This window comes from Dama dama, chromosome X (assembly GCF_033118175.1).
Source record: "Dama dama isolate Ldn47 chromosome X, ASM3311817v1, whole genome shotgun sequence".
Taxonomy (NCBI): domain Eukaryota; kingdom Metazoa; phylum Chordata; class Mammalia; order Artiodactyla; family Cervidae; genus Dama; species Dama dama.
In genome coordinates, this window is record NC_083714.1 from 18,292,900 (window position 1) to 18,581,257 (window position 288,358).

The 288,358-nt window shown below is 36.2% G+C and overlaps 1 protein-coding gene and 1 non-coding gene across 2 annotated transcripts; both read left to right on the forward strand.

The window, feature by feature from the left end:
- Positions 1-2,386: 2,386 nt before the first annotated feature.
- Positions 2,387-2,493, forward strand: LOC133053274 (U6 spliceosomal RNA). Its single transcript, XR_009692204.1, has one exon. It is a non-coding gene; the product is annotated as a U6 spliceosomal RNA (small nuclear RNA).
- A 55,843-nt stretch (positions 2,494-58,336) lies between these two features.
- Positions 58,337-225,601, forward strand: HTR2C (5-hydroxytryptamine receptor 2C). The gene is made up of 5 exons (XM_061136637.1): positions 58,337-58,407; positions 61,254-61,367; positions 66,258-66,571; positions 139,731-139,931; positions 224,448-225,601. Exons 2-5 carry the CDS (start codon positions 61,333-61,335, stop codon positions 225,269-225,271), a joined length of 1,374 nt encoding a protein of 457 aa, XP_060992620.1. The 5' UTR covers positions 58,337-58,407; positions 61,254-61,332; the 3' UTR covers positions 225,272-225,601.
- Positions 225,602-288,358: the final 62,757 nt, after the last annotated feature.

Here is a 288,358-nt window from a genome sequence, read left to right on the forward strand (position 1 = left end):
CAGCAGGGCTAGCAGTGTATAATGTGTTACCCTCTCTTGATGCTGAGCAAGAGTCAGCTCCCATTCAGCCATTACCCATGATCACAAGCATAAACAACTGATATGCTTACAACCAGTCTGTTTTTCACTTTCAGTACAGTAGTAAGTTTCATGAGATATTAAGCACTTTATTATAAAATAGGCTTTGTGTTAAATGATTTTGCCCATTGCAGGCTAATGTATTTGTTCTGAGCAAGTTTATAGTAGGCTAGGCTAAGCTATGGTTAAGTGTATTAGTAGGTTAGGTGTATTAAATGCATTTTTGACTTACAATATTTTCAACTTACAATGTGTTTGGGGACATGACCCCATTGTAAGTCGAGGAAGATCTACATAGACAGTTGCATTCACCTGCAACATACTTGGCAATGAGACTGATATGCACTTGTCATAGAGTCTGTTCATAGAAAGTGAGTGATGACGGTACCCAAACATGTATCTTTTCCATTATAAAGTTCAGAAATGAAAAAGGTCACTACTAATGTACATAAATATGTACCCTAAATGTCAGGATTCTGTTAGACATAGGCAAAGAAGAAACAAGTAAGAAAAAAACTCATCAAGAGCATTTACCTTTCTAAGAGAGAAGTCTGAAAAGTAAAGTAACTTGGACTACAGAATTAAAGTTTATTCGAAATATTCTGTAAAATAATATTTCACATCACTTGGATAAAATCACTTAAAATTTTCAATTCCATTTTATATTTTGGATTAAATAATGTCACACATAAGCATTTATTTATACAAAATAATTTTTAAAGTAATATGCTAGCTATGTGAACTTAGGCAATTTAGCTTTCCTATAAAATGAAATATTTCTTACCTTTAAAATGGGGATAACAGCTTTGATACAAAGATTAAATGAATATAATTACATACATAGTTTTAAATAGTTACAGGTAATATATACATTAAGAATATTCAGACTTAGAGAAGAAACATATGGATACCAAGAGTTTGATTGGGATTGACACATACTATGTATAGAATAAATAACTAATGAGAACCTAACAAAATGAAATAAAAATAACTCAACATGAACTTAGATGTTATGCAAAGAATTTTACTAAAATGACTTTATTTTGTCTGTACAACTACAACAAAAAAGAGTATTCAGAACATGTACAGACAGCCTCAAATTGAGACATTGACATGTGGCCCAGATGGTAAAGAATCTTCCTGCAATATAGGAGACCCAGATTTGATCACTGGGTCGGGAAGATCCCCTGGAGAAGGAAATGGCAACCCATTCCAGTATTTTTGTCTGGGAAATCCCATGGACAGAGGAGACTGGAGGGCTATATAGTCCACGGAGTCGCAAAGAATCAGACACAACTGACCAACTAACACTTTTATACATATTCTGTGGATTTTCAAATATGACTTTGGAAAACTCAGCAGCCATATGTACACATATATATTAAATTTAATATGCTGAAATTGAGATTATTGAACTGTGTTACAATTTGCTGTTCTTAACTGGATTGTTTGGCATTTCCTGCCTTAAATTTTCATTATTAAATGAAACATGAACAGGATAGCGATGAAGGAAGGTTATCTCCACTTAACTATTACAAGATTAATATGGATCAGGAGATTTATCTGACTGCATCCTTAAGATAATCAGGAGTTAGTTAAAGTGCTAATTCCCCGTGTGTAATTGGGCTTTAAAAATTCTATGATTCTCTATTGAAGTGAAGTGCAAGTCGCTCAGTCGTGTCCAACTCTTGGAATGTATTCCATGGAATTCTTCAGGCAGAATACTGAAGTGGGTAGCCTTTTCTTTCTCCAGAGGCTTTTCCCAACCCAGGGATTGAACCCAGGTCTCCCACATTACAGGCAGATTCTTTACCAGCTGAGCCACAAGAGAAGCCCAAGAATACTGGAATGGGTTGTCTATCCCTTCTCCAGTGGATCTTCCTGACCCAGGAATGGAACTAGGGTCTCCTGCATTGCAGGCAGATTCATTACCAACTGAGATATCAGGGATGATTCTCTATTAGTGAGCCAGATATTTTCAGGGCAAAAGCTCTTCCCTAGCTGTCAAGTAGACAAACTTGAAAAGCTATATTAACTCTTAAGATTGCCAAAGAACTATAATTGGCCTAAAGTAATAATTCACTGAATTTCACTTTAGTGATCTGAATGAATTAGGAATTAACTTCAGTTTGCAGTAAACGTTATATTAAATGATAAATTCCAAGGAAACAAAAATACTAAGAAGTAAATTATTTCACTAAATTATTACAATTTTTATTTTAAACTTCATTTGTATCTTTATGTTCCTATGACTATATTTAATAGATTTGATGGAAAATATATGGATTGATAAAATTGACAAATATGAGTTCTCACTTCAGCAGCACATATACTAAAATTGGCATGATATACAGACAATTAGCATGGCCCCTGTATAAGAATGACACACAAATTCATGAAGCAGTCCATGTTTTCAAGACCTTTGGACTGTAAAAAAAAAAAAAAAAAAAAAAAAAAGACGTATATGATATTAAAGTAAACAAACCAAGACTTTGAAAGTAAGGTTAAGAAATCTAGGATGTTACAACTCAACTTTTCCTTCATATAAACTCAAGAAAGGCCCTCAACCACTGCCTCTTCTCAGGATTTCCATCCTTAATGGAAGGCATGCAAATAAGTTCAGAAAAGGAGAAAGGTATTCATCGTTTGGCATTTGGTATTCTTGAATTTTACTATTCTTGTTACAGACTGTCCAGCATCATATGAAAATATGAGGTTTTATTTTCTACATAAAATCTCAATATTAAGTAGCAAAAATATGGCTATAAAATGATACCTTTTCTATTTCATCTATGTGAAAATATGTAGAAGTTTAAAAGTCATTCTGTATGAATGTTAAAATAACTTGGAATCTTTACATTCTTTCTCTTTTGTTTCTTAAATTTCACATGCTATATACGTATGTTTTTCCTGAAAATAGTTTTGCAGGGCAGTGTGGGGACATCTTTTAAACACACGAACAAATGTATTTGTGGTTTAACAAGGTCCAGGCTCTGCAATGACAACACAGCAAAGAGCTTCATGCCATATCTTTCCACCTATTTCATAGTCTAGTTTTACCAAGATATTCTCCTAAGAAAATCCTTATGGCGGGGGATGGTTCATTCTATCCAGTGTCTTAAGCTGTTTTTCTATGGCAACATTTAGAATTTGAAACTCTTCAAAGACTACCATTTCTCATGTTAAACAACAAACTTTTTAGGGAAACTGCTGAACTCACAGTAATGACTTTTAAAAAACGTGAGACATTTTTAAGAATTTGTTTTTCTCTATATCTGAAGGAGGTGAGAAAAAAAGCAAAAATGTATCTTCTGGCACCCCTTTTCCTTATCTACTTTCTCACTTCAAACAGGTTTCTCATTATGTTTCTACTCATATTTTCTTAAATCGAAAAACTTGAAATAATATATTCGTGGTAGGTTTTTGAGGCTGATCAATGTTCTTTAGTCAAAATGTATAGCACAATAAGAGATACTTTATACTACATAGTCTTAAACCTTAAAAATTACATCTGTTATTTCATTTGAGTCCCCAATAATCTTTTGAAGTATATAGATCTGCTTAACAGATGTGTGATTAAGTTATAATGGAGTGTTTGCCTAAAGTCAAATGTGTATTAAAAGCAGTGGTGGTTCTAGAACCTATGGTTTCTAACTTTAAATTCTGCTCTCTATCAGGTAGTCTTCTTGATACTCTATTCATTACTGTGGTCTAAGAATGTGGTAGATCTTAGATCCCATATCACAATTTCATACTCGGTTCACCATGGACCCTGAGTGTCAAATCATGTTTATCTAAACTTTAGAGAAATATGGAACTATGGTTAGTCTGATTACAAGTAAATATAGGAGGCACTGTGCTCATTGCTGCCTGTTGCTCCTACTTTGTGTCTATGAAACAAGCAAACTAGTGGCTTTCTAAATATTACATTAACATTTTCCTCAACATAGATGTATTATAAATAATCTAGTGGCATAATTATGAGAAAAACTTATCATGTGAGTTTGCATATTCAGTAGCAGATTTTCTGGATTACTTAATATGTCTGTTGTTAGCCAGTTTAAAAGGTTGTATACATGTGATATAGGTACAAACATATTCCTTCTTATAAATATTAGACAAATTAACCTAAAAAATTTTTGACTTTCTTTAGTTGGAAGTGTCTGGCAGTACAAGTTGTCATTAAATCCTTTTTGTTTTTTTTAGCTTCAATGTTTGTGTTTGTACATCCTTCTAAAATGCATGAGTCTTCTGGTTTTTATTCAAATATCTGATCTGTCATTTATGTCAGTGGAAGAATTCCAAGGAATACCAAAAAGGTAACCAACCTTTATTTATAGGCTCAAGGGTAGAAAGGGACCCTTGGAATGGTCTAATTTTCTCTTAATGTGTTGTACTTAGTTTAACATGTGCTTGTTGAAAGGTTATTTTGTTTTCTCCTTGACAGTTTCAGTTTAAGGACTTTTGGTACTTAAGATTATTCCTTTTATTCCCTTGAGTTTGTTGCAGTACAGTGAAATAATGAGTCATCAAGTAATATATAATGACCTGAAATAGTTGCTGTAGCATCCCAAGATGCCAGACTTAAAAATAGTTTAAACCCTGACATCTTGATCATTTCACTGAACAAAAATTCAAAGGAATAAAATTGTCAAAATACGAAGAATTATTGTAATGTTGAGAGATTTTTAAAGTGTTTAAAGGGTGTTTGATAACCAGATCTAACAGTGAATAGGTAAATATTAACTCTGAAAATCATTTGCCTGCAGTCATAAGTTTTTTCTGTGGATGCCTAAGATATATTAGGCAAGAAATCCATATAAATGAAATGGATTAATCTAGCAAAATGATTAAGCAAAACAGCTCCCTCTCTAACATTCGGAATTCTCCTTAACCTTGTGATATAATCACCTTCAATTGTCCACAGCCATTATTTCATGCTAAAATTAGAAATGTGTTCCACTTCAGCTTTCTGAGGAAAGAAAAGACCCATTTTTGAAAAGGAAGATAAAAAGATAATCTAAGCTTTAAAATGCAAAAATATTTCCATTTTTATGCACATTGAAAAAAATCACCACTAAGAAATCATTTGAAAACAAAATTCATTGTGATCTACAGGTGTGACAACTTTTGAATTGCAATATAGATTTATTTTTCTTTCATGAGGATTTATTAATTGCTGAAAGAGTTACTCATGAGAGTTTTTAAAGAGAAACGTGGAAGATCACATCTCCCCAAAAAAGGGCTTAAATAATTTGTTATTACTGCCCTATGATACTCTGGTTTTTGGTTGTTTGCTCCCTTGCTATTTTTTTTTTTTTTTTACTTTTAGATCAGAATGAATATGCTCTATATGAAGTTTTTCTGATCCTTAGAAAACCATCAAAAGGCTGCTCTGGAATTATCTGCTTTTGACCTAAAAACTAGTCAGATAACAGGTGGTCTGAGTGGGTGAGTATGAAATTCAAGGGCTAGAAAATGGAGATTTGCTTACTTAAAATCTTCCTCTAGTTCAGTGTTTGAACTCCTTAATTTAATTAAAATACCAAGCAGTTTTATTTGAATTCCTCTCTGTAATAATAAAGGCTTTGGCCAGTAAAACTCCCTGAAACATTCAAGAGATATATTATGATTTGTATTAAAGGTGTATATGTGTGCATTTGTTGTGTGTTTGTAGGGCCACTATTGATGGTGGAAATGAGAAATAGGCTGTGGGAATTTTGTGAAGGACTAAAGAGTTTGCACTTTATTCTGTGGTCAATATAGATTACTTGAACTGATGGATAACATGATCATATCTCGTATGGAGTTGAGTTATAGTGGCAATACTGAGAAGAATTGGAGCAAGTAAAAGAGTCCAGAGGCAGGGAGAACTATGTGTAGACCATTAGAATAGTCTAGAAAAAATTGATGAAGGCCAACAGGAAAGGCAGGAACAGATTCAAAAATATTTTTGATAAGCTGATACTTAAGGCTAAGTCATCTGGAAAAACTACCAGTGTATAATATCTCAATGAAAATTGATTACTTTTGTCTTTTCCTCGGAAGGCAATCCTCATTTAAGTACAGAAGATATTCAGCCCTAGAGAATAATGAAGCACTTACTGGTACTTTAACCATGACACAATGAGACAGTATATTGGACAGAGTTAAACATTCTATTTTTCAGTCACTAGCTTCCTAATGACAGAATAAGGCCTTATATTTTAAAACACCAAAAGACTTGGAGATTTTAAAAACTGAAGAGCTAAGACAATAATCATTCACTAATAATAAATCACAATGGACTTTATGGTGATTAAACAATCTTGAGCACTTGTCAATAAAGGAGAAAAGAATGATAATTACAAACAGGCTAAACTTTTTACAATTATTACCTGCCTTCTTAAACAGAACAGTCAAGTTCAATTCCATGTATCTGAGATTAGGAAAAAGTGAAAATATTACTATGCCTATTTCTAATATTACCATTTTTCACTTTAACAGCTTGCCAAATTATCAAAATGACACTCTAGGCCATGGCTAAAAAAATAGGTATTCTAAAGTACTCTAGTTTTTTGTTTTCCAGAATTCTTATGACATATAAGGACATTAAGTACTGCTTTGAAGCAATGCCATTTCGCAATTAAAAATTTATTAAATTACTTCTGAACCAGAAGGTCTGGCCATCCTCCTCTCCTTTTTCCTGATCTTTGAATTATTTTTTGGACCCCAGGATAAATCAAGGAAAACAGACCCTGTGAATAGAGTATGGGCAGAATGTTTCTTCTTCTGAACATGTATTGGGTTGGCCAAAAAGTTTGTTCAGCTTTTTCCATAAGATGTTATAGGAAAATCTGAACAAACTTTATGGCCAAGCCAATGGTAACTATTAAAGGTTGATCAGATAATGTGTGCTTGAGAAGATATTTTAAAACTGCATATTTGGGTTCAATGCACAAAGCACACATGAGTGCAGACACACACTCACATTTATAAAGACTGGTGTAAAACAGAACTAAATTTAAAGGATCACACTAACTCGCACTCAAATTATGTCAACCTTCCCAGTTGTATTCTTACTTCCATATTCCTAACTCGAACTGGAAAAAAAGAAAGGTGATAGGCATTACCAGAAAGTGCTGTTGTTGATTTGGTAGTTAGGATGGAAACAAGAGAGAGAAAATGCACATCTAGTGTTGCAATGGTGTTGAAGACTAGCAGCCAGACCATACTGGGGAATGAATAGAGCCTTAATACTAATTATTTAAAAGGAAGAATAGAATTTATTTATTTATTTATTTTCTCCTGTTTCAAATTCTGCTGGTCTCGATCTTGTGAAGTTCAAATGAAATGATGAATGTGAAAGTGCTTTGCATAAAGTGTCATAGATTTTACAATAGCATACATTTGGGTTTAGGTAGCATTTCAAATGATGTAGGAATTTTCATCTCTCCCACTCAGACTTAGTTTCTCAGCTACCCACTCATCACTTTGAAAATGTTAGCCTTAAGCCATTTATTTTTATGATGTAACTACTTAGAAAAGCTATGAATTTAGCTAATAAAATGTTCTTGCTGCCTATGTAATCTGTCAATTTAAAAGGGTTTATTTTCATTTATAAAAAGATATCCTCTTAGATTTCCACAAGAGTTTGCTAAAGAAAAATAAATTAAAAAATTTAAATAAAACAATCAGAAATATTAAATATTGGAAAAACATCTGCTAAACTATAAATTCGAAACACATTGTTAGATTTCTTAGTGAAATGATTATGTAAACAATTTTGAATTGAGCCCTTCTGTGTGCATGAGTTTGTTTATTCTCTCCTTTTCTAATTTCATACTTAATGTACAATTGCTACATGTCCTGTGTCCTTTCTTCGCAATCTGAAACAACATTACTATCATAAAATTTTTTAAATAAAAGAGAATTTAGAGACTATCCAGTAAGAAAATCACAACCATCTGGAATGTAATTTCCATGAAAATAGAGGCCATTTCATATTTAAAGTATAGCTACATTCCTAAACCTAATCACTTATACATAATGCATAATTCATATTTATGAAAGAGGAAATTCAGTTCTAAAAAGACTGTGATTTGCTCAAGTTCACAAAACTAGAATCTAGATCTTCACTCCTAGCTTAGGGCTTTGCCTGCCATGCCACACTGAGTTTCTTTAAGGATGTGATGTCATCTTCAAATGAGAAAAATTTAAGTAGGAGGATAACATTTTCTTCATACTTTTTTTTAATTTATTTTTATTTGTTGGAGGCTAATTACTTTACAATATTGTAGTGGTTTTTGCCATACAGTGACATGAATCAGCCATGGGTGTACATGTGTTCCTCATCCTGAACCCACCCCCTCCCACCTCCCTCCCCATGCCATCCCTCTGGGTCATCCCAATGCACCAGCCCCGAGCACTTGTCTCATGCATCCAACCTGGACTGGCGATCTGTTTAACACTTGATAATATACATGTTTTGATGCTGTTCTCTCAGATCATCCCACCCTCGCCTTCTCCCATAGAATCCAAAAGTCTGTTCTATACATCTGTGTCTCTTTTTCAGTCTTGCATATAGGGTTATTATTACCATCTTTCTAAATTCAACATATATGCATTAGTATACTGTATTGGTGTTTATCTTTCTGGCTTACTTCACTCTGTATAATGGGCTCCAGTTTCATCCATCTCATTAGAACTGATTCAAATGTATTCTTTTTAATGGCTGAGTAATATTCCATTGCATATATGTACCACAGCTTTCTCATCCATTATTCTGCTGATGGGCATCTAGGTTGCTTTCATGTCCTGGCTATTCTAAACAGTGCTGCAATGAACATTGGGATACACGTGTCTCTTTCAGTTCTGGTTTCCTCGGTGTGTATGCACAGGAGTGGGATTACTGGGTCATATGGCAGTTCTATTTCCAGTTTTCTAAGGAATCTCCACACTGTCCTCCATAGTGGCTGTACTAGTTTGCATTCCCACCAACAGTGTGAGAGGGTTCCTTTTCTCCACACCCTCTCCAGGATTTATTGCTTGTAGACTTTTGGATAACAGCCATCCTGACTGGCATGTAATGGTACCTCATTGTGGTTTTGATTTGCATTTCTTTGATAATGAGTGATGTTGAGCATCTTTTCATGTGTTTGTTAGCCATCTGTATGTCTTCTTTGGAGAAATGTCTGTTTAGATCTTTGGCCCATTTTTTGATTGGGTCATTTATTTTTCTGGAATTGAGCTGCAGGAGTTGCTTGTATATTTCTGAGATTAATCCTTTGTCTGTTTCTTCATTTGCTATTATTTTCTCCCATTCTGAAGGCTGTCTTTTCACCTTACTTATAGTTTCCTTTTTGTGCAAAAGCTTTTAAGTTTCATTAGGTCCCATTTGTTTATTTTTGCTTTTATTTCCAATATTCTGGGAGGTGGGACATAGAGGATCCTGCTGTGATTTATGTCGGGGAGTGTTTTGCCTATGTTTTCCTCTAGGAATTTTACAGTTTCTGGTCTTACATTTAGATCTTTAATCCACTTTGAATTTATTTTTGTGTATGGTGTTAGAAAGTGTTCTAGGTTCATTCTTTTACAAGTGGTTGACCAGTTTTCCCAGCACCACTTGTTAAAGAGGTTGTCTTTTTTCCATTGTGTATCCTTGCCTCCTTTGTTGAAGATAAGGTGTCCATAGGTATGTGGATTTAGCTCTGGGCTTTCTATTTTGTTCCATTGATCTATATTTCTGTCTTTGTGCCAGTACCATACTGTCTTGATGACTGTGGCTTTGTAGTAGAGCCTGAAGTCAGGCAGGTTGATTCCTCCGGTTCCACTCTTCTTTCTCAAGCTTGCTTTGGCTATTCGAGGTTTTTTGTGTTTCCATACAAATTTTGAAATTATTTGTTCTAGTTCTGTGAAGAATACCGTTGGTAGCTTGATAAGGATTGCATTGAATCTATAGATTGCTTTGGTTAGTATACTCATTTTCACAATATTGATTCTTCCAATCCATGAGCATGGTATATTTCTCCATTTATTTGTGCCTCTTTGATTTATTTCATCAGTGTTTTATAGTTTTCTATGTATAGATCTTTTGTTTCTTTAGGTAGATTTATTCCTAAGTATTTTATTCTTTTTGTTGCAATGGTGAGTGGTATTGTTTCCTTAATTTCTCTTTCTGTTTTCTCATTGTTAGTGTATAGGAATGCAAGGGATTTCTGTGTGTTAATTTTATATCCTGCAACTTTCCTATATTCATTGATTAGCTCTAGTAATTTTCTGGTAATGTCTTTAGGGTTTTCTATGTAGAGGATCATGTCATCTGCAGACAGTGAGAGTTTCACTTCTTCTTTTCCTATCTGAATTCCTTTTATTTCTTTTTCTGCTCTGATTGCTGTGGCCAACACTTCCAAAACTATGTTGAATAGTAGTGGTGAGAGTGGGCACCCTTGTCTTGTTCCTGATTTTAGGGGAAATGCTTTCAATTTTTCACCATTGAGGGTAATGTTTGCTGTGGGTTTGTCATATATAGCTTTTATTATGTTGAGTTATGTTCCTTCTATTCCTGATTTCTGGAGAGTTTTTATCATAAATGGATGTTGAATTTTGTCAAAGGCTTTTTCTGTGTCTATTGAGACAATCATATGGTTTTTATCTTTCAATTTGTTAATATGGTATATTACATTGATTGATTTGCAGATGTCAAAGAATCCTTGCATTCCTGGGATAAAACCCACTTGGTCATGATGTATGATGTTTTTAATATGTTGTTGGATTCTGTTTGCTTGAATTTTGTTAAGGATTTTTGCATCTATGTTCATCAGTGATATTGGCCTGTAGTTTTCTTTTTTGTGTGGCATCTTTCTCTGGTTTTGGAATTGGGGTGATGGTGGCCTCATAGAATGAGTTTGGAAGTTTACCTTCTTCTGCAATTTTCTGGAAGAGTTTGAGTAAGATAGGTGTTAGCTCTTCTCTAAATTTTTGGTAGAATTCAGCTGTGAAGCCATCTGGTCCTGGGCTTTTGTTTGCTAGAAGATATCTGATTACAGTTTCGATTTCCATGCTTGTGATGGGTCTGTTAAGATCTTCTGTTTCTTCCTGGTTCAGTTTTGGAAAGTTATACTTTTCTAAGAATTTGTCCATTTCTTCCAAGTGGTCCATTTTATTGGCATAGAGCTGCCTGTAATAGTCTCTTATGATTCTTTGTATTTTAGTGTTGTCTGTTGTGATCTCTCCATTTTCATTTCTAATTTTGTTGACTTGGTTCTTCTCCCTTTGTTTCTTGATGAGTCTGGCTAAGGGTTTGTCAATTTTATTTACCTTCTCAAAGAACCAGCTTTTGGTTTTATTGATTTTTGCTATGGTCTCTTTTGTTTCTTTTGCATTTATTTCTGCCCTAATTTTTAAGATTTCTTTCCTTCTACTAACCCTGGGGTTCTTCATTTCTTCCTTCTCTAGCTGCTTTAGGTGTAGAGTTAGGTTGTTTATTTGACTTTTTTCTTCTTTCTTGAGGTGAGCCTGTATTGCTATGAACCTTCCCCTTAGCACTGCTTTTACAGTGTCCCATACGTTTTGGGTTGTTGTGTTTTCATTTTCATTTGCTTCTATGCATATTTTGATTTCTTCTATGATTTGTTGGTTATTTAGAAGCGTGTTATTTAGCCTCCATATGTTGGAATTTTTACTAGTTTTTTTCCCTGTAATTGAGATCTAATCTTACTGCATTGTGGTCAGAAAAGATGACTGGAATGATTTCAAATTTTTTTTTAATTTATAAGGTTAGATTTATGGCCCAGGATGTGATCTATTCTGGAGAAGGTTCCGTGTGCACTTGAGAAAAAGGTGAAATTGATTGTTTTGTGGTGAAACGTCCTATAGATATCAATTATGTCTAGCTGGACCATTGTGTCATTTAAAGTTTGTGTTTCCTTGTTAATTTTCTGTTTAGTTGATCTATCTATAGGTGTGAGTGAGATATTAAGTCTCCCAATATTATTGTGTTATTTTTAATATCCCCTTTCATTCTTGTTAGCAGTTTCCTTACATTTTGTGGTGCTCCTATGTTGGGTGCATATATATTTATAATTGTTATATATTCTTCTTGGATTGATCGTTTGATCATTATGTAGTGTCCTTCTTTGTCTTTTTTCACAGCCTTTATTTTAAAGTCTATTTTATCTGATATGAGTATTGCAATTCCTGCTTTTCTTTTGGTCTCCCTTTGCATGAAATATTTTTTTCCAGCCCTTCACTTTCAGTCTGTATGTGTCTCTTGTTTTGAGGTGGGTCTCTTATAGACAGCATATATAGGGGTCTTGTTTTTGTATCCATTCAGCCAGTCTTTGTCTTTTGGTTGGGGCATTCAACCCATTTACATTTAAGGTAATTATTGATAGGTATGGTCCCATTGCCATTTACTTTGTTGTTTTGGGTTTGCGTTTATACAACCTTTCTGTGTTTCCTGTCTAGAGAGGATCCTTTAGCATTTGTTGAAGAGCTGGTTTGGTGGTGCTGAATTCACTCAGCTTTTTCTTGTCTGTAAAGCTTTTGAATTTTCCTTCATATCTGAATGAGATCCTTGCTGGGTACAGTTATCTGTAGATTGTAGGTTATTCTCTTTCATTACTTGAAGTATGTCCTGCCATTCCCTTCTGGTTTGAAGAGTTTCTATTGATAGATCAGCTGTTATCCTTATGGGAATCCCTTTGTGTGTTATTTGTTGTTTCTCCCTTGCTGCTTTTAATATTTGTTCTTTGTGTTTGATCTTTGTTAATTTGATTAATATGTGTCTTGGGTGTTTTGCCTTGGGTTTATCCTGTGTGGGACTCTCTGGGTTTCTTGAACCTGTGTGACTATTTCCTTCCCAATTTTTAGGGAAGTTTTCAGCTATTATCTCCTTGAGTATTTTCTCATGGCCTTTATTTTTGTCTTCTTCTTCTGGGACTCCTATGATTTGAATGCTGGGGCATTTCACATTGTCCCAGAGGTCCCTGAGGTTGTCCTCATTTCTTTTGATCCTTTTTTTCTTTTTTCCTCTCTGCTTCATTTATTTCCACCATTCTATCTTCTACCTCACTTATCCTATCTTCTGCCTCTGTTATTCTACTGTTGGTTCCCTCCAGAGTGTTTTTGATCTCATTTATTGCATTATTCATTATATATTGACTCTTTTTTATTTCTTCTAGGCCTTTGGTAAACCTTTCTTGGATCTTCTCGATCCTATCTCCAGGCTATTTATCTGTAACTCCATTTAGTTTTCAAGATTTTGGATCATTTTATTATCATTATTCTAAATTCTTTTTCAGGTAGATTCCCTATCTCCTCCTTTTTTGTTTGGCTTGGTGGGCATTTTTCATGTTCCTTACATGCTGGGTATTTCTCTGCCTTTTCATCTTGTTTAGATTGCTTTTTGGAGTGGCCTTTCTATATTCTGGTGGTCTGTGGTTCGTTTTTATTGTGGAGGTTTCTCCCAGTGGGTGGGGTTGGATGATTGTTTGTCAAGGTTTCCTGGTCAAGGAAGCTTGTGTTGGTGTTCTGGTGGGTGGATCTAGATTTCTTCTCTCTGGAGTGCAATCGAGTGTCCAGTAGTAAGTTTTGAGATGGGTCTATGTGTTTGGTGTGACTTTGGGCAGCCTGTATGTTGACACTCAGGGCTATGTTCCTGCGTTGCTGGAGAATTTGTGTGGTATGTCTTGCTCTGGTACTTATTGGCTTTTGGGTGGTGGTTGGCTTCAGTATAGGTATGGAGGCTTTTGGATGATCTCTTATTACTTAATGTTCCCTGTAGTCAAGAGTTCTCTGGTGTTCTCAGATTTTGAGCTTAAATCTCCTGCCTCTGGATTTCAGTCTTATTCTTCCAGTAGCCTCAAGACTTCTCCAACTATACAGCACTGATAATAAAACTTCTAGGTTAATGGTGAAAAGATTCTCCACAGTGATGGACATCCAGAGAGGTTCACAGAGTTACATGAAGAAGAGGAGAGGGAGGAAGGAGATAGAGATGAGCAGGAGGAGAAAAGGGGGTACTCGAGAGGTGAGAGACAGATCTATGTAGTGCTCTGCTCCCTAAGTGTTCTCCGTAGCCCAGAACACCCACAGAGATTCACAGAATTGGATTGAGAAGAAAAGGGGGAGGGAGGAAATAGAGGTGATCTGGGGGAGAAAAAGGAGTGTCAAAAGGGGGAGAGAGTAATCATCACACTCCTGAGTAAAGGGTACTGAATATTGGATTCCTAAATGTCCAAAATTGACATGAAATACTAAAAAACAAAGATTAAGAATCTAGAATAGAGGTTAGACTCTTAAAAATACAATATTAAAAATAAAAACACAAAAAAATTTAAGAAATATATATGAAGTTTGCTTTAAAAATAGAGTTGTTTTTTTTTTTTTGCAAGGTTATAGTGGATTATGAAAATGAAAATTAAGGAGTAATAGAGGACTTTTAAAAAGTAAAAGAAAAAAATTTAAAAAGAAAAAAAATTAATTTAGAAAATAATAGTAAAAATATATCTAGGAATTTCTCTGGAGCTGTTGTGGGCAGTGTGGGTTTGGTTCAGTTTCAGTTAGCTCCTTGTTTCAGCTTACACTTCTCAATATCTATAGGCCCCTTCCAGTGTATTGGTGTTAACTACAGGGATTTTAATCTGTTACACCTGTCACTTCCAAAGTGGTTCCCTTTGTTTATTTGGCTTCTGTTTGCAGGTCTCTTCAGTATCTAATTTCTGCCCTGATACAAGTGGGTGGAGGTGGTCTCTTGTTTAGGTTCGCTTGTTCAGTTGTGCTGTGGGGAGGGAGGGGCACTGCAGACAAATGTCACTGGCGTGTGTGGGGAGAACTCGTAGTGTTCCCGCCACACAGGGTTTGCCCTCGCTCACGGCGTGTGTGCTTTCCCCCTCTACACTGCTTAGGCTCCAGGTTGCTCTACAGGGAGCAGGCCCTGAGTTGTGTGCACTTTCCAATCCTAAGCTGCTCAGGTTCAGGTTTTTGGGTACTCCACAAAGACGCAGCCTCAGTTGGGCCTGCATTTTGTGCCTTCCCCCACCTAGCAGCTCAGGCAGCCAGGAGCTTGACAAGTGCACTCTCCCTGGGTGCAGTGTGCCTTATCCCCTCTGCGGTACCAGCCTTAGTTTCTGCGCGTGCAGGTCAGGTCGCCTTGTGTCTCTTCTGGGGAGCTGGTCTCTAGCTGCGACCCTCCCGGTGGATGTCAACCATCCAGAATCTCAGGAAGTCTTTGGTTAGAAACTGGAGGCCTGTTTGCAGTTTGGTAGGGGATGCTGTCTCTGGGCCCGCCTTTGCCCCTTTCCCCTCCCCCTGCCTCCTGCCTCCGGCGGGGGATGGGCCAGTCCGCAGCCAGCTAGCTCTTCTCTGGAATTGCTCAATCCCTCCTTTGTTCTGTGAACTGGCAGACAGTGTCTTTGGTTACCACTTTTTGCAGGTTAATTTTCTCTCTCTCTCTTGCTATCCTACAGTTTGAGTTGCTATCTCACGTTAGCTCCCTCCGATTGCCCTCAGGGCATTCAGGCCCGGTCCTTACCCTAAGCAATGCCGCCCACTCCTCTCCGTTCAGCCTCCACTTGCTGGTGGCGGATGTGAGCGTCTGGGGTACTTTTCTGCTGGGAGTTGCTTTTAGGCATGTAATCTGTGGATTTTGCTTATTTTTCCTCCCAAGAGTTCCAAGATTCGAAAACTTCCCCCAGACCCGCAAGTGAGAGGGTTTCCTGGTGTTTGGAAACTTCCTCTATTAGGACTCCTTTCCCGGGATGGTTCTCCATCCCTAACTCTTTTGTCTCTCTTTTTATCTTTTATATTTTGTCTTACCTCCTTTTGAAGACAATGGGCTGCTTTTCTGGGCGCCTGATATCCTCTGTTAGCAATCAGAAGTTTTTTGTGGATTTTGCTCAGCGTTCAAATGCTCTTTCAATGAATTTGTAGGGGAGAAAGTGGTCTCCCCGTCCTATTCCTCTGTCATCTTAGCTCCTCCCCACCCCCATTTTCTTCATTATTAATGCATAGGACCTATCGCTCAGTCATGTCTGACTCTTTGCGAACCCATGGACTGTAGCCTACCAGGCTCCTCTGTCCATGGGATTTTCCAGGCAAGCATACTGGAGTGGGTTGCCATTTTCTTCTCCACCTCAGTAAATTCATTACTCTTGAATCTGATTATGCTGATATACACTTGGTAAATTATAAATTATACCTACTTCACTTGGTTTATAATTGGACAATATTTGATTACAATTTCTTGACTTCAATTTGGAACCATGGGAAAAACAGTAGAATTAAGTGACCAAAATAACAAAATGGGTATTGTCCTCTTTAAACAAGCAGTAATTAATTACTAGATCTGAAATCATATATAATCCAAGAAGTTTCTTCATTATCTTGCCAAGAATGAAAAATCTCTGGAAAAAAATTATGCATAAGATTAGTTGATAAATTATATTTTGTGTGGATTAAAAGTGTCTAAGTTATATATATATATATATATATATATATATATATACATATATATGTTTGTGTGTGTGTGTGTGTGTGTGTGTATGATCCAAAAAGACACATGTACCCCAGTGTTCAGAGCAGCATTATTTACAATAGCCAAGATATGGAAGCAACCTAAATATCCATCAACAGATGAATAAAGCAGATGTGGTACATATGTACAGTGAAATATTACTCAGTCATAAAAAGGAATTAAATAATGTCATTTGCAGCACCATAGATGGACCCAGAGACTGTCATATTCAGTGAAGTAAGTCAGACAGAGAAAGACAAATATCATATGATATCACTTGTATCTGGAACCTTAAAAAATATACAAACGAACTTATTTACAAAATAGAAACAGACCCACAGACATAGAAAACAAACATGATTATGAAAGTAGGGGAGGGATAAATGAAAAGTTTGGGATTAACAGATACAAACTATGATATATAAAATAAACAAGGTCCTACTGTTCAGCACAGGGACTATATTTAATATCTTGTAATAACCTATAGTGGAAAAAAATCTGAAAAAGAATATATATATATATAGATAGATAGATGGCTTCCCTGGTGGCTTGGCAGTAAAGAATCCACCATTAAATGCAGGAGACATGGGTTCGATCCCTGAATCAGGAAGATCCCCTGGAGAAGATAATGGCAACCCACTCCAGTATTCTTGCCTGGGAAATCCCATGGACAGAGGAGCCTGGTGGGCTACAGTACATGAGGTCACAAAGTGTCAGACATGACTTAGAGACTAATTATTTTGTTGGACACCAGAAACTAATAAAACATCGTACATCAACTATACTTCAACAACAAAAATCAGTTGTTTAGAATGTATACATGCCATTGGTATATCATTACCTTGCATTCAGAGAAATAACTTAAAGATTAGGAAATTCACTTCATAAACTCACACTTATTTTTTTTCAATAAAATCAGAAATGAATACCTAGAACCATAAAAAAATATATGTTAAAAGTATTAATGGAAGAAAGATAAATTAATACCTTTAAAATGCTGACTGAGATTTAATTAGTGTAGATTAAACTTTGCCATTTTTCTCTCAACAGTAAATTTTTAGATGTATTTTTTAAGTAAGCAGTACAATTTTAAGTAGAAATTGAATCTTTTATAAAACTGGACTACTTAGTATCTATAATTAGTGGGTAGTAACACATTTACATTGAAATTTCTAGATGACATTTTCATATGCAAGTGTGCTTTTTATATCATTTAAAATGGTGCTCTTTTTAAACTTCAAAGTTCAAAGAAATGAGTTTGTCTTAGAAATGAGATTTTTCATTCTTTTAAAAGACTATTTTATTAACTTTCAGCTGCTTATTAAGTTTTAGAGCAAGGGCTCCTAACATCTTTATTGAAATAAACCTTTTCTTTTTTTGCCTACCCAGAAAAAGAAAAAAAAGAAATTTGCAATTTATTTAGAGATAAGATCTGTCTCCCTGTCTCCCTCTCCCCTCTCTAGTACACACCCCATATCTTTCCCTATGACTTGGAAACCATATAAACTACTACCTGTGTATAGTAGGCTTCAGCCAGACTTCTCCTTAAGCACCACCCCCCTCCCCTTCTTTTTTTAAAGAAGTAAAACAGTCCATTGCATATAACTATTTGAAAAAGAACAAATATTCGGACACGACTGAGCGACTGAACTGAGCTGAACTGAGTATGCCTTTATTCACTTCATTCAAAGGTTTCCATTAATTTAACATTATTTGTATGTAAATCGAAGTTCCTCTTTCTGCCAAACTGGAAAACATGTACTCATACTGATGATACCAGGTAAGCAGAGAATAATATGAGGCTATAATTATGGCCATAATATAAATAGACCAAACAGTCCAGAGATGTCACAACTTTGTGTCACTTTTGGAAGTCTGATAAAACACTTCAGTATTTGAAACACAGGTTGACTTTTACACTATTTATAATCCATCAGTGATTATTACATATACAAAAGATAAACATTCTCTTGGTGATTTTCTCTGTAACACATGTGGAAATACAAATAATGAATATAATAGAAAGAGATAACCTATCTTTATACTGCTGTTCATCTATGCAAGTATATCATTTAGTCATAAAAAACACAAAATGTCCCTGAATGTCATATTTGTACCTCCAAATTCTGCATTCCAAGTAAATGTAAGCTGAAGTTTCATTGAAATAAGTGTTGTGGTGGGGGCGGGGGAACTCATTATTCTTAAAATTTGTTCACAGGCAAAAAGAGAATAAGCCTTTAGAAATCTCAGACACTCTATATTCGAAGTGTTGACTTCCGAGAATATTTTTACACTCAAAAATTTAGTTATAATTATCTTTTAAAATGATAATATTCTCTTTACAAGTTCATCCAGTTGCTAAGGTACATCCCTTTCCCTGAAAAAATAATGACCCTTGGCAACAGTGAATATATCTAATATAAATTATAACACAAGAAAGCAGCTTTATATTGAGAACCCTTTGAGACATCTATACTAGCAGATTAACTAAGCCACCTGGTTATCATTAACTACTTACCAATTTAGTGTTTTTATATTTTTGTATTAGCTTTACTTTAGAATTCCACTGAAGTATTTTGACATACTTTGTATTATTACTGCTTCTCATATATTGTAAAATGATTTGCTTACCAAGACTGAAGAATGCAATAAGAGGACATTATTCACTGACCTTAAGTAAAGACATTGCTCTAAGAGCTTGTTCAGTTCAGTTCAGTCGCTCAGTCATGTCCAACTCTTTGTGACACCATGGACTACAGCACACCAGGCCTCCCTGTCCAGCACCAACTCCCAGAGCTTACTCAAACTCATGTCCATTGAGTCGGTGAGAGCTTGTGGCCAAGCATAAATGTAGCTGGACAAGAGTCCAAAGATTACACTTATTTAAAAAGAGGCATTGATTATACTAAAATTAAATATTCTTTGGGCTTCCCTAGGGCTCAGCTGGTAAAGAATCTGCCTGCAATGCGGGAGGCTCTGGGTTGGGATCCCTGGGTTTGATCCCTGGTTTGGGAAGATCCCCTGAAGAATAGAAGGCTACCCACTCCAGTATTCTGGCCTGGAGAATTCCATGGACTGTACAGTCCCTGGGGTCGCAAAGAGTCGGATGCGACTGAGTGACTTTCACTTTCACTTTCAAATATTCTTTACCAAGAAAAAGTATGCCTTGGAATGTGTTTTCACACATTTCTTCTTCCAAGCCAGGTGTTTAATAACAGAAAAATACCTCTCTTACTTCAGTCTAGAAATTTGTAAAATCTACTTTAGTAGTTACACTGGTTCTCTTGCTTATTTCATCAAAGGGAGAGATTTTTCTAAAGACAGACAGATGATTTCCATCTTCTTGAGACTATTCAAAAACACACTAAGTGCAAAAGCTTTTTTGGCATAAAAATGTTGCAGTTTTTTTTTTTTCAAAATATCAAATTTATGAAAATGGGGATGATAGTGGGAGTATTTTATTTCTCCTCACAGCCTTTAAAAAGGTTTTATATGAAAGAATATAAGATACCTATTAAAATAACTGTGATATACATGAATTTGCTACTTTAAAAGTTTAAAATAGCTCTTTTACAAATAAAAAACCTGTACTGTAAGACTTTTATCTCTAAGGCCAGACAGGTGATAAGTTTATATAAATATTTTAGATACAATAGGTTGAAACCATAAAATCTTTCAACAATAATGAGTTGTGATTTGATGCACTGAAAACTAGAAGAGCAATAATAGAATCTATGTACTGCAGTCAGAACACTTTAGTAAAATAAATTTGGTGGGTATTATTTTTTTTCCTAAAGGCAATATTCTAGTTTTAAAAATTGTTGTATTAATTCTACCATTTATATTATAAATGCCATTAATTTGTGTCATAAATACCATGATAGTGAATTAGTGCACCACTGAACAACAGCTCTAAGATTGATGAATGCTTAAACTTTTTAATGGTGTCTAAATGCCCTGGACTAATTAAATCTTCTCATCCCTCCAGAACAATGTTTAATTATCTTGACTCTACAGCTTATAAGCAAGATGTTAATACAGTATCCCTGTTTCACATATTCAGTGGTACTTTGGCACCTCAGTACCTTCAAAAGCTGTTAAGACGAATGCAGTTTAGCTCTTTATATCCTTTAATCATGGAGACCCTGTCTCCATGTAAATAAAACTATCACTTTGCATTGGTGGCACATCGTTGAACTGATCTCACAAATTCTGATTTCATCAATGAAGTAGTAATCTATTACTGAAACTGACATAATTTTTATTATTACTATGTGTGATTATATGTGCTGATACAGCTTTCAAGAGTTGATTTTTCTGCCTACAGCAAATGAAACTGAAATCACCAGGGAGATTGTCAGTCCCTGGATTGTCAGAACCACACATTTACCTGAGAGAGGTTATAACAGTAGATTAGTATAGACTCCTAAGCTTCCCAGGTAGCTCAGTGATAAAGAATCTGCCTGAACCCCTGGGTCAGGAGGACCCCTGGAGTAGGGAATGGCTACCTACTCCAGTATTCTTTCCTGGGAAATCCCATGGACAGAGGAGCCTGGTGGGCTACAGTCCACGGGATCGATACGACTTAGTGACTAAACAACAAGCATAGATTCCTAGGACTTTCTAAAAAGAAAAAAATGTAGTCTAATTGTTTTATTTTACAAATGAGAATTCAGTTAAGTGTTTTTACCTATCCCCTACGTTTTCCCCATTGTCACTATTCAAGTCAGTGAAGTATAACAGTATTAAGCCTTCAATAAAGGACAGTTGATATAAAGCAAATTATTTGAGAATCAACAATATAAACTAAGGTCATTTTGGTAATTCTCTGACAGCCTTTCCCTGTTAGCATTCATCATTTATTCTAAAGATTTTATAGTTCTCAGACATGATTAAAATGCATCTTTCATTAAAAAAATAACTTTGTTATCTAAAATTTTTGACCCATTTAGGAAATGAGAATCCTGTAGCAGAAAGAAGAATTTTTGGTTACTCTACAGCATGTTTCAGAAATAATTCTCCATTGGTTCCACATTCTCCAGAGTCCTTCTTCCAGAGACATAAAAGCAAGGAATGTCAGCACTTTAATGCTACTGAGCATATACAAATTTTGTAACCATTTTGCTCCAGTCAGAAAGTACTATCTACTCTTTCTTTGAGAAGGTATTTCCATTGATGATCTATTGCCAGAATATTCATCTTCAGTTGAGGCTGAAGCTTCAATGTGAGAATGTATTAGGGACATTTCTGAGAGGGCAATATGTCTTTTGGGTGAGGAGTGAGGTTGTTATTTCTAATTTAACCTCTTGTGAATTATTTTAAAATATGATTTTGTTAAAATGTCCACAATTTAAAATGTTTTGTTTAATTTGGAAAGTAGGCAAAGGTAGAAAGGAAGGAAAAGTTTATATTTTTTATTAAAACAACCTTTTAAATAACATTTTTAAAGATTTTAAAAGCAGATTTATGATAAATATCAAGGAACATAACAATAAGATAAGTACATTAATTAGCCATCATGCAATTACATTATAGACACAACCTTACATTAAGTGAAAATAACTACTTTCATGATATAATATTTCAGATAACAAAATAAATTAAAATAAAAATCTTATGAATTGCATTTTATTTTCTTTTTGAAAGAAGAATGAGAAATGTTTACAATTACTTTAATATTTGATGTATCTTATATATTCTTTTCTTAGGATAAATAAAATTTGTCTGTAAATTCAGTACCTGAAATATCATTTTGAAAATACAGCTATAGTGGAATTCATGGCATTGACTTTATTATGCTGAGGTTCAGAAGAGATTTTGTGAATTAAAAAGACTATTCCTGTCATTTATACCAGTTATATTTTCTTCCAGTAAGCATTTAAACTTGTTTTGAAAAATGATATGAAGAACAGTTACTTGGTATATATTACAAGAGATAAAGTAGAAAATCCATATGAAAAACAATATTCTAAAAACTTAAATTGTTCAGAAAGGAACTAAGTCCCTGCTGGTTCATAGACACAATTATATTTGTACTTTCACAATACACTATTTTGTGCACTTTTCATCATTTAATAATGTTCCCACGGTTTATGTTTTGTGTGCTTGCACTGATTTGGGACTTCCCTGTGGCCCAAATGGTAAAGAATCTGTCTGTGATGCAGGAAACCAGGGTTCGATCCCTGGGTTGGGAAGTTCCTCTGGAGAAGGGAATGGCAATCCACTCCAGTATTCTTGCCTGGAGGATTCCATGGACAGAGAAACCTGGCAGGCTATAGTCCATGGGGTTGCAAAGAGTCAGACCTGACTGAGCAACCAACACACATAACAGAACATCACCTCAAGGTATCTTCAGTTCAGTTAAGTTCAGTCGCTCCGTCGTGTCTGACTCTTTGCGACCCCATGAATCGCAGCACGCCAGGCCTCCCTGTCCATCACAAACTCCTGGAGTTTACTCAAACTCATGCCCATCGAGTCGGTGATGCCATCCAGCCATCTCATCCTCTGTCGTCCCCTTCTCCTCCTACCCCCAATCCCTCCCAGCATCAGGGTCTTTTCCAACGAGTCCACTCTTAAACCCTAGCAATTAGTAGTGCATTGCTTACAAAATGTTGCTTTTATTGTATCTTTTCTGTAAAAGCCTTTATAATTCCTTTAGTAGAGAGTAGAAAAATACTTAAGATCTATTTTTACTTTATTATGAATTTTGTATAGCTAACAATTACAATTAGGTTTTTTTAACCTCAAGACCTACCTGGTATGACCTATAAAGTTTAGCAGTACAATTTCAGAGTTATTTAAGTTTTGAAAAGTATTATATTTTAGTCAGCTAAATACTGAGATAAATGATTCATATACAAATGTAAAGTGCATTAGAGAATCTTAATCTTATGGTCTTTGAATGCAAAATTTATTTTATTAGCTTTCCTTTAAAAATAATTCCATTCTTAGTCAGTTTTTAATGTCTCAGGTCTTTACTTTTGTACTATGCTTCTGATCTTCATTAAAGTTAGGTTAGTGAGAGAAAGTGAAGTCACTCAGTCATGTCCAACTCTTTGCGACCCCATTGACTGTAGCCCACCAGGCTCCTCCATCCATGGAATTTTCTAGGCAAGAGTACTGGAGTGGGTTGCCATTTCCTTCTCCAGGGGATCTTCCCAACCCAGGGATCAAACCCAGGTCTCCCGCATTGTGGGCAGACGCTTTACCATCTGAGCCATGCTAAACTAATCATAAATATTAAACTCAATTCCAATTGTTTTCTAAAGCACAGATCTGTTTTAAAAATCTTGAAATGAAATTCACATTAGCATCTGGGGAAAGTGCTATATCAACACTAATACTTGGCCTACAGTGCACACAGCTGGTTAGAAAATGTATTATGGTTACCAATTAATGATAAATATACATAATGTACTATGACATAATAAAAATACTATCTTATAATTTAACAGTCAAGTTTAATTAGTAGTACACTTAAATTTAGCTGTTGTTGCATGGGAATAGAGGGCTTCCCTTGTGGCTCAGACGGTAAAGAGTCTGCCTGCAATGCGGGAGACCCGGGTTCAATCCCTGGGTCAGGAAGATCCCCTGGAGAAGGAAATGGCAACCCACTCCTGTACTCTTGCCTGAAAAATTCCATGGACTGAGGATCCTGGTAGGCTACAGTCCATGGGGTCACAAAGAGTCGGACATGACTGAGTGACTTCACTTCACTTCACTTCACCTGGGAATAGAAGAGGAGAATTCTAATTTCAGCATATTGGTATTCCTGGCCAGAGAAGTGAGGATGAGAATTTCACCCTCAGATCTACTTATTATGTGGAAAGATACAATGCTGAAAGGACAGAAGAGAGAAAAAGGACCACATTTTCAGATCACACTCCTCACTCATACCCTAAGTCCTTTTTTCTAGCCAACTTTTGTTCATCTTTCAAAACTCACTTACTGTAAGGAAGTTTGAAAACTTCCCATGTCTCAGTGAGATGTGTTTTTTCTTAGCTCTTACAACACCTTTTAGGTAACTCCATCATAGTATGTAAGTCACTGACCTGCAATTGCCTACTTCATTTTCTGTTTCTCCTTCTAGACATTTCTTTCAAACAGAATAATTTAATCTTATATTTCCAGAAGTTAAAGTAAGGACTTATAAAAATTGGTAAATAATTATTAATATCTAATAACCAAGTTTTATTGTACAAATCTTTAAAATAGCCATAAAAGGCTTAAATAATAACCTTTATTAATGTGTTGTGGGGCACCATACTATCATCACAAACCACAATAGCTGCATTTGCCTAATTTTGATTAACTTAAGGGAATGTTGCTTCTTCATAAGGTAATGCAGAGTTTTTGACGAATCTACAACTAGAGCTTTAATATGAGTATGATCCAAACAAGGTCTACTTAATCTGGATAGAAAGTTCATTTTGAGGCTAATACAGTGTCATCAATGTCATTCTGGTTCTATTTTAGTTAATGTCACATCAATTTGGCTTCCAGAATGATTCAGTTCTTTGAAGTAGGGAGACATGAGTACATTGTCTTACTTTAATTTAGTAAAATAAGCTTTTTTTTGGACAATCTGGACTGAGTTGAATTTGTTAGTACAATTTGGCTGGCCAGAGTCTTATTAATAAATGGAAAACTGGGAACACTTGAGTAACTGTGGTGTTCCCAACTGTCATATCTGTGTGACCGCAAAGACAGACTCATTTTCTCCAAATGGAAGCAAGCTTAGGATTTGTAATATATCAAATAATTCATTATAACCAAAACAATGCATTATACTAGAAGCTAATTTTTATTGGAATATCAACATAATACTAGTCCCGATATTAGTGAGTAACTTAATAGTTCCAGTGAACCACAATATGGCAGATTAAGTTTGGTTTGTGATGCAGTATTTTTAAAATGAAATTAAGTTTACAGTTATTACTGGGAACATTTCCTGTCACTTGTAAGATGACTCCTCTCTCATTAAAACAAAAAAATCAGTATTTATAAAAGGTATCAATTTGACAGCACTGGAGATGCACTTTGTATTTTTTTATTCAAATAATAGGAATAGCAATGCAGTAACTGCGTAATTTCCAACTAAAGCATCTGTCATGTCTGTCACTGTTTTGAAAAGTCTGTTTCCTGGGTGAGGAACTATTTTGGTCAACATATCTTAGCAGCACACTGGGAAGGCAGTCTTTTTTCCCTCAGAGCACTAAGGATGATCAAGACACTTTTTGACTCTATGAGATGCAGATGTATGTCTGCTTAAGAATTTCCAGTTTGCAGCCCAACCATTTCTTCATCTAGAAATTGATGGCAAGAATTAAATATCTTGACATGTGGATGTTCCTAATATAGTCCCTGGTATTTAGTACATGATAGTTTTCCTTTGGGCTTTCCTTGTGGCTCAGCTGGTAAAGAACCCACCTGCAATGCAGGAGGAGACCTGGGTTTGATCCCTGGGTTGGGAAGATTCCCTGGAGAAGGGAAAGGCTATCCACTCCAGTATTCTGGCCTGGAGAATTCCATGGACTATATAGTCCATGGCGTTTTTCTTTTCCCCTCCAGAATATACCAAAAAGAAATGAAAACCAGCACTATATGATTTTGATTCCTTAACTGTTTTCCATGTGCTTCAATACCGTTAAGAGGTTTTTCTTTTTTCTGTATCATTTCCTTCTAATCTGACAAAAAATTTTTATAAATAGGTGGAATACAATGAAAGGACTTTAACTAAAAGAATGCATTATAGGAAATACCTCACGAAAATAGATTAACCATTAAGGATTCCTTTACACCATACTGAGTAAATTAGCAACTAAAAAGACAATCTATTGATTCTAGGATAATAGAGCAAGTGCTCTTTTTGAGGTGAGTATTGTAAAAACAAAACTCAGTTAATAGAGATTAAAAACCATAAGCAAGCAATGTTTTACTTATTCATTCTCTGTGATGAAAACATTAATACTTTAACACTGAACAAATGTTTTAACTTATTTATCAAGTTCATTGTGTTATAAAAACATATAGCCTGCACCCTAGACTGAGACCCCTTTTGACACTGCATTGCATCCTATTTATAGACACAAGTTGTCTCATTAAACAGGTATCCCTTGAATGGGTATCACTATTTTTGCTTTTATCATCACAATCATATTAACAACAATAATCTTAATTTTATCATTCTCAATCCTCATAAAACCCAATGAGATTGACACTATTATTAACTCTATATTATAGAAGAAGAAATTGAGATTAAAATTGATTCAGTATCTTGTGGAACAAGGCCACACAGTGAGAAATGAATGAGTTTTCTCTAAAAGAAATATTAGAACACTTTCCTCTTTGGATTCCTTGGAAATTATTATATAGAGACCAATCATAATTACATGGAAATCAATGGCAAACCATTGTGTGTGAACTAGAAATAAGCATATGCTCTTCAGTCTTATACACAAGACTGTGGTAACATAGAAATCACACCAACAAATGCCCGAAGCTGAACCTTAGAAGTCACAAAACAACAGTGGTGACATACCCTTCTTAACATTGAAACTAAGTTTATTTTGCTTTATCACAGACTGATGAGAAATGTGAGTTAGAAAGCATTTCTGTATAAAACCAGAGCTTACATGTTTATTATATAACACTTTGCTTTGTTGTTAGCTCTATATTTTTGACAAGGAATGCTTTTGAGCAATTATTTGAAATTTCTTTCTTTTAAAGTATTTTCTATATCGTGCATGCCTCCTTAATTCTGCATAAATTCTTGAGAAAATCTCAACTTGTTAGAAAATTTTCATTGAAGAAATATTTACTGAATTCCTTCTCTAGGCCAGGTTCTATCTTAAGGAATTTATTGTCAAATACCACATCGATGATCTGAGACATGGTTGGATTCACTTTGGTATTTTTGCATGTTTAAAACAAATTGCTTCCAAATGTATGGGTACAAATAAATAGGTTGTTTCATAAAATGTGCTTGTCCCAGATGGCTACTACTTGTTAGCAAAAAATAACATCTGTATATCTTGGTGATATCATCACTGTTAACTTGGAATTCTTGAAACCTTAGGAGAAAAGAATGCAATAAGAGGAAAATGTTGAGGTTTTATCTGCTAAGGAAAGACACCTCACTAAAAAAGAAATATTACATTTCTCCAAAATTACTATGTTTCACAGAAAGAACTCCTTCAGGAGAAGTGACTATCAATGTTTTAGTATTTTTTTCCTTTCATGTAAGAAGAAATGAAATAGGAATTAAGCAATTGTAATTCCTATTAATGGTTCTATAGGTAGTAATATGTTCCAGAGTAGGAAGCTGGAAGTGAGAGAGTTGGACACATGTGGCAAATAAGAACTTTCTTTCCCATATAGTGCCAAAGGTCAACAGCTTATTATGAAAGCCAAGAAATCTAAATTGTGCCTTGTTAATGCATCTACAGTCCCAATCTGTACAAAGTCTTAAAACAGGTGAATTCAGGTGGAGTTAAAGAATCAGAAGCATTCATTTTCAGAAGGAAATCAGGTTTGGGGCCAGTTGATAATATAAGTATTAATGAAATTGGATGGGAGCAACCTAACCCCAGTATTCAGCAGAAGTAAGGGTCCAGAATTCCAGAATCTCAGTTTAAGAAAGAAAACAGTATTCTGAGCCTGATAGTTTGCTCTCTGATCCCTTTTCCTGCTGAGTAAGGATCCCTAGTGCTACAGGTACAGAGACAAAGTATTAATAGTAAGGAATTAGCTGGAGAGAAGAAACTGAAAGACTGTAGGCATACACTAATGGGACTCTAGGGGTGGTAGGAGATTGGGGATTGAATCTAGGAATGATCCACTATGGTATGGAGGATCTTCATACTGTCATTTTTCAAATGTCTTCAATGAATTCCCAAGCTTGTCTGTTTAATTATCTCATGGGAATGATTAGAACAATGAGTTAGAAATGTTTAGGTCTCTTTTGGTGAAGAGGCTCTTTGAGTTTAGGATATTTAGGTTAACCAGAAAGTGTTAAAGAATTGAATGATTCTAATTTTAAAACAGAAGAATGAGTTCAGGTACCTAGACTGCGATTTATTTATTTATTTATTTTGATAGTAACAGGTGGATTTATTTAGAGAGAAACCCACTCCATAGACAGATTGTGGGCCATCTGAAAAGACAAGAGAGAGAGAGCTGTGATTTTTTTAAATGCACAGTTATACTATGTGTTTTGCCTCACTTTAGCATCTCCTTCATTATAACACAAAGCAAAAGAAAATATTGACATATATTTTCATATTACTATACTGAAACATTTGTTCTTGGAGGAAGAATTGATTGGAAATAATTGTTTTCAACAATGTAGTTTTTACTTCCAGTATTAGGTAATCCCAGAAAAAACACTTCACTCTTACTTAAAATTTTGGTAAATTACAGGTTATATATTTTATTTCAAGGATATAATTTTAATATTCATCAGACACCATTCCTGAACACTATCACTTTTCAGCCAAAAAGAAAATAAAGCATTTTAGAAATACACATTTCTACATTCTTATTTCATATTAAGACTTCAAGTAAGTCACTGTCCATTATAAATGAATTAGTGAGTTCTATAGTCAGCTAGGAGCTTCCAGGTGGCATAGTGGTAAAGAATCTGCCTGCCAATACAAGAGATGCTAGTTCAATCCCTGGGCGGGGAAGATCCCCTAAAGAAGAAAGTGTCAACCCCCTCCACTATTCTTGCCTTGGAAACCCCATGGACAGAGAAGCCTGGTGGGCTATAGTCCATGGGGTCACAAAAGAGTTGGACATGACTGAGCACACAGCACACATAGTCAGCTAGATAGAAAATGCCTGTTCTTCCTTTTCCAGAGGGGATAACTATGCTTAACTTTTTCTTTTCAAAAATTAGGCAGCTTTACCTTGTTACATAAAGTTAAAAGATTTAAGAATTTAGTGTAAGGTCTTTTCTCTGTGTATATTTATTAACTAGAGAGGTGTGTGGTTTGGGCATCATCAACTGAGTGGGTATATTCTTTAAACTTCCTGCCTCTGCTTTTGTCACCTAATTACTATATGGCGTGTTATAAACCTTCAGTTAAACTTTTCTTTCAAATTTAAAATAACTTTCTAAGTGCCAAATAACTTAGGCATCATAAGAATAAGGATTGCAACAGAACATCATCAGCAGAGATGTTGCCTAGAAATTTGAAAACTTAATTAGCACACCAAACATTGTTAATCCATTTCAATCTTAAAATTCATAACTTGCTTTTTTTTAAAGTCAGTGGTTTATGGAAAACTTATTCAACAACTATTTTTTGAGTGCCTCTGTATGCAAGGAACACTCAAGTTTCAAAATTCTCATTTGCTTAATTCTACACAGACTATTGAAATTGATGATTTCCAGTGCTAATGGTTGTGAAAAACCTAGTTTGATTTAACCTACTTAGTGGTCACGTAAGATCAGTGAATTCATCTGACGACAAGAAAAAAAAAATGACGAAAACAGTCAAGAGATTAGTACATTGGCCACCATATTTTGAAATGCAGTAGGACTAACTGAGTGTTGTATTTAATCTTATGCTCATGAAGAATGTTGGGAATAGAGAGAAGCACATCCATATTGAGAATTATAAATAAGCTTCAGATGACTAGTATAACACCTCTATGTAGAATGTTCCAGGACTTCCTGCCTCATAAAAGGTAATGGAAAATAGATTATAAAGAGCTGACATATATGAAATATATATCATTGAATACAGAAACATAAAACCTCTTGCTAAAGAATTACTATAAATAAAAAAGGACTAAGTCCCTGGCAAGGTACAGCTGGACCAGAGTTTCTCAGTCTTGGCATTATTGACATTTTGGGTCAAATAATTCTTTACTGTGGGAACTGTTCTATGCATTGCAGGTGGTTTTCCAGCATTCCCAGTCTTAATCCGGGCTTCCCAGGTGGCATAGTGGTAGGGAATCCTCCTGCCAATGCAAGAGGCACAGAGGATGTGGGCTTGATCCCTGGGTGGGGAAGATGCCTGGAGAAAGAAATGGCAACTAACTCCAGTATTCTTGCCTGGGAAATCCCAAGGACAGAGGAGCCTGGTGGGCTACATTCCATGGGGTCACAAAGAGTTGGACATGACTGAGCATGCATATATCGAAATAGTTAAAATTTGACAAAATTTTTTTTCATGCTTTAGTTATTCACTGTTATCAATTAGCCATCTTTCCCCCACCATGAGATACCAAGATGAATGTTTGAGGTTGGCAGCAAGAATGGAACATATTATCCTGTATTAAAAATTAAAACAGAGAAAAGAATCATAATGAGAGCATATTATTCTTTGGTACAGCTTGAAACACCTTATGTCTGAAACTTAGTCATTTTTCCTATCTATGAAAAAAGTAAGCAAATGATACAACCAAGCAAAATGATAGAAAAAAAGAAAATGTTACTTTGTTTCAAAACATGGTTGTAATCAGCAATTAAAAATGTACTACTTTTTTTTCTGAAAGTTTTATCAAGGAATATCTTTGGCTCTGTCTCTGATTTTGGAATTACTCCATCTACCTTTTCCTTGACAACTTCATGTTGCTCATCTAAAGTAAAAATGGTGAGATAATTAATGAAATTGTTTTATTTTCCTTCACTCTTGAAAGTTTGAGGGAGAATTTATTTTATTCTATAATTTTTTTCTTGGCTTCCATTTATTAGTGATTTCTACATGGTGAAATCCAGATGTTTTACATAGAACTGCTTTATTACTGTGGATACCCAAATAAAATTCCATCTGCTTGGGCTTAACAAAACCATGGATTAAATGTGTTCCAAGCTCTGTTCATTTTGTCCCATGACTAAGTATTCATCAGACACTTATAGGGTAGAAATGCCCAACAAAAAATATAGACAGATCAGAGGGATATATTGTTGCCTACTGAACACAATTTTGCATGCTTAACTACCTGATCTATTTTGTTTTTTCATAAATCTAGTCTAGCTCAGTCATTTTTAATTTACTTTCATCACTTTTTCATTCTTTTTAGGCTATCTCCCAAATTAGTCACTTTAGAAATCATAGCCAACTCAAGGTGATTTATAAGAAACACAGATTGGGAATCATGTAGTCAGCAAGGTGATTAATTTTTAGATGTAGTAATTTGCTACTTCTTGAAAGAATTCATTTTCTCAACAAATGCAGTTTTCTTTCTCAGTCACTTTTGATCCAATTCAACATATCTCTCTTGCTATGTTTACTGAGGGTCTAAATTTTTCCATCATGAAATAAATTCACAACTATTTGGATTATATAGGCTACTTTGGGAGATTTTTTTTTCTTATTATGAGTTGTTTTCTGTAGGTAGAGTATTTATTTGGCTCACTGAACAAAATTTATTTTCATTATCCAAATATATCTTTATATATAAGTATCTAATGTATAGGTTCAGATTTTTGCATTATCTCAATATTTATGAAATCTTAAATGTAATTTTAATATGTGTGTGCTTTGCAGAATAATTCAAACACATGTATCATACTAACTTTGATGTAAGCACTAACTAATGGGAGATTTTTTACTTGTAAGCATACAAATAAATGAACATTATCAGAACAGAACATTTCTTTCTTCAAACAAAAAATTATTTTTTGTAATTGTATGTGTTTTATGAGACTAATATTCAGTAATAATGACATTTATTACTTTTCCCTGAGCAGCTTTCTGAGAAGTAACACATTCAAAATGATAGCATCTGAGATTTATGTATATCATCATGTATTTTCTGAAAACTGGTATATTCTGTTGACTGCAGGCTTAATTTTAAGCTCTTAATTTTTTTTTTTTTTCTTTACGGCAGACTAACTTTATGTAGGAACAAATGAAAAAAAAATAACACAGTTATCATTTGGTTTGTAAGAAATAGTTTTATATCTCTGAATGTTGAGTCCTTAGATTATTTGCCAAGCCTTAATGAGTCACCTGGGCTTCCCAGGTGGCGCTAGTGGTAAAGAACCCACTTGCTGATGCAGGAGACATAAGAGATGCAAAACAAAAAGAGACACAGAAATACAGAACAGACTTTTGAACTCTGTGGGAGAAGGTGAGGGTGGGATGTTTTGAAAGAACAGCATGTATATTATCTATGGTGAAACAGATCACCAGCCCAGGTGGGATGCATGAGACAAGTGCTCCGGCCTGGTGCACTGGGAAGACCCAGAGGAATCGGGTGGAGAGGGAGGTGGGAGGGGGGATCGGGATGGGGAATACGTGTAAATCTATGGCTGATTCATATCAATGTATGACAAAACCCACTGCAATGTTGTGAAGTAATTAGCCTCCAACTAATTAAAAAAAAGAGAGAGAGAGAGATGCAGGTTCAATCCCTGGGTTGGGAAGATCCCCTGGAGAAGGAAATGGCAACCCATTCCAGTATTCTTGCCTGGAGAATCCCATGGACAGAGGAACCTAGTATGCTGCAGTCCATAGGGTCGCAAAGAGTCAGATACGACTGAAGCAAAACAAGCAAGCAATGAGTCACTAAGTTAGAGTTGAGGAATAATCTTAGGTTATTCTTTTTTTTTTTCCCCATTTATTTTTATTAGTCGGAGGTTAATTACTTTACAATATTGTAGTGGATTTTGCCATACACTGACATCAATCAGCCTTGGATTTACATGTGTTCCCCATCCCGATCCCCCCTCCCACCTCCCTCTCCATCCCATCCCTCTGAGTCTTCCCAGTGCACCAGGCCAGAGCACTTGTCTCATGCATCCAGCCTGGGCTGGTGATCTGTTTCGCCCTTGATAGTATACTTGTTTCAATGCTATTCTCTCAGAACATCCCACCCACAGAGTCCAAAAGTCTGTTCTATACGTCTGTGTCTCTTTTTCTGTTTTGTATGTAGGGTTATCGTTACCATTGTTTTATTTATTTTTTTATTATTATTATTATTATTTTTTCCAGTGGGTTTTGTGATACATTGATATGAATCAGCCATGGATTTACATGTATTCCCAATCCCGATCCCCCCTCCCACCTCCCTCTCCACCCGATTCCTCTGGGTCTTCCCAGTGCACCAGGCCGGAGCACTTGTCTCATGCATCCCACCTGGGCTGGTGTTCTGTTTCACCATAGATAGTATACATGCTGTTCTTTTGAAATATCCCACCCTCACATTCTTACCATTGTTTTAAATTCCATATATATGCGTTAGTATACTGTATTGGTGTTTATCTTTCTGGCTTACTTCACTCTGTATAATGGGCTCCAGCTTCATCCATCTCATTAGAACTGATTCAAATGTATTCTTTTTAATGGCTGAGTAATATTCCATGGTGTATATGTACCACAGCTTCCTTATCCATTCGTCTGCTGATGGGCATCTAGGTTGCTTCCATGTCCTGGCTATTATAAACAGTGCTGCCCTGTTTTGTTTACTACTACAATGTAGTCTTCTCTGTCTCCGTATACTGAATATTTTGAGAATCATATCTCTGCTATGGACTCTGCCAGGTATTTTGTCTGTTATTTCATTTCTTTACTTCCTCAACCCCATTATAACTTGCTTGGCCATGATGAATGACATATTCTGAACTCAGCACATCTTCTAGGCAACAATCCAGGGACTTTTTTTCCTCTCAGGTCATTTACCCCAATTCAACATTCACTTTCCTAAGCTCTGTGTTTTCTGAGGACACTCAAAAAGCTCTTAATCTGTGGAGAAAATAATTCAGCTCAACAAATATCAGCAAGAATAGTGATCTTCGCTATAAGTTTTTCACACAAGATGATGAACACTTTGTTGATAAGGACTGTGGTTTACTTATGTGTTGGTCCCCAGAAGTCTGACATTATGTGCCTGGCACATAATGAGAAATGGATGGAGTGAGCTCGTTGGTGTGAACATTTTTGTGGATACTTTGTTTATAAAGTTATCAATAATTTTTCTGCAATTTTAAGAATTGGTATTTGCAAATTTGGAAATGACTTCTTGAAATTGTTTTTCCAGCTTTTAATCTTTGGGCAAAATAGGTATTATCCATGTTTCATATATTGGGCAAGTCAAGGTATTTGACAGAGCATACAACGTAGAATGACAAGATCACTTGTTGTCAGTCAGTGCTTCATTGTATCTAATGCTATCATGGTATTCTCTAAGTAACCTTTTAAATTTCCTCTAATAACATTATGATCTTTGAAAACAAGTCTTTGAAAAGTGCTCCCAGAAAAGATGAGCAGAAAAGATCAGACATTGTTATCCATGCATTTTGAGAGTATTATTTTATATATCTAATAAAGTAATGTTAGAACAAGCTTAAATATTTTCTCTAGTATGCCTAAAGTTGGCATTACAGTGAAATGTCAACATTCTTCACCAAAAATATTTGTTAAATTATATATTTGAGTAAGGATGCAGTCAATACTTGTACATGTGCATCAATTAATACCACCATTTAGTTAACCCAGTAAGATCATCAGTAATTCCAGATAAGAAAAATGCAGCTTCCCAAACTCATTTTTAGGCATATTTGGACTCCTGATTTTTTTTTTACATTTGTAGATTTATTTATTTATTCATTTATTTATATTAGTTGGAGGCTAATTACTGGACTCCTTATTCTTAAATTGATATGATAGATTAAAAATAAGTAATCAATACAGTGACTTCATAGAAGACTGCTCATTTATTTCATGAGAACTTTGGAGATCAGACAGATTTTCTTTACCAAGTCATAATTATAATTTTTCATTAAAAATTCATATTCAATGTGGGGGAAAAAGATGAGGTGGTTAGAAATCTGTCTGAAAATATATTCCTAGTATTCAAGAACATTTTAATAGTAGTAGTAGTAATAGTCATATTATTCTGTATTAATTTGAATGACCTGTTTAAAATCAGCATCACCTATCTTCTTGTATTATTCTCTGCCATCTTTGTAGTAAAAGTTGGCTGAAATGGAAGGTCAAAATATAAAACAAAACAAAGAGAAAATTCATCAAAAATGGAGGCAGAATTTCCCAAGGAAATGTAAAGGAATTCCATGAGAGTTGATTTTTTAAAATGCTGTCCCAAGTCATCAGCAATTTTCAGGCCACAACCTGCTTCTTTTTTACCCTCCCTGTATTTTTTGATGCAGTAACCATAAAACCTAACATGGAAAGTGACCCTATGGGTGCAACCACAAAATTTCAGTGAGAAAAATCATTGTTAAAAGACTTGCAAGCATCTCCAAATTTCTGGTGCCAACAGTAGACCCCAGTGTCCTCCACAACTCCAGTTACATTCAGATCAAGCCAAAGTTAAAATTTTTAAAGACTCAGTCACTGAAAATATTATGCTGCCTTCCCAGATAACACTTAGAAGGCAAAATAAAACCAGAAAGGCAAAATAAAAATTTTAAACTAACTAGGCAACATAATTAAAGAATATTTTTAATGATTGATTAAATGTTGCATAAACTCAGTGCAGAGACAAGATATCCCTTCACCTGATAACTTAAGGCTGCTGGGATGGTTTCTTTTAATTATCTCTAAAAAGGCTTCCCTTGTAGCTCAGTTGGTGACGAATCTGCCTGCAGTGCAAGAGACCCGGGTTCGATCCCTGGGTCGGGAAGATCCCTGGAGAAGGAAATGGCAACCCACTCCAGTATCCTTGCCTGGAAAATCTCATGGACAGAGGAGCCTGGAGGGCTGCAGTCCATGGGGTCGCAAAGAGTTGGGCACGACTGAGCGACTAACACCTACTTCTTAGCATACTAAAACAAGGAATGCTTATTCTAGTTAGAACTATTAATTTGGCTTTTCTCAAACATTTTCTGTAATATCTGTTATGTTTATGCTTTCTAGGAATGCTAGGATTACATTGTATTCACAGAAATGTTTCTATTCTCCTTTGCTTTACAGGATCTCTTTCAAACCTCACTAGTAGTGCAATGTACCCTGTATTTCTAACCAATAATCTAGAAATTGCTTCTGGATCCTGGGAATGAGGGGTTGCCAAGGGAGAGAAAAGCTTGAAGTATTGTTTATTTTTATATTTTCAGTTAATTTCACAGTTTCCCGTTAAAGCTTTAAAATTAAAAGCCAAGGATTATTGTTACCTTGCCTCTCTTTAGGCTTGTTATTTAGAAAATTGTACCTTTTGGCCTTTTAAAAATAAGTTTCCTGTCTGCAATATCAGTCCCTAAGGGAAGTTTGTCATACAAAGCAATTATCTAATTTATTAATGCCTTTAGAAATTTCATGTGTATCTAACAATGAAAACAATTATTTTATGGGGAAATTTTAAATAGAAACTATCTTTTAGTTGCATTAGAAACTTGTAAAATGAACCACAAGAAGGAAAATATGCCAATTATTGTATGATGAGAACATCAGTCTAGTTCTGGGTTTTGGTTTAGTTTTCATATTATAGATTCAGACTCCTTAGGTGAGATTAGGATTGGGAGTTTTAAAATATGTTTATTTGTGTATGAGTGGGGACAAGATACAATAGAAAGAAAGAAAGTTCTTTAATTTTCCTAATATTGAATATCCATACTTCTTAAATAATCAGCTGTCCGTCCTGCTCTGTCTCAAAATCAATTATCTTCAACCTCATCATGTTTGTCTTGCTTTACTTTCACAAGTTTGTTTTAACAAAAACAAAGAGGTCATTTAACAATATTGTATTATATAATTCCTAGTGTCATGATCTTTATTCACTGAGACATTTTGACAAGCTATGAATTTTTAATGGAAGAATTACAAACATTAAGTCTTGTCCCAGTCAACAGTAAGCACTAGCTTGGAACTACCAGGGCTATGTAAATAGTCACTACAGTTAATCAATAATTCCTCCAAGGTTTTATAAGCTTTTCAACTTGGTTAATTGAACAATAGAGTTATGTGTTCACCTTGATGCCCCAAACTCAGCAAGAGAGTTAATATGAGGTATTTGTCTTGCACCTTGCAAATATGATGTGTCAGGTAAATGTAGCACAATAATAATGATGAGTTGCAGTGAAGTTTAATGTCATACTTCCCATTTAATTATATCAAGAGGTGGATCCATGTCAATGTATGGCAAAACCACTGCAATATTGTAAAGTAATTAGCCTCCAATTAAAACAAATAAATTTAAAAAAAGACACCCAATAAAAATGAATATTTTATTGCTCAAAAAAAAAGAGTTGATTTAGCAAACTTTCCTCTTTTCATTAACAGCAGGAATGGTGCATTCACACTAGGAAACAAACAAAGATCATTAATGAAACAGGTTTGTTCAAGTAGCATGCTTTCAGTATATGAGTCAATTCTTCAAAGGCATATATATAATTGAGTATACTTTGTACCATGTTGAACAGGATTATATAGACGTTAGTCCTTCTCCTTGACTTCAAGTAAGACCACACCACAAGCTCACTAGAAAAAATGGAAATACATCCATTTTCTAAAGGCTGAGATAAAATGTGATTCACAAGTACTTCTTGTTAATTACAAGAGTCAGATGATCCATTATCCCTTGCCATATAGTGAGTGACTTCTCTAGTATACCTGTATCTGCTTATCCTTCCTCTTTTCATCCCTCAGTTCAGTTCAGTCGCTCAGTCGTGTCAGACTCTTTGTGACCCCATAGACTACAGCACACCAGGCTTTTCATCCCTACTTGGAAATAAAATCTGTATTTAATCAATAGCACCAACTATGATGATCCTTCAAATTTAATGAGAAACCAGTATTTGCAGAAGAAAAAAAGAGAAGTCTTACATATGCTGCTGAAAATCATGAAATTAAGTGTAGCATTTACCTATACCATTTGGGTGTGGAAAATAAGTTTAGAAATTCTGGAAACAATGCCAAAATCCATAAAGACAGACTGGAACAATAGAAGCAAAACTGAATGAAAGTACATTCATAATAGATTTTTTTATTTATCTTAAGTTCAAGTTGAGAGTGGTTTTATTTTCATTGTTTTGGATTCTGTTAAAGATTTGTGAAACAGGAGGAAAATGATTTGATGATTAGTGATAAAACTATACAGTACTGATAATACTTCTTGTTCATCTTTCTTCTGTTTCCTTGGAGCATGAATCCTCTGTGAGCTTAGCATTTGCCCTCTTATTATATAAACCCCAAGGAGAGGAAAATAATGTCTTGTTCATAGTAGTTGCTTATTAATGGTTTTCTATGAGGTTTCACTGCAGGGAAAGGAATTAAAAACTTAATAATCCTCCTAGCTCTCTGAGCAGTTTAGAGCACAGGAGATATTTAAAGTTTTATGGCAGTCTCCTAGGAAGTCATCGTCTCTTTGCCTTTTCTCACATTTAAGATTTTAATTGCCCCAGTGTTTCAGTGACAATTACAGCCTATTCAGAATTTTTCTTTTAATGATCTGACAGCTCTGAGTTTTAGTTTCTGGGAACTTTTCCTGAAGTAAGTTATATTTGTTATTTAAAGTCTCAGAAGAATATCAGTCTGTGCAATATGGGACCAATTTCCCATTTACTGGCTTTGAAGCCATCAGTGTTTTACCTGATTCTGTCTGTATGTTAAGCAAGCAAAGCTTTTCAATATTTCCATTTTCTTTTGTGCCACTAATCTAACAATGTACTGACTTGATCACTTGACTTATTAGTCCACATCAATCCAAATAAAGTGTCTTCTGCTTTTTTGGCATAAATTTAATTCAATTCGTATTCATGCTTGTTCAAATCCAATGGAGCTTCTCTATTAAGATGCCTTATAGCAATGTACAGTTTCTAATTATCTCATTTTGAGCCTGATTTTCACATTTCTATCAGAGAGAATGCCAGGAAAAATGAGTTAAATATAAACATTTCAAATGGGCATGAACTAATTTTCTCTGATAGAGAAGAAATAGTTCTACTTAAAGAGAACAAGACTTCACCTGCAATATCTTGCAATTCTTCTGTTCCTCATCCCGTTCTCTTCTAGTCATTTTTCTGAGACTCTACTTTTTGCTCATGCTGTCACCCTTACTCTTCTACTTTTCCTGATTTATCACAATCATTCTTACTCTGCACACTTTGATTCTATTTGTTCATGTCTTGACCACTGTAATAATTGAACATTTTCCCCCATGCATCTTAAATTAACTGTATTGACTAATAGTATGTTTTCTATTGCTGCATAACAAATTACCAAAAATCTAATGGCTTAAAATCATACCGATGTATTAGTTCACAGTTTTGTAGGTCAGAAATCCAGGGGCTTCACCTGGATTCTCTGCTTAAGGTCTTTTTTTCTTTTAATGTTTTTTTCCCATTTATTTTCATTGATTGGAGGCTAATTACTTTACAATATTGTAGTGGTTTTTGTCATACATTGACATGAATCAGCCATGGATTTACATGTGTTCCCCATTCTGATCCCTCCTCTCACCTCCCTCTTCATCCCATCCTTCTGGGTCTTCCCAGTGCACCAGCCCTGAGCACTTGTCTCATGCATCCAACCTGGGCTGGCGATCTGGTTCACAGTTGATAATATACATGTTTCAATGCTATTCTCTCAGATCATTCCACCCTTACTTTCTCCCACAGAGTCCAAAAGTCTGTTCTATACGTCTGTGTCTCTTTTTCTGTCCTGCATATAGGGTTATCATTACCATCTTTTTAAATTCAATATATATGCATTAGTATACTGTATTGGTGTTTATCTTTCTGGCTTACTTCACTCTGTATAATGGGCTCCAGTTTCATCCATCTCATTAGAACTGATTCAAATCTATTCTTTTTAATGGCTGAGTAATATTCCATGGTGTATATGTACCACAGCTTCCTTATCCATTCATCTGCTGATGGGCATCTAGGTTGCTTCCATGTCCTGGCTATTATAAACAGTGCTGCGATGAACATTGGGGTACACGTGTTTCTTTCAGATCTGGTTTCTTCGGTGTGTATGCCCAGGCGTGGGATTGCTGGGTCATACGGCATTTCTATTTCCAGTTTTTTAAGGAATCTCCACACTGTTCTCCATAGTGGTTGTACTAGTTTGCATTCCCACCAGAAGAACCAAATCAACAAAATTAGAAATGAAAATGGAGAGATCACAACAGACAACACAGAAATACAAAGGATCATAAGAGACTACTACCAGCAGCTCTATGCCAATAAAACGGACAACTTGGAAGAAATGGACAAATTCTTAGAAAAGTATAAGTTTCCAAAACTGAACCAGGAAGAAATAGAAGATCTTAACAGACCCATCACAAGCACAGAAATTGAAACTGTAATCAGAAATCTTCCAGCAAACAAAAGCCCAGGACCAGATGGTTTTACATCTGAATTCTACCAAAAATTTAGAGAAGAGCTAACACCTATCTTACTCAAACTCTTCCAGAAAATTGCAGAAGAAGGTAAACTTCCAAACTCATTTTATGAGGCCACTATCACCCTAATACCAAAATCAGACAAACATGCCCCAAAAATGAAAACTACAGTCCAATATCACTGAAGAACATAGACACAAAAATCCTTAACAAAATTCTAGCAAACAGAATCCAACAACATATTAAAAAGATCATACATCATGACCAAGTGGGCTTTATCCCAATAATGCAAGGATTCTTCAATATCCGCAAATCAATCAACGTAATACACCTCTTTAACAAATTGAAAAATAAAACCATGATTATCTCAATAGATGCAGAGAAAGCCTTTGACAAAATTCAACATCCATTTATGATAAAACCCCTCCAGAAAGCAGGAATAGAAGGACCATACCTCAACATAATAAAAGCTATATATGACAAACCCACAGCAAACATTATCCTCAATGGTGAAAAATTGAAAGCATTTCCCCTAGAGTCAGGAACAAGACAAGGGTGCCCACTCTCACCACTACTATTCAACATAGTTTTGGAAGTGTTGGCCACAGCAATCAGAGCAGAAAAATAAATAAAAGGAAACCAGATAGGAAAAGAAGAAGTAAAACTCTCACTGTTTGCAGATGACGTGATCCTCTGCTTAAGGTCTTGAAAGGCTGAAATCAATGTGTCTGCTGGGCAGAGCTCTTATCTGGAAGCTCTGGAGAAGAATCTGCTTCCAGGTCATTCAGATTGTTGGCAGAATCCAGTTCCTTATGGCTATAGGACTGTAGTCCCTACTTTCTTGCTGGCTGCCAGCTAGAGGCCACTCTCTGCTCCTTGAGGCAACCCACAGTCCTTTTCACATGGCCCTCTCTATCTTCAAAGCTAGCAACTCCATATAGAATCATTTTTCATGCTTTAATTCTCTTGACTTACAAACTGGAGAAAACGATCAATTTATAAAGCACTAGTGGGATGAGATTAGGTCTACCTGGATAATCTCTCTTGCCATATAAAGCAGCAAACTCATGGAAGTGATAGCATGTATTTACATATTTCAGTCACACTGAAAATAGCAGGGATTATGCAAGGATGAGTGTCACTGAAGTCATTCTAGAAGATTTGTCTAACAGGCTAACCCATTATCATCGAAAATCTTCCAGTGCCTTTCAAAAATTTTTGACTGGTACCACAGTATTGAAATGCATTGTGTGTGCAACTCAGAACACATACACACTGTAGTTTCACAAAAGAGTATTCTCATTGTGTGCAATAAATGATGCTATTTTCCCTTCTATTTCATAAAAAGAAAAGATTGGTTTAACCTACTAAATTTAGGGCAAAATTTTTTTTAGCCAAATTTGGGAAAAGCAGTCACTTTTTGCCCCTTTTTGAAAATCCATTTGTAATTTTGGTAATCTGCAAAATTCATCTGTGAAAATTGGAATGAAATAACATTTAAAATGAGTTGTCTTTTATTTTAATACTGATTTTTCTTATTCTCCTTTTATGTTAATAGCATTCCAATGTGCACGTGTAATTACTTTTAAAATAAAGAAAGAGAATTGGGAATTCAATACATAGATTGTTACACTTAGGTAGGAGCATTTTATTCTGTGTAAAAACCACGATATGACCTACCAATATAAATAAACTTTTTTTTAAAGTAGTTATTGTGGTAGTCACTAGATGGCAGATGTGTGTTGCCAAAATGAAAGGTGCCCACAGAAGGAAGTCTATTTATTAAGTATTAGAATTCTACCTCAGACTTTCTATGGAAACTTGAGATTGTTAAACAGTAAAGCAGGCCCTAACATCATATAATTTAATGTATTCTAGTTTTCCTTGAGAAATATTTATAATACATTTTTCTTTTATTTTAAGCTATGACTTTTTAATATACTCATCATACAACTCCAGCACTGCTAAGTGGCTTTGGATCCACTAAACTTGAGACCATACAATTTTCTTCCAATACTGTAACCTTATAGCCTAATGAAAAACCGAATGAAAATCATGTATCCTTCCAATCCCAGTTGATTGTTACTTCTTAAAAAAGCCATATTTGACCAATGAATCTAAACTCTCTCCTAGCACACTACCGTTTCCTTTCTTAGCACCAATCACTACCTCCAATGATATGGAATTGGTGTGATTATTTGTACAAAGTCTATTACCTGCAATAGACTTTCTTCTCCATACAAAAAGGGATCATGTCTGTTTTGCTTGTCACCATGTCACCAGCACCTAGCACTGTGTGATGCACAGAAGGTCCTCAAGTAAGGCTTATGCAATAAATTAGTAATGGATATGATTCCAGATTATTTTCTTTTTTCCTCATCAAGTGCTTTTTTGTTAAGGACCTTGCTAACACTTAGGTACATGTGAGTTTTTCCTTAGGGAGGACCAAGGCTAAAGTGAATCACCTTTGCTACTATTGCAAAAAGAACGCAACTACTCTAAGGTATAGTTTCCAAGTCTGCCTGTACAACATTTTAATGAAAATGTTGATTTTAAAAAAATCATCTTGTGCATATAATTTCATGGAGGGAGAGAAGAAATATCAAGCTGCTAGCCAATGTGTACTTTCTTGAAACTGTATTTTCTGTGATACACCTGATTCTATTTGACTGCCAGTTCCCTCATTAACATCAAAGGTTACTGCCACAGTTATTAGTCTTTCACATTTCTTACGATTCAATTATGAATTTCGTGAAAAGGAAAGCATGAATCTAGATCTGAAAGCATATATAATATGAGCATAAGAAATATATCTCTTCATTTCACTTTAGCAGTTTATACTGGCAGGTGATTTTGTACTCATTCATACTCTTTTTCTTTTATAATAACATAAGTAATATAATGAAGCATTGAATTATTCCTTGAAGTGGAATATGAGTTATGGCTAAGTGTAAATAGGATTGACATGCTACTCTAAATCATTATCAATAGATGTGAAGGCATGTGATTGTACCTGTCTTTGTCAATAAAAAACTGCATTCTGTCATGTTCCAAAGTTTGATGAACATTATATACCTCCCCTAATTCACTGACTCTTCATTATTATTGTTGTTTTATTCAAATAACAAAATCTCTGCTGAAACAGAAGCTTCAAAAATGTTTTGCTGATGTGCTTTGGATCCATATAAAGATTTAAATAGATGGGATGTGCTCGTTTTTTCTATACTTGCTTGTCCTGATTTTTTGAACTGGAATGTAAAAATAACCCAGGTATTTGACACTTCTATGCTCATTTCAAGATTTAAGAGCAAAGAAGAATTGTGATCTGTTAAAACTGGTTCACATAAATACACTCTCCAGTTGGTTTCATCCTCTAAAATAGGCTGGACTATAGTACCATCTTATGGTGAAGTCTATATTTTTGCATAATCCAGTCAAGAGAAAAGTAGTGACCAAATGAACATGTATAATTTTTAAAAGTACTAGATGGTAATAAATTGACATGTGAAAAATCAGTCATTTTACAAAGAATAAGATTTTAATATTTGTCCAGGCTGTTTTGTTCTAGAGTTTATTAAAAACAACTAAATAAAACAAACCAAGAATTCCAGTTACTTTTGTACATATAGAGAAAATACATAATGTCAAGGACACCAGCCAGCCACCCTAACCAAACTCAGGAAGAAAATTTCTAAGAACTTGTTATCCTTAAAACTTCAATTCAAAAAGCTCAAGAACTATTTTTGAGTGCTCACTATGTGTCTGATAAAAAAATAAAAAAATGAAGTGCTAAAAACTTCTTAAGGGAATTCTTACTCAAAATAACATTACAGACATTTAGATTTAAATATATCTATCATATTTTATAAAGATGTATTAACAGTGTATTATTTCAATGGAACTATAAACCTAAAGACCTAAACATCACAATGTTCACTGCAGCACTGTTTACAATAGCCAGGACATGGAAGCAACCTAGATGTCCACCAGCAGATGAATGGATAAGAAAGCTGTGGTACATATACACAATGAATTATTACTCAGCTATTAAAAAGAGTGCATTTGAATCAGTTCTAATGAGGTGGACGAAACTGGAGCCTATTATACAGAGTGAAGTAAGTCAGAAAGAAAAACACCAATACAGTATATTAATGCATATATATGGAATTTAGAAAGATGGTAATTATGACCCTATATGTGAGACAGCAAAAGAGACATAGATGTAAAGAACAGGACATTTGGACTCTGTGGGAGAAGGTGAGGGTGGGATGATTTGAGAGAATAGCATTGAAACATGCATATTATCATATGTGAAATGGATCACCAGTCCAGGTTCGATGCATGAGACAGGGTGCTCGGGGCTGGTGCACTGGGATGACCCTGAGGGATGGGATGGGGAGGGAGGTGGGAGGGGGGTTTGGGATGGGGAACACATGTTCACCCATGGCTGATTCATGTCAATGTATGGCAAAAGCCACCTCAATATTATAAAGTAATTAGCCTCCAATTAAAATAAATAAATTAATTAAAAAAACCTACAGAAAAGGCCTATCAATTTGAAAGCATGTACTTTTATAGTAAACCATTGTGATTGTTCATTACCACTTTTCTCTTGAATGCATTGCCAAAGGCTATCAATTTCAGCTCAGGATGGTACTATAATCCAGAGGATTACAAAGAGGATGAAGCTGACTAGAGAATGTATTTAGGCTGAACCTGCTACTAAAGGGACTTCCCTCATAGCTCAGTTGGTAAAGAATCCGCCTGCAATTCAGGAGACCCTGGCTTGATTCCTGGGTCAGGAAGATGCCCTGGAGAAGGGAAAGGCTACCCACTCCAGTATTCTGGCCTGGAGAATTCCACTAAGAGTTGGACACAACTGAGCAACTTTCACTTTTCACTTGCTATTAAAGAGCTATTTAAAAAAATAAATAAAAATAAAGAGCTATTTTTTCACCATAAGGATATCTCCTTTTGATAGTTCATTTAGTCCTATATTTTAGCTAACAGTTTATGTGAGGGATTTTCTTTCCCTACAAATGTAAATTCTTATAGTGTTTCTGTATCTCCTCATTTGAGTATCATAAAAATCCTAGAGATTTCAATTCTAGTTGAGCACAAATACATCAATTCATTCTTTCTGATTTCAACTTTGCCCTTTTTTTTTTCAAGGTAAGACTACTTATATAAAGGTATCATAACAATTTCTAACTAACTGGTTTCCCTCCCAATCTTTGAAGACAAAGAAAAAAAATCCAGATGCAATAATTTTTTATTGTGAGACATTCATTACAAATATATTTTGTTAAAGCTGCATATTAGGAAAGCAATCAACATTAACTAAAATAGTTTGGTACCTAATCATATTACACTGACCATGATTTTAAAATAATTAGATGATTCTGTTGACTAATTTCAGAAAATGCACTTGTTCATTAAATCAACATACCTTTTTAATATCTGCTAATCATTTAGCTTTCTGTAGAGCAATTTCACATAAAATCAACATACCTCTTTGATAACTGCCAATCATTTAACTTTCTATAGAGCAATATCAGCTTTTTGGCCACACGCTAGAATTTAAAAGACACAGAAGGATTAAATGAGTTGCCCAAAGCTATAATGTTCAGAAGTAAAAATTGTACTCAACTTTCTATCCTTGAATCACAAAACTCAATGTTCATTCAAATACAATATACTTCTGTCTTTTTTTAATAACAAAGTCAGCTTTCCCCACTATTTTACACATCTTATCTTATAGGTTTAGAGACAAAATGTCCTCCAAGATTACCTGACTCAAAAATTTTAGCATTATTCAACTTCACATGAAATGGACAAAAGACTTTTTATATGTACTTAACTACATGACCCAGAAGAAGAAGACATTATTTGGCAACTATAATAGAACACTTCATTGCTTGAAAAGAGTCTCTGCTTTCAAAACTACTGATGCAATTAAACAATGTAATCATGTGACTCACTTGGGTTAATCCTAGTTCGCCAAAGCTGAAAGCTATCTTTCCTTCATTTTAAACGTTTGCCTATAACTGTGTCAGTTATGCTAAATTCACAAATTATGTTAAAGTAATAATCTAGAGCTATTTGTTGTGGGGATTATCTCCATACTACTTGTTTGGATACAATAACTAGTATGTTTTCCAACAGAGCAAAATTGCCTTCTTTACATTTTTACTCAAGTCATGGAAGTGTTAATTGTACCCAGAAATCACTTTGTCCCTTTGCTATTGTTGTGAGTAAATTAAATGATTGAGAAAGCAACTGTGAGATTTAACAAAGTTTTGCATAAACAACTTATGTTTGAGAATAGTTCTGCCAGTTATTCCTGCCAGAGTTAGTCCCTGGAACAGTATGTGTAACGCAGCCATGTGGGGCTTCCAGACATCTAGGAATTAATACAGATTTGAGAACAGTTTTCTTTCCACTTCTTCCTTCTGGTCCCTTCCTCTCTCTCCCCCTCCCTCCTTGCCTTTCTTCTCACCTTCTCTTCTTTTTCCTGCCTTTCTGCCTGACTTCCTTTTATTGAATATTTCAAGAGTGAGATGTTCAGGAATGCACTCCAAAGTAGCTTTCTACTGCATTTAATTGTGCAGTCTACGACAATTTCTTCACTTCTTTTATTTAAAGGGAAGATATAAGACACTGATACTAGTAAGACTTTAAACATTTGTGACTTTTAGAGGCCCTTTGCTCTTGGTAAGGCTGAGCATAAAAGGACTGAAAAGAGAATAGGAGACTTGCTTCAAATCTTGGCACCAATAAGAATTAACAGCAGGACATTGGACAGGTCATTTATCCCTTCTGGATCAGTTGCTTCAACGGTTAAAACAGGGAGTCAGATGGTCTTTGAATGTCCCTTTCAATACCTTCCCTGAGAGTGTAGTTATTAAGACATAGAAATTGACAGGTACAGTGTTCGACTTGGAGGATTTTATATTGGGTTGGCCAAAAGTTAGTTCGGGGTATTCCCTAAGATCATATGGAAAAACCCGAACAAACTTTTTGGCCAACCCAATAGTTTCTAGCAGGACTCAACGAACAATTGTAAGCATTAACGGTACAGAGTGAAAGAATATAGACATTGGAATGAACAATTTTTAAATTGAATCCATATCTACCATTTACAATCTATATGTGTTATTTTAATATCTCAATTTATTTTTTAATTTGGTATTGCACTGTTGTCATGGCAACGATTGAGGAAAAAGTATATGAAGTATTTCTTACAGCGTTTGACATATAATAATAAATTAGTAAATGGAAACAATTATTATTCATCATCTTTTCATGTTGAGAAGTTTCTATAGGAATTACTTCATCAGAAAGATCCTTTATTCTTCTCTCTACATATCTTAGAGTGACAGTTGGTGACTTACATAGTAACACTTACCAGGGTATACCACAATGACAGATTCAGCGGCATGAAATTTAAAAAGTTTCATACTAAGAGCTTTTCTACTGCCAGATTCAAAGTATTGAGCCAAAAGGTATGTGGAAAGCTGATGAATAAGTTTCCACAAATATTGGCAAGAGCTGGGTACTTCTTTTACGAATGTACATTCTCAGTTTTTGGCAAGTTAATTGCAATGACCATTTAGATAATTTCTGGCTTTCTCTGAGTAGCAGGTGTTCTGTGGACTCTGTAGAATTTTTCAAGCCTATATATATGCAATGTGATACAATTAGTTACAGAGGCACTATATTGCCAACTCCTCTATCTTTGGCTTTTATTTTTTTAAGTTGTTTTTCTATATAGATGGTTTTAATTTAGACCAAAATATTTTAGTAATTTAAAATAAGATCTTAAAACTCAAGGAACCTTTCTTATAATAACAAGTAATTTGATGACAACTGATTTTATTTCAGAACTCCAATACCCAGCAGATGGTGGGAAAAAATTAAATTTCAATAGAGAACAGCAGTGGGTATAAAATCACAAATATGTTATTCAGTAACCTTAAGAACTGAGGTAATTTCCAAAAGTAGCTTGCAGAACTTTTATTCCTTTATTTCTAGAAGAGATGAGTAAAATCTTGAAAATGTTTAGAAATTATACCAATTTATCTTATTATATATGCTTCATTAATGAAGAACAAGGAAGAACAAGAACAGAGAACAAAAATGTAATCCCTACATAGGCAGGGGTCTTTGATTTACTGTTGCATTCCAAGTGTCTAGAATATTGTCAAGTACATACTAGGCATCAAATAATTGTGTTAAATGAACAATACCCTGATAAGTACATAAACTCTCTGCTTATACTGTCTTTCTAAATGTGCTGGGTTTTTATTTTTTTAATGCCCAAAATGTTCTTTTAGAATCTTGACTTGCTATTTACTAGGAAAAACTGCTTAACCTCTTTGAATCTAGTGATTTCTTTTTCTGTAAAATGACTTGTGGACCTTAAAATTAGATGAAACTAATGAACATCATGCCTGGGACACAGTAGGTGGTCATTAAATGTTTGTGAATTTTATTAGCACTGCACTTTGAAAAAAATAGGCCCCTTTAACTTTAACCTAGAAATTGTTATTTGTAATATAAGAAAATAGAACTCCCTGTGCGAGTTTTTGAAATGTAACAATAGAAGTAACACCGCCTATGACTTACTACTTAAAGAGGAACAAATGTTCATGTCAATGCACGTATTTTTGTTAAACAAATGCATAATTTAGTCAGTATCATATGCAGTTTGGAAAAGTAAAGCATTATTTAAATGCCATTTCCTGTGATATCATGAAATACTGAGTCCATGAAAAGAGAAAAAAGAATAAACTACTCTCATTAACCTATTTCCCAGCATAATTTCAAAGGTCTGTAAAAACCACATATGAGCCAAACGGGTCACACAGTACCTCAGTGAGGATTTGCACCAAATGTATTTTCCTTTATAAATTTGCTGAGTGAACAGAGTATTTCCAATGAGAAATGAATACCTTTAATCAGTGCAAAATTTCAATATATCTAGTTACTGATATTAAAAATTATGCCCAGTCATGCATGATGGAACTAATTTTGAATCTACATCTGCTAGAGAAATCCATAGCAAATTTAAATATAATATGCATACTACATGGGAAGCTGTCAGAAACCCTTATTTACCATCAGTCACCTTCCTCTAAATGATTGTTGTCCTGTAAGATTTTTAAGCCTTTTACCAAATTAGAGCCACGCCCTGTATTTAGTGACTCCTTGAGAGCTTAGGGCTTCCCTGGTGGCTCAGAGGTTAAAGTGTCTGCCTGCAATGTGGGAGACCAGGGTTCCATCCCTGGGTTGGGAAGATCCCCTGGAGAAGGAAATGGCAACCCACTCCAGTATTCTTGCCTAGAGAATCCCATGGATGGAGGAGCCTGGTAGGCTACAGTCCACGGGGTCGCAAAGAGTCAGACATGACTGAGCGACTTCACTTTACTTCACTTCTTCTTGAAAGTTTAGATGAGAGCTTTCAAGTTGTTGTAAGCCATTGTTAAAGTGCAGAGGGTATATTGATGAAAAGACATTAATGAATTAGTATTGGAAATATGGTTCACTCAAGGACTACTTTTCTCAAAATATGCTGTTGTAATACCCACTGGGAAGAAAGCTATCAATGAAGAAATATGCCTATATAATTTTACACTATCCAGAAAGATCAACTTTTTTTTTAGAGAAAATGCACTATCTTCATCATCTTAGAGATGGTTAATGTTTGTGTGTTTTGTTTTTAACAACTGGACTGGTAGCACATTACAGTGCTAAAAACAAAAACTGGGTAGGGCATAAAACAATGAGGTCTTCCATCTTTGAGAAAACTAAGTATTTTTCATGCTATATAACCTGAAAGCATATATCATTTGTAGTTATAATTTCTTTTGAAAAAAATTTTCAAATCTACACAGTAGTAGAGACAATAGTATAATGATCTTCCATGTACCATCACCCAGATTTAATAATGAATAAGATTTTTCAAAGTTTGATTCATCTATCATTTTCTCTCCTACTCTCTTTATTAAATTATTTTAAATCATTGTGCTTTACTTCAGTATGTGTTTCTAAAATTGTGGGCATATTCTTACATACCCATGATGTAATTACTATATGTAAGAATTTTAAGAATAATTCATTGGTACCACCTACTATTCCAGTTTATATTCACGTTTTCAACATTGTCTCAGAAATACTTTTTAATATTTTTCCTCTTAGATTTACTTTAACTTTGGGTGAAACTGTAGAATAACATGGTGATATTTTAGCAAAGTTGCCTAGAGTTGGTCTATATTATACTATGAATCTATGTGATAGAAAACTATGTGGCACATGAGTGGGTGAAACAGTTGTAACTGCCTATATATAAAATAATTTTTCAGTGAGATGTAAAAACTGGTGTTGCTGTTACTAAGCAGCTGTTATCTCATAAATTGCTTATTTCGGTCAAATTTACAGTGATCAATATTTCATAGATTTTAAATATTAGGTAAATTAATTCTTTTCCTTGAAAACATGAATGAAAATATTCAACCACTCAAAGGGACTTTGAATCATTATGAAATGATTTCCACTTGTGAAATTATGGTGTTATGGAGGATGATAAAATGTGTGTATCCATGTCACCTTTCTTTTCATTCCCCAGCCCCAGAATACCACACACCAGCACACTTTGAAATCATGAGCAAAAGAACTTGAGGGCTTATGTTGGTTTTGAGCTACTTGACAGATTGTATTTTTGTAAATTGAGTTGTACAGGAGGTACTCTGGGAGAGTAATTAGCAGAATTCTTCATGCATCTAGTTAGGAAAAAAGTGAAGCCATATTACATGTCATTTGTGGTCTGATATTTAACTTTGATCTCACTGAGAGGACTTATATAAAATAGGCATCCCTGTTACATCTATAAATATTGACATCATCTGATATGAAGTTCACAGAGTTGGTGCAAGGAACAGTATTTTCAGGTGTTGAACTGATGTACCATTTTTCTCCATGAATAAATAAAATGGAAGAAGAGTACACAAAGAAGCAATCAGGTTTAGTTGAGCATTAGACCAGTAAAACAGAAGTAAAACTTTAGATAGATGTGAAACTGGCTAGTACTTCTTATAATTCACTTTTCTGTAAAATATCCCAGGCATAAGACTTTATAAAATCAGAAACTCACAAATAATTTTGTTTTAAAATTTGTGTGTCTGTGTAGTCTCCTAATCCTCTGAAAATGAGGTACACATTTAAAAATCATTTAAGGAAGCAGAAAGAAGAGGTGGGGCAGAAAATGAACATTAATTTGTGCACTGTGCAGGCTGTATCATGAGAATATTCAAGGTAAAAATCACTTTCACATTCCTTTCAAATCAAGAGACTTTCTCAGATGAATGTCATGTCCTACATTTAATTGACAATAACAAGAAGTAGAATGTAGTTGCAACCAAACTTAGCTATTTAGAAGTATCTTATATGTAAGACAGCATGGAATAATGTCCAGTATTTATGAAGAAAACCAGAATCACAGCACTTCAGAGTCAGAAAGGATAGAGATACTTTATCATAACCCTTTCATGTCATGATTAAAAACACTGAGACCCAAACCACACATCAACTAAGTGATAAAAGTCAAGACTAGAACCTGGGTTTTCCACCTCTCAACCTCATTTCCTTCTTCCTATACCTCACATATTTAACATCTAGGGAACTGAACGGTGCTATAATGATGTACACATTATTTGTTATTGGTTATACAATTAACTTTCAATTTGTCTCAATTTTTTGTACTTGTGATAAACTTTATTTTCACATTATTAATTTGTTTTTTAAAGGTATTGCTCAATTTTTGGAATTTATATGCATTGTACAATAATAAGTTATAAAGCAATTGTAACAGTTGCTTTTTTCAGCTGGAACAGCAAAACCAGCCCTAGACTGAGCCTTCCACTCCAAAGTGGCTTTTTGTTTGTTTCTCTTCCCATTATATAGGTGATTCTGAAGCTGTGAAATGAAGAGCTGTTGGAAAGACGAGAAGTTAAGAGTTCATTCGGCTGTCCAGATGTATCCAAATACCCCGATATTTGGCAATAAATACATCTGGGCAACTGATTGAACTTTTCGCTTTTCTGACTCGACTGGATCCCTCTACAGCCAAAAGGGCCTGCTATAATAGCCAAAAGTTTGTGATCTCAACCTAATGAGATGGGAAATGGGGGAGAAGACACCAATGTATTATGTAAGTGGGAACACATTTTAATTTGCAGCTGAACTGAATGTTAAGTATCTTTAAAAAGACAGTTTCCCCTTCTAGTGTGTGAAATTAAAATCAAACTGAGAAAATTTTGAACTGTTCCCACCACTGACACGTGTGTGCTTAATTCACCAATATAAAAGGACTGGATTTTTTTTTTATTGTGATTGACAAGACCCAACAGATGCTGACTCATATTACTAGTATACTATAATATTTTTAAAATATCTAACCTCAAGCTATGGCTACATACATAGGTCCATCTGAAGTACTTCTCTCAGTCACTCTTAATCTGACTATGCCATTCCATTTTATTCATAGCAGTTCTTACTATCTGAAATTATCAACTACTTCTTTAATGCTTATTGTCTGTATCTCTTACTAGAATATAAGCTCCCCGAGAGTAGGGTCCTGGTCTACTTTCTTTGCTACAGTGTCTGGCAGAATACCAAGTACATAATAAGCAATCAATAAATAATTGAATTCATGAAAGTACTATCATACAGACTATTATACAGTCCTGCAAATCAGTCAAAATTGGTCTCCAACTCAGAGATTTAGCATATGGTTTGCTCCATGAGTTTCCCTGTTTAAAAGCATTCACTTTACTCTGCTATGTGGATTCTTGCATATGTGCTAAGTTGTTTCAGTCTTTGCGACCCTATGGACCATAGCCCACCAGGCTCCTATGTCCATGGGATTCTCCAGGCAAGAATATTGGAGTAGGTTGCCATTTCCTGCTCCAGGGGATCTTTCTAACCCAGAGATCGAACCCAGGTCTCTTGAGTCTCGTGCATTTGCAACCAGGTTCTTTACCACTAGCACCACCTGGGAAACCCATGCGGATTCTTAGATTGAGATAATTCTGGGATAGCTTTCAGGAAGAAAGCAGCTTCAAATTGTTGGGCACTCTGCCCACTAAGGCAGATTCTCTGAATATCTGTTACTACTGTCAGGCAGAGGGAAATTTACCCCCCTGTGCTTCTTGAGTTCTTGTTGTTGGACTAATAAAATTGAGGCAAGACAAACTAACAGGAGAAAAAGAAACAAATTTTAATTCATGCATATGGAGGACTCATAGAAATAGGACCTAAGAAGTAGCTAAAGCAAGAAGTTTTTCTAATTTTTAGACAAAAAATAAATAAATTTGTAAGGAATTGAGAATACAAAGAAACTTAGGCTTTGGGTAGTTATTTAGTGAGGTAAATTTTGGGCTCCAAAATCACTGTAGATGGTAACTGCAGCCATGAAATTAAAAGACGCTTACTCCTTGGAAGAAAAGCTATGATCAACCTAGACAGCATATTAAAAAGCAGAGACATTACTCTACCAACAAAGGTCCATCTAGTCAAAGCTATGGTTTTTCCAGTAGTCATGTGTGGATGTGAGAGTTGGACTATAAAGAAAGCTGAGCTCCGAAGAATTGATGCTTTTGAACTGTGGTGTTGGAGAAGACTCTTGAGAGTCCCTTGGACAGCAAGGAGATCCAACCAGTCTATCCTAAAGGAAACCAGTCCTGAATATTCATTGGGAGGACTGATGCTGAAGTTGAAACTTCAATATTTTGGCCACCTGATGTGAAGAACTGACTCACTAGAGAAGACCCTGATGCTGGGAAAGATTGAAGGCAGGAGGAGAAGGGGACGACAGAGGATGAGACGGTTGGATGGCATCACCGATGCGATGGACATGAGTTTGAGTAAGATCCAGGAGTTGGTGATGGACAGGGAAGCCTGGTGTGCTGCAGTCCATGGGGTCACAAGGAGTCAGACACGACTGAGCGACTGAACTAAACTGAACTGAAAACTTTTTAAAAAGTCAGACAAGAAGGATATCAGTTGACTGTCTATTCAATGTATTTTTGAGGTTTCTTTTTTTTTCCATTTAGTTTTATTAGTTGGAGGCTAATTACTTTACAATATTGTAGTGGTTTTGGTCATACATTGACATGAATCAGCCATTTTTTACAACATTCAGGGTCAGACATAGGCTCTTGTGTATCAGAGAAAACCATCTGCTGCATCACCAGGATGAACTCATAGAATTTCCAGAAATCTCATGTAAACTATGTCTTTTTATGAGTTACTTTATACTCCCCAAATTTTGTTAAAACATCAAGAAGAAATGCTGGCATTTTCTTTTTAGTCTCATCAATATCATGTTTGAACAGGTCTGGAAAAGAGAGAGTAAGAAACAGTTTGAGGACAGAAAATATTATTGAAACATGACCAATGCTTCTTCTATGTCAAAGGTGGAAAAAGTAATGGTAAAAATGAATTATAAATGGTTATCTTTAGATGATGCAAGGAAATGCCCAAGGACTCTTATCCTCTCCAAAGACAATTTGGACAAAGCAACAGCTCTTCCTTTATTCTTAGGTTCTTTTGATGTTACTCCTAAAATCACTTCAATTTTCTCCCTTTCCCTTTCCTTCAGTTAACGAGTTTGTACCCACCACTTGGCCAAGTAATGTGGGAGTGACCTGGAAAGTACATGTAGGTGATTCTTCTGCTCAAAAAGTTGTCTCTAGTACACCTTTGGTACACATCTGCCTCTATTGCACTGGACAAAACTTCTTGAGCATTTTCCATTTCCTCACCAACCACCTCCTCTAATTTGGCTAGTTCTCGTCTCTCCTCCTCATCCAACTATATTCCAAACCCTTTCCACACTACTTTATTGAAATGGTGCTAAGGTCACCAGCAGTCAATCTCCTTTTAGACAAATCATACAGTATGCACTCTTGTTCCTTCTCAAAATACATCTGCTTGACATTTTCCATTTTGCCTATTATTTCCATTTTATTTATTGCCCTCTTCTTTTATTTTTTCTCTAATATCTACTCTCTACTGTTTCAACAGTTGGCTGTTCAACCTGATCCTCAATTATGACTTTGCATGTGTGTGTGCCAAGTCACTTTAGTCGTGTCCGACTCTTTGCAACCCTAGAGACTGTAGTCTGCCAGGTTCCTCTGCCCATGGGATTCTGCAGCCATGAATACTGGAGTGGGTTGCTGTGCCCTTCTCCAGAAAATCTTCCCAACCCAGGAATCGAACCCAGGTCTACCACATTTCAGGCAGATTCTTTATCGCTGAACCAACAGGGAAGCCACAATTATGACTTCACTGGAGTCCTAAATCATGTTTTTTCTTCCCCCTTGTTGATGGTCTTGTTATTGCTTTTATCTTTGCATAGACAGCAATGTACATACTCTCTTAAAAGCTAAATTTAATATGTGCAAAACTGAGATAATGTGGAAAACTGATTTCCCTGCCTCATCTTTGTAGTTTTCACAAATTACGGGAGACCTGGGTTCGATCCCTGGGCAGAGGGATCCATGGACAGAGAAGCCTGGTGGGCTACAGCCCATGGGGTTGCAAAGAGTCAGACACGACTGAGCGGCTTCACTTCACAATGGACCACAAGGATGGTCATAATCTCCCACCACTTGGATGGCAAATTGGCATAGAAAATTAGATATTTCTTAGAGAGAGCACAGTACTGGTCTCCCAAGTGAATCATCAGCTTATTGTCCAATAAAGGCAAGAGGTGTAGCATGACTAAACTCATGACCATGCAAAACCCTTATAAGGTCACTAAAAAGAAGTCAGAATCAGAGCTGTATGCTAAAGAAATCTTAACCAGGTCCCTTAATAGTCATTCTTAATATTAGAGCTAAATAAGAATCACATCAATTAGCTATGAAATTAACAAATTCCCAAATCTACCTTCTCATACTGTTCATGGGGTTCTCAAGGAAAGACACTGAGGTGGTTTGCCATTCCCTTTTCCAGTGGACCACACTCTGTCAGAACTCTCTGCCATGACCCATCCATCTTGGGTGGCCCTCCATGGCATGGCTTATAGTTTCATTGAGCTAGACAAGGCTGTGTTCCATGTGATCACTTTGGTCAGTTTTCTGTGATTGTGGTTTTCATTCTGTCTGCCCTCTGATGGATAAGGATAAGAGGCTTATGGAAGCTTTCTGATTGGAGATAATGACTGAGGGGGAAACTGGGCATTGTTCTGATGGGCAGGGCCATTCTCAGTAAATCTTTAATCCAATTTTCTGTTAATGGGCAGGACTGTTTTCCCTTTCTCTTGCTTGACCTGAGGCCAAACTATGCTGGAGGTAATGAAGATAATGGTGACCTCCTTCAAAAGGTCCCATGCATGCACTGCTGCACTCAGTGCCTCCAACGCTGCAGCAGGCCACTGCCAACCCAGGCCTCCGCCGGAGACTCCTGGACACTGATGGGCATGTCTGGATCAGTTTCTTGTCAGGTCACTGTTCCTTTCTCTTAGGTCCTGGTGCTTCCATGAACTTTCAGATAGTCAAGCTGGATTTAGAAAAAGGCAGAGGAACCAGAGATCAAATTGCCAACATCCACTGGATCATTGAAATGCAAGAGAGTTCCAGAAAAAGATCTACTTTTGCTTTATTGAATACGCCAAAGCCTTTGACTGTGTGGATCACAACAAACTGTGGAAAATACTGAAAGAGATGGGAATACCAGACCACCTGACCTGCCTCCTGAGAAATCTGTATGCAGGTCAAGAATCAACAGTTAGAACTTGACATGGAACAACAGACTGGTTCCAAATCGGGAAAGGAATAGGTCAAGGTTGTATATTGTCACCCTGCTTATTTAAATTATATGCAGAGTACATCATGCAAAATACCAGGCTGGATGAAGCACAAGCTGGAATCAAGATTCCCTGGAGAAATATTAATAACCTCAGATACACAGTTGACACCACCCTTACGGCAGAAAGCAAAGGAGAACTAAAGAGCCTCTTGATTAAAGTGAAACAGGTGAGTGAAAAAACTGGCTTAAAACTCAACATTCAGAAAACTAAGATCATGGCATCCAGTCCCATCACTTCGTGGCAAATAGATGGAGAAACAATAGAAACAGTGAGAGACTATTTTTTTGGGGGGGCTCCAAAATCACTACAGATGGTGACTGCAGCCATGAAATTAAAAGACGCTTACTCCTTGGAAGAAAAGCTATGATCAACATAGACAACATATTAAAAAGCAGAGACATTACTTTGCCAACAAAGGTCCGTCTTGTCAAAGCTATGGTTTTTCCAGTAGTCATGCATGGATGTGAGAGTTGGACTATAAAGAAAGCTGAGCTCCGAAGAATTGATGCTTTGGATCTGTGGTGTTGGAGAAGACTCTTGAGAGTCCCTTGGCCAGCAAGGGGATCCAACCAGTCCATCCTAAAGGAAATCAGTCCTGAATATTCATTGGACGGACTGATGCTGAAGCTGAAACTCCAATACTCTGGCCACTTGATGGAAAGAAGTGACTCATTGGAAAAGACCCTGATGCTGAGAAAGATTGAAGGTAGGAGGAGAAGGGGACGACAGAGGATGAGATGATTAGCTGGCATTGCTGATGCGATGGATATGAGTTTGAGTAGGCTCCGAGAGTTGGTGATGGACAGGGAAGCCTCGCGTGCTGCAGTCCATGGAGTTGCAATGAGTCGGACATGACTGAGTGGCTGAACTGAAGTCTAACTTCCAGTCTTGTTGGAAGAGTCAAAGAAAGTTTTTCTCTTTTTAATTCATGCCAGCCTTTCTTCCCCATAGAATTTTTACTTTTTTAAAAAAGATTTTCACTTCCAAGATGACTATTAATAACGACTTTTAAATATTTCTTTGAGTGATACTGATTCTGATAGTTTGAGGTTTAGCAGTTCTGAATATATAGTGACGTACAGAGCCTATTTGGGGCCACTTGTTTTCAACTGTTCACACTATTTTTGATGATGCCATATTTTATATGACATATGTTAGCATATGGGCATAGATTTCATAGGCATCAATTAAATATAATGCTCAGGGTATGAGTTTTGATTAATTAAAATTCAACATTAATTGAGGTTATTCTGCAGTATCTCGTGTACTATCAAGAACTATATGAAAGCTAATATTTGTCCCCAATCTTGCCTTAGCAAAAGTAATTACTGTTATTGTTAACTGAAGATCTTACAGATATTTAGAGAGAGCATGAAAACGTTTGAAATTTATGTTTCAGAAAGAAATAAGAGATCATTCTAAATGGGTATTTACTGATCCTAAATTTATTTCTGTGGCTTAATCTGTAATTTTCTCATCATGCTTGAGACAATTTCAAGTTAATCAAAGTTTTTCCTCTACACAAAATTATATGTATACACATACACAAACAAATACACATACATACCTACACATATGTATGTTTATTCTTATAACACTGTTATGTTGTTACATGACCAAACAGTTTTTATGAGAATAATATAAATTCTCAATAAAAATAAATCACTGTCAGTTATTCCATAAAAGATTTCTTTTCTTTATTTTATAAAACATAAGTTCTGTCAAATTTGAATAATTGAACTCACAGGTATTTCTTGTTTCTCTTAATAATTTACCTTATCCAAGGCTCTAAGAGATTTTGTATCCCTTCCCCTTGTAGAATTATGCACAGAACATTTCACATACTGTAATTAAGGGGATGATTTGGGGGCAGATTTTTGTGTAGATATCCCTGAAAGATCTCACAGTGAGAGTTGAGGGATAAGAAGAGAGAATAAGTTAAATTTGTAGCTTGACCGACTAGAATAACAGTGTTATTGAGTAAGATGGGCAATATAGGGAGGCAGTTTATTCTGGTAAAATTTTATTTCCATATTTCTAAAAGGAACTAGAAAATACTAAAAAAGATTACTGACGAATTTTTATCATATTCCTTGAAAATATTTACAAATTAGACAAAAGAGATGACCTTTCAATATTATTTCATGTTCTTGAGCTGTTCAACTCTCTCTCTTTCTCCCTCCACCCCTCCTACACACACAAACTAAATTTTTTCTCATTGACAGCCCAATACATGCAAACTTAATGTCACAATCTTGACTCTTAAAATAGCTCACAATCCCCCAAAAGAATACAGTTACATGTTTGGCATGTATGGGAAGAGAGTTTAATCAAAATCCAAAAAGAGAAGATATAGAGAAGGCAAGATGAAAAATAGAGAGCTTTGCCCACTCTATTCCCAATTAAGAATTGCCAGGCAGAAAAACCAGCGGGTCTCTATGTTAATTATTAGAATTCAAACTGAGTATTTCTTCATTATCAATGTAAAAATTCATAGTTACATGTTTCACTCTGTGTAAAGATGTTATTTCCACAAGGAGCACAGCAGAGATCCTCAGCAAATTTGCGTCCAGTCTACTCTTGGCCAACATTTTAACACAATGAATATAATGAGTGCTAAGTGGTGAATAATCTGTTACATAAATATTTGGTAGAGTTTTGCAATGCAACAAATAGCTCCTTCAAAAATAGCCTACAGAAATCAAAGGTACTCACTCTGAAATTCTTTGGTGTTTACAGAGTTGTCATGTTTTCTTCCTAATTCCTCTGAAGATGAATTGTCAGTTCTTAATAAATGAAACTAAAACTTTTTGTTTCAATCACCTAGTGCAACTGCCTTTTTGTTTGCAATTTTCAACATTATTCCATGTGCCCCGACTGCAGCATACTATCTGTTGTATACCAACTAGTTGGTACATAGGGTGGTTGCTATATTTACTATAGTTAATTTAATCAATTCTTTTTTGGGGGGGGTACAAATCAATTCATTTTTTTTTTCTGTTGCCACTCTTGGATAATATTGTTGGTTAACACAAATGTATAAATAAAACTTTCTATGAAAACACAGATTGCCTCACTGAAGAAAAAAAAGTTAGAAATGTTGTATAAAATAGGTTCACTTTATAAAGAGGCTTAAATTTTGTTTTAGTTTTTCATGTTTCTATAAGATAAAACCTTTTTATTTTATACATGCTACTTAATTATTAGATCATGAACTTTCTTCCAATGGCTTGCTAATTAAAAAGAAAATATCCTAATTTATTTTTCAAAACACTAATTTGTACTCCAACAGGGTGAGATTTAGTAGAAGTTCCATATAAAGAAAGTGTATATAAGAAATTTTAGAAAAATCATGATGGTCATATATTGGTAAATAAATGAAAAATCTATTCTCTTTGCTATTTTTATCACTTATATGACATAATATTTGTTTGCTAAATTTAGTATTGATTGTTTCTTATCCCTTAATAAGTATATTTACTTTTATTTAATTAAATGTTATGCAAGTTATTTCAACTTTTAGTAATTCTTTTTCTTTTTTTCTCTCCCCAGAAAGGATGGCATAATGAATCCAGTCTGTTAAATTTCCTCTTCTCAATTTTAAACTTGGTTGCTTAAGACTGAAGCAATCATGGTGAGCCTGAAGAAAGCAGTGCACTCATTCCTGTAAGGAATTTTTGAAAACTAACTTTTCAGAGTGTTTTGCTCAAAAATGTTAAATAGGTTTTATATGATTGTTCAGCTATATTTCCCTCAGCATGCATAAATGACTTGAATACCAATAGACTAACATTGGTGTTTTCTATTCAAAAATAGTAAATGGGGAAAAACAATAATTTGAACTCCAATTAAACACAACCACTCATATGTTCAAACAAGTAAAAATAATCCTGATGGTATGGTTGCTGTGGTTGCTTTCTCTATGGCTAAAATGTAGAAATGAGAAAAGGTTCTTTCCTTCCTAGATGAACTAAACAGCCAAGAGAATAAAGCATTTTTATGTCTCTGGTTTTATGAAGAAAGTTGAGGTTTCAAAAGAATGGGTCAGAAGTCAGGGAGTAGCGTTTGGAGAATGTAGCTGGACAGAGAAAAATAATACTATTCTCAGAAACCTTGAGACAATGAACCAATAGTTAAAATCAATAGAATAACATAAAAGAGATAAGGAAGAAATTGAATTCAAGTACCGAGCAATTCTAAATGTGATCTAATCCAGGTATATCTTCTTTTTAACTTAGTAAAAAGTTGTATTGTTTTCTTCTAAACCTACACTTTGAGGAATGGGGGCATAGTAAAAAGATCCAGGGTGCTGTAAACTCTGATCAGTACAACTGAGAGGCCTTCAATCACCTTACTCCTACACCATCCCCTCTATGATTTCTACAAAAGTGCTCACTGAGGAAAAAGTTTATAGAGCAAGGTAAACACAAAGTACATCAACGTTGGATTATCTGCATTATGTGCATTATAGTCCATCTTGAATGTCACTGTACATTGCAGTGATGATAGTCCCAAGGATTTGTGATTCCAAGTAAACTAGAGCAGACAGGAGAAGGAAAGAGTGAAGGACAGTGATAAAGAAGGAGAAAGAAGAGCCAGGTGTGGGGAAATGAAAGGACCAATGTTTCCACTCCAGGTGGCTGTATCAACTTAGTATATAGCCAATGTTCCATACATCAAAATATAGGGATATACTGTGTGCTTAGTCGCTCAGTCGTGTCCGACTCGGTGATTCCATGGACTGTAGCCTGCCAGGCTCCTCTGTCTATGAGGCTTTTCCAGGCAAGAATACTGGAGTGGGTTGCCATGTCCTCTTCCAGGGGATCTTCCCAACCCAGAGATTCTGCATTTCAGGCGGATTCTTTACCATCTGAGCCACCAAGGAAGCCCAAGGATACCGGAGCGGGTAGCCTATCCCTTCTCCGGGGGATCTTCCCAACCCAGGTATCCAACCGGGGTCTGCTGCATTGCAGGCAGATTCTTTACCAGCTGAGCTACCAGGGAAGCCCTAGGGATACCTTAAAGGGCACCAAATTATCCTGGTATGAAATTAAAGAATTTGTGACTCAATGGTAAAGAATCTGCCTGCCAAGTCAGGACATGCCAGAGATGCAGGTTCAATCCCTGGGTGGGGAAGTTCCCTGGAGAAGGAAATAGCAACCCACTCCAGTATTCTTGCCTGGGAAGTCTCGAGGACAGAGAAGCATGGCAGGCTATGATCCAGGAGGTCAAAAAGAGTCAGACAGTACTGAGCACCATGCAAGAGAAATAAGGGCCCATTCATCTCTGCTATTAATGCTCATTGTCATATGCCATGCAAAAACTCAGTATATTTAAAATGTACTCAGACCTTTAAATCAAATTATCATTGTTTATCTACTAAGAATGTCAGATTATATTTTTGTTAAATATCTAGTAGCAATGAATAAATTATTTGAATTGTTCAGACAGAAACTGTGATTTTTGTGTACATGCTTTATAAGAATTATGTGGGCTTAATAGCAATTAATGTGAGCTTTAGAAACAAGACCCAAGTCACTCCTCTTTTGTAAAGGGACTGTATGGTTTTCATTAAGCATGTAAATATTAGAAATTAGGTTTAATTAGAATACAGCAAATTCTTGATTACAATACTATAGAAAATAGGAGTTACTGCAGTAAAAATCATAAAAATTTGCTCATAAGTAGTGCTCAAAGTGAATTTATTAATTGAATTGAAACTAGGTAAAAACTTGTCAGGATTATTCCCAATAATATCACTTTATTTAATAACTCACAGAAGATATATTTAGGTTCTATAAATTTCCTCAATAATTTAATATTTGTCTAATGGACTCTTTAATAAAAAATAAAAATATATTTGACCAGTAGAGGTAGGCAAAATGTTTTGAATATTTTTCTATCCCAAAGTTCTAAGATACTCAAATTTTAAAATTCATAATTGAACATAGTTTTCATGTACTTTTGTTATATACAATTTTATTTTACATTATTTTACCATTGTTACAGAAATATGAAAGTACTTAGATGTTTTCGCAATTTACTTAGAAAATTTGAAGTTGCACTGCATATCCTGTTAGGATCATATTCTATAGGCATAAGAATAAATATACTTGTGGTTCTGCAACTGACAATTGAAGATGTAGCATATTATTTTGAGCAGAAAGACTTATGGGGCTACCTGAAATGACCATCAACTAGTAGAAACTAGATTTTTTTTTTTAATATTTCAGAAGAACATGCTTTTCATCAGTTAGGCCAGAAAAGACTTTGGATTTAAAATGACTATCTGAACCCAGTTCTGCATAAATATCTTCTTAAAATAAAACTAGGACTTAAATTTTTGACAGATTTTGAAGTACACTGAGTTAGGATATAGCTACCACAAGATACTTTTGTTTAACTTTGAAGGCAGAAAGAATGTTTGCTCCAACATTTACTGAGGGCCTATTAAGTCAAAGGTATTATTTTGAGACTTTACATTATCATTTAATTTTCACAAAAACAATGTCATAAAGATCATCCTTATTTTAGAGATGAGGAAATAGATGTTCTGAAAGGTTAAGTGACTGGTCAAAAAAATCATTAAGATAATATAGCCAGGACATTGGTCACATGCCAAATGCAACAAATACTGTGACAGAATAATCAAAGCTGAAAGCAAATACCTTGTTTCTATTTATTTGGGTCTTTATTTCAATAATTTCTACACACCTTAATCACAGATTAATTATGCTGTAGATTTTTTGAATCACATATTATTTTAGCTTGTTTTTATGTCCCAGGAAAAAATACATCCAGCATTTGAAAACATTGAATGAGTATCTCTCGTTATTTGAAAAAATTACTATGTATATCTCTTCCCCAAACATGATGCTTAGGATATCAGGCAGCTTTGAATAATGAGGAAGTAGTTTTAAGCTAAATGTCTGAAGTACTAGTTTTCATTCCCTGTAGAATGAGTAAGTCAAAATATGTTCATTATTTCTTCATTATCTTAAACTATGGAAAGTATATTCACAAGATATTAAGAGAAATAATTTTTAAATATGGTAGAAAATTATTATAATATTTTATTTAAGTTTAAACAATGTCAATAAGTTTTCAGTTTCAGTGTTCAGTTTTGGTGGTTCAGAAAGTGTAGTGTGTGTGTATAATATTATAGGTACAATTATGATCATCATAATCATCTAGTGTTAGCTACTTCAAATTTCTCTGGTGATTGATAATAAGCGATAGTCAAACGACACATATATTTTCCCTGTATAGAAATAATATTTTTAGTTCAAAGAACAAGTGAATGAGATAATGAAATAAAAACATTTACATGAAGAACTCATAGACTCTGGATTTTGTACTGTTATATGTTCCATCATCCCATGCAATTTTCTTGCACAGAAAATTTTTTAGCACATGTTGTACCAATAGAGGAAATTTTCTTCTCTATAAATATCAGGGTTTAACAGCTAGTACATATAGTGTACTTGTTGCTTAATATTCATTAAATAACTTACTGAACACAGAATACACATAAGACAGTCATTCAGTTCAGTTCAGTTGTTCAGTTCAGTTCAGTCGCTCAGTCGTGTCTGACTCTTTGTGACCCCATGAATAGCAGCATGCCAGGCCTCCCTGTCCATCATCAACTCCCGGAGTTTACTCAAACTCATGCCCATCGAGTCAGTGATCCCATCCAGCCATCTCATCCTCTGTTGTTCCCTTCTCCTCCTGCCCCTAATCCCTCCCAGCATCAGGGTCTTTTCCAAAGAGTCAACTCTTCGCATGAGGTGGCCAAAGTACTGGAGTTTCAGCTTCAGCATCAGTCCTTCCAATGAACACCCAGGACTTAGCAGATAATAATTTTTGCTTTAAAGCAGGAAATATTGAATATGCTTGTCTTTGTCTATTTTGTTAAGGAAAATTAATGTTAGTTTTATTGGACACTTTGGGAACTTACACTGATATATGTAAACTGAATAAATCTTATGTCACCATCAGGGGAAATTAATTTGGAATTTACAAAACAAAACCACATCTGTGTCTCTTGCATTAGTCTGCCACTTGGCCTGAAATTCTTGTTAGTAAAAGCCTACATAAGTACCATCACGAGAAATATACATTTTAAATGACTTTAAGAAATTTCGTTTCCAGCATAGGAAAGCGTCAAACCCATAGGAATTAATTATCACCACAAATCATCTTCTAGCCTAGAACAGGAGCCAGAAAACACAGGACAGAAATGAGGAGAGAGTCAGGAAGAAGGAAAATGTATAGGACAGCTATTAAATGTATAGGACAGCTATTAAAGATACCACGAGCCAGCATTTTATGTATATATATATATATGTATATATATTTCAGTAAGCTAAGAGCCTAACTCATATTAAACACTCAATAAAAGGATAGAAATAAGAAATACTGAGGTTTAATTAAGAGAGTAAAAACGGTGATGTGATAATAATGATTGTTAAAGGAAAAGCAGTTGTTTTATATAAGTAATTTATTAGGTACAAGCAATATAATATGTACCTGATTTTTTTTTTTCTTAATTTTCAGTGTGCACCTGATTGGCCTATTGGTTTGGCAATGTGATATATCTGTGAGCCCAGTAGCAGCCATAGTAACTGACATTTTCAATACCTCCGATGGTGGACGCTTCAAATTCCCAGACGGGGTACAAAACTGGCCAGCACTTTCAATTGTCATAATAATAATCTTGACAATAGGTGGCAACATCCTTGTTATCATGGCAGTAAGCCTGGAAAAGAAACTGCACAATGCCACCAATTACTTCTTAATGTCCCTAGCCATTGCTGATATGCTAGTGGGACTACTTGTCATGCCACTGTCTCTGCTTGCAATCCTTTATGGTAAGTACCATTTTATCAGTTTTTCCATCTCAAGTCATGTCATAAATTTCTGTCAGGTATTGTAGTAAACAGAAAGTTAACTATCCTATTCATAACATTTGGAAAATTAAGGAAATTGTGTGACAGAAAAATTGGACATATTTAAATAAATCAGTAGCAAATCAGTCTTCAAAAAGCAAAACAAGTGTTTTATATTAAAATATATAGATACTCTATTGCTTAGTGTCATTTCTAAACAATGACAGTGCCTTCCAATGTACAGAATGTGACAGTGAAAGAAACACACTGACTCCTATCTTCTGGGCAGAACACACACCTAGTATCATCTTATATAAAAGGAAGATGAAAGAAGCATATCATCTTAAAAAAAAATTTAAGTAATCTTAAAAGTTGGCAAACTAAGTGCTTGCCACATAATAAGCACTCAATAACAGCTATTCTTCTTCTTTCTAGATACTATAATTCATATTTTTTACAAGGAGACAGGAATAAAAAATTAACAACTAATTATATAAGTGCAAGTTCACATTATCACAATAAAAATTCAAGCATTTGAAAGTTTTGATAGAGGATTTTAGAGAGGTTTTAATTTTTCTTTTGATTTTCTGCCGTATCTTTGCCCTATTCATTTTAACACTAATTTTTGTTTGTATGTAATATTTATAAAGAACAATCAAAACCACTTTTACTAAACTGCTAAGTATCTTTGCTAGGAAGTTGGAGAACCCAGTTTGAATTTCATTGAAGATACACTCATCTCACAAGGGAATGAAATAGACTCCCTGTTCCCTGGAGAGTATAATGGAATTAGACTGGAAGGACTAATACTGGAAATGGATCTAGTTCTCAAATCCTAAAAGAAGATTACTGCATCTAGAAAGTAATCTTTCATGGAACTTAAAAATTAATTATCCTGTTCTAAATACCCAGTGGTAATAGATTATCTCAATAGGCATTTTATAAATAATATTCTCAGGAAATACACTTTCTTATAGTTACTGAGTTTTCATGATGCATTAATTTCAAAGTAAATGCGTTGTACCTTCTCTGTGAGCATTTTACCACACTGTAGCTCCAAATTATGTAAGAAAAGGTCACTGGAATGAATGTGCTTTAGAAGACATGTTTTGTTTTCTGGTGTTTGTGTTATTTTGTCAGTTTCTCCCTTAAAAATATATAGGTGATCAAAATATAGCATCAACTGAAATTCAAATCTAACACATCTATCGCCACCCCTCCCCCAAGCAATAAAGAACAACAAAAACAAACTACACAATATCAGCCCCAAATTTGGAGAACATCCAAATTCCAGATTATCTGTAAGCAGAAAATAAATAGGAGCTCACAATAGCTCTCTTTTAGGTTCCCACTATGTGCTGTTGTGAAGAGGAAGGCCAGTCCAATAAATACTAAATTAGAGAGAGAGAGAGAAGAAAAGCTAGTAGGAGGCCTAAGATTGATCTCAACTCATCACAAGAAAGAAAGTTTACCACAAGTATGAACATTCTGGAAAACTTCTCTGGAAGCTCATCCTTCAGGGAAGTGACTTGGAAGTGTGCACAGAACTCAATAAAGCAGTGTTGAGGAAGGAACTCTTTGGAGGTTGGAAAGGGCTAAAGGGGAGAGGTGACTTTTGAAAAAAGTGCACAGTGAAGGGAAAAAGAAACTAGAGGGGAAAATTTATCATCTTAAAAGGAAAAAAAATAAAAATAAAAAAGTCAACCTGTAAGGCTCCTTCAACCTTCCCCCCACTGCCCTCCACTGTACCCCAAAAGTCCTCCAATAAAGAAATCAGAGTTTGTTAACATAAAGAGAAGTGGGTGCTCTTGAGCTTGGAACTTGGAAACTGCCCACAGACTGCTACCCATGTTCAAACAAATTCAAATATGCAAGTAATCTTCATCTATACCAAGTCACAATAAAGATAAAGCAGAACACAGAATTTTTTAAAAAGCCATTTGATGAAAATTACTCCAAATAAAGAACTATCAAAAAAAGAAAGCTATAACAAAATACTTCAAGAGAAACTAAATTTTCTCAAACATTGAAAGATACATACATACATATATATATGTATTATATGTATATATATATATAAAAAACCTTGAAGTAGAAATCTAAAAACTGAGAAAAGAAATGGATTTAAAATATCAGTCAACAGAAAGCAAAAGTTGCTTGAACCCAGGACAATAAATTAGGGGAAAAGGATAAAATAATATTGGAAATGAACATTATATTAATAGCACCTAAAGAGTAGGTTAACATGAAAATGTAATAAGGAACACTAAAGAAAAATAGGGAAACAACAAAAAGAATGAAAATGAGATGAAGAAAGAAGTCAGAAAGAAAATGTTTAAGATGGAAGACCAGAAAAAAAAGAAAAAAACAAATGCAAGTATAATCAGAATCCCTGAAGATGAAAAAAAAAAAAAGAACAGAATTAATCTTTAAGACTATAATCTAGGAAAGTTTTCTAGAAATAAGAGAATCTAAACATACATATTGATAGGACCAAGCCAGTACCAATAATTTGACCTGGAACAGTCAACTCTGAGATGTATCTGAGACATTGGGTTTTAAATATAAAGAAAAATCTTCAGGCAAAAATAAGAAATAATTTACCAAAGCAAGAGAATTAGACTGGACTCATAATAAAAAAAAAATAGCAAAGCAAAGCAACAGTGAAACAATAGTTTATTTAAAGTCAACCACTTATATGATAGTCTTTCAAAAGCAAATTTATAAAGACAGAAAACAGGCCTGAGCACTTGTCTCATGCATCCCACCTGGGCTGGTGATCTGTTTCCCTATAAATAATATACATGCTGTTCTTTCGAAACATCCCACCCTCACCTTCTCCCACAGAGTTCAAAAGTCTGTTCTGTACTTCTCTGTCTCTTTTTCTGTTTTGCATATAGGGTTATTGTTACCATCTTTCTAAATTCCACATATATGTGTTAGTATGCTGTAATGATCTTTATCTTTCTGGCTTACTTCACTCTGTATAATGAGCTCCAGGTTCATCCATCTCATTAGAACTGATTCAAATGAATTCTTTTTAACGGCTGAGTAATATTCCATGGTGTATATGTACCACAGCTTCCTTATCCATTCATCTGCTGATGGGCATCTAGGTTGCTTCCATGTCCTGGTGGAGAGGGAGGTGGGAGGGGGGATCGGGATGGGGAATACGTGTAACTCTATGGCTGATTCATATCAATGTATGACAAAACCCACTGAAATGTTGTGAAGTAATTAGCCTCCAACTAATAAAAAAAAAAAAAAAAGACAGAAAACAGATCATCAGTTCACAGGGTCTGAAGGTGGGATGCTGGTTCCAAAGCAGCATTTACTTTGGTTCTATGGAACTGTTCTACATCTCAATTGTGGTGGTTTTATTATATATACATATTTCTAAAAATTTGAAAAACTATATATTCTAGTATGCAGTTTTAAAAGGGTAAATTTTACTGGATATAATTATACCTTAAATTTAAAAATAGAAAAATACCTAAACAAAGTTTGAAACAAAGATTTTGTATCCAGGCAAATTGGCCATCAAGGCTATAAAAAGCTTATTATTTTTTAAACTCAGGGAATTCTGAAACTTTAAGTCCCTCTTAAGAAACTGAATATTGAATGAGATTCATCTAGCAAAGAGATGATTGAGAAATTTTCCTCAAAATGATGGATCACAATCATTTAATATATTTAATTTTAGAGCAAGCACAAAAACAAAGGTTTTATAAGGGCATAAGAATACTGTCATATGTTATATGATATACATTATCTAACAAATTAGAAGCAATGCAACTAAAAATTGAGAAGAAAAGAGAAAGAGAAAGGGGAAGGAGAAAGAATAATTTCATTCATTTTTCTCTAAAGAAAAGATGGATGTTAAATTATACCCCCTCAAAAAATGGCAAACCAGAAAGTACCAGATTTTATCATAAAACAGAGGGCTAAGAGTATTAAGCAGGATATAAATAAAACATGACATAAAGTTAACAACTAGAATAAAGAGACAAACCTATCTAAAACTAAAATAAATGCAATTAACAGAAAAGCAAAGAAAAAAAAATGAAGTAGAGGAAGAAACAAAGGAAAATAAAGCAATGTCTTTAACATTATACCATTGTATAAAAAGATAGATTTGAAAACAAACTTATCAGTAAGAGCAATACATGTGTAAGAACCTAACTTACCATTAAAAAGAAAAGATTTCATGTTGGCATACAAAGAAAAACCTAATTATACTCACTTTATAAGAGAACTCAAAACCCAGTGAATCATAATGGTTAAACTAAAGGGTTGAGTGAGCATAGGTATGCTAAGCGAATAGAAATACTAAGAAAATAGAAACTGTGATGTTGGTATCTGACAAAGTGAATTTCAAGTGAAAAAAAAAATAGTAATAGTTTAAATTCATGATCTTTTTCTTCCCCCAAAAAAGATGCTTATTTATGATCAAAAGCTGCAATTAACAACTAATATTTAGTGGTTAGGAATATCTATGACCCTAATAATACAGTAATGCTATTTTTTAAAGCAAAAACTAAAGAAAATGGAAGAATACCTTTGTGGAGTGTTGTTTAGTAGCTAGGTCATGTCCGACTCTTTTGCAACCCCATGGACTATAGCCCACCAGGCTCCTCTGTCCATGGAATTTCTCAGGCAAGAATACTGGAATGGGTTGGCATTTGCTTCTCCAAGGGATCTTTCCCATCCAGGGATCCACCCCCCATCTCTTGCACTGCAGGCAATTCTTTACCACTAAGCCACCAGGGAAGTCCACATTTATGGATACATTCTACTAATGGGGGACTTTAACATATCATACTCAGAACAAGAAAAAATGGACATGTAGATCTTACAGATGTATGTTAAACTTTGTATCTTTACCATAGAAAGTACACCTTCTTCACAAGTGCGCATGGAATGCTCACAAAAATTAATTATCTATTAGGCCACAAAGAAAATATTAGAAAAGTAGAACTATTACAAAAAAATTCTTTCTGATAAAAACACAGTTAACACTAGAAGCTATTAACGACAAAGGTTTAAAGATCATAGATAGTATACATCTGATCTTGAGTTATAACAAATTCTAAACAACTGTTGGTAAAAAGACAAATGCAAATTGAAATTACAAATTTCTTTAGAAATTTGACAGCATAAACACTGCATATTATCTATAGAATATACTTGAAGCAGTGATCAAAGGAAAATTCATATCTAATCACATTTATAAGTAAAAATGAAAGTATACAAATGAATTAAATTACTAGAAAACAACCTTGAAAGAAAAACTGCAAACCTAAAAGAAAGCACAAAGAAAATAACTAAATATAAAAGTAGAAATTAATTAGAGAATAGAAAAACAATATACTTAATTCATAAGTCAAAATCCTGTCTTTTAAAAAAGCAACTTTTAAAATAAAAACACTAGGTAACTTAAGGAAAAAGGAGGAAATATAAATATTCAAAATAAGAAATGACAAGGAAAATAACCATTGAAGCAAAATACATTTTTAAATCATTAGATTACTTTGTAGGTTTATTTGCAAATCATGTGAGATCATTAAAAAAAAAAAGCAGGTAATTTCCCGGAGAAAATCAGGTTAGCAAAATTGACCTCATTAGATATAAAAAGCAACAGAACAATTTCAGTAGAAGAATTAAAGTTATTAAGGACCTAAAGTGGACTTCCCAGATGGCACTAGAGATAAAGAACCCGCTTGCCAATGCAGGAGACACCAGAGATGTGGGTTCAATCCCTGGGTTGGGAAGATCCCCTGGAGGAGGGAATGGCAACCCACTCCAGTATTCTTGCCTGGAGAATCCCATGGACAGAGGAGCCTGGCAGGCTACAGTCCATGGGATCACAAAGAGTTGGACATGACTGAAACAACTTAAGCATGCATGCATCACACACAAAAATCATCAGATCCAGATAGTTTCACAAGGGATTTCTATAAAACCTTCACAGACCAGGTAGTTGTTGTAATGTTCCATAAATTGTTTAAGACCATCGAGAAAAAAAAAAAAGCAACTTCTAATTCTTATATGAAGCATGCATAGGTTTAACATATAAACCAAATAAAAACAGTACAAAGAATATTACAGACTAACAGTTAAGACGGAAATTCTTTATAAACAACTGGCACACAGAATCCAATGCCACATTAAAAACATTATACTATGAACAACTGTAATTAATTCCAGTAACACTATGTTGGCCCAATATTAGGGAATCCCTCAATAAAATATATTAATATATATTATTAGTGTCAACATTATCACTAATTAATATTTGTTAATAGTTAAAGTTAAAATATTATCAGTATTGATACAACTATAATATTTACAGCATTGTATTTATAACATTAAAATATAATTTTTAAAGTATGTTCTTTAGCTCTAAAGATGTTGAGTGAAAAAGTCTTTATCCTAAACATTCTAGAAAAGCTATAGTTAATGGAAGTAAACATGTGATAAATACAATCTTCCTGATTTCTTTGAACTGGTTAACAAGCAGTAGAAGATAATCTTCTCAAATATATAACACATCTCCAAAATTTGTATACCTGGTTTTTTATCTAACCAATGATTTTTAAACTTTGTAAATTAAATATTTTTTATTGAATTGTGTATGAGTTCCAACTTTGCTGTGTTTCTCCCACTTCCGATTTTCTTACACCTAGCTGCTGACTCACTGATTATAAACTTGCCTGGTCCCTGAAAGCATTTAAGTTTGTGACAGGCCTCAGAGCTTGTGGGCACAAAAGAAACAACCTTGGTATCAATACCCTAAATTCACTGGCTTGTTTTCCCCATGTGCTAATGAAGTTACTTGCATCTCCTAGAAAGATACATACCTTCCCTCCAAATACCTCTATAAGTCCCTAGGAGTTATCTCACATGTGATCATGAATAAAGTCAATGTGCATCATTTACTGCTGCAACTGTTCTGGGCTTTCATCGAGCGTGTTTGTATTTACCCTCACTTGCCACTGCTCACTGTATCTGCTCATCATCCATCCCTCACTGGGCATCATCACCTGCCACTGAGTATCCATCATCATATGCTGGGCATCTGATGAGTACCGCCATGTCTGTTGGGAATCCACAGTCTCCCACCAGGCATTGTGGTCTCTGCTGATGCTCTGCCATTTCATCATCAGTGCCTTCCATGAGAATGCTGCTTTACCTGTCTTGAGTGCTATCACCTGGTACAGCCAAACCTACAAACCCTCAAGATAACTCAAGACAATGCTGCCTTTGCTTCTGTCTCCATTTTATTTAGTGTTCCTTAGGAAAATTAGGAATATGGAGCATGCTTTGTTATCTAAACATTGAAAAAGCAATGCTTGTCCTTGCCCTCTTCACAAAATCCTAAAACAACTCTACTCTTTTTTTTTTCTTTTCTACTTAATGTAGTTTCCTCAGGACTTACACATTCTATAGGGCTGGTCTAAAGTATATTTGCTGAGGCCTTAATTTCTGTCCTCAGGCATCTACATAAAATACCTCCTGAAAGGCTAAGCAGTGACATTATCAGTCTTGTAGCCTAGCACTTATCCCTATATCTGGTATTTTTAAATGAATAAATGAAGGCTTGTTTCCCTTCTGCAAATCAATTCATGAGGTTAGATACTTTGGACGTCCCAGCCCCACAGATTTACACCTGTGAGTCTTTACTTACAAAAGTCTACTCTCAATATTCCCTTTCCCAATCTACTTAGTCATTTCACTCAGCTATTTATCCTGGGGATGGGGAGAATTTTCTTTACCAAGTACATTTCAATTACAAGTGTAAGGGAAGAGTGGCACTCAGTGTATTTATAGAAAATTACAGTGACACACATTAAAGAACACGATCCAGAGGCCCTGGTTGTTATTCTTTATACTTTGATATAATTCTTTGTACTTTCTCTTTTTTCCTCCTTAGAACAACTTTTGCAGATTAATTACATCTTTAATTCTCCAACAAATCCATAATGTAATCTTACTTAACATTCCAGTTCTGCTTCCAAAGGTCATTTCACTACAGGCAGATAGGCAGCACTGAGTGCTCACCCAGTGTTGAGCCCTATTCTAAGTGCTATACATTTACTATCCACAATTAACAGGTAGGAAAATCAAAGCACCAAGAGTTTAAGTACTCCCAGTGTTCTATTGTCAACTCGAGAAAAAGCCCCCTACATTTTCAACATTAAGAGGAAACTCTTGTCTATCTTCTCAAGTTGGGTTTGGGTTTCCTGGTGGAGAGTCCATTTCTGATGGTCAAAAGATTCACTTCACTTTATCTTTTACTTCTATTTAGCTAATCTCAAATATAGTTCCTGGTATAGGTATTTTTTGACTTTGGAAAATCTCATTTTTTCATGGAAACTTTCAGAGGTTTTTTTCTTTTTTTTATCATCTTATAATGTGTCAATTCCTAGAAAGTTAAATTTTCGGCCCTTATTTCCAAGACTCTTTACCCTAAGCCAGTGTATGTAATCCAAGAGCCTTTTAACTTGGTTCAATAATGATGCTAGAGGTAATGACAACAATAACTATATTGCTAACTTTAATTGAGCACTGTATAGGAAGGAAATCTTGTCTGGGGTCCTGCAAATTAAATTGACAAAGGATAGTTTAACAGGAGACAGTTAACAGGAGACAGTTAACAGAAAAAAGACAGTTTAACAGGAGAAAAGGGTTTATTACTTATGCATACTGAGTTCTTAATAGAAAATAAGTGAAAACCCAAAGAAGCAGTTAAACCTAGGGCTGTAAATATCATTTTAACAAAAAGCAATAAATTATGGAGAAGTGACAAGTCAAAGGAAAAGCAGTTTAGGCTTCTAAGTGTGGTAAATGTGGGATGGTAACCATATGTGGGAAACTAATGGAAGATAAGGGTTATGTTAAAAAGGTTTGTTATGAAGCCTCAATCTTGTGTAATCTGAGGGGATACTTGTCTGTCTTCAGAGACTGAGTCATCCTCCTCTTCCTGGTATAGATTGGGAGGCAAACACCTTCACAAAGGGAAATTTATACCCTGCCTTTAAGCAGAAAGGGCAGGGTGAAGAGCTTTACCTGTATTGGCTATTTCTCATTTGCCTCGGCTCAAAATAATCCTTATGCCAAAAATGTATATTTGGGAGTGGTGTGCTCTGATGCCCTTCAGCACTAATTCTGTGTCTATTACCTTGTTTAATTCCCACACCAACATGTAGGTAGAATTTTACATTTTCCCCACTTTACAGATAAGGAAAATGAAAACACACAATTTATCTGATTTTAGGACCATGAAAGGCTCATCATATTCATTCTTACTTAGATCAATGACATTAGTGGCCCCATTCTGGGACTCCCCATGTGGCTCAGTGGTAAAGAATCTGCCTGCCAATGCAGGATACCCACAAGACATGGATTCCATCCCTGGAGTTGGAAATAGCAACCTACTCCAGTGTTCTTGCCTGGAAAATCCCATGGACAGAGGAGCCTGGTGGGCTACAGTCTATGGGGTCACAAAGAGTCGAACACAACTAAGCACATATGCACACACGCACCTCACCCTGCTACTCAGACTGATATTTTTGCCACTCATCCCTGGAAATGTGAAACTTGGTATATCTTCCTGAAAAAACAAATGCTGATTCTTGCTTCCTATCTTGATAAAGCTTTAGAGATACAGAGTTCTACAACTAAGAAAACAATCTTTTTTATAGCCAGCAGTAATTTCTCCAATCTCTGCAATGATGATAATAGTTCACAGTTCTTTTTACACATACCAGTACTATACAATATCTTGGGTGATAGATACTCTTTTAGATCCATAGTTTTGCTCAAAATAATTTATTTTCAGTACATTTTATTTAGACTCTATTAACATCTCCTTCTGACACAGAGTTTATTTATTTATTTTCTGTGGGTTTTTCCCATCTTTTTTTTTTTTCATTTATTTTTATTAGTTGGAGGCTAATTACTTCACAACATTTCAGTGGGTTTTGTCATACATTGATATGAATCAGCCATAGATTTACACGTATTCCCCATCCCGATCCCCCCTCCCACCTCCCTCTCCACCCGATTCCTCTGGGTCTTCCCAGTGTACCAGGCCCGAGCACTTGTCTCATGCATCCCACCTGGGCTGGTGATCTGTTTCCCTATAAATAATATACATGCTGTTCTTTCGAAACATCCCACCCTCACCTTCTCCCACAGAGTTCAAAAGTCTGTTCTGTACATCTGTGTCTCTTTTTCTGTTTTGCATATAGGGTTATCATTACCATCTTTCTAAATTCCATATATATGTGTTAGTATGCTGTAATGTTCTTTATCTTTCTGGCTTACTTCACTCTGTATAATGGGCTCCAGTTTCATCCATCTCATTAGAACTGATTCAAATAAATTCTTTTTAACGGCTGAGTAATATTCCATGGTGTATATGTACCACAGCTTCCTTATCCATTCGTCTGCTGATGGGCATCTAGGTTGCTTCCATGTCCTGGCTATTATAAACAGTGCTGCGATGAACATTGGGGGTGCACGTGTCTCTTTCAGATCTGGTTTCCTCAGTGTGTATGCCCAGAAGTGGTATTGCTGGGTCATATGGCAGTTCTATTTCCAGTTTTTTAAGAAATCTCTACACTGTTTTCCATAGTGGCTGTACTAGTTTGCATTCCCACCAACAGTGTAAGAGGATTCCCTTTTCTCCACACCCTCTCTGGCATTTATTGCTTGTAGACTTTTGGATAGCAGCCATCCTGACTGGCGTGACACAGAGTTTAAAGACCCAGGTTTCAATGCCTTTGTTGCCATGAGACTAGAACATAGAATTAAGGGGGTGTGGGGGAGGGGCATAATATATCTCCAAATATTTGAAGGATTTTCATGGCTCCAAAAGGTGAAACCAAAATAAATGATAAAAGATACAGAAAGAAGCAGATTAGGGTTCATTAAAATGTTATTTATTGACAAATAGCTCTATCTTTCAAAGAGAGGAACCACCATATTACTGGAGGTTATATAAGGAATTTCTGTTTTAAGTAGGAAGTTGCACTAGGTGTTTTCTATGTTGTCTTCTATGTTTTCAGATTGTATACTTAAATTTCTACAGATGTCACTTTGAATAAGTTATTTGGAGTCTAAAATTGTCATTACAGAAGTAGAAAGACAGTGCCTTTGTGAATGATTATTGTTGCTGTTTGTTGTTTGGTTGTTTCAGTCATGTCCAACTCTGTTTGACCCTATGGACTGTAGCCTGCCAGGCTCCTTTGTCCATGGGATTCTCCAGGTAAGAGTACTGGAGTGGTTTTCATGCCCTCCCCCAAGGGATCTTCCTAACCCAGGGATTGAACCCAGGTCTCCCACATTGCAGGCAGATTCTTTACTGCTGAGCCACCAGGGAAGCTCTGTTGTGAATGATAGGGAGATGAAAAGAATCACTATTTCATACAACAGGGTTACATTTCACATGTGTTTTTAAGAGACCTTGGATGAAAAACCTACTCATTAATTATATATTAAACAACTCAGAAGACATTTTATCTCTTGTTACCATCTAAGTGAACAGGAAAGAAAATTTGCTTAGAATGAATGGACTGAATATCCAAAACCCTCACTCTTAAACATTATGAGAAGGATAAGAATAGCCTACTTAGACTTTATCTCAAAGGACAGTAATTCAATCTTGAATGCTGTCTTTCATATGCTAAACAGAATATCTTACAACAATGAATCTGAATCATTCTCATTTATATCTCTGTATTCCTAACACAGTGCTTGAACTGTGTAGTATCTAGGTTCTTGGACTAATTAAAATTAACTTATTTCTTTTCCTCCTTAGTCAAATTTCTATATTCTGCAAGTGCTGAAATTTGTTTCATATTCCAAGATAACAGAAATCTAAAATCTTTGCACTCTAATTATTCTGCACTCAAAATATAGCAAAGGCAAGCTAATCACATAACACTAAATTAAAAAAATACACTTCATAAATTGTTTTTCCATGACTTGATGCCATCATTTTTTTTTAAGTAAGAATATCACCAAGACAGTCAAGGTTAAATAAGTTTCTTTTCTCAGTGTGAATCTTCTTACTGAGAAATATTTAATAAAATAGGAAGTGGAAGGAGAATTTTAATTACCAGCCTATATATCTCTATTTTTATTCTTCAATTACATGGCAAGAGATATTTCAGGGTCTTTATGGAAGTGTATGCAATTTCAAATGAACCCAAACCATTGAAGATCTATGTAACTATGAGATCAAAGCTATTGTGGATTTTAACTCCATTCAGAATGAAGCAGGAAAGGAAGCATTCTGAATTAGGTACACATGAGATAACTAGGTCAGGACATCTTCTGTAGAGAAAAAATATTCCTTATTCTAGATCAAGTTCATTTTGGAGCCCTTTATCTGCTAATACACACACATGGAGTTTCTTCTCAAAATTATGTGGCAAAAAACTTGAAAGAGAACTAAAGGAAAGGTATTTAATATTCATTAGGCACTTATTCATTTCTCAATTTTACTTTAACCCCATCTCATACATTCTCAGCTTAAAATCTTTGTATTTGTAGGCAGAAAGGACTTTTCTGGATTTCCTATTTTAGGAACAGGTATAGCAGAGGAAACTAAATATGTACTATTAGGCTAATAGATGAAGCTAACTTTCATGTATTCAATTTCAAATGGAAAATATATGCAAAATAGAGAACCGATATATAATGAAAAGTAAATTCCTTATGTTCTTTGAAGTTTTTTTGTGATGGGAGAGAGTGAAGTTTCTAATTTTCAATTTTTCAAAAACCTAGGATTATAATCTCTGTACATACATGAATTTCACCAGTGGGTGGCATATAAACCACTGTAATCAAACTGTGTGTTCTCTAAGAGGGAAACTGGAGTAAAAACTAAATGATTTCAAAAATTTGAATTATAGTTTGCTTAAGTTATGGAAATTATTTAATACAAAATTCATATAAAAGCTGAGCATGAATATAAATTAATCATATATATATATTAATTTTGATAGTTTTATGTCCTTAACTCCAATTCTAGCTAAGAAATACTGTGCTTTAGCTATATCATTTTGATCAAATGACTCAAATAATGCCATATGAATCTTGTGCAAGTGTTAGTTGCTCAGACATATTGGACTCTTTGCGGCCCCATAGACTGTAGCCTGGAGGCTCCTCTGTCCATGAATTCTCCAGGCCAGAATACTGGAGTAGGTTGCCATTTCCTTTTCAAGGGGATCTTCCCAACTCAGGGATTGAACCTGGGTTTCCTGCATTGCAGAAAGATTCTTTACCATCTCAGCCACCAGGGAAATGACTCTGGGAAAATCAATAGATATCTCTAAGAATTAGATTTTCCTGTATGAATAATTAGTTTTTATTGTATATCTACCACGCTAAATATTTTAACATTCATTACCTCACTTAGCATATACTTTAAAGGTATTTGTGAAAATCAATGGACTATTAAAGACTGAAAGTAAAATTATTTAATAAACTGCAAGCCTCTATATGATTTTAATATCAAATTTTTAGTATTATCTTAAATCAAGCTTCTATATAAATTTAAATATATGGTGAATATGAAAATATAAACTATGTATTTTCACATCTACCAAAACGAAAGTTCTGGAAACATTTTCTTGGCTTATATAAAATATAATGTAAATCTTCTGTTTAATTATAATGAAGTAAAGGTAAGCTTCTTATCATTTAATTATAATAGGAAAATTAAAGGACCACTTCAGTTAAGTTCAGTCACTCAGGTGTGTCTGACTCTTTGCGACCCTGTGAACCTCAGCACACCAAGCCTCCCTGTCCATCATCAACTCCCAGAATCCACCCAAACCCATGTCCATTGAGTTGGTGATGCCATCCAACCATCTCATCCTCTGTCGTCCCCTTCTTTTCCTGCACTCAATCTTTTCCAGCATCAGGCTCTTTTCAAATGAATCAGCTCTTCGAATCAGGTGGCCAAAGTATTGGAGTTTCAGCTTTAGCATCAGTCCTTCCAATGAATATTCAGGACAGATCTCCTTTAGGATGGACTGGTTGGATCTCCTTGTGGTCCAAGGGACTCTCAACATTCTTCTCCAATACCACACTTCAAGAGCATCAATTCTTCGGTGCTCAGCTTTCTTCACAGTCCAATTCTCACATCCATAAATGACCACTGGAAAAACCATCTCCTTGACTAGACGGACCTTCTTAGCCAAAATTTATTTCATTAAAAAATCCAAGGGACTTTTTGAAGACTAGTATTTCATAAATAATTTTTAGCATGCAAAACAATAATAAATTACTCAATTAACTTTTATGGTGGTTTATTCACCTAAAAGTTTGATTTTAGGTTAGTCACAATATTATTTTACACATAATTAGTGAACTCTAACTAAATTAGTTATATAATAAGCATAAGTTATGTAATGAATAAAAGAGGGGCAATATAGTGACAGAATCTGACTGTATTTAATTATCACATGAAATATTGTGACAATATTACTAAGGACTAACCTACTTTTTTTTTTGTTTGTTTACTGTGAAACAAACAAAAAATGAGTAAAAATATGATACCTGTAGCCCTACATGATCAGTTCAGATCAGTCGCTCAGTCGTGTCTGACTCTATGCAACCCCATGAACTGCAACATGCCAGGCCTCCCTGTTCATCACGAACTCCCCAGAGTCCACCCAAACCCATGTCCATCGAGTTGGTGATGCCATCCAACCATCTCATCCTCTGTTGTCCCCTTTTCTTCCTGTCCTCAATCTTTCCCAGCATCAGGCTCTTTTCAAATGAGTCAGCTCTTTGCATCAGGTGGCCAAAGTATTGGAGTTTCAGCTTCAACATCAGTCCTTCCAATGAACACCCAGGACTGATCTCCTTTAGGATGGACTGGTTGGATCTCCTTGCAGTCCAAGGGACTCTCAAGAGTCTTCTCCAACACCACACTTCAAAAACATCAATTCTTCAGCACTCAGTTTTCTTTATAGTTCAACTCTTACATCCATACATGACCACTGGAAAAACCATACCCTTGACTGGACGGACCTTTTTTGGCAAAGTAATGTCCCTGCTTTTTAATATGCTGTCTAGGTTGGTCATAACTTTTCCTTAAAGAGGAAACCAACACCTTCACATACACCACATAAGGAATGATGTCCTTGGGGAAAAAAATGCAAGTTATTATTTTTCTGCTCCATTTCTTAACACTATAACAATATTCTTCTTGATTTTGAAAGACCAACTACTGCTACTCACAAAAGATTCTTAATTATTTTTTACCTTTGTCAACTAAATGGAAATGATAGATATTTTCTATTGTACCATTTAAATTACTTTGTTGAATTTTTCTACTATGTTTTTTGAATTTTCTTAGTGGTTGTTATAGGTCTTGTAACTTGTATATTTTTATTTTCATTCCTCTAAAAAAATTTGAGATGTCATTCATATGACATAAAATCCATCCTTTGAAGGTATACAATTCAGTACTTTTTAGCATATTCACAAAATTGGACATTCATCATTATCTATTCCAGAATATTTTCATCACCTCAAAAAGATGTCCTATACAAACTAGCAGTCACTGCTTATAATATGCATTTTAGCTTAAAGCAATTGAGGAAAACAATGGAATGGGAAAGACTAGAGATCTCTTTAAGATAAATAAAGACACCAAGGGAAAATTTCATGCAAATATAGACACAATAAAGGACAGAAACAGTGTGGACCCAACAGAAGTGGAGAGATTAAGAACAGGTGGCAAGAATGCGTAGTAGAATTATACAAAAAAGATCTGAATGACCCAGCTAATCACAGTGGTGTGATCACTCACCTAAACACAGACATCCTGGAGTGTGAAGTCAAGTGGGCCTCAGGAAGCATCATTACAAACAAAGCTAGTGGAGGTGATGGAAATCCATTTGAGCTGTTTGAAGTTCTAAAAGATGATGTTGTTAAAGTGCTTCACTCAGTATGCCAACAAATTTGGAAAATTCAGCAGTGGCCACAGGACTAGAGAAGGTCAGTTTTCATTCCAACCCCAAAGAAGGGCAATGCCAAAGAATGTTCAAACTACCTCACAATGGCACTCATTTCAAATGCTAGCAAAGTAACGCTGAAAAACCTTCAAGCTAGGCTTCAACAGTATGTGAACTGAGAACTTCCAGATGTACAAGCTGATTGGCAGAGGAACCAGAGATCAAATTGTCAACATCTGCTGGATCACTGAAAAAGCAAGAGAATTAAAAAAAAATCTACTTCTGCATCATTGATTACACTAAAGCCTTTGACTCTGTAGATCAAAACAAATTGTGGAAAATTCTGAAAGAGATGGGAATACCAGACCACCTGACCTGCCTCCAGAGAAATCTGTATGTATGTCAAGAAGCAACAGTGATAACTGGACATGGAACAATGGACTGGTCCCAAATTGGGAAAGGAGTATGTCAAGGCTGTATATTGTCACCCTACTTATTTAACTTACATGCAGAATACATCATGCAAAACGCTGGGCTGAACCAAGCACAAGCTGGAATCAAGATTGTGAGGAGAAATATCAATAACCTCAGATATGGAGATAACACCACCTTTATGGCAGAATTCAAAGAGGAATTAAAGAACCTCTTGATGAAGGTGAAAGAGGAGAGTGAAAAAGTTGGCTTAAAACTCAACATTCAAAAAACAAAGATCATGGCATCTGGTCCCATCACTTCATGGCAAATGGATGGGGAAACAGTGACAGACTTTATTTTTGTGGACTCCCAAATCACTGTGGATGGTGACTGTAGCCATGAAATTAGAAGACATTTGTTACTTGGAAGAAAAGCTATGACAAACCTATACAGTGCATTAAAAAGCAGAGATATTACGTTGCCGAAAATGTCCATATAGTCAAAGCTATGGTTTTCCGTTAGCTATATACAGATGTGAGTTCTGGACAACAAAAAAGGCTGAGTGCTGAAGAATTGATGTCTTCAAACTGTGGTGCTTGAGAAGACTCTTGAGAGTCCCTTGGAGAGCAAGAAGATCAATCCAGTCCACCCTAAAATAAATCAATCCTGAATATTCATTGGAAGGACAGATGCTGAAGCTGAAGCTCCAATACTTTGGCCACCTGATGAAAATGAGCTGACTCATTAGAAAAGACCGTGATGCTGGGAAAGATTGAGGGCAGGAGGAGAATGGGACGACAGAGGCTGAGATGGTCGGATGGCATCACCACCTCAATGGACATGAGCAAACTCTGGGAGATGGTGAAGGACAGTAAAGCCTTGAGTGCTGCAGTCTATGGGGGTGCAAATTTTGGAAACGACTGGGCAACTGAACTGCTCAGTGGTTTTTCCACTGGTCATGTAAGGATGTGAGAGTTGGACTATAAAGAAAGCTGAGCACTGAAGAATTGATGCTTTTGAAGTGTGGTGTTGGAGAAGACTCCTGAGAGTCCCTTGGACTGCAAGGAGATCCAACCTTGGGAGATCCATCCTAAGGGAAATCGGTCCTGGGTGTTCATTGGAAGGACTGATGTTGAAGCTGAAACTCCAATACTTTGGCCACCTGATGCCAAGAGCTGACTCATTGGAAAAGACCCTGATGCTGGGAGGGATTGGGGGCAGGAGGAGAAGGGGACGACAGAGGATGAGATGGTTGGATGGTATCACCAACTCAATGGACATGGGTTTGGGTGGACTCCAGGAGTTGATGATGGACAAGGAGGCCTGGTGTGCTGCAGTTCATGAGGTCACAAAGAATCAGACATGACTGAGCAACTGAACTGAACTGAACTGAGCAACTGACCTGAATTGAACCTTGTTAAGATTAATATTAAATTTCAATAGTACAGAGAAACTTTGCTCCAATATATCTCCATTCCTCCCCACTTCTTTGTGCTATTATCATGCATATTGCATCATATACGTTAAAACACATCAAAATTGCTTTGTTATTATTGCTTTATGTAGTTGTCTTTTGTATATATTTCATGTCTTTCATTTAGGATTAAACTGTTTCAATTCATATGAATTCAAATTACCATCTAGCCTTTAAATTCAGCTGAAGGATTCACTTAAGTAGCATTTGTAGGTCAAGTTTGTTGATGATAAATTTAAATTTTGTTTATCTAGAAATGTATTTTTCCTTTGTATTTGAAGGATAGTTTTACTGGGTATAGAATTCTTGGTTGACAGTCTTTCTTCTGTCAGCACTTTGAATATGTCATCTCAATGCGTTCTGGACTTGTTGATTTCCAATGAGAAGCCAGTTGTTAGTCTTTCCTGGGTCATCTTGAAAACCTTTAATCATTTATTTATAGCTATATTTAGAATTTGCACTTTTTCTTTTGAATTTGACTATGAAATATCTCTGGCTAGAACTTACCTAATTGTTGAAGAGCAGTGGTGAAAGCAGCCATTTTGTCTTATTCCTTGACTTGTGGGGGATCTTTCAGTCTTTTACCATTGATTATGTAATTAACCATGAAGTTTTCATGAATTAGTTCAGTTCAGTTTCTCAGTCATGTTCAACTCTTTGCAAACCCAGGAACCGCAGCTCGCCAGGCCTCCCTGTCTGTCACCAACTTCCGGAGTCCAACCAAACCCATGTCCTTTGAGTTGGTGATGCCATCCAACCATCTCATCCTCTGTCGACCCCTTCTCCTCCTGCCCCCAACCCCTCCCAGCATCAGGGTCTTTTCCAATGAGTCAGCTCTTCGCATCAGGTGGCCAAAATGTTGGAGTTTCAGCTTCAACATCAGTCCTTCCAATGAACACCCAGGACCGATTTCCCTTAGGATGGATCTCCCAAGGTTGGATCTCCTTGCAGTCCAAGGGACTCTCAGGAGTCTTCTCCAACACCACACTTCAAAAGCATCAGTTCTTCGGGTGCTCAGCCCTCTTCATTGTCCAACTCTCACATCCATACATGACCACTGGCAAAACCATAGACTTGACTAGACAGAATTTTGTTGACAAAGTAAAGTCTCTGCTTTTTAATATGCTGTCTAGGTTGGTCATAACTTTCCTTCCAAGGAGCAAGCATCTTTTAATTTCATGGCTGCAATCACCATCTGCAGTGATTTTGGAGCCCCCCAAAATAAAGTCAGCCACTGTTTCCCCATCTATTTGCTATGAAGTGATGGGACCGGATGCCATGATCTTGGTTTTCTGAATGTTGAGCTTTAACCCAACTTTTTCACTCTCCTCTTTCACTTTCATCAAGAGGCTCTTTAGTTCTTCTTCAATTTCTGCCATAAGCATGGTGTCATCTGTGTATCTGAGGTTATTGATATTTCTCCCAGCAATCTTGATTCCAGCTTGTGCTTCATCCAGCCCAGCATTTCTCATGATGTACTCTGCATATAAGTTAAATAAGCATGGTGACAATATACAGCCTTGACGTACTCCCTTTCCTATTTAGAATCAGTCTGTTGTTCCATGTCCAGTTCTAACTGTTGCTTTCTGACCTGCATACAGGTTTCTCAAGAGGCAGGTCAGGTGGTCTGGTATTCCCATCTCTTTCAGAATTTTCCACAGTTTGTTGTGATCTGCACAGTCAAAGGCTTTGGCATAGTCAATAAAGCAGAAATAGATGTTTTTCTGGAACTCTCTTCCATTTTCGATGATCCAGTGGATGTTGGCAATTTGATCTCTGGTTCTTCTACCTTTTCTAAAACCAGCTTGAACACCTGGAAGTTCACAGTTCACATATTGCTGAAGCCTGGCTTGGAGAATTTTGAGCATTACTTTGCTAGTCTGTGAGATGAGTGCAGTTGTGCGGTAGTTTGAGCATTCTTTGGGATTGCCTTTCTTTGGGACTGGAATGAAAACTGACCTTTTCCAGTCCTGTGGCCACTGCTGAGTTTTCCAAATTTGCTGACACATTGAGTGTAGCACTTTCACAGCATCATATTTCAAGATTTGAAGTAGTTCAACTGGAATTCCATCACGTCTACTAGTTTTGTTCATAGTGATCATATTGAGGAATTTTTCTTTTATTCCTAGTTTCTTAGGAGTTTTTATAATGTAAGGGTATTCATTTTTGTCAAGTTACTTTTCTGAATCAAGTGACATAGTCATGTGGTTTTTCAAAAAAAATCTATTAAATGATGTATTATTGATACATTGATTTTATTGAGATATAATTGTTACAAACATTATTTTAGTTTCCAGTAGACATCATATTGATTCAATACTTATATATATTGTGAAATAATCACCACAGTAAGTCCACTTGGCATTCATCACCACACAGTTTTTTTTTCTTTTGATGAGAATTTTTAAGATCTATTTTCTTAGCAACTTTCAAATATATAATATAATGTTATTAACTAAAATTCCTATCGTGTATGTTACACCCCTGAGATTTATTTATTTCATATCTGAAATTTTGTATCTTTTTATCTTCTTCACTCATTCTGGCATTCTCCCCCTTCCCACTGCTAGTAACTACCAATCTGTTCTCCATATCTAAAATTTTTGAATTTTTATTTTTGGTTTGGGTTCCACATTATAAGTGAGATCATATAATATTTGTCTTTCTCTGACTTATTTCATTTAAGATAATGCCCTCAAGGTCTATTGATGTGGTTATGAATGCTAAGATTTCCTCTTTTATGGCTGAATAGTATTCCATTCTATGTATAAGTTTGTGTGTATATATGTATGTGTGTGTGTGTGTGTGTACCACATTCTCTTTACCCATTCATCCATAATTGACATTTAAATTGCTTCCACGTCTTAGCTTGGAGAAGGAAATGGCAACCCACTTCAATATTCTTGCCTGGAGAATACCGTAGACAGAGAAGCCTGGTGGACTACAGTCCACGGGGTCACAAAGAGTTGAGCATGACTGATCAACTAACACACACATGTCTTAGCTATTGTAAATAATGCCACAGTGAACATGGGGTGCATGTATCTTTTCAAGATAGTGTTTTCATTTCCTTTGGAAAAATTCTCAGAAGTAGAATTACTAGATTATATGGTAGTTATCATGCTTTCCTGGTGGCTCAGCTATAAAGAACCCACCTACATTGCAGGAGCCACAAGAGATGTGGGTTCGATCCCTGGATCTGGAAGATCACCTGGAGAAGGACATGGCAACCCACTCCAGTATTCTTGCCTGGAGAATCACATGGACTGAGGAGCCTGGTGGGCTATGTTCCATAGTGTCCCAAAGAGTCACACACAACTGAAGTGACTGTGCATGCATGGATGCACCCACATGAAGTATCTATATGTCTTTAACTTTATTCTAATTCCTTGAACTTCTTAGATGTGTAAATTAATCACTTCAGTTCAGTTCAGTCGCTTAGTCATGTCCGACTTCGCGACCTCATGAAATGCAGCACACCAGGATTCCCTGTCCATCACCAACTCCCAGAGCTTGCTCAAACTCATGTCCATCCAGCCGGTGATGCCATCCAACCATCTCATGCTCTGTTGTTCCCTTCTCCTGCCTTCAATCTTTCCCAGCATCAGGGTCTTTTCCAGTGAGTCAGTTCTTTGCACCAGGTGGCCGAAGTATCAATGTTTCAGTTTCAGCATCAGTCCTTCCAATGAATATTCAAGATTCATTTCCTTTAGGATGGACTGGTTGGATCTCCTTGCAGTTCAAGGGACTCTCAACAGTCTTCTGCAACACCACAGTTCAAAAGCATCAATTCTTCAGTGCTCAGCTTTCTTTATGGTCCAAGTCTCACATCCATACATGACTACTAGAAAAATCATATCTTTGACTAGATGGATACTTGTAGGCAAAGCAATGTCTCTCTTTTTTAATATGCTATCTAGGTTGACCACAGCTTTTCTTCCAAGGAGCAAGCATCTTTTAATTTCGTGGCTGCAGTCACCATCTGCAGTGATTTTGGAGCCCAATGTTTTACATCAAATCTGAGAGTTTTTCAGCTGTTATTTCTTCAAAATTTTTTTCTCTTTTTCTCCTCTCCTTCTAAGACTCCCATTGTACATACATTTGATGGTATTCCACAGGCTCTGTTAATTTTTCTTATTTTTTGTTTCTGTTCTTCAGACAGGATAATCTCTTTTGACCAATATTCAAGTCTATTGATTCTTTCTTCTTATAGCTAAAATCTATTGTTAAATCCACCCAATGAATTTATAATTTTAGTTATTACACTTTTCAACTCAAGAATTTCTATCTGTTTTTGGTTTTGTTTTAAACATTAATTTATACCCCTCTATTGATTTTGTATATTTGGTGAGATATTTTCATCATAGTTTCCTTCAGTTATTTTAAATATAGTCTACTTCTTTAAATATATTTTTATAGCTGATTTAAACACTTTGTCCAATAACTCTAACAACTGAACTCCCTCCTGGATACAAGAATGTGACTGCTTTTATTCCTGCTTATAGACCAGAGCTTCCATTTTCCTTGTTATTGTGTATTTTCTTGTTGAAAACTGGACATTTTAAATAGTATATTGTAGCAACTTTGGAATTAGTAACTTTGCTTTCCAGTGTCTTTTATTGTTACTATTTTCTTCTCATTGCTGCTTGCTTTAGTGACATCCCTAGATTAATCTTACAGATTCTATACTCTTTGAATTGTGTGGGTGCTAGGTAGATAAATAGATACATAGATAGATAGATATTATATCTTCTTCATCCATTATTACATGGATAGATACTTAGGCTATTTCCATATCTTGGTTATTGTAAATAATGCTTCAGTGAACATGGGGTTGCATATTCATATTAGTGTGTACATTTTTGGGGTAAATACCCAGAAGTGAAAGTGAAATTGCTATATTACTATATATATTACATGGTAGTTTTATTTTTAATTTAATTTAATTTTTAATTTTTTGAGGAGCCTCTATGCTGTTTTTCATAGTGGTTGAATCAACTTACTTTCCCACCAAAAGTGTGCAAGAATTTCCTTTTTTCCACATCCTCACCAACACTTGTTATTTGTTTATATTTTCAATAATAGCCATTATAACAGGTGTGAGATGGTATGGTTATTGTTTTGATTTGCATTTCCCTGATGATCAATAACATTGAACATCTTTTCATATACTTGTTGGCCATGTCTTCTTTGGAAAATTATCTATTCAGTTCTTCAGCTCATTTATTAATCAGATTATCTTTTTCTTGCTATTGAGTTGTATGAGTTCTTTACATATCATAGATATAGCTCCTTAAGATATGTGATTTGCAAATATTTTCCCCCATTCAGATGTCTGCCCTTTCATCTTGTTGAAGACTACTTTTGCTCTTCAGAAGTTTATTTAGTTTGATGTAGTCCCACTTGCTTATGGGGGTGGGGGGGAAGGGAGTTGCCTTTGTTTTTGGAGTCAGATTTAAAAAAATGGTTAAGACCAATTTTAAGGAGTTGCCACTCATGTTTCTTTCCAGGAATTTCATGGTTTCAAGTCTTACATTCAAATATTTAATTTATTTTGAGTTAATGTTTGTATATTATGTAAAGTAGTAGTCTAGTTTCATTCTTCTGTATGTGGCTGTCCAGTTTTCCTAAAGCCCTTTATTGAAGAGACATTTCTCATATCCTTACCTTATTCACTATAAATTAATTGAATATATATATATACACATATAGATAGATAGATAGATACTTTCTGGGCTTTCTGTTCTATTCCATTGATCTACATCCTGTTTTTATGCCAGTACCATACTGTTTTGATTACTGTAGCTTTGTAATATAGTTTGAAATCAATACCTCCAGTTTTATTTTTCTTTCTCAAGATAGATTTTGCTATTTGGAGTCTTTTAGTGTTTCATATGAATTTTAGGATTCTGTGAAAAATGCCACTAGAATTTTGATAGGGCTTGCATTGAATATGTTGATTGCTTTGAGTGGTATGGACATTTTCACAATAGGAGTTCTCCAAACACATAAGCATAAAATATCTGTCCATTTATTTTTGTCTTCCTCAATTTGTTTCATCGACATCTTATAGTTTTTGGTATACAAGTTTTTCACTGCCTCTGTTTATTCCTCAGTATTTTATTCTTTTGGTGCAATTGTAAATGGAATTGTTTTAATCTCTCTTTCTGGTAGTTTATTGTTAGTGTATAGAAATGCAATAGATTTTTTGTATATTGATTTTTTTATATTGCAACTTTACCAAATTCACTCATTATTTCTAACAAATTTTTGATGGAGTCTTTAAGGTACTATCATGTCATCTGCAAATGGTGACAGTTTTACTTCTTCCTTTCCAATTTAGATGCCTTTCATTTATTTTCTTGCTTAATTGCTCTCACTAGGGCTTTCAATAATATGTTGAATAAAAGTGGTGAGAGTGGGCATCCTTGTCCTGTTCCTGATCTTAAAGGGAAAGTTTTCAGCTTTTCACAGCCATGTATGATGTTAGTGTGGACTTGTCATATATGGCCTTTATTATGTTGAAGTACATTCCTCTATTCCCACTTTTTTGAGAATTTTTACCATAAATGGATGTTGGATTTTGTCAAATGTTTGTCCTCTATCTATTGAAATGATCATATAATTTTATCCTTTTGTTGATATGTTTTATTACACAGATGGGTTTGCGGCTGTTGAATCATCCTTGCATCCATGGAACACATTCCACCTTATCACAGTGTTGATTCTTTTAATGTATTGTTGAATTTGGCTTGCTAACATTTTGTGGGGGATTTTCACATGCACATTCATCAGGGATTTCAGCCTGCAATCTTCTTTTCTTGTAGTATCTTTCTCTGGTTTTGGTATTAGAGTAATTCCGGCCTTGTAAAATGAGTTTGGATGCATTCTCTCCTCTCTTGTTTTTTGGAAGAGTTTGAGAAGGATTGGTCTTAATTCTTCCTTGAGTTTGATAGAATTCACCAGTGAAGCCATCTGGTCCTGGACTTTCAAGTATTTTTATTGCCTTCATGAGAAAACATTTTCCAAGTTCCTCATTTTGCCACTCTGGAATTCCTGCCCTTGTGGATACTTCTTTATAAGTCTTTAATTATAAAAAACATCTTAAACATAACATTGTCCTATTTAATAAAGTTAAATGGTTACTTAATATTATCAGCCACATAGCCTATATTCAGTTTTCCCAACTGACTAAAATTAAGATCTAAACAAGTTGCTTCATTTAAATTAAGACCCAACGAAAGCCACACATTTCATTCATTTCTTATGAAACCATTCTTGGAAAAGCTTGGTTCTAACCCTCAGGAGAGGGAACATTTATTAGAAGAAAATACAAAGTCAAGGAAGTACTTTAATTGCAGATGAGAGACTTGCACATGTTTTTAGGTTCAAGGGAAATCAGTATGCTTTATGGCTTATAAAACAACCCTCCGCATATTTGAAGGTCCAATCCAACAGTGGCTATTAATTCCAGTTTAGCGTGGGGTTCAGGAGAAAAAGCAAAAGTTCAGACTGGGAAGAATGAATTTAGAATTATACCAGGTCAGTGAAAAAGCTGGAGGAGAAAGGATGAAAGTTCTTGGGCAAACCATCAATAATGTAACTTGGGCTTACTTTGGGATGCCAGACTTTTGGTGAATAACTCTTATTTGTGAACTGCTTTTCTATTCTGAATTTTTACATATCTTTCCACTAGTTAACACCAGGGAATAGTAGAAAAAGCACTGAAGGCCTAGTCTCTATTTTCAGCTTTGCCAATAACTGTGTGATTTTCTTAAGTCACTTGACTTATTTGAGGCTCCTTTTCATAATTTGTAAAATGAGAGGACTGGATTAGGTGTCTCTAAAATTGCTTTTATCTCTAAAATATGATTATTCTAAGACCTTTCTTAGGTGTGTGTATACACACATACACAATAAACTGAGATTATCATCAATATCTGAGTGTATCCTTTTTGCATTCCTTACCTGAAAATCAAGTCCACAAGAACTTTCTTTCCCCATTTCTCATCATAATCTGTTTTATGGAAAGACTCTAAATTTAAGGACTGATGTAAGCTAATTAGTAGGAAAGAAATATTACCCTTTCTTCTCATTCAGATTCAAGATAAAACATTATTACTATGACAGGTTGTATTTGGTTTTAGTAATAAGAGCCAGCATCATAAGTGGAACTACCTAAAAAAAAAAAAAAAAAAGCTCTGAGGGAGTTGAAGCAAAATAGTATATTTTGATTGAAAATAACCAATACAGTTTCCAAAAGTTAAATTGTGGAGTAAGCTTTGTCAAATTGCAACATAAGCTCTTAAATCATCTCAAAATTGAGTTAATTTTGTAGATGTCATGGAGTCATACCCTTTTGCAAGAGTAAAAGTTATGTTTATCAATGTACTTTTGGGATATGGATCAGATATTTCAGAGATCACTTTTCTTGAACACTATGCTGGCTCCATTCCAAAAATTTTAATTTCATGTTCATTTATATCATATTTTTTAGTCAACCAAATAAGATAGCAAAACCACAGAATCCACCCTCTGACTGAAATTAAACATTTTCTTTAATAAACTGATTACATAAATCAGATAAATGCTAAAATGCCTTTCACTTTGTGCATCTAATCCTATAGCTATCAGATTTGGTTTCTGTGTCCTGTCTAAAATATGCATCTAAACTAAATTAAAACCTTTATTTTATTCGGAGGCCTCCCCATACTATCTTACTCTGTGACCAGCTTAACTGTATTTAACACCTTAGACATGTTCTTATGGATCCAGAAACAACTAGTAACTCACCAAGATGGAAATGTTATAACAATGATTTAAAAAAAAAAAAAAAAGGTCATAGTTAAAATATTCTAACTCATGGACCAAACCACAACCAATTAAAAAAAAAAAAAAACTACTGAATATCTGTTCTTGTCCAGCATTGAATAGAACAAAGTGGGATATAGAAAAGTGTTAGTTCCAATCTGTGTCTACAAGGGAATTTTTCATAAAATTATGTGTATGCATGTGTGTGCTTGTATGTGTTGGTGGGAGGCAGAAATTTACATAAAGAGATAATGAACAATGTGAGGTTATGTGCTAATGATGCAAGTGAAGGGAAAGTCACTCAGGCGTGTCTGACTCTTTGCAACTCGGACATTTTCCATGTTCCCATGGAACATATGGTCCATGATATTCTCAAGGCCAGAATACTGGAGTGGGTAGGCTTTTCCTAATCCAGGGTATTTTCCCAACCCAGGGATCAAACCCAGGTCTCCTGAGTTGCAGGTGGATTCTTTACCAGCTGAGCCACAAGGGAAGCCCACTGATGCAATGTACTGAACATGTAACAAGTAGTACAGAAATTCAGAGGAAGGACATGTCTCTGTGGTCAACTCTGAGGTCTGATGATAATAAGGCTCACAAAGGCAGCATTTCAAAGACAATAAAATAGACTGCATATTCCCCCAGCTCCTGAATTACTATATAAGTGGTCCTTTTCATACATTAAATATGTTATTCATAAAGTCCACTCGATTTTGAGGAGAAAGAGAGAAACTCAACTTAATCAAACATGCTTTCAGGAGAGCACCTTTTTTATTAATAGTTCATTTAAATTACAAATGGTTATATCTCTGCAACTTTTAGATATATATTCTTAACACACTACTATCTAATTATTGTAAAGGAAAAAAATAGATGTAGTTTAAAATGTTATGACAAATGCTATGGAACAGAAACATGATGGTAAAAACATTATGATAAAGACTTACTAATATTTTGAAAAATTCTTCCTCAGTTGTCATCTGCTACATTAAAAAATGGCACCAAAACATAAATAAAATGATCATGAATAAAGTGACCAATAAATATACAACTGCCCTTATAAGGGCCTCCTCTAGTCCTTACTAATTATAATTTAAAAGTGTTGAGATTAAGTACTATAAAGTTAACTTATCTCTATACTTTTTCTGAAAATTTTGTTGCCCTTCTCTGCACTCATACTTTATCTGCTTTTAGTCCAATCAGTTTTATGTTTATAGTTTTATGTTCATTCTGAACAGTTCTTAGGGCCTAAGGGGAGAATGGCCTTTGAAGATGCTTTCTGGGATCATGTGTCAACATTTCAGATCACCAAATATTTATTGAATTCTCTTTCTGTATTAGGCCCTGTTGTTAGCATTAAGAATATAGAAGTAAATAAATAGGGCTCTAGTCCTCAGAGAACATACTCACATTCAGAAATATCTTCAAATAATTTAAACAAGTCACACAATCTAGTATTTTATTTTTTAATTAGTGTCACTAGATAAAACATTAATTTTCAACATAAGCCTTGAATAATTTCTGGAGAATTCTCAAAATCACACTGCTTAAATTCAGTGACTCTGACTAAGGGCAGCTAAAGGAGACCTGAAATGTCTGGTTCTAATTAAAATCCTTGAGGCAAATAATGGCTTCATAACATTCCTTAGGAAATAGGATTAATTTTTACAGAGATATATAAGGCCTATGACTATGTGACAAAAAGTTTTCAGAAGGAAATAAAGTGCCGCACTGCTTTTGAGTGCTACTGTTAATGTAGGAATGGGTAATCATTTCTTTTCCAAAGAGATTTTTTTTAACAATGCAAGTATTAGAGATGACTTGTCAGTCTATTTACATTGACAACTGTCAATAAACAGTGGCATTTTTTGAGGTGTTGTGGTTCAACAGAAAGTAGGCTTTGGGGACTTTCCAGGTGGTCCAGTGGCTCTAAGCTTAGGCTCCCAATGCAGGGTACCTGGGTTCGATTCCTGGGCAGGGAACTAGATCCCACATGTCATAACTAAGAGTTTGCCTGCCACAACTAAAGATATTGCATGCCACAACTTAGACCCAGCAAAGCCAAATAAACTAATTTTTAATAAATACATAAATCTATTAAAAAAAAGAAAGTGAGCTTTGTACCAGATGAACATGGGTTTAAATCCGTATATTACCATCTTCTCACCTTAGGTAAGTCATCTTTTATTTCTAAAAACAATTTCTTCACCTATAAAACTGGGAAATAAATATCTAAGTGGTATGGCACTGAGAGAGGTTGTACACAAAGACTATCTGGTACTGAGTATGTGTGTGATATTTTACTTAATGTTAATAAAATTATTCTTAGGAATTGATTTTAGTAGAATCTTATTTTGAAAGCCTTGAATAAAACTGATCAGGCAAATTATATTGAAGTCCACATGTCACAAACTTCTGAGAATCTGTCCCAGAAGAATGATAGGTTAGTAGAATGAGATTTTTAAAAATAGAAAAAAAGACTACACTATCTCATAAGTCAGATTACAAGTGGAAGTGCCTTACAACTTTGTGAATTGTACTGGATTAGCATTTTTGTGTACAGCATATATGGCTTGGTGGAGTGGGAGGTGATCATACATAGTTCATGTTTTAATTCATATATATATGTATATATCTATATCTTTGCTGTCTTTTCCATATTAAAAAAAAGTTTGTATCTGTCATTATGAAAATAGAGCTATGTAGATGAAACTTCCTTCATAAGAGACTGTGGCAGACCCTCTGGGACACAGATGGAGGGCTGGCTCTATAGCATGGAATCTTTGCTCTCCCGGGTCAGGCATGGAGGACTAATTTTCAGCCTAGTCAACCAGTTCTCATCTTGAATCTCTTTACTATCTCTTCAGACTTTACATAAACAAACCAAAATATGGAGAATAAAAAAAATATATAGGGCTAAATAATCAAAGAGAATATTAGAAGTTTTGTGTATAAATCTTGTATCCTTAATTATTGACTGACCAACCTCCTCAGGATTCCATTTCCAAAGACATTTAACAAAACATAAAATCACCACTTGTTACAGCATTCATTTCCAGTTTTCTACATAGGCCTTTGAGGTAAGGAAAGGTGCACAGGCTGGTTCAGTGCTCTGGATAACTTATGAGGACAGTTGAAGTACGAGCAGCAGAAGTATGTTATCTCGGGTGGAAAACTGTAGACGCTATCCTAAATATTTAACACATTCATATACATTAGTTTGTTTTTAAACAAGTTTGTTAAGTAGATGAAACGGGTGATTTTCTTGAGCTTTCAGAAGGAGGGGGAATAAAAGCTAAATGCCAAAGTGGATACACACATATAGATAGTATATGACAAAGCAGGTACTAGAATAAATCTTCCTCCCTTCTTTACATTCATTAGAACTGTAGAATGTTGTCTCCTGTGCCCTGCAAGTTGGAAGAAGTGTTAAGCACCTGTTAACAGTAATGCATAAACTCTCCTATGCGACTGCTTATTTTAGGTAAAAATCCTTTCAACTCAAGCGGGATCACTGCTTCACATGGACATTGGGGCCTGGGCTCTTTTAGACTCACACGGCACTATTCTGGAAAGCCTCTTGTGGCCAGGGGGCGGCGTGGAGGTGGGGGGAGGGGCAGGCGGGATGCGTGGGGTTGTGGTGGTTGTACTGGAAGATTAGCAGCTATTTCAAATGACAACTATATATTTCAATGAAAATCTCTCTAGTTCAGAGTTTAGTTTCCCTTTGTTGGACCTCAACTTATTTTTAAGGGATTTAGAGGCATTTGATACAAGATGAGACTTCATAGGGTTATTTAGCAATGAATTCTGTTTTCTGAAATTATAGCAGTGTAAGCTTTTTTGAACAATCATACCAAGCAAGTATAAGTAAGGAATTATCAAGGCAAAATTTTAGTCAGGAGTGGAACCCACACATAGACTCAGGACTTTTGCAGAAATTTGCTTAAAAAGGGAGTTTGGAGTATGCAAACAAGAATTCAAACAGAAGATCATGCCCATTTTAAGCTGGCACCCTAAAGGACTATACTGTGGTGTAAGAGTAAATAAGAGATAGACCAGAATCATACCCTAATTCCTGCTGCTGCTGCTGCTAAGTCGCTTCAGTCGTGTCCGACTCTGTATGACCCCATAGACGGGAGCCCACCAGGCTCCCCCATCCCTGGGATTCTCCAGGCAAGAACACTGGAGTGGGTTGTCATTACCTTCTCTAATGCATGAAAGTGAAAAATGAAAGTGAAGTCGTTCAGTCGTGTCTGACTCTTAGCGACCCCATAGACTTCAGCCTACCAGGCTCCTCCGTCTATGGGATTTTCCAGGCAAGAGTACTGGAGTGGGCTGCCATTGCCTTCTCCAACCCTAATTCCTAGCATCTGCCAAGAAAGGTGACTTGGAATTGAGGCAAGGAAGGAACCTGTCCCTAATCAATAATAACCACAAGCCAGAACTCACAGCGATTTTCAGTGGTCCAATAATTCAAGCTATAAATTGAGCTGATAATCATGGAATATTATCCAACTCTCCATCTATGTCCCAGAGGCTCTGCACTGTCTCTTATGGAGAAAGTTTCATCTAGTAGCTCTATTTTCATAATGACAAATACAAACTTTTTTTTTTAAAACATGGAAAAGGCAACAAAGACATATGATAATATTGATATGAACCAGTGCCCCTGTGCAACAATAGTTTGGTTCAGTTGGTCAGTCATGTCCAACTCTTTGTGGCCCCATGGACTGCAGCACTCCAGGCTTCCCTGTCCATCACCAATTCCTGGAACTGACTCAAACTCATATCCATCGCATCAGTGATGCCATCCAACCCTCTCATCCTTTGTCATCCCTTTGTCCTCCTGCCTTCAATCTTTCTCAGCATCAGGGTCTTTTCCAATGAGTCGGTTCTTCACATCAGGTGGCCAAAGTATTGGAGTTTCAGCTTCAGCGTTAGTTCGTCCAATGAATATTCAGGACTGATTTCCTTTCGGATGGACTGGTTGGATCTCCTTGCAGTCCAAGGGACACTCAAGAGTCTTCTCAAACACCACAGTTCAAAAGCATCAATTCTTTGTTGCTCACATTTCTTTATGATCCAACTCTCACATCCATACATGACTACTAGAAAAACCATAGATTTGACTAGATGGACCTTTGTTGGCAAAGTAATGTCTTTGCTTTTTAATAAGCTGTCTAGGTTGATCATAGCTTTTCTTCCAAGGAGTAAGAGTCTTTTAATTTCATGGCTGCAGTCACCATCTGCAGTGATTTGGGAGACCCCCCCCCCAAAAAAAAACAAAGTCTCTCACTGTTTCCATTGTTTCCCCATCTATTTGCCATGAAGTGATGGGACCGGATGCCATGCTCTTAGTTTTCTAAATATTGAGCTTTAAGTAAACTTTTTCACTCTCCTCTTTCACTTTCATCAAGAGGCTCTTTAGTTCTTCTTCACTTTCTGCCATAAGGGTGGTGTCATCTGCATATCTGAGATTACTGATATTTCTCCTGGCAATCTTGATTCCAGCTTGTGCTTCATCCAGCCCAGCGTTCCTCATGATGTACTCTGCATATGAGTTAAATAAGCAGGGTGACAATATACAGCTTTGACATACTCCTTTCCCAATTTGGAACCAGTCCATTGTTCCATGTCCGGTTCTAACTGTTGCTTCCTGACCTGCATACAGATTTCTCAGGAGGCAGGTCAGGTGGTCTGGTAGTCCCATCTCGTTAATGTTCCACAACTTATTGTGATCCACACAGTCAAAGGCTTTGGCATAGTCAATAAAGCAGAAGTAGATTTTTTCTGGAACTCTCTTGCTTTTTTGATGATCCAACGGATGTTGGCAATTTGATCTCTGGTTCCTCTGCCTTTTCTAAATCCAGCTTGAACATCTGCAAGTTCACGGTTCACATACTGTTGAAGCCTGGCTTGGAAAATTTTGAGCATTACTTTGCTAGTCTGTGAGATGAGTGCAATTGTGCAGTAGTTTGAGTATTCTTTGGCATTGCCTTTCTTTGGGATTGGAATGAAAAGTGACCTTTTCCAGTTCTGTGGCTATTGATGAGTTTTCCAAATTTGCTGGCATATTAAGTGCAGCACTTTCACAGCATCATCTTTTAGGTTTTGAAATAGTTCAACTAGAATTCTATCACCTCCACTAGCTTTGTTTGTAGCGATGCTTCCTAAGGCCCACTTGACTTTGCATTCCAGGATGTCTGGCTCTGGTAACTGATCACAGCATAGTGGTTATCTGGGTCCTGAAGATCTTTTTTGTATAGTTCTTCTGTTTATGCTTGCCATGTTTTCTTAATACCTACTGCTTCTGCATCAATAAAGAAATAGCAAACAATGCATTTGACAAAAAGACAAAATTGAGGAGGTATTTCACAAAACAAACCAAAATGGCCAATAAACATATGTGAAGATGCTCAAACTGATTAGTAACCCAGGAAATTAAAACTACAACTGTGAAAGTCACTCAGTCATCTCTCACTCTTTACGACCCCATGGACTATTGCTTGCCAGGCTCCTCTGTCCATGAAATTCTCCAGGCAAGAATAATGGAGTGGGTAGCTGTTCCCTTTTCCAGGGGATCTTCCCAACTTAGGGATTGAACTGGGGTCTCCTGCATTGCAGGCAGATTCTTTACCAGCTGAGCTACCAGGGAAGCCCCCCAAAAGCTACAATTAAATACCAATAAATGCTCAGCAGATTGGTAAAAATTAAAATGTGCCTATATCTGTGTTGGCAAGCATCTGGAATAGCAGGAAGTCATACATTTGTGACGGGAATGTAAATTGACACAACTATGATGAAAAACAATATATATACCCTATGATCCAGAAGTCCCACTGCTGGGTATGAAACCTAGAAAAAGGCTCACTCCTGAGCACCAAGATATGTGTAAAAGAATCATTTATAGCACTATTACTTGAAATTACCCCAAACTAAAAGCAACTAAATTGTACAAGCAGAGTAAAATGGATACTTAAATTGCTGCCTTTGGTGATATAACCAAATACTATACTGATGAGGAAGTTTAGGCACAGAGAGGTACAGATATTTACCCAAAATCAGGCAAATTTTAAGTGATAGAGTTGGGGTTTGCCCCCACACAATCCAACCCGAAAGTCTTTAGCTATTATACTATGCTGCCTCTGTTAAATCTGTTTTGCAGGAAATGAATAATATTAGGTTGAAACTGAAATTTTTGTAAATTAGGTGTTATTACCAAATTTATATGGTTCAGCCTAATAGTTCTCTTAAGTTCTAATCCAGTTGGCCTGAAATCAGTTTGCTCAGTGTATCAGCCTACTTCTCCCTAGCTTTCTCACTCAAAATGACTCTCTAAGCTGTTGTTTATCAGTGAAAAAAGTTTTCTTGGCTCTTCTCTTAAAAGCCAACTTTGTTAAAGGGCTATGCTCAATTCTTTATTCTGGTTTTCATTTTGCTAAATGACTGTGGAACAGAACGATCTGACTAACCATGGGGAATGGAAATGATGAAAGCAATTACAACTGTCAACATCTGACAAGAGTCTTTGGCATACATTTATACTAGCCACCCACTTCTGAGCAACAGAATTTAAATTTAAAAACCTGTAAGAATCTTTTTTTGGTCCACCCTATACTCTGAATAGGGCTTCCCAGGTGGCGCTGGTGGTTAAGAATCCTCCTGCCAATGCGGGATACACGGGATCAATCACTGGGTTAGGAAGATCTCCTGGAGAAGGGAATGGCTACCCACTCCAGTATTCTTGCCTGGAGAATTCCATGGACAGAGCAGCCTGGCAGGCTACAGTCCCTGGGGGTCACAAAGAGTTGGATGTGATTGAGCACATACTCACACCCCAAATGAGGGTAAATCATCTGTCCTTGGATCTGGTTCTCCCAAAGGAGTCTATACAACAAAATCCCACCAAGTTTGAAAGAGCCTTCCAAAATTTCATGGATGCAAATAAGAAAACCCAGGGATCAAACCCAGCTCTGCCACATTGCAGGCAGATTCTTTACCAGCTAAGCCACAAGGGAAGCCCAAGAATACTGGAGTGGGTAGCCTATTCCTTCTCCAGCAGATCTTCGTGACCCAGCAATCAAACTGGGGTCTCCTGCATTACTGGCAGATTCTTTACCAACTGATCTATCAGGGAAGCCATAAGAAAACATAGAACATCTATTTTTTATACACAGAGAGAAATTTCTCTCAGAATTATAGTTCAAGGTTTTAAGAAGATAGCGGAATATATAGAAAGATGACAAGCAAGTCATGAAAAATTTGGTCACAAGAAAGTCTTTATGATTTCACAGACCAGAAATATCTATCTGTTGGGTATGGAAAGAATGAATTAGAAGATCACAAATGCTTGAGACAACTTGTCCTTAGTACAAAGGATTGTGTCAAATAATCTGCAAAAAGAAAGCTACAAAGTAGTCATGTAATTTTGTTCTAAAACGTGTATCTTTTTCTAATGATTCAAAGTTGGATTTTCTGGGATCTTCCCTGGTGGTCCAGTGGTTAAAACTCCGTGCTTCTAATGCAGGGGGCTTGGGTTAAATCCCTGATAAGAAGCTAAGACTCCACATGCTAAGCAGTGTGGCCAAAATAATAATAAAAGCTAAGGTTTTTCTTTTCATGCAGAAATGAATACATCAAAGCTAAATTATAAAATCCTCAAATATTCCTTACAATAATGAAGAAATTCATTTATATATATATTGTGTTTAGGTTAGTGTTTGGAGGATGAGAACATTCTGTTCAGGGATTAGTACTGCATCATTCATTTAAGAGTATTCATAAAACTAAGAAAAACTAAGGAACTCCTTGTCTCTGCCCCACATGCCCTTGTAAATCTTTATGAACTAGATTATAAATTTCAGATTCTAAAGAGGTTTTATACTTCATCAATATAACTTTCCCAATTTAAATGAAATCAGGTATAGATTAGGACAGTGTCAGGAACATTTTGGGAAATTTTTTGTTATATCTCAAATTCAAGTTTTCATCTTCCTGCTTATGTCTGGAGAGGAAGTGACCTTATTAATATCAGTTTCCTCAAAGTACATTTGCTCTGGTCTCAAAATGAAGTTCTCAAGAAAGCTCCCCCTGAGTGATACAATCTCAAGAAGAAAATTATTTATTTTACTTTTGACCCAAGGGGAGTTTTGAGGAAAGATTTCTGAAACAGTTTAATCACCCTTTTGTGGTTATTAAAATGGAAAACTGCTCGAGATTCTTACTGTGCTGCAGAAAACCAATATTTTAATGTGGTCATTATTTTGTTATTGTACAAGAGATTTATGATTCATGCTTTATCATACTCTACACTTAAAAGGAACCAAAAATCCCAATGTTTCTCATTAACTGAAGGCACACACACCATATAATTTTGAGTAAAATCCTCTCTATCTGCAGCTTCTTCCTGGAAATGAAAGCCTTTAAATATGTCATTTAATTCTTTCTCAGTTGATTCCTGAAAGGAAGCTAACCTGTTACAGGCCTTTCTCAGAAACAAAATAATTACCAGTAATTATTAGTGATCTTCATCAGAAGCTATCTTAAATATTACGGTAAAAATAAAGTTACCAAGTACCTCTAAGAACTTGAAAAGTTAACCCTGAGCTTAGCAAAAGCAGTGAAGTAAAGTCGCTCAGTCATGTCCAGCTCTTTGCGACCCCATGGACTGTAGCCTACAAGGCTCCTCCATCCATGGAATTTTACAGGCAAGAGTGCTGGAGTGGGTTGCCATTTCATGGGGGCCACAAATGTGAAATACTGCTAACACACCCACAACCAAGGAAAATGTTGATAAGAAGGGGAGAAAGGAAGAAAGTCTTCTCATATTTAGATAAGAGTTCAGAGGATGAGAAAATAGCTCAGATATACTCTAGATTCCTCATCTGTAAAATGAGGATGATAACAGTAAATAAGTCACATGATTTGAGGACTAACCAATGTAATAAACAAAGCTCCTAGAACAGTTCCTGACACATAGCAAACAATATATATTACCCACTGAAAAATGAAAACAAGAAAATAAAAGTGTTAGTTGCTCAGTCAGGTCCGACTCTTTGTGACCCCATGGACTATAGCCCTCCAGGCTCCTCTGTTCATGGAATTTCCCAGGCAAGAATACTAGCAAGAATTCCCTTCTCCAGGGGATCTTCCCGACTCAGGGATCAAACCCAGGTCTCCTATATTGCAGGCGGATTCTTTACCACCTAAGCCACCAGGGAAGCCCATATTACATACTACTGATGTAAATAGTATTTCAAGGATTTTGTTTCCTACCAAGTTTTTATATTTATCTCTAGGGCCTTAGAGTGTATTTTGAACAATGCTGAGTTATGTTTGCACATCTAAGTTCTTATATTTTGGCTACATTTTGCAAAAAATAAATTGCTTTTTTTGTTTATTCTAAATAGACAATAATAGATTGGTTGGTCTGTGAAGGACATTACTGCATTATTTTTTTTTTTGCTCTTTAGTCATGTTTTTAAAAATATCTACATAGTATATATAGTTAGAAGTTTGTCCTATTTTTTTAAGATATTTAGGGACAAAGATCCTACTGTTCTTTTTCAGGATAATCAAAGACCTTGTAATATTTAAAAAAAAAATCCACAATAGGTATAAGTGTGGATATTTACTTCTATGTCTTTCCAAGGTCTCATTCCTTCTACCCATTCTATCGTCCTAATAATCCATTAGAGATACAATTGCTTTCCTATCAAATGGATATGTTTTGTGGCATGAATCTCCATAAGTATTGAATTGTTTGAGGGAAATAAAGTCCAAAAATGCCATTATGTTGAAATGTTTTACGAAAACAAAGATTTTTGAATCTCAGCCAATGAACCACTTAGGTTAGACAATATCAGTTCTTTATTGAAAAAAGACAACTTTCTATTTTATGGGAATTAATTGTGATAAGATATATGATAGATATTACACTGTACTTATAAAATTTCATTTTAGAAGCTAAGTTGAAAAATAAGCACTCAAACCAATAGACATTTTTATTAGAGATACAGAGTAGAAAATTACCCTTTCCTTTCTCTGATTTAGAATATAGCACTGCTTACCTTCCCACAAAGATATTGTTCTCTATCAAGATCTCACTGTTCTCTATCAGATCTTTCTTTCAGAAAGACAGTTTCTAGTACTAAGCCCCATGGTCCATCCATTATTTTCCAGACATATGAGAGCAACAGCACAATAATTTTCTAAGAGTCATTCTTGCCTTTTTATCTTTTTGACCAAAGTCCCATACAGTAATATACTAATCTCAACCAGTGCAGAGAGAAAGAGTTTGTACAATATTTTTAAAAACTTACATTTAACAGTCAGGTTCTTAGGAAGAGAGTGATGTTTAACTGATCTAATCTTTATGCTTCCCAAATATTGAAGCTATGTCTCACCAGCTTCTTACTGTTCCTTGGGCTTAGGACAATTAACTTTTGATAAGAAAATTACTTTATGAGTTAATAATCTTCAAAGAATAATCTTTTCATTATATGTATCGCCTGTACCATCCATGTTTACCTTTCTATAAGGGGACATTATGGATTTTCATAGTTATCTTTCTCTTTCACTGATCAGCCTCAAGCATGGTGTAATAAAAAGAGTACAAGATTGAAAGAAGATCTGCATTCTAGGTCTGGCTGTACTAGAGCCCAGCTGTATCTGACTCCAAAGCTTGAGCTTGTTACATTATTTAATAAACACAGTGACACAGAGGTAGATGGTAGAAGCAGCATCATTATTTTAATGTGTTAGGATATGATGGAGTGCAACATCTACAACCAAATTTTTTTTTCTTCCCTCTGCTGACAACCAGAGGGTAATATGCTTATGACAGTTAATTGTTAACACTGGACCCACAAATCATGTGTCACCCTTGACCCTGTTCTCTTTCCATTATACCAGCGGTTCCCAACCTTTTTGACACCAGGGACCAGTTTCATGGAAGACAATTTTTCCACGGACTGGGGAGGGGGTACTTTGGGGATGATTCAAGCACATTACATTTGTTGTGCACTTTATTCTTCTTATTATTACATCAGCTCCACCTCAGATCATCAGACATTAAATCCTGGAGGTTGGAGACCCCTGCACTATACCATTCTTTCTAGCAAATTGTGGCCCTCTTGACTCCAATCCAGGCTTCCCTGGTGGCTCAGATGGTAAAGCGTCTGCCTGCAGTGCGGGAGACCCGGGTTTGATCCCTGGGTTTGGAAGATCCCCTGGAGAAGGAAATGGCAACCCACTACAGTACTCCTGCCTGGAAAATTCCATGGACTGGGGGGCCTGGTAGGCTACAGTCCATGGGATCGCAGAGTCGGACACGACTGAGTGACTTCACTTTAACTCCAATCCACCTGTAGGTGGCCTAAGGTAAATTCTGGTGAAGACCATTTAATGTAGGGTTATCTTTTTATTAAGAGTTCAGTTTCACTGAACACAGGCAACAGTGTGTTTAGAGTTTTTAACCTAAGCTACAGTATATATGATTTAAACATTCTGGAGCATAAAAGTGCCGACAGATTTTCCTTCTTACCCTTAAATTAATTAATCAGTTAATTGCTGTGCTATCAGGATTAAGTAGTGTGAATGGCTGTAAAAGATCACATTGTCCCATAAGTGTTCTCCTTTGAGAAGTTGGCAATGAGGCCTAATCAAACTAAAGAAAGTTTTGCCAAGGCAGACAGTGTGCAACTGAAATACCCATAGTAAGACTGGATGAGGTCTATTCTCATAAATAGAGCATCTGGCTACAGCCCAGAATGGTATGTATTAAAAGGGATTTATTTCTGAGATACAGGGAGTGAATCATCATCAGGGAAAGGGGAAAAGCGATGTTCCATTGGGACCCAGTAGTAAGATTAACGTTGTACTTGTCACCTATATGAGATGTTATGGTACACATGTGCTAAGATAGGCAGGGGTCTTTGGAAATCACATATATGAAATAGTCAAATTGCAAAAAGAATATTTGCTTCCTTCATGTGATTCCACACAGCTCTGAGTGTTAATCTTGCTGTAAATTATGTTAGTATTAACATTGCCCTGTTAATATCATTTCAATAAGCCTGAAAAAAATGGTTTGGACATCTCTATAGTCCCCAGATAATTGGGAAGACAGCTACTAGTTTATACCCAGGGTCTGAGGACTAAAAGAGATCTTAAAATGCAAATATCTCAGCTTCCCTCATTTTACTAGCTTGGAAACTAAGGTTCATTGCAGTCAATTGATTACTCTAGACACAAAGGTAAGTAATTTGAGATCAAGGAGTGGAGTCTATTGAACCAGACTGCAGTCCTTTAAAACCAAGAGAACCCTAGGCACTTAGAGTTTCCCAAGCATACCTGGCCTTGATTCCACCAGGAACTGATTAATCTGACTGAGTCACAGTGGCTGGGGTTTTAGTATCAGGAAATGACTTGTGTATTTCAATGTGGGCCTTCAATGACTAAAGACTTCAGTTGCACGTTATGATTTTATTAAATGGGAATGTGAACAAAGGATGTATAACTTTTTGACTGATGTGTTAAGACAGTAATATGTTCCCTGTACACAAAGAGCTTTCAAGTAGTGTTTATATTCTTCAGACTACAATTAAGTGAAAGCTCATATTTCCTATACATAGTTAAATACATAGTTGAATATGTTATGGTGTTAGTTATCACATTAAAACACTACTTAACTGTAATATGCTGCTGTTGGGCATAGTAAAGACAATGCATTATTATAGTATTGAAAAACTCTTTCTCACTGTACATATCTACCTTTCATTTCCAAATCCTTGACTCTGAAAATATTAAGAAACATCTGTGAGTTCTATATTTAATTACTGAATAAAGTATTTTGAGAGATATTTACCTAAAATTAAACAGCCCATAGTAGTGTGTAAATATTTGTATTATATACTATCTATATATACTATACATGTAGTATATGGGTTTCCCTGGTAGCTCAGGTGGTAAATAATCTGCCTGCAATGTAGGAGACCCTGGTTCGATTCCTGGGTTGGGAAGATCACCCGGAGAAAGGATAGGCTACCCACTCCAGTATTCTTGGGCTTCCCTGGTGGCTCAGACAGTAAAGAATCTGTCTGCACTGCGGGAGACCTGGGTTTGATCCCCGGGTTGGGAAGATCCCCCAGAGGAGGGCATGGCAACCCACTCCAGTATTCTTGCCTGGAGAATCCCCATGCATAGAGGAGCCTGGCAGGCTACAATCCATGGGGTCACAAAGAGTCGGACAGGACTGAGCAAGTAAGCACATCATGGCATATATAGTGTATAGTTATTTTCCCCCACAAAAGGAAAGCATTGCTCAAGTCTTCAGTACTCTATAGTGCTGAATTAGTTATATTAAAAATTGTCTCTCCATTCTAAATTTCAATATCATCTATATAGTCTAAAATTTATACCAGTTTATGACTCTTTCTTGCTATTAAAAACACGAGAGAGAGAGAGAGAGAGAGAGAGAGAGAGAGAGAGAGAGAGAGGTCCCCCTCAATTATTTTCATTCTTCTCCCCTTCAAATGGTTAGGTACCTAGGCTTAAGTGACACAGAGATACAAGACATGATCTCTACCCCTGATGTTTATAAAAAGAGATTTAAAAAATGCAAAGCAGTTTAGACCAAGTGACACATATACAGTAAGTATCATGTAAGGTGAGAAAAGGGACAGATGACTAAGGATTAATAGAGAGGGACTCACTGAGACAATATCAAACTCAAATGACATTTTCTAGAACCTCAAAGTTGCTATTAGTGAATTTCAAAGGCTAGAAAATTTAGTTTCAGTGTGTTCATCTCTCCATCAAGATGGTATTCTTGGATAAACAGGATGTGGTATATATACACAATGAAATGTTACTCAGTTATAAAAAAAGAATGAAATAATGTCATTCACAGCAATACGGATGGACCTAGAGATGATCATACTAAGTGAAGTCAGAAAAAGACAAATGTTATGTGATATCAATTATATGTGGAATCTAAAAAAAAAAAAAGACACAAACTTTTTTACAAAATAGAAATAGACCCACAGACTTCAAAAACAAACTCATGATTACCAAAAAGGAATTGGGGAGGAGTTGGGGAGAGGGATAAAGTAAGTGCTTGAGATTAGCAGATACAAAATACTATATATAAAACAAACAACAAAGTCCTATTGTATAGCACAGAGAACTATACTTAATATCTTGTAATAACCTATAATGCAAAAGAATCTTTTGCAAAATATATGTATATTCTGAATCACTTTGCTGTACACCAGAAACTAACACAACATTGTTAAACAACTATACTCTGGGCTTCCCACATGGTGCTAGTGGTTAAGAATCCACCTGCCAAAGTAGGAGACACAGGTTCAATCCCTGGGTCGGGAAGATTGCCTGGAGTAGGAAATGGCAACCCACTCCAGCATTCTTGCCTGGAGAGTCCCATGGACAGAGGAGCCTGGTGGGCTACAGTCCATAGGGTTGCAAAGAGTTGGACATAACTGAAGTGACTTTAGCACGCAAGCATACTTTAATAAAAAAGCTGATATTTTCAGATAAATAGTGTCTGTACAGCTCTCTAGTAAGGAATGACATTCAGAACAATAAAATGACAATAAGGCAAATCACAAAATTATGCATTCTTTGGCAGTCATAGCATGATTTATATCACTACTTGTGAGTTATAAATGGATGGCATGAGCTATAAGTTCAATAGTCACTAAAATCCCTCCTCCCTGAAAAATTAAAACATTTATTTTAATTACAAAGTTTCTCTCTTTTTTTGAGGGATATTTGGAAATTTTAGTACATATTTTTCCTAACACAAGGGGCAGAAAATTAAGTCTTCAATATCTAAAAATAAACTACAAAATTTAATGAAAAGACAAACCAAGTATTATAGACTTGAATTTAGCAGTAGATGCATTCATTAATTCAACAAGTTAATACTAGGTAGAACCATGTATTTTATATATACATATATACTGGACTTATATTTAGAAATATATCCATGTTTATATACATTCCATTATGATAATATTTGATATATGTTAAATTAGACATATACACAAACTTCTGACAGGAATATATTAGCTCAGTAGTTTCATTCACTAATTCATCCATTTATTCAATGACTAGTATTCACTTGGGATCTACTGTGTATGAAGCATTACTCCAGATGCTTACTAAAAAAGTCTTTAAAATATAATTGGCTTTTGACAGGCAGGGAAGGAGTAGGGCTCAACACTGCAGGTAGTAGGAATGACATAAAAATAAGTGGTAAATATGAATACATGATGAGATCCAGGAAATTAACCTTGTGTGGTAGAACAGTGGGTGTATCAACATTAGAGTAAGCTAGAAAGCATAGGTAGACATCAAATTATAACATGCTTTGAATTTCAAGTGAATTTGGAGTTACTGTCTGGGCAATATATTTTACCCATTAAAACTATTGAAAGCATTTGATTTTTATTATAAAAAAATAAGTTTTATAGGATTATTGGATTCAAGTAGATGAAGATTGGAGGCAGCCATCTTTTATACACACCCATCCCTAATTCATTTTCTCAAGTTTACCCAAATCACTATCATATCTGGAGGACATTTTATGCCCTGGAAGCAACTCATAGCATCAGGCTGGTCATGGCCACACTTCAGATTGGTGCAGATTTTAAGCATTATCATTTACTTCTTCAGCATTTTTTGGCGATTGACTATTCCTTATTTTTCTTTTATATTATGCCAAAGAGCAAACATGCATCCTAGATACCAACAGTGAGTACTAAATTGAAGGTGCTCTATGTGTTACTGCAATATTTACATAATATGTTACTGGCAGAAGTTTTTAAAGTATAGCCATGGCCTTTGTGGTAAAGACAGAAACCAATTTGGTTTAGAAGTTAATCCAGAGTATTATTGATCATAAAATACATACTGGAGCACCCATTCCATAGGAGCAAGTTTTTCTGGCAGCTTACTTAGCCCTCTTATGACTGAAGCAACTCTCACCTCAATATAAGATATGGCTCAATAGGCCTTTCTGTGTGTGTGTCAGCTCATGTTGACACACAGGGACTCAAGGCAGGCTATCAAGCAGTGGAGAATGTAAGATAAGAGTGAAAGAACATAGGGGGACCCTACTCGGTAACTGAGAATATTTAGTTGTCTCTATTAGGCAGAAAAGAAGAGCAAACAGACCTACACATTAACACAGATGCCAAGGTCCCAGTGTTAATTTTTTTCCTCTGGCCTTCCTCTGTTGCCCAGACATAAAACATTAAACAATAAGCTTTTGAAAACATCAACCTCGATCATAGTAGAGATTCTACTCAGAATCATACGTGTTCTCCCTGAAGTTCATCATCATTGCATCCAAGAAAAAGCAATTTACATAGAATCTAGGCTAGAAAGAAATGCAAAATCATTTGTCACCATGGATAATGTTGTGTCTAGATGTGGTAAAATGAGCTCCAATCAAGATTGGCTTTTCTGCTTTGTTCTTTACCATGATGGTGACATATTTGCCTCCATGCTAGCAAGGCATACTTTTAGATTTGTCTAATTTTTAAAAAAGATTTTTTCACATAGACAATTTTTTCAAGTCTTTATTGAATTTAATATAATATTGCTTCTGTTTTATGTTTTTTTTTTTCTTTTTTTGTCCTGAGACATGTGGGATCTTATTTCCCCCTTCATTGGAAGGTGAAGTCTTAACCACTGGATCACCAGGGAAGTCCCAGATTTGTCTAATATTTCTAGTTAGTTCCTACCAAGTTAAACATCCACTGTCTGATAGAATTTGAGCATTTGTGGACAACTATAACTACTTTGACAAGCTCTAACTGTGCAAAGAACTCTATCATCAGGAAAACCTGGTTGTGTGCAATGTTACATATATATATATATATATATATATATATATATATATATATATATACACATATATATATATATAGTCAAATGAATGATCTTAATTTTAAAAGACCACTGCAGTTTCCCTAAGTCACAAAGTGTCTTTGATGAAAGTAGTAGTGAAAAAAAAAGAAAGAAAGTAGTAGTGAAGTGAGGTTTAGGGACAATAAAGAATTTCCCTATTCCAAAAGGTCCATTTATGAAACTTTTGTACCATATTCCTGAGAGATGTCTAATAAATTATTTTAAATTGAGGCATTGTAATTATGGAATCAGCAACCAGGGATTTTGCAATACAATTATGGGAGCTATCTAGTGAATATTTAGCACTAGCTGTGATGTATTCTTATATGATTTTAGCTGCATAAAGTTCCAGATACAAGATAATGAGTTTTCTCATCTGTTTCTTTTACTTGAGCAAATAATCTCTATGGAAGCCAGATTAAAAGTCTGGTCTGATGATGTTATTAGACACAGAGATGTGAAATCATAGAGTTAGGTCAGGTGCTTCTGCGTGGAGTTTCTGTGCTGTTTCATGACACGTCCATTAGGAATATGAGCTAATTAAATACAAAATGGGGCAGTCATCTTAGAATGTGTCCTAGAGTTTCACAATTCACCTTCTTCTCAGAAATATGCTTCATTATTTCCAAAGAGCCAAATTAGTTGTCAGAACTCCTCTGTCTCCCTAATCAGACTCAAGCTATTATGTAGCCCATGATGATAAGAAGAGATTTCAACATGAGGGTCTCTACTTACTTCACTGAGTTTTGCTCAGGATAATGCCTTTTAGCTTTCATTTTCTGATCTTATTTTACTGACACACTATGCTTAGGTTCTTTTTATCCACAAAGCTGAAAAAACATGTTACCATCCCTCTCTTTTCATTCTTCCTGTAAGAAAAAGATAAATCAAGAAACTTGTATACTGTCTATTCATCTGTCTTTTCAAACATTAAAAGGAACACCTAAAATGTGCTGGACTCTGTGTTGAATAAATATATTCCTTTGCCTGTTAGGAGTTGTAATGCAGGAAATGGACACAGTAGCTGATAATTTTAATACATGGTGGCATAATTTTCAAGTTAGATCTATGTCAGTTTCTTGTGAGAGGCTTCCTTCATAGCTCAGTCGGTAAAGAATCTGCCTGCAGTACAGGAGACCCGGGTTCTATCCCTGGGTCTGGAAGATCTCCTGGAGAAGGAAATGGCAACCCACTCCAGTATCCTTGCCTGGAAAATCCCATAGACAGAGGAGCCTGGTGGGCTGCAGTCTATGGAGTCACAAAGAGTCAGGCACGACTGAACAACTAACACAGTTTCTTGTGAAGACAAAAAGTAAGCTAATGGCTTCATGGAGGTGGTGACACCTAAGCTAGTGATATTGTGTCTCAAACTCAGGTTTGTCTAGTTTCAAAGTCCATGTTCACTCCATGATAGTGTAAGAGTAGAGGATGTACAATGCTGAACTAGCAATTAAATGTTGCTGGATCTAAGAATAGTATGCTTCTATTTTATATAAGGTTGTTGAGATAAGAAGAATGAAAATCATTAAGAAATAATTCCTGCCAAAATGATGTAATGTTAAAATTGTATATAATTACTTTCTGCTTTTGCAAAATTTTGCAATAGCTAAGAGACATTAAAGTGGTCAAAAGGAATAAAAGAAAAATTCAGAACCCTTCAGCTTTAGTATATAGATTATGGAGTAAGCTTCAGTAATCTACATTTTAGAAGGAGAAAATCAGCCTTTAACTGGTATTTCTAAGGACTTGTTTCAGTAACATAATTTCAGATAAAAAATTATTCAAAAAGATACCAAAGTCTTGGTGTCTGCTTCCCCTACAGTCTTTCCCTGGGCAACACATCTACTTTCATATTCTCAGCTACCATCTGCGATGATACCCAAATCAAAAATCCAGGCCACATGCTTTTTCTACACTTTGAGCCCTTTGTCTTCAGATCTTATGAATGTTTTTATGCCAAGAGGAAAGCTTATCTGTTTGTGAAAGAGCCATGCCAAAGAAAAAGGAAGCTGATCAGCACCCAGGGAACAAAATACAAAGGTTGAAAGTTAGGTATGTAGCCAAATAGTACATTTAACCTAAGGGAAATAGTCAGGACAAGAACTTGGATTTACCAGTGGGTTAAAGGAGACATTTCCCTGTTTATCCTGTATCCTGATGAGTCCCCTGGGGTAGCACAATTGCTCCATTTTACTTTCCAGACATTTCTTCTTGCCTTTTTTTTCCCTCTGATTTTCAAACTTTAGTATATGATTCATCTGTTCCTCAAGCTGTAGATATAACAGCTTATTTCCTGATTAACCTTTGCTTATTCCTTAAACAGGACTCGGAGCCTCCTCTTATGATACAGTTTTCACAAGCCATCCACTATTTTCAACCCTTAAACCTGTGTCAACGCCTTATCCCTTGCCATTTCATGTCTTCAGTTTCAATTTTGAAGACTTTCATCACTTAAAGATAAAAAAGCTAGAAAAATTCTTATACTTCATCCCAAAGTGATTATCTGATAGTGATAGTTCAGCTAAAATTTATAGGTTCTATTTTTAACAACCAATTTATTAAAGTATTTTTATAGTATATCATATTGAATATTAATAACAGACAAAATGTGGAACCGTTAGACTAACTGCTTACGTCATAGAATGGCTAAGTGTGTTCTTAGAATTCTTAGACTTTCAGAGGAAGCCTTTTATGAGGTGTGATTTGAGGGTCATCTGTTGTTAGTCACTCAGTCATGTCTGACACTGCGACACCATGGACTGTAGCCCACCAGGCTCCACTGTCCATGGGATTCTCCAGGCAAGAATACTGGATTATGTAGCCATTCCCTTCTCCAGGGGATCTTCTCAACCCAGGGATCAAACCTGGGTCTCCTGCATTGCAGGCAGATTCTTTACTATCTGAGACACCAGGGAGGCCCCCCTGTGATTTGAGGGACACTGCTAAAGTTGCTCTGTCCTCCCATACCACCCAAAATTGTTCCATTATCAATTTTTCCCTATTGCTTTTCCTTTCCTATAATTCTAATCATTGAAATCTAATTTTAATTCAAATTGTTTAATTAAACTATAGGTACTGTTAATGGGGGAAAGAGGTTTGACAGTAATGAAAATGCCCAGGGGCCAATTTCATCTATTCATAATTTTACCCAGACCCCACTCGATGTATTTTTTTAGAAGATTAATATGCTAATGTTTAGAGAATACTTTAAAGTCTTTGAACAAAAAGATATTTAAGTAGTACAATGATGATAGAAATATAGGAAAATATCCAAAGAACATATACATGTCACACATATGGAATACTCATACTGGGGAAACCCTTACAAATTTCTTCTTTACCTATTCCTGACATTTCTTGTCACTTTAATCATGGCAATATCTACCTGGCTGAAAAAAAAAGCAGGAGTCAGGATAATATTCCCATTGTAAGCACTCATTACAAAGATTTAATTCACTGAGAAATATATTAGCATATTAAATCTGCAGTTTGCCTATAAAAGATAAATGTTTTGGGTCACTGTATTTCTAAATGCATAGTCTGAATAGAAGATTGGAGAGGAGTTATTGCAGGAAGACTCTTCATGGGAATGTTTTTGCTTTCTGGCAAGCTACCATTTGCTCCAAGCATGTGCCTTCACCAGTCATTTATTAACAGCCACCAGTTCACACTCCAAACATTCAAGGTTTCTCATGGTAGAACAACCATTTCTCCCTAGTGTCACTTTTTTTTTTCCCTACTGTTTCTATGCGGCCACAATTTTTGAGATATTTTTAGTCCCACTACTTTCTCTTATATCCCTTACTATTTTGTGAATGGTTATTTACTCACCTAAATTGATTTTATATAGAAAGCATTATCTAGAGTGGGAGCCATCCCAAAACTCTGTGACTCCTTCCTTGGTTACCCCAATTTTGTTCCCCGTCACTTATATGGGTTATACACTTAACAAATCTGCATTATGGAAACCACACCATATTCTTTGAAGACATTTTCCAGTATCTAAGACAGATCCAGAATGTTTAAAGAATGATGAAAAGGCCATCTTGTTAAACTCAAATAACCTGTTAATGAATTGAAGTAGCTGATACTAATTTCCAATTTCCCTAAGTAATATCAACTTATAAATTTAACTATTATAGTAAAGAGTAGATATTTTATTAAATAAAACTAAAAAAACATGAAATAGTAAAACAAGTATTTGAATATCTTTACCAGACAAAATATCCTTTGATAGTTAAGTTTATGATTAATTTTTAAACATATTCAGACTTATGAAGGTCTTTATAGTTTCCTATAATTAAATTCTTCACATTCATAAAATAAACATGCCCCCCATAGATGAAAACCTACCCCAAATCCATCGATATCAAAAATATCTTTCACAATCTCCTTTATTAATGCATGCAGGCATTTAAAACTACACCCTTGATGATTAAGTAATGTCAGAAACAGAGTCAAGAAATAAGGATCTGGAAACTCTTGATGATGAGTTGGTAGAGGAGGCCCATTAATACCTTCATAAATTTCTTCCAGGGTAGGATAAAATAGTCGAGCAAAAAATGCTATCCCCATCCTGGTGACTGGTTCATCAGATTGAATCTAAATTCACAAGTCTCAATTACCAAACCACAGTTCAAACATGGAGTATCTAGACAGTCCAAGGAAGCTTTCTGTGCTGGTAGTGATGTAACTTCTGATGTTTCCACTAGTCTTGATAGTCAGTCTGGAGATACAACACAGGAGAAGATCTCAATGCAGTGAAATCTAGACCTGAGATGAAATACAGAAGTCTAGAAGTAGATATGCTCTTTCCACACAAGTTATATCATTTCAGAGTGACAAGTTATGTCTCAACCAAAGATCTTTTCCTGTAGCAAGAATGTTGAAAAACTTAGGTACCAGGAACCCACACAGTGAGACCAGCTGTTACACACTCTGGCCACGGAAGGCAAGAACTTGTTGTCAGGAGCACCTGGTATACTAATAGGTCTGTCTCTCATTGAACCTAAATCTGGGTGGGGCTGATTATGTCAATAATCAGGAATTGTGACATCATAGAACATATAGAGACTGACATCTGTTATTAAATGAGCTATGTAAAATATTACACAGTACTAAGGCAGACTGTAATTTCAAGAAGTTTACAATATACCAGAATAGATAAAAAGAAAAATTAGAGCAAACTATAGATACTGAGATACAGATTTACTCAGGGTACCATGGGAAGATACAGGAAGGAATAATTAACTCTGTATGTTAATAACAATAAACTACCAAACTCTGCAGTTTTAGAAATGGCTTCCCAAATTAAACACTGTCTCACCTGGGTCTTTATGTGTAGGAGTTTGTCTAGTGGACCAGGAAAAGGATCTGAAGAAGAGGTATTTTACAGATGTCACGCTAGGCAAGAGAGTCAAAATGTACAAAGGTATCAGAAAATGAAAGCAGAAAGATGGCTAGAGATGGGATTGGAGTACAAAGCGAGATATTAGATTTCAGAGAAACAATTTTTCATGACATAGTTATGACCTCTTTACTCAGGTTTTATACTTGACAGGATGAGGAATATTAATATCTGGGCATGAACACTTCTAAATCATAACTAATGCATTATTTCTTAGAAAGCTAAGCAAAACTAGCTACTTAATGAAATCCTGTAGATTTTTATAATGCATGTAATGATCTTGGTGACTCTCCTAGAAAGATGTATAACCTAAAACTATACCTAATGTGCACCAAGCTAGAGCTACAAATTTGTAGGACAGACCATTTTATATGGTTACTTAGCAGGAAGTTAAAATGTGACTTGAGTACTAAGAATATACAGTAATATTAAATAATCAACATCTAAAATGTTACAACAATGTAATAACAAAACATAAATTCTCCTAATCCAAAATGGAGCCATTTATTGTTCAGATCATTGACTGAAATCAATCTTGTGTCCATCAAGTTCCACAAAGAAAATTATATAATAAACACTATTTTGTTTTGTAAACAGTTCTTTCCCTAACTAAAATAAAGTTTTACTTACCCTTGCCAGGTTTCCTAGAGAATACAGTCAGTCCTTTGAGCTCTTTATCCACAGATTCAACCAACCATGGATCAAAAATATTTTTGAAAAATTCCAGAAAATTCCAAAAAGCAAAACTTGAATTTGCCACATAACAGCAACTAGTTACATAGCAAGGATTGTATTTATAACTATTTATATAGCATTTATACTATAGCAGATATTATAAGTAAACTAGAGATGATTTACCCTTACAGGATGATTATATGCAAATACTACACCATTTTGTGTAAAGGACTTGAAATTCTGCCCAGAGTCCTGGAACCAATCTGAACCCCTACTCCCAATACCAAGGATGACTATATTAACTAATAGAGTACTTTATCTGTAAGTCTTTTTTATTTGCTTCTACTTGATAGCACTGCCTTGGTGCTGGTGGTTTAGTCGCTAAGTCATGTCCGATTCTGCGAGCCCAAGGACTGTAGGCCACCAGGCTCCTCTGTGCGTGGGATTTCCCAGGCCAAAAATACTGGACTAGGTTGCCATTTCCTTCTTCAGGGGATCTTCCTGACCCAGGGATTGAACTTGGAACTCCTGCATTGGAGGCGGATTCATTACTAACTAAGCCACCAGGGAAGCCCCTAACAGTGCCTTATTTGGGGTTACTTGACCATAAATTTTTATTCTATCCCCTTTCAAAATCAATTTGTAATGTTTAGAAGGGCTAAAGAGATACTTGGATGATGACGTGAAAAATATTCTACATCAGACAATCAGGCCCACTTTCTCTTTGATGTTTTTCCTCAACTCTAAGCTAAAGCTAAAGAATACATTTTAATGAATAACAAACAAGGTCCAACTGTGCATTACAGGGAACTCTGCTCAATGTCATGTGGCAGCCTGGATGGAAGGGGAGTTTGGTGGGGTGGGGAGGGGCAGGGAATTGGATACATGTATATGTATGACTGAGTTCCTTTGCTGTATACCTTAAATTACCACACTGTCAATCAGCTATACTCCAATATAAAACAATACTAAATAAATTAAAGAATATATTTTACCTTAAAGTAACAGAATATGTAAAAATGCTAGAAACTGATCTTAGCATTTCACACAAGTCCTATAATATCAAGCAAAAAGAAATCTAAAACCCTACTAGAAATTAATAAGGAGTGCTGGATGTATGGTAGAACTTTTAAATGTTTGTAAAAACTACGATGATGTGACTAGAATGAAAAACAATACTAAAGTTTGTCAACCCAAAGGACTACAAACTATAAAGAGGCCAAAAGACAGTTTATTTGGAGTCTTAGAATTGGAATTCTGGGATCACAGTTTCCAGAGGGACACAGAATAGTGTCCCACTAGAGGAAATGGATAGGGTTTTTTTTTTTTTTTTTTTTCCAGAACTGATTTCCTTTATTTTTTTTTTTTTCCAGAGGACATGGATAGGGTTTTTTTATGAAAAGCGAGAAGTTCATGCCGGTTTATATAAGTTGTTTCCCAAGAATTTGGATTGGAAGATAAATTTGTTATATAAATACAATTGGGTTATTGAGCATATCTCATCTATTACTACAGAAAGATATGTTTTCTCTAGTTCAGAAAAAAGTACAGATCTAAAAATGTTTCCTTTCTTTTGGCAACTCAGCAACTGTTCAGCAGTTTTGTTTAGACTGTTCAACAGAAGTTCAGCACAAGCAGTGAACCTGGAGGTCCTCAGGGCACGTCTCAGTCATCCCTGACACTGCTATTTTTACAACTTCACCCTAAGTGCTATCTCCTTGGTTAAGATGGAAAAGTGGTAAAAGGAGATCCTAACTCACTCTCAGTCTTGCTTTCCAACTTCCTGTTATAACAAGGGAAGCTGGAAGATAGAAAATCTGCATTAATCTAAAAAATTGATAGTAGAAAAAGTATAGGATACTATATAGTTGGTATATATACCAAAAAATGTGGGATAAAAATTTTTTAAAGCACCACCTACCTGGAAATTCACAAAGCCACATAATTTTTATTGTTATTCCTATAATTTGACAAAAATTAAGAATGGATCTACTTCTGTAATCAATTGCAGGCAGATTCTTTACCATCTGAGCCAGCAGGGAAGCCCAATCAACTTCCTAATGTTAGTCACTCAGTTATGTCTGACTCTTTGTGACCCCGTGGACTGTAGCCCACCAGGCTCCTCTGTCCATGGGAATCTCCAAGCAAGAATACTGGAGTGGGTTAGTCATTCTTTTCACCAGGGGATCTTCCTGACCCAAGGATCGAACCCAAGTCTCCCACATTACAGGCAGATTCTTTACCACTGAGCCATCAGGGAAGCCCCAGTCAACTTCCTACATCTAAATACAAAGCACCTCCTTCCAGCTTTTTTAACTCTTTCATTCACAAATACTGTATTCTATAACATCATTGCTGATCTCCTTGACTTTTTGTCCAGCTCTCTTGCTTCCTCCAAGCTCCACTTTCTCTCCTTTCCGGCCTTCTCTGAGGAGCCTTATCTTATAAACCTGGGGAGAGTTAAGTTTATTATACTCAGTATTTCCAGAATATCATGTGCACTACCTCAGTCATGGTACTCATGATGCTCATTGTACTGAAATTTGTTTGCATGTTTGTCTCTCCATTATACAGTGAATAAGAGTTATTAACATAGAAAAATTCTCAATAAATCACAATACAGATTGTATTAACAGGGTGAAATCATGGTTTTTGATATGTATATTCAAATACAAATTATCAACTACATCACTTCGAGTATTAACATCACCAAACCTTAGGGGTTTTGGCTTTGATCTGTAACTAATTTATAAGGTTATTGTGATACATAAGTAATGTAATCTATAAAGTTTCCTGGAAAAAATTATACTTTAATGCTAGTTTCTTTTTATCTAATGAATTTAAGGATTTTTAAACATATTATGAAATATATAAATATGGCATTGCAGTAAGTTAAATACAATAAACTCATCCTGGTAAAGGCTGAAAATCATTTAATAAATTCAATGCATATTTCTAATAAACATTTTTCAAAGATAGAAATAGAAAAGCTATTTCTTAATATATTCTAAAAGTCAGTATAATAATAATGTTGGATGTAGGATTAAACATATAAAAACATAAAAAAAGTTAAGTCTAGTAGTAGGTCATACTATTTATGATAAATGAAACGTCAAAAATCAATGATAAAAGAAAACATGTTAAATTTAAATTCTCACTTCATTTCACACATGAAAATAAATTCTATGAGAGATTAAAAAGTTGACTAAAATCTATCCAAGTAAAAACAAGAAGAAATGAAAATGAGAAATTGAAAATATCCCAAGTATGGGATATTTACCTAACATCTAAAATGAAGAAACCATAGATGATTACACAAATGAGAAGACTGAGATATTTGGTTACATAAAAATATAACATTTCTGACTATGGCAACATTTTTTAAAATATAAAGTAGAACATCACTAATTATCAGAGAAATGGAAAACTACAATGACCTCATACCAGTCAGAATGGCCACCATAAATTCTGAGAGGGTGTGGAGAAAAGAGAACCCTCCTACACTGTTGGTGGCCATGTAAATTGGTACAAACACTATGGGCAATAGTATGGAGGTTCTTTAAAATAAAAAAAATAGAACTACCACATGATCCAGCAATCCCACTACCTAGGCAGATATTCAGAGAAAACCATAAATCAAAAAGATGCATGCACCCCAATGTTCATAGCAGCACAATTTACAATAGCCAAGACATGGAAACAACATAAATGTCCTTTGCCAGAAGAATGAATAAGGAATATGTGGTGTACACACACACACACACACACACACCCCAAGGAATATTACTCAGCCATTAAAAAGAATGAAACAATGTCATTTGCAGTAACATGGGTGGACCTAGAGATTATCATATGCTAAGTGAAGTTTTTTAGTCATAGTAAGACAAATTTTTATAAAACATCACTCATATGTAGAATCTAATTTTAAAATGATACAGGGATTTCCCTGGTGGTCAAGTGGTTAAGAATCTGCCTGCCAATGCAGAGACAGGGGTTCAATCCCTGGTCTGGGACGATTCCACATGCTGCAGGACAGCTAAGCCCATGTGCCACAACTACTGAGCCCCTACTCTAGAGCCCAGGAGCTGCAACTAATGAAGTTGGTGCACCCTGGAGCCCGTGCTCTGCCGCAAGAGAAGCCACCACAATGAGAAGCATATGCACCACAACAAAGAGTGACCCCAGCTCACTGCAACTAGGGAAAGCCTGAACACAGCAACGAACACCCAGCACAGCCAAATATAAATAATTTTTTAAAATTCAAAGAAATAATAAAAATGAACTTATTTATAAAACAGAAACAGACTTACAGATATTGAAAACAAACTTATGGCTACCAAAGGGGAAACATGGTGGGGGGATAAATCAGGAACTTGGGATTAACATACACACACCACTATATGTAAGATAGATAACCAACAAAGACCTACTGTGTAGCACAGAGAACCCTACTCAATATTTTGTGGTAAAATATATGAGAAATAATTCAAAAAAGAATGAATATATACATATGTATAACTTAATCACTTTGCAGTACACCTGAAACTAAAACACTGTAAATCAACTATATTCCAATAATTTTTTTTAAATGTAAAACAGACTGGGATAAAAGAATTGCAATAAGGAACAAACATAAGCAAAATTATAAGATAAAGCAATGATTGATATAAACTATTTGAGACAACTATGTTAAAATACTCTTTTATAAAATATACCTATAGTTTTATCTATAAGAATAGTATATAATGCATCCCCTAGATACTGGATAATTAATATGGATATGATGTTCCCATATTCTCATTCATACTTCCATTCAAAATCACCATTTCCATTCTCTGTATTAATAATACAATCTGTGTGAAAAATTTTCTACAATTTCTAAACTATATCAGATTATAAAATTTTAAGATGTGCTAATAACACAAATTACAGGTGAATATCAGTCTTTATTCCTTCCAAAATTCTCTCTTCATTAAAAGCAACAAGAAATTGTACAAAAACTGTCAGAATCAACTAATCTGGGACTCTGGAAGTTACCTAAAAGCTTAAAGCAAGCCAGGGAGTGCTTAGTCAAGAAAAATGACTGAATTTTTATTAGAAAAGCAGTCTCTGTAGCATTTTATCTTGCCTAATTTCATGACCCCTCTCAGGCTCCAGGGTAGCCTTGAAAACCAAGAGCCTGCAATCTCAGTGTAAACTAGCAGCCTGATACCTACCAGAGCGGACCAGAGTTAGCAAACTCCTTCAGAGCCTCATTTCCAGGCAGTTGTCATTGTTTGACATATCTGGTGAGTCCCTGGAAGAATTACCACCAATGCTTCGAATACTTTTTCAAAAATTAAAAAAAAAAAAAAGGAATTCTTTCCTACTCTTTTTATGAAACTGATATTATCCTGATACCAAAACCAGACAAATGTAGCACAAGAAAAAAAAAAAAGAAACTATAGATCAATAACCTGTATGAATATAGATGCAAATACCCTCAACAAAATATTAGCAAATGGAATCCAGCAAGATATGAAAAAGGTTGGACACCAACAAAATGGGTATTATCCCAGAAATGCAAAATTGGGGCAGTGTTCTCAGGTGGTACCGTGGATCTGTCTCTTGCTTCAACAGTGTTTGGACAGAATGGACCCAGGGACAGCCCCCTTTTCCAGCTGCCGACCACCCTCCAACCTTTTTTCCAGTTGTAACCTCTGGAACCAGCCACTCAGCCATCCTCGGCCTCTGGACTAGCCAATACCATATTTTGAGCTTAACTCCTTATGACCAAACAACCATGATTCCTCAGAATTATTTCACTGAGGTGGAGGCTACCATCAACCATGGGGTCAATGGCATCTGGGTCCCCCTACACCTACCTCTCTATGGGCTTCTATTTCCACTGCCAGGATATGGCTCTGTACAGTGTGGGCCACTTTTTCTGAGTTGGCCAAGAAGGAGCAGGGCCCCTAACATCTCTTGAAGATGGAAAACCAGCACGGTATCCCGTGCCCTCTTCTAGGATGTGCAGAAGCCATCCCAAGATGAATGGGATAAAACTCTGGACAATAAGGAAGCTGCCACAGCCCTGGAGAAGAACCTGAGCCAGGCCCTTGTGGACCTTCATGTTTTGGGTTCGGCCCCCCGCAGACCTCCATCCCTGTGACTTCCTAGAGAGCCGCTTCCTGGAGGAGCAGTTGACATTCATCAAGTAGGTTACAACTACCTGATCAGCCCCATCCCCCCCCCCCACCCCAACAGGCTGCCAGAGTAGTGGAGGCGGGGGAGAAGGTGGGAGCTGAGCCAATAGCTGAAACTCATCAAGTAGATGGCAACCACCTGACTAACCTCCGCAGGTTGGCTGGTCCCCTGGTTGGGCTGGGCAAATATCTCTTTGAAAGGTTCACCCTCCAGCACCACTAGGAGCCCAACGGTCTTTAAGGAGCCCCTCAGGAGTCAGGGCTGCACCTGAAGCCCCTCTCTGCATCCACTGGGCAGCTTTTTAACCATCCTGGAGCCTCGCCCAATCCTTGCACCAAATGGAAACAATAAAACTTTTGCAGCAAAAAAGAAAAAACAAAAAGCAAAATTGGTTCAACCTGAGAAAATCAATGGCAACCCACTCCAGTACTCTTGCCTGGAAAATCCCATGGATGGAGGAGCCTGGTGGGCTGCCGTCTCTGGGGTCGCACAGAGTCGGACACGACTGAAGCGACTTAGCAGCAGCCCCAGCAGAGAAAATCAATCAATATAATGCAGCTTATTAACAGAATAAAAGAAAAAAAAAAATAACCTCACTACCTTAACAGACTCAAAAAAGCATTCAACAAAATCCAACCCCCTTTTGTGATAAAAAGAACAAAGTAGAAATAGAAGGGAACTTCCTCAGCCTGATCAAGAACTTTGTGTAAAGTGAAGGATACATGTGTATGAGCTTGTGTTCATTTGAATTACAGGCCTTTGATTTCTATTGAAAATGGAGGATCTCAGTACCTAATGAAATGAAACTTCAAATGTTCAGATTCACCATGAAATTTTCTTAGTGACTTGAGTGAAATGTTGTTTAAATTTCCCTCTCTTTAATACTAACATCTTTCAAAAATCTAATTAGGATCCCCACTAACATGCTCATTTTATGCAGCTAAAACAGAAATCTTTTTTGTGTACCTGGATTATTTTTTTCAATTCCCAACCTGACCCTAATATAGAGAGAATTAGCTCTATCCCTGATAATGCCAAGCAGCAGCATTGAAGATAACACTAAATCATCTCCATCAATCCTCAACCACATCAGTTCCCTCTTCCTAGCTCTCAAGGTCAGGCACTGGCTAACTATATCCATGTGCCAAATTGTGCTGGCTACAGCTAATGATACATAAAGTTTTCTTGAACATAGTCATACCTATTCTTTCAAGGATCACTGCTTTCACCCTACCAAAGGAGAGTTGAGTAGTTACGAAGACTAAAATACATATTTAGCCCCTTACAGAAAATATTTGCCATTCTCTGGCTTTAAATGCCATTCAAAAATCCTAAGTTTTTGCTTGCTTTCTTGGTTTTGTTTTTCCTTTGACTTTCTTCTCTCAATTGCTGCATGTGAATTTTGCCCAGTTTAGTTTTCTATCTTATAATATTTCTCACTATACTATAAAATCATGAGAACAAATATAATGTTTGCCTTCTGTATCATTATCTCCATCTACCTATTATGTATTAAGAACTTAATATTTATTAAATACATATTTCAATGCCACATCGGTAAAACACCTTAGACTTATTTTGGAGCAAAGGAGAGAATAAACCCTAAATTAATAAAATATACCAGTTCTCCTAAAATTCATTTCAACATATATCTACAATACTAACAATTCAAATGAATAATTTGAGTAATGTATTACTATGAAAAGAACATATCTGTTTTACAATGTAGTAGTTACTTCATTACTTGGCTCCTGAAACACATTGTCGCTGGTTTTGTGTTTTTTAAAAGCAAACTTGTGAAATTTTAGGGAAATATTTTTAAATGACAATATTTTCATTGTAAACCACAATATTTTAGTCATTATATATACATGTATATATATATATACATAGAGAGAGAGAGAAAGAGAGTTTGTCTTTATGAAATTGTATTTTAGTATTGCCAATATTGTTCTCTGGTCCCCATTAAGAAGCTTTAGAAGGAGTTTCTGTTTTCTGTTAATTAAAATTTCACAGTAACTTTTAATATATTTTCATTTTTCTGCAGAGTGAACCATTTGAATAAAGAATAAGTAAAAAACAAAAAGCTTTAGTAAACCTTAGGATGTGGGATGTTTGAAAATTGGTCATATGAAAAGTACTGATTAAGTGTGGATTTCAACCTGTGATGTAAAAGAAGGGAGTTCATGGGGGCATTCAAGGTTAATACCTGGAGTTCACTTGAAGATGTATTTCCAAGCCTTGGGTATTCACTGCAAATAATCAGAGGATTACTAACTAGAGAGAGCAGATAATGAGTATGGGTTATAAGTTCACAAACAGCAGTTACTAAGGTGCTCTAAATAAGGCTGTAGATGGTGTCTTTTTGACCTTGCTACTTTGAGTGTTCTAAAACCATGATTCCTAGTCAGGGCTTTAAGAAATCTGCCAAGTATCTGGCAGTATGTTGTCGATACTAGTATCAGTAGCAATTAATTCAGATTTGACTAGATTTTTAGTAAATATTAACATATAAATATAAGATAAAAGTAAATTGATTTTGTAGACTTTGTCCTATATCTTTAGCTTAAATGTATTGTAGAAAATGTATCCCACCAAATAGTAAATTAAAGAGTAGCAACCAAAGAAGTTAGAAACACTGACCTAAACATTTCTAATGATAAATTATTTGGTTAGGGATGCTGCTGCTGCTGCTGCTAGGTCACTTCAGTCATGTCCGACTCTGTGGGACCCCATAGACAGCAGCCCACCAGGCTCCCCCATCCCTGAGATTCTCCAGGCAAGAACACTGGAGTGGGTTGCCATTTCCTCCTCCAATGCATGAAAGAGAAAAGTGAGAGTGAAGTCGCTCAGTCGTGTCCGACTCTTAGGAACCCCATGGACTGCAGCCTACCAGGCTCCTCTATCCAAGGGATTTTCCAGGCAAGAGTACTGTAGTGGGTTGCCAGTGCCTTCTCCTGGTTAGGGATGAGTTATTCATTATTTGGAATACTAATTGTTAATAAAAAAGTGCATTTTAGTATTAATGAATATGTTATAGAAATCTAAAGCATTGTTACTAAAAATTTACTCAAAAGAAAATTTTATGTTTACTTTGGTCTTTAGTGAACATTAGAATGATGGGGTGGTCATGATACTTATCACTCAAGTATCTAAGAACTATCAAAATTTAATCCTGCTAGTATCATCAAGATGATAAATTATGAATACTTAATACATTTTAAAGTATATTTTCTCCTATTGATTTAGCAATCACCTTACATAAATGACAGAAATAGGCTTTTCCTCTCTTTGGAATGTAAAGTACCACATTATGGGTGAACTTAATGTATTAAAATGAAGCCAAGACCAAAAAAATCTAGAGGCATAAATTTAAAACCACAACAATATCTTACTCCCTTATGTGCATTGTTTCTTTTTCTTCCACTACTGTGCTAGAGTGGACCTTCCAGGTGTCTCAGTGGTAAAGAATCCGCCTGCCAATGCAGGCAGGAGGTGCAGGAGATGGGGGTTCGAGACCTGGGTCAGGAAGATCCCCTGGAGGAGAATACTCCAGTATTCTTAGCCTGGAAAATCCCATGGACAGAGGAGCCTGATGGGTTACAGTCCTTGGGGTCACAAAGAGTCAGACACGACTGAAAATGAAAAATACCTAATACTTACTATACTAGAGTAGAGCCCCTAATACAAATAAAAATTCTCATTAATGTATACTTGGTTAGGCAGAGAGCTCCAGGAAAATACTCACTATTTCTTCTTTGTCCTTCTCCCTTTCCCACCCAAGATACATGAAATTGTTGAGTCTTCCATTCCCTGGAAAAAAAAAAATATCAACAAAGAAATGGAAATCTTTGCCATATTCCCCTAGGAAAAGACTTGAAGTCAACTCAAAAGTAACTAGCTCTATTGCAAATCATGTGGGAAACTCCAGGGTAGATGGGTTAAAGGACTATTTCAGGGGAGCAAGTCCAGGGATGTTTTTTAAAAGATATTAAACATCATATTGAACCTTTCAGGTGTTAGGTGCTGGTGGAACTGAAGATTCATGAATTTTTACAGGTATAGAAGTTCTCAGAGCTGAGAGGCTTGAGATAGGATAGTACATAAAGCAAAAATTGTTCAGCTAAAAGAACGAGGCTGACAGAGTCTGTCTTTAGCTAAGTTTATTTATTTCAGAGTATGGTGATCAGATTGCATAGCCATGGAGCAGTGAGTCTCAGGATGTTGCTTCTAGACCTATGCTTTTTGCAAATAACTTGTGATACATATAAGATAGTTAATTTCAACTAGGATAACCTTGGATAACTGGAATAAGTGTATATAGCCCAAGTAGGGTCTTCGAGGAATAGAATTGCCTCTACTGTAGTATAAGAAGTCTATGTTTATATTATTTAGAATGGATTATGTAATTCAGAGGTTTATGTTATTTATTTCATGAGGGTTGACAGAATTGGGAGTGGAACTGGAGAGTGTTTGTAACCCGTGATATATCTTGGCATGCATGTCAAGAGAATTTTATCTTTTAATTTAAGTTGATGGAAAATTATACTGTTAGCGACACTAGGCTTAAGTTTGAGTATGAGGTAGGTTATCAATTACCAACCTTCTAGATCATTTAGGCTATTAGTAATCACAGCCATTTCACCGGGAACAGATGACCAGTTTGGAAGAGGTCTTCCTGAAATGATTCACACAAAGATGCATCAAGCAAGAAGCCCTTCGACAGAAACTAAAACTTCATGATGCAGCAGCTAACCTTCACATGGGCAGGGAGGTTGAACATCCTGCATAGTGCTGCCAGGAAATCCCTATTTTATACTAAGGGGGGCTGGCTGGTTGCATATGTAGGATGTCCCATCTCCCAGCCCACATCGTCAGGACATATACCAGAAAACACCACTCTTCCTCACTGCAGAAGCATAAAATCTACATGCCAAGGAAGTACAGATGCTGAACTACATCGCTAGAGAGGCATTCTGACAGGTCTTCGTTAGAGGGTAGAGTACTGTGTTCTATGACCTTGGCTTGTAAGAGACAGTGGTGTTTGAGTGGATCTGTAAGCCCAGGGCCAATAGGAAATCATTGAACTATATTAGTGTGCAGATGAAGGCGTCCCTGATGGCTCAGTGAGTACAGAATCTGCCTGCAGTACAGGAGATACAGGAGACAAGGATTTGATCCCTGGGCCAGGAAAAATCCCCTGGAGAAGGAAATGGCAACTCACTCCAGTATTCTTGCCTGGAAAGTCCCATGGACAGAGGAGCCTGGCAGGATACAGTCCATGGGGTCACAAAGAGTCAGACATGACAGTGATAGAGAAGGGCCTGCAGAGTTGCAGCAACTCTACAGCATACAGGTAATGCCTCCAGAATTGCAGCTCCTCCTCTCAGCACTACCAAGGTAGTGGAGTTTAGTAGTTGGACAAATTTACTTAGGGTCAATTTACTCAGAGTAGATAGAAGGAGAGAGAATTTACTTTCTACTGCAGAAAGAAGCAAAGGTTATAGCCTAAAAAGCAGTCCAGAATTTCAGGTCTGAGTGACAAGGTAAAAATTTTTTAAATGTCTGAATTTCAGAAGCAAAAGAAGATCCAGTAATTCTAAATCAAGTTCAAGTGGGTGGAAACACAGTCTAGTATCAGAAAAGAATCAAATTGCAAGGGGATGGGTGTGATTACAAGGGAGAAAGTTCATGGCGTTCCCTGAAAACATTTAGAAGAAATAATTGATGTAAGATGCAGAATGCAATGATATCCAGGGAACTCTGTCAAGGGCAAAGTGATAGGAAACATCAAGAATGTTCTGAGTCCTCAAAAACATGGGATCAGGAATAAAATAGTAAAGCAAAATTCAGCCAATCATATGGGCTAGACCCTTCTATTTCTGGATTCCATAAGGAGGATAATTTTAGAATTAAAAAAAATAAGTCCGTATATTTATTGAATTTATTTATTTAATAAAACATATTTAAATGGAATAAATGTAGCCTTATTAAAATTACATTGTTATACTTAATTTCTCAATTTTCTCCATGGACCTGTGTATGGAAATTACTGATCTATGAGAGATGTTGCTGACAGTCAATTCTGTCAATAGCATCAACTTGAGTGACAGCCTAGGATTCCATTAAGTTTTCCAGACTTTAAGTTAGGGTGGAACTGGTCCTTAACTTAAAAGACTGGCCATCTAAAAAGACTTTGGAGTTCTAAAAAGTCTTTATTCAGATGAATTCAAATCTGGGTTAAGTTTTTAGTAAACTGTCCTGGCTTTGGCAGTCTTCACAGAGTGCAAGTGAGCCAATGTTAGGCTGAGGAAAAGGCTGACTCAGGTTTGGGGATTTAGAGCACTTGTATCCTTCTTTTGTTGTTTTCATTTTTTCTTAGGAGCACATTCTCCACTGAAATCCTTGCCTCAGTGCATTGCTCAGAAAATTTGTGATTTCATGTCTAAGGACTCCAAAACCCTACAAAATTTATGGGCAAATCATTCTTGATTTTTGTTTAATTGGAGGAAAATTTCTTTACAATGTTTTGATGATTTCTGCTGTACAACAACACAAATCGGCCATAATTATACCTATATCCCCTCCCTCTTGAGCTTCCTTCCCCTTTCTGCATCCCATCCCTCTAGGTCATCACAGAGTGCCAGGCTGGGCTCCTTTTTTTATATAGCAACTTCTCATCAGCTATCTATTTTGCACATGGTAGTGCTATGCTGCTTTCTCCATTAGTCCCATCCTCTATTCCCCCACTGTGTCCACAAGTCCATTCTTTCTATCTGCGTCTCCATGCCTTCCCTGCAAATAAATACCATTTTCCAATATTTCATATATATGCATTAATATATTTGTCTATAATTATAATCCCCTTATAACTGTCTGTAGAGTCTACAGAGATAGTTCTTTCATCACTGATATTGGTACTTTGTGTCTTCTACTTTTATTTATTCTTCAATCTGACTAAAAGTTTATCAATTTTATAAAATCTTTTCAAATAACCAAAATTTCATTTCATTTCATTTGATGTCATTGAATTTCCTCAATTTCATTAATTGCTGCTTTTGTAGTTATTACCTCATTTCTTCTGATACTTTGGATTTAACTTTTACCCTTCTTTGTCCATTTAATATAGAAGCATAGATCATGGATTTGAGATATTTTTTCCTTTATAAAATAAATCATTAATGTTAGAAATTCCCCTCTGAGTACTGCTTTAATACCATCACACAAATTTTGATGCTTTATTTTAATTTTTACTTAGTTCAAATTATTTTCTAATATTATTTGTCTTCCTTTTTGAAACATGAATTGTGGGGAACTGTGTTGTTTAATTGCCAGATACTTTGACTTTTTCCAGGTATCTTTTTGTTACTGGTTTTTAGGTTTATTCTGTTGTGGTCAGAGAATTATACATTGTATAATATCAATTATATTAATTTCTTAAGATTTAATTTATTGCATTTCTTCCCATGAACTCTTGCAAAGTATGTGTATATATCATTGTTGCATAGAGTGTCCTGCAAATGTCAATTTGTTGTAGTTTGTTCTTAATGCTGTTCAGTTCTTTCATACCATTAGTAATTTTCTGTTTGCTTGTTATATCAATTACTGAGGAAAAGATGTTGAAATCTCAAGTATAATTGTGATTGTACTTTTTTTCTCACTAAGGAATGCACACTTTATTTATAGAACTATAAAGAAATGTTGTTACTGATTACTGTAAATACCAGGACTGTGGTTAATTTGTGGAGGTGAAGAGTTTACTATTCAGTCAGACCACATGGAAGGGCTTCTAAGGTGGCTGGAAAAGTGCTATTTACTTTTTTTGCTAATATATATATATCATGAAATTTATCCTTTTAACCATTTTTAAGCATACATTTCAGTAACATTATGTATATTTACACTATTGTGAAGCCATCACCACTATCCATTTCCAGAATTCATCATTCCAAATTGAAACTCTGAACTCATTAAACAATAACTCCTCATACTCCCTTCCTCCACCTGCTACCATTCTACTGTCTGTCTCCGTGAATTTGACTATTTTAGGAACCTCATGTAAGTGGAATTGTCCCTTTGTGTCTGACTTATTTCACTAAGAATAATGTCTTTAAGTTTCCTCCATGTTGTAGCATGTATCTTAATTTCATTCTTTTGAAGATGAAACAATATTCCATTGTATATATGTGTGTGTGTATGTGTAGTGATTGTACTTCTAATTTCTTTCTATTCTATTTTTTTTTTGCTTCATGAAATTTGAAGCTCTGCTATTAGGTACATAAATATTTAGTATGGTTATATCCCCTTGAGGAATTGACACCCTTATCATTATAAAATGGTCTCTGTTATCCCTAGTAATATTCTTTGATATGAAATTTACTTTGTCTAATATTAATATATAACCCCAGCATTCTTTTGATTAGTATTTACAGAGTTTATCTTTTTACATTCTCTTACTGTATACCTATCTACATTATATTTAAACTTGTAGGTTTATTGTAGACAGTATATAGTATTTTTATACCTTTTTAATCCAACATGGCTAGTTCTTTAAATTGATACAAATTATACCTTATATCATTTACATTTAATGCAGTTATTAATTTGTTTGGAATTATGTCTACTATTTTATCATTTCTATTTATCCCTTATCTTTTTAATTACTTTTTTTCCTCTTCTGAATTATTTGGTGGGTCTTGCATTTTATTTTATTATTCCATTTTCATTGATATATTGATTTTTTGCTATATTCTTTGTACAAATTTTAATGATTGTGTTTAGAGTAAAATATACATAGCTAATCTGTCATAATTTCCTTGTAATTAATATTTTATTCACTTCAAGTGAATATAAAAATCTTACAACCATATAGGCTCCTTAAGCCTTTGCCTCTTTGTTTTAATTATAATATGGAATTTACCTATATACATTGAGAACCTTCTCAGATGATGTAATAATTTTTGTTTTTGACAGTCACATATCTTTTAAAGAACTAAGAAAAGAAAAATAATTATTTTATTTTCCCAGACTGTTTAACATTTCTGTTGTTCCTCATTTATTCTTAAAGTTTATAAGTTTTCTATCTTTCTGAAGAACATCATTAAATTTGTTTAAAGTAAGTCTCCTGGCAATCGATTTCTTAGTCTCCTCTCCTAAGAAAATCTTTTTATTTTACATTCATTTTCTGAAGATAGTTTCGCTGGACATAAAATTCCAAATTGTGATTATACCTTCTGGTCTCTCATGAAAAAGTCATTTTTCTCAGCTGCTTCAAGAATTTTTTTTCTTTATCTTTTGTTTTCACCAGATTATGATGTGTTTAGGTATGATTTTCTTTGGTTTAACCATTTGGGTTTTGCAGAACTTCATAAATTTGTAGATTTATTTTTCATCAAATATGAAATATTTTAGCCCATTATTTCTTCACATAATTTTCTCCTGTACTAATATCTCCTCTCTCCAGATTTCAAAGGCATAAATGTTAGGTGTGTTCCATTGGTTGTCCCATAGTTCCTACTGTGCTCATTTATTTTTAATTTTTTCTCATTCTTGTTCATTTGGATAATTCCTATTGATCTGCATTCAGTTTTAATGACTCTTCATCTATCATATCCATTCTTCTATTGAGCCCACACAGTGATTTGTTTTCTGATTTTTTTCAGCTCTAAACTCTTCATTTGTTTCTTTTTTATAAGTACTACTTCTTATTTGTGAAGTTCTCTTTCTGTTAATTTCAAGACTATCCACCCCTCCTTCATTGAGTATGGTTATGGTACTGATTTAAAGTCTCTGTAAATTTCTGCCCTGTCCAATTTTTAAATTTAATGTAACTGAAATGTATTTAATGCATTACTGTTTATATTTGTTCTTGGGTTTTGTAAGTTATCAAATTTAAGGGGGAATTCTATTTATCTCTATATAATTAATTAAAGTTTTAATTAGGAATGGCTCCTGTATTTTATAGCATTTTATAAAGTTATTCTTAAGAATAAAGCTCATAAACTTTCTTTACAAATGTTAATATAAGAGACTATATTGGCAGATTTTTGTGATATTAAATTATCATTACATTCTTGAACTAAATTTTATTTTACTGTGATGTTTTACTCATTTTACTCTTTGCTGAAATCTATTTGTGAATATTTTGTTTGTAATTTGGAATCTATATCAATGAATGCTATTTGTCTCTAGTCTCATTTTTTCAGTATTTTGTAAGTTTTGATACTGACACTGTATTATTTTATGAAATGAACTGATGGAATTTTTAAACTTTTTTATGTTTGTTCATCTTTTCATATATGTTAACTTAAAGACATCAATTATAACTTCTCATTTCCATTTTAGCTTTGGGATTATTTTACAGTCCAACATTCCACATTTCTTAATCATATTATCAGAATATTGGAAAATTGCTATTTTCCCTGTGGTGGGGTTATTCCTTTAAACAAGTAACAAATATTTATTGTACCAAGCAAATGTTATCTCCAACATTTCATAGAAATAAATCCCTTTTATTTTTTCATTTGATCAAATGAACTGAAATTTTACAGTGTCTGTTATTCAGTCTTTTTCATTATTATCGATATTGGTGGTGATACCTGTGAGTTTTGGTTACTAAGGCTGATGTAATCTTTGAATGAATAAATGGGTGAATATAGGAAAATATCTTATGAAACACTATGCAATTTTTGCTTCTGAAAACAAGATTTTATCTCATTCAACTAACTGACCTCCCTCATGGAAATTATGCTATATGGCCTTTTTGCTATGCAATTTCCAACAAACTTTTCACATATTTCTTCTCAGAAATTTGTCTAAAGAAAATACACTTTAATTCCATTGAGACAATTTGAAAAATACATTTGTCTTCTTACAAAGGCAAACAGAAACTAAATTTTCACTGAAACGCTAAATATTTTGAATTAAAATGTCTGTAGTGAAATCCAGGAAAAACATTTTTGATTAAAAAAAACCTTAGGGAATAGTTATAATCAGACAAGTTTGAGAAAACTTGGCTTACACAAATTCAGATAAAGTTTTCTGCAATTATTTTTGATAATGAATAATTTAACTCATTCTGATATTGCTATCTTTTGGATAGTTTTTACTTTAGGTGCTTGTTCATTCCCTTTGTTTTTGGATTTTGCTGTCTTATAGGTTTGGAAGTAGACTTCTTGAAAAACCTGCACAAGGAATGTTGTCCTGTATTGTAAAACACAATTGTATTTATTATTTAATAAATGGTGATAGGAAGTACGTTTGTGTTTGGGGGGAAAAAATGTCAGATTTGGAGCAAAATTCTGTAGACTTGAACAAGTCTGAAACTTTGAGACACATTTTCCTCACACTGTAGGGTAATAGAGTTGATACTACAGTTATATGGATTAGAACTAAAAATGAAATACCTAACTAACACTGCTAACACTGTGCTTGGTATAAGATACTATATAATAGCTATTGCCATTTTTGCCATTATTAAATGTGTAATTGCTGAGAACTGAGAACTGACTAGATAGTGGATCTGCAAAGTGGATATGCACCCTATTGAGAATGTATATTGGCATATGATGAAGTTGGGGCTTCTCTGATAGCTCAGCTGATAAAGAATCCACCTGCAATGCAGGAGATCCTGATTTGATTCCTGAGTTGGGAAGGCCCTCTGGAGAAGGGATAGGCTACCCATTCCAGTATTCTTGGGCTTTCCTGGTGGCTCAGACAGTAAAGAATCAACTTGCAACCTGGGAAACCTGGGCTCAATCCCTGGGTTGGGAAGATCCCCTGGAAAAGAGCATGGCAACCATTCCAGTATTCTTGCCAGGAGAATCGCCATGGACAGAGAAGCCTTGAGGATTACCTCCATGGGGTCACAAAGAGTCGGGCATGACTGAGCAACTAAGCACAGCACAGCATGATGAAGTTGGATTTAAGGTGATGTTATAATCTGTTGAGGGGGATATATTCGTTTACAAATTTAATAAATATTGATTGGATACCTGCTTTGTGCTATGCATTGACCTATGTATCATGAATTAATTAGTAGAAAAATAAAACACAGAGAACATTGACCTAATGCATCTTATATTCCAGTGTTTATAGCAACACAATTCTCCACATAATGGCAGTCAGGTGATACTTGTGTATTTGAAACAAAATTGGAAAAGTAATTTCTGGCATCAACAACTCAATGGACTTGAGTTTGAGTAAACTCCAGGAGTTGGTGATGGACAAGGAGGCCTGGCGTGCTGCAGTCCATGGGGGTCACAAAGAGTTGGACACTACTGAGCGACTGAACTGAACTGAACTGAATTTCTGCAAATGAAACAGGTTGAGAATACACAAACCCTCAAAACAGTCAGTTTCTGGGTGGATACAATCTGAGGAGATTACAAGATAATGATGAACAGAAATGAACATTTATCAATATTTTGTTTAGAATAATTCTTAATAACGTCTTTGATTTCTTTGTTTTGCTCCTTGAATTCCAATGGTTGTTAGTTACACTTTTGGTATTGCCAATAAAAAGTGAAAGTGAAAGTCACTCAATCGTGTCTGACTCTTTGCAACCCATGGACTATACAATCTATGGAATTCTCTAGGCCAGAATACTGGAGTGGGTAGCCTTTCCCTTCTCCAGGGAATCTTCCCAACCCAGGGATTAAACCCAGGTCTCCCGCAATGCAGGTGGATTCTTTACCAGCTGAGCCACAAGGGGAGCCCAAGAATACTGGAGTAGGTAGTCTATCCCTTCTCCAGAGGATCTTCCTGACCCAGGAATTGAACCAGGGTCTCCTGCATTGCAGGCGGATTCTTTACCAACTGAGCTATCAGGCAAGCCCATCAACTCTGAACACAATACTAAAACAACTCTAAATGTACAGGAGAAAAACCTAAAACAGATTCTGGGGTTTCTTAAGACTTGGAAGAAGTGAACAACACTGGTTGAGTTTACAAATTTCATGACTTATTAGCCAAAGAGGAAGATGCAGTCTATGCCAGGTGAAATACTAAACTTCCCCAAAATCTGTAGTTTTAGTAGCTCAAAGGAACTGAAGGCAGAGTTTGAGGAAATCTTAAAACTAAAAGTTGAGGGAGAATCTAGGAAAGGACAGAGATAGGGCAAACCACAGATTCTTCTCTGGGGAACCATAAAGTCTGCTTAGATCTCTAGCTGACCTCTGAATCATGCCTGTCTAGGGGAAAAAAAATCTAAATTCTTGAGTTGCTACATTATGAAGTTCAAAGTATTCAAGTTTCATCAAAGGTAAGAAGAATTCAAAGAAACTAGAAAGTATGACTCCTTCATAGTAAAAAAGAAAATAATACTGAGGAAACCTAGGCATTAGACTTAAAGAGACAAAGGCTTTAAATCAATTCTCAAAATGCTCAAATAGCCAAAGAAAACCATGGACAAAGAACTAAAGGAAATAAGGATAATGTCACCTCAACAAAGAATAGCAATAAAGGAATATAAATTATAAAAAGAAATTAAATACAAATTTGGAGGATGAAAAATACAAAAGCTGAAGTTAAAAATTTGCTAGACTGATTCAACTGCAGAACTGAGTAGAAAGAAGGGAAAATTGAAGAACTTTGAGACAGATCAATTGAGATCAACCAGTGTGAGGAGAAGAAAGAGAAAAGATGAAGGAAAATGAACAGCACCCTAGAGACTCATGAGACACTATCAAGTTTACGAACACATGTATAATGGTAGTGCCAGAAGAGGAGGAGAAGGGGGAAAACATGCAGAAAGAAATTTAAGGAAATATTGGCCAAAATTTCCCACACTTTGAGGAAAGACATGAATCTACATGTATAAGAAGCTCAATGAACTCTATAAACATATTATTTCAAGAGATCCACACCAAGACATTATGGTCAAAATTATATGGGATCTGTAACAAGATTAATAATGAATTTCTCTTTAGAAACCATGGGGGCCAGAAGGCAGTGATATTGCATATTTAAAGCATGCAAAAACAAAAATTTTGTCAACCAAGAATTCTGTATATGGCAAAACTATAAACTCTACTTCAAAAAATGGAGAAATTGAGACTCAAGGCACAGTAAAGTCAACAAAGTTGACAAACTTTCAACTAGAAATACTATGAAAAAAAAGAGAGAAGATACAAATTTCTAAAATTAAAAATGAAAGTGGTGAGGGGCATTATGACTGAACTTAGAGAAATTAAAAGAATTATAAAATAATAAATGAACAATTGTACTCCAACAAATCACATAAGCTAAATGAAATGAACAAGTTCCTAGAAACATGCAAACTACTAAAAGTGTCTCAAGAAGAAATAAAGACTCTGATAGAGTGAAGTAAGCCAGAAAGATAAAGACCAATACAATATACTAACGCATATATATGGAATTTAGAAAGATGGTAACAATAACCCTATATGCAAAACAGAAAAACAGACACAGATGTACAGAACAGAATTTTGGACTCTTTGGAAGAAGGCGAGGGTGGGATGTTTCGAGAGAACAGAATCAAAACATGTATATTATCTAGGGTGAAACAGATCACCAGCCCAGGCTGGATGCATGAGACAAGTGCTCAGGCCTGGTGCACTGGGAAGACCCAGAGGAATCGGGTGGAGAGGGAGGCAGGAGGGGGGATCAGGATGGGGAATACATGTAAATCCATGGCTGATTCATGTCAATGTATGACAAAAACCACTACAATATTATAAAGTAATTAGCCTCCAACTAATAAAAATAAATGGAAAAAAAAAAAAAAGAAATAAAGACTCTGATAACAAGTAAAGACATTTCATCAATAATCAAAAAACCTGCCAGCAAGACAAGTCCTGGACCAGATGGCTCCACTGAAAAATTTTATCAATCATTTAAAGAAGAATTAACACCAGTATTTTTCAAACTCCTACAAAATAAAAGATGAGGGAACAATTGTAACTCTTCCTATGAGACCAGCATTATCCCCATACCAAAGCCAGATTACAAGAAAAGATAAGCATAGACCAATGTCACTTTTGAATATAGATGCAAGAAATCCTCAACAAAAGCAAACTAAATTTGGCATCATATTATGCACCATGACCAAGTGTGACTTATCCCAGGAATGAAAGATGGTTCAGCACATAAAAGTCAATCAATGCAATACATCACATGAATACAATGAAGGTAAGAGAAGCACACAATCATCTCTATTGATAGAGAAAAGGTGTTTAGCAAAACCCATCACTCTTTCATGATAAAAACATGCAACAAACTAGGTATAAAAGGAAACTTTCTCAACATGATAAAGGGCATTTATGAAAAACCCACAGTTAACATCCAACTCAATAATGAAAGAATGAAAGATTACTCTTTAAGATCAGGAAAAAGACATAACATCTGCTTTCACTACTGACACTTAACATTGCACTGGAAATTCTATCTAGAGAAATCAAACAAGAAAGAAAATAAAAGGCAGAGGAAAACTGGAAAAGAAAAAATAAAATTAGCACTTTTCACAGATGACATGATCTTTCATATGGAATATCCTAAAGAACACACACACACAAATATGGATATAATAAATGAATTCAGCAAAGTTGGAGGATACAAGATTAATACATGAAAATTAATTATAGTTTTTTACAGGAGAAATGAGCAAATCATAAATGAAATTGAGAAAACAATTCCACTTACAAGACCATCCCAAAAAAATCTCAACTGATAAAAGCATCAGTGATAGAAAAGAATGAAGTACTGATAGAAGCTACAAAATGGAAGAACTTTAAAAATACTGTGTTAAGTGAAAGAAGTAAGACACAAAAGATTGCTTACTGTATGATTTTGATTATATGAAATACCCAGATTAGCTAAATTCAAAAGATAAAAAGCAAATAAGAAATTTTCAGGGGCTGGGGAGGGGGATGGGTAGGGGGCCAAAAAATGGGAAAATGGAGAGTGACTGCTTAATGGGTAGCAGTTTCCTTTTGCAATGATGAAATATTTTAGAACTAGAAAGAGGTGATGGTTGCATGATGATGTGACTGGACTAAATGCTTCAGGATTGTACAACTTAAAACGATTAATATGTAAGTTTTACCTCAATAAAAAATAATATATGTAACACTGAATGTGTTATTGTTATTGTCATCATCATTACTATGGAAAAACAATGTTTAACAAATTTCATTTCCTTTTAAAAATTTAGATTATGAGAAAAAATAGACTAAAACTATAGTCGGTATCATTTGCATAACATGTTCTTCTTGTCTTCTCTCTGTTCTCTTTCAGATTATGTCTGGCCACTACCTAGATATTTGTGCCCCGTCTGGATTTCTTTAGATGTTTTATTTTCTACAGCGTCCATCATGCACCTCTGCGCTATTTCGCTGGATCGGTATGTAGCAATACGTAATCCTATTGAGCATAGCCGTTTCAATTCACGGACTAAGGCCATCATGAAGATTGCTATTGTTTGGGCAATTTCTTTAGGTAATTAACTTTCTTGGCCAGTAGAATTGCAGCGGCTATGCTCAATACTTTCGGATTATGTACTGTGAACAACGTACAGACGTCGACTGGTAACATTTGCGTTTAATCGGGATTCCTCTAGTTAATGATTATTCTTAACCTATTTATCTGATATTTAGGTTAACAATAATGAAAGAAATGTAAAGCATATGAATATGCAAAAGTAAAGTTTCCGTTTATGCTGCTGAATTATTTTGTGAGTCAAAGTGCCAATGAATTCTGCAACACAGACACATACCTGTGAGATATTTAAAATGATTTGAAGATGACAAAAATATATGGAAAAGTCTTAATTTTTAAAATAGAGCATTTAAATCTTGGAAAAGATAAATCTATCCCAGAATATTAATCTTAACATTTTTATTCTAACTCTGTATCTTCAGTAGAAAATTTTATAGTGCAATACAAATCTTTACAAAGTAAACATGTCTAAATTTATACTGTTAATCTACTTAAAATATACTATTTCCCCCATGTTTTTAAATATATCCTTGAATTCTGGTTATACAAAAAAAAAAAAAAAACATTTATTGGTTTCTTTGAAAATTTGGGGGAAGTTGAAGGGAGAAAAATGATCATCTTATAGCTTATATTTAAAATATGCATGCCTTCAGTTCAGTCAGTCAGTTCAGTCACTCAGTCATGTCTGACTCTTTGCAACCCCATGGACTGCGGCACACCAGGCCTCCCTGTCCATCACCAACTCCTGGAGTTTACTCAAACTCACGTCCATTGAGTCGGTGATGCCATCCAACCATCTCATCCTCTGTCGTCCCCATCTCCTCCTGCCTTCAGTCTTTCCCAGCATCAGGGTCTTGTCCAATGAGTCACTTCTTCGCTTCAGGTGGCCAAAGTATTGGAGTTCCAGCTTCAGCATCAGTCCTTCCAATGAATATTCAGGACTGACTTCCTTTAGAATGGACTGGTTGGATCTCCTTGCTGTCCAAGGGACTCTCAAGAGTCTTCTCCAACACCACAGTTCAAAAGCATCAATTCTTTGGTGCTCAGCTTTCTTTAGAGTCCAACTCTCACATCCATACATGACTACTGGAAAAACCATAGCTTTGACTAAATGGACCTTTGTTGGCAAAGTAATGTCTCTGGTTTTTAATATGCTGTCTAGGTTGGTCATAGCTTTTCTTCCAAGGATTAAGCATCTTTTAATTTCATGGCTGCAGTCACCATCTGCAGTGATTTTGGAGCCCAAAAAATTAAAGTCTGTCACTGTTTCCATTGTTTCCCCATCTATTTGCCGTGAAATGATGGGACACTAATATTCAAGTCACAAAATTCAACTGATTGGCATATAAGGGCTTTTACAATCCATTTTTTTTCCTTTTATTTTTTCTCTTCCAGTTGAAATTTACAGTTAGTGTCTCATTAAATAATTCTTCTTCAAAGTTACGTTTCTGTAAAAGATTCCAGTAAATTTTACGAGATCAAGACCACATTTCTGATATCATCGAAAGATTTTTGACTCTGGGTTTATTGATAAAATAAATTTAAGTTTTAAGATTGTTCTATTATAGGTGGCTACACACACACACACACACACACACACTTTTAGATAAAAAGCAATGAAACATCTCCCAGAAAGAAAAGTGAACCTATATACACAATTTGAACTACATGTTCAAAGGTTTACAGATTTTACCATCTCCATCCTGAAGAGCTTCTCTAGGAAGATGTTAATTCTTGTGGTGCTTACAAAAGAAATACACAGCTAAATTAAATCAGAATATTAGAAGCATTCAATTCAGTTCAGTTGCTCAGTCGTGTCTGACTCTTTGCAACCCCATGAACTGGAGCATGCCAGGCTTCCCTGTCCATCACCAACTCCCAGGGCTTACTCAAACTTATGTCCATCGAGTCTGTGATGTCATCCAACCATCTCATTCTCTGTCATCCCCTTCTCCCACCTTCAATCTTTCCCAGCATCAGGGTCTTTTCCAATGAGTCAGCTCTTCACATCAGGTGGCCAAAGTATTGGAATTTCAACTTCAGTATCAGTCCTTCCAATGAACACCCAGTACTGATCTCTTTCAGGATGGACTGGCTGGATCTCCTTGCAGTCCAAAGGACTCTTAGGAGTCTTCTCCACAGTTCAAAAGCATCAATTAGCTTCTAATAATTACAAAAGCATTAGCTTCTAACAATTACAGCCTGGGTAATTTAGACAGATTCTTATGCTAAAGATAACAAAAATATGGAAAAAAAAATATTATAAGCATTGAGAATATAATAAAATAGTGAGACATCCAGAAAGACAGAAATCCAGAAAAATGAGTATGACTTTTGGGTCATGTCTGCTAATGAAGTATTTGCAAACCTGAAGATGTGATAACAGGTTGAGAAGCTCATTCTAATCTCATGAGCCTGGCAAAGGTCAACTGACTTGAGCTTATTTTTGGATCCCAAAGGCCTGTACACTAGAAATACAGATGAAGCAGAATTAAACCACCATTGACATGGAGTTCAGGCTTCGTTCAAGTCACCTATGTAACCAAAAAAATATTGAGCCTGGAAATTGGAATAAAGTGATTTTATATTCTTGACCTTTCTAATTTTCTTAATAGAAGCAAAAAAAAAAAAAATATCCTAGGCTTGAAATTGTTTCTTTCAATTACTTTTAATTCCTGTAACTGAAATACAATGATAAACAGGCACATGAAGAAACAAGACGACGTGAACCATATCAGTTCAGTTCAGTCACTCAGTTATTTCCAACTCTTTGCAACCCCATGGAGTGCAGCATGCCAGGCTTCCCTGTCCATCCCCAACTCCCGGAACTTGCTCAAACTCATGTCCATTGAGTTGGGGATGCCATTCAATCATTTTATCCTCTGTTGTCCCCTTCTCCTCCTGCCTTCAATCTTTCCCAGCATCAAGGTCTTTTCCAATGAGTCAGTTTTTACATGAGGAGGCCAAAGTATTGGAGTTTCAGCTTCAGTATCAGTCCTTCATTGGAAGGACTCATTGGAAAAGAAGAAACAAGACAATACGAAGAAAACAAGACAATGTGTTTTGTTTGTAGTGTGCACATGGAAATTAGAGCTTCCCTGGTGGCTCAGCTGTTGAAGAATCCGCCTGCAATCCATGAGACCCCAGTTCGATTCTTGAGTCAGGAAGATGCCCTGGAGAATGTATAGGCTACCCACTCCAGTGTTCTTGGACTTCCCTGGTGGCTCAGATTGTAAAGAATTTGCCTGCAATGTGGGAGATCTGGGTTTGATCCTTGGGTTGGGAAGATCCCCTGGAGCAGGGCATGGCAACCCACTCCAGTATTCTTGCCTGGAAACTACCCACGGACAGAGGATCCTGGCAGGCTACAGTCCACAGGGTCGCAAAGAGTCAGACACAACTGAGTGGCTAAGCACAGCACAGCACATGAAAATTATAAGCTGAACTTAAATATTTCAGCAAGAAACTGCAAACTATAAAGCATGACATTTAAGATACAAAATCAATAAACAATGAGAAAATGTGGAACTTAAACATTAGCATGAAAACTTTAGAACTCAAAGACAGATTAGACAAGAGAAAGCATTGCTGGATGTCAGTTACAGGAAACTGTGATGAATGAAGCAAGGAAAATTGGAAGGTTATAAAAGAGAAAATAAGAAAATAATAGACACACAGTATAAAATTAGAAGAGTTCCACAAGGTGAGAAAAGAATGGTAGGAAAGCAAGATTTGAAGAAATAATGGCTTTTCAAATTGATGAAAGACACAGATACTCACATTTAGAGCTCAACAAGTCTCAAGCAGAATGAATAAAAAGCAGTCCACGTTTAGAGCCATCATAGTGACACTGCAGAAAAAGATAAAATATAAATCAACCTTAAAGAAAAAAGATCAAGTTCAGTTCAATAGTGCAATGATAAGATGGATGAATGCCTTCTCAACAACAGTGAGAACTACCATTCAACACTACCTTCAACACTACCATTCAAATGATAGTGTCAATATATGTAGAATTGATATATGTATAACTAAGTCCCTTCACTGCTCACCTGAAACTATCACAACTTTATTAATCAGCTATAGCCTAAAACAAAATAGTTTTTAAAAAGTGAATGCTAAATTAGAATCATATATTCAGCAAAATTATAGAATCACTCAAGAATCAAAGTGAAATAAAGACATTATCAGACAAACAAAAACTAAGAGAACATGACAAAAGCAGACTCTTACTTAACAAAATAATAAGGGATATTCTTCAAACAAAGGAAAATGGCCACAAATGGAAGGTTGGAGATGCAGGAAGCAACTAAATGCAATGCAAATGGTAAATGTGAAGTTAAACATAAACATTGACTTATAAAACAATAATACTTTTTATGGATCTCAGTATATTAATGAAACTAAAATTCACAAAACAATAGCATATAAGAAGAGAGGGTTGAAAGTAAACTTTTTCATTGTTCAGGAGAAAAGTAAAAATGATATTTAATATTAAGATTTGATGACTAAGTATAACATGTCCATTCAGAGGTAATCACTAATAGAGAAGAAATGTTTAACTTCCAAATTTATAGAAAAAATATTAGAGAATAATATAATAAATCCAAAAGGAGGCAATAAAGGATGAAAAGAAAAGAAACACAAATCAGATGGCAAAATATAGAAACATGTACTAAGATGGCAGAATTAAAACCAAATATATCCATAGTATATTCACTGTAGATAGGAGTAAATATTCTAAGACTCTCAGGCAAGAGTTGAAAAAATAATCTAGGTGTTTATAAGAAGCATATACAAATCACAAGGAAAGTAAAGGATTAAAAAGGTACTCCACAAAAGCCCTAACCAATGGAAAGACTGTGTAGCTATGTTAACAATTTACCAGGATATATTTTTCAGCAAAAAATAATAATTTTAAAGAAAAGTTACTTCATAATGATGAAGGATTTAGTTTATTTGGAAGACACAGAATAATAAACATGTATATGTGTAATAATATGGCCTCAACATTACTAAGTCAAAAATGGACAGAATTGTAAAGACAGACAAATCTGCAATCATGGTATAAGATTTTAACACACTCTTTTCAGTGATTGTATGAGGACAATGAAAAAACTGAACTCATTAACAAGTTAAAAATACATACTTCTGTCATTTACATAAGAAATATTTCTCAAAATTGACCATATATTTGACTATAAGTTAATTCTCAATAAATTTCAAGTGTTGGAGTCATAAAATGATACAAATTCAAATGAAATAGAAATGTTTACCAAAAGGTAAACAGAAAAATCTACATACATTTGTAAATTAAGAAATTATTTCTCAATAAGCTTTGACCCAATGGACTTAGAATCCACTGATGACTCATCTCTGAACCATTTATTATTATGTGATTGTAGACTGATCATTTTTCTCACTTTATTGTTCTTTCTTCCTTTCTTTATTAGTTGACATACTGTAAGGAAGAATTTTCTTGCTCACTTTGTTATTTATTTGTATTGGTAAAGATTCCTGAATTCTTTTGTAATCAATGCAACTTAATTCATTCCTATCCTTAATTATTTTGATGCTCAAGTCATCCCAGATTTGTCCAATGAGAACCCCTTTGATATGTCCCAACAGTACTCTGAGCATTTCCTTACTTTCTGCCATTGATTTTACCAGGTTTACCCTCTCTTTTCCATGTCCCAGTTTTGAAATCAGTTATCTCATCCAAGGAAACCCCCCCTTTTTTAGTGGTCAGCTGTTTTATAAACCAATAAGAAATCTTGGTATAGGCATTGCTACTAGGATATGGTTACTTCTATATATCTATGTGTTTAATTCCTATCCAGTAACACAAGACTCTTCCACTACTTTCCCAATTCCTTGTTATTCCTCATTTTTCTCACAGTGAGTAATGTGGTCCTCAAAAGCATCAATATATTTATTTACTATTTATATTTTCTAAATCCTACAATATACAAATTCATTTCAGAATTTCTATCCTCATACCACTTAGTAAATAAAATGCTACATTTAAAATTGCATTACAATGCTTTCTGTCTTTAGAATGATTCCCACTGAGGATATGGGTCAAAGCTCTGTGTCCAAACTGCTAAAATTAGGATGAATTTTTTTCTTCTATGTGGTTCTGTTACCAATTCTTTACAGTTAGGGATTGTTTTGGTTTTAGTATACATTCAGTATTGATTTACCCTATCTTGTTGCCTTTGTTTTTTAATACATAAAACTTCAGAGATTTTTTATATGTAAAAACTTAAAAAAAAAAAAAACCACCTTAATATAATGTCCCAAAAGTAAAAAGTATGAAAATGGTATACTCAGAGAAATGTCACTCTTTCTTTTCTCCCTTGGTTAACCCATTCACTGATTTCTGGAATATACTTTGAAGTTTATTTTTGCAAAAAAAAAAAAAAAAACACATATATATTTCTGTTTATCCTTTCTTAAATAAAAGATAAAATATTACATACATGTTAACATTTTGCTGTTCTTTATTTGGTAATATGTCCTGGAAATCACCCTCTATCAATTCATAGGAAGATGATAGATGTAAACACAGATATCATGTAAATGATCTAAGCACTCTATTTAATTTCTTTTTCTAATACTCATTAGGACTGTATTTTACAGATATATCATAATTTATTTAATCAATCTCCTGTGTAATATGAGTATTTAAGTTGTTTCTAATATTTTGCAATTACCAGTAATTCCACCAGAAATAATGTTCATATCATTCTCTCTCTAACTCTGTGTTTCGTATTTTTGGAAGTTTAATTTCAGCAAAAATTCCAAGAAGCAGAGTTGATTTATCAAGAGATAAATGTACACATATACATTTCTTTAGGGGTTGAGCTAATGAAGTCAAGACAGTGGATTTGTCCCAAATCTTGCTAATGAAGTGTAGTTAAAACTTTAAATTTTTGCCAATCTAATAGGTGAGATATGCTATCTAAGTATAGTTTTAACTATTTTATTATAGCTGAAGTTGAGCTTGTTTTCATGTTTGTCATTATTAATTCAGTTTTTCACAAAGTGTGTGTTTTGCTCATTTTTCTCTTTTTCATATCTTTATTTCTCAATTTTGAAACTCTTTTTACATCAAAAATAATACACATTTCACATGTAAATGAAAATACTGTGATCACTATTGCTATATCTTATCGTGATTTTGCCAGGCAAAATTATTATTATTATTATTTTGCTGTTCATTTTATTGATCAAATTTCCTTTCTATGTTCAGTTATAGTTATATATTCTCTTCTCATAGTCAGGTTAAACAATACATTACTCATGTTTTCTTCCTTTTTTTACATTTAGGCCCCCAATCCATTTGGAGTTTATGTTTGTCTGTGGTGAGATATCCATTTAATTTTATCTCCTTCCATATAACCATTCAGTTGTCTCATGCTTGTTACTCAAAAAGCCGATCTAATCTGATATATGATGCCATCTTTATAGCATGTGAAATATTCTTACATATCTGAGCCTATCTCTGAAGTTTATATTCTATCCTATTTGTGTGTCTCTTTATGTGCTAATTCCACACTGTTTTAATTATGAAAGTTTTATAATAAATGTTATCATCTGATATAATTAATCACCACTCATTGCTTTTGTTTTTCAGAGCTTGTCTAGAAATTCCAAGATGTTTAATTTTCCCTATGAGCTTTAACATTAACTTTACTTCCATTTTAAAAGCTTGTTTAAAAGCTTGTTTATTTTGATAGGGGTCTCTTTATATTTATAAATTTAGAAGAAATAACTGAATTTTTAAAAAATACTTTCTAGGTTATGGCCACCCTGTCTCTCAGACCATACAGCAATCTTATTATATAGTCACTTTCATGTCCTCCTTACCACTATCTATAATCTATCTCATAAAAATTAATCTTGCAGCTTTGTCACTCTACTGAAACTATCTCTGTGAATTCATTAGTGACTTCTTAATCATTTATTAAATAATTGTTACTTATCAAGGTTTTTGGTCTCAGGATATCTGTACACACTTAAATCTTATTGAAGACCCCAAAGAACTTTTGTTTATATGAATTATATCTATTTAGAAATAGATATATATCTGTCTATAAATTAAAATGGAGAAAAATTTAAATTATGTGTGGGTTTATTTAAAAATACTAAACCTAATATATGTTAACATAAATAACATAGCTCTATGAAAAATAGCTATATTTTGCAAAGAAATTAAATTAGTGAATAGAGTAGCATTGTCAAACTTTTTTCAAATCTCTTTATCTTCTGGCTTAGAAGAGAGATTCTCATCTTTGCTGCTGCATCTAATCTGTTGTAATGAGCTGCTTTGGTTAAATTATGTGAATAAAATATATAACCTCATTACAGATAGATAACTTCAATAAAGTAAAATGGTTTAATAATGTTTTCAGATAATAGTGGACACTTTTTTTTTTTTGATACTACACTAAAATTCAGTAAGTGGTAGTTTCTTAAGTTTAGTTGCAATGTGGAATTGGAAGCCATATCACTGAACTTTTCATATGCTGTTACATTAAAATCCACTAATCTGTCTTGCATTTTGAAGAATATTTTATCCATGCTTTCTTTAATAACATCAAGTGCAGATATTTTGGAAAATATTATTTCACTGAGTTGTGCAGATTTTTCAAATGTTAATACAATACCAAAAATCACATACATTAATAATTCCTACCAATCTTATCAGAAAGCACTCTAAACATAAAGTATCACGCCTTCCTGGACAGATACAAGTTCCCCAAAGTTCCAATATTCAACTGAAAGCTCAAGTTTTATCATGGTAGCAAATACCATTTCTTTTTGCTTGACACAACAGATTCAACTCATCCATCTTTGAGAAAATGTCTGTCAATTATCCAAGTATGAATAACCCTGGTGTGTCTTGCAGCCATTCTTTCAAATAAAAATGTTATTCCATGGGAAAAAAGGCTAGTTTATCTTCCAATTCTAACAATTGCTAAAGTGCTTTTCCACAAAGCAACCATCTTATGTCAATATGCAGCAGAAGTGCTCTATGTATACTTCCATTTCATTGCATAGATTATTAAAAGGGTCAAAATTTCATAAAATTAGTATTAGTTTCTACTGCTTCATCAAAGACATTCTTAAGTAAAATTGGCTCATTTTCCCCCCTGAAACTATGTGGTGGTAAGCAATGCAAGGACTACTTTTACATTTCAGTATCACTAGTTTGACCTCATGCTAAGGTTATCAGCCTGATGTTCTGCAGTCCGTGGGGCCGCAAAGAGTCAGACACAACTGAGTGACTGAACAACAACAACAAATCAGCAGTTTTACTCACCATTATTTTGCAGCATGTAACCACACAGTAAAAACAGCAAATAAAATATTAGTATTATTATGGGAATAGTTTTGACTTCATAAAACCACTGATATTCTTAGAGACACTGAGGTACCCATGGACCAAATTTTAAGAATTATGTTTCCAACTCTAGCTCTCCCTGTGTCATTTGAAACAATGGAAAATGCTTTCCTAATTCTCTCATCCTTTGCATGCTACATCAGTTTTGTTTGGTTTTCTTCCATCTTTCTATCTGCTCTTATTCCATTCACTTTCTACTTTACTCTCATTCTTCCTAACATTCTGTCAATTCCAACCACTAACACACTTTTCCTGGCTTACTTCATCCATAGAAATATCTTAAAATCTATCTATTGATGAATGTCAAACAAATACTTCTATATATTTCATTAGATTATCTATCCAGATCTCTAGCTTAAGCTGTATTGAGATGAATGTTAGGTATGTATATTTCAAATGCCATCTCACCAAGATTATACTCATCACCTTTCTCTCATTTTAATTATCCCCTCCTCCTACACTTTTGTTTCTCAAATGTGTTCTCAAAGTAACAGCATCTCCCATATACCCAAAAAGAAGTCTGAGGATTATTTTAGACTCGTTCTCTTACTTCCCATAGCCAATTGACTTAACCTGTCCTTTTTTTAAAAATTTATTTGTTTATACATTTTACTTCACAATATTGTATTGGTTTTGCCATACATTGACTTGAATCCTCCATGGGTGTACATGTGTTCCCCATCTTGAACCACCTCCCAACTCCCTCACCATCCCATCCATCTGTGTCATCCCAGTGGACCAGCCCTGATACCCTGCTTCATGCATCAAGACTGGTGATTCATTTCACATATGATAATTTACATGTTTCAATGCCATTCTCCCATATCATCCCACCCTCTCCCTCTCCCACAGAGTCCAAAACACTGTTCAATACATCTGTGTCTCTTTTGCTGTCTCGCATACAGGGTTATAATTACCATCTTTCTAAATTCCATATATATGCATTCACTTCAGTTCAGTTCAGTCACTCAGTCGTGTCTGACTCTTTGCGACCCCATGAACCACAGCATGCCAGGCCTCCCTGTCCATCACCAACTTCCGGAGTTTACTCAAACTCATGCCCATCGAGTCGGTGATGCCATCCAACCATCTCATCCTCTGTCGTCCCCTTCTCATCCTGCCCCCAATCCCTCCCAGCATCAGGGTCTTTTCCAGTGAGTCAACTCTTTGCATCAGGTGGCCAAAGTATTGGAGTTTCAGCTTCAGCATCAGTCCTTCCAATGAACACCCAGGACTTAGCTCCTTTAGGATGGACTGGTTGGATCTCCTTGCTGTCCAAGGGATTCTCAAGAGTCTTCTCCAACACCACAGTTCAAAAGCATCAATTTTTCGGCACTCAGCTTTCTTCACAGTCCAACTCACATCCATACGTGACCACTGGAAAAAACATAGCCTTGACCAGATGGACCTTTGTTGGCAAAGTAATGTCTCTGCTTTTTAATATGCTATCTAGGTTGGTCATAACTTTCCTTCCAAGGAATAAGCATCTTTTAATTTCATGGCTGCAGTCACCATTCGCAGTGATTTTGGACCCCCAAAAAATAAAGTCTGACACTGTTTCCACTGTCTCCCCATCTATTTCCCACAAGGTGATGGGACCAGATACCATGATCTTAGTTTTCTGAATGTTAAGCTTTAAGCCAACTTTTTCACTCTCTTCTTTCACCTTCATCAAGAGGCTCTTCAGTTCCTCTTCGCTCTCTGCCATAAGGGTGGTGTCATCTGCATATCTGAGGTTATTGATATTCCTCCCAGCAATCTTGATTCCAGTTTGTGCTTCTTCCAGCCCAGTGTTTCTCATGATGTACTCTGCATATAAGTTAAATAAGCATGGTGACAATATACAGCCTTGATGTACTCCTTTTCCTATTTGCAACCAGTCTGTTTTTCCATGTCCAGTTCTAACTGTTGCTTCCTGACCTGCATACAGGTTTCTCAAGAGGCAGGTCAGGTGGTTTGGTATTCCCATCTCTTTCAGAATTTTTCTCAGTTTATTGTGATCCACGGAGTCGAAGGCTTTGGCATAGTCAATAAAGTAGAAATAGATGTTTTTCTGGAACTCTCTTGCTTTTTTAATGATCCAGCAGATGTTGGCAATTTGATCTCTGGTTGTTCTGCCTTTTCTAATACCAGCTTGAACATCTGGAAGTTTTCGGTTCAGGTATTGCTGAAGCCTGGCTTGGAGAATTTTGAGCATTACTTTACTAGCATGTGAGATGAGTGCAATTGTGCATTAGTATACTTTATTGGTGTTTTACTTCCTGGCTTACCTCACTCTGTATAATAGGCTCCAGTTTCATCCACCTCATTAGAATTGATTCAAATGTATTCTTTTTAATGGTTGAGTAATATTCCATTGTTTATATGTACCACCGCTTTCTTATCCATTCGTCTGCTGATGGACATCTAGGTTGCTTCCACGTCCTGGCTGTTATAAACAGTGTCGTGATGAACATTGGGGTACATGTATCTCTTTCAATTCTAGTTTCCTCAGTGTGTATACCCAGCAGTGGGATTGCTGGGTCATATGGCAGTTCTATTCCCAGTTTTTTAAGGAATCTCCATTGTTCTCCACAATGTTCTCCATTGTGCTGTACTAGTTTGCATTCCCACCAACAGTGTAAGAGGGTTCCCTTTTCTCCACACTGTCTCCAGGGTTTATTGCTTGTAGACTTTTGGATAGCAGCCACTGACAGGCGTGAAGTGGTACCTCACTGTGGTTTTGATATGCATTTCTCTGATAATGAGTGATGTTGAGCATCTTTTCATGTGTTTGTTAGCCATCTGTATGTCTTCTTTAGAGAAATGTCTATTTAGTTCTTTGGTCAACTTTTTGATTGGGTTGTTTATTATTCTGGAATTGAGCTACAGGAGTTGCTTATATACTTTTGAGATTAATTATTTGTCTGTTGCTTTGTTTGCTATTATTTTCTCCCATTCTGAAGGCTGTCTTTTCACCTTGCTTATAGGTTCCTTTGTTGTGCAAAAGCTTTTAAGTTTAATTAGGTCCCATTTGTTTATTTTTGCTTTTATTTCCAATATTCTGGGAGGTGGGTCATAGAGGATCCTGTTGTGGTTTATGTTGGAGAGTGTTTTGCCTATATTTTCCTCTAGCAATTTTATAGTTTCTGGTCTTACATTTAGATCTTTAATCCATTTTGAGTTTGTTTTTCTGTATGGTGTTAGAAAGTGCTCCATTGTATATTCTTGCCTCCTCTAAGATAAGGTGCCCTTAGGTGCATGGGTTTATCTCTGGGCTTTCTATTTTGTTCCATTGATCTATATTTCTGTCTTTGTGCCAGTACCATACTGTCTTGATGACTGTGGCTTTGTAGTATAGCCTGAAGTCAGGCAGTTTGATTCCTCCAATTCCATTCTTCTTTCTCAAGATTGCTTTGGTTACTCGAGGCTTTTTGTATTTCCATACAAATTGTGGAATTATTTGTTCAAATTATCTGACAAATACCGTTGGTAGCTTGATGGGGATTGCATTGAATCTTTAGATTGCTTTGGGTAGTATACTCATTTCACTATATTGATTCTTCTGATCCATGCACATGGTATATTTCTCCATCTGTTTGTGTCCTCTTTGATTTCTTTCACCAGTGTCCTATAGTTTTCTATATATAGGTCTTTCATTTCTTTAGGTATATATATTCCTAGGTATTTTATTTTTTTCATTGCAATGGTGAATGGAATTGTTTCTTTAATTTCTCTTTCTGCTTTATCATTGAAAGTGTATAGGAATGTAAGGGATTTCTGTGTGTTAATTTTATATCCTGCAACTTTACTATATTCATTGATTAGCTCTAGAAATTTTCTGATGGAGTCTTTAGGGTTTTCTATGTAGAGGATCATGTCATCTGCAGACAGTGAGAGTTTTACTTCTTCTTTTCCAATATGGATTCCTTTTATTGCTTTTTCTGCTCTGATTGCTGTGGCCAACACTTCCAAAACTATGTTGAATAGTAGTGGTGAGAGTGGGCACCCTTGCATTTTTCCTGACTTTAGGGGAAATGCTTTCAATTTTTCACCATTTAGGATAATGTTTGCTGTGGGTTTGTCATATATAGCTTTTATTATGTTTAGGTGTGTTCCTTCTATTCCTGCTTTCTGAGGGTTTTTATCATAAATGGATGTTGAATTTTGTCAAAGGCTTTCTCTGCATCTATTGATATAATCATACAGTTTTTATTTTTCAATTTGTTAATGAGGTGTATTACATTGATTGATTTGCAGATATTTAAGAATCCTTGCGTCATTGGGAGAAAGCCCACTTGGTCATGATGTATGATCTTTTTAATATGTTGTTGGATTCTGTTTGCTAGAATTTTGTTAAGGATTTTTGCATTTATGTTCATCAGTGATATTGGCATGCAGTTTTCTCTTTTTGTGGCTTCTTTGTCAGGTTTTGGAATTAGGGTGATGGTGGCCTCATAGAATGAGTTTGGACGTTTACCTTCCTCTACAATTTTCTGAAAGAGTTTGAGTAGGTGTTAGCTCTTCTCTAAATTTTTGGTAGAATTCAGCTGTGAAGCCATATGGTCTTGGGCTTTTTTTCTGCTGGAAGATTTCTGATTACAGTTTCGATTTCTGTTCTTGTGATGGGTCTGTTAAGATTTTGTTTCTTCCTGGTTCAGTTTTGGAAAGTTGTACTTTTCTAAGAATTTGTCCATTTCTTCCAAGTTGTCTGTTTTATTGGCATATAGTTGCTGATAGTTGTCTTTTATGATCCTTTGTATTTCTGTGTTGTCTGTTGTGATCTCTCCATTTTCATTTCTAATTTTGTTGATTTGATTCTTCTCCCCTTGTTTCTTGATGAGTCTGGCTAATGGTTTATCAATTTTATTCATCTTCTCAAATAACCAGTTTTTGGCTTTGCTGATTTTTGCTATGGTATCTTTTGTTTCTTTTGCATTTATTTTTGCCCTAATTTTTAAGATTTCTTCCCTTCTACTAACCGTAGGGTTCTTCATTTCTTCCTTTTCTAGTTGCTTTTGGTGTAGAGTTAGGTTATTTAATTGACTCTTTTCTTGTTTCTTGAGGTAATCCTATATTGCTATGGACCTTCCCCTTAGCACTGCTTTTACAGTGTCCCACAGGTTTGGGGTTGCTGTGTTTTCATTTTCATTCGTTTCTATGCATATTTTGATTTCTTTTTTTTTTTTAATTTCTTCTGTGATTTGTTGGTTATTCAGCAACATGTTGTTCAGCCTCCATATGTTGGAATTTTTAATAATTTTTCTCCTGTAATTGAGATCTGATCTTACTGTATTTTCGTCAGAAACATGCTTGGAATGATTTCAATTTTTTTGAGCTTACCATGGCTAGATTTATGGCCCAGGATGTGATCTATCATGGAGAAGGTTCCATGTGCACTTGAGAAAAAGGTGAAATTGATTGTTTTGGGGTGAAATGTCCTATAGATATCAATTAGCTCTAACTCGTCTATTGTATCATTTAAAGTTTTTGTTTCCTTGTCAGTTTTCTGTTTAGTTGATCTATCCATAGGTGTGATTGGGGTATTAAAGTCTCCCACTACTATTGTGTTATTGTTAATTTCCCCTTTCGTACTTGTTAGTAGTTGCCTTACATATTGCAGTACTCCTATGTTGGGTGCATATAGAATTGTTATATCTTCTTCTTGGATTGATCCTTTGATCATTATGTAGTGTCTTTCTTTGTCTATTTTCTCAGCCTTTGTTTTAAAGTCTATTTTATCTGATATGACTATTGCTAGTCCTGCTTTCTTTTGGTCTCTATATGCATGGAATATCTTTTTCCAGGCCTTCACTTTCAGTCTACATGTGTCCCTTGTTTTGAGGTGGGTCTCTTGTAGACAACATATATAGGGGTCTTGTTTTTGTATCCATTTGGCCAGTCTTTGTTTTTTGTTTGGGGCATTCAACCCATTTACACTTAAGGTAATTATTGATAAGTATGATCCCATTGCCATTTACTTTGTTGTTTTGGGTTCGAGTTTATACACCCATTCTATGTTTCCTGTCTAGAGAAGATTCTTTAGCATTTGTTGGAGAGCTGGCTTGGTGGTGCTGAATTCTCTCAGCTTTTGCTTGTCTGTAAAACTTTTGATTTATCCTTCATATTTGAATGAGATCCTTGCTGGGTACAGTAATCTGGACTATAGGTTTTTTTTTTCTTTCATCACTTTAAGTATGTCCTGCCATCCCCTTCTGGCCTGAAGAGTTTCTATTGAAAGATCAGCTGTTATCCTTATGGGAATCCCCTTATGTGTTATTTTTTGTTTTTCCCTTGCTGCTTTTAATGTCTGTTCTTTGTGTTTGATTTTTGTTAATTTGATTAATATTTGTCTTGGGGTGTTTTGCCTTGGGTTTATCTTGTTTGGGACTCTCTGGGTTTCTTGGACTTGGGTGGCTATTTCCTTCCCCATTTTAGGGAAGTTTTCAACTATTATCTCCTCGAGTATGTTCTCATGGTCTTTCTTTTTGTCTTCTTCTTCTTGGACTCCTATGATTCGAATGTTGGGGTGTTTCACATTGTCCCAGTGATCTTTGAGGTTGTCCTCATTTCTTTTGATTCTTTTTTTTTCTTTTTTCCTCTCTGTTTCATTTATTTCTACCATTCTATCTTCTACCTCACTTATCCTATCTTCTACCTCTGTTATTCTACTGTTGGTTCCCTCCAGCGTGTTTTTGAACATTTATTGCATTATTCATTATAACTTGACTCTTTCATTTCCTCTAAGTTTTTGTTAAACATTTCTTGCCTCTCCTCAATCCTTGTCTGCAGGCTATTTATCTGTAACTTTATTTAGTTTTCCAGATTTTGGATCATTTTCACTATCATTATTTAGAATTCTTTATCAGGTAGGTCTTCTTCTTTTGTTTGGTTTGGTGGGCATTTATCTTGTTCCTTTACCTGCTGGGTATTCCTCTGCCTTTTCATCTTGTTTATAATCCTGTGTTTGGGGTGGACTTTCCATATTCTGGCAATGTGTGGTTCTTCTTTATTGTGGAGGTTCCTCACTGTGGGTGGGGTTTGATGGGTGGCATGTCTAGGTTTCCTGGTTAGTGAAGCTTGTGTCGGTGTTCTGGTGGATGGAGCTGGATTTCTTCTCTCTGGAGTGCAATGAAGTGTCCAGTAACGAGTTTTGATATGTCAATGGGTTTGGTGTAACTTTGGGCAGCCTGTATAATGAAGCTCAGGGCTATGTTCCTGTGTTGCTGGAGAATTTGTGTGGTGTGTCTTGCTCTGGAACTTGTTGTCCCCTGGGTGGTGCTTGGTTTCAGTGGAGGCATGAAGGCATTTGATGAGCCCCTATCAATTAAAGTTCCCTGGAGTCAGGAGTTCTCTGGTGTTCTCAGGATTTGGACTTAAGCCTCCTGCCTCTGGTTTTCAGTCTTATTCTTACAGTAGCCTCAATACTTCTCAATCTACACAGCACCAATGATAAAACACCTAGGTTAATGATGAAAAGTTTCTCCACAGTGAGGGAAACCTGGAGAGGTACACAAAATTACATGGAGAAGAGAAGAGGGAGGAGGGAGATAGGGGTGACCAGGAGGAGAAGAGGGGGAATCAAAAGGGGAGAGAGCAAGCTAGCCAGTAATCACTTCCATATGTGCTCTCCACAGACTGCATCCCTCAGAGATGTTCACAGAGTTACACAGAGAAGAGAAGAGGGAGGAAGGAGACAGAGATGGCCAGGAGGATAAAAGGGGGAGTCAAATGGAGAGAGACTGATCTAACTCATAGTCAGTTCCCTAAATGTTCTCCACAGCCTGGAACAGACAAAGAGATTCACAGATTTGGGTAGAGAATAGAAGGGGGAGGGAGGAGATAGAGGAGACCTGTTGGAGATAAAGGAGAGTCCAAAGGTGGAGAGAGAAATCCATCCAATAATCTTGCTCCCAAGTAAAAATGGGTACTGAAGATAGGGTTCTTAAAAGTAAAAAATTGATAACAAATACCAAAAGCATAGATTAAAAATCTAGAGTAGAGATTAGATTCTCAAAACTACAATATTAAAGAAAAAACAAAGTCACAAAAATTATAATATATATATATATATATGAAGTTTGCTTTAAAAATAGAGTCTCTTTTTTCTCAAGGTAATAGTAGGTTATAAAGATGAAAATTAAAAGAGTAATAGAGGACTTAATAATTTTTTTTTTAATTTAAAACATGATAAAAGTAAAAATATATCTAGGATTTTCTCTAGTGTTGTTGTGGACAGTGTGGGTTCAGTTCATTTTCAGATTGTTCCTTGATCTGGCTTATACTTCTCAATAACTATAGGCCTCTTCCTATGTAGTCAGTGCTAACTGCAGGGTTTTAATCTATTGCACCTGTCACTTTCAAAGTGGTTCCCTCTGTTATTTTAGCTTCTTCTGTTTGCTGGTCTCCTCCGTGTCTAATTTCTGCCCTGACACAAGGGAGCGGTGGTGGTCACTTTTTTAGGCTTACTTGTTCAGTCGTGCTGTGGGGAGGAAGGAACATTGCAAACAAATATCACTGGCGTGTGTATGGAGTGCTCACAGTGTCTCGGCCACACAGGGTTTGCCCCTGCTCATTGTGTGTGTGCTTTCCCAGTCTAAACTGTTCAGGCTCTAGATTGCTCTGCTGGGAACTGTCTGAGGTGGGCCCTGGGTTGCCTGTGCTTCCCAGGTCTAAGCCACTCAGCTTCAGGTTCTCGGGTATTCCACAAAGGTGCAGATTTGGTTGGGCCTGCGTTTTATGCACTTCCCCTGTCCGAGCAGCTCAGGTGACCAGGTGCTTGGCGAGCGCAGTTGCCCCTAGTTGAAGGCTGCAACTTATCACCTCCCCTGTCCCTGCCGCTCCGTTTTCTGGGTGTACAACCGGCACACCTTCTCAGGCGTGCTGTCTATCTCTTCTGGGGAGCTGATCTCTGGCTGCGACCCTCCCATTGGATGTCGACCATTCAGAATCCCAAGAAGTCTTGATTAGCAAGAAAGCCTGCTTGCAGTTTGGTAGGGGATGCCTCTCTGGGGCCGGGATTGCCCCCTTCTGGCTCTGGCTGTCCTCCCTGCCGGTCTCCAGTGGGGGATGGGCCGGTCTGCAGCCGGCTAGCTCTGCTCAGTCCTGTTTTGTAAGCGGGCCTGGAGGTGTCTTAGGTTAGGGCATTTTGCGGGGTAGCTATCTCACAGTCTGGGTTGCTATCTCAAGTTAGTTCCTTCAGATTGCCCTAGGGGCACTCATGCCTGGTCCTTACCCCAAGCAATGCAGCCCACGCCTCCCTGTCCAGTCCCCTCTTGGTAGTGGTGGATTGAGCGTCTGCGCAGTTTCTCTGCTAAGAGTTGCGCTTAGGCACATAATCTGTGGGTTTTAATTATTTATTTATTTTTCCTCCTGGTCATGTTGCCCTCTGAGGTTCCAAGGCTTGCCACAGACTCGCCAGTGAAAGTGTTTCGTGGTGTTTGGAAACTTCTCTCTTTTTTAAGACTCCCTTCCCAGGACGGATCTCCATCCCTACCTCTTTTGTCTCTCTTTTTACCTTTTATATTTTTTCCTATCTCCTTTTGAAGACAATGGCCTGCCTTCCTGGGTGCCTGATGTCCTCTGCCGGCATTCAGAAGTTGTTTTGTGGAATTTGCTCAGCGTTCAAATGTTCTTTTGATGAATTTGTGGGGGAGAAAGTTGTCTCCCTATCCTATTCCTCTGCCATCTTAGGACCGCCCCCTATAGTAGTGTTTTTTAAAAGGTTCCCTAGCTGATTTTAAGTACAGCATTAAGAACACCTGGTCAAATGTGGATTTTGAATTTAACTATGAATGATAATAGGAGCAATTTCAGAGGATACTCTAGAAAGCCTGTGATATTTATCTCCATGATTTCAACTATCAGTAAGTCTCTTATCCACATTTTTGCTTTAAACTTCATTTCTGCGAGCCTGACTGCCTGTCATGCATTTCCACCTGTGTATGACATTTGTCCACCTGGTGTTAAGAACTGACTCATTGAAAAAAAAAACCCTGATGCTGGGAAAGATTGAAGGCAGGAGGAGAAGGGGATGACAGTTAAAATAAGTTGGGTAAGATAGTTGGATGACATCACTGACTTGATGGACATGAGTTTGAACAAGCTCCAGGAGTTGGTGATGGAAGGGAAGCCTGGCATGCTGCAGTCCATGGGGTCGCAAAGAGTCGGACACAACTGAGGGACGGAACTGATGACATTTGTACTTCAAATTCAGAAATCCAAAATGAAATCCATCCCCATGGCAATTTCAACTCTGCTCACTTTTTAACTTTATTTTGTTGTTTTTGTTGTTGTTGATGTTGTTTTTCTTGTTTTATTGTTTGATATCTGTTGGCAGCAGATATCAAAATAAGGAATTGGGGATGGATCTTAAATTACTAGATAGCGTCTTCAATTCATCCTTGCGCTGACCCTATCCAACAACATCCAATCATTCAAATCCCCATACCTATTCTACTAGAAAGTATCTCTGAAATCTACCCCCAGTGTTTTATTTCCCTAAAAATCAAGTTATTTCCAATTACTCATCACCAAAAGTACAATAGGCACAAAACCGGTCCTTAAGTTCCTTTATTAGTAGCTGCAATCTATCCACATTGCCATCAGTAATCTTTAAAATAAAAATCTGATCATTTTACTGTCCCCCTTAACACCCATTATCCAAAGTGGTGATCAAGACTATGCTCTTTTAGGGAAAATAGTGTAATTTATTTTTATATTAACTGTGGTTCATCTTAAAATTTCTATTCTATATGTTTTATAATGTACACAGCATATTCATTTTTATCAATTTATGAATATATAAAAATTTACATTCATTGAATGTCTATGTTCAGTTACTTTAAGTGTTAGGGATGCACAATCAAAACTTAGGAGACCAATGACCTCTAATAAAAATTCCAAATTACTTAGACTGATATCCAAAGTCCCTCCATATCTTGCCTTGGCCTCTTTCTCTAGCTTCAGCTCCTACCACTTTGCTCTCCAATATCCCTCCATAAGGAATTCAAGTGAGACTTTTCCTTTCTACCATTACTACTCTTGCATTTATTATACTGCATAGAACTTATTGGCTTCCTAAGTGGTACAGTGGTAAAGAATCCGCCTGCCAGTGCAAGAGATGCCAGTTCAGTCCCTGGGCTGGGAAGATCCCCTGGAGGAGGAAATGGCAACCCACTCCAATATTCTTACCTGGAAAATTCCATGGACAGAGGAGCCTGGTGGGCTACAGTCCATGGGGTCACAAAGAGTCAGACATGATTGAGCACACATATCAAACTTACTGTATTTATATGTATGCATTTTCATTCATACCAAACTTCTCCATTAAATGAAGTTCTATGAGTTTAAGAGCTCTGACTTGCTTTTCTCACCATCCAAATTTTCTAACTCAACACTTGACACAGAGTAGGCATCCGGTAGCATTGACTTGTTAGACACTCTTTTCCTACCTACCCTGTTCTGTTGCTGAAGCTGTATAATCTCACTGCATGCTCTGTAGCAGCATATGTTTAGAATAACATCCTGGTGTTCTCTTGACAACTTGCCTTTCTTAAAATCTATCATTAATTCTTTGGAGGAGCTTTTCTCTTAGTATCATAGGCCCATAAATGAGGGTTAGAGAAGCCTAGGCACTACTTTCTGTCTTATCATACAATGACCCTTAAAACATTTTTCTTCCTTCCCTGCCATATTCTATTCTTTACTCTTTTTTTTTTTTTTTTTTTTTAGATTATGGATTTGTAAAGCAAGTATGCAGTTTACTTTCAAGTCATTAGAGGGACTTTATATATGTTCACAATAAATTTAAAAATCTCATTAAAAAAGATTATTAGAATCTTGAATGAAAATGGATTATTTTCATTTATACTTGAAATTCAGTTTGCATGGTTTCATGAGTTAATATTTTCTTTTTATTTTTACCTATCTTACCTAGTTTACTTTCTTCAAAAGTACAAATTAAGTGAGAAAAATATACTTTTGCTAAAAATTTGAGAGTAAAACTTGACATTTATATTTTAATACTGTACCCTAATTTTACTCTCCTCACTATAGTGACAACTATTAAAACCTTAGTCTATGTCCTTTCCTTTTCCACTCAATATTTCATGAATAGATTAATTGATTCAACAGTTATCTATTGAATACCTAATTAGTGTCACACCCTATGCTGCTGACACAGGGTAAATAAGAAGAATAAGGTCTTCGTGGAGCTTACAGTGGAATGGGAAAACAACAATCGAAGATACAAGTAATAATTATAGGTTACATTAAGGCTCTTACATTACATAAACATAAACATTACATTACATAAACAAGTAAATGAGATAGTGACTGAGAAAGCCATTTAGATACGGTTATGTTAGGCTTGTTCCTCTGAGAAATAGAGACTAATGTGAGCTGAGAAGTATAAGACGTTTATTGGGAAAAATACCTGTAAGAGAGAATGTAGAGTGAGTCAGAGGAGGCTGAGAGGCCCTGATGGTGATGCCTATGTAGCTCTAACTTCTGTGAGGAAGAGAGAGAAGGAGAGAAAATTGTAGAATCAAAGTTCTACTAAAGTCTTGACGGATGGGGAGTCTTCAAGCCAAAGTCACCTGTCAGAGGAGTCCTGTACCTCCTAGGAAGGAGCCTGACTTAGCATCCCTGTTACATCCAGGCATTGGCTGGGAGCAGCACATATGAACTGTGACCTTGGTGCCAAGGTGGCAATGACTTCAGAGTGGAGGAACGTGGAGAGAAACTGATCAGTTTTTCACCCTGCTGTTGGAGATCTGAGACAAGAACATTCATCACTGCTTCATACAGCATACAAAATATCCTCTCTAAAGAGGCGAAACTTAAGCTGAGGCTTTAGTGATGAGAATGGGACAGTCATTTTACACTTTAAGAAAGTGTATTCTAGGCTGAGGGACCAGCAAGTACAGAGTTAGGAAAGACATGCTTTGACCCATGAATAGAGAGGAGACCCTAGATTGAAGGAAAGTATGATATGAAAGATGGTTTTAGAGGGAGGCAAGAACCTAATATTATCATGCAAAGTTTTTAAGGCTCTGGTAAAGAGGGGTTATTTTTTTTTTTTTTTCACTTGGAGCAGAGAAAATGGGGATGACATGTAATTTTATATGTTGCAAACATTCTTTAAGCTACCTTGCAGACCATGTATTGAAAGAGGGCAAGAGTGAAGGCAGGGAGAATCAGTTAGTAGGACAGATGAGAGAAAGTGGTGGATTGGACTAGACTTGGAGCAGTGATATTGCAGATGGATTCAGTAAGACAAGGATCCAATTTCATTCTTTTGCATGTGGCTGTCCAGTTTTCCCAGCATCAATTACTAGAGAGACTATCCTTTCTCTGTTGTATATTTTTGACTGCTTTATCATAAATTAATTGACCATGTATGCCTGGGTTTATTTCTGAGCTATTTCACTGATCCCTGTGTCTTTTTTTTTTTTTTTTTTTTTTTTTTTTTAGGCTGTACTGCACAGCGAGTGGAATGCTAGTTCTCTGGTCAGGGATCAAACCTGTGTTTCTTGCAGTGGAAGCACAGAATCCTAACCACTGGACCACCAGGGAAGTCCCTTTGTGACCATTTTTATGCAATACTATAGGGCTTCCCTGGTGGCTCAGTGGGTAAAGAGTCTGCCTGCAATGTGGTAGAGCCATGTTTGATCCCTGGGTTGGGAAGATCCCCTGGATCAGGAAATGGCAGCCCACTCCAGTATTCTTGCCTGGAGAATTCCATGGACAGGGGAGCCTGATTGGCTACAATCCATGCGGTCACAAAGAGTTGTGCAGGAGTGAGTGACTAACACTTTCACTTCACTTTCACATACTGTTTTGATTAGTATAGCTTTATAATATAGTTTGAAATCAAGAAGTGTGATGCATCTAGCTTTGTTCTTTTTCAAAACTGCTTTGGCTATTTAGGGTCTTTTGTGGGTCCATACAGATTTTAGGATTGCTTGATCTATTTCTGTAAAAGTTGCCTTTGGAATTTTAATACAGGTTTCATTGAATATAGATTGCTTGGAATATGAACAATTTTATATTAATTCAACCAGTCTGTGAGCATGGAATTATCTGTGCCTTCTCCAGTTTCTTTCATCAATATTTTATAGTTTTTAGCATATAGATTTTCAGCTCCTTGGTTAAATAGGTTCCTATGTATTTTCTTTTCTTTTTACTTCTTGATGAAAATGTAAATGAGATTGTTTTCTTAGCTTCTCTTTCTGATAGATCATTAATGTATAAAATGAAACAGATTTTTTTGTATATTGATTTTATATTATGCAACTAGACTGAAATTATTATTTGAATGGTATTTTGGTGGTATCTTTAGGGTTTTCTGTATATAATATCATGCCATCTGCAAATAGAGATAGTTTTACTTCTTCCATTCTGATTCAGATACCTTTTATTCCTTATTTTCTTGCCAAATTGATCTGTATAGGAAGATCCAAAACTACGTTGAATAGGAGTGATGAGAGTGGATGTCCTTGTCTTGTTTCTGATTTTAAAGGAAACGTTTTCAGCTTTTCACCGTTCTGTATGTTAGCTGTGGACATTGTATATGGCCTTTATTATGTTGAAGTATATCCACGCAGCCCTGGAGGAAGACATTACAACCCACTCCAGTACTTTTGCCTGGAGAATCCCCATGGACAGATGGGTGGGCTACAGCCCATGGAGTCGCAAAGACTCAGACACGACTGAGTGTTTAAGCATGTAGACATGCATGTCCACTCTATATCCATGTTGTTGAGAGTTTTTCTCATAAATGGGTGTTGAATTTTGTCGAAAAAAAATTTTTTTGCATCTACTGAAATGATCATATGTTTTTTATTCTTCAGTTTGATAATGTGACATATTACATTCATTTATTTGCAGATATTGAACCCTCCTTTTACCCTTAGGAAAAATCCTACTTCATTAAGATACGTCCTCCCTTTAATACACTGTTGAATTCAGTTTGCTAATATTTTGTTGAGGATTTCTTCATCTACGTTCTTCAGGGTTATTATCCTTTAATTTTGTTTTCCTGTAGTATCCTTGTCTTATTTTACTAGCAGGGTAATGCTGGCCTTACAAGATGAGTTTTAGAGCATTCCCTATGTTTCATAAACATAAGAAAGCTGAGCGCCGAAGAATTGATGCTTTTGAACTGTGGTGTTGGAGAAGACTTTTGAGAGTCCCTTGGATTGCAAAGAGATCCAACCAGTCCATCCTAAAGGAGATCAGTCCTGGGTGTTCATTGGAAAGACTGATATTGAAGCTGAAACTCCAATACTTTGGCCACCTGATGTGAAGAACTGACTCATTAGAAAAGACCCAGATGCTGGGAAAGATTGAGGGTGGGAGAAGAAGGGGATGACAGAGGATGAGATGGTTGGATGGCATCACTGACTCAATGGACATGAGTTTGAGTAAATTCTGGGAGTTGGTGATGGACAGGGAGGCCTGGTGTACTGTAGTCCATGGGGTCACAAAGAGTCGGACACGACTGAGCAACTGAACTGAACTATGTTTCATAAGTGCTCAATCATTAGAACCTTGTAAATAGGTGTTATTATCTTCACTTTACTGATGAGTAGACTAGAACTTCGGTTGCTCAATATCAAACCCAACCATAGGTCTGTTTATAGCCTATGCAGTTGCATTGAATAGTTTCATTTTAAGCACTTCACTCCTTAAACTACTGATTTCCAAATAAATTAAAAAATAAATTCTCTGAAATAGAAAAATAAAAAATTCAAAGCATTTGATCCAATGGCAAAGGACAACAGTAAGCTATATTTTGATGTAAATATAATGTAGACAACAAATCTGAAGATGGAAGTAGGATTTGGGTGCAAGGCTTAAGGGGTACATTGTTAAGTACATAAGAAACTGAACATAAGACTCATAATATTGATCACATCTTTCTGATTAATTTACTTATAACCCCATGTGCATGAGTGCTAATTTGCTTTAGTCGTGTCTGACTCTGCGACCCTTTGAACTATAGCCCACTAGGCTCCTCTGTCCATGGGATTTTACAGGCAAGAAAGCTGGAGTGGGTTGCCATGCCCTCCTCCAGGGGATCTTCCTGACCCAGAGATTGAACCTGTGTGTCATGTCTCCTGCATTGGCAGGAAGGTTCTTTACCACTAGCACCACCTGGGTAACCCATAACCCTATGTGTCCTATTAGACGTATTTCCATTTAGATGTAAAAATAAAAGAGCAACAATCATTTTCTACATAGAAAGTGTAAAATAAAAACACCTGTGCAAATATTTAGACATAAATATTTAAGCCCACATATTTAAACACAGATGATCAATTTCTTTCAGATGGTGTGTTTGAATTAAAGTAACTCCTCACTTCTGGTTCTGCAAGCATATTGTGACACCTCAAGCAATAATAAGATAAACAAAAGTACCTAATTCACGATAAAGGATAATGGTTATTTTAATATCTGATTTTAGTTCAGAAGGGGATTGATTTTTTTGGTTGCTTTTTGTTTTTTAGTGGGGGAACTTATAATGAAAATGGATGTCTCAATAAGATATTTGAATGTCAGAGGCCACAGCCATCTGGTACAATATAGGCAACACAGTATGTGGACCATCTGGGCTTACTGCCATTATCTTGCAAACTGGCTGGGCATGAGTGAGCCTCTGAAGCCTAACTCCAGGGCACCCTGGTTTGTCTGTTTCAAAAGAGCTCTGTTTGTCAATATTTTGGAGCAGGTGCAGAGCCATTCTGAAGTTTCGTGCTGAGGTTTATGAAAATATGTGGCTTAACTGGACTGTGGGCTCTGATTTCCTACTGCCAGAATACTGAGACTTAGACATGTTTTGGAATATATTTTCCTCTCAAGTTAATTCATTCTCTTTTTATATATTTTTTCTGTTCTTTTGCCCAAATCATACCCTGTTATTATATCCAGGCTCCTCTGTCCATGGAGTTCTTCAGGCAAGAATACTGGAGTGGGTAGCCATTCCCTTCTCCAAGGGGATCATCCCAACCCAGGGATTGAACCTGGATCTCCTGCATTTCAGGCAGATTCTTTACCATCTGAGACACTGGGGAAGCCTATTATCTAGTACTGCTGCTGCTGCTAAGTTGCTTCAGTCATGCCTGACTCTGTGCGACCCCATAGACGGCAGCCCACCAGGCTCCCCCGTCCCTGGGATTCTCCAGGCAAGAATACTGGAGTGGGTTGCCATTTCCTCCTCCAATGCATGAAAGTGAAAAGTGAAAGTGAAGTCGCTCAGTCGTGTCTGACTCGTAGCAACCCCATGGACTGCAGCCCACCAGGATCCTCCATCCATGGGATTTTCCAGGCAAGAGTACTGGAGTGGGGTGTCATTGCCTTCTCTGATTATCTAATACAGTGTTTCTCAAATCAAAGAAAGGAGAGTATGCTCACAGTTATCAGTGAATGAAATAAATGGAAAGAATTAATAGAGCAGTGCCTAAGGAGTCACAATTATGTGTAGTAATTTTTGATCCAAGAGTCATTTGGATGACCCTGGATAAGTCACTTGACCTCTCTGGTATCCTCTGCCTAGCTCATATCTTGCATAAAAACCAACTAAGATACTGTATGAGAAGGCACTGAGATGCACAAAATAATGGATCAATATAAAATAGGTGATCATGAGAGAGATTATGAGCAAGATTATTAAAGTGAGGAGCTTTAGGAAGATCAAAATATAGTTGAGTTTCTGATTCCTAACTCAGTTGACTTACTTGGATGCTAAAATAACAGACATGAAATGGGTTTTGGCAGATATTGTTGATTATGTACAACCATTTTCTTCCATATCCTAGGCAAAGGAAGCAGGAAGACTAAAGTCTCGAGTTGAACCCAGTGAATACCAATACAGATGGGAGAGCAGAGAAGATGAGGATAGCGGAATAGGCTTGAGTCAGACAACAAAGGGTCTTTTTAGTCATACACTACAGCAGACGCTATTCATTGTCTGCTCCAAATTTATCCTCACTTCCGTTCTTTATTGCTGTTGGAATTCTGATTTTTGTGCTCAGATAAGATGACCCTCCTCCCTCCCAACCCCAGAGATTGAAGTCTCCTTAGTCTAAGATAATAATGGTCATTCCATGGTTGGTCATTCTGTGAATAAGCATGTGATCCAACACTAGCCAATGAGACATAAGGCAGTGACTCCAAGAGAGCTTCTCAAATGATTTTCTTCCACTCATTATGGAGAAACTCTCTGCCTATGGGCAATACTGTGTGAGTTTCATCCATATTGTAAATTTAGAAACAAAATTATGAGAATATAGTATACTGAAGCTGATATACTACTGAATTAACTAATCCAGGAAACATTTTGTATACATTTGCCTTGTTGTAAGCTATAAAAATATTTCTTTCTTATTACATCATTTTATTGTATGGACCTAGGCAAAGCAACATAATCCTTAAAATATTTTTTTTAATTTTTATTTTATATTGGACTATAGTTGATTTTAAATATTGTATTAGTACAGCAAAGTGATTCAGTTATACATATCTCTGTTCTTTTTCAGATTCTGTTCCCATTCAGGTCATTAAAGAATATTGAGCAGAGTTCCTTGTGCTATGTCATAGATCCTTGTTGATTAGATATTGAGTTGGCCCAAAAGTCCCTTTGATTTTTAGGTAAAAATAAAAGACATTTTTCATTTTCACCAAGAACTTTGTTGAACAGTGTATTCACTGTTTTGTTCCATTACCTTATGCCATTCTTTCCGGCAACTTCATAATTCCTCCTTCCCAAAATTTTTTTATGTTTTTAACAAAGAACTCTTCCAAGTGCTTTTTACAATCTTCCAATGAATTGAAATTTTTTCCATTCAGAAAATTTTGTAAAGACCAAAATAAATGGAAATCCAAAGGTGCAATGTGTAGTGAAAACAGTGGTTCAATCAGAACTTCCCAGCCAAGTTTTAACAGTATTTGCGTGGTCATCAAAGAAACATACGGTCTTGTGTTATACTGCTAAAAGATTATTCACTTTCTGCTGACTAATTCCAGAAGCTTTTCATTGAGTACTGCTTCAGTTGGTCTAATTGGGAGCAATACTTGCCCACAATCTCTTCTGTTGCACATTATTGTACAGTATCCACTTTTCATCACCTGTCACAATTTTTTTTTAATGGAACGTTTTCATTCCATTTCAGTAGGGAATCACATGCGGAAATACAGTAAAGGTTTTTTCACTTTTGTGGAACCCAAACCTCAAGGCAATTAACACAGCCAAACTGGTACAAATGATTTTCAATGCTTGATTTGGGTATTTTGAGTATGTCAGCTATATCCCACGTGGCTGACTGTTCTAAATTAATGTCTTGATTTGATCACTATCAACTTCAATAGATCTACCCGAACATTGGATATTGTCCAATGAGAAATCTCCAGCACAGAATTTCACAAGCCACTTTTTTTTTTACAAGATAGAGACATTTTACAAGATCTTTATTAGTTGTTGATTGACATTGAGTTCTATCTTTGGGCTTATTTTATTTTTCCCCCCTTTTTAAAAATTATTTTAATTGGAGGCTAATTACTTTACAATATTGTGGTGGTTTTTGCCATACATTCACATGCCACCTTTGACATGTTCAGTCAGTCATCAGACTTTCTCCATACACAGTAATCAGACAGCATGATATTTGCAGAAAAATAGACATATAGATGAATAAAACAGAGGGCCCAGAAATAACCCCCCACATCTATAGTCAATCTACAACAAAGGAGGCAAGACTATAAAATGGAGAAAAGATAGTCTCATCAATTGGTGGTGTCAGGAAAACTAGAGTTACCTATAAAAGAATGAAATTAGAACATTTTCTCATACCATATAGTAAAGTAAACTCAACATGGATTAAAGGCCTAAATATGAGACCTGAAATCATAAAACTCCTAGAAGAGAATATAGGCAGAATACTCTTTGATATAAATCATAGAAATATTTTTTTAAAATCTGTCTCCTAAGGCAAAAGAAACAAAAGGGACCTAATTAAACTTAAAAGCTCTTGCTCAGCAAAGGAAACCATCAACACAATGAATACAACCTACAGCATGGGAGAAAATATTTGCAAAAGGTATGGCAAATAAGGGATTAATATCCAAAGTAAATAAACAGTTGTAAAACTCAATATCAAAAAACAAACAATCCAAATAAAAAATGGGCAGAAGATCCAAATAGACTGTTCCAAGGATGCTCAGCATCACTAACCATCAGAGAAATGCAGATCAAAATAACAGTGAATTATCACTTCATATCTATCATAATGGCTATCATCAAAATGTCTACAAATAACAAATTTCAGCCAGGATATGGAGAAAATGGAAACCTCCTACACATTTGGTGGGAATGTAAATTAATGCAGCCACTTGGAAATATTATGGAAGTTCCTTAACAATTCAGCTACCATGTGATCCACCAATACCACTCTTGGGTATGTATCTGAAGACAACTAAAACTCTAATTCAAAAAGATACACGCACCCCAATGTTCATAGCAGCATTATTTACAATAGCCAAGATATGGAAACAGCCTAAGTGTCGACCAACAGGATAAAGAAATGTGGTCTATATCTGCAATGGAATACTACTCAGCATAAAAAAGAATGAAATTCTGCCACTTACAATAATGTGGTTGGACCTAGATGGTGGTGTGCTTTCTGAAATAAGACAGAGAAAGACAAATACTCTCTTATCACTCATTTGTGGAATCTAAAAACTAAACAAATATATATAACAAAAACAGAAAAAGATTCACAGATGTGGAGAACAAACTAGTGGTTACCAGTGGAGAGAGGGAAGGAGAGAGAGGCAAGACAGGTGTAGGGGATTAAGAGGTACAGACTACTATGTATAAAATAATAAGAAACAGGGATAATTGTACAGCATGGGAATATATAAGCATTGTTTTATAATAATTTTAAATGAAGTATAATCAATAAGAATATTGAATTATGATGTTGTACACTTGAAACTTCAATAAAAAATAAAATAGTTTATACTAAAGCAGTAATGTCCTCACCTAACCCCCTCTGTCCACCCTGGCCAAAATTAATCCTTTACCAAGGGTGTATATATTAAAAACAGCCTCAGATAATACTGGTGGTGCAGTGGCATATGTGAATCATTAGAAAAGATGATCTCAAATCCTCCAGGTTAAGCAATATCAATTCTCTATGATTCTCTGCAATGTGTTGTTCTCTCTCTGAAATGTGTTGTAGGTAGGTAATATAGCTATTCACCAGTGGTGGAAGGAGTCTGAGAAAACCTTCAAATAAAACTAAAGCTTATTATAGAGTCTAGTCATGTAGTTTAAAGATTTATTTGACTGACAATATATTTAAAGATCAGCAAAATGCTTAAGGCAGTCTCAGTTACTTGAACATGTGAAATTGCTGCTGCTTTCTTCCTCTCTTTTACTTGGCCTAAGTGTTTGTGTGGTGAAAGACAGATTTGCTATAACCCTCCATAAATTTTATCATGCATCTATTCCTGCTTTCTTGAGGGTTTTTATCGTAAATGGATGTTGAATTTTGTCAAAGGCTTTCTCTGCATCTATTGAGATAATCATATGGTTTTTATTTTTCAATTTGTTAATGTGGTGTATTACATTGATTGATGTGTGGATATTGAAGAATTCTTGCATCCCTGGGATAAAGCCCACTTGGTCATGATGTATGAACTTTTTAATATGTTGTTGGATTCTGTTTGCTAGAATTTTGTTAAGGATTTTTGCACCTATGTTCATCAGTGATATTGGCCTCTAGTTTTCTTTTTTTGTGGCATCTTTATCTGGTTTTGGAATTAAGGTGATGGTGGCCTCATAGAATGAGTTTGGACGTTTACCTTCCTCTGCAATTTTCTGGAAGAGTTTGAGTAGGATAGGTGTTAGTTCTCTAAATTTTTGGTAGAATTCAGTTGTGAAGCCATCTGGTCTTGGGCTTTTGTTTGCTGGAAGATTTCTGATTACAGTTTCCATTTCCGTGCTTGTGATGGGTCTGTTAAGATTTTCAATTTCTTCCTGGTTCAATTTTGGAAAGTTGTACTTTTCTAAGAATTTGTCCATTTCTTCCAAGTTGTCTATTTTATTTGCATATAGTTGCTGATAATAGTCTTTTACGATCCTTTGTATTTCTGTGTTGTCTGTTGTGATCTCTCCATTTTCATTTCTAAATTTGTTGCTTTGATTTTTCTCCCTTTGTTTCTTGATGAGTCTGGCTAATGGTTTGTCAATTTTATTTGTCTTCTCAAAGAACCAGCTTTTGGTTCTGTTCTTAATATTTCTTCTTAATATTTCTCACATTCCAGTTTCTCCATTCCCTTAGTTGCTTTCTTTGTTTAAGCTTTTATTGTGAATCATTCATGCACTCACAACTCCTTTTCTCCTATCTCTGCAGCAGAGATAGTTCTTACCATATCCAAGATATAGCTTAATTTCCTTAAGTGAGCTAGGTATACCCATGACAATAAGAACTAAAGATTCTTCTCCAAATCTTCATGTTCAATTATTGAGAATATTTCTTTAAATATTGCTTTTCTGTCATTTCCTCTGTGCCTTGTTTTGTGCTTTGTTTGATTTCCTAATCATCTGGCTTTTGTATATTGATTCACCCTTCTCCTTTAGCCAGGGCTGTTTTGGGTTGCTACACAAAATTCTCTATCATATTAATGATTTAATTATTTGAACAGTCAATAAGGAATTTTGTCCACCTTCATGATTCATTAGTAGCCATTGTCCACAAATTCAATTCATGCCATCAGGATATCCCTTCTTTCAACATCTTCTCAACATATCAATAATACATGTTGGTCGATAGTGTTGTTCAAGTGTACTTTTTTGTTTCTTCTACTAGTTTTATGAATTACTGATTGATCAATTTTTTCAGGTTTACTTACATTCAATTTACATATAATATTATGTAATTTTAAGGTGTTCAACATGATGATTGGATGTACACTTATATTGTGAAAAGATCACCATAATAATATTATTTAATATAGTCATTGCCTCACATAGTTACCTTTTGTGTATCTGTGTGTGTAGTAAGAATCTTTATGATTTTCTCTCTTAGTAACTTTCAAATATACCATAAGTATTTTTAACTATAGTCACCCAATGTTGTGCATAAGATCCCAGAATTTATCTACTTTACAACTTGAAATTTGTACCCTTTGACTAACATATCCCCATTTCCCTACTCCTTGGCCTCTGGCAAGCACCAGTGTACTCTTTGGGGGCTTCCCTGGTAGCTCAGCTGGTAAAGAATCCATTTGCAATGCAGGAGACCCTGGTTTGACTCCTGGGTCCAGAAGATCCCCTGGAAAAGGGATAGGCTACCCACTCCAGTATTCTTGGGCTTCCCTGGTAGTTCAGATGGTAAAGAATCTGCCTGAAATGCAGGAGACCTAGTTTTGATCTCTGGATTGGGAAGATCCCCTGAAGGAGGGCACAGCAACCCACTCTAGTATTCTTGCCTGGAGACTACCCATGGACAGAGGAGCCTGGCAGGCTATCGCCCATGGGATTGCAGAGTCAGACATGACTGAGCAACTAAGAACACACAGCACAATGTACTCTTTTTTTCTGTGAGTTTTCTTTTTTAGCTTACACGTGTAAGTGAGATTACTTTTCTCTCTCTGACTTTTTTTTTTTTTTTTCAGTAAGCTTAATGTCCTCAAGGCTCATCCATGTTGCTGCAAGTAGCAGGATTCCCTTCGTTTTTAAGGCTAAATAATATTCCATTGTGTGTGTGTATGTGTGTGTGTGCATGTGTGTGTGTATCATATCTTCTTTATCCATTCCTCCGCCAACATACACTTAGGTTGTGTCCACATCTTGGCTATGGTGAATAATACTGTAATAAATATAAAAGGCTATCTTCAAGATAGTGATTTCATTTCCTTTCCATATATGCCCAGAAGGCAGATTGCTGATTCATATGATAGATCTATGTTTAATTATTTTTGAAAAATATCCAGACTGCTTTCCATAGTGGTAATATCAATCTACACTCCCACCAAAAGTGCAGCAGGGCTCCTTTATTTCCCACCTCTTTGCCAGCACTTGATATCTCTTGTTTTTGCTTTTTTTGTTTTGTTCTAATAAGAGTGACATATCTCATTGTAGCTTTGATTTGCATTTCTCTGATGATTAGTGATTCTGACCACCCTTTCATGTATTGATTGTCCATGTACATGTCTTCTTTGGAAAAATATCTATTCAGGTTCTCTACCCATTTTTTAAAAAATTTTAAATAAGCTTCTTGAGATAATTTTAGATTCGCATGTGATTCTAAGAAATAAGATAGAGAGATCCTTTATACTCTGTTCCCAGTTTTCCAGATGGTAGCATCTTTCTTAAACCATTTTAATTGGATTATTTGTTTTTTGTTTTGCTATTGACTTGTATGAACTCCTTATTTATTTTGGATATTAATCCTTATCAGCTATAGGGTTTACAAATATTTTCTCCGACCTTATAGGTTGCCTTTTCACTCTATTAGTTGTTTCTTTTGTTGTGCAAAAGCTTTTCAGTTTGATGTAGTCCCACTTGTTTATTTCTGTTTTAATTGTTTGTGCTCTTGGTGTCATATAAAAAAAAAATCTTTGCCAAGACCAATGTCAATGAATGATTTCCCTACATTTTCTTCTGCAACCCTTAGAAGTTTAGGTCTTACATTTAAGACTTTAATGCATTTCAAGTTTAATTTGTGTAAATGGTATAAGATAAGGGTGCAAATTCATTCTTTAGCATATGAATATCCAGTTTCTCCAGCACTATTTTTTTAAGAGGCTATCTTTTTCACAGGGAGTGCTCTTGGCTCCCTTGTCAAATATTAGTTGACTATATGCATGGATTTATTTCTTGGTTCCTGATTCTGTTCCACTGGTATATGTGTCTGCTTTTAAGCCAATACCATCCTGCTTTGATTACTATAGCTTTGTGATACAGTTTGAAATCTGGAAGCATTATGCCTTCCTCTTTGCTCTTCTTTCTCAAGGTTGTTTTGGCTGTTTGTGATCTTTTGTGGTTCCTTAACAGATTTTAGGAATTTTTTTTTCCTATTTTTGTGAAAAATGCCATTGAAATTTTGATAGAAATTGCATTGAACCTATAGATGGATTTGAGTAGCATGAGCATTTTAGCAAAATTAATTTTTCTCTTCCATGAATATGGGATTTCTTTTTCCATTTATTTGTACCTTCTTCAAGTTCTTTCACTAAAGTCTTAGAGCTTCCAGGGTATAGTCCTCTTATCAACTTAGTTAATTTTATTTCTGAATATTTTATTGCCTTTAATGCTATTGTAAATGGGCTTATTTTCTTTATTTCTTTTTCAAATAGATTATTTTTAGTGTATAGAAGTGCAACTGATTTCTGTATATTGATAATATATTGTGAAACATTATTGAATTAGTTCATTAGTTCTAATAGTTTTTTGGTAGTCTTTAGAATTTTCTATATATAGATCTGTTTCTGTAAACAGAGACAATTTTACTTCTTCCTTTTCAATTTGAATATCTTTTTTTTTTTTCTTGCCTAACTGCTCTGGCTAGGACTTCCAGTATTATGTTGAATATGAGTAGTGACAATGGACACCTTTGTCTCATTCTTAACCTTAGAAAAATATTTAAACCTTTCACCACTGAATATTATGTTAGCTCTGGACTTGTCATAAAGAGCCTTTATTATGTTGAGATACATGTCTTCATTAAACAAACAAACAAAAAAAGATTTATTTGTTTGTTTTTGGCTGTGCTGGTTCTTCATTGCTCTGGGCTGGCTTTCTCTAGTTGTGGTGAGTGGGGACTACTCTGTAGTTGCAATGCACAGGCTTCTCATTGTGGTGGCTTCTCTTGTATCGCACAGGGTTAGTTACTCCGAGGCATTCGGGATCTTCCTGGATCAGGGAATGAACCCATATCCCCTGCATTTGCAGGCAGTTTCTTAACTTCTGGACCACCAGGGAAGACCTGAGATACATGTCTTCTATACACAACTTCTTGAGAAGTTTTATCATGAAAAAGTTTTGTAAAATGTTTTTTTTGTGCATCTGTTGAAAGGATCATATTATTTTTATCCTTGATTATATTAATATGGTGTATCACATTTATTAATTTGTGCATTTTCAACCAACTTTTCAGCCCAGCTATAAATCCCACTGAATCATGGTGCATTTTCCTTCTAATGTGCTGTTGAATTCAGTTTGCTGGGGTAGATGACCCTGAAACATCATGGGGGTTAGGGATGCCAAACTGCACAGTCAAAAGCTCATGTATACCTTTACAGTCAACACTCCATACCTGTGGTTCTGCATCCACATATTCAACAACCAAGTTGTATGCATACTAAGTCACTTCAGTCATGTCCAACTCTTTGCAACCATATGGACTGTAGCCTGCCAGGCTCCTCTGTCCATGGGAATCACCAGGCAAGAATACTGGAGTGGGTTGCCACTCCTTTCTCCAGGAAATCTTCCTGACCCAGGGATCAAACCTACATCTCTTACATTTCCTGCATTGGCAGGCAGATTCTTTATCAGTAATGCCACCTAAGAAGCACACAGTTGCATAGTACTATATTTTTTAAAAAAATTCTATTGAGATATAATTGATTTACAATATGAAGCTAGTTTTAGATGTACAGCGTAGTAATTCAAATTCTTTATAGATTATACTCCATTTAAAGTTACTAGAAAATATTGGCTATAATACCTGTACTGTACAATATGTCCTTGTAACATATCTATTTTGTACATAGTAGTTTATACCTCTTAATCCCCTAACCTATCTTGCCCCTCTACCCTTCCCTCTTCCCACTGGTAACCACTAGTTTGTTTTCTATATCTGTGAGTCTCTTTCTGTTTTGTTATATTTATTTGTTTGTTTTATTTTTTAAAAATTCCACATATAGGTAATAACACATGCTATTTGTCTTTATCTGATTATTTCACTAAGCACAATAACCTTCAGGTCCATCCATGTTGTTGCAAATGGCAAAATTTCATTCTTTTTTGGTTGAGTAATATTTCTCTGTGTGTGTGTGTGTGTGCACGCATGTGTAACATCTTTATTCATTCATCTGTTGACAGATGCTTAGATTGCTTCCATATCTTAGCTGTATATATATATACATATATATATATATATATGTATATATATATATATACATATATATATATATATATGTATATATATATATTGGGATGCCTATGTCTTTTTGAAATAGTGTTTTCATTTTCTTTGGATAAATACCCAGCAGTGGAATTGTTGAATCACATGGTAGTTCCATCTTTAGTTTTGAGGTGAACCTCCATATTATTTTCCACAGTGACTGCACCACTGTACACCACCAGTGTACAAGTGTTCCCTTTTCTCCATATACTCACCAGTGTTTGTAATTTGTCATCCTTTTGGCAATAGCCATTCTGAAATGTGTGAGGTAATATTTCATTGTAGCTTTTATTTATATTTCTCTGATGATTGGTGATGTTGAGCATCTTTTCATTTGACTGACATCTATATCTTCTTTGGGAAGATGTATCTGTAGGTTTCCTCCTTTTTAATTGCTTTTTTATATTGAATTGTATGAGATGTTTATATATTTTGGATATTAACCCCTTATTGATCATATTATTTGGAAATATTTTCTCCCATGCAGTAAGTTCCTTTTCATTTTCTCAGTGGTTTCCCATGCTGTGAAAAAGCTAAAAAGCTTTTAAGTTTAATTAACCAAGTACTGTCTGTTTATTTTGCTTTGGGTTTTTTCTTTCTTTCTTTGCCTTGTGAAGCTGATTCAAAAAACTTTGCCAAGTCAAAAAGTCTTCTGCCTATATCTTTTATAGGAAATTTATGGTTTCATGTCTTACATTTATGTCTTTATTTCATTTTTACTTTATTTTTTATATGGTGTGAAAAAAATGTCTAATTTCTTTTACATGGAGCTGTCTAGTTTTTCCTAACACAACTTATTGAAGAGATTATTTTTCCCATTGTATATTCTTGCCTCTTTTGCTCTAGATTAAAGTGTGTGGCTTTATTTCTGGTACTGTATTCTGTTCCATTGATCTATAGGTCTATTTGTGATAGTACCATACTGCTTTGATTACTGTAGCTTTGTAGAATAGTTAGAAATCTAGGAATGTGATATCTCCAGCTTTGTTCTTCTTTCTCAAGATAGTTTTGGCTATTCATGGTCTCCTGTGTTTTCATTCAAATTTTTTAACTATTCTAGCTCTATGGAAAAGGCCATTGATATTTTGATAGGGATTAGACTGAATCTGTAGATTGCCTTGAGTAATATGGTCACTTTAACAATGTTAATTCTTCCAATCCATGAACAAGATATATCTTTGTGTCATCTTCAGTTTCTTTCATCAAGGTCTTATAGTTTTCCAAGTACATATCTTTTACCTCCTTAGATTTACTCATAGGCATTTTACCGTTTGTCATGTTATTATAAATGGGACTGTTTCCTCAATTTCTCTATGTTCTCATTCCAGTCATCCATATTCCCCCCAAGTTCTTTGACTACCTTTAAAATAACTATCTTGAACTCTTTATCAGGGAGATGGCCCCTTCATTTAGTTCTTCTTCTGGGGCTTTAATTTGTTCCTTCTTTTGGAACGTGTTCCCATGTCTGCTCATTTTGCTTAATCTGCTGTTTTATTTCTAAGTATCTGGTAGATCTGTTACATTTCCTGACCTTGAAGAAGGTACCTTTTATAGAAGACATCCTAAGCATCCCAGCAGCATACTTCCCTCTGGTCACTAAAGCTATATGCTATATGTAGGCTACAGTTCCTTCCTTCTGTTGTGGTGGGCTGACTAATGTGGGCAGTCTGGTAGGTGTGGCTGGCCACTAATCTAGTTGGCTACCAGAGCCTGCCTTGTGTTGAGTCTGCTGACCATTGTTTGGCAGGACCAGGTCATGAGGCATTGGACTGTGGATCCCTGGGTAGTCGTGGGGCTAATGCTAGCTCATTGGTGGACAAAGTCACTTTCTGAGGTGGGTTCTGTTGTGGAGCCATTATTCCTGGATCTAGCACTCGATGGCTGGTGGGTCAGTACTGACACAGCTGGCTGAAAGTTCTGAGGTATCCCAAAGCTGGTGTTGACCTATTGATGAATTGGGCTGGATCCTGATTTGGCTGGCTAAGGAAACCAAGATATCCCAGAGCTGATGATGGCCTGCTGGTGAGCTTTGGCTCAGGGATTACAGGCTGATACCAGTCTGCTAGTGGGAAGAGCCAAGGCCTAGGGTGTCCCAGTGTCATCTCACTGGTGTTTGGAACTGGGTCCTGAGGCCCCTGGTTGCAGGGCCCAAGATGTCCCAAAGCTGGTGTCAGCCTCCTGGTGGGTGGGGTTGGATCCAGGGGCTGCTGGCTGAGGAGCCCAAGGTGCCCCAGCACTAGAAATGGCTTATTGCTATTTAGGGTCAAGGACTGGGGGGATCCTGGGGATGGTGACTGTCTGCTGGTAAGTAGGGTCAGAATCCAGATCCTAGGAAACATGCCTGCCCACTGGTGAGTAAAGCCATGTCCTGGGCCTAGTGTCAGTCAGCTGGTGAGTAGAACTGTGTCCTGGGGTCTCTGATTACAAGGCCTAAGGATCCCAGAGCTGGTGTCAGACCACTGGTGGGCAGGGCCATGTTCTGACATAGCTGGCTGCAGGATACAGGGTGTCCTGAAGCTTATACCAGCTTACTGGTGGGTGGAGTCTGATCTCAGGGCAGCTGGCTATGGAGCCCATGGTGTCTTGGAGCTGGCACTAGCTTGTTAGTGGGTGGGCTGGGTCCTGCTACACTAGGCTTCATGATTATAGTGGTCCTGGAATTAGTGTTTGGGGCCCAGAGTCCTGAGGCAGTGACTGCCCACTGGTGGGTAAGGCTGGTCCTGAGGCTAGAGTCAGCTTTCTGGTGGGCTGGGCTGGGACCCAGGATGTCCTAGAGCTGATGCCTGTTCATTAGTAGGCAGAGCTGGGTCCTGGGTTCTCTGGCTAGAGGATCCTGGGGGTCCAAGGTCTAGTGCCTGTGTACTGGTCTGTGGAGGAGGATTGTGGGCCCTCTGGTGGACAAGGTTATGTCCAACAGTGGCTGTGGTTTCACGGAGTCTTAAGGCAGTCTGCTTGTTGGTAGATGGGGCTGTATTCCCACTCAGCTAGTTGCTTGGCCTGAGGCATCCTAGTACTAGTGCCTGCAGGCTGGTGGGTGGAGGTGTGGCTTGTTCCAAGGCTAATAAACTAGAGGGAGGATTCCAAAATTGTACTTGCCAATGTCAGTGTCCACATGGTAGAACGTGACAGAGCTCTCAAAAATGGCTGCAGCAAGTGTCTGTTTCATCAGGGTGAGCTCTTATTGCCTTCTGCCTCTTCAGGAGTTTCTCCAAGATCAGCGAGTAGGTGTGACCCAGGCTCCTTTCAAATTACTCCTTCTGCTCTGCGTCCTGGAGCCTGTGAGATTTTGTGTGCACTCTTTAAGACTGGAGTCTATTTCCCACAGCCTTCTGGGTCTCCCAAAAGTAAGCTCTGCTAGCCCAATGATCTGGGGGCTCATCTTTCTGGTGCAAGCCCTCTGTTCTGGAGAACACAGTGTAGTGATCAGACCACTCATTCCTTGGGGAAAACTTCTGCAATTGTAATTATTCTCCTGTTTATAAATGTTGACTATACTATGACTCCACTCCTGCTACCAATCTTGCTGTGCCACATATGTGCTCTGCTGTGCTTAGTAGCTCAGTCATATCCAACTCTTTGTGACCCCATGAGCTGTAGCCTGCCAGGCTCCTCTGTCCGTGGGGATTCTCCAGGCAAGAATACTGGAGTGGGTTGCCATGCCCTCCTCCAGGGGATCTTCCCGACCCAGAGATTGAACCTAGGTCTCACGCATTGCAGGCGGGTTCTTTACTATCTGAGCCACCAGGGAAGCCCAACCTTTCTGTGGTTCCTTATTTATACCTTAAGTTGTAGAAAATCTTTTCTGGTAGATTTCAGTCTTTCTCATCAATAGTTGCTCTGTAAACAGTTGTAATTTTGGTGTGCCTGTGAGAGGTGAGTTCTAGGTCTTCCTACTCCTCTATTGTCATACTGTATTTTTTTTTTAATTCCATATATAAATGGACACACACAGCTCAAATTCATGTTATTCAAGAGTCAACTTTATTTAGTTAACGATTTCTGAGTCCATATTCTTTAGTGCTATTGGCTTGTAGTTTTCTTTTTTTGTAACGTCCTTACATGGCTTTGATATCAGGGTAGTGTCGACCTCATAACATAATTGTGGAAGTGTTCTCTCCTCTGATATATTTCGAAGAGTTTGAAAAGGATTGGTCTTGATTTATAAAATGTTTGGTAGAATTTACCAATGAAACCATCTGGTACTGGACTTTTCTTTATTGAGAAGTTTTTTTTTTTTTTATTACTGTTTCAATCATCTTACTCATTACTGGTCTGTTCAAATTTTCTATATTTTCATGATTTATCTTGGTAGGTTGTATGCATCTAGGTTATTTAATTTGTTGCCATATAAATTATATTCAATTCTATTCTGTTGATCTACAAGACTCTCCTTATTTCTGTTCTACACAATCTTAATTACAATAGCTTTATAGTATGTTTTGAAAAGTGGAAATGCTCCAAATTTGTTCTCTTTGTCCAATATTGTTTTGGTTATTGGGCCCCTTGAAGTTCCAGATGAATTTTTTAAGCAGCTTACTAATTTTTAAAAAGCAAGGCATCTAGTATTTTGATAAGTAAGCACTGAATTTGCTGCTAAGTTAATAGAGTATTGTCATTTTAACAATATTAAGGCTTCCAATCCATAAAAGTCATAAAAATAACAAAATAACATCATCTACAGCAACATAGATGGACTTAAGAGATTGTTATACTGAATGAAGTAAGACAGACAATGACAACTATCATGATATCACTTACATGTGGAATCTAAAAAAAAATGGTACAATTGTACTTATTAACAAAACAGAAATAAAATCACAGATGTAGAAAACAAACTTATTGTTACCAGGGAGATGGGGAGGAAGGATAATTTGGGAAATTGGAATTGATATATGCACACTACTATATATAAAATAGATAACTAATAAGGACTGTATACATCTTCCCTAGTGGCTCAGAGGGTAAAAATCTTCCTGCAATTCAAGAGACCCAGGTTTGATCCCTGGGTTGGGAAGATCCCCTGGAGAAGGGAATGGCTACCCACTCGGCTAGCCACTTGCCTGGAGAATTCCATGAACAGAGCAGTCTGGCAGGCTACAGTCCATGGGGTCACAAAGAGTCAGACATGACTGAGTGACTAACACTTAAGGACTGTACAGCACAGGAAACTCTACTCAATAGTGTAATAACTTATATGGGAAAAAAATCTAAAAAAGAGTGGCTGTATGTATATGTATATGTATATATATATATATATATATATATAACTAATTCACTTTACTAGACACCTAAAACAAACACAACATTGTAAATCAACTATACTCCAATAAAAATTATTTTAAAATCCATGTAGATTTTTTTATTAGCTGGCATGCAATTATTCATAGTATTTCCTTATATTCCATTTTATTTCTGTCATGTATCTTTTTCTATTCATGTTTTTAGTACTTTGTACCTTAATTCTTTATTCTGTTAAGTCTAGTTAAACTTTTAATAATGTTGACTCCCTCCCCAAAAATCAATTTTTGTTATTTTTCATTTCATCCTGGAAGACTTAATAATATTACTTGTAGGGCACATTTGCAAGCAACAAATTCTCAGCTTTTATTTACTGGAAACATTTAATTTCACTTTCATTTTTAAAGAACAGCTTTGTTAGACATATTGTTGGTTAATAATATTTTTATTTAAGGACTTTGAATATGTTATCTCAATGCCTCTTGGCCTCCATGGTTTCTGGTGAGAAAACAGTTAAATTTAGGGATTTCTTCTGGGTGGCACAATCCTCTTCTTTTGCTGCTTTCAAGATTCTCTTTTTGTCTTTCGATTTTGTCTTTGGAATTGTGATGTTTCCAGATATGGATCTTTGTGAGTTTAGTGTACTTGGAGTTCTTTGATCTTGGACATGTAGATAAATGTTTGCCTCCAAATTTGAGAATGTTTTGTCATCATCTTTTCAAGTATTCTTTCTGACTCCTTCTGTTTCACTTCTTTTTTTGGGACACCCATTTTGCATGTGTTGGTACACTTGATAGTGTCTCACAGGCTTCTGAGGCTCTCTTCCTTTTTCTTTATTCATTCTTTTCTTCAGAATGCATTAGATTATGCTTCAAGATTCTCTGCCAGTTCAAATCCGTTACTGAGCTTCTGTGCTTAATTTTTCATTTCAGTTATTTTGGTCCAGAATTTCCATTTAACATTATTTTATAATTTCTATGTATTTACTGGCATTCCTCTAGTTCTTTTGACAAAACTTTATCTCTTTAAACATATTTAAAATAAATACCTTAAAATCAGACAGTAAGTTCACTGTCTGTGGCCTCCTCAGATTGTTCTATTAATTGCCTTTTTTCCTTGTATAGGTTACACTTTGTTTACTTGTATGTATCATAATTTTTGTCACAACCTATACATTTTGCTGTTGTTCAGTCGCTAAGTCATGTTCAATTCTTTGCCACCCCATGAACTTCAGCACACCAGGCTTCCCTGTCCTTCACTATCTCCCTGAGTTTGATCAAACCCATGTCCATCGAGTCGGTGGTGCCATCCAACTACCTCATACTCTGTCACCCCCTTCTCCTCTTGCCCTCAATCTTTCCCAGTATTGGGGTCTTTTCCAACGAGTTGGCTCTTGTATTGGAGCTTCAGCATCAGCCCTTACAATGAATATTCAAGCTTGATTTCCTTTAAGATTGATTGTTTTTATCTCCTTACTGTCCAAGGGACTCTCAAGAGTCTTCTTCAATACCACAGTTCAAAAGCATCAATTCTTCGGCACTCAGCCTTCTTTATGGTTCAACTCTCACAACCATATATGACTCCTGGAAAAACCATAGCTTTGACTATACAGACTTTTGTTAGCAAAGTGGTGTCTCTGCTTTTTAAAAGGTTGTCTAGGCTTTTCTTCCAAGGAGCAAGCATCTTTTAATTTTGTGGATTCAGTCACCATCCTCTGTGATTTTGGATCCCAAGAAAAATAAATCTGATGCTGTTTCCACTTTTACCCCATCTGTTTGCCATAAAGTGATGGGACCAGATGCCATGATCTTCTTTTTCTGAATGTTGAGTTTTAAGCCACCTTTTTCACTCACCTCTCTCACCATCAAGAGGCTCTCTAGTTCCTCTTCACTTATTGTCATTAAAGTGGTATCATCTGCATATCTGAGGTTGATGATATTTCTCCCAGGAATCTTGATTACAGCTTGTGAGTCATCCAGCCCAGCATTTCATATAATGTACTTTTCATATAAGTTAAATAAGCAGGGTGACAATATACAGTCTTGATGTACTCCTTTCCCAATTTTGAACCAATCCATTAAAAGGCTAATAGAGTTTTGCCAAGAAAACACACTAGTCATAGCAAACACTCTCGTCCAACAACACAAGACAAGACTCTACACGTGGACATCACAAGATGGTCAACAGCGAAATCAGATTGATTATATTCTTTGCAGTCAAAGATGGAGAAGCTCCATAGAGTCAGCAAAAACAAGACTGGGAGCTGACTGTGGCTCAAATGATGAACTTCTTATTGCCAAATTCATACTTAAATTGAAGAAAGTAGGGAGAACCACTAGACCATTCAGGTATGACCTAAATCAAATCCCTAACGATTATACAGTGGAAGTGAGAAATAGATTTAAGGGGCTAGGTCTGATAGACAGAGTGCCTGATGAACTATGGATGGAGGTTCATAACACTGTACAGGAGACAGGGAGCAAGACCATCCCCAAGAAAAAGAAATGCAAAAAAGAAAAATAGCTGTCTGAGGAGGCCTTACAAATAGCTGTGAAAAGCAAAGGAGAAAAGGAAAGATATCCCCATTTGAATGCAGAGTTCCAAAGAATAGCAAGGAAAAAGAGATAAGAAAGCCTTCCTCGGTGGTCAGTGCAAAGAAATAGAGGAAAACAATAGAATTGGAAAGACTAGAGATCTCCTCAAGATAATTAGAGATGTCAAGGGAATATTTCATGCAAAGATGGGCTCAACAAAGGATAGAAATGGTATGGACCTAATAGAAGCAAAAGATATTAAGAAGAGGTACAAGACTACACAGAAGGACGGTACAAAAACTATACAAAAAAGATCTTCCTGACCCAGATAATCACGATGGTATGATCACTCCCCTAGAGCCAGCTATCCTGGAGTGTGAAGTCAAGTGGGGCTTAGGAAGCATCACTACGAACAAAGCTAGTGGAGATGATGGAATTCCAGTTGAGCTATTTCAAATCCTAAAAGATGATGCTGTGAAAGTGTTGCACTCAATATGCCAGCAAATTTGGAAAACTCAGCAGTAGCCACAAGACTGGAAAAGGTCAGTTTTCATTCCAATGTCAAAGAAAGGCAATGTCAAAAAATATTCAAACTACCACACTGTTGCCCTCATCTCACATGCTAGTAAAGTAATGCTCAAAATTCTCCAGGCCAGGCTTCAGCAATACATGAACTGTGAACTTCCAGATGTTCAAGCTGGTTTTAGAAAAGGCAAAGGAATGAGAAATCAAATTGCCAACATCTGCTGAATCATCAAAAAAGCAAGAGAGTTCCAGAAAAACATCTATTTCTGCTTTATTGACTATGCCAAAGCCTTTGACTGTGTGCATCACAACAAACTGTGGAAAATTCTGAAAAAGATGGGAATACCAGACCGCCTGACCTTCCTCCTGAGAAACCTGTATGCAGCAGGTCAGGAAGCAACAGTTAGAACTGAACATGGAACAACAGACGGGTTACAAATAGGAAAAGGTGCACATCAAGGCTGTATATTGTCACCATGCTTATTTAACTTATAGGCAGAGTGCATTGTGAGAAACGCTGGGCTGGATGAAGCACAAACTGGAATCAAGATTGCCGGGAGAAATATCAATAACCTCAAATATGAAGATGACACCACCCTTACAGCAAAAAGTGAAGAACTAAAGAGCCTCTTGATGAAAGTGAAAGAAGAGAGTGAAAAAGTTGGCTTAAAGCTCAACATTCAGAAAACTAAGATCATGGCATCTGGTCCCTTCACTTCATGGCAAATAGATGGCGAAACAGTGGAAACAGTGGCTGACTTTACTTTCTTGGGCTCAAAATCACTGCAGATGGTGACTGCAGCCATGAAATTAAAAGATGCTTACTCCTTGGAAGGAAAGTTATGACCAACCTAGAGCATATTAAAAAGCAGAGACATTACTTTGTCAACAAAGGTTCATCTAATCAAGGCTACGGTTTTTCCAGTAGTCATGTATGGATGTTAGAGTTGGACTATAAAGAAAACTGAGCTGCAAAAAATTGATCCTTTTGAACCATGGTGTTGGAGATGACTCTTGAGAGTCCCTTGGACTGCAAGGAGATCCAACCAGTCCATCCTGAAAGAGATCAGTACTGGGTGTTCATTGAAAGGACTGATGCTGAAGCTGAAACTCCAATACTTTGGCCACCTGATGCGAAGAACTGACTCATTGGAAAAGACCCTGATATTGGGAAAGATTGAAGGCAGGAGGAGAAGTGGACAACGGAGGAAGAGATGGTTGGATGGCATCACCGACTCAATGGAGATGATTTTGAGTAACCTCTGGGAGTTGGTGATGGACAGGGAGGCCTGGCATGCTGTGATCCATGGAGTCGAGAAGAGTTGGACACGACTGAGCGACTAAACTGAACTGAATTGTTCCATGTCCAGTTCTGCTGCTTCTTCTGCATACAGGTTTCTCAGGAGACAGGTAAGGTGGTCTGGTATTCCCATCTCTTATAGAATTTTCCACAGTTTGTTGTGATTCACACAGTCAAAGGCTTTAGCATAGTCAATGAAACATTTTCTTTCTTTGGAATTCCTTTGCTTTTTCTATGATCCAGCGGATGTTAGCAATTTGTTCTCTGGTTCCTCTGCTATTTCTACATCCAGTTTGTACATCTTTAAGTTCTCTATTCGCATACTACTGAAGACTAGCTTGAAGGATTTTGGGCATAATCTTGCTAATATGTGAAATGAGTGCAATTGTATGGTAATTTGAACATCCTTTGGCATACATTTTAAATGCTATAATTTAGTGGTAAAGAACCCATCTGCCAATGCAGGAGACATAAGAGACACGGATTTGATCCCTGGGTTGGGAAGATCACCTGGTGAAGAGCATGGCAATCCACTCCAGTATTCTTGCCTGGAGAATTCCATGGACAGAGGAGATCGTGAGCTACAGTCCATGGAGTTGCACAGAGTCCAACATGACTGAAGCAACTTAGCACAATTTAACAACTTTAGTATCAGTTTCGTTCTCCCAAGGGTTCAATGTTATTGCTGTTTGTAATTGTTGCTGATTTTTTCTTTTGTCACTTTTCTATACTAATTCTGTAAAGCAGGCATTCTTTGCTATGTATAGCCACTAAAGTTTTTGCTAAGTTAGTTTCATGACCAGCTAATGATCAAGGGGGTTTTCTGAAGTGTCTGAACCTATAAGTCTCCCAATCTTTGTCACAAGGTTCTTTAATTCTTGCTTGCACAAAGCCTCAAGGCAAGCTTTAGTTGAGCATGTAGGGCCCTCATAGATTTTCCTTAAATCTCCATTACAACACTACCCATGCATATGGCCTTCTGGATTCCCAGAAATATTTTATAGCTTTGAAAATACCCCTATGGAAATCTCATTACATGGATTTTACTCATAAGTTTTGTGTTCAGTATGTTTTCTACCTCAAGTTGTATCACCACCTCAAGCAAGTGCAATACTTAACAATTGTCACTGATTGGTTTTCATAAATGACTCCCAGGAAAAATCTGTTTGCAATGAATGAACACTAAGTCAGGTCAAATAATGACAAACCCTGCAAGTGGGGTTTTCCAGGAAATGGACAAAGATGTAAAAAAAAAAAAAAAATTCTTGGGAATGGGGTTTTGGAAGATCTCCAACTCTTTTCTGACCTTTAAAGTGGCTGCTAAGCTGCCAATCTTCAGTGTGATTGCAGAACTGTTATTTTCCAAGACTACTGCAGAACTTGGAGAGAAGGAATAGAAATAAGGCAAGTTTAAATGCCAAAAGTTCTTATGGAAATAGAACTTTTTTCTTAAATAATGTTCCCCCAAATTATCGAAAGCCTTTGGCTTATTTCCAGAGTTCTCATAGGTTGATTTTGACAATATTTTCCTGTGTTCTCATTGTTTTTATAGATAAGAGCATTTTTATGTCTTTATTCCACCATTTCTACTGATGTCACCTCCAGTTGTACCATCACTCTTTAATCTCTTTTTGTCTTTATAATTAAGCTAGGTGTCTTATAGGTAGAATATAGTTGTGTCATTTATTTATCCAATCTTGCAATCTCCACTGCTCATATTTACATCTTTTATATATTAATATAATGTGATTATTGGTATAGTTGAATTTAAATCTAAACTTTTGCTATTTATTAACATTTGTCCCATTTGTTTTATTGTTGCTATTTTCTGTCTCTGTTGCTTTTGTTCTGTCTTTTTTCAATACTTCATAACTTCAAGGTCTCTTTTACTAACTCTTTCATTTCCTGATCAGCAATGACTGCTTAAAGGTTCTTTGCATATCTAATACTTTTAATTGTTTGCCCAACACTGTGGGTATTATTTTATAGAACACCTTGATTTTGTCAATTTTCCCTCATAAGTATTAAATTTTATTCTAACTGAAAATAAAATAATCAGCATATCACTGGGTAGTGTGTCAGACTTTGTTTGGGAAAAAGGCTATTTCATGTTACTCTTACTCCTAGAGAATATTTCTTATTCCTAGGGCATGGCCTTATTTTAGTCTAAATGAAAGGCTCTGAGTATTTTCCAAACGCAGTCCATTATGCTTGCACAATCTCTAAAACCTCAGCTTTGCTTTACAACTTTCCAATGTCTGTTATATGCTAGGATCCCAAGAGGCTTACCTAGGTCATTTTCATCTCAGGAGTTGGCCAAAGTCATGAGAAGAAATTTAATGGAAGTTTTAAAGAGTCCCCTGTGTCTGTCCATTCTCTCTTGACATAACACCCACATTTATGTCTCCATTCACTTCTGAAATGTTATTTCTGTCTCAACTTCCCAGCAAAAGTACTACTCTTTAATCAGGTTCTATTTCCTTGAAAGATGAAATTGTTCATCAGGAGGAAACTCATGTGAATGTGAGCTCAAATATGAGCTTCCTTTCTCTTAAAGATTATAGCTTTGCACTTTAGCTTATCCAGTGAGTAGAAGCAATTGTTCAATGTATTTGGTGTGGCCTTGTATTCTCCTTTTTGTTGCCAAGGTATAATTTACATACAATAAAATGTACAGATTTTTTTTATGTATAGTGATTGATGAGTAAAAAAAAAAAAAAGATAATTTTTATGTAACCACCAGAAAAAAAACAAGTTTTAAAATAATTCTACCACTCAATAATTGTCCCCCATTCACTTTCCAGGCAATATACTTGTAATGGGACAACCATTGTTCTTATCTTTATTACCAATATTTAGTTTTAACTTTCCAAGATATTCAAATAAGCATAAATAAACATTGAATTATTCTATGTGTTTATCATCTATTTTCAATATAATGATTTTGATATATCCATCTTGTTTCACTTATCAATAACTTGCTCTTTTTTATTGCTAAGTAACTATCATCACATGAATATAGTACCATTTGTTTATTCAATTATCTCTAGATGGATATTTAACTTCTTTTCAGTTCGGGACTATTATGAATAAAATTGATCTGAGAATTCTTTTTCAAAGTCTATTTTCGGTTCTTCATTTTTATTTCTCTTGGGTAAATACTTAGGAGTAGGCTTGCTGGGTCAAAACAAAGATGTAAGTTTATCTTTTTTTTTTTTTTTAAACTATCAAACCAGTTTTCAATAACAGTACTGTTCTGTATTCCCACAAGCAACATATGAGCTCTAGTTGCTGCATGACTTCACTGCCACTTGGTAATGCCAGATTTTACTATTATTTAGCTGACTGTAGACCAAACCAGTGTCTCCTGCTTGGCAAGCAAATTCTTTACCATTGAGCCATGACCCAAGGCCTAACACACACACTAGTTGCTCCATGACTTCAATGCCACTTGGTATTGCTAGATTTTATTATCCTTTAGCTAATTGTAGACTTACAAAAAAAGCTGCAGAATAGCACAGAGGCCCCCTTACATCCCTCATCTTACTTCACTGAATGTTAACATTTTGTATAGCCATGGTAAAATTATCAAAAACAGAAAATCAACATGTGATACAGTATTATTAACCAAAGTACAGATTTTGTTCAAATTTCACAAAATTTTATGATAGTGTCTACTATTTGTTTTCATATCTTATTAAATATTCCACATTGTATTTAGCTTCATTGAGCAGCTTCAGCTGCATGCAACAAATTCTGATAAATTCTCTTTTCATTTTTATTCTGCTACAAATATTTTCTAATTTTCCTTGTTATTGCTTCTTAGATACACCCAACATTTAAAAGTGGACACTTAATTTCCAAATACATGGGGTATTTAAAGTATCTTTTGATATTAATTTATCATTTAAAAGCTTTCTTCTCTGCGATGACCCTCCGTTTTGTCAGCCTTGTAACTTTATTGGTGCTTGCAATGGCTAAATCAAAATGTCTTTTGGTAAATGTCACATTGCATTTGAAAATATGTGAGTTATTTTCAAATATCTTTTGATATTGATTTCTAACATAATTTCACAGTGATAAAATAAACTCTATGATTTCAATACCTTTAGACCATGAAATTTTGCATTTTGTTTTGTGTCCCTGGATATGTTCCAGTATCTCCTGGTTTATAGTCTATGGGAGCTTGAATAGAATTTGTATCCTGCTGTTGTGTGAAAGTTGTATAAATCTTGCTTATGTTGAATTGGTTCATAGTGCTTTTCAGGTCTATTTTATCTTTCTACTTTTCTGTCTATTCATTCTAATTTTTAAGAGTTTGATAGTGAAAGTGTCTCAGTCATGTTTGACTCTGCAACCTCATGAACTGTATAGTCCATGAAATTCTGCAGGCCAGAACACTGGAGTGTGTAGACTTTCCCTTCTCCAAGGGATCTTCCCAACCCAAGGATTGAACCCAGGTGTCCCTCATTGCAGGCAGATTCTTTACTAGATGAGCCACCAGGGAAACCCAAACTCCAACTAATAAAACTTCTAAGGAATGTCACATCAGTTTAGGTCATATTGGCTACTGGCTGAAAATATTCCAACTCCTCAATACTGACTTTGTTCAGTGCCATTGGGGTTTCAGTATTTCATATGAAAGACTGTAGAGCTGTATACTGTGGATAAGAGTACCACAGTACTCTGGAGTCAGATCAGATTTTAGTTGTGAGTCTTACTAGCTGTGTCACAATGTAAATCTCAGTTCATATATTGTTGTGAAGATAATTTATGCAAAGTGCTTAGCAGAATGCCTGGCCCACTGTAAGAGGTCAAAAAGCAGTAACTGTCATAATACTATTAGTCTTATTGAGTATAAAAAAGGTACGAAAAGCATGTCTAGTATTTTAAGTTGGTCTTCAGGTCTTTCTGTCTCTGTGTTAATTTCTGGATAGTGTGTGCAATTGGGTCCAAGCTATTAAAGAAATTAAACTCTAGAATAATGAAAAAATAAATAAAATAATATATACCTCATGTTAGCAGCAAAGAATTTAGTCTTTCTTCTTTTTAAAACTTCTATTCAGTCTAATGACCTTTATCATTGATTAGAGGGTTTAGTAAATTTATATTTGTATTGACATTGCTTTTGACATTTGTTTTCTATTCATCTTATATCTTTATTGTTTCTGTGTTCTTTTCCTATTTACTATTTTTGATCATAATATAATTAGTATACCACAAAATTTACCTTTTAAAGTGTACGATTCAATAGTCTTTAGTATAAACACAAGGTTGTACAGTCATCACCATTTTTTAACTATAGAACACTTTCATGATGCCAAAAAACAAAGTATTTAAAGGAGTCATTCCCCATTCCCTCTCTCCCTAGACCCTGGAAATCACCAATCTACTTTTTATTTCTATGGATTGGTCTACCTTGGACATTTCCTATAAATAGAGTCATACAATATGTGGCCTTCTCTATCTGCCTCCATTCAAATGTTTTCAGTTCTTCGGTGTTGTAGCATACATTAGTACTTCATTTAATTTTTTCTTTTGTCAGTTTTTAGCAGTTGATTGAGATATAATTCAGATGTGATACAATTCACTGATTTAAAGTATACAATTAAAAGATTTTTAATATTTCATAGATGCATGTAACTGTCACCTCCATTAGTTTTAAAATATTTTGTCACTACAAAATACCATATAGCTATCACCACCCCTATTTGCCCATCCCCCATGCTTAGGCAAGAACTAATCAACTACCTGTAGATGTAACTACTCTGGCAATAGATGGAATATCATGTAGTTATGATCATATAATATGTGGTCTTACATGATTGTCTTTTTCATTTAGTAACCTTTAAGGTTCATCCATATTGTGACAGTTATTCATAACTCCTTCTTTAACTGTGAATAAGATTCTGTTATCTACCATCATTTATTTTTTCATTCTTCTGCTTATGGGCATTTGAGTTGTTTCTAGTTTTTCTGAATAATGAATAATGCTACTGTGAGCATTCATGGAGCAATTTTTGCTTGAATACTTGTTTTCACTTCTCTTGCCTATATAACGAGGGAATTCCTGGATCACGTAATAACTGTCAAATTTTCTCCAAAGCTGATGTACCATTTTAAATTCCCATCAACCATATAGGAGACTTCTAATTTGTTCATGTTGTTGCCTACACTTTTTTGCTGTCTATAGTGAAAGTGAAAGTGAAGTTCACTCAGTCATCCCACTCTTTGCGACCCCATGGACTATACAGTCCATGGAATTTTCCAGGCTAGAATACTGGAGTGGTTAGCCTTTCCCTTCTCCAGGGGATCTTCCCAACCCAGGGATTGAACCCAGGTCTCCCGCATTGCAGGCGGATTCTTTATCAGCTAAGCCACAAGGAAAGCCCAAGAATACTGGAGTGGGTAGCCTATACCTTCTCCAGTGGATCTTCCCGACCCAGGAATCAAACTGGGATCTCCTGCATTGCAGGTGGATTCTTAACCAACTCAGCTATCAGGGAAGCACTGTATATGTGATTATATCCATCCTACCATGCATAAAGTGGTGTCTCATTGTGATTTTGTTGTGCATTTCTGTAATTGGTAATGATGTTGAGCATATTTTCATATACATTTTGGTCATTAGTATTGACATATCTTCTTTGGAAAAATACATATTTATACCATTTGCCCAATTTTAATTGGGTTATCTGTTGCTATTGAGTAGTAAGCATTTTCATATATTCTGGTTGAAAGACACTTAGAAGACCTCTATGACTTCTAAGTATTTTCTACCATTGTGTAAGTTGTTCTTTTACTTTCTTGATGATATCATGTACAGTACAAAACTTTTTAATTTTGATGAAGTTCAATTTATTTATTTTTCTTTTGTTGCTTACTTTCAGTGTCATATTTAATGAAATATTGTTAAGTCCAGAATTATAAGGGTATATCCCTATGTTTTCTTCCTAAAGGTGTATAATTTTTACCTCTTACATGTAGATCTTTGATTCATTTCGATTTAATTTTTGTAAATGTTGAAAGGTAAGGGTCCAATTTTATCCTTTTGCATGTTGACATCCAGTTATTCCAGCACCATTTAAAAAGACTATTCCTTCCCCCATTGAATAGTTGTCTTAGTTTGTACAGGCTGCTACAACAAAATACTATAAATCGGATGGCTTATAAACATAAAATATTTGTTACTCACAGTTCCAGAGGCTGGGAAATCCAAGATTATGGCACTGACAGATTTGGTGTCTGCTAAAGTTCCACTTCCTAGATGGCCATCTTTCCACTATAATCTCACATGGCAGAAAGGCAAGGCGTTTCCTGTAGCCTCTTTTATAGGGCACTAATCTCATGCATGTGAACTCTGCTTTCATGACTTAACCACTTCCTAAAACCCCCATCTCCTAGTAGCCCTTTGGGGTTTAGGATGTCAATATATGAATTTTAAAAGGGACACAATCATTCAGGCCATAGCAATGGTCTTGGTACCTTTGTTGAAAATTAGTTGATTATAGATACATAAGGTCTACTTGTGCACTCTCAATTCTATTCCAGTGATCTGTACATCTATCCTTAACATCCGTACCACATAGTCTTGATTATCATTATCTCGTAGTAAGTTTTAAAATCAGGAAGTGTGATCTCTCATACTGTGTTTTATTTCAAGATTATTTTGGCTATTCTAGGTCCATGTGAATTTTAGAATTGGCTTGTCAAAGAAGTCAGCTGGGATGCTGACAGGAATTGCATTGACTCTTTAAATCACTTTAGAGAGTATTGCCATCTCAGCAATATCAAATCTCTGACCCATAGACATAAGCTTTTTTCCATTCATTTAAATTCTTTACTTTCTTTCATCAATGTTTTATACTCTTCAGTTTAGAAGTTTCAGACTTCTGTTAAATTTATTCTTTAGTTTATTCCTTTCAAAGCTACTGTAAATTGCATTTTTTCTTAATTTCATTTATTGGATTGTTAATTGTTAGTATATAGAAATATAATTGAATTTTGTATATTGATCTTGTATTATGCAAGTAAAAACAGTTCATTGTGGGCTTGTCATATATGGTCTTTATTATCTTGAGGCATGTTACTTCTATATACAATTTGTTGAAGGTTTTAATCATGAAAGATTTTAATTTGTCAAATGCTTTTTCTGTATCTATTGAGATGATCATGTGATTTTTATCTTTCACTTTATCAATATGGCATATCACATTTATTGACTTGCTTTTATCTACAATCCCTACATCTTAGTCCCATTTTGTCATGATATATTATCTTTTTAAATTGTTGTCTTCAGTTTGCTAATATTTTGTTAATGATTTTTGCATCTATATTCATCAGAGATATTGGTCTATAGTTTCCCTCTTTGTAGTCTCATTATTGGCTTCAGTATCAGGGTGATGTTGTCCTCGCGACATGAGTTTGGAAGTGTTCCCTCCTCTTCAATTTTTTAAAAGAGTGTGAGAAGGATTGGTATTCATTGTCCTTTGAATGTTTTGTAGAATTCACAGTGAAGCCACCTGTTCCTAGACTTCTCTGTGTTGACAGGTTTTGATTACTTGTTCTGTCTACTTACTTTTTATTATCTGTTTAAGTTTCTATTTCTTCCTGAGTTCACCTAGCTAGATTGTATGTTTCTAACACTATATTTCTTCTAAGTTATCCAATTTTTTGGCATATAATTGTAATGATAGCTTCATAAGCCTATATATTTCCATGGTATCAGGTTTAATGTCTCCTTTTTTATTTCTGATTTTATTTATTTGAGTTTTATCTCCTTTTTCTTAGTTTGTCTAACAGTTCATCAGTTTTGTTTACCTTTTGAAAAAACAGATGTTTGTTTGGTTGATCTTTTATATTGCTTTTCTGGTTATCAATTTCATTTACTTCAATTCTGATCTTTGTTATTTCCTTCCTCTTGTTAACTTTGGCCTTAATTTGTTCCTATTTTTTCTAGTTTCTTGAGGTATCTATTTAGATTATTTATTTAAGATCTTTCTATTTTCTTAATATACATATTTATTGCTATAAATTTCCTTCTCAGAACTGCTTTTGCAGTGTCCCATAAATTTTGGTACATTGTTTTTCCATTTTTTTTTTTTTTAGATTTTTTTAAATTCCCCTTTTGATTTCTACTTTGACCCATTGGTGGTTCCAAATTATGTTGTTCAGTTTCTACTTATTTGTAGATCGTCCAGCTTTCCTTTTTTCTAGTTTCATATCATTGTTCTCAGAAATGATACTTGGTATGATTTTAATCTTTTTAAATTTGCTAAGACTTATTTTGTGACCTATCATATGACATATCTTGGAGAATGTTCCGTGTGTGCTTGAGAAAAATGTACATTCTGTTGCTATTGGATAGGATGTTCTATAAATGCCTGTTAGGTTCATTTGACCTAATATATTGTTCAAGTCTAGCATTTCCTTGTTGATTTTCTGATGATATATCCATAACTGAAAATGCAGTATTGAAGCCTCCTACTATTATTCTATTGCTATTTCCCACTTCCATGTGTTAGTATTTGCTTAATATATTTAGGTGTTCTGATCTTATTATTATAAAAGAAATGTAAAATATAAAAAACTTAAAATAGTACAATTTCATCCACCAAGTCTTTTCTTTTTGCTCTTTTTTTCATATATGCTGTTTCTACATATAGTATTGACATAACCTTGAATTTAAATTATTTTTGTTTCCAAGCTTCATTTATACATTCTAAGAAATTAAGATAAAACAAAAAGTAGTCTTTCATATTTAGTTACATATTTACCATTTCACATGCTCCTCTTTACTTTTACATATCTGAATTTCCACATGGTATCACCTCCATCAACCTCTAAAGACATTCCTTTAATGAAAATCTATTAGAAACAAATTATTCCAACTTTTAGTTTATCTGAAAAACATCTTAATTTTACCCTTATTTTTGAAGGATCTGTTCACTGAATATAAAATTCTGGGTTGATGGGTGTGAGTGTTTTGCTTATATTTATTCTCTTAAAAGAAAGTTTCATTGTCTTCTGTTCTCCATGGAATCTCTGTGAAAGTTCTTGGATATTTCTATATTAATCCTCTCTATGAAATGTGTCATTTTTCTCTGGCTATCTTTTGGATTTTTTATTTATATTGTTTGTAAGTATGTTTTATTTCCTTTGGGTTTATTCTAACTAAAGATTTGTTGAGCTTCATAGATCTATAGTTTAATACTTTTCACCAAATTTGAGAAGTTTTTACCATTATTTCTTCAAATTTTTGCCTGTCCCATTATTTATTTGCTTCTTCTGAGACTCCAATTACATGTTTTATTTCCTTTGGGTTTATTCTACTAAAGATTTGTTGAGCTTCATAGACCTATAGTTTAAACTTTGCACCAAATTTGAGAAGTTTTTACCATTATTTCTTCAAATTTTTGCCTGTCCCATTATTTATCCACTTCTTCTGAGACTCCAATTACATGTGTGTTAACTTAGTATCAGTGTTAGTTGCTCAGTCATGTCTGACTCTTTGCAACCCTGTGGACTCTAGCTCACCAGGTTCCTCTGTCCATGGAGTTCTCCAGGCAAGAATACTGGAATGGGTAGCCACTCACTTCTCCGGGGGATCTTCCTGACCCAGGGATCGAACCAGGGTCTCCCCCATTGCAGGCAGCTTCTTTACTGTCTGAGCCACCAGAGATTTAGTGTTTTACATTGTCCCACAAGTCACAGAAACCCTATTTTTAATTTTTTTTCGTTTTGTTCTTCTAATTAATTTGTGTAAATATCTCCAAGTTCATGATTCCTTTCTTCTGCCATCTCCACTTATCTGTTAAACTTGTCCAGTTTATTTTTCACTGGGACCACATTTGCCTTTAAGTCCGCAAACCTCTTAATAACATTTGCTATCAATTCCTTATCTGATTTCTTACCCAACATTAGGTGGTCCATAGAGTTTTTTTTCATTGACTACTTTTTTGTGTGATTAATAGAGTAATTTCCTATTTCTTAGCTTATCTATTTTTTTTGGTAATTTTATGCAAAGCAGTGTAAATGATACTTTGCAAAGAATGTGGAATATATTGTTTCTTTTAAAGAGTGTTCAATTTGGGGCTGGCATACTATTAATTTATTGTCTGTTCCTCTCGATCCTGCTGAAGTTCAGTTTTAGGCTTTATTATGGTGCATCTTTAAAGGCGTGATTATTCTTTTGTTTCAACTGAATTCTCAAGATGTAAATGATGTGTTAATGTAGTCTCTTCCTTCTGAGTGGGCCAGATTCTAACTTCTATGACTATATAACTTCTAGTATCTTTGTTCTGTTCTTGTCCCCATAACTACCACTTTCTGCTAGGCATTATGGAGTCTCATCTGTGGATGTGCAACCTAGTCCTCAATCAGGTTCCTGGCAGGTATGCTCACAAATAGTTCTTGATCTCCTCTTCTGCATGGTTCCTTCTTCTCTTATACCCTTCCCAGGAAGTTTCAGATGTTTAGCAGCCCTGAACTCTGATTCTGCCTCTTAGTTCAGCAGGAGAGTCACTCCCTTTTTGGGCTCCACTTCTCTATGTCAAAGTCAAGAAACTGTCTCCAGAAAGAGAGGGGTATGGTATATAAAGGATTTAGCTCATGTGTTTCCCTTAACTTAAAAAGCAAAATTATACACCAACTATTGCCAAATGCCTGAAAAAAATTGTCTCATATATTCTGTCCAATTTTATCATTGTTTTTGTAACGGTGGTATGTCTGATGCCAAGAACGCTGTCATAGCTAAAACAAACAAAAAAAAGTTGAATTTAAAATAATTTATTTCATCATTTTGATTAAATGTGAATGCTATATATTGACTGTCTTCAAGTTAATTGGTCATTACTTCTATTGATGCCATTTCTTTCTCCAGGGGATCTTCCCAACCCAGGGATTGAACCTGGGTCTGCTGCATTGCTGGCAGATTCTTTACAATCTGAGCCACCAGTTCAGTTCAGTTCAGTCACTCAGTCGTGTCCAGCTCTTTGTGACCCCAAGGACTGCAGCACACAGGGCCTCCCTGTCCATCACCAACTCCCGGAGTTTACTCAAACTCATGTCCATTGAGTCGGAGATGCCATCCAACCATCTCATCCTCTGTCGTCCCCTTCTCCTCCAGCCTTCAACCTTTCCCAGCATCAGGGTCTTATCAAATGAGTCAGTTCTTCGCATCAGGTAGCCAAATTATTGGAGTTTCAGCTTTAGTATCAGTCTTTCCAATGAATATTCAGAACTGATATCGTTTAGGATGGACTGGTTGGATCTCCTTTCAGTCCAAGGGACTCTCAAGAGTCTTCTCCAACACCACAATTCAAAAGCATCAATTCTTTGATGCTCAGCTTTCTTTATATTCCAACTCTCACATCCATATATGACTACTGGAAGAACCATAGCTATGACTAGATGGGCCTTTATTGGCAAAGTAATGTTTCTGCTTTTTAATATACTGTCTATGTTTGTCATAGCTTTTCTTCCAAGGAGCAAGCATCTTTTAATTTCATGGCTGCAGTCACCATCTGCAGTGATTTCTGCAAAGATGGGCACAATAAAGGACAGAAATGGTACGGGCCTAACAGAAGCAGAAAATATTAAGAAGAGGTGGCAAGAATACACAGAACTATACAGAAAATATCTTCATGACCCAGATAATCATGATGGTGTGATCAATCACCTAGAGCCAGACATCCTGATTGTGAAGTCAGGTGGGCCTTAGGAAGCACGACTACAAAGAAAGCTAGTGGAGATAATGGAATTCCAGTTGAGCTATTTCAAATCCTAAAAGATAATGCTGTGAAAGTGCTACACTCAATATGCCAGCAAATTTGGAAAGCTCAGCAGTGGCCACAGGACTGGAAAAAAGTCAGTTTTCATTTCAATCCCAAAGAAAAGCAATGCCAAAGAATGTTCAAACTACCACACAATTGTACTCATCTCACACGCTAGTAAAGTAATGCTCAAAATTCTCCAAGCCAGGCTTCAACAGTATGTGGACTGTGAACTTCCAGATGTTTAAGCTGGTTTTAAAAAAGGCAGAGGAACCAGAGATCAAATTGTCAACCTCCGTTGGATCATCGAAAAAGCAAGAGATTTCCAGAAAAACATCTACTTCTGCTTTATTGACTATATCAAGCCTTTTACTGTGTGGATTACAACTAAATGTGGAAAATTATTAAAGAGATGAGCATACCATACCACCTGACCTGCCTCTTGAGAAATATGTATGCAAGTCAGGAAGCAACAGTTAGAACTGAACATGGAACAACAGACTAGTTCCAGATAAGGAAAGAAGTAGGTCAAGGCTGTGTATTGTCACCCTGCTTATTTAACTTATATGCAGAGTGCATCATGAGAAAAACTGGGCTGGATGAAGCACAAGCTTGAATTAAGATTGCCAGGAGAAATATCAATAAACCTCAGATATGCAGATTACACCAGCCTTATGGCAGAAAGTGAAGAACTAAAGAGCCTCTTGATGAAAGTGAAAGAGAAGAGTGAAAAAGTTGGCTTAAAGCTCAACATTCAGAAAATTAAGATCATGGCATCTGGTCCCATCACTTCATGGCCAATAGATGAGACACCAGGGAAGCCCTCTATTGATGCCATACAATGATTTTTTTTAAATTATTTTAAATAATGAATATTTTCAGTTTTATAGAATTTCCTCTTTTCTTTAGTTTCCACATCTATCCTGAAATTCCCACATCTATAATCATGTGTTTATTTTTTAGTAGATTATTTAATATTATTTAGTTATCATAGTTAAAGACTGTTAATTTCAATATCTTATTCATGTATGGATCTATTTCTATTAATTTATTTTATTCTTGATTGTGGGTCACATTTGTCTGTATATTTAGTAATTTTATAAACATATTCTTATGGAGGCTTCAGTTTTGCTTTTTTATGTTGGGTTCCAGATTTGCTTTTATTCCTAAGGTAAATCCTTCAATCTTAAAAATTTGACTTTTTTCCTAAGGCATGCTCCATCTGAGTATAGATGAAAAGTATAAGTTGGTGGGATGCAAACTCCCAACTCTATTTTTTCTGCAATAGAAAACTATTGGGATCTCTGTTAAATATTTTCAACCTCTCAAATGTTGCTTGCTCCATGAGTTCTTTGGAGAGTCACCAATAAAAGAATGCAAAGGAACAGAAATTTTAAGACCCCTCCTGCCTGTAGCTTGTCCTTTTTCTGATTGCACAGTGCCCTGTAGTTTCTACCTGCTTTTTATTCACTATCAAGTATCTTCAAATGTTGGGTTTTTAAAATTTTGTTCAGATTTATGACTGTGGTCAGCAGAAGAGCTAGTATTCTATAAACTATTCCACTATTATTAGACTTACAACTAGAAGTTTGTAACTTTTGAGACTACCTTGATTCAATTCCCCCTCCTTCCAACTCCCACATCTGGTATCCACAAATCTGATCTCTTTTTCTACGAGTTTGTTTTTGAAATGTAATTGACCTACAACACTATGTTAGTTCCTGGTACACAACATAGTGTCTCAATACTTCTATACATTTCAAATTCATCACCGTGAGAAGTCTAGTTACAGTATGTCACCATACAGAGACATTACCTAATTATTGACTATATATCCTGTACTCTACATTTTTATACCCATAACTCATTTATTTTTTTTAACTAGAACTCTGTACCTAATCTTCCCCACCAATACTCCCCTTCCCTACACCCCTCCTCTCTGGAAAAATCCTGTTTGGTCTCGTGTGTGTGACTCTGTTTCAGTTTTGTTACATTTGTTCATTTTGCTTTTTATCGACATATAAGGGAAATCATATGGTGTTTGACTTTATATGACTTTTTTCACCTAGCATAATACCCCCTAGATCCATCCATGTTGTTGAAAATGGCAAGATTTCATTTTTTTAATTTATGGCTGAGTAATGGCCCATTCTCTGTGTATATACATATACCACATCTTCTTTATCCATTCATATATTAATGAGCACCTGGGTTGCTTCCATCATCTTGGCTATTATATACAACATTGCCATGAACATGAGATGCATAAATCTTTTCAAATTAGTATTTTTGCTTTCTTTAAATAAATACCAAGAAGTAAAATTACTGAATTTTACAGTGGTTCTATTTTTTTTTTTTAAAGGAATCTCCATACTGTTTTTCATAGTGGCTTCACCAATTTACATTCCCACCAAGAGGGCACAATTGTTCCCTTTTCTCCACATTCTCACCAACAGTGATTATTTGTTGCCATTTTGATAATAGCCATTCTGACAGGTGTGAAGTGATATCTCATTGTGGTTTTGATTTGTACTTCCCTGATGACTGGTGATGTTGAGGATCTTTTCATGTGCCACTTAGCCATCTGTATATCTTCTTTGGAAAAATATCTGCTTAGGTTGTCACCAATTTTTTAAATTGGTTGTTTATTTTTGATTTGTACGAGTTCTTTGTGTATTTTAGAGATAACCCCTTATTAGCTGCATCATTTATCTTCTCCCATTAAGTAGGCAGCCTTTTCATTTTGTTGATAGTTTCTTTTGTTCTGCAAAAGCTTTTTAATTTGATGTAGTTGCATTTGTTTTTCTTTAATGACCTTGCCTGAGGAGACTTATTCAAAAAATATTGCTAAGACCAATAAGCACACTGTCTACATTTTCTTCCTGGAGTTTGATGGTTTCAGATCTTACATTTAAGTTTTTGATATTTTTTGAGTTTATTTTTATACATGGTCTGTGAAAGTAGTTAAGTTTCATTCTTTTACATGTAGCTGTCCAGTTTTACCAACACCATTTATTGAAGAAGATGTCTTTTCTCCGTATATTCTTTCTTCCTCTATTATAGATAAGTTGACCATATAACTATGGATTCATTTCTAGGCTCTCTATTCTCTCCCATTGATTTAAGTGTCTGTTTTCTGAGCCACTACCATACTGCTTTCATTATTGTAAATAGTAATGTAGTTAGAAATCAGGGAGCATAATACCATTGGCTTTTTCTTCTTTCTCAGGATGGTTTTGGCTATTCTGGGTCTTTTGTGTTTCCATACAAATTTTAAATTTATTTGCTCTAATTATGGGGAAAATGCCCTTTGGTATTTGATATGGATTATACCAAATCTGTAGATTGACTCGAGTAGTATGGTCATTTTAATAATATCAATTCTTCCAATTCATAAATGCAGTATATCTTTACATCTGTTTGTATCATCTATAATTTCTTTCATCAGTGTCTTATAGCTTTCCAAGTACAGGTCTTTTACCTCCTTAGTTAGACTTATTGTGAAGTATTTTATTCTTTTTGATGCTATTATAAGTGGGATCGTTTCCTTACTTTCTCTTTCTGATAGGCTGTTATTGGTGTATAGAAATGCAATAGATTTCTGTATATTAATTTTTTATCCCACAAATTTACCAAATTTATTGATGAGTTCTAATAATTTTTAGTGTCATCTTTAGGAGTTTCCACATATGGTATCATTTCATCTTCCAACAATGCCAGATTTATTTCTTCCTTTCCAATTTGGATTCCTTTTATTTCTTTTTCTTATCTGATTGCTGTAGCTAGTAATTCCGATACTATACTGAATAGAAGTGGTGACAGTGGGCACCGTTGTCTCTGTTTCTGATCTTAGAGGAAATTCTTTCAGTTTTTGATCACTGAGCATGATGTTACCTGTGGGTTTGCCATATATGGCCTTTATTATGTTGACTTCTCTCTATACTCACTTTCTAGATAGTTTTTTATAAATGGATGTTGGATTTTATCAAAAGCTCTTTCTGCATCTATTGAGAGGATCAAAAAATATTTTTATTCTTCAATTTGTTAATGTGGTGTGTAACATGATTGAATATGGAACCATTCCTGCATCCTTGGGATAAATCTCATTTGATCATGGTGTGTGTGCATGTTAAGTTACTTCAGTCCTGTCCAACTCTCTGTGACCCTATGAACCATAATCTGCCAAGCTCCTCTGTCCATGGGATTCTACAGGCAAGAATACTGGAGTGGGTTGCCATGCCCTCCCCCAAGGTATCTTCCTGACACAGGAATTGAACCTGCATCTCTTATGTTTCTTGCATTGGCAGGCAGGTTCTTTACCACTTGTGCCACCTGGGAAGTCCTGGTCATGGTGTGTTATTTTTTAATGTATTGTTGAATTCAGCTTGTTAATATTTTGTTGAGAATTTTTGTATCTATGTTCATCAGTACTATTGGTGTGTAAATTCCTTTTTTGTGTGTGATATCTTTTCTGGTTTTGGCAGTAGGATGATGCATATCTTTTAGAATGAACTTGGAAACATTCCTTGCTCTTTAATTTTTTGTAATATTTCGAGAAGGATAGATGTTAACTTTTTTCTAAATGTATGATAGAATCCCCCTTTGTCACCATCTGTTTTAGAAATTTTGTTTTATTACTGATTCAATTTCATTACTCAAAATTTTTCTGTTCATATTTTATATTTCTTTCTGATTCAGCCCTGGAAGGTTTTAACATTTCTAGGAATATGTATATTTCTTCTAAGTTGTCCATTTTATTGGTATATAATTATGGTAATCTTTTTTGATCTTTTGTAGTTCTGTGATGTCTCATTTTTCATTTCTGATTTTATAGATTCGATTCCTCTTTCATTTTCTTTCTTGGTGAGTCTGGCTAAAGGTTCATAAATTTTTGTTATCTTTTTGAAGAACCAGCTCTTAGTATCATTCATCTTTTCTATTGTTTTTCTAGTTTCTATTTTATTTATTTCTGCTCTGATCTTTATGATTTCTTTCCTTCTTCTGACTTTGGGTTTTGTTCTATTTCTAGTTACTTTAGGAGTAAGATTTGGTTGTGTATTTGAGATTTTCTGATTTCCTGAGGCAGGCTTGTATTATTACAGATTTTCCTTCTTGAACTGCTTTTGTTTCATCACATAGATTTTGGATCATTGCATTTTTATTTTCATTTGCCTCTAGATATTTTTTTATCTCTTTGATTTCTTCACAGACCCATTTTTTTTTTAGCAGCAAATTGTTTAGCCTCCATGTGTTTCTGATTTTCTTTTTTAGTTTTTATCTTACAGTTTTCTAATCTCATAGTGTTGTGATGTGATGTTGCTGTGATTTAAAGCTTCTTCAGTTTACTGAAGTTTGCTTTGTAGCCTATCATGGGATCTACCCTGGAGAATGTTCCATGTGCACTTGAAAAGAATGTGTGTTTTGGTGCTTTGGAGGTAATGTTCTATATATATTTATTGGGTCTATCCAGTACAATGTATCATTTAAGGTCAGGTTTTTTTTTGTTTTTTTTTTTTTTTACTGATTTTTGGTCTGGATGATCTATCCATTGATGTAAGTGGAGTGTTAAAATCACCAATTGTTATTTTTTTCCTGTCAGTTTCTCTCTTTATGTTTGTTAATGTTTGCTTTATGTGTCTAGGTGCTCCTATGTTGGGTGCATATATATTTACAACTATTACATCTTCTTTTGGATTGATCTCTTGATCCTTATGTAATATCCTTCTTTGTCTTTTGAAACAGTCTTTATTTTAAAGTCTATTTTCTTGGTATAAGTGTCAGGAGAGTGTGTAATTTTCTCGCCTCTGTCTTGCTGCAACAAAGATTTGAAATGGCAGACCATTGTTACAGTTCAGTTAGCTCAGAGTTTTATTTGGTAAACAAAGGATAGCACACACTTGAGGTGTGAGGGTGGGCTGACCCCAAAGAAGAGACCCAAACCTGACTTAACTCCCCCTTTTTATACATTTTGCTTCCTCCCCCTGAACCTACCATATGCAAATTAGGGCTAGCCAGGAAGGGGGCCTGTTTGTTTCACCTGAGGTTCTCACTCTTGTCCGTGGATTTTTCCTTTGTTCCCTTTCTGTGGGCTTTTCCCCTTTCTTTGTGTGTCTTTTAGCCACTGCCATTTTGGACTCTTTTTTCCTATTCTAACTATCTAACATAAATATTTGTATGCAAGCTTTCTTTTCATTTCTCTTTGCATAGAATAACTTTGTCTATCCCCTCAGTTACAATCTCTGTGTGTTTTTAGACCTAGAGTGAGTCTCTTGTTAGCAACATAGAAATAAGTCTTTTCTCTGTATCTGTTCAGCCACCCTTTATCTTTTGATTGAGACATTTAATTCATTTACATTTAATTATTGATAGATATGTACTAATTGGGCTTCCCTGGTAGCTCAGTGGTAAAGAATTTGCCTGCCAATGCAGGAACCACAGGCTTGATCCCTAGATTGAAAAGATCCCCTAGAGAAGGAAATGGCAACCCAGTCTAGTATTCTTGCCTGGGAAATCCCATGGACAGAGGAGCCTGGCAGGCTATAGCCCATGGGGTCTCAAAAGACTTGGATATGAGTTAGTGTCTAAACAACAACAAATGAACTAATTGCCATTTTTAATTATTTATTTATTTCATTTATTTATATTAGTTGGAGGCTAATTACTTTAAAATATTGTAGTGGTTTTTGCCATACATTGATATGAATCAGCCATGGATTTACATGTGTTCCCCGTTCTGAACCTCCCTCACACCTCCCTCCCCATCCCATCCCTCGGGGTAATCCTAGTGCACGAGACCTGAGCACTTGTCTCATGCATCAAACCTGGACTGGTGATCTGTTACGCAATAGATAATATACATGTTTCAATGCTATTCTCTCAGATCATCCCACCGTCACCTTGTCACACAGAGTCCAAAGACTGTTCTATACATCTCTGACTCTTTTTCTTTCTTGCATATAGGGTTATCGTTGCCATCTTTCTAAATTCCATATATATGTGTTAGTATACAGTATTGGTGTTTATCTTTCTGGCTTTCTTCACTCTGTATAATGGGCTCCATTTTCATCCACCTCATTAGAACTGATTCAAATGTATTCTTTTTAATGGCTGAGTAATGTTTCATTGTGTATATGTACCACAGCTTTCTTATCCATTCGTCTGCTGATGGGCATCTAGGTTGCTTCCATGTCCTGGCTACTATAAACAGTGCTGTGATGAACATTGGAGTACACATGTCTCTTTAAGTTCTGATTTCCTCAGTAAGTATGCCCTGGAATGGGATTGCTGGGTCATATGGCAGTTCTATTTCCAGTTTTTTAAGAAATCTCCACACTGTTCTCCATAGTGGCTGTACTCGTTTGCATTCCCACCCACAGTGTAAGAGGGTTCCCTTTTCTCCACACCCTCTCCAGCATTTATTGCTTGTAAACTTTTGGATAGCAGCCATTCTGACTGGTTTTAAATGGTACCTCACTGTGGTTTTGATTTGCATTTCTCTAATAATGAGTGATGTTGAGCATCTTTTCATGTGTTTGTTAGCCATCTGTATGTCTACTTTGGAGAAATGTGTTTAGTTCTTAGGCCCATTTTTTTTTATTGGGTCATTTATTTTTCTGGAATTGAGCTGCAGGAGTTGCTTGTATATTTTTGAGATTAATCCTTTGTTTCTTCATTTGCTATTATTTTCTCCCATTCTGAAGGTTGTCTTTTCACCTTGCTTATTGTTTCCTTCATTGTGCAAAAGCTTTTAAGCTTAATTAGGTCCCATTTGTTTAATTTTTGCTTTTATTTCCAATATTCTGGAAGGTGGATCATAGAGGATCTTGCTGTGATTTATGTCAGACAGTGTTTTGCCTAAGTTCTCCTCTAGGAGTTTTATAGTTTCTGATCTTACATTTAGATCTTTAATCCATTTTGAGTTTATTTTTGTGTATGGCGTTAGAAAGTGTTCTAGTTTCATTCTTTTACAAGTCATTGACCAGTTTTCCCAGCACCACTTATTAAAGAGATTATCTTTTCTGCATTGTATATTCTTGCCTCCTTTGTCGAATATAAGGTGTTCATAGGTACGTGGATTAATCTCTGGGCTTTCTATTTTGTTCCATTGATCTATATTTCTGTCTTTGTGCCAGTACCATACTGTCTTGATGACTGTGGCTTTGTAGTAGAGACTCAAGTCAGGCAGGTCGATTCCTCCAGTTCCATTCTTCTTTCTCAAGATTGCTTTGGCTATTCAAAGTTTTTTGTATTTCCATATAAATTGTGAAATTATTTGTTGAAGTTCTGTGAAAAAATACCATTGGTAGCTTGATAGGGATTGCATTGAATCTTTAGATTGCTTTGGGTAGTATACTCATTTTCACTATATTGATTTTTCCAATCAATGTACACGGTATATTTCTCCATCTATTTGTGCCCTCTTTGATTTCTTTCACCAGTGTTTTATAGTTTTCTATATATAGGTCTTTTGTTTCTTTAGATAGATATATTCCTAAGTATTTTATTCTTTTCATTGCAATGGTAAATGGTATTGTTTCCTTAAATTCTCTTTCTGTTTTCTCATTGTTAGTGTATAGGAATGCAAGGGATTTCTGTGTGTTAATTTTATATCCTGAAACTTTACTATATTCATTGGTTAGCTCTAGTAATTTTCTGGTGGAGTCTTTAGGGTTTTCTATGTAGAGGATCATGTCATCTGCAAACAGTGAGAGTTTCACTTCTTTTTCAATCTGGATTCCCTTTATTTTTTTCTTTTTTTTTCTTTTGCTGCTCTGACTGCTGTGGCCAAAACTTCCAAAATTATTTTGAATAGTAGTGGTGAGAGTGGGCACCCTTGCACTGTTCCTGACTTTAGGGGAAATGCTTTCAATTTTTCACCATTGAGGGTAGTTTTTCTGTGGGTTTGTCATATATAGCTTTTATTATATTTAGGTATATTCCTTCTATGCCTGCTTTCTGGTGAGTTTTTTTCATAAATGGATGTTGAATTTTGTCAAAGGCTTTTTCTGCATCTATTGAGATAATCATATGGTGTTACCTTTCAATTTGTTAGTGTGGTATATTACATTGATTGATTTGTGGATATTAAAGAATCCTTGTGTTCCTGGAATAAAGCCCACTTGGTCATGATGTATGATCTTTTTAATATGTTGTTGGATTCTGTTTGCTAGAATTTTGTTAAGGATTTTTGCAACCATGTTCATCAGTGATATTGGCCTGTAGTTTTCTTTTTTGTGGCATCTTTGTCAGGTTTTGGTATTAGGGTGATGGTGGCCTCATAGAATGAGTTTGGCAGTTTACTTTCTTCTGCAATTTTCTGGAAGAGTTTGAGTAAGATAGGTGTTAGCTCTTCTCTAAATTTTTGGTAGCATTCAGCTGTGAAGTCATCTGGTCCTAGGCATTTGTTTGCTGGAAGATTTTTGATTACAGTTTCAATTTCCATGCTTGTGATGGGTCTGTTAAGATCTTCTATTTCTTCCTGGTTCAGTTTTGGAAAGTTTTACTTTTCTAAGAATTTATCCATTTCTTCCAAGTTGTCCATTTTATTGGCATATAGCTGCTGGTAGCAGTCTCTTATGATCCTTTGTATTTCTGTGTTGTCTGTTGTTATCTCTCCATTTTCAATTCTAATTTTGTTGATTTGATACTTCTCCCTTTGTTTCTTGATGAGTCTGGCTAAGGGTTTGTTAATTTTGTTTACCTTCTCAAAGAACCAGCTTTTGGTTTTATTGATTTTTGCTATGGTCTTTTTTGTTTCTTTTGCATTTATTTCTGCCCTAATTTTTAAGATTTCTTTCCTTCTACTAAACCTGGGGTTCTTTATTTCTTCCTTCTCAAGTTGCTTTAGGTGTAGAGTTAGGTTATTTATTTGACTTTTTTCTTGTTTCTTGAGGTAAGCCTGTATTGATATGAACCTTCCCCTTAGCACTGCTTTTACAGTGTCCCATAGGATTTTGGTTGTTGTGTTTTCATTTTCATTCGTTTCTATGCATATTTCGATTTTTTTTTAATTTCTTCTATGATTTGTTGGTTATTTAGAAGCGTGTTATTTAGCCTCCAGATGTTGGAATTTTTATTAGTTTTTTTTTTTTTCCTGTAATTGAGATCTAATCTTACTTGCATTATCAGAAAAGATAACTGGAATGATTGAAATTTTTTTGAATTTACCAAGGCTAGACTTATGGCCCAGGATGTGATCTATTCTGGAGAAGGCTCCATGTGAACTTGAGAAAAAGGTGAAATTGATTGTTTTGGAGTGAAATGTCCCATGGATATCAATTAGGTCTAGCTGGTCCATTGTGTCATTTAAAATTTGTGTTTCATTGTTAATTTTCTGTTTAGTTGATCTATCCATAGGTCTGAATGGGGGTATTAAAGTCTCCAACTATTACTGTGTTAGTGTTAATTTCCCCTTTCATACTTGTTAGCATTTGCCTTACATATTGTGGTGCTCCTATGTTGGGTGCATATATAACTGTTATATCTTCTTCTTGGATTGATCCTTTGATCATTATGTAGTGTGCTTCTTTGCCCCTTTTCACAGCCTTTATTTTAAAGTCTATTTTATCTGATATGAGTATTGCGACTCCTGCTTTCTTTTGGTCTCTGTTTGCATGAAATATTTTTTTCTAGCCCTTCACTTTCAGTCTGTATGTGTCCCTTGTTTTGAGGTGGGTCTTTTATAGACAGCATTTATAGGGGTCTTGTTTTTTTTATCCATTCAGCCAGTCTTTTGGTTGGGGAATTCGACCCATTTGCATTTAAGGTAATTATTGATAAGTATGGTCCTGTTGCCATTTACTTTGTTGTTTTGGGTTTGAATTTATACACCCTTTCTGTGTTTCCTGTAAAGAGAAGATCCTTTAGCATTTGTTGGAGAGCTGGTTTGGTGGTGCTGAATTCTCTCAGCTTTTTCTTGTCTGTAAAGCTTTTGAATTCTCCTTCATATCTGAATGAGATCCTTGCTGGATACAGTAATCTAGGTTGTAGCTTATTCTCTTTCATGACTTTAAGTATGTCCTGTCATTCCCTTCTGGCCTGAAGAGTTTCTATTGAAAGATCAGCTGTTATCCTTATGGGAATCTCCCTGTGTGTTATTGTTGTTTGTCCTTTGCTGCTATTAATATTTGTATTTTGTGTTTGATCTTTGCTAATTTGATTAACATGTGTCTTGGGGTGTTTTGCCTTGGGTTTATCCTGTTTGGGACTCTCAGGGTTTCTTGGACTTGGTGACTATTTCCTTCCCCATTTTAGGGAGGTTTTCAACTATTATCTGCTCGAGTATTTTCTCATGGCCTTTCTTTTTGTCTTCTTCTTCTGGGACTCACATGATTTGAATGTTGGGGCGTTTCACATTGTCCCAGAGGTCCCTGAGGTTGTCTCATTTCTTTTGATTTTTTTTCCTCTGTGCTTCATTTATTTCCACCATTCTATCTTCTACCTCACTTATCCTATCTTCTGCCTCCGTTATTCTACTGTTGGTTCTCTCCAGAGTGTTTTTGATCTCTATTGTTGCATTATTCATTATTAATTGACTCTTTTTTATTTCTTCTAGGTCCTTGTTAAACATTTCTTGCATCTTCTCAATCCTTGTCTCCAGGTATTTATCTGTAAATCCATTTTGCTTTCAAGATTTTGGATCATTTTTATTATCATTATTCTAAATTCTTTTTCAAGTAGATTCCCTATCTCCTCCTCTTTGGTTTGCTTTGGAGGGAATTTTTCATGTTCCTTTACCTGTTGAGTATTTCTCTGCCTTTTTATCTTGTTTAGAGTACTGTGTTTCGGGTGGCCTTTCTGTATTCTGGTAGTTTGTGGCTCGTCTTTATTGTGGAGGTTCCTCCCGGTGGGTAGGGTTGGATGATTGGCTTGTCAAGTTTTCCTGGTTAGGGAAGCTTGCGTCGGTGTTCTAGTGGATGGAACTGGATTTCTTCCCTCTGGAGTGCAATGGAGTGTCCAGTAGTGAGTTTTGAGATGTCATTGGGTTTTGTGTGACTTTGGGCAGCCTGTATATTGATGCTCAGGTCTATGATCTTGCATTGCTGGAGATTTTGCGTGGCATGTCTTGCTCTGAACTTGTTGGCTCTTGGATGGTTGTTGGTTTCAGTGTAGGTATGGAGTCTTTTGGATGATCTCTTATTAATTAATGTTCCCTGGAGTCAGGAGTTCTCTGGTGTTCTCAGGTTTGGTGCTTAAGCCCCCTGCCTCTGGTTTTCAATCATATTCTTCCAGTAGCCTCAAGACTTCTCCATCCATACAGCACTGATAAAAAAAAAAACTTCTAGGTTAATGGTGAAAAGATTCTCCACTGTGGGGACACCCAGAGAGGTTCACAGAGTTAAATGAAGGAGAGGAGAGGGAGGAAGGAGATAGAGGTGAACAAGAGGAGAAAAAATGGGGAATCAAGAGGAGAGAGACAGATCTAGGCAGTACTCTGTTCCCTAAGTGTTCTCTGCAGCCCAGAACACCCACAGAGATTCACAGAATTGGGAAGAGAAGAGAAGGGAGAGGGAGGAAATAGAGGTGACCTGGGGGAGAAAAAGGAGAGACAAAAGGGGGAGAGAGTAATCAAGCCAGTAATCACACTCCTGAGTAAAAATGGGTACTGACAATTGGATTCTTAAATGTACAAAATTGATGTAAAATACTAAAAAACAAATATTAAAAATCTAGAGTAGAGGATAGACTCTTAAAAATACTATATTAAAAAAAACACAAAAAGTATAAGAAATATATATGAAGTTCACTTTAAATATAGGGTCCTTTTTTTTTTTTTGCAAGGTAATAGTGGGTTATAAAAATGAAAATTAAAGGAGTAATAGAGGACCTTAAAAAAAGAAGAGAAAAAAATTTTAATTAAAATTAAAAAAAAAATAATAGTGACAATATATCTAGGACTTTCTCTGGAGCTGTTGCGAGCAATGTGAGTTCAGTTCCGTTTCAGATAGTTCCTCGTTCCAGCTTACACTTCTCAATATCTATAGCTCCCTTCCAGTGTAGTCAGTGTTAACTACAGGGATTTTAATCTGTTGCACCTGTCACTTCTAAAGTGGTTCCCTTTGTTTATTTAGCTTCTGTTTGCAGGTCTCTTCAGTGTCTAATTTCCGCCCTGACACAAGTGGGCGGAGGTGGTCTCTTGTTTAGGTTCGCTTGTTCAGTTGTGCTGTGGGGAGGGAGGGGCACTGCAGACAAATGTCACTGGCGTGTGTGGGGAGTGCTCACAATGTTTCGGCCACACAGGGTTTGCCCTCGCTCACGGCGTGTGTGCTTTCCCTGTCTACACTGCTCAGGCTTCAGGTTGCTCTACAGGGAGCGGGCCCTGAGTTGCGTGCACTTCCCAGGTCTAAGCTGCTCAGGTTCAGGTTCTTGGGTACTTCACAAAGGCGCAGACTCGGTTGGGCCTGCGTTTTGTGTCATTCCCCTGTCCTAGCAGCTCAGGCAACCAGGTGCTTGACAAGTGCACTCTCTTCAGGTGCAGCGCGACTTCTCCCCTCCCCGGTCCCAACCTCAATTTCCAGGCGCGCCTGGTCCGGTGTGACTTGTGTCTCTTCCAGGGAACTGATCTCTGGCTACGACCCTCCCAGCGGATATCAACCATCCAGAATATCAGGAAGTCTTTGGTTAGAAACTCAAAGCCTGTTTGCAGTTTGGTAGGGGATGCCCTCTCTGGGGATGAGTTTGCCCTTTTCTGGCTCTGGCTGGTGCCCGCCTCCCCCCTGCCTCCAGTGGGGGATGGGCCGATCCGCAGCCGGCTAGCTCTTCTCTGGTATTTTCAGGTATGACCTAAATCAAATCCCTTATGACTATACAGTGGAAGTGAGAAATATATTTAAGGGACTAGATCTGATAGACAGAGTGCCTGATGAACTATGGACGGAGGTTTGTGACATTGTGCAAGAGACAGGGAATCAAGACCATCCCCATGGAAAATAAATGCAAAAAGGAAAAATGGTTGTCTGAGGAGGCCTTACAAATAGCTGTGAAAAGAAGAGAAGGAAAAAGCAAAGGAGAAAAGGAAAGATATTTCCATTTGAATGCAGAATGCCAAAGAATAGCAGAGATAAGAAAGCCATCCTCAGCAATCAATACAATGAAATAGAGGAAAAAAACAGAATGGGAAAGACTAGAGATCTCTTCAAGAAAATTAGAGACACCAAGGGAACATTTCATGCAAAGATGGGTTCGATAAAGGACAGAAATGGTATGGACCTAACAGAAGCAGAAGATATTAAAAAGAGGTGGCAAGAATACACAGAAGGACTGTACAAAAAAGATCTTCACAACCCAGATAATCACGATGGTGTGATCACTCACTTAGAGCCAGACATCCTGGAATATGAAGTCAGGTGGGCCTTAGAAAGCATCACTACGAACAAAGCTAATGGAGATGATGGAATTCCAGTTGAGCTATTTCAAATCCTGAAAGATGATGCTGTGAAAGTGCTGCATGCAATATGCCAGCAAATTTGGAAAACTCAGCAGTGGCCACAGGACTGGAAAAGGTCAGTTCTCATTCCAATCCCAAAGGCAGGCAATGCCAAAGAATGCTCAAACTACCACACAATTGCACTCATCTCACATGCTAGTAAAGTAATGCTAAAAATTCTCCAAGCCAAGAGTCAGCAATACGTGAACCATGAACTTCCAGATGTTCAAGCTGGTTTCAGAAAAGGCAGAGGAACAAGAGATCAAATTGCCAACATCTGCTGGATCATGAAAAAAGCAAGAGAGTTCCAGAAAAGCATCTATTTCTGCTTTATTGACTATGCCAAAGCCTTTGACTGTGTGGATCACAAGAAACTGTGGAAAATTCTGAAAGAGATGGGAATACAAGACCACCTGACCCACGTCTTGAGAAACCTATATGCAGGTCAGGAAGCAACAGCTAGAACTGGACATGGAACAACAGACTGGTTCCAAATATGAAAAGGAGTAGGTCAAGGCTGTATATTGTCACCCTGTTTATTTAACCCATATGCAGAGTACATCATGAGAAACGCTGGGCTGGAAGAAGCACAAGCTGGAATCAAGATTGCCGGGAGAAACATCAATAACCTCAGATATGCAGATGACACCACCCTTATGGCAGAAATTGAAGAAGAACTAAAGAGCCTCTTGATGAAAGTGAAAGATGAGAGTGAAAAAGTTGGCTTAAAGCTCAACATTCAGAAAACTAAGATCATGGCATTTGGTCCCATCACCTCATGGGAAATAAATGGGGAAACAGTGGAAGCAGTGGCTGACTTTATTTTTCTGGGCTCCAAAATCACTGCAGATGGTGATTGCAGCCATGAAATTAAAAGACGCTTACTCCTAGGAAGGAAAGTTATGACCAACCTAGACAGCATATTAAAAAGCAGAGACATTACTTTGCCAACAAAGGTCCGTCTTGTCAAAGCTATGGTTTTTCCAGTGGTCATGTATGGATGTGAGAGGTGGACTGTGAAGAAAGCTGAGTGCCAAAGAATTGATGCTTTTGAACTGTGGTGTTGGAGAAGACTCTTGAGAGTCCCTTGGACTGCAAGGAGAGCCAACCAGTCCATCCTAAAGGAGCTAAGTCCTGGGTGTTCATTGGAAGGATTGATGCTGAAGCTGAAACTCCAATACTTTGGCCACCTCATGCGAAGAGTGGTGTCTCTTGTGATGTCACTGTTCCTTTCTCCTGGATCCTGGTACACACAGGGTAGTTTTGTGTGTGTGTCCCCCAAGAGTCTGTTTCCCTAGTCTTATATAAGTTCTGTAATTAAATCCCTCTGGCCTTCAAAGTTAAATTCCCTGGGGATTCTCAGTCTTTTTGCTGGATCCCCAAGTTGGGAAATCTGTTGGGGGCCCTAGAACTTTTGCAACGATACGAGAACTTATTTGGTATAAGTGTTCTCCAGTTTGTGCATCGTCTGAACAACTCTGTTCTTTTGCCACCTAACACTTACTTCTCATTTCTCTTCTACATTCCTGTATAGGGCCTAATAATTTCTGCCACCCAGTCATGCTATTAGGGCTTCCCCGGTGTCTCAGGTGGTAAAGAATCTGCCTGTAATGCTGGAGACGTGGGTTCAATCCCAGGGTAGAGAAGATCCCCTGCAGAAGGGAATGGCAACCCACTCCAGTATTCTTGGCTGGAGAATCCTATCAGCTATAGTCCATGGGGTCACAAACAGTCGGACATGATTGAGTGACTAACCACCACCACCAGTTATATTATTTCTTCTAACAGAAAAGAATAACCATTCTTTATTCCTAGTGTAATTTTTCCAACTATTTCTGACTTTGTCTCCTCAGAGGTCCTTACCTATCATCTTCACCTTTCTTTTCTGTATCTTTAAGCTCTTCCACTCTATTGGCTTTCACCTTCAATATGTAAGCATATTATTGTATCTTAAATATAATCTTCATTTCCTCAGTCTACATTTGCTTGTGAGTAATGTAGGAGAGGAAAAATAATTTTCCCTCTAACCTTCTGAGTTCTTGGCTTAGACTCTTATAATAAAACACAGTTTAACAAGAGAAAACAAGCAAGTTTATTAACGTGTATGTTATTTATACATGTGCATGCATATACATGAGAGAAATCCTAAAAAACTAAATAACTCCCCCAGATGGTGCAAGGCACCACTTAAATACCATCTTCAGCTAAAGGCAAGTGAAGATGTGAGGTGGGGAAAGGCCAGTTATGGCAGATTACCAGGAAAAGCTAGATAAACAAGGGTTAGGTCTGCCATGAAGATTTAAGTGGGCTCCCTCTCCATTAATACGATTCTCCTGGGATTTAGTCATCTTTCTCTTCCCAGTAAAGAACTCTGCCTACAGTGCAGGAGACCCCAGTTCGATTCCTGGGTTGGGAAGATCCACTGGAGAAGGGATAGACTACCCACTCCAATATTCCTGGGCTTCCCTTGTGGATCAGCTGGTAAAGAATCTGCCTGCAATGTGGGAGATCTAGGTTCGATCCCTGGGTTGGGAAGATACCCTGGAGAAAGGAAAGGCTACCCACTCAAGTATTCTGGCCTACAGAAAACTGTATAGTCCATGGAATCACAAAGAGTCGGACACGACTGAGAGACTTTCACTTTCACTTTCACTCTCTCTTCCCAGTACAGAGAGGTTGATATTTACAATTGGAGATTTCCTTTGTAAATGCAAATTTCTCTTCGGTAGTTTTCAGAGCTTTTCCTGTCTCTGCCATGTTTCAAAATAATCAACTCAAATAATCTTTATGCCAAAGAGGCATATTTTGGAGTAGCATATTCTGTAGTAATGTTTCCATATTTGGATGTTACTTCAAATTTTACTTCTTCATGCCTTCAGCTGTATTATGGTTGGACCTCGCTAGGACTTCCCCCACTGTTAAAAACAAAATTCAATTGAGTAAATTTGAAAAATTCAATGATTCACGAATTTTTTCCCCAATAGTCATGTATTGGTTTTTCTGGTAGTCATGTACGGATGTGAGAGTTGGACCATAAGGAAGCCTGAGTGCCAAAGAACTGATGCTTTTGAATTGTGGTACTAGAGAAGACTGTTGAGAGTCCCCTGGACAGCAAGGAGATCAAACCAGCCAATCCTAAAGGAAATCAACCCTGACTATTCATTGGAAGGACTGATGTTGAAGCTGAAGCTCCAATAATTTGGCCACCTGATGTGAAGAGCCAACTCATTGGAAAAGACCCTGATGCTGGGAAAGATTGAGGGCAGAAGGAGAAGGGGGCAACAGAGGATGAGATGGTTGGATGGCATCATCGACTTAGTGACATGAGTTTGAGCAAGCTCTGGGAAATGGTGAAGGACAGGTGAGCCTGGTGTGCTATAGTCCATTGAGTTGCCAAGAGTTGGACATGACTGAACAACAATATGCCTTCAGCCATATTATAGTTGGACTTCCCTAGGAAGTCAACATTCAACTCAGTCAACTCAACATTCAACTGAGTAAATTTGAAGATCTAATTGGCTTTATTCAGCAATTCATGAATTGGGTAGCATCCCATCTAGTGAACAGTCAGGCACTCCAAGGAACTGGACAAAATGGAAGGTTTTTATAGGCAGAAGAGTGGGTCGAGGAAGTTATTAGCAAAAGAAAATAATTCTTTCAGGTTAAGTCATCTTCTTTTGTAGGGGAAGGTAATGGGAGGAGTTTTATTATGCAGGTACCTCACTAGTGCTGATCAGGAAATTTCAGATTGCTTAAAAGTCACCTTATTGGGAGAAGTTGGGACTACTATTAAACCTTGGTCCACTGTCACAGACGCAGATGACTCCACTTGCTGATTGCTACTTCTTTTTAACATACAGTTCTCCATAAACTCTTGCCCAAGTTTAACTTATAAATCCTGGGTATTCTTCTTGTCACCTCATGAACTGTTTTCTTTTATAATCTTCTTTTAGTTCAACTTCCCTTGAAGTCATTTACGGTCTTTTCCTTACTCAATACCCTTCATTCATGCACGCCTAGGTTCCTATTCTTCCCAAAGCTAACAACTCCTTGAATTCAAAGTTGACTCTCAACCTGATTCTGAATTCCTTAAAATTACCATTGCATCAACACCATCTATCTGCCAAAGTATATGAAGTATTGCTCCAACTCTCAGTCACATTTTATTATCTGGTAGCGGAGACAGCAATGCTTGTGTTTATTTTGTCTTCTGTGTTCTTCTTTGAAAATAGTTTTTTCATATTCTGTTATCAATTCCCATGTTCAAGGGATTCACTTATTAATCCAAGAGGCAAGGGACCACTCCTGCCAGCTTGACATTGTATGATCCTCCTTGAAAAAATTCATTTCCATGAAAAACTCATGCAGATAGATACCTAGGAGATAGCCCTGCAGTTTAGTAACAAATCCCTGTAACCTATGTTTTCATTTTGATGATGGCCAGTCTGTTCCAGGAAATGTATTTTATAAACTTTCTCTCTTTTATCTTACTATCATTTACTATTCTTCTCTTGGCAATCTGTTTCCTGTCTTCACTATTCGACTATAACTGTTCTCTCTATAATTACCAGAAATCTCCTTATTTTCAAAGACAGAGTAATTATCTCAAATTCTAGATTCTTCTGTGGCATTTGATGCTGTTGAGGATACCTTCTTCAGAACATTCCCTCTTTGTGTGTTCAGTTCAGTTCAGTTCAATTCAGTCGTTCAGTCATGTCCAACTCTTTGCAACCCCATGAACCACAGCCTGCCAGGCCTCCCTGTCCATCACCAACTCCCAGAGTCCACCCAAACCATCGAGTCGATGATGCCATCCAACCATCTCATCCTCCATCATCCCCTTCTCCTCCTGCCCCCAATCTTTCCCAGCATCAGGGTCTTTTCCAATGAGTCAGCTCTTCACATCAGGTGGCCAAAGTATTGGCGTTTCAGCTTCAGCATCAGTCCTCCCAATGAACACCCAGGACTGATCTCCTTTAGGATGGACTGGTTGGATCTCCTTGCAGTCCAAGGGACTCTCACGAGTCTTCTCCAACACCACAGTTCAAAAGCATCAATTTTTGGCGCTCAACCTTCTTTATAGTCTAACTTTCACATCCATACATGACCACTGGAAAAACCATAGCCTTGACTAGATGGACTTTGTTGACAAAGTTATGTCTCTGCTTTTCAATATGCTATCTAAGTTGGTCATAACTTTCCTTCCAAGGAGTAAGCGTCTCTTAATTTCAAGGCTGCAATCACCATCTGCAGTGATTTTGGAGCCCAGAAAAATAAAGTCAGCCATTATTTTCACTGTTTCCCCATCTATCTGCCATGAAGTGATGGGACCAAATGCCATGATCTTAGCTTTCTAAATGTTGGGCTTTAAGCCAATTTTTTCACTCTCCTCTTTCACTTTCATCAAGAGGCTCTTTAGTTCTTCTTCACTTTCTGCCATAAGGGTGGTGTCATCTGCATATCTGAGGTTATTGATGTTTCTCCCGGCAATCTTGATTCCAGCTTGTGCTTCTTCCAGCCCAGCGTTTCTCATGATGTACTCTGCATATGGGTTAAATAAACAGGGTGACAATATACAGCCTTGACCTACTCCTTTTTCCTATTTGGAACCAGTCTGTTCCATGTCCAGTTCTAACTGTTGCTTCCTGACCTGCATACAGGTTTCTCAAGAGGCAGGTCAGGTGGTCTGGTATTCCCATCTCTTTCAGAATTTTCCACAGTTTCTTGTTATCCACACAGTCAAAGGCTTTGGCATAGTCAATAAAGCAGAAATAGATGCTTTTCTGGAACTCTCTTGCTTTTTCGATGATCCAGCAGATGTTGGCAATTTGATCTCTGGTTCCTCTGTCTTTTCTAAAACCAGCTTGTGTGTATTATGACATAATATTTTGTTCACAGTGGACTATTACCATGCTCCTGATACTCATTTTGTAAATTTTGCTGCTGGTAATGTTGATCTTACCAAAACATGTCAAAAGGAGTTTTTCAGACCAGGCTCACACATGCACAGACAATGATGACTATGTAATAACTGTTGTCTGGCCAACACTAATTGTAAGATAGTATCAATTGTAAGATACATAGCACTATTGAAGATGTTAAAATCTGAAAGAAATGGACATCTAAGAACCATGGGCATATGGTATTATTATCTGATTGCTTGAAGAGAATTGATCTGTGTTGCTTGAATTCAAGGCTTTAAGAAATAATGCAAACATCATTATACTTTCTCTAAATTTACTTGCCTTATCTGATGTAAAATAACCTCACAAAGTTATTTTACGTCTTTTATGAGGCTAGAATAAGATAATGCATGTAAAATATGTACTGTAGCTAAAGTACCAAAATCAGTAAGCACTCAATAAATGATAACTAGTAGTCATAGTAACACATATTTTCAATAAAAACTTGAACTATAACTGTTATTGAATTCAATGTTCTTAAAATGCTAAGACCCCATATGTTTATTGAAAGTATTTTTTTCTCCCTTAGTAACCTTAATGAATAATAATCAATTTTACAGGTTTTTTGAGACACAAATGAGACAATGCATGCAAAATATGTGTTTATTGGTTGAAGTAGTATCTGTTATTTTTCAGCAGAACACCAATTATAACTTATTTTTGTTTTTTCTAAAATTCTAGAGATGATATACATTTTTCAAAGTTAATTTCAGAAAGATTAAGTGATTCTAGTTAATAATTCCTTCTTCTTATGTTTCTTGTCTGGATTAAATAATATATGAAAGTATATAATAATTGTAAAACATTTAATTCAGTGTGTGACAAATAAAAAGAACTCAGTAAAAAGTAATTATTACTACAATTGTTGCTATTTATTACTGATATTATCTACGGTAGTTCATTTTCACTTTTTCTCCTTGGTCAAGTCAAAGATTTAAAAATATCAAAGACTGCTCCTTTATACTTGCTAAGCTCGTTTTCTGAAGTTAACTTCACCAAATAGTATATACCTTTTATAATTTTTATGACAATGAGTGAGATAATGCATGTAAAATATTTAGTTGCTATTATTGATAGTTTGTGTTTACTTGATATCACTTGAATTTCTACTAATTGACTAATTTAAAATACTGAGAAACACTTTATACATTGGCTGAATTTAGCTCTCCAGGGTTTAAATAACTTCATCCACTAATATAGAATAGCAGTTCTCAAACTCTTTGGTGTAAGGGCCTATTTATACTTTTCAAAACAAACGAAGACCTCAAAGAGCTTTTGTTTATGTGGATTATATCTATTGATATTTATTATATTAGAAATTAAGACTGAGAAATGTTTAAAATATCTATGAATTATTTTAAATAATAGCAATGAATCCATTTAATGTTAACATAACATTTTTTTAATAAAAATTAACTATTTTTCCAAAAATAATTGAGAGAAGACAGGCACTGTTCAAGAGTTTTAAAATCTCTTCAATATTTAGTTTTATGGAAAGATAGTTGGATTCTCATAGATGTATCTGTTTTCAACCTGTTGTAGTATGCTATTAGGTATGAAGTTTATAAAGAATATGCAGTTTTAAAGCTGAATAGTTGGAAAAGGGAAATCTAGCAAACTCTCTAAAAGAATCTCAGAGGCCCCTCTGGATCCTTGAACCACACCTTGAGAACTGCTGACATATACTTTTTTTTTTAAGTATTGAATAAGATAATCTATATAATAGATTCTATTATTAATGCTGATTTAGTTGCTATTAGTATTATTTATATAATTTCCAGATACTGTCAAAAGTAACTGAGTTTCTTGTTTTGTTGACTGCATTCACAGTTTCTATAAAAACAAAAACAAAACAAATGACAATATAGATTTGGTAAAATGGTTAAGCTACTTCACTAAATAATATTTCTATTATAGGAGTTTTAATGAAATTGAGATAATATATTTTATATCTTTAATGTCAGTAATACACATGGCTTAATGCCTGGCACATAAGATAGACTCAATAAAAGGCAGCTTTAGAATCACTCTTTGTTCAATGTACAAAAGATTATGCAAATAGATGCCAGGGATAAAATTGACCTCATACACCCAATAACATCATTAGCTTATCTGGAATCACTCTGCTATCCTCTCTTGTCTCTAGACAAGGCCTACTTTTAGGCCCAAGATTCCCTTAGGAAAGTGAATAAATCTTTTAATAGAAACAAGCTAATACCAATTCACAGCTGGGCTCTGAGTAATGCTGACTTCCACTGATATTATGGTCAGTGTGTGAAGTCTTCCCTAGAAATTTCAGATATCTAGGAATACCTAAAAGGTTGTGCGGCATTTCCTTGGGGAAATGACTCTCCACTTGTATCCTGAGTGTAGATATGTCTAACCTTGTCAGAATTCTTTCAGAATGAATGCAAACTCCCTAGATTAAGTTCCTAGCCTCAGGGTCTGGTTCCCACATTGTTGGATGGCAGTGGAGGGGAACAGTTTGGAAGGGGAGCCATTCCACTTTACCCCTCCTCTGGTCTTGCTATAGGATCCTGAGAAAGTATAACACAGTTTTCTACCAACATTTTGTCAGAAAATGGCCTTCTTCTCTACATTTATACCAAAATGGTAAGTGTTTTCACTTAGGACCCCAAGACATTTGCTCTAGAAGTAATCAGTTCCAAAGTTAGCAATGGTAGTAAATCTTACGGACTTTTATCATCTGAGGTCTAACAGCCATTTCTTTCTATGTTTCAGAAAGAACCTCTATTTTATTTTAATTGCTTCTGTTTTTAATATATTAAACTTTTGGTAGAAAGACTTTAAAAGATTATAAAATTAGAGAGAATTACATTATAAAGAACCATGTACTCATTATCCAGCTCCAAGATTTATCAATTTATGGACTGTCTTGCATCATCTGTACTTCCGTCCACTTCTCCCTCCCATATTATTTCAAAACAAACCTCAGAATCATAATATTTTATCCATAAACGCATCAGTATATACATATCTAAAAATATAAATTTTTCCCCACATAGCCACAATATCAACATCATTTTTAAAAACTAATGAATGATAATTATTTACTATCATCAAAGGCCAGTTATTGTTCAAAATAACACATTTCCACCTGTGTCATGAATATTTTTAAAAATGTGTTTGCTTGCATCACAATTCCAAGAAGGTCCACATATTAACATTGCTTGATTGGTATTTTAAGACTCTCTTAATATTAGGTTCTCTAATTTTTTCTGTTGTAAATGATTTGTTTTTAAGAAACCCTTCCCTCTTTTCTTAATCTCATATTAGCTTCCTTAACTCCAGAAAACTTCCTACAACCTTATTCTCACTAAAACATTTCATGAAGGATAAGCCAGTACTGGCTTCTTTCAGGCAAGCTTGATCTATGCTCTTTCTACATATCGCCTCATATTTATGGCTTTTGGAATAAAGATTCTAACAATACAAGATGGCAGCATTCTTACCTATCATTTTATAACTCTTAAGAAATGTAACCTGTGTGGTTCATCAAATTTGGTGACTATTACCTTCTGATACTTGCCACTCTTCCCATCTAGAGCTCAAAGTTCGCTTCATCAGATCCTGTACTGTATTACCTGAGGACACTTTCTGTTTGCAGTGTCTCCTAGTTTTCACAGCCATTCTTGCCTTCTTAAATGGCATGCCTAGGTTCAGAATTGCAGGTATGTACCAATACCCCAAGAAATCTTGTCACATCTATTGATGCTTCTCATACCATCACTTGGTCTCTTTTTCTAGAAAAAAAACCTAGTCATGTAAGAAATTCAGGGTCTGAATTAGAAGGCTTAAAGATAACTTTTCAAATACTCTTCCTCATGTCTTCTCAGAAATTAAATACCAATCAATGTCATCAGCAAGCTCTTAGCAAAGAAAAATATTTTCCCCTCTTGATCATCAAACATTCTATACCTGACAAAGCATGTTAAGACAATCTACAGGGATTTTCAGATTTGTCATGGTTCCCTGTGTGTTCCCTAAAGCCAGCAATGACCTTTGAGAGTGTGCTTCTATCCTCTCTCACAGTTCATAGTACAAATAGCCACCAGCCCAGGAATCCTCATAATGATCTCTGATAGAATCCTAGAAGTGCAACCTGAATTGTCCCAGGCTTCAAGTTCTTGTGGACACAAGAAAAAATAAATTAACCAATTTGAATTTCACTTGTGCAAGTTATCCCTGCTTGTTGATGATAGACCTCTTCAAGATCTACCATAATGATTTACCATAATGATTTCCAAAACTTTCTAGGTACATCACTTATGCTCAGGCACAAGATTCTGCTCCCATCTTCCTATTGATATTTTCTGCCTGTGAGCTTCTTTATTAGTGGAAGTGCTTACCTAGATGAACACCTCTCAGTATTCTTAAAAAACAAATGAGTTCAAAACTCCACATGTAAATAGAGGACTATATCTCTCCTGGAGTCTCAGGAAAATGCTTATTAAAAAGACAATTCCTTCAGTTTCTGCATGGAGACTATGTCTGCATTGTGGTCAGATCTAATTCCTGTTGGGGGGCCCACTATCTTCTTCATCTCCAAAAAACTCCAGAGCTCCCAGGCTCTGTCTCCAAAGGACTCACACACAGAAGTTCCTCTTTTTGACCACTTTCCTTGGGAAAGGATGTCCTTAGCTAAAAACTCATCTCAAACTCAGCCTTGTCAATGCTGACATGCTATTATTCCTAGGTGGTATGCACATCATTTTTATTGCATTTGGAATGCTAAAAATGAACAGTTGAATTTATTGATGTCATTGAATACAGACACAAATTTATTCATTCAACAAATATTTAGTGAATGCCTTCTATGATCTGGGACATTTCTAGGAATTGGAGCTAAAACAAAAAAGACACAATTCACTGTTATGTACAACCATACTTATAATTATCTCAGTAATGGTAATTCTAAGTCTTTTACAGAAAATTGGTGAGAAGGCCTTCCTAACTTGAAAAAAAGCTGTCATTTTCTGATATCATACTGTTACTCTTTCATGTGACTATCACTTTATGCTGTGAATAGCTTTCAACAAATATCAGATCTAAATTTTCTCCAGTGATATGCAATTGAATGTATCCCACTATACAGATCTGTTCAGTGCTTCCATATGCTGTAACAATGTCCCACCTTCTTTTTTTGTTCCTGTAGGTGTATCAGTTCCTATCCCAGTGATTGGACTGAGGGATGAAGACAAGGTGTTCGTCAACAACACCACCTGCGTGCTGAATGACCCAAATTTCGTTCTTATTGGGTCCTTTGTAGCTTTCTTCATACCGCTGACAATCATGGTGATTACCTACTGTCTGACGATTCACGTCCTTCGCCGACAAGCTCTGATGTTACTGCACGGCCACACTGAGGAACCGCCTGGAATAAACCTAAATTTCTTGAAATGCTGCAAGACGAACACCGATGAAGAGAGCTCTGCAAACCCGAACCAAGATTTGAACCCACGCCGAAGGAAGAAGAAAGAAAGACGGCCTAGGGGCACCATGCAAGCTATCAACAATGAACGGAAAGCCTCGAAGGTCCTTGGCATTGTTTTCTTTGTGTTTCTGATCATGTGGTGCCCATTTTTTATTACTAATATTTTGTCAGTTCTTTGTGGGAAGGCTTGTAATCAAAAGCTCATGGAAAAGCTTCTGAATGTGTTTGTTTGGATTGGCTATGTTTGTTCAGGAATTAATCCTCTGGTGTACACTCTTTTCAACAAAGTTTACCGAAGGGCTTTCTCCAACTATTTGCGCTGCAATTATAAGGCAGATAAAAAGCCTCCAATCAGACAAATCCCGAGAGTTGCTGCCACTGCTTTGTCTGGGAGGGAGCTTAATGTTAACATTTACCGGCACACCAATGAACCAGTAATTAAGAAAGCTGATGACAAGGAGCCTGGTATAGAGATGCAAGTTGAGAATTTGGAGCTACCAGTTAATCCCTCCAATGTGATTAGTGAAAGGATTAGTAGTGTGTAAGAAAGGGCAGCACAGTCTTTTCCTATGGTAAAGCTACAAATGTAGGAAATTGTTCTTTAATTCTGTTGGTCATAACCAATGTAAATATTGCTGTATGAAAAGTGTGTTTTATATATAGCTTTGCAATCCTGTACTTTACAATCATGCTTACAATAGTGAGATTTAGGGTTCTATATTTACTGTTTATAACAGATTGAGAATAACTTATTTTGATTGATGCAAAAATCTTGATTTTCCCCCCTTCCAGCCTTCCTTCCCTCCCTCTTTTTCTTTTTCTCCCTCCTCTCTCTCTTTTTCTTTTGCATATAAGGAAACATTGACGTTCCTCTCAGGTGGCATTTGCAGGAGACCAGAATGATACACATGATAGTGGTTTTCAACCACATCAAAATTGAACAAATTCGGTGGACTCTTTTTTCCGGGTTAACAGTAAATATGCACTTTAAATTCTTGCTCTGCTCATCTACACACGTAAATACAGTAAAATAGGTTCTGCCTTCTGAAACTCTATCACAACTGTTAGTGAGTCAAAGGCAGAACTTACTTCTTGTCACACACAGGGGAAATTTTGACATTGTCAGAATGTTGTGTTGATATTTTACTGCAATGTCTATCCCCAAACATAGTGGCATTTTAATATAGCAGCTAGTTAACCGGAACTACAGAAGTGGAAGGATGACAAGAGATATATACACCAACAATAGCTTTTCACTTCTTATGTTCAAATTCTGATTATAATGACAAGCAAACTGAAATTAGTGTTTTCATTCTGGTCCTTAGTAAATACCTAATTCCATGATTAAACTGGGAAACAAAATCCCAGAGTTATTTCCCAATCCAGGATTCAACATCAATTGGGTTTTGATCTCAGGATCCTGGAAATTTCGTGTGCTACACACAAAATGAAATTAGCATTTTTGAGCCTTATTAAAATAGTATATTAATTATGGTACCTCTATCTATAGGACCTAATTTAGCAGTCCATTTTTGAGTAAAACTTGCGTTGGAAGCAGATGCCCAAGACTTTGGAAGTTTTACTTGATTAAGGACTACAGAACTGGGCCCTTAGAATGTGAAAAAAGTAATTAAAGAAGCTTTTACTGAACTCTGGGAAAAAAAGAAATACAGCGTTTCCATTTGGATTTTAAACAAAATATCTCATTTTCAGATCCTTCCAAACTCTCTAGTGCAGGGAAAGGCTGCAGCTAATTTGTGAAAGTGGCAAGCTCCTCATTGTACTGCAATTACGTACCAGAAGTTTAAACCTTTGTTAAATATAGTGTTGTGTTACAATCAGTGTTGGCCATTGTTTCATTCGTGGGCCTATTGCTCTATAAGAATTCAGTACCATTTTACTAGTTTGTTAACCATGAAAGGTTTTCAAACATTACTAAAGTCAGACCATTAAGTCTATGCTGTGTGCAGAGTATACAAGTGTTTCCAGTAACTATATTTCCATGTATGTCCATTTCACACAATTGTGGATCTATTTCCAAAGATTTCATGATGCTATTTCTTATGCCTGACAGTTACTTACACACCTTAGAGTATCTTGAAATTGGTGAAGGCAGAATCCAAATTTCTAAAAACCCCAGTGTGTGTCCTCAACACACAGCATAGATAAATCGAACAGTCCGCCACAAGGGCAGTGGGAGAGATGCTGTATTTGAGAAAACTCATACAGTCCCTAAGTGGTTTGCAACACTGCCAAATGCCAGTCAATTGCTTGAGCATGCCCAATTATAACATGAAAGTAAAGTCTACCTGCCTGTTAGCTCTGTCGAACTGCATGTTAAAAACAATTATATGAAGTTGAATGAGACCTAATTCTTACTGAAATGAAAATGTCTGAAGAAACATAGTATACATTGAGCATGAGTTCTGCACATACATGGTGTCCCGCATGTATGCTGTGTATGTTGCATAAATCCATCAATTTGTATTAATGTAAGGCAGAGTAGGTGTTATAAGAATGACTTAAATGCAAATTATTTGGCAGTCTTTAAAAAGACCATGTGATCAGATCTGAAGTATTGTGAGTATAGAGAAAATTGGAAACATCTGATTTCTTTCCTGAACTATCAGGGCAAGCTCATAGCACATATTTTACAAAGAAAATATAAACCACTGATTTTCAAAAGCACTAGCAATAAGTTGAATGATAATAGCTTATAGCACATTTATTAATAATTCTTATGTCATCAAGCAGTAGTACTTAATAGTACCCAACACAGTAATTATTCTAAAATCGTGTGCTATTCATAAGTTCTGTGCAATTTGGTATGAAATAAGTATATTCATTTGGATATAAATCTTACAGTTCAATGTTAAATCTACAACTTTTATAAATGTTTTAAAGTCCATGCGATAAGTGTAAACATGGTGAATTTATTGTCAAACAGACCATTTTTGATGTACTATTATATATGTATATCTGTTTAAGACACGTGCAACGGACTGCCTTATATTATTTCCTGTAAATCTTCCTTCATCAAGTGGTACTTTTTGTGAGTGGTTGAGAAGTGTTGTCTTATTCCTGATTCTTGTATGTTATCCATTCCAGGTTTTTGTGATATTTCCTATTAATTTATTAAATTTATTAAATGTTGCCTAATATGTTGCCTGCCTTTTTCCCCCCTGCATCTTTTGAGAGAAAAATACACCACTTCATTTCTTGGAAAATTAAATTGTAACTAGTTAAATAAATTCACAAAGACAAATACAACCAGAGAATATTACCCTTTTCTGTGTACTCAAAGACTGACACTAGAGGAAAGACAAGAGGTGTAAATGACAAAAGCAATATTAATAACAACATCACTGATTCTTCATGAACAGAATAACTGGACTCTGAAATAATCCTACATTCCTTAACTTGAGTAGGGGCCTAGGGTGGCTCACATGCTCTCTTTGCTATAGGATTGCTCTCTTATCCCCATCAGACTCTAAGCTCTCCAAGAGCAGAGAGGACCATGTCTGTAATGTTGATAGTTTTATTTCCAGTTGGTAGTAGTCACTCTATGTTCAATAGGTATACATTGAGCATCAATATTTGTGTGCATTGTATTATCTGTTCCTGTTGCCAAAAGAAGCCTTGCAACTCCCCACTGTTCAGTCATGTAGTGTGACTTGATCACTTTAACTGACTTCTATCCCAAATGGCCTTGGATGACTATGTTATCATCAAGGTCAACATACTAAGCACCTCTGTTCCTCCATAGCTGGAGCCATGTGTGACAAAATCCACTGGCCTTTTTTTCCACCATTTATACCTTTCTGATGCTGTGTGAGCTACTGGCATGAGTTCAGTTCCCTGAGAAGAAAGCAGGAGTACCTCATTCCTTTGCAACGATTACTAGGTTGATTCCTAGGAATGGGTCAAGGAATAAAGGCTGAAGTGCCACTTTGAAACCAATGGGGTCACTGCTGCCCATGGCTTCAAATATCTTATACTGCTGAAGCTAGGGATTACTCTTGCCCAATAGTGAAGCAATGGAGAGAGGTTGAAATTTCTGATGGCACAGAACTGAAGTCATTATTACCAGTAAAAGGGAAGGAGGGTCAGAAGGAAGACTGGAGTGTCTTATCCCATAGCACTGGAAGGTCTTTGTGGTCTGAGGAGAAAAACATACTTCTTGTCATCAAGCAGCAGTAAGTTTATGCTTACTGCAGAAACACAGTTCCCACACAGTTAATCAGTTCCCTCTTAGGTCAATGCAATCTCCATGGTTGAGGCCCATTTCTCCTTGCATATTCCCCTAGACATATGTTAACATATCACCCAGAAAGCTGTATGTATTAGAAAGAGGTATTTTTATAGGTAATGCCAACAAGAGTAGGTAACAGCATAGTGGTCCTCAAATATTATGTGACCCATACCACACTTATAAATAGTTCTAAGAGGTAGAATGGGTTCCCTAGGATATAAATTCTGGATGTAAATAAGTGTACAGGATGTGTATTAGGAAAGGATCTTGGGATCCATCTGCATGGGGGAATGGAAGAAAGGAGGAATGGGCAGAGGGAGAAACTGGGCTCTGATGTAGTCACAATAAGGACTTATTCCCCATGCACCTTTGGAAGGAAAAATATGCAACTTCATTTTCTTTGAAGGTTAAATTGAATTTTGTAAAATAAGTTCACAAAGACAAACTCAACCAAAATGTATCACCCTTCTTCACTAATTCTGCATGTAGTCAAAGACTATAACACCAAGGGAAAGACAATTGAGAGCTGTAAAAAACAAAAACAATATCACACTTAGCTGATTCCCATGGGGAGCTTCATAGTTGTTCCAAGTTGAAGCAGGGGACCAATCCTCTATACTGCCACTGTCCCCAAGAGAGATATACAACCTATGCCAAGTCACTTTCTTCATCAGAGGCAATTCCCAAAGACAGCTTATACCTGAAAGTTGTCAAGTCTATAATTTCCCATCACCCGGGAAATAAACCCTTCAGCCCTGAAAGTGGAATCTTGTCAAGATAGCATAGCATCTATAACAAATAGTATATTTATTGAGTAGAAAAGATTCACCACCTAGTTCAACACCTATATAAATAAGACAAGAGAATCTGGCTGGCTGTCACTTAAGCAGAAATCAAGGGAAATGGAGGTGAAAGGAAATATATGTTTTTATATATGATTTCTTTCCTTATTAAAGGTGTTCTCAATCAAGAGCTTACTAGAATTCTTAGATTTATGAATCCATCTCGACACCTCAAGCTAAGCTGGCAGTAAAAAACAATCCCAAAGCCTCAATGGCTTAACAAAACAAACATTCATTTTGCGTTCACACTCCATGTCCAATGAGGGTTGCCAGGAAATCTCTTCTCATCACAGTTACTCTGGGCAAAAATGGTGATAGAGGCCTTATACTTGCTACCATGTAGCAGAGGGAAGGAAATTTAGTGAAGCTATTTCTTACACTAAATCTAACCCTACCTTTGACTTTCAAATTAATCCTGACTCTATCCATATCCTCACACATTACCTATAATATTATTTCTTTTCTTAATTTTATCTTTAAAAATTTATATGTGTAATCCTGTCCTGCTCTAAACTTTATAGTTAATTCTAACACTAACTCTTGTTTCTAAATTAGCGCTAACCATGATCCTGCCTTCTGCAAACTTTAATCTTACTCAAACCTCTAAACTCATCCTTATTATTAACTTCAATGCTTGTTCTGTTTTTAATCGTCCCTAAGGGGCTAATTGGAAGAAAAATTATGACCAACCTAGACAGCATATTAAAAAGCAGAGACATTACTTTGCCAACAAAGGTCCATCTAGTCAAGGCTATGGTTTTTCCAGTGGTCATATATGGATGTGAGAGTTGGACTGTGAAGAAAGCTGAGCGCCAAAAAATTGATGCTTTTGAACTGTGGTGTTGGAGTGCCGGAGCCTGCCGGCAAAGGAACTGGTCGAGAACGCAATTACCAGAGTACCTAGGAAAATAAGACTCAGAAAGATGGGGTTGAGAGGGACGGAGTCCACTTGCGTCTGACTCCGCCGACTTTATTGAAGAATACCACGCCTATATATACGCTAACAGGAGTTACTAAGAATAGATCGAGGGTTCGCATACGTGCAGAGCTACAGATGTTTTAAATTCCCACACTTAAGATCAGTAAAGCATTAATTACCCTAGAGCCCAACATAATTAAGATCAATAGAACATTAGATAGAAAACAGGCTTCATCAATAGAACATTATCTAGATGGAAAACAGGTTTCGAGCATGATGAGCTTATCAGCACCAGGAAAACAGGCAAAAGGTCACCGGTGTGTTTTTTCCCTGAAGGAGACAAATGCCAGCCTATACTTTAACAAGAAGGGGCGGCAGGACAAAGAGAGACCCTTTGTTCTCTCTTAGGGCCGTAAGGGGCCTGTACGTTCAGGCTGGCTCCCTGCATTGGAGAAGACTCTTGAGAGTCCCTTGGACTGCAAGGAGATCCAACCAGTCCATCCTAAAGGAGATCGGTCCTGGGTGTTCGTTGGAAGGACTGATGCTAAAGCTGAAACTCTAGTACTTTGGCCACCTCATGGGAAGAGTTGACTCATTGGAAAAGACCCTGATGCTGGGAGGGATTGGGGTCAAGAGGAGAAGGGGACAACAGAAGATGAGATGGCTGGATGGCATCACTGACTCAATGGACATGAGTTTGAGTAAACTCTGGGAGTTGGTGATGGACAGGGAGGCCTGGCATGCTGCGATTCATGGGGTCGCAAAGAGTCGGACACAACTGAGCAACTGAACTGAACTGAAGGGGCTAATTCCGAGCTTACTTCTAACCAAACATCTGGGCTCCCCAAGAGGATCAGATGGTAAAGAATCTGCCTGCAATGCAGGAGACCCAGGTTCGATCTCTGGGTTGAAATGGCAACCCACTCCTGCTTTCTTTCTTTTTTTTTTTTTTTTTTTTTGGTTAATTTATTTATTTTAATTTGAGGCTAATTACTTTACAATATTATAGTCGTTTTTGCCATATATTTACATGAATCAAACATGGCTGTACATGTGTTCCCCATCCTGACCCCCTCCAACCTCCCTCCCCATCTCAACACTCAGGGTCATCCCAGTGCATTGGACCTGAGCACCCTGTCTCATACATCGAACTTGGACTGGTGATCAAGTTCACATATGGTAATATACATGTTTCAATGCTATTCTCTCAAATCATCACACCCTTGCCTTCTCCCACAGAGTCCAAAAGTCTGTTCTTTACATCTGTGTCTCTTTCACTGTCTTGCATATAGGGTCATCATTACCATCTTTCTAAATTCCATAAAGATGTATTAATATACTATATTGGTGTTTTTCCTTCTGACTTACTTCGCTCTGTATATTAGGCTCCAGTTTCATCCACCTCATTAGAACTGATTCAAATGCATTCTTTTTAATAGCTGAGTAATATTACATTGTGTATTTATATGACAGCTTTCTTATCCATTTGTCTACCGATGGACATCTAGGATGCTTCCACGTCCTAGCTACTGTAAACAGTGCTGCAATGAACATTGGAGTACACGTGTCTCATTCAATTCTGGTTTCCTCAGTGCATATGCACAGCAGTGGGATTTCTGGGTTATATGGCAGTTCTATCTCCATTTTTTTAAGGAATTTCCACACTGTTCTCTACAGTGGCTATACTAGTTTGCATTCCCACTAACAGTGTAAGAGGGTTCCCTATTCTCCACACCCTCTCCAGCATTTATTGTTTGTAGACTTTTTGATGGCAGCCATTCTGACTAGTGTGACATGGTACCTCATTGTGGTTTTGATTTGCATTTCTCTGATAATGAGTGATGTTGACCATCTTTTCATGTGTTTGTTAGCCATCTGTATGTCTTCTTTGGAGAAATATCTGTTCAGTTCTTTGGCCCATTTTTTTATTGGGTCATTTATTTTTCTGGAATTGCGCTGCAGGAGCAGCTTATTTATTTATTTTTTTTTTTTAGATTACTTCTTTGTCAGTTGCTTTGTTTGCTATTATTTCTCCCATTCTGAAGGCTGTCTTTTCACCTTGCTTATAGTTTCCTTCATTGTGCAAAAGCTTTTAAGTTTCATTAGGTCCCATTTGTTAATTTTTTATTTTATTTGCATTATTATGGGAGGTGGATCATAGAGGATCATCCTGTGATTTATGTCAGAGAGTGTTTTGCATATGTTTTCCTCTAGGAGTTTTATAGTTTCTGGTCTTATGTTTAGATATCTAATCCATTTTGAGTTTTTTTTTGTGTATGGTGTTGGAAAGTGTTCTAGTTTCATTCTTTTACAAGTGGTTGACCAGTTTTCCCAGCACCACTTGTTAAAGAGATGATCTTTGCTCCACTGTATATTCTTTATTCTTGCATCCTTTGTCAAAGATAAGGTGTATGGATTTATCTCTGGGCTTTCTATTTCGTTCCATTAATCTATATTTCTGTCTGTGCCAGTACCATACTGTCTTGATGACTGTAGCTTTGTAGTATAGCCTGAAGTCAGGCAGGTTGATTCCTCCAGTTCCATTCTTCTTTCTCAAGATTGTTTTGGCTAATCGAGGTTTTTTGTATTTCCATACAAATTGTGAAATTATTTGTTCTAATTCTCTGAAAAATACCATTGGTAGCTTGATAGGAATTGCATTGAATCTGTAGATTGCTTTGGGTAGTACACTCATTTTCACTATATGGCTTCTTCTGATCCATGTACATGATACATTTCTCCATCTATTTGTGTTATCTTGCATTTCTATACACTAATAATGAGAAAACAGAAAGAGAAATTAAGGAAACAATTCCATTCACCACTGCAACAAAAAGAATATAATACTTAGGAATAAATCTACCAAAAGAAACAGAAAACCTATATATAGAAAACTATAAAACACTGATGAAAGAAATCAAAGATGAGACAAATAGATGGTTTTTTAACACCTATTTTCAACTCTCTTGGTTATATACTTATCAGTATATAGGAAAATATGTAAAGAACATTTACACTTCCTGTGAAATAAATAATTAAATTTAAACTTGAGCAAAATACTCATATAGGCATTTCTCCAAAAAAATATACAAATGGCCAGCAAGACTTGAAGACATGTTCAACATCATTAGACATTAGGGAAATGCCTTTTTTTTTTATTTGAAAAACAAGCTTATTAAGCAGTTTTTACATAATCAATTGTTCACAGTTTGCGCAGTTAAAACATTGTGCATATTGTATATATTCATTGCTACTCAATTACAAAATCTTCAGACAGCAGTGAAAAACATGTTCAAATAACTCATAAACAAAAGAGAACCATGACTCCTTAAAGTACAAAATGTTGGGTGATGTCACTTCAGACAGAAAATGAGGGGGGGGGGGTTAAGAATACACATTTACTGTACTTTATTTAGGTAGGTTTTTCCCCTTGTTTGCTTATAGCACTGTACAAGTTTCAGTGCTCAGAAACTAAAGTAATAATGTACTCTGAATCATTTCAACTTATAATATTTTGCATTTTTCACTTGATACATGCTATTTAAACATTTTAATATGTAAAACCCTTGAAAGCAAATCACTCCACAACCACTAAGATAGTTAGAATCAGAAAGACAGATTGTTAGAATCAAAAAGACCAACAATTGTTGGTGAGAATGTGAAGAGAATAAAACCCTCATCCATTGCTGGGAGAACATAAAGTGGTGCAGCTACTTTGGAATAGAGTTTGGCAGTTTCTTTTTTCCCCCTCACATTTAGTTATTTTTTCTCATTTTTATATAAACTATTATTTTTAATCAAAGGATAATTGCTTTACAGTATTGTGCTGGTTTCTGCCATACATCAACATAAATCAGCCATAGCTGTACATGTGTCCCCTCCTCCGTGGACCTCTTTCCCATGTCCCACCCCTCTAAGTTGTTAAAATTTAAACACAGCATTACTATGTGAGGGAGAAATTCTACTACTAAGTGTATAGTCAAGAGAATCAAAAACAGGCTTTAAAACAAAAGCTTACTCATAAATATTCATAGTATTATTATTCATAATAAGCTAATAAACATATTATTAGCATAATAGACATTATTCAAAATAAAGAGTGGGAAAAAAACAAATGTTCATCAACTAATGAATGGATAAACAAAATGTGATATAATCACACAATGGAATACTATTCATCCATAAAAAGTAATGAAGTACAGATTCACGCCACAACATTGATGAACCTTGGAAGTGTTATGCAAAGTAAAAGAAGCCAGAGACCAAAGGCCACATATTGGATGATTTCATTCTTATGAAATGACTGTGATAGGCAAACCTATAGAGATACAGAATATAGATCAGTGGTTGCTTGGAGCTGAAGAAGAGGTTGAAGAGAGAAAGGGGAATGATTACTAACAGTTACAAGGTTATTTTTGGAGTGATGGAATGTGCTAAAATTAGATTATATGATACTTACATACTGTGTAAATATATTAAAAAATTGAATTACACCCGTTAATGGGCATATATAAATCTTCTATAAGTTATATTAGTATATTTTAAATGTTCAGACATGTTTAAAACTTGGTTAAAAATAATTAAAGAGGTGGATATCTACAAAAACAGCAGCCTCAGAAGTGGAAGATTAGTTAAAATCTTTCAGAGACTAGGAAAAAAAAAGAACAAAGTATTGCTTTATTTTGTTTTATTATTTTTTTTTTCATTTATTTTTATTAGTTGTAGGGTAGTTACTTTACAATATTGTAGTGTTTTTGCCATACATTGACATGAATCAGCCATGGATTTACATGTGTTCCCCATCTTGATCACCCCCCCACCTCCCTCCCCATCCCTTCCCTCTGGGTGGTCCCAGTGCAAAAGCCCTGACACTTGTCTCATGCATCCAACCTGGGCTGGCGATCTGTTTCACACTTGATAATATACATGTTTCAATGCTATTCTCTCAGATCATCCCACCCTCGCCTTCTCCCACGGAGTCCAAAAGTCTGTTCTGTACATCTGTGTCTCTTTTTCTGTCTTGCATATAGGGTTATTGTTACCATCTTTTAAAATTCCATATATATGCATTAGTATACTGTATTTGTCTTTATCTTTCTGGCTTACTTCACTCTGTATAATGGGCTCCAGTTTCATCCATCTCATTAGAACTGATTCAAATGAATTCTTTTCAATGGCTGAGTAATATTCCATGGTGTATATGTACCACAGCTTCCATATCCATTCGTCTGCTGATGGGCATCTAGGTTGCTTACATGTCTTGGCTACTATAAACAGTGCTGTGATGAATATTGGGGTACACGTGTCTCTTTCAGATCTGGTTTCCTTGGTGTGTATGCCCAGGAGTGGGATTACTGGGTCATATGGCAGTTCTATTTCCAGTTTTTTAAGGAATCCCCACACTGTTCTCTATAGCGACTGTAATAGTTTGGATTCCCACCAACAGTGTAAGAGGGTTCCCTTTTCTCCACACCCTCTCTGGCATTTATTGCTTGTAGACTTTGAGATAGCAGCCATTCTGACTGGCGTGTAATGGTACCTCATTGTGGTTTTGATTTGCATTTCTGTGATAATGAGTGATGTTGAGCATCTTTTCATGTGTTTGTTAGCCATCTGTATGTCTTCTTTGGAGAAATGTCTGTTTAGTTCTTAGGCCCATTTTTTGATTGGGTCATTTATTTTTCTGGAATTGAGCTTCAGGTGTTGCTTGTATATTTTTGAGATTAATCCTTTGTCCATTGCTTCATTTGCTATTATTTTCTCCCATTCTGAAGGCTGTCTTTTCACCTTGCTTATAGTTTCCTTTGTAGTGCAAAAGCTTTTAAGTTTCATTAGGTCCCATTTGTTTATTTTTGCTTTTATTTCCAATATTCTGGGAGGTGGGTCATAGAGGATCTTGCTGTGATTTATGTCAGAGAGTGTTTTGCCTATGTTCTCCTCTAGGAGTTTTATAGTTTCTGGTCTTACATTTAGATCTTTAATCCATTTTGAGTTTATTTTTGTGTATGGTGTTAGAAAATGTTCTAGTTTCATTCTTTAAGAAGTGGTTGACCAGTGTTCCCAGCACCATTTGTTAAAGAGGTTGTCTTTTTTCCATTGTATATTCTTGCCTCCTATGTGAAGATAAGGTGTCCATAGGTATGTGGATTTATCTCTGGGCTTTCTATTTTGTTCCATTGATAGATATTTCTGTCTTTGTGTCAGTACCATACTGTCTTGATGTCTGTGGCTTTGTAATATAGTCTGAAGTCAGGCAGGTTGATTCCTCCAGTTCCATTCTTCTTTCTCAAGATTGCTTTGGCTATACGAGGTTTTTTTGTTGTTATTTCCATACAAATTGTGAAATTATTTGTTCTAGTTCTGTGAAAAATACCGTTGGTAGCTTGATAGGGATTGCATTGAATCTATATTGCTTTGGGTAGAATTTTCATTTTCACAATATTGATTCTTCCATTCCATGAACGTGGTATAGTTCTCCATCTATTTGTGTCCTCTTTGATTTCTTTCATCAGTGTTTTATAGTTTTCTATATATAGGTCTTTTGTTTCTTTAGGTAGATATACTCCTAAGTATTTTATTCTTTTTGTTGCACTGGTGAATGGTACTGTTTCCTTAATTTCTCTTTCTGTTTTCTCATTGTTAGTGTATAGGAATGCAAGGGATTTCTGTGTGTTCATTTTATATCCTGCAACTTTACTATATTCATTGATTAGCTCTAGTAATTTTCTAGTGGTGTCTTTTGTGTTTTCTATGTAGAGGATCATGTCATCTGCAAACAGTGAGAGTTTTACTTCTCCATTTCCAATCTGGATTCCTTTGATTTCTTGCTTGGCAAGCACACTGTCCCAGGTGAGCCGTGCATCTTAATCACCTCCCTCGTCCCAGCCGCTCGGTTTTCCACATGTACCGTGTGTCTCCTCCGGGTAGCTGATCTTTGGCTGTGACCCTCCTGGTGCATGTCAACCGTCCAGGATCCTAGGGAGACTTTGTTAGCAACTGGGAGCCTGCTAACAGTTTGGTGGAGGATGATGACTCTGGGGCTGAGATTTCCCCTTGCCTTCTGGCTCTGGCTGTTGCCTTCCTGACTCTGCCTCCAGCAGAGGGATAGGCCAGTACACAGCCGGCTAGCTCTCCTTTGGTATTTGCTAAGTCCTTTGTTCTGTGAGCGGGTCAGGCTGTGCCTTAGGTTAGAGCTTTTTCATGGGCAAGTTCTCTTTCTTTCTCTGTCTCTCTCTCTCTCTTTTTTTTTAATTCTCTCTCTGGCTATCCCACAGTTTGGGTTGCTATCTCATGTTAGCTGCCTCAGATTGTCCTCAGGGCATTCAGGCCCAGTGCTTACCCTAAGCATGCAACCCATGCCTCCCTGTTCAGCCCCCACTTGCTGGTGGTGGATGTGAGCGTCTGGGCTACTTCTCTTCTGGGAGTTACAGTTAGGTGCGTATTCTGTGGGGTTTTTTCCTCCCAGTTATGTTGTCCTTTGAGATTCCAAAACTCCCCACAGCCCCGCCAATGAGAGGGTTTCCTGGTGTTTGGAAACTTCTCTTCCCTTCACAATTCCCTCCCCAGGACGGGTCTCTGTCCCTTTTTTGTCTCTCTTTTTGTCTTTTATATTTTGTCCTACCTCCTTTCAAAGAGAATGGGCTGCTTTTCTGTGTGCTCAATGTCCTCCGCCAGTGTTCAGAAGGTGTTCTGTGGAAGTTGCTCAGCATTCAAACAAACTTTTGATGAATTTTTGGGGGAGAAAGTGGCCTCCCCATCCTATTCCTCACCATCTTAGAACCTGCCCACCACTCCAGTATTCCGGCATGGAGAATTCCAAGGGCAGAGGAATCTGGCAGGCAACAGTCTCTGAGTTCACAATGAGTTGGACATGACTGAATAACTAACACTTGCACTTCAGCCTGACATCTAAGCTCAAGCTCTAGTACTAATCATTTCCATTTTATCCTAAAAAATTCTTTTTTTGTTAAGATCTTGAGAAGCCAGACAGGAAGACACACAAAGAAATTTTATGCTCAATCCTTTTTACCTCTCTGTCTTAAAATCTCACACACAAATCGCTTCAATTGTCCTACTCCCCACAAACTATCTTGACAATACTAATTTTATTGTATCATTTATTGATCACTCACAAAATACCAAACACAAACATTCCTAGTTTATGTAAATAAGTGGTTCTTACATTTAAAATTCTCCACTTTGCTATTATGGAAATCAAAGTCAGAGAGTCTTCACTTAAATTACACTGCTAAAAAGAGCAGAGGTGAAACTATCTGAGCTCTAAGCCTGTGCTGTTTTGAATATACCATATGACTCCTGTTTACCATCCCACTGGCTTCCCCAGGGCAGAAAGCATCAGTCAGTCAGTCAGTTCAGTCACTCAGTCATGTCCGACTCTTTACAACACCATGGATTGCAGCACACCAGGCTTCCTTGTCCATCACCAACTCCCAGAGCTTGCTCAAACTCATGTCCATCGCATCAGTGATGCCATCCAACCATCTCATCCTCCATCGTCCCCTTCTACTCCTGCCTTGAATCTTTCCCAGCATCAGGGTCTTTTCCAATGAGTTGGTTCTTCGCATCAGGTGACCAAAAAAGCATTGGAGTTTCATCATCAGTCCTTCCAATGAATAGTCAGAACTGATTTCCTTTAGGATTGACTGGTTGGTTCTCTTTGCAGTCAAAGGGACTCTCAAGAGTCTTCTCCAACACCATAGTTAAAAAGCATCTATTCTTCAGTGCTCAGCTTTCTTTATATTCCAACTCTCACATCCATATGTGACTACTGGAAAAACCATAACTTTGACAAGATGGACCTTTGTTGGCAAAGTAATGTCTCTGCTTTTTAATATGATGTCTAGGTTTGTCATAGTTTTTCATCCAAGGAGCAAGTGTCTTTTAATTTCATGGCTGTAGTCATCATCTGCAGTGATTTTGGAGCCCAATAAAACAAAGTCTGTCACTCTTTCCATTGTTTCCCCATCTATTTGCCATGAAGTGATGGGACCAGATGCCATGATCTTAGTTTTCTGAAGGTTGACTTTTAAGTCAACTTTTTCACTCTCCTCTTTCACTTTCATCAAGAAGCTCTTTAGTTCTTCTTTGCTTTCTGCCCTAGGGTGGTGTCATCTGTATATCTGAGGTTATTGATATTTCTCCTAGAAATCTTGATTCCAGCTTGTGCTTCATCCAGCCTAGCAGTTCTCATGATGTACTCTGCATTTAAGTTAAGTAAGCAGGGTGACAATATACAGCCTCCACATACGACTTCCCCAATTTGGAACCAGTCTCTTCTTCCATATTCAGTTCTAACTGTTGCTTCTTGCCCTGCATATAGATTTCTCAGGAGGCAGGTCAGGTGGTCTGGTAGTCCCATCTCTTTAAGAATTCTCCACAGTTTGTTGTGATCCACACAGTCAAAGATTTTAGCATAGTCAATAAAGCAGAAATAGATGTTTTTCTGGAACTCTTCCTTTTTTGATGATCCAGCGGATGTTGGCAATTTGATCTCTGGTTCCTCTGTCTTTTCTAAAACCAGCTTGCACATCTGGACGTTCATGGTTCATGTTCTGTTGAAGCCTGGCTTGGAGAATTTTGAGCATTACATTGCTAGCATGTGAGATGAGTGCAATTGTGTGATAGTTTGAACATTCTTTGGCATTGCCTTTCTTTGGGATTGGAATGAAAACTGACCTTTTTCAGTCCTGTGGCCACTGCTGAGTTTTCCAGATTTGCTGGCATATTGAGTGCAGCACTTTCAAAGTTGATATTAAATGATGTGTAAGAAAGAAAATATGACAACATCTCACTAAAGAGAGAATATCAATAAAGAGGTAGAAATTATCAATAAAAACCAAACAGAAATTCTGCAGTTTTAAAAAGTACAGTAATTGAAATGAAGTTTTGCTAAGTTCAGTTTGGCAGGTCCTCAAATGTTTAAACATAGAATTACTATACAATCCAGCAATTCTACCCATAGGTATATACTCAAGAGTTGAAAACATGTCGATGCAAGAACTTGTACATAGCAACACTAATCATAATAGCCAAAAAGTGGAAATAAACAAGATGTCTATCAACTAATGAATTAAAAAATAAATTGTTGTAGATTCATAAAATGAAATATTATTTGTCAAGAAAAAAATGAAGTACTGATAGATGTTACAAGTGAATAAACCTCAAAAACATTATGTGGAATGAAACAAACCAGTATTTTCATCTCATGTATTTCATAAGTATGATTACATTTAAACAAAATGTCCAGAATTGATAATTCACAGACAGAATGGATATCAGTGGTTGTCTAGGGCTAAGGATGGAAGCATGGATTAACTGTAAATGGGCAGCAGGGACCTTACTGCATCAAATGAAGCATTCTAAAATTAAATTGTATGCATAAAACAGGTGAATGATTAATTTTATGTTATATAATGAAATTCAAAATAGCTGTTTATGTATCAATATATATTAGGTAAGAGATATATATACATATATATATATAGATGTGTGTGGATATATATAATTCCACAGACAGAGGAGCCTAGTGGGCTACGTCCATGGGGTTGCAAAGAGTAGGACACCACTTATCGATTGCACAACATTTATATAGTGTGTGTGTGTCACTGTGAGACTATAGACCTGGGTGATTTAGTCACGTCCAAGTCAGAGACAAAGAAGTGATAAGTTAGCTTTTTATATTATACTCATCTTTCTCAATGTTGGTTAACAATGTTTCATAAAATGAGTTTGGAAGTTTTCTTCCTGATCCATACCTCTAACATAGTTCAAATTTGAATAACAACGTTTCCTCATTTCTTAAAACTTAGAAAAAGTCCACCTGTAAACTCTGGGTCCTGGGGCTACAAAACCTTGTCCTGGGGATTTTCTTTGGTATTAAAGAAAATCTCATTGCAACTTTCTCAGTTTCTTCCATACTAATTTATCTCTTCTTATTCTCTATCTCTTCAAGCAGTTTTTATTTCAAATCACTAATTTAGTCTTTCAAATATATTTGCAGGTGTATGATAAAGTATTACTTAATTCTTTTAGGGTTTTATCAGTGATCATGTCCTCATTCTTAGTTCTAATTAAGTGTGTTTATGATTTTAGGATCTATGATATAGATGTTAAGTGTTTTGTATCAGTTTTCCATGTCTCATCCTTTTTTCATGATATTCATTTGTACATCCCTCTTATTGAAGTGCTACCACAATTTCTTAAACTGGACTTTATTAACTGATTTCATGTTCTGAAATACCAGACATTTTATTAACTCAGTGTAGGTTTTAATTTTTATTGAATATTATTTTTTCTAACTTCAAATTATTTCCCTTTTATGGATGCAGTATCCTCTTGAGCAGTTTGTGCTATTTTGGTTAGAATTTTTTTTTTTTTTTTTTTTTTTTTTAGTGCACTAGTTACAAAGTTGCATATGTTGCAAATCACCGGCTGTAAATTTATTTTCCAATAAGCCTTCTTATATTTAGCAAAATATTGTGCAGTATATCAGATGTATTTGGTAATTTATTTTGACTGGAATTTTTGGGTTATGCCTAAATTACTTGAGACATCACCCAGGGCCAGAGTTGCTTGACTCTGTTAAGTGTATGTCACTGCGTCTGACTCTTTCCAGCCCCATGGACCATAGCCTGGAGACTTCTCTGCCCATGAAATTTTCCAGGCAAGAATACTGGAGTGGATTGCCACTTCCTCCTTCAGGGGATCTGCTCAACCCAGGGATCAAACCCGCATCTCCTGAACTGGCAGGCAGATTCTTTACCATCTAAATGGTCATCCATTTTATGACCATCTATATAGGTCATAACACTTTCTTATAGTATAAAAATTGTTTTAGGAATTTAGTTTTTTAAAAGTTATAATTTTATAAGAGGAAACCAAAATAAGAAAGGGATATCTGAATTTCAGGAATAAAGTGAAAGTCTCTCAGTTGTGTCTGACTCTTTATAGTCCATGGGATTCTCCAAGCCGAATACTGGAGTGGGTAGCCTTTCCCTTCTTCAGGAGATCTTCCCAACCCAAGGATGGAATCCAGGTCTCCTGCATTGCAGGCAGATTCTTTACCAGCTGAGCCACAAGGGAAACCCAAGTATACTGGAGTGGGTAGCCTATCCCTTCTCCAGGGAATCTTCCTGACCCAAGAATTGAACCAGGGTCTTCTGCATTGCAGGCGGATTTTTTACCAACTGAGCTATGAGGGAAGCCAAAAAGAAGAAGTTGCAGACAGGCATGCCACCAGAAGATTAAGATGAAATAGTGCCTTAGAAATTGAGGTTTTTGCCCCTATTTGAGGAAATAATCACCGGTCACCAAATGAAGCTAGAACCAGACTATTTTTGTGTTCTCAAGTAAAGAAAAGACTACTCTGTCATTGACAAGATATCTTCACTCACTTTCCTAGGGTCATGACCAAAACTGTGTTGCACATTTTAAGTCATACATGGCGGGGGGGGGGGGGGTCCACCTCAAAAGATTGAAATGTCAATTATTGAGTGCAGCTTCCAAATTTTGCATGATATGAGTAAAATAGAAACCATGAGGTCGTAAACTAATATAAAATCTATTGAATCCTACCAGACACAGAAAAGAATAAACAAAGAAAGGTTATAAAAACATCTACAAAGGAGAAAAAAACTTTGAAGATAGGTTCAAAGGCAAAAATCATAAAGCATAGATACCATAAACAAAGCTAGTGGAGGTGATGGAATTCCAGCTGAGATATTTGAAATTCTAAAAGACAATGCTGTGAAAGTGTTGCACTCAATATGCCAGCAAATTTGGAAAATTCAGCAGTGGCCACAGGACTGGAAAAGGTCACTTTTCCTTCCAATCCCAAAGAAGAGCAATGCAAAAGAATGCTCAGACTACCACACAATTCCACTCATCTCACATGCTAGCGAAGTAATGATCAAAATTCTCCAGGTGAGGCTTCAACAGTACATGAACCATGAACTTCCAGATGTTCAAGCTGGATTTAGAAAAGGCAGAGGAACCAGAGATGTAACTGCCAACATCCACTGGATCATCAAAAAAGCAAGAGAGTTCCAGAAAAACATCTACTTCAGTTTATTGATTACACCAAAGTCTTTGACTGTGTAGATCACAACAAACTGTGGAAAATTCTTAAACAGATAGGCATACCAGATCTCCTGACCTGCCTCCTGAGAAATCTATGTGCAGGTAAAGAAGCAACAATTAGAACTGGACATGGAACAACAGACTGGTTCCAAATTGGGGAAGTAGTATGCCAAGGCTATATATTGTCACCCTGCTTATTTAACTTAAATGCAGATTACATCATGAGAAATGCCAGGCTAGATGAAACACAAGCTGGAATCAAGATTTCTAGGAGAAATATCAATAACCCCAGATACACAGATGACACCATCCTTATGGCAGAAAGCAAAGAAGAACTAAAGAGCCTCTTGATGAAAGTGAAAGAGGAGAGTGAAAAAGTTGACTTAAAAGTCAAACTTCAGAAAACTAAGATCATGGCATCTGATCCCATCACTTCATGGCAAATAGATGGGGAAACAATGAAAATAGTGACAGACTTTATTTTCTTGGGCTCCAAAATCACTGCAGATGATGACTGCAGCCATGAAATTAAAAGACACTTGCTCCTTGGAAGAAAAGCTTTGATAAACCTAGACAAGGTATTAAGAAGCAGAGACATTACTTTGCCGACAAAAGTTGATATAGTCAAAGCTATGGCTTTACCAGTAGTCATGTATAGATGTGAAAGTTGGAGCATAAAGAAGACTGAGCACTGAAGAGTTCATGCTTTTAAACTGTGGTGTTGGAAAAGACTCTTGAGAGTCCCTTGAATAGCAAGAAGATCAAGCCAGTTGATCCTAAAGGAAATCAGTCCTGAATATTCATTGGAAGGACTAATGCTGAAGATGAAGCTCCAATACTTTGGCCACCTGATGTGAAGAGCCAACTCATTGGAAAAGAACTTGATGCTGGGAAAGTTTGAAGGCAGGAGAAGGGGGTGACAAAGGATGAAATAATTAGATAGCATCACAGACTCAATGGACATGAATTTGAACAAACTCCAGGAGATAGTGAAGAACAAGGAAGACTTGCATGCTGCAATTCATGGGATCACAAAAATTAAGACATGACTTAGTGACAGAACAACAACAAGATGATTTCAATAATAAATATTGTGTGTGTGAAAGTCACTCAGTTGTGTCTGATTCTTTGAGACCCCATGAACTGTAACCTGCAAGTCTCCTCTGTCCATGGGGTTCTCCAGGCAGGAATACTGGAGAACTGTTCCTTTCTCCAGGGGATCTTCCCAACCCAGGGATCAAAACCAAGTCTCCTGCATTGCAGACAGATTCTTTACTGCCTGAGACACCAGGGAAGCCCCACAGGTAAAAAGGGACCATACAACCTCAGTGTTCACTCATCACTTCCTTTAGGTCTTTTATTTCTTTTCAGTTTTGATTTTGCAAGCCCTTCTTCCTGATTAGTCTCTGTCTTTCCTAAATATCCTGAGACCACAGAACATTTTACTTTGCCCTTCTAATGCTTTTAGCTTGGCTTTTTAAACTTCCTACATAAGATCATAATAAAGCAATCTCTGAATTTGAGGCTTCCCTTATTTCCAGTTTTGTCATGCCAGAGACATGTAATAAATAAAAGCTCTGCTTGTTTCTCTTTCTCCAGACATGGCCCTTCATTTATGCCCAGAAACAGCAAATGCCCACAGTGGGAAAATAGTGACCAATAATCTGTGAAGTTTTTCAATCTCTGAATTTTAATCAATTTAGTGATTGTTGCTTCCACAGTTTTCTCATGTGTTTAAAACATGATTTTGCAAAATATCCATATTTTTTTTAGTTATGGTCAGTGGAAGCATTGACCTGCCACAGTTATTAAGTAATACCCAGAATTAAAAGGACTTTTATTGCTTTTCAAAAAGTGATTATGGGACATCCCTAGTGGCACAGTTGATAAGAATCTGCCTGCCAGTTCAGGGGACACAGCTTTGGTCCCTGGTGTGGGAAGATTCCCCATACCACAGAGGAACAAAGCCCATGCACCACAACAACTGAGCCTCTGTGCTGCAACTACTGAAGCCCACATGCCTAGAGGCTGTGCTCCTCAATAAGAGAAGCCACTGCAATGAAAATCCTGCACACCACAAGGAAGAATACTCCCCATTTGCCACAACTAGAGAAAGTCCATGCAGCAAGGAAGCATGGACAGCTTAAACAAATAAATAAAATGACTGAAAACAAAAATTGCTTTAGGTAAAAATTCATTTTATACATATATTCAATAAAGGAAAATGCTCCTTCTAACTAGCTCCATACTCCATAATCCAGTATCTTAGAGGTAAACAACATCACAATTTTCTTATTTTTCCTTTCAAAAATCTTCCAAATATAAATGTACATATGTATGTCAATACTGTCTCATTTATAAAAGGCATTATTCTATATTTGAGAATTTTCCACTCAACTTTTTATTACAAAAGACTTTACTCAACTGTGAAATGTACATTCAAAATCAGGAAATGCAAAACCACTTCATTCAGTTGCAGAAAAATGATAAAATTTATTTAAATAGACTCCTTCTCCCAAGAACACATGGAATTCTAATTCACGGTTTCTTTTAGTGTTAACCAGCTCCAAAATGAATAAAAATTCATGATCAAGGAAAAATAAATAAACTCCTTCTGATGTAAATTTAGTGTTTTTTCAGTGTCTTGATAATACACTTCTGTAGTAGGTAGCCTTTTATATATGCTGTGAATATATGAGGTAGTAGGGCTGGAGGACTCATTAGATAAATATGAAATCTCTGAATCATAGAGTGTATGTATTTTGTGTGTTGAAACATAGTATTTGTCCTCTAAAGAGATTTTACTAGTTTTTCTTTTTCCTCCAATTTCTTCTTGAAAGGGAGTGGAGTTTGTCATCCCCAAATATATTACTTTGGCATGATGATTATTTTGAGGTAAAGAAAAGACAGGCCAAACACCTAGCAGATTCAGGAAAAGCTCTTTACTTCTCTTTCAAATGCCTAAATTTATACAGGAAAGGGACCTATATCCAGAAGAGAGCCATCACTAGTGTTAAAAAACAAAATTCAACCAAGTAAATTTGAAGATCTAACTGGCTCTATTAAGTGATTGATAAATCAGGCAATATCTCACCTAAGTAGTAGAAAGGGCCTCTAAGGAGTTGTACAAAATGGAACACTTTAATAGGCAGAAAGATTGTGGGACAGGGAAGTTAAAAGGGTGGATTATTTCAGTCAAAGTTACCTTCATTTAGTGGAAGATGAAGGTCTTAGGCAGATTACCTCACTAGGGATGACCAGGAAATTCCAGACTGGTTAATTTAAAATTTCACTACTGAAAGGGGTTGAAACTATTAAGTATTTGTTTGCTGTTCTGGGAAGAACTGACTCTACCTTAGGGCTGTTTCTTTTCTTTAACACCTGAGATACTGTTGCAGCTGTTGGTGTTCAGTTGCTCAGTTGTGTCCAGCACTTTGCAACTCCATGGACTGCACCACATCAGGCCTCCCTGTCCATCAACAACTCCTGGAGCTTGCTCAAACTCACGTTCATTGAATCAGTGATGCAATCCAACCATCTTGTCCTCTGTCATCCCCTTCTCCTTCTGCCTTCAATCTTTCCCATCATCAGGGTCTTTTCTAATGAGTCAGTTCTTCCCATCAGGTGGCCAAAGTATTGGAGATTCAGCTTTGGCATCAGCCCTTTCAATGAATATTCAGGACTAATTTCCTTTAGGATTGCCTGGTTTGTTCTCCTTGCAGGCCAAAGGACTCTCAAGAGTCTTCTCCAATACCACAGTTCAAAAGCATCAATTCTTCAGGACTCAGTTTTTTGTTTGTTTGTTTGTTTTGTTTGTTTGTTTGTTTGCTTGTTTTGTTTTGTTTTTATGGTCCAACTCTCACATCCATACATGACTACTGAAAAAAAAAAACATAGCTTTGACTAGACAGACCTTTGTTGGCAAAGTAATGTCTCTGCTTTTTAATACGTTGTCTAGGTTTGTCATAGCTTTTCTTCTAAGGAGCGAGTGTCTTTTAATTTCATGGCTGCAGTCACCATCTGCAGTGATTTTGGAGCCCAAGAAAATAAAGTCTGTCACTGTTTCCATGTTTTCCCCATCCTTTCACCATGAAGTGATGGGACCGGATGCCATGATCATCAGTTTTTGAATGTTGAGTTTTAAGCCAGGTTTTTCACTCTCCTCTTTCACTTTCATCAAGAGGCTCTTTAGTTTCTCTTCACTTTCTGGCACAGAGTGGTGTCATCTGCATATCTGAGGTTATTGATATTTCTCCTGGCAATCTTAATTCCAGTTTGTGCTTCATCCAGTCTGGCATTTCACATGATGTACTCTGCATGAATGTTAAGCTGCTTCAGTCGTGTCTGACTTTTTGCTACCCCACGGAATGTAGCCCATCAGACTCCTCTGTCCATGGGATTCTCCAGGCAAGAATACTGGAGTGGGTTGTCAGGCCCTCCTTCAGGGGATCGTCCCAACCCAGGGATCGAAGCAGTGTCTCTTAGTCTCTTTCATTGACAGGTGTGTTCTTTACTACTGTTGCCACCTGAGAAGCCCTGATGTACTCTGCATATAAGTTAAATAAGCAGGGCAACAATATATAGCCTTGACATACTCCTTTCCCAATTTTGAACCAGTCCATTGTTCTAACTGTTGCTTCTTGATCTACATACAGGTTTCTCAGGAGGCAGGTAGGATGGCCTTGTATTCCCATCTCTTTAAGAATTTTCCACGGTGTGTTGTGATCCACACAGGCAAAGACTTTAGAGCAGTCAGTGAAGCAGAAGTAGATGTTTTTCTTGAATTCTCTTTCATTTTCTATGATCCAATGGATGTTGGCAATTTGATCTCTGATTCCTCTGCCTTTTCTAAATCCAGTAAAAGGCAAAGGAGAAAAGGAGAGATATACCCATCCGAACGCTGAGTTCCAAAGAATAGCAAGGAGAGATAAGAAACCCTTCCCAAGTGAACAATGCAAAGAAATAGAGGGATATGATAGAATGCAAAAGCCTAGTATCTTCAAGAAAATTAGAGATACCAAGGAAACATTTCCTGCAAAGATGGGCACAATAAAGAACAGAAATGGTACAGACTTAACAGAAGCAGAAGGTATTAGAAGAGGTAGCAAGAATACACAGAAGAAGCATACAAAAGAGATCTTAATGCCCCAGGTAACCAAGATGGTGTGATCACTCACCTAGAGCCAGACATCCTGGAATGCAAAATCAAGTTTACCTTAGGAAAAATCATCACTAAGAACAAAGCTAGTGGAGGTGATGGAATTTTAGCTGAGCTATTTCAATTCTTAAAAGATGATGCTGATAAAGTGCTGTTCTCAATATGTCAGCAAATTTGGAAAACTCAGCAGTGGCCGTAGGACTGGAAAAGGTTAGTTTTCATTCCAATCCCAAAGAAGGGAAATGGCAAAGAATGTTCAAACTACCACAGTGTTACAGAGAAGAAGCTGATCCTGACTCCATGTTGGAACTGTTTCTTTGACTTGCTTTTGTTATACTGTCTGTCTGTGTGCTAAGTCACTTCAGTCATGTGCGACTCTTTGCGACCCGAGGGACTGTAGCCCTCCAGGCTCCTCTGTCCATGGGATTCTCCAGGCAAGAATATTGGAGTGGGTTGCCAAGCCCTCCTCCAGGGGATCTTCCCAACCCAGGGATTGACTCCTCATCTCTTATATCTCCTGCATTGGCAGGTGGGTGGGTTCTTTACCACTGGGAAGCCCATCATAGCCTGCCTCAGAGGACCCTGCCCTTCTGCCTGATTGTAAACTGAAGTGCCACTGTTCAGCTCATGGAGAGATAATCTGACCCTGCGCATCTGTGAATAGCTACTGCAAAAAGAAGAGATTAACACATCCCTTTCAAAGGTTGGCCATTCCTGAAGATGTTTTGTAAGACTGAAGACCCTTTCACTTTACTTCCCCACTGCCTCTCCTTCTCTATTCTGCCTTTTGACTTTAGTTCCTCATTGTTCCTCTCTCTGGTTCTATAAAAGAATCTGGCTTCCAAATCCTGATAAATGGTTACTCTGAGACATTAGTTGGCCAGCTTCTCTGTCAGACTATGAATAAAGTTGTATTCCTTGCCTCAACACCATGTCTCTCAGATCTACTGGTCTGTGGCACGGCAAGTAGAATGAGCTTGGACTCAGTAACAAAACGTTTTTACCTATGAAACTTACCTGTATAACAGGGCAAACTTTGTTTTCTAAACATCTCCTCTGAGGTGGCTTTTCTCCCCTTTGCATCCCCAGACCCCTACTCTTTTCCTTAACTCAAAATGTTATATAAGCTTCAGTTACCTGTTTGCCTTTTGAGTGTTCATTTTTTTTTTCCTTTTTCCCAAACTTAAAACTGTTTTATTTTGTATTGGGATATAGTCAATTAACAATGTTGTGATAGTTTCAGGTGAACATTGAAGGGACTCAGCCATTCATATACATGTATCCATTCTTCTCCAAACTCCCCTCTCATCCAGACTGGCACATAATATTGAGCAGAGTTCCATGTGCTATACAATAAGTTCTTGTTGGTTGTCCATTTGAAGTACAGTAGTGTGTACATGACCTTCCCAAAGTCCATAACTATCCCTCCCCCTCCCACCCCAGCGATCATAAGTTCATTGTCTAAGTCTGTGAGCTCTTTACATTTTATAAGTTCATTTGTATCATTTATTTTTAGATTCCACATATAAGGATGTCATATGATATTTCTCTTTCTCTGACTACTTCACTCAGTATGAAATTAAGTGTCCATATACTTATAGGACATCTGTATGTATATAATTTTGTTTGTTCTAATCCTGTTAATCTGTATTGTTTCAATTTCATTATTATACCAGCCAAAGAACCTAGAAGCGAAGAAGAGAAAATGTTTCTATTCCTGCATTGTGATGGGGTTCAGGAGATGCTACTGCAAAATATAGCATCTTAGTATATTGAATATTTTTAAGCTGAAGGAGTTTCAGAAAACAGAAAAATCAGGAAGGTCATTAAGACCTTCCTCACCTCCCTCCCCTCTACAATCCAGCCCTCTCAGCTCTTCTCTCTTGAAACAGTCATAAAACCCTTGTGTGAGAGGTGTCCTCCCTACTATATCTGGAGGAAGGGAGCATTCTTATCTCTGAAACAGAGGACACCTAAAAGAATCCTACAAACAGGACTTGTTAAGTTTTCCCCAGTTTACTACAATTATCTCATAGTCCTTAACTTACCATATTGCTGCACAACTGCCTACTTCTCATCAAACCTAGCATAAAAATACTTGAGTCTAACTGTTTTTGTGGTTTTCATTTCCCTGTGAAAGTTCCTGTGTCCCATAAACAAATTTCTTTGTTTTTCTCTTATTAATCTTTGTCAGTTTCATTTTCAGACACAGTTAGGAACCCTAAGAGTGTCAAAGAAACCTTTTTTATCCCCTACACATGCCAACATTGTGAAACCAAGAAGGACCCCTTCAGGCTCCTGGGCATGGAAGCCATACTTTCCCACCATTCCTTATAGGCAAGACTCCAGGCTCCATGGCTTTCCCTGAGTTCCAAAGTGAAGTCGCTCAGTCTTGTCCGACTCTTTGCAATCCCGTGGACTGCAGCCTACCAGGCTCCTCTGTCCATGGGGTTCTCCAGGCAAGAATACTGGAGTGGGTTGCCATTTCCTTCTCCAGGTGATCTTCCCAACCCAGGGATCGAACCCTGGTCTCCCGCATTGCAGGCAGATGCTTTAATCTCTGAGCCACCAGGGAAGCTCTCAGAGGGAGTTCCAAAGGGCAGGTTCAAAAGAACAGTTGATGAGAAATGCCAGGCTGGGTGAAGCTCAAGCTGGAATCAAGATTGTTGTATATCTGAGGTTTATTGATATTTTAGGAATGACTGATTTGATATCCTTACAGTCCAAGGGCCTCTCAAGAGTCTTCTCCAACACCCCAGTGCAAAACCATCAGTTCTTTGGCACTCAGCCTTCTTTATGGTCAAACTCTCATATCCATATATGACTACTGGAAAAACCATCCCTTTGACTATATGGACATTTGTCAGCAAAGTAATGTCTCTACTTTTTAATATGCTGTCTAATTTTGCCATAGCTTTTCTTCCAAGGAGGAAGCACCTTTTAATTTCATGGCTGCAGTCACCATCTGCAGTGATTTTGGAGCCCCCATAAATAAAGTCTGTCACTGTTTCCACTATTTCCCCATCTGTTTGCCATGAAGTGATGGTACTGAATGCCATGCTGCTGCTGCTAAATTGCTTCAGTCATGTCCGACCTTGTCCGACCCCATAGACAGCAGTCCACGGGATTCTCCAGGCAAGAACACTGGAGTGGGTTGCCATTTCCTTCTCCAATGCATGAAAGTGAAAAGGGAAAAATATCAATAAACCTCAGATATACAGATGACACCATGCTAATGGCAGAAAGTGAAGAGGAAGTGAAGAACTTCTTGATGGTGAAAGAGGAAAGTGCAAAGGCTGGCTTAAAACTCAATATTCAAAACACTAAGTTCATGGCATTCAGCAGAGAAGGCAACGGCAACCCACTCCAATGCTCTTGCCTGGAAAATCCCATGAACGGAGGAGCCTGGGATGGAGGACCCCTGCAGTCCATGGAGTCGCGAAGAGTCGGACACGACTGAGCGACTTCACTTTCCCTCAAAATATCCCAAGCATGTACTGCTACAGTCCATGACCCCAACCCTACAACATGCCACCACTGACCTATGCCTTTGTTGGAGACTCCCAGACACCCACAGGCAAGTCTCCTGTGGAGTCACTGTTCCTTTCTCTTGGGTCCTGGTGCACAAGGTTCTGTTGTGCCCTCCAAGAGTCCTGTGCACACCCTAGTCTTGTCAGCAACTACACCTCAAACTTGTCAGCAACTACACCCTAATCTTGTCAGCAACCCCAGCCTTGAACTATTTCTATAAAATTCCTTCTAGCTCCCCTGGGTTGGGACACATAGTTTTCAAGGGCAGGAGTCCACTGTATCCCCCTTTGACTGGCAAAGCAATAAAGCTATTATTTTCTACTTCTCCCCAAACTCTGTCTCTGAGATTAGAATTGGCACCAGTGAAGAGAGGCTGAGATTTCAGTATCAGTTGCGACTGTGACAGTGTAAAATTAATCTTTTCACCATTCTAATGTGATAAATGAAAGTGTATTTCATTTCTGTTTTACTTGATTTATTCTTATTTGGAGATAAGACTGTTTCTTTGTCACTTGAACATTTCACTTTTTTGTATCAAGATATTCACCTATAATTATTTGTGAGAGAGTCACAAAATTTCTATTATGTGTGCTCCAAAGATTTTTCTCAATCTTATATGTAAATTTCAATTTGTATGTTTGTTTATGGATTTTTTTTTTTTTTTTTTGCACTGAGAATCTTGCAGCATTGGAACTCTTAGTTGTGGCATGTGGGATCTAGTTCCTCAACCTGAGTGTGAACCAAGGCCCCCTGCACTGGGAGCATGGCATCTTAGCCAGTGAAGCATCAGGGAAGTTCCTGTTTATGCAATTTTTAATCCACAGAAACTTTTAACTTTTCTGTTTGTTGGTGCCCAGGGATGGCTGCTGCCAAATATGCCTTAATGGCATATTAATTATTTTGAATTAAAGTTATTTGAAAAGCAGCCAGTTCAAAAAGAACACTTTGACTCTCCTTTGTCTGAATTTTCTTGAATGCAGGAAATAAATCTTCCAACTGTGAAGGGTAGCCCCCCTACACTAGGAAGTTTATCACTAAAGGAAAGGAAGTTGCTTCTTTACTAATATGCTACCCAAAACCCAAATTTTGCTTAAATCCCTCACTAATTAGGCACCCAAACCTAAGCTCCTTTGTCCTGTCCAATCCTCACAAACTTTTGTAAAAAGATATCAAAGTTGCCTACTTTTGGTCACTCTCTGAGCATCATTTTCATGATCTTCCTGTATATATATAATTAAATTATTTTTTCTCCTGTTATTCTGTCTCACATCAATTTAATTCTTAGACCAAACAAAAGAACTTAGGAGGGTAGAGGAAAAAACTTTTCCTCCCCAACATGATCAAAGATATTTTTCCTGGGAGTCCCTGGTGGTCCAATGGTTAGGATTTACAACTCACTGCCAGAGGCCCGGGTTCAGTCCTTGGTTAGGGAATTAAGAACGGTGCAGCCAAAAAAAAAAGACAAGTCTGCTGTGGGGTCTTGGGTACTGTAGAAACTCAAAGTGATAAAAAAAAAAACCATGGTCTTCTCAATTGACTTTTTTTTTTTTCCAATTGACTTTTTTTTAAGAAAAGATATTTTTCCTTTATTCAACAGCTTTTAAGATTTCCGTGTTTTGACAAAAACTGTGTACACTCTAAAATGATTGAATTATGTAATTCAATATATTCAGAACAACAACTCATATTTTCAGGTTACAGTTTTTTAACTATAAAACTTACATGAACTACTATTTCTGAGAAAATGGCACAGGAATTTTTTTTTAAAAAACCCACCAATATGAAGCATCTTGGATTAAAGATAATAAGCATTTTTAAAATATGCAGTTCTCAAACCTAATTGCTGTTATAACTATTTGTGCCGTGCTATGGTGTGCTGTGCTTAGTTGCTCAGTCATGTCTGACTCTATAAGACCCCGTGGACTGTAGCCCGTCAGGTTCCTCTGTCCATGGGGATTCACAAGGCAAGAATACTGGAATGGATTACCGTGTCCCCTTCCAGGAGATGGGAGCTTTTAAAAATACTAATACTAGGATTTCAACCCCAGAGGTTTGAATTTGATTATTTTTAAATTGGAGAAAAGCTCACTACATGATGCAAAACATGCTATCCAGGTTAAAAACAGCTGCTTCTAAGTCATAATAGTACTCAAAACAAAAGATAAGACATCACCAAGGGCTAAAAGCAAAGAAGAAACTGGAAACCAGTGATTTAAGTTACAATGGAATCTATGACTCACCTGGGATCATTCTTCCATTACTGTAATGATGAGAACTTCATGTTAAATCGCCTGCCAGCCAAGGGATACGAGATGAAGCCTTTGTGCAACACAAGTTAGGGAGACAAGAAAAACTGAATATAAAATAAAAAGATTCATTAAGCATTTATTAACCAAAACACTTAAACAGACAAGCACATACACACACACACACACACATACACACACACACACACAAATACACATGCTGTTAAAAAAAGTTATTCAATAATATTTGTTTAAAGAAGGTAAGACTTTATTTAAGGCAGAACTATTGTGATAGGTACAGGACAAGTGCAATGGAGCCATGCAGTGGGGAAGAGAAATTGGGCTCAATTCTGAATATAGCATAGCATAGGCAATTGGGAATTAAAGTCAAGGAGCAGGATGGGGGTCAATGAATGGAAAATTACTAAGAGGAAGCATCAGAGGTAAGGGAGGATTCTAATTAAGTCAAGCTAATAGGATTCTTGCTGAAAACAGGCCAGGGTTATCAGACATCATCTGGGAGATAGTGGAGGATAAAGAATCCTAAAGATATCAAGGCCCAATATGGAATATAAGGGATTCTAGCTGAATAGACTTAGTAGGATTCTTGCTAAAATTGGACAATGCAGAGAGGAATACAGAAGTCCAAAAAGTCAAGGCTTAGTTGAAAAAAAAAGTTTAGAGGAACTTGAGAAGAGTTTGGCCAACACACACATGCACACACACACACACACACACACACACACACACACACACACACAAATATACCTTGGGTAGTTGTATTAGTACCTAACAAAATATACTTTAAGATATAAAGCATTATAAGAAATACAGAGGGTTACTGTGTAATGGTAAAATGTTCAGTTGACTGAGAAAATATAAGGATCCTAAGTAGTATAAATCAAAAGAAGGTGATTCAAAACATAAGCAAAATTAACAGAACTATGGAGAAAATTTAATATATTTACATTCTTGGTGGGAGACTTCAAAATTATTTCCTGAACAGCTGATCAGTCATGGAGAAAAATATTTAGCAAAAATAAAGCAGACTTGAACAACATAATTAACAATCTTGATTCATTGGTTATATATACAAATTGTAGGTGATCAAAATATATTATCTCAAAATATGCCACTCATAAATAAGGATAATTTTGAGCTGAAGACATTTGAGAATCAACAAATTTAAGAAGAGATTTTCTCGGAATGCTCCTTCTCTGATTAAAAACAGGCCCTGAGGGGGAAAAAAAAAAAGGGATTAATTATCATAAATCTCCTTTAAAGTTTGACCAACCGGGGAAGACTGACTCTTATCACAAGAGAGGAAGAGAACTAAGTACCATACTCAAACAGACATTGTCACAAACTGTCTCCCATCCATTCACCTAAGGGCTCATTTATCTTTCCTAAAAATCATTTGCTCTCCCATAAGTAGCCTAGGAAAGGAAACTCTCCCCCTCTATTTTCTCCATAAAATCTCAAATCTCATTGCTTCTTTGGGCTTTTATTTCCTTCTGTAACACCCTCATATACATAAAATTAAAAATTAATATATTTGTATGTTTTTTTTCTGTTAATCTGTTGTCAGTTTATTTTACAGATCCATTGAGAAAACCTAAGAGGGTAGAGTGAAAAGTATTTCTTTCTCTACAAATTCAGTACCCAACAATTAGAGAATATAGCTTCTCAAGCACAAAAAGGGTATTAAGAAATCAACCATGTACTGAGCAATAAAACTCTAAACAAAATGTAATATACTTAATATCATGCATTTCTTTCTGACAACATGCACTTTTTTAAAAAGTAAATAAAAGGATAAATTTAAATCTTAATATATTTGGAGATTAAAAGTACTTCTAGGGAATTCCCTGGTGGTCCAGATATTAGGACTTCATGTTTTTACTGCCAAGGCTCCAGGTTCAATTCCAGGTTGGGAAACTAAGGTCTGCAAGCCATGTGGTGCAGTCAAAAAAATAAGTACTTCTAAGTGGGTCAAGGAAAATCTATTCTGGTGATATGAAACATATAACTTAATCTTTGAGGCAAATACCACATATCAATTATTGAAGCAAGTGATATACAGTATTAAGCACGGTACATAGAAGGAAATATAATCATAAACGCTTATGATAAAAAGAAAATGGGGAAAATTAATGAGTTAAGCTTATAACTTAAAAGATAATAAGAGAGAAATTAATAAAACTAGATCAAGTAGATGAAATACAATGATAAAATCAAAAGTAGAACTCTATGAAACAAAAAAGTAACATTACAACACAGAGGATTATGAAAGCCAAAAATCAAATCCTTGAACAAATTAATAAGGTTGAATGTATTTTGATCAGGCTAATAAAAATGGTGAGAGAAGACAGAAATCAGCAATGCTGGAAGTTAAAAGGATAGAATTACTATATATACAAAAGTGAATAAAAACATATTATAATAATTTAATAATAATGCATTGATTAATATGCAAAGAAAAATTATTATGACTTATATAAATTTGCCTTGAGAAAAATTAACAAGAATCAATAACTGCCAGAGAAATGGAATAAGTGTTAAACATTTTTACTCAAAGGAAACACCAAAAAGTTCAGGTGAATTCTATCAAACACTCAAGGAATAACTCTTATAAAGTTGTAGGGGCAGAAAAATTTTCCTTTCTTCCCTTCTATGTACTTTGGCTAGTCAAATAATTAAATTGACATAAAACAGATAACAGGAGAAAAAAATCTAATTTGGTATTATAGTATGGGAGTCCCAAAGATATAACACTGAAGGGGAAGTTAGGCAATTGAGGTTTATATGCTTTGGGGAGCTAAAGAATAGGATAGGTACCCGAAGCTTCAAAGACAATAGATAATTCAAAGGACAATAAGAACAGCAGATATTTGGTAATTAGATGTTTGTTCTGCCAGACAGATAGGTCTTTCAGACAAAAAGTTATCTTTGGTAATAGCTTTTTTCCTGAGCCTCCCTCATCTAAATTCTTTTAGGCAGTTAAAGGAGAGGTAAAGTTTATCCTAAGTCTATTGAGTCTGATTACTTTCAGTTCAAAATAATCCACAGGCCAAAGTGACATATTTTGGGGTCACATATTCTGTTCCCCCTCACAATCCTATACAAATTCTCCCTGAGAATAAAAAAAGAATACTTTCTCATTAATTTGATGTTGTTTTTCAGTCGCTAAGTTGTGTCTGACTCTTTACAACTCCTTGGACTGTAGCACACCAGGCTTCCCTGTCTTTCACTATCTCCTGGAGTTTGCTCAAATTCATATTTATTGAGTCGGTGATGTCATCCAACTATTGCATCCTATGTCACACTCTGCTCCTGCCTTCAATCTTTCCCAGCATCAGAGTCTTTTCCAATGACTCAGCTCTTTGCACCAAGTGGCCAAAGTATTGGAGCTTCAGCATCAGTCCTTCCAATGAACATTCAGGGTTGATTTCCTTTAGAATTGACTGGTTGGATCTCCTTGCAGTCCAAGGGACTCTCAAGAGTCTTCTCCAACACCACCGTTCAAAAGCATCAGTTCTTCAGTGCTCAACCTTCTTTATGTTTCAACTCTCATATCCATCCACGACTACTGGAAAAACTATAGCTTTGACTATATGGACCTTTGTTGGCAAAGTGATGTCTTTGCTTTTTAATACACTGTCTAGGATTGTCATAGCTCTTCTTCCAAGGAGCAAGAGTCTTTTATTTCATGACTGCAGTCACCATCTGCAGTGATTTTGGAGCCCAAGAATATATAAATCTGACATCAAAGTCAGACAAAGAGGGAGCAAGAAAATAAAAATGTAGGTCATTCACATACGTGAATACACATGGAAAAATCCCAAACAAAATTTTAATGACCTTAATCTAGCAGTTTAATATTTCATGACCAAGCTCTTTTACCCCCAGAAAAGTAAGGTTGGTTTAACATCATTTAACCTATAAATATATAATTCACTGTATTAACAGATCAAAGGTTAAAAAAAATGACCATCTCCATAAACAGAAAAATATGTTTGTTAAAATGTAACTTGTAGCAAATTACGACTAGAAGAAAACTTTCTTACTCTGAAAATCACTTACTCATCCCTAGGAGACATATCCCTTCCCTTTTCCCTATTAAGGTAGCATTTAAAGGAATTTCCTGGCAGTCCAGTGGTTAGGACTCTGCACTTTCACTGCTGAGGGTCTAGGTTCTATCCCTGGTCAGAGAACTAAAATTCAACGAGCTGCATGGGGTAGCCAAAAAAAAAAGAAAGAAAGAGAGAGAGAAAGAAAAGATAGTATTTAAGCCTGAATTCTAAGTCACTGTGAGAAGTTATGTTTTTCTCTGGATATCTCCCATGTGTACATGAGGTATACATGTTAATAAACCTCTGGCTGGTTTTCTCTTGTTAATCTGTCTTTTACTAGAGTGGTCCCAATGAAAAACTTGAAAGGGTAGTGGGAAAATTATTTTCCTCCTTTACAATGTTAACTTCTATTATAAAGCTATAGTAATTAAGACAGATACTGGTGCTCATAAAATTTGTATGTGAGCTGAAGGACTTTAGAATAAGAGTACATTATTTAAAATCCAAAGTTAGAAATGAAAGTAGATATTTATGTAAAATGAGGAAAATCACAAGAAATTACAAATCTTAAAAGGCTGACATACTACAAATAGTACAAAACCCATAACAATAATAAAATGTTTTAATAACACAATTTTATAATACTGTTTTCCTACTTTTTGTGACTGAATACTCTTTGATCAACTCTTTTTATAATGATGATTTTATAATATTGCTTTCTATGAGAACAAAGAGTTATCACAGTCTTCATTTAGTATGGCTATTGAAAATCTTTGTTCGCTGACAGTCTAGAAAAATTTCTTTTCAGCTTTGTAATATATTTAGTAATGTAAGTTTTACCATTGTCAAATTGGGAAAATCTCTATAAAATCTCTTTTATGTATGAACTGTAATATTTCAGGGGATTTCAAGTTTTTTTGTATAGTGACGAATCTTAATATTATTTGAACTGACAACACTAATTACTCAGAACAATTCAAAAGCATTTTAAAATTGTTGCTGTGTTGTATGGAACTTCATAGATGTAGAACCAAATTACTTTTATACTATATACATTTATAATTAATGAAAAAGAGTAGGAATTTATCAGTGGAGAATTCCACTCTTTTAGAGCATCTTGCTGGCTTATGGCAATTTGTGTGTTATTTTCTCTATAACTGACACACATCATCAAGACAAGATGCATCAGATTTAATACAAGACCCAATATGCTGAATATAATATGCAGCTTCACACAGATTTTTTAATTACTGTTATTTGTGTCCTAAAAGTAAAAGGAATTCTGATAAGAATGTTTTGCTGATTCCAATTTAAAAAAAGAACAATATATGGTACATATCTAATTTTATATACTAGATTATCCAGTAAGTTCCTGACCGGAGAAAATGTTGAATTAATAATGTTTTGATAACAACTGAATTCTCCACTTACAAGCTCATATATCTAAAAGAACCAGGACTTCCCTGGTGGCACAGTGGATAAGAATCTGCCTGCCAATGCTGGGGATACAGGTTCAGTTCCAGGTCCTAGAAGATTCCACATGCTGCAGAGCAACTAAGCCCATGCACCACCAATACTGAGTCTGTGTTCTAGAGACTGCGAGCTGCAGCTACTGAGCCTGTACACCACAGCTACTGAAGCCTGCACACTCGGGCCTGTGAGCCACAGCTAATGAGCCCTTATGCTGCAACTACTGAAGCCTGTGCGCCTAGAGTCTGTGCTCTGCAACAAGAGAAGCCATCACAATGAAAAGCCCATGCACCGCAACTAGAGAGTAGCTCCCATTCTCTGCAACTAGACAAAACCAGTGTGCAGCAACAAAGATCCAACACAGTCAAAAATAAATTAATTAAATAATTTGAAATAAATAAATATAGCAGTGTGTACATGTTTTAAAAAAAAAGGAACCATATTCCAAGGACAAGATTCTGGTACCATACATTTCAAACATAATTTCTCTATGCTACCCAAACAGCTCCATTGTTGAATGTCATAGCATACGTTCATATTGCAATACAGTCACTAGGTCTACACTTTCTTTTTATGATGCCAGATGAACCAATACCTTAGGCAACAGAAACATTTTTGTGGGCAATAGGAATATTCCCAGAATATTATGCAACATTAAGCAGTTCATGCATAATAGCATTAGATGAAATATAAAACCCATTTATAATAAAAAATTACCTCAAGTTAATAAAATTAATAAAGAGCATATAAAAACCCCTATAGCTAATATACCTCTAATAAACAATAAAGAACATATACAAAAGAAACCCCTGGGGACTTCCCTGGTGGTTCAGTGGTTAAAACTTTGCACTTACAATGCAGGGGACACAGGTTCCATGCCTCGTCAGGGAACTAGGATCCTGCATGCCACATGGTCAAAAGAAACCCCTACTGCTAATACCTGTATATGACATTCTGGGAAAGTTAAAACTATGGAGATGATAAAAAGATTTGTAGTTTTCAGGGGTAGGAGTTGGAGGAAAAATAATAGCCAAAGCACAGAGGACTTTTGGGGCAGTGAAAATACTCTGTATGATACAAAACAATGTATACATGTCATTGTATATTTTTCCAAACCCATAGAATGTACAACATCAAGAGTTAATTCTAATATAAACAGGGACTTGGAATGATAAGGATCTGTCAATGTAAATTCATCAGTTGAAATAAATATATCCCTCTGGTGAGGGATGTTGATAGTGGAAGAAGTTATGCATATCTGGGGGTAGGAGGTATATGGGAAACCTCTGTACTTTCCCCTAAATTTTGCTGTGATTCTAAAATGGCTCTAAAAAGATAGCCTTAATAACATACAGTAAATAAATATAAATAAATTTTAAAAGAAGATACACAGATGACACATAGACACTAGTGTAATGCAAGTAAAAACCACAATACTATATATCCCAGATACCTGGATACCTAAAAGTTAAGACTAACCATACCAGGTTTTGACAAAGTTGTGGAACAATTGTAACTCTAAAAGCACTCAAGGTGAGAATGCAAAATGATAAAAACACTATTCCCTTGACGGAATCAAGTACATGATTTGAACATTTTTATATACATATAATTATAACTACACTTACTCATATATATATATGCAAACAGAATATTTATAAATACACTTATGCAGATATTTTAAAAATATACTTCTGCTATTGCTTTTGTTCTTCACAAAAGTTTAGAAGGCTTTTCACATCACTACACATAAACACATCCCATTCTCTTTAATCCCCATGATATTCTATAGTATGAATAAGCTATAGTTTATTTAAGCATTTCTCAGTTGATAAATATTTAAGCTGTTCCTTAATTTTTCTGATACTTCTCTTCTATGTACATAATTCTGCATTTATCTTCATAAATTTTGAGAGTGTTTCTATATGACTCCTACAACCATTGATTCAGGATTTTCATTATTATTAAAAATTATCTTGAGAGAAATAGTTTTTCAGAGTTTTTCTAGATTCATCCAAGAGGTAAGATGCATGGCTATTTCACTTACAATCCAACCAGGAGAAAGGAACTACTGTGGATCTTTCAAACAGTGAATTTAATACAGGCATTTGTTAGTTAGAAGATGGGCATGCTGAGAAATCAAATAGAAAGCAAGGTAATTCAGAGATCAGAAATGGCAGGAAACCGTGCTCACCCCTATCAAGGAATGATGAAAGGAAAGGAGTTATTACCAAGCCCAGAGCCTGAGATCATACTGTAGGACCTAAAACTAAAGCTGGAACTTGGATCATATAGAAGGAGACCATGCAGGGGGAAGCAAAGTCAGGCAGGAAAAGTAGCCACTGTAAGGAATTGTAGAGGAATCAGAGAAAGAGGGTGAAATATCATATCCTCTTGCCTCCTCATGCCCTTCAATATTCCAGTTGCTCATATTTGCCCAACATGATCAGAGAGAAAAGAGCAAAGATATCTGTGAAAAGCTGCTTGTTTTGAAACGGAATACAGGAAGAAAGTGGATTCTAGAGCAAATAGGTAATTGACCAGTGCACAGAGCAAAGCATATACTCTAGTTAATGGGTAAGTGAAGTCGCTCAGTCGTGTCTGACTTTTTGTGACCTCATGGACTGTAGCCTACCAGACTCCTCCGTCCGTGGGATTCTCCAGGCAAGAATACTGGAGTGGGTTGCCATTCCCTTCTCCAGGAGATCGTCCCAACCCAGGGATCGAACCCTGGTCTCCCGCATTGCAGGCAGACGCTTTACCATCTGAACCACCAGGGAAGCTCAGTTAATGGGTAGTTGTACCCAAACATGGGGACTAGAGAGGTCATCAAACTTTTCTGTAACTTGATTAGTTCTCAGTTCATGTTCACAGTTCAGTATTCTTACTTATTGATTTGATTTCTGAGATTCATGATCCCAGGAAGATAGAACAATCATAAATATTCCAGTATTGGCAAGTTCTTCTAATAATTGTGCATTAATAAATGTCATTACAATGTTTAGTGTGAAAACAGAAACTGAGAAAAGCAGAAAGAGGAAAGAAGAAAAGAGAAATGACTGCAGTATAATGTTTCAGAGAAGAATTTGTTTTCTTGGCTAGATACTTTGGGGAATTACCCTGGTCCTCAAATTCCCAAATATATTTATTCCCCGAATATATTTGCTTATATTCCCAAATATAAGCTCACAACATCTCCCAAAAACTGAATGCTTGTGAGTGAGTTAGGGATGGTGTTCTCTGAGGCCTTTGGCTTAGATGGGCTTCTCTTATTTGTTTGTACTTGCCAAAGCTATTTGACATACATTTTATTTTGTCTGAAGAATAGTTTGGACAGACAGCTCGTCAGTGTTTATCCTCTGGCATTATGTTGATTAGGAACTTGCCTGAACAGTATTTTATTTTCTTGGCTCTATGCTGCATCTTGCGTACCACATAAGAATTTTTTCCCCATAGTTTTATCTACCAATTCATATTATTGTTGAAAACTCTTTTCTATCTGATAACACTTTTCACAATTTAGGATTTAAATTCTATGTGTCTTTCTGATGGTACTTTGGAAGACTGAGTTATTTCTTTGTTACATGAACAGATAACCCATTATGTAAGCATTGATGGAAGTTCAGTACATAGCCGTTGAAATAATCACCTAGTTTCATGCTTTATCCAACAAGAATTTTATGTAAATATAAGCAAGTTTCATGCTTCAGCAGACTTCTCCCGGCTCTTTAAGTATCAACAATGAGAGAAACAAAACTTTATGTGTGTATATATATATATATATATATATATATATATAAATTAAAATAACAAACAAAAAATAAAAATTTAAAAAGGAAAAAAAAAATGTGACCAACAATTGAAATGCTCCAGAGCAATAAATCTCCAGTGTCTGTCGATAAAACTGTACTGGATCAGTGGTCTCATACCCACCAGGTGAATTTGTTCAAACAAACAAGCCAATACACAAATAAGTAAATAAATCTTGGGCCCCACCCAAATCACCCAGCTCAGGAGATAATCATTTATTAGTACTGTGGGGACCCAGGATTTGTATCTCAAAAAACTTTCCTCATATTTCTGACATTCAGCCGAACGAGAAATAATGTTCTTATTCTGGTTTTGATTTCTATCTCTTTATTGTCTAATTAGGTTGAGCACCTTTTTCATGTGCCTATTGAGCATTTATAGATCTTTTAAAATAGATATACAAATAGATGGGGAAACAATGGAAACAGCAACAGACTTTATTTTCTTGGGCTCCAAATCACTGCAGATGGTGACTGCAGCCATGAAAATAAGGCTCTTGCTCATTGGAAGAATAGCTATGACAAACCTAGATAGCATATTAAAAAGCAGAGACATCATTTTGCTAACAAAGGTCTGTCTTGTCAAAGCTATGGCTTTTCCAATAGTCATGTATGGCTATTATAGTTGAAACATAAAGAAGGCTGAGTGCCAAGAATTGATGTTTTTGAACTGTGCTGTTGGAGAAAACTCTTGAGAGTTTATTGGACAGCAAGATCAAACCAGTCAATCCTAAAGGAAATCAATCCTGAATATTCATTGGAAGAACTGTTGCTGAAGCTCCAGTGCTTTGGCCACCCGATGTGAAGAGCTGACTCAGAAAAGACCCTGATGTTGGGAAAGACTGAAAGCAGGAGGAGAAGGGGACAACAAAGGATAAGATGGTTGGATGACATCATTGACTCAAGGGGACATGAGTTTGAGCAAGCTCCAGGAGATGGTGAAGGACAGGGAAGCCTGGCTTGCTGCAGTCCATGGGGTTGCAAAGAGTTGGACACAACTGAGCGACTGAACAAAAACAACATCTTTTTTTTGGAGAATTGTCTATTCAGAGCCTTTGCTCATTTTCAAAATTGGATTGTTTATCTTTTTGTTGTCAGGCAAACAATCCTTCCTCAAATCTTTGCATCCTAGAGGATCCTTGACCCAATCCAGAACTCCTCTACCCTACTCTATTTTTTAAAAACATTTCCCATGTAACCAAGTGCAGCAAAGAGATACGGGGATAGAAAATACTCCCTCTCAACAAAGCCTGACTTTTAAGATGAAAACTGCTTCTTCAAATTAGTCCTTAAATTTCCCACAGTAGTTCAATTCAGTCACTCAGTTGTGTCAGACTCTTTGTGATCCCATAGACTGTAGCACACCAGGCTTCCCTATCCATCACCAACTCCCCGAGCTTATTCAAACTCATGTCCATCGAGCTGGTGATGCCATCCAACTATCACATCCTCTGCCATCCCCTTCTCCTCCTGCCGTCAGTCTTTCTCAGCATCAGGGTCTTTTCCAATGAGTCAGTTCTTCACATCAGGTGGTCAAAGTATTGGAGCTTCAGCTTCAGCATCAGTTCTTCCAATGAATATTCAGGACTGATTTCCATTAGGATGGACTGCCTGGATCTCATTGCAGTCAAAGGGACTCTCAAGAGTCTTCTCCAACACCACAGTTCAAAAGCATCAATTCTTCAGCGTTCAGCTTTCTTAATAGTCCAATTCTCATGTCCATACATGACTATTGGAAAAACCATAGGTTTGACAAGACGGACCTTTGTTAGCAAAGTAATGTCTCTGCTTTTGAATATGCTGTCTAGTTTGGTCATACCTTGGCTTCCAAGGAGCAAGCATCTTTTTTTTTTTTTTTTAATCTTTGGAATTTATTACTCTGAGGTGTTTTTTTTGCAGATAATACAAGTGGGAACTACGTCTATTTTATGCACTGTCCAATTATTTCTAGGAGATTTTCATATTTTAATTTCATGGCTGTAGTCACCATCTGCAGTGATTTTGGAGCCCAAGAAAATAAAGTCAGCCACTGTTTCCATTGTTTTCCCATCTATTTGCTATAAAGTGATGTGACTGGATGCCATGATCTTAGTTTTCTGAATGCTGAGTTTTAAGCCAGCTTTTTCACTCTCCTCTTTCACTTTCATGAAGAGGCTTTTTAGTTTCTCTTCACTTTCTGCCATAGGGTGGTGTAATCTGCGTATCTGAGGTTATTGATATTTCTCCCAGCAGTCTTGATTCCACCTTGTGCTTGATCCAGCCTGGCATTTCACATGATGTAAACTGCATATAAGTTAAATAAGCAGGGTGATAATATACAGCCTTGACCTACTCCTTTCCCGATTTGGAACCAGTCTGTTGTCCCATGTCCAATTCTAACTGTTGCTTCTTGACCTGCACACAGATTTCTCAGGAGGCAGGTCAGGTGGTCTGTTAGTCCCATCTCTTTCAGAATTTTCCACAGTTTGTTGTGATCCACACAGTCAACGGCTTTGGCATAGTCAATAAAGCAGAAGTAGATGTTTTTCAGGAACTCTTTTGCTTTTTCTATGATACAATGAATGTTGGCAATTTGATCTCTGGTTCCTCTGCCTTTTCTAAATCCAGCTTGAACATCTGGAAATTCACAGTTTATGTACTGTTGAAACCTGGCTTGGTGGGTTTGGAACATTACTTTCCTAGTGTGTGAGATGAGTGCAATTGTGTGGTAGTTTGTGCATTCTTTGGCATTGCCTTTCTTTGGGATTGGAATGAAAACTTGCCTTTACCAGTCTTGTGGCCACTGCTGAATTTTCCAAATTTTCTGGTATATTGAGTGCAGCACTTTCACAGCATCATCTTTTAGGATTTGAAATAGCTCAACTGGAATTCCATCACCTCCACTTGCTTTGTTCGTAGTGATGCTTCCTGAGGCCTTCTTGACTTCACATTCAAGATGTCTGGCTCTAGGTGAGTGATCACACCATCATGGTTTTCTGGGTCATGATGATCTTTTTTGTACAGTTCTTGTGTTTATTCTTGCCACCTCTTCTTAATATCTTCTACTTCTGTTAGGTCCATACAATTTCTGTCCTTTATTGAGCCCATATTTGCATGAATTGTTCCTTTGCTCTTATTCTATTGTTTTCCTCTATTTCTTTGCACCAATCACTAAGGAAGGCTTTCCTATCTCTCCTTGCTACTCTTTGGAACTCTGGATTCTAATGGATATATCTTTCCTTTTCTTCTTTGCCTTTCATGTCTCTTCTTTTCTCAGCTATTTGTAAGGCCTCCTCAGACAACCACTTTGCCTTTTTGTATTTTTTTCCCCCTTGGGGATGGTCATGATGACTGCCTCCTGTACAATGTCATGAACCTCCATCCATAGTTCTTCAGCCACTCTGTCTATGAGATCTAATCCCTTGAATCTATTTGTCATTTCCACTGTATATTCATAAGGGATTTTATTTAAGTCATACCTGAATTGTCTAGTGGTTTTTCCTACTTTCTTCAATTTAAGTCTGAATTTGGTAATATCTGTTCATGATCTAAGCCACAGTCAGCTCCCAGTCTTGTTTCTGCTGGCTGTATAGCACTTCTCCATCTTTGACTGCAAAAAATATAACCAATCTGATTTCAGTATTGACCATCGGGTGATGACAATGTGTAGAGTCTTCTCTTGTGTTGTTGGAAGTTGTTGTTTGCTATGAGAAGTGCGTTCTCTTGGCAAAACTCTGTTAGCCTTTGCCCTGCTTCATTCTGTACTCCAAGGAAAAATTTGCCTGTTACTCCAAGTATTTCTTGACTTCCTACTTTTGCATTCCAGTCCCCTATAAGGAAAAGGACATTTTTGGTGGGTGTTAGTTCCAGAAGGTCTTGTAGATCTTCATAGAGCCATTCAACTTGAGCTTCTTCAGCATTACTGGTCAGGGCATAGACTTGGATTACTGTGATAGTGAATGGTTTGCCTTGGAAAAGAACAAAGATCATTCTGTCGTTTTTGAGGTTGCACCCAAGTACTACATTTTGGATTCTTTTGTTGACTATAAGGGCTAATCATTTTCTTCTAAGGGATTCTTGCCCACAGTAATAGACATAATGGTCATCTGGGTTAAATTCACCCATTCCAGTCCATTTTAATTAACTGATTCCTAAAATGCTGATGTTCACTCTTGCCATCCCCTGTTTGAAGACTTCCAATTTACCTTGATTCATGGACATAACATTCCAGGTTCCTATGCAGTATTGTTCTTTACAGCATCAAACTTTACTTCCATCACCAGTCACATTCACAACTGGGTGTTGTTTTTGCTTTGGATCTGTCTCTTCATTCTTACTGGGGTTATTTCTCCACTGTTCTCCAGTAACATATTGGGCACCTACCAACCTGGGGAGTTCATCTCTCAGTGCCCTATCTTTTTGCCTTTGCACACTGTTCATGGGGTTCTCAAGGCAAGAATACAGAAGTGGTTTGCCATCCCCTTCTCCAGTGGACCACGTTTTGTCAGAACTCTCCACCATGACCCGTCCATCTTGGGTAGCCCTACATGGCATGGCTCATTGTTTCATTGAATTAGACAAGGCTGTAGTCCATGTGATCAGTTTGATTAGTTTTCTGTGATTGTGGTTCCCACAGTAGAGGCTCAACCTAATCTAACTTGAAGATTAGAAATATATTAACTAATTATGACTTTGGATTCTGTTGTAATTATTATAAACTTCACCAGACATATGTGAGACTCTTTTAGAATGAAAGGGATATCAGTATAATGGAAAAAAATCATATTAACACATGCTTAAAAATTATCTTCTTGCTATAGAAGCACGCGCGCGCATGTGTGTGTGTGTGTGCATGCGCACTAAGTCACTTCAATTGTGTCCAACTCTTTGTGACGCTATGGACTGTAGCCTGACAGGCTCCTCTGTCCATGGGATTCTCCAAGCAGAAAAACTAGAGTGGGTTGCCATGTCCTCCTGATTTCCTAATTCCAGAGCAGAAGCTCTTTGAATGGCTTTTCTATTCAGCATCCACATTCATGACTTCACCTATCACTTACATGGTGATAACCCCAAATTTTCAACCCAAACCTTTCCACTGTACTCCAAACCTACATCCAACTATCTACTGGATATACTCAATGAGAAGACCACCAGCATCTTCATTTACATGTCCAAAATTGACCATTGATTTTTTTTTCCAACGTCACTACTTCTGTGGCTGTATATACATGCTCTTCACTGACCATAGTAAAGAATTTTAAGTTCTCAAAGTGCATACAGGCTTTTGCAGATGCTGTTAACTTTGGAAGGGCATTCCAACTCTATAACTATTCACTCTCATCCCTAGGTCTTTTCCCCAATGGGTTCATTAATAACAAATACAATAAGTACTTTGTGTCCGGTTCTTTAAACGTATCATCTCACTTAATTTTCAAAACAACCCCATGAGATGCATACTATAGTTATCATCATTGTATATATGAAGAAAGCAAGGTTAAAAGACTTTAGGTATTTTTGCTCAGGTCATATGGCTGGTAAAACCAGAGATGGGAGTCCAACCAGACAGCCAGACTCCAGAGTTGGAGCACTCATCACCAATATTATGCTATCTTCCCTTTCTATATTACATAACACATACCACATTCTCTATAATTGTGATTTTACTTATTTCTCTTCTCATCTAGACTCTGAACAATTTGAGAGAAGGGATGATTTCTATCTTATTCACCACCATATCCTCTGTATCATGAATAATTCCTAACACACAGTAAAGCATTATGTGCTTACAATACTATGTGTGTTGAGTGTATGGCTGGCTATAGGTTTGAATCAATGAATGGCTTCTTTAATGTGTTTTCTGGGCAATCCCACTCTATCTAGTACTTAAATGGTTTGAATCTCTAAAACACATGCATGTACATGCACACACACATACATATACAAACAAACAACAACAAAAAAAAAAACTGTAAGCTAGCAAACTGAATCCAGCAACACATGAAAATGTTCATACAACACGACCATCTTGGATTCATCCCAGAATCACAAGGATCATTCCACATATGCAAATCAATCATTGTGATACAGCACAACAACAAAAGAAAAGACAAAAACCATATGATCATCTCGATAGATGCAGAAAAATCATTTGATAAAAGTCAATGTCCATTTATGATTAAAACTCATGCAAAAGTGGATATATGTTTTATATGTTCCCTATATACCCACTATTACACTAACATAATAAAAACTATTTATGAGAAACCCACAACCAATATAATACTCTGTGGTAAAAAGCTGAAAGCCTTCCTGCTAAAATCTGGAACAAGACAAGGATTCCCACTCTCACCACTTCTCTTCAACATAGTACTGGAAGTCTTAGCCACAGCAGTCAGACAAGAAAAAAAATTAATGTATGCAAACTGGTCTGGAAGAGGTAAAATTGTCATTGACTCTTTTTTATTTCTTCTAGGTCTTTATTAAACAGTTCTTGAATCTTTTCAATCTTTGTTTCCAGGCTATTTATCTGTAACTCCATTTTGTTTTCAAGATTTTGGATCATTTTTATTATCATTATTCTAAATTCTTTTTCAGGTAGATTCCCTATCTCCTCCTCTTTTGTTTGACTTGGTGGGCATTTTTCATGTTCCTTTACCTGTTGGGTATTTCTTTGCCTTTTCATCTTGTTTAGATTGCTGTATCTGGAGTGGGCTTTCTGTATTCTGGAGGTCTGTGGTTCCTTTTTGTTGTGGAGGATTAACCCAGTGGGTGGGGTTAGACGATTGGCTTGTCAAGATTTCCTGGTTAGGGAAGCTTGCGTCAGTGTTCTGGTGCGTGGAACTTGATTTCTTCTCTTTGGAGAGCAATGGAGTGCCCAGTAATGAGTTTTGAGATGGGTCTATGTGTTAGGTGTGACCTTGGGCAGCCTGTATGTTGATGTTCAGGGCTATGTTCCTGCATTGCTGGAGAATTTGCATGGTATGTCTTGCTCTAAAACTTATTGGCTCTTGGGTGGTGCTTGGTTTCAGTGTAGGTATGGAGGCTTTTGGACAGTCACTTATTACTTAAAGTTCCATGTAGTCAGGAGTTTTCTGGTGTTCTCAGGTTTTGGGCTTAAGTTTCCTGCCTCTGGATTTCAGTTTTATTCTTCCTGTAGTCTCAGGACTTCTCCAACTATACAGCCCTGATAAGAAAACTTCTAGGTTAATGGCTAAAAGATTCTCCCCCGTTAGGGACACCCAGAGAGGTTCACAGAGTCACATGAAGAAGAGGAGAGGGAGGAGGGAGATAGAGATGAACAGGAGGAGAAAAAGGGGGACTCAAGAGGAGAGAGACAGATCTACGCAGCTGTCTGTTCCCAGAGTGTTCTCCATAGCCCAGTCACCTACAAAGATTCACAGAATTGGATTGGGAAGAGAAAGGGAAAGGAGGAAATAGAGGTGTTCTGAGGTAGAAAACAGAGAGTCAAGATTGGGAGAGAATAATCTTCGGTTTAAAAATAGGGCTTCTCTTCTTCTTTTTTTTTTTTTTTTTTTGTAAGGTTATAGTGTATTGAAAATGAAAATTAAGGAGTAGTAGAGGAGTACTAGAGGACTTTAAAAGAAATAAGAGAAAAAGAAAAATAGAAAATAGAAGAGAAAAAGGAAAGAAAAAAAAGAAAAAAAAAAGAAAGAAAAAGAAGAAAAAAAAAAATTTTTCCCCCTAATTAAAAAATCGTAAAAGTCTATGGAAATGAAAGTTAAGGAGTAATGGGGGAGTAATAGGGGATTTTAAAGGAAAATAAAAGAGAAAAAATAAAAAAGAAAACAGAAAAAAAAGAAAAAAAAATTTAAAAAATTTAAAAAAAGAGGAAAAAGTAAAATTATATCTAGGGGTTTCTCTGGAGCTGTTGCGGTCAGTGTGGGTTCGGCTCAGTTTCAGATAGCTCCTCATTCCAGCTTACGCTTCTCAATATCTACAGGCTCCTCCAGTGTAGTCAATGTTTCCTAGAGGGATTTTAATCTGTTGCACCAGTCCCTTCTGAAGCGGTTCCCTTTGTTTATTTGGCTTCTGTTTGCCGGTCTCTTCAGAGCCTCATTTCCGCCCTGACACAGGCGGGCGGAGGGGGACTCTTATTCAGGTAGCTAGTTCCGTCGCTCTGCGGGGAGGGGCTTGCGCTGCAGGGAGAGGCTGGCGCTGTGGGGTCAGGCTTGCGCCGCGGGGATGGGCTGGGGCTGCCGGGAGGGGCTGACGCTGCTCTCTCTGTCTGCGTTGCTCAGGCTCCCGGCTGTTCTATATGGAGCGTGCCCCGCGCTGCGCGAGGTTCCAGCCCTCGGGTGTTCCACAAAAGCGCGGAAGGAAAAGCTGCGCCTGCTCTCTGTGCCTTCCCCGTCAGAGCGGTCCAGGCAGCCAGGGGCTTGGTGGGCGCACTCTCCCCAGGTGTGGCACGCCCCCTCCCTTCCACGGACCCAGTCTCAGTTTCCGCTGGCGCCAGTCGGGTGCGCGCGCCTTCTGCCCTCCGCGTCCCCAGCCCCAGTCCCCGCCCGCGCCAGTCGGGTGCCTGCGCCCTGTGTCTCGCCGCGCCCTTCCCCTCCCCCCTGCCTCCTGCCTCCGGCGGGGCTGGGCCGGTCCGCAGCCTGCGAGCTCCTCTCTGGACCCTCTCGGTCTCTTTGTTCTGCGAACGGCCGGCAGTGTGTTCGGGCCGGTTAATTTACTCTCTCTCTTTTGGTCTCCCACAGTTCAAGTTGGCAACTCACAGAAGCTCCCTCCGATTGTCCTCAGGGCACTCAGGCCCGGACCCTACCCCAAGCAATGCCGCCTAAGAGCTCCCAGGACGGATCTCCGTCCTTAGCTCTTTTGTCTCACTTTTTATCTTTTATATTTTGTCCTACCTCCTTTCGAAGACAATGGGCTGCTTTTCTGGGCGCCTGATGACCTCAGCTAGCGATCAGAAGTTGTTTTGCGAAGTTTGCTCTGTGTTCAGTTATTCTTTTGATGAATTTGTAGGAGAGAAAGTGGTCTCCCCGTCCTACTCCTCCGCCATCTTGGCTCCCAAAATTGTCATTATATGCAGATGACAGGATACCATATATAGAAAACCCTAAAAACTTCACACAAAAACTACTAGAACTGATAAATGAATTCAAAAAAGAAGTAGGATACAATAAGGTATGTGTATATATGTATGTATATATATATATATACCAGAATATATGTGTGTGTGTATATAATGGAATATATATAAATATATGTGAAAATATATATTCTTTTCATTAAAAAGCATGAAATAATGCCATTTTTAGCAACATTGATGGATCTAGAGATTATCATACTAAGCAAAGTAAGTCAGAAAGAGAAAAATAAATACCATATGATATCACTTATATGTAGAATCTAAAATATGACACAAAGAAACATGTCTATGATGCAGAAACAGACTCAAAGCACAGAGAATAGATGTGTGGTTGCCAAGGAGGTAGAGATACGAGGGAGGGAAAGATTTGGAGTTTGGTATTTTAGACACAATTATTCTATATATATATATAGAGAGAATGGATAAATGATAAGGTCCTATTGTATAGCACAGGGAACTACATTCAATATCCTGTAATAAACTATAATGGAAAAAACATGAAAAAGAATATGTGTGTGTGTGTGTGTATAACTGAGTTACTTTGCTCTACAGCAGAAATTAACACAATATTGTAAATCAACTATACTTCAGTAAAACTTTAGAAAACTGTAAGCTAACAACTTGTTGCATTCTGTTTACTTTTTGAAGTCCTCAATTTATTGTTATTGAATTACACTGTCATTTATTATGTGTTCTATTGGATTGGCCAAAAAGTTCATTCTGCTTTTCTGGTAACATCATAAGGAAAAACCTGAATGAACTTTTTAGCTAACTCAAATTAATGTTGTGGGTATTATGAAGCATTATCAGCCAGTGAACAAAATTATCATAAATATATAGCTATAGATTGGTTCAATAATAAGAATATCAAATGAAAATAAGTATTCAATCAGATACATACAAAATAAACCAGAAATATTATGCAACTTCTAGAGATTATAGGTTGAAAGTCGTACAGTGACACCCAGTGGTAATCAAACTTAAAGCAAGCTTAGTTCATTTAACGATTTTCATTTCCAATTACTACACTGAATGGTTTTATTCTTTATTTTACATTTATATTTTATTTTTATACACACAGTATTTTTATTTAATTTTGTGAAGTACAAAAATTTCAAAGACTATTGTTTATTAGCATATCATCAAGAACAACAACTCTAATGCTTTTAATGGCATTTTAATTATAACTGTGGTCCAAAATAAACGTGTTTAGAAGTATCCAAACACATAATCTCATAAATCAGTGAGAGTGCAAATAAGAAAATAGAGGAAACAGTTTTCAAGCGGGTGCCATCTAATAGTATTTTGTATTTCTTTTGTGTTTTAACCTTTGCAAAGCATTTTAAATGCCTTATATGATAGATACCTCAGTGCATCTTAAGAAGTTATCTCCTTTTTTGATAGAATTAGTGTTAAAGCTTTAAATAAAAGAATCAACTGTCCCCTCTATGTATCATGTTTTAATTGTTTAGTTGATAAAGATAGTTAAGTCATTTTGGCGATTGTGAAGTACAAAAATTATCTTTAAGTGACAACTAGAGATCATTGACACCATCGTTATGAATCTTGCCTCTTATCTAAGGTCTGAATAAAGTCTATTGCTGTGTTTAATGTCAAATAACAGCTGCTCTGAGAAACTGTCAACTGAAAATCAAAACCACATTCAAAGATAGCTGGAAGAAATGGGTTATTTGTGCTAGTAGACACCCAAAGGAAGTGAGAACATATGCTTTGATGCTTCAGCTTTAAGAGTCTCACAGTGATCATAGGTTTCAGTATAGGGGTTCTTAAATTATTTTATCTCACAGACCTGTAAATTTTTAAAAATGAAGATCTGACATAGGTCTGTCATTAAACTTTTTTTTTCAAGTATAAGAATTTAAAAGAGGGTACTTTAGTCACCAAAAAAAGTAGAAATGAAATAAATCTGTGGCTAGAGAGCAACTCTTGTAAAGAAATGACTTTTGAAAATTATACCATTTTATCTTCCTTGCTTTTCACAGACTAGTGAAAACATGATCAAGTACCAATAACTGGAAACTGACCTCCAGAATACTATTAAATTTTACCCTATGTCACTAATTGGAAAATGCCCTTTCCATGTGAGAGATTAATTCACAGAAGTGTGTATTTTAGGGAATGGGATTAGAATTCTATGAAAATTCTGATTATATGTTTGTGGAAGAATTAGTTAGTTGTTGTTTTTCAGTTGCTAAGTCATGTCTCTTTGCAACCCCATGGACTGTAACATGCTAGACTTCCCTGTCCTTCACTATCTCCCAGAGTTTGTGCAAACTCATGTCCATTGAGTCAGTGATGTTATTCAACTATCTCATCCTCTGTTGCCCTCTTCTCTTCCTGCCCTCAAGCTTTCCCAGCATCAGGGTCTTATCTAAAGAGTTGGTTCTTTCCATCAAGTAACCAAAGTACTGGAGCTTCAGCTTCAGCATTAGCCCTTCCAATGAATATTCAGGATTGATTTCCTTTAGGATTGACTGGTTTGACCTCCTTGCACTCCAAGGAACTCTCAAGAGTCTTCTCTAGTGCCACAGATCAAAAGCATCAATTCTTCAGCACTCAGCCTTCTTTATGGTCCAACTCTTACATCTGTACATGACTACTGGAAAAATCATAGCTTTGATTACATGGATGTTTGTCTGCAAAGTGATGTCTCTGCTCTTTAATATGCTGTCTAGGTTTGTCATAGCTTTTCTTCCAAGGAGCAGGCATATCTTAATTTTGTGGCTGCAGTTACTGTCCACAGTGATTTTGGAGCCCAAGAAATTAAAATCCAATTTTACCCCTTTTATTTGCCATGAAGTGATGGGACCAGATGCCATGGTCTTAGTTTTTTGAATGTTAAGTTTCAAGGCACTTTTTTCACTTTCCTCTTTTACCTTCATCAAGAGGCTCTTTAGTTCCTCTTCACACTCTGCCATTAGTGTGGTGTCATCTGCATATTTGAGGTTGTTGATATTTCTCCCAGCAAACTTGATTCCAGCTTGTGATTCATCCGGCCTGGCATTTTACATGATGTTTTCTGCATATAATTTAAATAAGCAAGGTGATAATATATGGTGAGAGACTTAAATTTTTTGGGTTCCAAAATCGCTGCAGAAAACAAACAAACAAAAAAACAAAAAAAAAAAAACAAAAAAAAACAAAATCACTGCAGATGCTGACTGTAGCCATGAAATTAAAAGACGCTTGCTCCTTAGAAGAAAAGCTATGACCAACTTAGACAGCATATTAAAAAGCAGAGACATTACTTTGCTAACAAAGGCCCGTCTTGTCAAAGCTATGGTTTTTCCAGTAGTCATTTACGGATGGGAAAGTTGGGCTATAAAGAAAAGCTGAGCACCAAAGAATTGATGCTTTTGAACTGTGGTGTTGGAGAAGATTCTTGAGAGTCCCTTGGATTGCAATAAGATCCAACCAGTCAATCCTAAAGGAAATCAGTCCTGAATATTCATTAGAAGGACTGATGCTGAAGCTGAAACTCCAATACTTTGGCTACCTGATGCAAAGAACCGACTCATTGGAAAAGACCCTGATACTGGGAAAGATTGAAGGCAGAAGGAGAAAGGGATGACAGAGGATGAGCCGGTATCACCAACTCAATGGACATGAGTTTGAGTAGGCTCTAGGAGTTGGTGATGGACAGGGAAGCCTGGTATACTGCAGTCCATGGGGTCACAATTTTGAACCAGTTATAATGATATATATAAATAAAGACATATTTAACACTTAATATTTAATTCTTAAGTGTCAACAGCTAAATTTATTATCATCTTTAATTCTCACCACAAACATTTAAATAGGTACTAATAATATCCCCATATTTTGTTTAACAAAACTGGGGCACAAAAAGTTTAAGTAACCTTCCTAAGGTTTTATAGCTGGCAAAGGGTGAAGAAAATATTTGAACACAAAGAACATGAGTCCAAAGCCTGAACTGTTAGCCAAAATGCTGTAACTTTGGATTTGAATATCTTATCTTCATTGCTTTCATAAATAAAAGACAAGAAACAGAAAAAGTTAATTAAGTTTGAATTGAGTACTGTTTGTACAAGTTGGTTACATTTGGATTTTTTATCAAACAGTGCAAATATCTTCACCTCCAGTGACCTTAAAAGTTATTTCAGGGAATTAGGAATAAAATGGTCAGTGTCTTTATTTCTCCTTCATTCCAGAGGATGATATGCATGGTGGAAATTAAGTCATTTTGGTGACATAGCAAGAAGTTATCTCCTATTCCCAATTAGTCTTTCTCCCTTACTTGGATCAATAAATGAGCATTTACTTTGTGCAGATGTTGGGCTATTGATTTTGGAAAATATAAAAAAGTAAAAAAACATCTGGTCTTGCTCTCAATAAATGCAGACCTAGAGAAGAATATGCCGTGGTTTCCAAGTCTGCTTCCTGATTGAAATCACCTAGAGAGCTTTTTGAAAAATTTGTATTCCCAAAGCCCATCTCAAATTTGCTCCACCAGAAAGTCCAGGGAAGTCTAGGGGTATATATTTAACAAATGCCCACAAGTAATTTTTGTGTGTGTGTATTCAGGTTTGAAATCTCTGATATAGAGTACTGGAAACTTTGTAGTGACTGGAAGAATTTTTTCTGCCAGTTACACCTCTTCTTTTCTACAGACACCATGTGGGGGTCCCAATTTTGAAAATATCCTCTATTACTATAGCAGAAGCTTAGATTGTAAAGGCAGGAAAGAGCTAGATCATGTAAAGTCTTGAATGCTGTGCCAGGAAATATGAATATTGTTTTCTAAATTAGTGGTTCCAAATCTTACAGCAACTGGCTTTATAAAAAAATGGAATTTTATAAAATATACTAAATCATTATTTCCAGGAACAGAGCCTGGGCATCTTTGAAAAGTATGTGATTGGCCAAACAGTTCATTCAGGTTTTCCACAAATGAACTGTTTGGCCAATCCAATATTTGCAGAGATTCTGAAGCAGTCGTTCTCCAAGAAGAATTTAGGATCCACTGCTGGGAAGATGAGATGGTTGGATGGCATCACCAACTCAATGGACATGAGTTTGGGTAGGCTCCAGGAGTTGGTGATGGACAGGGAGGCCTGGCGTGCTGTGGTTCATGGGGTCGCACAGAGTCGGACATGATTGAGCGACTGAACTGACCTGAACTGAAAGTATTATTACCAACTCACTCTATGCTCTTAATATCCATGCCCTTATTATTTCTACTTGGGAAGAAAGCTTATGGACTTACAATAAGAGCAAAGAAGTTAGTAACTAGTACCATGGAGTTGCCATATAAAAATGAAGCAATTAACCCTGTTCACAAAAGAAATCTAACATTCTCCTTAGTAAAGTTTTCACAAAGTTTACACTATACTATTAGATTAATTTCAGATCTTTTCAGTATATTTATATCCAGTACAAATTTGTATAACCTTAAATGTCTGACTATATCATTTACATATTATCACATAATAAAGATTTTTAATTAAAGAGGGATAAACCATTTAATATATTATTTCTACTCATATTATGGCTTGTAATTATCAGAATCAATTTGCTAATGATGGAGATAAATGTAAGTAACATACTCAGGTATGTGGCATATTAGTTGCACATTTCAAACTCCACGAAGCCTCCAATGTCAAGAAAGAGTATTAGCATGAGTTTATTATTACTCAGTAGTGCTACAGAGTGGGAATCTCAATATGATGAGCAGTGAGGTTAAGAACTTTTTTTTCCATGTGGAATGAATATCCATTTGAATCCCTTAAGGTTTCTCTCTAAGATTTTCTCTCTAAACAGTTTCTCCTAAAACTCTGTAAAACTGGTACAATAAGATGGGCCTAAGTCTTCCTCCCTTTTGGAAGAAAGATGCACTTGAGAAACCTAAGCAGATCAGAGAGAGATCCAAGGAAAGGAATTTAGAGTGGATAGCTTAAATAAGCTCTGTTTTTGACTCAGGAAAGCTCTGATGTTTGATACGAACACATTGCATTGGAATTACCTTCCGATAACTTTAGAAATCAAGACTTTGGAGTCTAAAACAAAACTCTACTTCTTGCTAAGTCATGTAACCACAGCAGGTCATTTAAACTATTCAAGATGTAAGCTTCTAAGTGCTCAATATATGGTAGTAATAATTCTTATAAGAGCAATAAGATCTTCAGGGCCAAAATTAGATTGGTATCAGAGTAAAGAGACCAAGGAAATCAACTTCTAAACTTAGGAGAGAGACAAAGCTCAACAAATCTACACTAGGTTTAAAATAAAAGGAGGGTTGCTTTTTCTTTCTTCTTTTTTTTTTAAGAGTATACACCTTAATTTTGAAATGACCCTATTGCTTAAGATATGATTGGAACTACTCTTTTAGAATTGTCTTCAGAACTTGTTAACCAAAGACACAAATTCTTTAAATTGCCTGGGAACCACAATTCAATTTTGCTGTTAACAAATCTGAACACTCTTTTAATCCAGACTTGGCTGCAAATTGTTTTTGGACATGTTTCCATCTCAGAGGACGAAGTTTTCTACTTTAAGATTATAAAAAATTTGTTTGACTCTAAGCATAATCACCCCTCTTCTTTGTTACATTTCTCTGCCAAATTTCAAATCATTATTAGATGATTTTTGATTCAACATTTTGACCTAATTTAAAAAATAAGCCATTTGGTGGATGAAAGTAAAAAGAGCACAAGATGTGATCTGTCTTAAGGACAGAGTGCCTTGCATGTCTCTAAGGATAGCTGTCATCCTACTAATGAAAGAGATGCAATTCAGTGTTACATGTTTTTGTGACAAAGGTGAAAATCCCAAACAAAGACACCAAGGAATGAATGCACAGGACTGGTGTAGAGAATGACAATTAGTCCAGGTTGACTAAAGCAAATGTGTCTATTGAAATATAATGGTAGATAAATATGAAGATTGGGTTGGGACCTTATTTTGGAGGGCTGTAAGCTAAGCTGAAGTATTCTATGTTATTCAGTAAGCAGCAAAGAGCCACTGAATGCTTTGAGCAGGCAAATAACACATAGTGAGCCTTTAGGAAACTTACCCTGGAAACTTTTTACTAGCTAGAAGGGGCATCCCAGGTGGCTTAGTCATAAAGAATCCACCTGCCAATGCAGAAGATGCAGGAGACATGGATTCAATCCCTAGGTCAGGAAGATACCCTGGAGGAGGAAATGGCAATCCACTCCAGTATTCTTGCCTGGAGAATCCCCATGGACAGAGGAGCCTGGTGGGCTACAGTTCATGGGGTTGCAAAGAGTCGCACACAACTGAGTGACTGAGCACGTGTGCACAGAGTTGACAGAGACTGAATAGAGTGACTAGTTAGAAAACTTAAAATATTACAGGAGATGAGAGCTGACATTGGGTCTTGATAATAGAGAAGGATGGAGGAAATAATGTGGATAAAAATGCTAGATGTCTTGTAACTTATGGAACATTGAACTCAAGAGAGAGGAAAGAAACACAACATTGCAATTCAACTATACTTCAATAATTTTTTTTTTTAAAGAAAGACGAAGGAGCCAAAGATGAGAGCTATGAGCCCAAGTGGATGAATATATGATCATGCCATTAACAGAAACTACAAATCAGAGCATGAAAATAAAATTTGGCAGAAAATATTTGTTTTAATGTCCTTTGTGTTATGTGTAGGTAAACATACAATGAGCAGTTTCAAATGCAGCACTGATTTTTGGAAAAGGGAATGAAAATTGGAGAAATAGATTTCTCATTGATGGGCTTTCCAGGTGGCGCCAGTGGTAAAGAACTTGTCTGCCAATGCTGGAGACTTACCAGATGCGGATTTGATCCCTGGGTCAGGAAGATCCCCTGGAGGAGGGCATGGCAACCCACTCTAGTATTCTTTCCTAGAGAACCCCATGGACAGATGAGCCTGGAGGGTTACAGTCGATAGGGTCGCAAAGAGTCAGACACGACTCAAGCGGCTTAGCATGCACACACACACATCACACAGACAACTATGCAGAGGTAACTTGAATCAATAAAAGTATAAGAGGAAAAGAAGATTAAAATAAAAAATAGAACTTTGGGGAATACCCATATTTATAAAGTGAGAGGAGAAAAGGAAGTCAGGAAAAGAATAAATTTCAAAAATAATTTTTAAAAACATTTGACCATAAAAATCATCAAAAATAGGATTAGTTATAGTTTTATAACTATACTCTTTATCTCCACTCTGTGCTTCATGGCCATCTTCTACATTAACCATAAGAGTGATAACTGTAGTCTTAGAAATTGACTGTCAATTAAAGTAGTTCAGAGGAATTTAGTATAAGACAACTCTGTATTCTAAATGCCCATTAAGGATGCAGTGAAAAGACTGTGTATATTATTGGAATCTCCAAAGATGCTAAGAGAGAGAATGGAAAAAACACACTATTGGTAGAGATAAAATGGCAGATAATTTCCCAAAACTTAAGAAAAACATCAAGCTAAAGATTCATAACCTACGAACTTCAGTCGGGATAAGTAATAACATCACCACTTCTAGGTACTAGGTATCTCTCCTAGGTACATCATAGTAAAATGCCTAAAAAACAAAGATGAAGAAAAACTTAAAAGCAGCTAGGAAAAAAAATGATTTCATTTTTCACAAAACAACAAAAAAAGTTCAAAAATTACTTCTTATATTAAAAATTAAAGCTGGAAAACAGTGACATAATTTCTAACTACCAAAAAAGAAAATGAGAAGATTATAGCACTATACCTTAACAAAAATATTCATTTAGAAGGAGACACATTTTTAGAGCAAAAAAAAAAAAGAAAACAAAACTAAGAAAGTCTGTCAACAGCAGACATAGAGTTGAAAAACTACTAAAGGAGGATATTCAGGCAGGAAAAAAAAAAGATGAAATTTGAAGATGAATGAAAGAATATGGAATAACAAAAGGGAAAATATGTGGCCACATCAAAATTAGTACTGATTATTATTAATAATGTATTGTGTAGTTTAAAATACAGAGATTAATATTCATGACAAAATAACATATAAAACAGAGAGATGGTAAAATGAAGTTAATAAAATTATATAGTCATTGAATTGTCCAATAAGAGGTAATAGTACTAATTTATATAGCATATTGATATCAGAGATATACCTTACAACACCTATGGTAATCACTCTGAATATTGCAAGAATATTTAAGTGTAAAGTTAATATGGGAAAATATGATATGATCAGTTCAGTTCAGTTCAGTCACTCAGTCGTGTCTGATTCTTTGTGACCCCCATGAACCTCAGCATGCCAGGCCTCCTTGTCCATCATCAACTCCCGGAATCCACCCAAACCCATGTCCATTGAGTCAGTGATGCCATCCAACCATCTCATCCTCTATCATCCCCCTTTCCTCCTGCCCTCAATCTTTCCCAGCATCAGGGTCTTTTCAAATGAGTCAGCTCTTCGCATCAGGTGGCCAAAGTATTGGAGTTTCAGCTTCAACATCAGTCCTTCCAATGAACACCCAGGACTGCTCTCCTTTAGGAGGAACTGGTTGGATCTCCCTGCAGTCCAAGGGACTCTCAAGAGTCTTCTCCAACTCCACAATTCAAAAGCATCAATTTTTCAGCGCTGAGCTTTCTTTATAGTCCAACTCTCACATCCATACATGACTACTTGAAAAACCATAGCCTTGACTAGACTGACTTTGTGGACAAAGTAATGTCTCTGCTTTTTAATATGCTGTCTAGGTTGGTCATAACTTTCCTTCCAAGGAGTAGGCGTCTTTTAATTTCATGGCTGCAATCACCATCTGCAGTGATTTTGGAGCCCAGAAAAATAAAGTTGGCTACTATTTCCACAGTTTCCCCATCTATTTGCCATGAAGTGATGGGACTAGATGCCATGATCTTAGTTTTCCGAATGTTGAGCTTTAAGCCAACTTTTTCACTCTCCATTTTCACTTTCATCAAAAGGCTAATTAATCAATACAAAATAATGCACAAAAGAAAGAAAAGGAGACATAAACTGTGGCACAAAAAGAAAGCAAATAGCAAGGTATTAAATTCAAGCTAAAATATATCAGTAAATACATTCCACAAAAATAGAGTACAAGCTACAATTAAAAGATAAGTATTTCCAACACCTACATGTTGCTTTTTGGAAAATCATTTTAAAAATATAGGTAAGTAAAAGTAAAAAGATGGAATAAGATATAGCAGGTAAATGCATCAATAAAAAGAAAATTGCTATAGTAAAATTAATATTACAAAAAGTAGTTATTGTTGTTTAGTTGTTAAGTCATGTCCAACTCTATTTTTACCCCACGGACTATGGGGTAAACAGGCTCCTCTGTTGACCGGGTTTCCCAGGCAAGAATACTGGAGTGAATTGCCATTTCCTTCTCCAGGGGATCTTCCCAACCCAGGGATTGAAACTGCATCTCCTGAATTAGATTCTTTTACGACAGAGCCACCTGTGATGCCATTTCTAATAAAAAGTTTTCAGTTTCTTAGAATGAAACACTGGAGTGAATCTTCGTGACCTTAGATATGACACCAAAATCACAAGTGTTAAGTGAATGATAATTTGACTTCATCAACATTAAAATCATTTGTGCTTCAAAGGACTGTCTAGACAGTGAAAAGACAGCCTATAGATTAGGAAGAAATTATTACAAATCATACACCTTATAAGTGCTTTTTTAATAGGCATTTTAAAAAAATTATTTATTTTAATTGGAGGCAAATTATTTTACAATATTGAAGTGGTTTTTGCCATACATTCACATGAATCAGCCATGGTTGTACATGTGTTCCCCATCCTGACCCCATCCCACCTCCCTCCCCATCCCATCGCTCAGGGTCATCCCAGGGCACTGGGCCTGAGCACCCTGTTTCATGCTTTGAAAGTGGACCGGTGATCTATTTCACATATGGTAATATATATGCTTCAATACTATTCTCTCAAATCATCCCACCCTCGCCTTCTCCCACAGAGTCCAAAAGTCTGTTCTTTACATCTGTGTTTCTTTTGCTGTCTCACATATAGGGTCATCATTACCATCTTTCTAAATTCCATAAAGATGTGTTAACATACTATATTGGTATTTTTCTTTATGACTTACTTCACTCTGTATAATAAGCTCCAATTTCATCCACCTCATTAGAACTGATCCAAATACATTCTTTTTAATAGCTGAGTAATATTCCATTGTGTATATGTACCACAGCTTTCTTATCCATTCGTCTCCTGATGGACATCTAGGTTGCTTCCATGTCCTAGCTATTGTAGAGTGTTGCAATGAACATTGGAGTACACGCGTCTCATTCAATTCTCGTTTCCTCGTTGTGTATGCCCAGCAGTGGGATTTCTAGGTCATATGGCTGTTCTATTTCCATTTATTTTTTAAGGAATCTCTACACTGTTCTCCATAGTGGCTGTACTAGTTTGCATTCCCATCAACAGTTTAAGAGGGTTCCCTTTTCTCCAAACCCTCTCCAGCATTTATTGTTTGTAGACTTTTTGATGGCAGCCATTCTGACTGGTGTGAGATGGTACCTCATTGTGGTTTTTATTTGCATTTCTCTAATAATGAGTGATGTTGAGCATCTTTTTATGTGTTTGTTTGCCATCTGTATGTCTTCTTTGGAGAAATGTCTATTTGGTTCTTTGGCCCATTTTTTGATTGGGTCATTTATTTTTCTGGAATTGAGCTGCAGGAGCTGCTTGTATATTTTTGAGATTAATTCTTTGTCAGTTGCTTTGTTTGCTATTATTTTCTCCCATTCTGAAGGCTGTCTTTTCACCTTGTTTATAGTTTCCTTCGTTGTGCAAAAGCTTTTAAGTTTCATTAGGACCCATTTTTTAATTTTTGCTTTTATTTCCATTATTATGGGAGGTGGATCATAGAGGATCATCCTGTGATTTATGTCAGAGTGTTTTGCCTATGTTTTACTCTAGGAGTTTCATAGTTTCTGGTCTTATGTTTAGATCGCTAATCCATTTTGAGTTTATTTTTGTGTATAGTGTTAGAAAGTGTTCTAGTTTCATTCTTTTACAAGTGGTTGACCAGTTTTCCCAGCACCACTTGTTAAAGAGATGATCTTTGCTCCACTGTATATTCTTTATTCTTGCATCCTTTGTCAAAGATAAGGTGTATGGATTTATCTCTGGGCTTTCTATTTTGTTCCATTAATCTATATTTCTGTCTTTGTGCCAGTACCATACTGTCTTGATGACTGTAGCTTTGTAGTATAGCCTGAAGTCAGGCAGGTTGATTCCTCCAGTTCCACTCTTCTTTCTCAAGATTGTTTTGGCTAATTGAGGTTTTTTGTATTTCCATACAAATTGTGAAATTATTTGTTCTAGTTCTCTGAAAAATACCATTGGTAGCTTGATAGGAATTACATTGAATCTGTAGATTGCTTTGGTTAGTATACTCATTTTCACTATATGGATTCTTTTGATCCATGAACATGGTATTTCATCTATTTGTGTTATCTTGCATTTCTATACACTAATAATGAGAAAACAGAAAGAGAAACTAAGGAAACAATTTCATTCACCATTGCAATGAAAAGGATATAATACTTAGGAATAAATCTACCTAAAGAAACAGAAGACCTATATATAGAAAACTATAAAACACTGATGAAAGAAATCAAAGATGAGACAAATAGATGGTTTTTTAACACCTATTTTCAACTCTCTTGGTTATATACTTATCAGTATATAGGAGAATATGTAAAGAATATGTAAAAATATGTAAAATATGTATTTTACACTTCCTGTAAAATAAATAATTAAATATAAACTTGAGCAAAATACTCATATAGACATTTTTCCAAAAAGATATACAAATGGCCAGCAAGACTTGAAGACATGTTCAACATCATTAGACATTAGGGAAATGTCTTTTTTTTTTTCTTTTTTTTTGTATTTGAAAAACAAGTTTTATAAAGCAGTTTTTACATAATCAACTGTTCACAGTTTGCAGTTAAAACATTGGGCATATTGTATATATTCACTGCTACTCAATTACAAAATCTTCAGACAGCAGTGAAAAACATGCTCAAATAACTCATTTAAAAAAAGAGAACCATGACTCCTTAAAGTACAAAATGTTGGGTGATGTCACTTCAGACAGAAAATGAGGGGGTTTTTAAAAATACACATTTACTGTACTTTATTTAGGTAGGTTTTTCCCCTTGTTTGCTTATAGCACTGTACAAGTTTCAGTGCCCAGAAACTAAAGTAATAATGTACACTGAATCATTTCAACTTAAAATAGTTTGCATTTTTCACTTGATACATGCTATTTAAACATTTTAATATGTAAAACCCTTGAAAGCAAATCACTCCACAACCACTAAGATAGTTAGAATCAGAAAGACCAACAATTGCTGGTGAGAATGTGAAGAGAATAAAACCCTCATCCATTGCTGGGAGAACATAAAATGGTTCAGCTACTTTGGAATAAAGTTTGGCAGTTTCTTTTTTCCCCTCACATTTAGTTATTTTGTCTCATGTTTATATAAATGTATTATTTTTAATCGAAGGATAATTGCTTTACAGTATTGTGCTGGTTTCTGCCATACATCAACGTAAATCAGCCATAGCTGTACATGTGTCCCCTTCTCCTTGAACCTTCTTCCCATGTCCCACCCCTCTAACTTGTTAAAATTTAGACACAGCATTACCATATGAGGGAGCAATTCTACTACTAAGTGTATAGTCAAGAGAATCAAAAACAGGCTTTAAAACAAAAGCTTGCTCATAAATGTTCATAGCATTATTATTCATAATAAGCTAATAAACATATTATTAACATAACAAACATTATTCAAAATAGAGTGGAAAAAAAAAACAAACGTCCATCAATGAATGGATGGATAAACAAAATATGATATATTCACACAATGGAATACTATTCATCCATAAAAAGTAATGAAGTACAGATTCATGCCACAACATTGATGAACCTTGGAAGTGTTATGCAAAGTAAAAGAAGCCAGAGACCAAAGGCCACATATTGGATGATTTCATTCTTATGAAATGCCTATGATAAGCCAACCTATAGAGATATAGAATATAGATCAGTGGTTGCTTGGAGCTGAAGAAAAAGGTTGAAGAGAGAAAGGGGAATGATTACTAATAGTTACAAGGTTATTTTTGGAGTGATGGAATGTGCTAAAATTAGATTATATGATACTTACATACTCATATACTAAAAATAACTGAATTTCACCCTTTAATGGGCATACATAAATCTTCTATAAATTATATTAGTATATTTTAAATGTTCAGACATGTTTAAAACTTGGTTAAAAATAATTAAAGAGGTGGATATCTACAAAAACAGCAGCCTTAGAAGTGGAAGATTAGTTAAAATCTTTCAGAGACTAGAAAAAAAGAGAACAAAGTATTGCTTTATTTCAGATTTTAAAATAACAATATTAGTAAGAGATGAGTAAGAGAATCTATAGGCAAATCTCACTCATGATCATAGATGCAAAAATATATATATTTTAGAAAGCAAACTGAAACTAGTGGTGCATAAAAGTAATGCATTATTAAAATTAGGTTGGTCTCAGGAGAATATGGCTGGTTTAACATGATCAAATCGATAGGGGTAATTCAACTTCTAGCAGAGTAAAAGAGAAAATATACATAATGATCTCAATAGGCACAAAGTTTTTAACAAAATTCAATATACATTCAAATTTTAAAATCTTAATCAGTGAAGGATAATATGAAATTTTATTAACCTGATAAAGAGTAAAACCAAAAAATAGAGTAAATATCATTCTTAATAGTTAAAAATTTGAAATTTGTCATTTTTTTAAAATTAAGAAGAAAACAATGATATCCACTATTACTGCTTCCATTCAACAATGTACTGCAGGACAAAATAGGGAGACCGAAAATAATCATTCAGATATGGAAGCAATATATGTCAGAGCTCATTGTAAATTAGTGGGGAAAGGACTGATGGTTCAGTAAGATATACTGAGATAAACTTGTTACCAATTTAGAAAAAAATGAAGCTGAAGCCCTATATTACATCATACATAATATTTAATTCAAGATGGATTCAAGCGTAAATGTGAAAGAGAAAACTTTAAAACTTTTTGAAGGAAATATAAAAAGAATATTTATATTACCTTAGAAA

Excerpts from the sequence above, each read along its gene's own strand:
- HTR2C (XM_061136637.1), top strand. The coding sequence starts at position 61,333 with ATGGTGAGCCTGAAGAAAGCAGTGCACTCATTCCT. Across the intron at positions 66,572-139,730 it reads TCTGCTTGCAATCCTTTATG|ATTATGTCTGGCCACTACCT; the intron begins GTAAGTACCATT and ends GTTCTCTTTCAG. Across the intron at positions 139,932-224,447 it reads TGTTTGGGCAATTTCTTTAG|GTGTATCAGTTCCTATCCCA; the intron begins GTAATTAACTTT and ends TTGTTCCTGTAG.